At 43.3% G+C, this 255,933-nt stretch overlaps 2 protein-coding genes and 1 long non-coding RNA gene across 18 annotated transcripts; 1 reads left to right on the top strand and 2 right to left on the bottom strand.

Annotated features, from left to right (window-relative positions):
• Positions 1-19,456: 19,456 nt before the first annotated feature.
• Positions 19,457-57,147, bottom strand: CNGA3 (cyclic nucleotide gated channel subunit alpha 3). 5 transcript variants are annotated; one of them, XM_024998268.2, is made up of 10 exons: positions 53,951-54,039; positions 53,759-53,811; positions 41,922-42,058; positions 34,163-34,276; positions 33,146-33,325; positions 29,885-29,938; positions 26,967-27,032; positions 25,575-25,682; positions 24,297-24,403; positions 19,457-22,414 (listed from the first exon to the last, which is right to left on the bottom strand). In XM_024998268.2, the coding sequence occupies exons 3-10, from the start codon at positions 42,020-42,022 to the stop codon at positions 21,024-21,026; spliced, it is 2,121 nt and encodes a 706-aa protein (XP_024854036.1). In that variant the 5' UTR covers positions 42,023-42,058; positions 53,759-53,811; positions 53,951-54,039; the 3' UTR covers positions 19,457-21,023.
• On the top strand, positions 54,135-60,988 carry LOC112448738 (uncharacterized). Its single transcript, XR_003037080.2, has 3 exons — positions 54,135-54,243; positions 58,533-59,122; positions 60,593-60,988. It is a non-coding gene; the product is annotated as an uncharacterized lncRNA (long non-coding RNA).
• Positions 60,989-81,455: 20,467 nt separating this feature from the next.
• VWA3B (von Willebrand factor A domain containing 3B) lies at positions 81,456-247,850 on the bottom strand. 12 transcript variants are annotated; one of them, XM_059891640.1, is made up of 30 exons: positions 247,640-247,839; positions 242,184-242,411; positions 236,225-236,319; positions 233,901-233,957; positions 230,164-230,414; positions 227,965-228,124; positions 223,279-223,448; positions 218,363-218,478; positions 200,772-200,897; positions 187,928-188,106; positions 181,305-181,459; positions 176,055-176,193; positions 174,861-174,992; positions 167,445-167,543; positions 159,353-159,535; positions 154,147-154,274; positions 151,999-152,141; positions 145,214-145,330; positions 143,731-143,818; positions 143,492-143,648; positions 134,577-134,695; positions 128,334-128,384; positions 121,312-121,516; positions 99,248-99,359; positions 93,898-94,022; positions 92,667-92,804; positions 90,501-90,601; positions 82,296-82,576; positions 81,976-82,204; positions 81,456-81,527 (listed from the first exon to the last, which is right to left on the bottom strand). In XM_059891640.1, coding segments are annotated over exons 2-29 (3,825 nt in total). In that variant the 5' UTR covers positions 242,380-242,411; positions 247,640-247,839; the 3' UTR covers positions 81,456-81,527; positions 81,976-82,202. The 12 variants fall into 12 exon arrangements, with proteins under 12 accessions (XP_059747623.1, XP_059747621.1, XP_059747622.1 ...); XM_059891638.1 differs by having other exon boundaries at positions 81,976-82,576; positions 247,640-247,838; XM_059891639.1 differs by lacking the exon at positions 128,334-128,384 and having other exon boundaries at positions 81,976-82,576.
• Between the last annotated feature and the right edge of the window lie 8,083 nt (positions 247,851-255,933).

Raw genomic sequence — 255,933 nt, 5'->3', positions numbered from 1 at the left:
GTGGAGACCGACCCTTGCTACACAAAGTGTGTTTTATGGACCAGCAGCTCTAGCGTCATCAGGGAACTTGTTAGCAATGCAGAATCTCAGGCTCCATCCCAGATCTACCGACTCAGGATCTGCATTTAACAAGATTCTCAGGGTGGTTCGCATGCATATTGAGTTCTGAGAAACAGTGCTCTCACAATGCCAAAATGCTTACTCACTGTGAATTTTATTTCACTTCTTATTTACTCTGCCGGAGAAGGCAATGGCACCCCACTCCAGTACTCTTGCCTGGAAAATCCCATGGACGGAGGAGCCGGGTAGGCTGCAGTCCATGGGGTCGCTAAAAGTCGGACACTACTGAGCGACTTCACTTTCACTTTTCACTTTCATGCGTTGGAGAAGGAAATGACAAACCACTCCAGTGTTCTTGCCTGGAAATCCCAGGGACAGGGGAGCCTGGTAGGAAGCCGTCTATGTGGTCGCACAGAGTCAAACATGACTGAAGTGACTTAGCAGCAGCAGCAGCAGCAGCAGCAGCATTCACTCTGATTTGCTTTCCTGTAAAGGAGTATTGTAGGGCTTCCCAGGTGGCTCAGTGGCAAAGAATCCACCTGCAATGCAGGAGACATAGGTTTGATCCCTGCATCAGGAAGATCCCCTGGAGGAGGAAATGGCAACCCACTCCAGTAGTTTTCCTTGAGAATCCCATGGACAGAGAAGCCTGGCAGGCTACAGTCCATAGGGTCACAGTTGGACACAATTGAAGCGACTTAGCACACATGCATGCACGCAAAGGAGTATCACAGTCTATTCTGTTCTCCAGCTAAAATGGAACATCTCATCCAAACAGGCTGGGACTAGGCAGGGTTCCGGGAGCCACCACAGGAGTTCCCACCCATGACAAGGTCATGCGGGAGAGCCCTGACGGGCAAGGCAAGTCAGGGCTCGAGGACCCCCCTGGATCTGCCTAAGCGTCTACCCCAAAACCAGAATCTGTCTGTTTTACTATTTTACGACTTTCACCAACTCCTCTGACATTAACAGGGGGCTATCTCCGACCACCTTTCTTTGAAGAAAATCAACTCAGAGCTCTAGTTAATTAGCCTCCTGGGCATAATAGGAGTGTTTCAATCCAAACTCCTCAGATGGCTCTCTAACTTGCCTGACAGGTTTCCCGGACTCCTACAGCTACGCATACGATTGTTTACAGTCTCCCAAATGCGAGAGGCATGGGAAGCTTAAGAGATTCAAATAGTATAGAGCCTCTTGGAGAGTTAGAAATTGTTAGAACTAGTAGAAGATTTCATTGTTGAGCCAATGCTTGCTGCCAAGTTTCCACATCCCCTGTATTGTGTCCTTGCTGCTGCTGCTGCTAAGTCGCTTCAGTCGTGTCAGACTGTACGACCCCATGGACTGCAGCCTACCTTAGGAGTATATTAATTAATATAGTTGGTATATAGAAAAAATAAGTAGTGGCCTTGGTGCTAACAACTTTAGACCCTTAAGGTAATAAATTCTCTCCTTGTTGTAAACCCACTGCACCTCTGCCCTATAGAAATGCAGCTTTATCTAACACCTTTGGAGGATGGCGCCAAACTTTAAAATAATTACTCTTAGAGAAAATAAGTCTTATGGTTGACAAACCTTTATCAGAGTCATAAAATGTTAACAGGCCTTCTGACCAGAAGATGATGTAAATCACCTAAACCATTTGTATACGATAAGTTTGCAGAAAAGAAAGCCTGGTCTCAATAAGGATCAAAGACTGCTGACTTTGCATGATTTTACACCCCCTATTATCCTCTATGCACAACTTAAGGTATATAAGGTCCCTTTGAAAATAAAGCTACGGGCCTTGCTCAAAGCTCGGTCTCCCCGTATTGTTCGTTCTTGCTTCCTTTTCTCTCCTTTTCTTTTCTGTTCTTCCTTCAGGGTGACTGACTTAGAGCGTGGGGCTCTCTGAGACCACTTACTTGCCTGGGCTTCTAAGACCCACTTGAGAAGGTGCCTAAGGTGGGGCACCTTCCGCTATTCGAGAGGGTGCCTGCAGCCTCCGTGGTCAGTGCAAACCTAGTGTCACAGGTTTTATTGGCTTTCCGCATAAACCAGTTAGTTCATCTCTGTCTCTTTTTCCTTTTATCTATCCTTTTCGCCAACGCCGTCCTCCGGAGGGAATCCCTGGATCCAACCGGGGCTGGACTCCAGTAGCAGGGGAGAGATGAGCTGGTGGATTCCCTGAGTGTGGAGGGAAGAGGGAAGGTGAGGCTGGCCCTTGGAGAGAGAGATGGAAGCATTCCTTGGCACACTGAAGATCAGTGTATTGGGGGCCTTGGGGATGGGCTGTTGGAAGGGATGACTCCTGTCTGATGTTGCCAGTTCAGTGGGAATGATCTGGGTGTGCTGGAGGCCTGGAGAAGATCTGGTTGCCAGGGAGCATGCTGGCATTGGTGCCTTTCTTGGTAGGATAAATACAGCAGCCTTGCTCATCTTGTGCTTTGGGGATCAAGGTATAGTGGGGCTCACAGACACAGAAAACAAACATATGGTTATCAAAAGGGAAAGCAGGGGAGAGATGAACTGGGAATTTCGGACTAACGGATACACACTACTGTACATAAAATAGATTCACAAGAGGACCTATTGTGTAGCAGAGGGAACTGTATTTAATACCTAGTAATAACCTAGAATGGAAAAGAATCTGAAAGAGAATAGCTCCATGTATGTATGCATAACTGAACCACTCTGCCGTGTACCTGAAACTAACACAATGCTGTAAATCAACCGCACTTCAATCTGTGAGAACAGGTACGCTGGGCTAGACGTGGTGGTCCAGGTGGTTACGATTCCAGCCGCCAATGCCGGGGCCACGCGTTCCGTCCCTGGTTTGGGAAGATTCCACATGCGGTGCGGCAACTAAACCAGTGCACCACAACTGCTGAAACCCTCTCACCCTAAAGCCGGTGCTCCGCGATAAGAGAAGCCACAACTAGAGAGTACCCCTGCTCGCCGCAACTAGAGGAAGCCTGTGTGCAGCAGTGAAGACCCAGCACAGCCCAAAAGGACTGTTATAGTAAAAAACTAGAGTGGGGCATTTTTGAGGGCTGGCAGGTTAGGAGTCACAGGTTATTCACAATATAACATTTTTTCCCCATGACACTCACAGACAATTGAAATCTAATTTTTGTGGTGCTATCAGACTGCTGACTACAATCTGTAGCAAAAGATTGAATTTTATGTCCCAATCAAACACGTGACATGTGAGTATAACAAACACGGTTGCCATGGAGCCATACTCCCATGTATGGTGCCAACACGGTCTATTATTTTTATTATATTCCCCTAAAATTTGTTATTAGGTTGGTTTCATGACCCGATCATGGATTGCAGTCCACAATTTGAAAAAATAAATAAATGCTTTTCACAGAATCATCGTAAATTTGCAGTGAAAGCATTAGACATTCTCTGAACTGGTCAAGCTGACCCAACTCCTAGGGTGTAGTTTAGCATAAGTGGTTAAAATATGGGCTTCCGGAAGCCTGCCCGCTTTCCTAGCTGTGTGCTCTAAACAAGTGATTTCATCTTGCTCAGCCTTTGTTCCCCATCTGACAATGGGAATAGTGACAGCCACTTCCCCCTCCCTCAATCTCTTCTAAAGCTGAGTTCACTCTTAGCCATCCCAAAGATGGGGAGATAACAGATGTGCCTCTGGGCCCACGGCTGCCTCTGTTAGCACCAGCAGAATGGCACTGCGGGAATCTGGGGATGAAGACAGCACCCTCAGGAGCATCGCGGGCCAGGAGGTAGGCTTGGAAATGAGTTTTATAGAAATAGAACCCCGACTTGCTGGCACAGGAAATACAGTGCTTCCTTCCTGATTCAAAGGCAGACGTTATAAAATATTACACATAAACCCAAATGTCACTGGCTTCACACAGTGAAGGCCTATCTCTTGTATCACAGTCTCGTGGGCTTGGAGGCACAGGCTCTGCACCATGAGGCCTGCGGGTCATGGGGCGGAGGAGGAGGAAAGCGTGGGGTAGCAGACACGCTACTTCCGCTCACACTTCTCTGGCCACAACTGGTTCCCTCGTCAGCCTGACTCTGCAAGAGAGGCACAGTGAGGCCTTGGTGTCTGTCAGGGCGCCCTCACCAAGACATCACCATAGAGACGAGGAAGGAGAGACGGTGACCATCATCAAAAGCCACCCACCCAGAGGGTCAAATACCTAGGAGTTTATTTATCATCAGTCATTGCATCTTAAATTCTACAAATGGTTCCAACCACATTCTTGCTTTGGCATCTTGATTACTGCAGTGCGCTAAAAAGGCCAAGCCACACCTTGCTGCCAGCACTGAAGGCTGACGTTTGCACAGAAAAGAGCTGTTCCCTCCCACTCTTGCATTGCAGGCAGATTCTTCTGCAGCTGAGCCACCAGAGAAGCCCTGTCCCCCCACTCTGACCTGTTCTGTCTCTGAGGCCTGGGTGGATCTCCTGGGTATGGGCTTGCACACAGTTCAGCCTAACCTTTCCCTGGAAAACCACTCCAAGTACTGACAGCCGTGCCCTCTGGATCCCTGGCTTCCCTGATTATTCACCTAAACTCTATAATCACACACACATAACTTCTCCTCTAATCCATTTAGGAAAGATACAGGCTGTACTTAAACCACAGAAGAGTCCAACATTGCCAAGTCTGTCAACACTTATGTCTGTTAACAGCATGCACCTCGCATACCCACCTGAATTAAATGGAAGAATGAAATAATTCTGTCAAAGCCAACACTTCATCTGGGTCTAGGGTTAACCACTGCTGCCAGCAGCCATGATCGTCTTCCTTCAGTGGCTTTACCAGTCGCATGGGGGAAATACCACCCAGATGATTTATAATGTGTCATTTGTAACCGTCTACTCTTAGGCAGTTTCATTGGCGATATATCTATTAATGTATTGACCAAAGTTTAATCTTAATATTTGAAAGTATAGCTGAAATTTCAAAAATATCCAAAGACCATCTTGGAATTCCCATTTTAAGATCCTTGCCTTAGTGAAACAGAACTCAGATTGTTTTGAAGGAATTGTCAAAAGAATTTTGAAGTTTTTGTAACCTACTCTTTCAAGACAGATGCTCTTCAGTATCTGAAGCATCATTTCCCAGGTTGGGGAGCCAAACACATGGTTATATTCAAGATCACTGACATTAGAGTCTTCTGGATTACAATTGCCACAGTATAGCAATTGCTAGATACAAAGTCTGGTTTCTGTATAACTGCTTTGTCTTGGGGACAGGCAACTTTTGAAGTATAATGCCATGGATGTGTATTTTTTTTCTTCCAAAAATTTTGCTTTGTTGTGTTTCTCTGAAATCCATGCATCATCAAATTCTTGCATATAGAAAAAATAGTCCATCATTTTAATTTTAATGGTTTCATTCATGTTTACCTACTTAGATAGTCTCTATATTCCTGATGTGGTTTAGCAAATACAACCTTACAGCAGAGTGTTAAAACAGAAGACTTGGAGGATTAAAGAATATTAGATGTGTAGGGTCCTCTCTGGCCAAGACAGGCATTGAAATATGAAAGCTGCTTACCTGGCCTGGGGATCTGCCTCTTTCTTGTCTCTTTTCTTTTTTTTCATAAATAATAACAAAAGTAGTACATGCTTGTGGGTTGGAAAAAGTTGGATGGTACAGATAAGCAAGTAACAAAAGGATCTTTCCAATTCTACCAGCAGATGGTGGCGTTAAGGATTTATGCGTGTATCTCTCCACATTTGGCTGTCATAGTGACTGCCTCTTCTAGAATGAAAGACAGAATGAACTAGCACAAGAGAACTTGCCAAGGTCACCAATGTCCTTCTTGTTACCAAATTCAATGCCCACTTCACAATTCTTCAGGGTGTGGCATCATCAATCACATTGTTGAATTTCCATCGCTGACTTTTACCATATCCTGACTACTTACTTTCTTGTCTCAGTTCCCTGAAGGTTTCACAGGCAAGTCTTCTTTCTCCTTCAAAAATGGTTATGCCTTCCAGGCTTTAAAATACCGCTGACTACTTGACCTCTTAACTGTTTCTTGATTCTGTCTCTACTTCTCTACTGTTCAGCTTGCCATCCCCTTCCCCAGCCTAGACTCCTCCCCCAGCCTGGACAACTCCCCTCTCTGGGCCTCCAAATCCAACTCCGACATAACAGGGGTTTATTTAGGAGGCAGCTCAACCCTCCAGTGTCTCTTTACTGCCTCAGGTAAAGTTCAAAACTCCTTGGCATATGAATCTTCAGGAGATAACATTGGCAGAGGGGGATGACTTCCTATCCCACAGTGAGCATCACCACCTTTAACGTTTGGGAGAAGGGAGATGTCCAAGAAATAAGGTGAGGAAGCCCTTGCCTGGCTATCCTACTTCATCTCGAGCCACTCTAAACTTTTATGTTCTAGCATTATAAGATGTAGAATGAATGAAGAGTGATGCTGGTGGCCTGAAATAAGGGTGAACTAGAGTTTTCACCCTTATTTCAGTGGCTCCAGCATCTCTAGCCACAGAGGAGGGGAGGGTGCAGAGGCCCAGCTCCAGGCAAATGCAGGCAGCAGCCTCTTGTCACTTAGTTGAATAGCTGCTTCGGTTTGCTGCTACAAACTGGCCCAGAAAACGCGCTGGAGGGCAGCGCCCAGAATCCTGGTATGGAATGGTGCTGGCTTCTTATCCAGTGTGGAGAGACAGTAAAGGGGGCAGAGAGGCACAGAGCGATGACTTTCCCCTCCACATTTGTTGGCGGTTTGTTGCTACATGCTTCTGAGCCCAAAGAACAAACTGAAAAAGCTGGTGACTCACCTAGGGAACTGAATGTGTACACGTGAGCTCCCAGGTCCTAAAAGTAGAACCATCCCATTCATTGAAGACTGTGTAAGCTGCTTCTGGGTACATTGAAAAACTCCTTCCTGTACAAATTTCTCTGGCTAAGGGGAAGAAAATGAGAATCATTCACTGCAAGCATCTTCTTTTTCACTGCCCCTCCTACAAATAAAACCTATAAAGAGTTGCCAAGAAGAAAAGTTTGGAAAGTTATTTAGAATTAGGATTAGGTTTCTTTTGCTAGAGAATCAATGTTACAAATGGAGATAAAGTTTCCAGGGAGCCTATAGATTTCTATTTCACTGACATTAAAACAATGTTTCTATTAGAAAATGAAACCAGAATTCCATCAGGATGACAAGACTTTCTCTCCTCTGCTGCAGTCAGGATCTGTCCTCTCTACCCTCCACCCATCACCCACTGTCTGCCTTGGGAAGATATGCAACCCCAGCCTTGCACCACTGGTGGCGGCAGGAGTGCTGTGGGTGAGGGCAGTTAGGAGGATGTGGCACTAAACGTGGCCAAGGAGGGGTCGGGGTGGGGAAGGGAGGCCAGACAAGAAATGTGGGCTCCCTCAGCAGCCTCTCCTCCTTTCTTCTCATGCACCCTAAACCCTTTAAATTTGCCTTTTGCCCAAAACAAGTGGGCCTTGATCTAAAGGTGAGCACATTTTCTAAACAGGGAGCTTTTCGATGAAAATGGTATTACTTGTGTGTTTGACCTGAATTACTGAATAGCTTGTAGAGAACAAAAGTGAATTTGTACCAGGACTGAACTCTGTGTGATACAACATAAATCTAACTTAACCTATAGTTAGCAAACACAACTTTCCACCAAAAAGAATTTTTAAAAATTTCAGTAGTTCTTGCCCAGCCCCGCCCCCCAGGGTGGGGACTGGGAGGTGTCTGGAAAGGGCGTTGGCCTGTCAAGGCGACTGCGGGTGCCGAAAGCTCTTAGTGTGCGGGCGGGGGAAGGGCCAGATGTCCTCGCTGTTCTGCTCTGAACACAGGACGGAGCTGTCCTGCCCCAGATGCCACTGATAACTTAGAGTCAACCATTTACAGTTCCTGTTTCCATCCCTGATAACTGTGTTTTCAATGTTTTCTGGAAACATAAGGTCCATTTTAATTGTCCTGGCAATAGTAATCAAAGGACCCAGGCCACATACGAAACAAGAGGGCCACAGTCTCCCTTTTTCCTACCGGCAGGATCAGAGATGGGCAGAGGTGGAGGGGCCTTGGAGACTGGCTCACCCCACCCGCTGGCTCTGCCCCAGTGTGTGCTAAGCTGTTTCAGTCATGTCTGACTATTTGCCCACCAGGCTCCTCTGTCCATGGGATTCTCCAGGGAGGAATACTGGAGTGGGTTGCCATGCCCTCCTCCAGGAGATCTTCCTGACCCAGAAATCAAACTTGCATCTCCTGTGGCGGATTCTTTACTGCTAAGCCACAGGGGAAGCCCAGTGCAGAGAGACGCAGTAGCTGCGATGTCACCCTGTTGGCAGCAGCATTACCTGACCACTGCGGCCCTGGGGCCTGAACACAGTAGCCTTTCTCAACAAAACATCCAGAAACATGGTGGAGCTGTAGCGTTTGCTCATTAAACTTCTGCAAATCCAACTGAGTTTGGGGCTAAAGAGGAGAGAGGGGAGGGGGGGAGCACTCTGAATGGTGTGGGAAACTCTGCCTGTCCTTCTGCTGCTGATGTGGGCAGGGATCCCAAGAGCATCTCAGAGTGTGAGCAGCTTGGCCGACGTGCCAGGACAAGGCAAACACTTTTTTCAGTTAATAGATTTTTTTTGTTTCTCTCTCAACAATTGTAACAAACATAAGGCCATTATTGAAAACTATACGCCTGACCAAAGAGATGAAAGACTTATATGCTGAGAACGATAAAACATTGATTAAGGAAATTGAAGATGACTAAAAGAAATGGAAAGATATACCATGCTCTTGGATCGGAAGAATTAATATCCTTAAAATGACCATATTACCCAAAGCAATCTACGGATTTAATGCAAGAAGAAAATGGCAAACCACTCCAGTATTCTTGCCTAGAAAATTCCATGGACAAAGGAGCCTGGCAGGCTACAGTCCATGGGGTCACAAAGAATCAGACACAACTGAGCGTGCACACATGCACACACTATTAAATTACCCATGACATTTTTCACAGAACTGAAACAAGCAATCATAAAATTCATATGGAACCACAAAAAATCCAGAATTGCCAAAGCATTCCTGAGAAAAAAGAACAAAGCAGGAGGCACAACCCTCCCAGACCTTAGACAATACTGCAAAGCCACAGTAATCAAAGCAGCATGGTATTAGCACAAAAACAGACATAGGGGTTAATGGGACAGAACAGAAAGCCAGAGATAAAGTCACACAGCTACAGTCAATTAATCTTCAACAAAAGGGGCAAGAGTATACAATGGAGAAGAGAGTCTCTTCAGCAAGGGGTGTTGGGAAAACTAGATAGCTGCTTGTAAATCAGTAAAGTTAGGAAACACTCCCCCATACCACACACAAAAATAAGCTCAGAATGGCTTAAAGACTTTAAATATGACACCATAACACTCATAGGAAAGAACATAGGCAAAATATTCTCTGACATAAATCGTAGCAATGTTTTCTTAGGTCGGTCTCCTAAGGTAAAAGAAATATAAGCAAAAATAAACAAATGGAACCTAATAAAACATAAGTTTTTGCACAGCACAGGAAACCAGTAACAAAACAAAAAGACAACCTATAGACTGGGAGAAAATATTTGCACATGATGTGGCCAGCAAGGACTTAATTTCCAAAATATACAAACAGCTCAAACAATTCAATAATGACAACAAAAACCCACAAGCCCCCCCCCCCCCGAAATGTGCAGAAAGCCTAAATAGACATTTCTCTAAAAAAGACATACAGATGGTCAACAGGCACATGAAAAGATGCTCAATACCACTATCTATTTATTAGAGAAAGGAAAATCAAAACTACAATGAGGTAACACCTCTCACTGGTCAGAATGGCACAAATTCTAAATGCAGGAGAGGGTGTAGAGAAAAGGGAACCTTCCTACACTGTTCACCCTACTCTGGTACTCTTGCCTGGAAAATCCCATGGACGGAGGAGCCTGGGAGGCTGCAGTCCATGGGGTCGCTAAGAGTCAGACACGACTGAATGGCTTCACTTTCACTTTTCACTTTCATGCATTGGAGGAGGAAATGGCAACCCACTCTAGTGTTCTTGCCTGGAGAATCCCAGGGACGGGGGAGCCTGGTGGGCTGCTGTCTATGGGGTCGCACAGAGTCGGACACGACTGAAGCGACTTAGCAGCAGCAGCAACAGCCTACACTGTTGGTGGGAATGCAAAATGGTGTCGCTGCTATGTAGAACATCATGAATGTTCCTTAGAAAACTAAGAATGGAGTTATCATATCATTCAGCAATCCTACTCCTAGGCGTATGTCTAATTCTAAAATCTCTAATTCGAAAAGGTACATGCACCCCAATGTTCTTAGCAGCACTATTTACAACAGCCAAGATGTGGAAGCTGTCCAAGTGTCCACTGATAGGCGAATGGATAAAGAAGATGCGGCATATGTACACGATGGAATACTACTCAGCAAAAACACAAGAATGAAGTAACGCCATTTGCAGCAACAACGGAGGGTTGTTGCGACCATCCTAGAGATTATCATACTGAGGTGAAGTAAGTCAGACAAAGACAAGAATCATATGGCATCACTTACATGAGGAACCTAAAGTGTGACGCAAATGAACTTATTTACAAAACAGAAACAGATTCCCGAGGTAGGAATCAAACACAGGGTTACCAAAGGGGGAGGCTGGGGGAGAAATACATCAGAAGCTTGGGATTAACAGATACACACTATGATGTATAAAATAGAAAAATAAAAAGGTCCTACTGTGTAGCACAGGGAACTACATTCAGTATCCTACAATAACCTAGATGGAAAAGAATGGAAAACGATACATTTATATCTATCTATATATATATTTGAATCACTTTGCTGTACACCAGAACCACAACATTGTAACCAACTATACTTCAGTAAAGAAAATTCAATTTTTATTTTTTACAATTATTTATTTTGGACTGCATTGCATCTTTGGTGCTGCCTAAGGGCTGTTGCAGAGAGCAGTGGGGTGCTCTCGTGCTGTGGTGCGTGGGCCTCTCAGTGTGGTGGTTTCTTTTGTTGGGAGCGTGGGCTCCAGGGGAGTGGGCTCAGTAGTTGTGGCCCACGGACTTAGTCGCTCCGTGGCACGTGGGATCTTCCTGGTCCAGAGATTGAACCCGTGTCCCCTGTATTGGCTGGGGAATTTTCAACCACTGGACCACCACAGAGTCCCAGCGAAATTTTTTTTTAAATAAAAAAGACATGAAGTTATCAAAGAAAATTTGAATTGTTAATGAGTTGGGAACTCAAAATCACTCAGATAAATTAATTTTGAAACAGATACACATATAGCTTTCATGGAAACAAAATGCCTTGTCAGTTTTAATGCTGGTGTGTCCTTTATCTCTTTTCTATAAAAATGATCACTCCTTTTATCAGCTTTCTTGTGGCATTGCAAACGTTAAGGAGAAGCTTTCTCCTGACAAGTGACGTTGGCTAAGATTTTGTATATAAATATATACAAAAGAACTCAGAAACGAATCAGGTAAACTATTGCTGCAAGTATGCTGCAACACTCTTGTCGGAATCAAAAATAGTAAGAGCTCACATCTCTGTTACTCGGAAGGGAAGGACACACAGCTGTCTTGTCCAGAGAAGACTCTTTAGCTCCCCCTGCTGGGGAATTGTCATACTACACTTACTATATTAGAACAAGACCCTCTACTGCCATCTGCAGGAAATCCATCACAATAAATACAAAAGTCTGTGATTCTAACAAGGCAAGATGCCTCTTTAGGAGGGACACTTTTGGGTAGTGGGGCTTCCCTGAGAGCTCAGCTGGTAAAGAATCCGCCTGCAATGCAAGAGACCCCGGTTCGATTCCTGGGTCGGGAAGATTCGCTGGAGAAGGGATAGGCTACCCACTTCAGTATTCTTGGGCCTTCCTGGTGGCTCAGATGGTAAAGAATCCGCCTGCAATGCTGGAGACCTGGGTTTGATCCCTGGGCTGGGAAGATCTCCTGGAGAAGGCTGCTGCTGCTGCTAAGTCGCTTTAGTCGTGTTCGACTCTGTGTGACCCCATAGACTCCCACCAGGCTCCCCCGTCCCTGGGATTCTCCAGGCAAGAATACTGGAGTGGGTTGCCATTTCCTTCTCCAATGCATAGAAGTGAAAAGTGAAAGTAAAGTCGCTGAGTCGTGCCTGACTCTTAGCGACCCCATAGGCTGGAGCCTACCAGGCTCCTCCGTCCATGGGATTTTCCAGGCAAGAGTACTGGAGTGGGATAGGCAACAGCTGCCAATTCCAGTATTCTGGCCTGGAGAATACTGGACTGTATAGTCCATGGGGTCGCAAAGAGTGAACATGACTGAGCAACTTTCACAACTAGAGCGACCATATGTGGCAGAGCCCTGAACACTTAAAGTAAGCCAACTGTTTCCTCTGATTCTCAGCCAGAGTAAGCTGAGATACTGGCATGCCGGACCTAACACAATCCTAGCCTGCATGTAGAGGGCAGTTAGAGAGATAAAAAAACATATGATCCATAGGTATATATGTCAAACAGAAATGAGTGTGTACATCCACCCCCAACAACGTTCATAGCAATGTTACTCATTGTGGCCAAGAAGAGAAACAGCCCCAATCCCCATGAATACAAGAATGGATAAGTAAATCATGCTGTGTTCACTCCATGAAATAGTAGACAGCAAGGAGAATATGGACTACAGCTACACATACACCATGGATGAGTTTTGATAACTTTGTGTTGAACAAGGAAAGTCAGCTACAAAAAGAATACCGTGTGGTTCCATTTATATGAAGTCTGAGAACAGACAAAACTAATCTCTAGTGACAGAAGTCAAATGGTTATCTTTCAGGGAGTTCTACTGACTGGGAAGGGGCCCAAGGGGGCCTCCCAGGATGCTGGAGCTGTTCTATGCATGTGAGTTCATGTCCACATGTAACTATGTATCAAACTCTACATTTAAGATACTTCCCATGTGTGTCTTATCCACAACAAAACATTTGTCTGGAACTTCCAGATCCCAACCTCATTTAACTCCTTGTAAAATGAATTCTTTCTAAATGGAGAAAAGATTCAGATATAAGAAATGAAGCCACAAAAATTCTAGAGGTGTATACATGGGTGGATATTTCTATATTCTGAATGAAAAGACTTAACTGTGACATAAAGGCCAAAACAGATAAGACATTGATAACTTCAACAACATAAAAATACAGAAATCTTTGTGAACAAAAACTAAGTCGAGGGAAACTTGTATCACATGTTGACAAAGGAACACCAATTTGTTTTCCTAATATCTTCTCAGAAATGAATATGAAAGAGATGCAAAGCAGATATATAGGAAGAATTATAAACAGGGGTTTTTAAAGAATCATAAGTAACCAATTATTATATAAACACTCCAGTTATATTTATAGTGAACTAAATCACGTTAAAGTAAGGTAATTTCCCAACTATTAGTCTGATAAAGAACAAAAATGATGATAATACACAGCTACTCTTATACACTGTAAAAAGATAGAAACTTTTGGGAGAGCAACTTAATGTGTATCAAAAGTCTTTTTGAGAATTCCTACACTTTGACTCACTGATTCTGCCTCCAGGAATTTACCCTAAGGAGATTAATCCCTTAACTATTCGGCACATATTTATAGAACACCTATTATTATGCTTGGTCCTTTGCTGGGTATACACTGGTAAGGAAAAAAAAAAAGACCAGATATCTATCAGAATGGAATTTAGTGTAGGAGGTACTGAGATGAAACCTCAATAGAAAAAGGAACAAAGAGAATAAAGTCATTCACCAAATAGGAAATGAACAGTGGAATCATGGGTGATTAAAGACTGACCTCGCTCACCTCTGGAAAGGCTGGGAAAATGTGCTCTTTCGGGCCGGAGGTGGGCACACACCCTGAGAGGGTGGTTCTGAGGCCACTCACACAGAATGTATGAAAATGCTAAATGTGTGAGCCTCTTGAATAAGAATAGCATATTTTCTTGGTTTCCGATAAGTCATGTGACTTAGTGTTTTCTATTTTCTTTGGGTGCTCAGAGTCCTATTTGATGTTCAACCTTTAGCCATTTAAATCTTAGGACACAAAACTGCACAACCTAAATCTAAATACGTGGGACATCTGAGAAACCCAAATGGAGGGAAATTCTGCAAAATAATCGGCTTCTTCAAAAAAGAGCAAAAGACCAAAGAAGAGTAAGGAGCCAAATGTTCCAGATGAAAGGATGCTACGGAGATGTGATGATAAACACAGTTTGTGAGTCTGGATTAGATCCTGGACCAGGAAAAAGTAGAGCTTCTTGGGACTCAGTGAAATATGAAGACAGATCACAGATTAGATAAAATCTTTAAATCAGTGTTAAACTTCCTGCTTTTGATAACTGCATTGTGGTTATGTAAGAAAATGTTCTTTTCCTTGTTCTTAGTGAGGATGAGGGTGAGAACCACCGAGCTACAGACTCATCCAATGACTGGGTCAAGGAAAAATTTTAAATCCAGGTAAATGTCTTTCTTCTATGCTGTGATTATCCTAGTAAATCATTAAGAGATTGTGAGGCTCTCTTTAGTTCCGGTTTTTGTTGGGCTGCATTTAACTTCATTTTTGTTAGCAGGCATGCTATCACTGCTAAGAAAAAAATCCATGAATCCAAAATTGACCACAAAATATATACTAAAAAATGTTTATCCTCTGATGTATTCACTAATTAACATTTGGTGCTTTTTTCTCTATCTCAATTGATTTGACATCAGGTGTGACATTTACATTTTCTGAGTCTTAGTTTCCAAATTTGCAGGAGGGAGATTCTAATACTTGCCTCCAAGTGTTGAATAGAAAAATGCAGAGCATCTGACATTGTACCAGACACCAAGCAGGTGCCTTCCACATGTCAGGGAGTATTAATGCACATGTCTCTAAGTCTCTTCCTGTTAGCTTAGCTGACTAGAGCCTGGGTCTGTGAAATACCAGCTCGATGCCTGCCCAAGGCGAATTGGTACTTTCTGGTCCTAAGCCAGCTCCCATTCCTGGATTCTGGGGCACTCATCAGCAAAGCCGTTGGATCATAGAAAAAGCAAAAGAATTTCAGAAAAATATCTACTTCTGCTTCATTCACTACGCTAAAGCCTTTGACTCTGTGGATCACAACACAATGTGGAAAATTCTTTAAGGAGATGGAAATATCAGACCACCTTACCTGCTTCCTGAGAAATCTGTATGCAGGTCAAGAAGCAACAGTTAGAATCAGACATGGAACAGCAGACTGATACCAAATTGGGAAAGGAGTACGTCAAGGTTGTATATCGTCACCCTGCTTATTTAACTTATATGCAGAGTACATCATGCGAAATGCCAGGCTGGATGAAGCTGGAATCAAGATTCTGGGAGATATACCAATAAACTCAGATATGCAGATGATATCTCCCTAATGCAGAAAGCAAAGAGGCACTGAAGAGCCGCTTGATGAAGGTGAAAGAGGAGAGTGAAAAAGCTGGCTTGACACTCAACATTCAAAAAACTAAGATCACAGCACCTGTTTCCATCACTTAATGGCAAATAGATGGGGAAACAATGGAAGACTTTATTTTCTTGGGCTCCAAAATCGCTGTGAATGGAGACTGAAACCATGAAATTAAAAAGATGCTTGCTCCTTGGAAGAAAAGCTATGACAAACCTAGACAGCATGTTAAAAAGCAGAGACATTACTTAGCCGACAAAGGTCTGTCTAGTCAAAGCTATGGTTTTTCCAGTAGTCGTGTATGGATGTGAGAGTTGGACTATAAAGAAAGCTGAGCACCGAAGAACTGATGCTTTTGAACTGTGGTGTTGGAGAAGAGTCTTGAGAGTCCCTTGGACTGCAAGGAGATCCAACCAGTCCATCCTAAAGGAGATCAGTCCTAAATAATCATTGGAAGGACTGATGCTGAAGCTGAAACTCCAATACACCTGATGCAAAGAGTGGACTCTTTGGAAAAGGCCCTGATGCTGGGAAAGATTGAAGGCAGGAGGAAAAGGGGACGACAGAGGATGAGATGGTTGGATGGCATCACTGACTCAATGGACATGAGTTTGAGCAAACTCCAGGAAACAGTGAAGGACAGGAAAGCCTGGCGTGCTGCAGTCCATGTGTTTGCAAAGAGTCGGACACGACTGAGTGACTGAACAACAACATCAGCAATGCAAGATCCTCTTACTGAGCCATTAGGGCCCGAGCCGTCCTGTGTATCACTTCCCATCACCATTCACAAAAAGCCACTCAGAGCCATGACCACTGATACATGGGTTCCATATATTATAAAAGGTTAGTATAAAACTTTTGTTAGATATTTTTATTATTTTTAAGCTTTTTTTGGACATACACCATTTTTAAAGTCACTATTGAATTTATTACAGTATTGTTTCTGTTTCATATTTTGGTTTATTGACCAAGTGGCATGTGAGAGCTTAGCTCCTCGACCAAAGATTGAACCCACACCCCCTCATTGGAAGGAGAAGTCTCAGCCACTGGGCCGCCAGGGAAGTCTCTGTTATTTTCAAAAACCATCAGTCTATGATGGAAACAACTCAGAATGGTGGTTGCCTCTGAGAGCGGAATGGAGCTTGCCTGAGAAGGAGAGTGTGGAACTTTCCAGAGTGTTGGTAATGTTCTACATCGGTTGCAGGGTATACAATGCTCAGCGCTCAGAGGACATGCACTTACTGTGTACCTCATAGTTCACATGTGCATTTTGTCTCAGTAGAAAAAAAACCTGTAAGCACAAAACTCTAATGATACACATGTTGAAGTATCTGGGAGGAATAATGGCAGCCGCAATTTACTCTGAAATGTATTTTAAAATTAGGCACATTAATGGATGGATAGAAATGGATAGATGGACAGTAATAAAATGAGTACAGTAAATATAAATGGTAGAATCTAGGTGGTGGATATATTGTTGTTTAACCACATAATTATTTCTATTTTGCTACATGTTTGAAAATTTTCAATATAGAATGTTGGGGATGTGGGGAGGAATCAATACCCAGGACCCAGGACCTCAAAATGGACTGACAGTTAAAATACTGATCATTTTTAACATTGAAGCCATAATTCTCATTGGGCTGGATGAAGAAAACATAATTATAACAATGAATAATGTTAGCTTTCTTCTGTCTTGGCCGCTGGCTGGTCTAGTGAACTGTAAGAACTTGGACAAATCCAGGTCAAAGATGGAGGTCCGCTGTCCAAGTGTAGGCTCGAGGTCCAGGTCTAGGCTCAGGACTCAGTCGCTGCGTCCCTCATCTTCACTCTCACCCCAGTCCTCGTCCTCAAGCTCCATGTCACGCTCACTGTCAGGTCCAGCTTCACTCTCCCCCTCAGGCTGGCCCTCACTCCTGCGTTGCGTTCACTCCTACTCCACACCTCAGTCTCACCTCCTCTCGCCCAGACTCATCAGCTTCTATTCATTCACCCTGACACCCTCAGTCTCACTCTCAAGGTTACAATTGCCATCACCCGCACTCCAACCTTCTCCTGACCCTTTCATTTTCACCATCATGTCGAAAAAAGTAGACACGTGTAGATCCAAGATCCATGTCCAACATCTCTGTTAAGATCCAAGGTGCAGACACATCATCCACGGCCAAGGTCAGGTCTTGGTCCATACCTGAGGTCCGGATCCATGAATCAGTCCCAAGGCATAGTTTAGGACTGAGATTGCAGGATGTTTCCAGTTTTAATTAAAAGGAGAGAGGCTCCCCACCCTCCCTCATGTAATAACTGTGGGCTACAAGGGTGTTCTTAGATTCTGGTATTTCAGTTATTTTCGTTTTTTTTTAATTAAAATAATGCTGCAGTAAACATTTGTGTATGTCTCTGGGTATACACACATGGAAGCTTTCCTATAATATGGAGCCAGAAATAGGGTTGCCACATCACAGATATGAGTTGTCAACTTTACTAGGCAAAATCACTCCCTGCAATTCAGAAAAGCATTTTTCTTCTCCATTTTATTCCTCACGGTTTTCATTTTGCATTTACTTCCTTGGGGTATTTTCTGGGCTCCCAGACCCAGAAAAGGAAGCTGCCTTGGCTTCCATTTAACAGAACTCTGGCAGAAGGGTTCTAGAGAGACCAGAGTTTGCTTAACAAAGTTACAATAGGTCTCTGGCCCTGCCTAACTTAGGGCGTTGGTAGCAGCAGATATTTGAGGGCCAGTGCTTCAGGGGGATGGAGCAGGCTTCTCTCATATTGAACCAGTTGAGTTACCAATAATTTCAGACATTCTTTATACTGGTTACTGCCAAGATATCCTGTGCCCAGCTCATTGTGGTTCTTTGAGGTCTAGAAGCTTTGGGACTTCCCAAGTTTGAGGTATCGGAACCTTTACCAGGCTGGGTTCCTCAGACCCAAAGCTCCAGCCTGCTCATCCAAGGTCTGACCAGCTCCTCCCTCCCCAGGGTTCTGCCAGGGAGCCTGCAATCAGTCTGAACGTCGAGGGGTGCTCACCAGTGTTTTCTTCCTTTCTTGTCTCGGAGACTGTTTTTCCTGAGACCAACAGATACACACACAAACACATACACACAAACACCCCTCCATGAGTTTAGAATCCCAGAGAAGGCACAAAGAGAAGCTATCTCCCGGTGTGGACCCCCGTGCTGGACCCGGTGCAGAGGGAGGGCCTGCCTGCAGCGGCAGCACACGGGCTGGGCTGGGAGCCCACAAGCCCTTTCTCAGGTTCCAAGACAGTGAATGGAAGTCCTAAAAACAATCCGAGACTCAACTTCCCAGCAACCTCAGCACCCAAGGGCTAACTAGATGAAACTGTGTTCATTTCTTCCTCCAGGACAATAATGTGCCATTTTCTGCACCCAAGAGGTTGAAGGGCCATCCTCATTATACTGTATAAGTTTAAAGTTTGTTCACAACAACTCTGCAAGGTGAGCAACGTAGTTCCCATTTTTTGGGTGAGGAAAGCCAGGTATAGTGAGGTCAAATAACCTGCCTGCGGGGCAGTCGTGACTTGAACAAGAGCAGTCCCAACCCCCTCACACCGAAGCCCATATTCTAACTTATTACCCAAACTTCTTGGGCATAAGCACTGGACAAATCTGGGGAAATGCTTACCTGGCTTCCTGAACATCCATGCCTTCCTAGACTGCCCCACCACCACCCCCATGGTGGCCTGGGGCAAACAGTGCCAATGGGCTTAGCATCCCGCCTGGGACATATGTTTTATGTAACCGAATGCTTGGAGTTGCTCACTCTGACGAGTGCCGCAGCCTTGTCTGCCTTTCTGTGCCTGATTTTTGTACACATCCCCTCACACGGTGCCTGTGTGAAACCTGCTCACCAGTGCCCGTTCCTTTGGGGAAGCCAGGCTCATTGCCCTGGAAGCATACCCCAGGATATGTGACCACGTGAGTTTTCCCTTATGATAAAACATGAAGCAGGAGCCGTTCGGTGTTTTTTTAAATCAAGGTCTCTATTTTTCCTGTGTAAATATGAATGTAGGCAAAATTAATAGTTAAGGCTTTTAAAATACGTGCATTTTGGTAACACGTTGCTAGTTACATTGTGCTGATGATAAGAGCTTGGATCACATCTTTCTTTAATAGTTCTTTGAAATTTCTTCTAAAAAGTTAAAATGGTCAAATGATCCATAGTAGAAACCAGAACAGACCCATGTAAATCCAAAATGCATACTTGAAAAGGCAGCACCTTTTGTATGAACTACATTAGGGCCCAGTTATGTAGCATATGGATTATAACTTAGACCACAGAGATGTCAAGGTTTCCAAAGGGCATGGGGCATCTTGTCTGAGAAGAAAAGAGCATAGGAAGAAAGAAGAAGAGGAGGAAGAGAAGAGAAGGAAGGAAGGAAGAAAGGGAGATGAGATTGGAGAGGGGAGCCAGAAAGCCTGCATATACGGCTTCTCTGCATCAGGAGAGTTGGGTAATTTACAATGTGTATGAAGCAGAGAATGGACCATTAAGGTAATAATTCAGTCATAGAACCCAAATCTATATAGATACCTTCTAAAATCTTAATGTAATATTATATACTGATTAAACAAAAAGAGCCAGGTCGACACTCTGCACGTTTTTGTCTAACAGCTTTGCCTCAAGATGTAATTCCAAGGGAGAGTGAGGCTTCCTGTTCCAGGGTGCAGGGAAAGACATGGCCTAACGGTCTCGTCTCTTGAAAGTCCTAGTGGTCAGCCTGTTTGCCTTAGGACCCCATTCCGACCTCCAACCTGGGAAACTTCCCCTCAACACGACTCTCCCCTCCAGGCCAGAACAGGCTGCCCCAGGGCTCTGACTCAGGGACTGGGACAGAGCCTGTCTTTGAAGCCTGTTGGGGAGTTAGGAGATGTCCCTTTCCCTAATGGAGATGCTTTTTGCCAGGAAACAGATTCTGGTTTCACAGGAGTTGATGGCAGAGCACCTGGATTTGCTTCTCAGACTTGAAATGGCCTCAGCTGGGGTGACCTGGCTTCATTCTTTGTGCCTGTCACGGCATCAAAGAGCACACGAGGAGATACCCAAGTCAGAAATATGCCCAAGCTGTTTCATGTATCCAATTCGAGTTACCGCCGGTACTCTCAGCTTCTGTTATCATTCCCTCATCAGGAGGTGGTGGAGTGAGGGGCAGGAGGGATGGGTAAGTAAATAACCTCCCATTTACAAAAAAATGAAGTTCAGGAGTCTAAATATTCCCCACGGATTAAAAAAAAAAAAAAAAACAACTTCTGTGCTCACATTTTTATACTCTTGGCCTAGAAACATCTCACACTTAACAAAACCCTGCCTCACGAAGCGTTTCTTGTGGAGCTCACAGCAACCTGTCACTTAACTGGGACAGACATAAAGAGTCCCGTTATCTAGATGAGGGAAACCAAGGCTCTCTCCCAAGGCCACGCAGCGCACAGAGGGTGGGGAAAGCTAGAATTCGGTCCCGGCCGAGCCCCGTGCGGCGCAGCGTCGCACTGACCGCCGCCCCGGGGAGGCAGGAGAGGGCACCTGTGTCTTCAGGGCTGACTGGCCTCAGTTTGCGGAGCATCGCCATCAGGCGGGAGGCCCATCTTCACCTGGCTTTCCAACTGGCTGAGCCGCTGCTTCACCTTCATCTGGGTGGCGTTGTACTCAGCCAGGAGCCGCGCAAACCTGGTCTGCAGGGAGTCCAGGGAGGTCTCGAGGTGCTCCACCTTCTCCTCGATGTCCTTGGGGTCTGCCCCGGCCTTGGCCAGCTCCTCGTCGATCAGGTTGTCCTTCATGAGGATCTGCCGCCCTTTCTCCTCCAGCGCCTTCTTGGCCTCGGGGTACTCGGTGAGCGCCTCCATCAGGTCGTCCTTGGAGAGGCAGAACAGGTCCGAGTAGCCGATGCTCCTGATGTTGGCCGTGCGGCGGTTCCCGGACTTGCTCCCCTTGATGTTCAAGATGCTGATCTCCCCGAAATAACTCCCGTCGCCGAGGACCACGAACTGGGTGATGCCGTCCTCGGCCACCACGGCCAGCTTGCCCTCCTTGATAATGTACATCTCCCTCCCGATGTCCCCCTTCTTGCAGATGTAGTCCCCGGGGCTGAACACTGCCGGCCGCAGCTTCAGCACCAGCTCCACCAGCAGCCCCGCCTCGCAGTCCTGGAAGATTCGGACCTTCCTCAGGGTGTCCAGGTGCACGTTGATGGCGATCTCGGCCTTCAGCTTGTCGGGGAGGCTCTTGAGCACCTCCTTCTCATCCACTGTCTTCTTATTGGCCCACAGGTAGTCGAACCAGCGGATCACCCGTGTCTCCAAGTCCTTGGTCACCTTGCGGAACTGCATGTACTGCTTGATGGAATCGATCTTGGCCTGGAACTCGGCCCGTGAAGCATTCATGTTTGAGATCATGGAGCCCACGTTGCCCACGATGGTGGCAAAAATCAGGACGCCCACCAGGAAGTCGATGACCACAAAGAGATATTCCTCGTCTTTTACGGGGGGCGGGGTCTCCCCAATGGTGGTCAGGGTCAAGGTGGACCAGTAGAGACTGTAAATGTACTTTCTGGAGAGGCGCCCATACTCTGGGTTGGAGACGTTTGGGTAGACCCAGGAGTCGGTCCCGAAACCAATGAACTTGGAAATGGCAAAGTAGATGCAGGCATTCCAGTGGATGATGATGAGGATGTACAAGACCAAGTTCCCGATCCTGAACATGTTGGGGTAGTTGGTCCTTGTCTCCGTGCGGTCAAAGAATTCGAAGAGCCGGGCCAACTTCAGGAGGCGGTTGAACCTCAGTTCTGGGTAGTTCATGCCCAGCTTAAAATAAGCCAGGTCTGTGGGCACCAGGGACAACACGTCCAGCTTGAAGTGCAAGGTCTGTGTGTAGTGCTTCCACAGCCGGCTGGCGTCCATGACCATCAGGCCTTGCTCCAGGAAGCCTAAGGAAGCAGACAGACCACGCAGGCATCAGAGAGGCTGCGTGCTTATGGTCACGGCCCACAGAAAGATATTTTACCTTGTGACTACACAAGATGTGGTGTTATATATACATAACAGAAACCATTTCCAAAAACCATACTCACTATTATTACAGGAAACGTGCTCTGGTATTTCCTATCAGATCATCTAATCTATTTTATTCAGTTAAAAATACAGATCAGTTAGGTAAATTTGAATGTGGATTGGGTATTTGATAGTAGTGAAGAAAGATTATTAAATTTTAAGAGATAAATGGAAGTTATATTTTAAAGAATGGGTCCTGGTTAAAGCTACATGCTAACATGGTTACTGTCTGAGATTCACTTTAAAAAAACCTCCATCCAAGAACAGGGTGTGGGAGGATAAATGAACCAAAATTAGCAAAGTGTTGATAACAGTTGGAGCTGGATGAGGGTACAGGGGGATTCATAATAGTGCTCTCTCAGTTTTGTATATGTTTGAAAATATCAACAATAACAACTTTAAAAACATTGGTCATGGCCTAGCAAATTGGCTTTACCAGTTACTAATGGGGCATGATCTTGCCCGTGGGAACTCCCTGGTGGTCCAGTGGTTAAGACTTCACCTTCCAATGAAGGCGATGTGGGTTCCATCCCTGGTCAGGGAGTTAGGATCCCAGGCCGGTCACTCAGCGCTTCTGGGCCCTGGTTTCTAAAGCAGTAAGATGGAGATAATCCAGCCCGTGCTTCTTGTCTCCTGCAGCAGTTCTCACAAGAAAACAAGACGTGCTTGGAATGCTTTGTGTATTATAAAGCTGCCCAAGGTTGTGTGGTGATCTGGTGGTGTTTGTATCCACAACCACGGCACAGTTTTTAGTTTAAAACCTTGGAAGTGACAGGCAGGGCCTCTGGCAGCTTATGTGATGTCTTTGTGCAAATCAGAAAGAGGATCCTCAAGGATGCACAGCTTGGAGACTGAGGCATGGGTGGGGCTTTAGGCCTGGCTCATAGCTAGAGGTGGTTTTGTTACTGACCGGGGGTCTTTGGACTCTTTAATCAGCAGAAACTGGTGAGAGACCAGACCAGGAATTCAGGCAAGGCTTTACTGGGGCTCGGGCAGCAGCAGCACTAGGCAGTGAGACAAGTCACGGGCGTCCTTGCTCGCTCCCAGAGGCGGGGCTGGTTTCTTAAGTGAGGTGGGGGTGGGGGTGGGGGTGGACCTGTGGGTTGGGCTGGAGGTGTGGCTCAGGTGGTCTGCATATGGGGATAGTTATTTTTCGTTCCCTATGCTGCTGCTGCTGCTGCTAAGTCGCTTCACTCGTGTCCGACTCTGTGCGACCCCATAGACAGCAGCCCACTAGGCTCCTCTGTCCCTGGGATTCTCCAGGCAAGAACACTGGAGTGGATTGCCATTTCCTTCTCCAATGCATGAAAGTGAAAAGTGAAAGTGAAATCGCTCAGTCATGCCCAACTCTTATCGACCCCATGGACTGCAGCCTACCAGGCTTCTCCGTCCATGGGATTTTCCAGGCAAGAGTTCTGGAGTGGGGTGCCATTGCCTTCTCCGTTCGTTCCCTATAGATCCTTTGTATTCTGTTGCTGCACAAGCACTCTGGCAGAGGATCGCAGCTCACAGGCTGTCTTAATCTGAAGGAAATCACACCCTCCTAGGCCCTATTTCAGATTTTAGTTCTCTGTATATTTCACCTACTCTGAAAGCCATGGGTAACATACCCTGGCTCTTCTGACTGTCCACGAAGAGGAACCCCAAGGGCGACTGTTCTGGATCTCCCTGAACCTGCCCACAGGCCCCAGGCCACACCCCCACACCCCCACTGCTGCATGCTGTGGGATCTAGGACATGGGGCCCGGGCCCACTCACCTGTCCGGGCTCGGACCAGCATATCCATGCCATAGAGGATGTCTGCTGAGTAGTCCAGGACCAGCCAAAGCATCAGGTGCTCGGACTGGAGCTCATCGAAACAGGCCCTAAAAAAGCGCAAGGAGGGCCATGTGGGGGAGGGCCCAGGGTGGGCAGCAGCGCTGTGCTACAAACTGGGGCTCAGTTCATCCCCCCAACAGCCCGGCCTGCAGGGCTGTACCCCAGCACCTCACCCCGGCCTCGATGAGGGGCCCGGGCGCTCAGAAGCTTTTCTGCCTCGAGGTCACAGAGCTCCTAAGAAGACCTGAGACTGACCCCAAAGAGTGGGCCCTGTTGCCTCCTGACAGTAAGTGATATGATGGCCCCTTCCCCACGCTGGAGACGGGGCAGTTTTTCCAAGCCTCAGTGGTAGAGTCAGATGAAGGGGCTGAGAACCTGCCCTTTCTGGGGCCAAAGAAACAACAAAGATACAACAACTTCTAGAGATTAACAATGGAACAAGTCACATCTCCCCCCACAAAATAGTAGCTCACCATGCATCCCAAACGGCTCAGAAAGCCCAAAGGCCCCCTCTGGTGTCTGCCCCCTGGTGGGTGAGGTTGGTCCAGACTGGGATTGACATATACACACTGCTATATATAAAATAACTAATAAGACAACTAATGAAGACTTATAGTATAGCTCAGGCAACTCTCTGTATGACTTACACAGGAAAACAAACTAAAAATCAGTAGATATACGTATATATGTAACAGACTCACTTTGCTGAACCCCTGAAACTAACACAACATTGTAAATATAGTATATGCCAATAAGAATTAATAGAAAACAAACAAGAAAGCCCAAAGCCCACAGCCAGCGGAGAACACCACCTGTTACCTACAGCCCCGTCCTGCAGGTCAGCTCAGGAGTGGCCCACCCCTCCCACTTCCCCTCAGGAGAGCAATAACTCACTCTTGCATCTTCCTCCTGTGACTCAATTAGGAAGGCTCCAGGGTGCCAGGCCCTTTGCTGTGATCTCAAACACAGGTCCCTACTGGTGCTCCCTCTTTAAGCCTTTCCTTATGGACAGAGCCCTCGAGTGGGGCATGGCAGCCCACTCCAGTATTCTTGCAGGGAGAATTCCATGGACAGAGGAGCCTGGTGGGCTACAGTCCATGGGGTCACAAAGAGTCGGATACTACTGAGCGACTGTGGACAGAGAGCCTGAGGCACACACAGCCGGAGGGCAGCCACCGGGCGCTCAGAGCTCTGTCCCTAGCTGCCCCTCCCGGCTACCTGCACACGAGCAGACACCAGTTGTAGAAGACAGGCACGGCGATGACAGTCAGCCAGTGGTAGTACATGTTGCTGGAAGGGTCCATCACAACGCTGTCCTTCTTCTTCCTGGGAACGCCCACACAAACAGCACAGTGTGTTGGAAGTCTGCGGCTCTGGAGGGGTTTAGAGACCTGGTCTAGCTTACAGACCCCAGGGCAGCTGTGGGCTGCAGCGGAAGAGATGACTTCCCAGATAGGGTGCTATCTATCTCAGCAGGGGTCATGTGGGTGTCCCTGTAGAGGGCCTTCTCTGCCACCCCCAGGAAGCCACGGTAACTCTAAAACCATGGTGATGACATTCCCACGTGCCCTGTGGTATCATCCACGCACTCCAGAGTGCCAGGGAGGAAAGTGGAGCACCGTGATGTTGGAACCACCTCAGGGAAGCTTTGGGAAAATGCAAGTTCCCAGGCCCACCCAGACCCCTCCCGGGCTGGGGTCTGGAAATGTGCATTTGACCCTTGCCCCAGGTGGTTCTGAGGCAGCTCCTCTCTGGACTGACCTTGGGATCCCGGGGGTCCCCTTTAGGAAGGTGCTCTGTCCACTTCACTAACTGCATTTGTGCAGATGTTCTAAAGCCTCGCTTCTGAGCACTGGGGTCCTGCCTCCCACTGAAAACCACCAACCTGGGAATCACTGCAGTTATGTCAGCCAAGACTGAGTGGAAGAAATAGCTTAGGGTGCTTTCTACTTTCATTTTCAGGATTTTCGGAGGGTTAGAATTTATAGGTGGTACTGGAGATCTTTTCTTTGGGTCCACCTGTCTCCTCCCCCATGCCAACTCCCCACCATGCCCACTAGGCCTGCAGAGCTGCTCCTGTGCCCCAGAGGACACCCTGGGTTGCCTTTCTGGTTGCACCTCAACTTAGCAAATGCAAGATCAGTTTCTCACTGACAGGGCTTTGGACATTCCCAACCACCAACACTCATCATCACTAGGTTTGAATTAGTTTGTGAACATAGTATTTTCTAGTGCCCGGGAGAGGGGCTCCATATACCCCAGCTGTGAAGACGACACGGTGGGCAAACAGAACGCCCCAGAAGAGGGCACCAGAGCAGGCTCCCAGGGAAGCCCCCAGCTGCCCACCCAGGGCTGCAGACCACCCTGCCTACCTACAAGCCCCACTCTGAGGTCCCCGACTTTCCCTGCAGAATGAAACCCTCACATGGTCTCAGCAGGCCTGATCCCTGCCTGAGACCAAGTCCTTTTCCATAGCCCTAAGCAGTCCCCTCTCTAGGGCTGACCCTGAGGCCCCACGGAGTCAGCCTCTCTCTCCTCCCTGGGGAGGGACCGGGCGTGCTGTGACCCCAGAACTTCCCCTCTTTGGGGGCAGTTTCTCTTCGTACTTACTCCTCTTTCTTGGGGTTCTCCTTTTTCTCTTCCTTTTTCTCTTTCTCCTCCTTTTTCGCCTTGTCACTGGATGACACAGGGTGACACTTAGCAATTTTCATATACCATGGGGAGAGGGCAGGCCGCAGTGACCGAAGGAGAGGGCGTGGTGCAGGAAACTCATCTTTCCAGCACGTTGGGGTGAAGCGAGCTTACTGATTTCAATAATAGTAATGTCAGGAAGCTGATGCACAGAGAGGTCAGGTAACTTGCCCAAGGTCACAAAGCTCTTAGGTAGCTGAGTTGGGATACAAATGCTCTTAACTAGTATATATATTAAATGTATTGCATGTATGTGGTGCTAGCGGTAAAGAACCTGCCTGCCAATGCAGGATTTATAAGAGATGTGGGTTTGATCCCTGGTTTGGGAAGATCCCCTGGAGAGGGAAAAGGCAATCCACGCCAGTATTCTTGCCTGGAGAATCGGGGAGCCAGTCCATGGGGTCACAAAGAGTCAGACATGAGTGAAGCGACTTAGCATGTATGTATGTATGTATCTATTTATCTACCCATCTATATTCTCAATACATAGACCTAGAGAAAACTTGGAGGTATATTTGCTGATATGTGAAGAGGGGCTTCTCTGATACTGGGGTTCAATTATTAACATAGAGTATACTTTTGTGGGCGTGTGCCATTCATGGGTGCTTTTCTGTGTCCCAAGTTTTTGACAATGAGCATATTAATAAATTGAGTAGAAACAAAAAGTTATAATTGGTAAATGAGAAGAGCCAGGACAGTCAGTCACCCCATCCTCTGTTCTGAATCTACTGATCTTTCAGCAGCTTAAGTCTTAATGCCAAAACACCAGCAGAGGGCGCTGCCCACAAGCTTATTGGGCACACTCAGCCCTGCTGGGAGTTTAATTACACCAGGCTCTGCCACCCTTGTTCAGGATTTGTGGCCTGGGTTACAAGTTTTGGCCTTTCCTCTGGCTACCAACCTGCTGAGGCCTAGGGAAGACCCCGTGCCATCCAGCTGTGTCCCAGAATGCAACCAGCACTGACCCAGGGGACCTGCACAGAGCTACGAATCGATGGTGGCTTTGACTGAGAACAATTTGATCAGGAGAAAGAAAATTTCAGAACCCATGGACTAAGCGAAATGCCATAAATGTGGTGGAAGAGTGGGGGAAGGTGTCCATAAGAATTACTTCTGTATCTTTGTGCCCAGGTGGCCCCATTTGGGAACAGTTCCCTGTTTTGTCCTTTGGTCCTTGGACCCATGGTACGAGCCCATCTGAAAAGATTTATCAGAGCCTGATGCAGCCAACTGCATCCACCCCCATCCTTGCCCACATCCTAGCCCCAGGTCGGAGAAGCCTGGAGACCCACCCACAGGACCTCCGCCCAGTCCAGTATCCTGAGCCTTTACTCAACTGCAGGACTTTCAAGGGTGTTTGATGTCAGGTTTGCCTTGACATCAAGCATTTCGAAACAGCTATCATTTTGCATATTAAATCATTTTGTTTTTCTGACATTTGGGTCTCTGGATTTGATGTCCCAATTTATGTAAACAAAATGCAACTGAGGGGGAGGAATGCATTAGGAGTTTGAGATCAGGTCAACTCTTTGTGACCCCATAGACTGCAGCCCACCAGACTCCTCTGTCCATGGAATTCTCTAGGCAAGAATGCTGAAATGGGTTGCCATTCCCTTCTCCAGGGGGATCTTCCCGATCCAGGGGCTGAACCTGGATTTCTTGCATTGTAGGCATTATTACTGTCTGAGCCACCTGGGAAGCCCTTCTTGTTTTCACTTCAAGGGAGAAATGGATTAAGAGTTTGGGATTAGCAGATGTAAACTATTATATATAGCATGGATAAAGAACAACTGCATAGAACAGGAACCTATAATCAATCTCCTGTGATAAACCACAATGGAAAGGAGTCTGAAAAAGAATATATAAATATATAAGACTGAATCGCTCTGCTGTATACCAGAAATTAACACAACATTGTAAACTTATTTCAATTAAAAAATAAATTTAAAAGACAACAAAAACAAAACAAAAAACCCAATGCAACTAATGTTCAAGGAGGAAAACAGAAACAAAAATTCTATCAGAACAAAGGGAAATAATCAGAAAAAGCCTTGGCATAGTTCTCTGTCAACTGGAAGTCAAGAAATTGGCATTGCTTGCTGATATTGTCCTCCTAGGCTCCAACTGAGAACCCCCCCTTCCCTACTTATCCCCACGGTGTTCCATAAAGGAAGGCTGGAGAATGGGGCACACATGTGCATGTGTGCACACATGTAAATGGCCCCACCACATACACCCTCCCTGTTTGGGCTTTTGGATGGCATTGCCAGAATCACACATCAAACTTCTCTGCCAGCTCAGCATCAGGTGGTAGGAAACAATTGCAGTGGGCCAGGGTTTCAAGAGGTTGTTCTCTGGAAATATTTAAATTTCCTTTTTCCACTGATTACATCCTGATCACATCCTCCAAAGAGGCCCAAATTAGCCTTAAGACAAGAGCATTCCCCTGGCACACAGGAGCTTGAGGACATAGAATGAAAAGTACATTCTTATCATGAAGGAGAAGATCCACTGCTCAGTAAAGGGACTCCAGCTTTGCACCTTCAGATACATAGCAACAGAGGGTGCTGGCACTGAAAATGTTTACCCATCCAACTCCTTCGCTTTATAAATAAGAACAGTGCAAGACACAGAAAAGAGGACCTGCCCAAGGAAGTCTCACCGAATAGGTCCCTCCCCACGTTTGTCCATGGGGACGGGTTTCCAATGCCAGGAGCAGGGTTCTAGCAGGGTCTGGGGGGTGTGGCAGAAGCAGCAGGACTAAGGAGGGAGACACAGCTGGCGTGTCTACAGGAGGAGGGCGGCGGTGGGGAGTGGGAGGCGGCAGAGGTACTCACTCCTTCTCCGAGTTGTTGCAGGTGTTGGTGTTGTTTCTGGCCAGGGGCCAGGCACTGCGGGAAGGCAAAGAGAATCTGAACTCGGTCCACTTGCTGGGGACCCCTTGCCCTCCGGCAGTTATTCTGGGACTCCCATCCCCTGTCTCCTGGGCCTTTCCACGCAGTTTTAACACAGGGAATTGTTATCGTTGGGGACAAACTTCTTTTGTGTGTGTGACCAGTTTGTGCTGGTGAATGCCTCAGAGTAGAGGAGAGGATGGACACTTGGGTAATGTGAGGATTCTGAATAAATGGGGAGTGCCTCTTTGAATCCCATCCAGCACCCTGGCCTCAATTCCTCTTGCGTTTTAGCACATGCCAGGCAGTGCACCAGACGCTACGGAGGGCACGTAGGCCACCCAGCATGGTGCCCGCCCTCGGGTGCTTCTGGGGGAACAGGCTGAGCGCCTTGGGCCAAGGTGGACAGAGTTAGCAGCAGCAGCAGCACTTTTAGAGGGTGGGCAGGGATGAGGTTCTCACAGGGCCCCTCCCTCAGACACCCCATCACAGGGGTCGCTTCCGATTCTTAGGGCAAAAAATAGACCAAGGGCAGAGCTGCCCCAGGGTTCAGCCCATCCTCCCCACCCCTGTCCCCAACATTCACCTTAAAACTTCAGGGCCCACTACCCAGATCTATGTGAGAATCTTGTAGAAGGCGGGGATTGGTTTTGCACCCAGCGATGTTTATTTAAAGCTGGACTGGGCAGTTCTTGATGGTGTTCTTTAGGAAAAGGCGTGATCCTTGTGAGCTCAACTGCCAGTTCACGTGTGTGACAGCTGGTTTAAGAAAGCCAGCCTGGCCTCACAGGGCTGGAGGGCGGCTTGCCTGTCTGTGGTCACTGCAGACCAGTCACAGGACAGGAGGTCTGCGGGCCAAAGCCAGTGCCTGGGACACTCCAGACTGACTCTAGCACCTCTCCTCTGATGTCGAACATCCAGCCAAATACTTTTTTTGGTACTTCTGCCCATGCCTCCCTCCCTCCATTCAGAATGTGGCTCTAATTGCTTTTTTGGGGATTAATTTATCACCTGAAAACCCCCCGAGAAATCAAAGCTGTGCTATTACAAAGAAAAGTTTAGGTGTCTGGGGTGCAGTGGCATGTGTTTGCCACACCCCTGTGCCCATAATCTCATTGGGCCCAACCCGTAGGAGATCTAAGACCCATTTCTGCATACATTTTGCTTTGCTAATAGGACTTGGCCTTGGAAAATTCAAGGTCTTCTTCCACCAGGAAGCCTCCCTGACTACTCTGCTCCCATCCTGCACCATTGCATTCACCTGCCCACTCTGAACCTTCCAGTGAGTTAACCAGGCATTGGTGGCAAGTTGGGGCCTGGCCCTGATGGGGTCCTAGCTCAACCCTCCACTTATCTGGTCACACAGGGAAATGGACACAGTCTAGTGTTCGTCTCCATGAATCTCAAGTTGCAGAGAAGACAGTTTGATCAGTTAAGCCAAGGAAGTCTTTGCTTGCCCAAAAGGAACTGAACCAGTTTGTTGACTTGCTAACAAACCTCCTTCCCTCCCTACCCCTTCTCTGCTCCCTGCACCCTACCTCCCTGCCACACACCACCTTTGCCCTACCCGGCTTCTCCAAGTTCCCTTCTTCCTTGGCCTGCATCCCTCCTCTCTGGCTCAGCAGTGAACAGCACGTATGCCTTGTGGTCCTAGAGCTCCCTCACAGGGATGCTCAGCTCTGGGAACCTGCACGTGTCCCAGCGCTCAGGCCCTCCACAGCACCCTTCTCACAGCCCAGCAGACCAAGGGTTTGTTGTCCAAACTCGTGTGAAACAGTAGCCCGGAAACGCTGCTCCACTGGACCTCTGCCTCTCAGCCAGCAATTCTCATGCCTTCCTCAGCAGGGAAGACTCGTGCAGACCTCCTAATGTCACTAGCAAGACATTTCTTTGAACTGTCATATTTTATCTTAAGCATGCTTGTGTATCTCGCACATTTCACAATGTACTGCATAACCTGTAATAAAAATATACCCCACCCCACCCCCCAATCTGGAAATAAAGCTGAAGCTCTGAGAAGATCCATCCTGTTTTCCCCAAAGCTTCAGAGCCTTCAGTCCCCAGGGGCTTTCTCTGCCTGTTTGAGGTGCCACATCTGAGCCTTTCTGTTCCTTTAACTCAAAAACAGCATTTTCTCTATCAAATTACATAGGGACTGTCGGTTCTGCAACAACCATGCTTCTTTTCACCCTTATTTTTATGTCTTTTAAATCCTGACATGACCTAGAGAATTCAGCTTAGAGATCTTGTCCAAGCCCCCCTTTCCCTTAAAGTGGGTTCTGAGCAAGTGTCCTCCCGTTTGTGAGGCTGAGAGGAGGTCTGCTCTCCCCACAGGCCTACCTCTCCTACTGCTACAGGGTCCTAAAGAGACCTTCTGCTGTTAATCGACACCTGATTCAATCCGTGGTGGCTCAGTGGTCTCCCACTGACCAGAAGCTGGGTGCTTCTCAAGAGCACTAGAGAGGAGGGAGAGGGGAGGCAGCAGCTCTGTGTGGGGTGGGGGAGCAGGGGATATCAGTCTAGCCCCTGCAAACTTCTCTGCGTGCCTGCACCCCACAGCACAAGCCACAAGCTCCCCGCTGGGTAGGGGGCCAGGCAAGGTGCTCAGAGCCCTTGTTCTGCAGACCCTTCTCCTAATGAAAAGCAAACACTCTCCCTATCCCCCCCAGGCCCACCTATCGTCCCCTCATTGTTCTCAACCTAACCTGGGGTTGGAAGGTTCCCCTTGAAAGTTCTAACCAACCTTCAGATCTTTTCCCCAGAAGAATGCACCTATACCCATCCATAAAATTGTGGGCACTATGTAGGTACTCCCCGAGGCTCGTGGTACAAAAGCCTCAGTTTTCTAGCAAGAGATGTCACAGAGCAGTGTAGGATGAGGGTCCTTTGATGGAGAGATTGGTGAGGCCAATGTCCTGCAGGTGCGATTCTGAAGACACCAGCAGCAGGGGGTGCTAGGGGGGCTCTGCGGAGGACAGGGTCAGAGCTCAGTTGAGGCTGGGGCCTCAGGTTAAAGGGCTTCATCTCCTGCAGGGCTTCTTGAGGTCTGACGGAGCATGCAGTCTAACCCCAGAACAGACCCTTTCTTCAGGGAATACCTGGGCATCGACGTTCCAGGCCACATGCTGGGTTAATCCACACTGGCCCACAGGAGCAGCAAGCGCTTCCAGCCCCATGTGGTACAGGTGGCCCCCTCTCCCTTACCTTCTCCCTCTGTCTGGTGGCTCCTGGCTGCCCACATTGAACTGGACATGGCTTTCTCGGCTAGACACCTCTTGGAGCTCAGCTCCGCGGAAACGCTCCAGGAAAGAGTCGGGCCTCTGGTCCTCCTGGTGTAAGTGCCTGGCGCTCCAGGCACGGAGCGAGATGATGAGGCGTGACAACCTGGAAGGATACAGGTGGGCAGCCAGGGCGCAGTGGAAGGAGGCGGAAGCCCCCTCCCAGAGGGTGGGGCAGGGGCAGTGATGCCGACCCCACCCCTGCCCCCCACTCCCCAGAACCGCTTCTTCCTCCTTCCTCTGCCACCTGGGATGGAGCTTCCTCCATAAGGGATACTATTTTCATTGTGGCTTTGTCACTTTAATGCCTGGACTCCATCAAAGGCATGATCCTCCCACTGGGGCCTTAGCAAGTTTTTCTGCTCATTTTTCCTTTTGCCCCATGTAGAGCTCTTTGTTATGACTGGTAAGCAGAGGAACAGTAAAAAAAAAAATACAATTTCCAAATAGGGATAAAATTCAGAGCCAGTTTAATGGAGCAAGCACCCAGATACAACCTAGGTTATTTCCCCAACCCTTGTCCTATGAATTGCTGTCCATACAAACTTTTGTTTTGTCTCCAGGCCTGTGGAGAAGTCCCTCTGCAATGTGCACTGACCTCTGTCTTGGAGCAGATCCGGTCCAGGCCTCAGGCACCTGAACCCAGGCAGCCCGCATGCCTAGAGCGCATCTAAGCTCCAGCTTTCCCTGTAAAACCTTCCCTCAGCCCCATCTGGTACAGGTGGCCCCGTCTCCCTTACCTTCTCCCTCTGTCTGGTGGCTCCTGGCTGCCCACATTGAACTGGACATGGCTTTCTCGGCTGGACACCTCTGAACTGCCTCTCCTGCCCCTTTATTCTCCAAATCTGCAACCCCACCCTCATCACCATTTCTTCCTAAGACTTATCTTCTTTCTGCCTCTGTCTCCTTATTCCCAAGCTGAGGGCAGAAACCAGTCACTTACCTGGTGGGACCCTGGCTGGTGAAGGAGCTTTGCCTGGATTCAGCCAGTCCCCTAGTCTCCATGGCAATGCCTTCCTGCAGTTCTGACGATGTCTCCTCGCATGGCAAGTGGGTCCTAGGAAATCAAATATGCAGCAAGCAAAATTGATTTCCAGCTCATCCAACTCTTGGACATGTTGAGGACCGAGATGGCCAGATGCTCTGCTTAAAGAGGAACGCCACTGTCAGAGATCCTCACCCCAGAGCTCCACCCTTCAGTTCATGCTCCAGCAGATCCTGGCTTTTAGGATAATGTGGCCCCTACTTTATGGCAAGGAGGCCACTGCCCATAGCCTAGGCGAAAGGGGCCAGCCAGCAGTAAGTGGTCCTTACTAGAGCACCGAGGGCAGGGAGTTGGGGTGGGGGAGGTACTGTGCCTGCCTTAGAGCCAGAGCAGTTGTTTCCACATGAGGATTCCAGAACAAGGATTTTGGTTCACACACATCTCTGCATGCTGAAACCCTTTCTCCTAAAGCCAGATCAAGTGCCGCCTCCTTCAGGAGGTCTTCCCTTGCCCTCTGTCCCAGTGTGTATGTGCTGCAGGAAACCACTGATTAAGAGGAGGGTCCTGAAATATTGTAATGAATTGGCTTCATATTTGTATAGTGCTTTCAAATGAAAGTCCACTTCTGCTGTGCCCTTTTGCCAAGGTAGGGGCGGAGGACCTTCCCTTGAGCAATTCAGGGCAAAAAGTCTGAGCATTAGCAGAGCCTAGTGTTTGTTGAATTTCCTGGAATAAGAGCTCTCTGCTGGGGCCTGTTTTCATTTCTTTCCCTTTAAAACTTCCTGGGGCTGAAGTCTGATCAGCCTGATTAAAAGCCATCCAGGCACTGGCCTCTAAGGATTTGCACTTCATCCTTTGAGTCTTGAAGAGCCCAAGCAAGACAAATTAATTCGATCACATGACCTATTCCAACCTAATCAGCCTTCTTAACAAGGTGGCAACACGGTTGAAGAAGTAAGCAGGAATTACTGTCAGGGTAAACGCTCTGTGTCTCCCTAGTGAGTGATCAGAAGTCAGAATTCCACAACCCAGCCGCCAAGCTGCTGCCTCTTCCTTTCTGCAACAGCCCTACTGTTTCCAGCACAGGGCGGGGGGTGGGGGTGGGGGGCTCACTACCACACCTTGGCTCCTCCAGGCAGTCCCTGCTCAGCCCTGATGGCCAGCAGGTTCTTCTCTCCCTCAGCTTCCCCATATCGAGGATACTTTTTTTTTTTTTTTTTTACTGAAAACACACAGAGTGACACATAAAGTACCTGCCATTTATTGACTGCTTACTGTACGTCAGCCACTTACATTTTATCACTTAAATCATATAACAATGTTATAAGAGACGAAACAGGTTCAGGGAGATTAAGTAACTTTCCCAAGGTCACGTAGCCAACTGGAAAAACTGAGATTTGAATGCCATGCCATCCCATTTCAAAGCCTGCTGTCACCCATTCATGAATCTGCCTTCTGTATTTTCTAATTAAAGCAAAAGTTGAATAGGACATGGCTGAGGCAGATGGTGACTGAAGCTATGAAATTAAAAGACGCTTGCTAAGCTTGCTAAGGAATAGCTATGACCAACCTAGACAGCATATTAAAAAGCAGAGACATTACTTTGCCAACAAAGGTCCATCTAGTCAAAGCCAGGGTTTTTCCAGTAGTCATGTATGGATGTGAGAGTTGGGCTATAAAGAATGCTGAGCACCGAAGAACTGATGCTTTTGAAGTATGGTGTTGGAGAAGACTCTTGAGTGTCCCTTAGACTTCAAGGAGATCAAACCAGTCCATCCTAAAGGAAATTAGTCCTGAATATTCATTGGAAGGACTGACGCTGAAGCTGAAACTTCAATACTTTCTTGATTTGATGTGAAGAACTGACTCATTGGAAAAGACCCTGATGCTGGGAAAGACTGAAGGCGTGAGAAGGGGATGACAGAGGATAAGATGGTTGGATGGCATCACTGACTTGATGGACATCAGTTTGAGCAAGCTCCAGGAGTTGGCGATTGACAGGGAGCTTGGCGTGCTGCAGTCCGTGGGGTCGCAAAGTCGGACACGACTGAGGGACTAAATTGAACTGAGGACTGAGTTCTGTAGCATGCCACTAGAGACATAATTCTAATTCCCCTAGCTGCACTATGTGGGCATGTTTTTTTTTATTGCCAAAGCACCTAATTAAATTCTCTCTCTAATCTCATAAGAGACCACTCACACCTCAACCTTATACATGTAAGAGACCCTATCAGGACTTCCCCTGACAGGGGATAAGAATCCATCTGCCAATACAGGGGACATGGGTTCAGACCATGGTCCAGAAAGATTCCACATGCTGCGGAGCAACTAAGCCCATGCACCACAACTGCTGAGCCTGCGTGCTGCAACTAGTTAAGCCCGTGCACCTAGAGCCCATGCTTTGCAACAAGAGAACCAACTGCAATGAGAAGCCTGGACACCGCAACAGAGAGTAGCCCCCACTTGCTGCAACTAGAGAAAGCCTGCACGCCAAAACGAAGACCCAGTGCAACCAAAAATAACATTAATTAATTTAAAGAGAGAGACCCTATCAGAGGCCCTGCTACAAGTAGGAAGCTACAATTCCCTTGCCCTTCTAATATTGTCCACAAAGCTGGGAATGCATGTTCCAAGGCACCGGGTCAGTTACAGGAGGAGGAGGCAGGGGGACAAGTGAATCCATCTCTCCAATCCCTGGTTTCCGAGCAGCTGGCATGCCTGGGGGTGGGGAGCTGGAGGTGGGGGCAGCAACTGGCAGCTGGGCTGGAGCTCTACATGGCCTGTGTGCCCGGAAGATCTGGAGGTGGTCCCCAGGACGAAGCTATTCTGTCCCCACCAGCTCCTCAGGGAGCTCCAGGCACCAGGCAGTCAGCCCAGCATTTCTGCCTAGTCTGGTTTCTGCTAATTGTGTGGGAGCACCTGCTGAGAGCAGATTTACTTGCATCCGCAGCAGAAGACTCCATGTGCATGACATCAGGGTTTGTGGGTGAGTGAGAGGGGCAGAACTCACCCCAGATTTCAAAGCAGGCCTGCAGCTGGCAGCAGTGAGAGCCACTGCATGTGGCCTGGACCTACGGCATCCACTGGAAGGGGAGGCAGCAAAGTGGGGGACCCAGAGGCCTGGGTTTGAGTCCCTACCCCAATGCCTATTAGCTAGGTGTACTGCAGGCTTGTCACTTACCCTCCCTGACTTTAATTTTCCTGGTCTTCGAAAAGGAAACAAAGGAAAAATTGATTTCATAATGACTTGTTCAAACACCCAAGTCCCAAAAGGCACATTTAGTTGTGAGGAACAGGAAGGGTCTTATACGATGTAAGTCCAAGGGACCCAAGGGGCTTTTTTTTTCTGGATGCATCTCCTTAATTGTTTCTTGATGCACAAAGTTCTACCCTGATGTCTTTCTTCTAGCTCCAGAATCTCTACCCTTTTTAAACGCCTGGGAGATATCTAAATAATAGCAAATCCAATGAGTTACTCCTCAGAGAAACTGATTTCACAAGGTAGACAGAAGGGGAGATGGGGTGGGAGGAGAGGAAACAAATGTCTGAAGTGACATTTTGAGTCCCCAAGGACACACAGGTACTGCTGAAAGGGAGGACCTTCTGCCAATCACTGCAAGATCAGAGATTCAGAACCTCGAAGGGAAATACAGAGGGTGGAGACTGGGGGCCAGGCCCCGTCCTGCTAGCTGGCTGAGGAGCTAGCTGAGGACTTGACAGGCCTCAGGCTCTATAGAACAAGCAGATCAGGCCAGGACAACCTGACATTGCCTCCCACTCACAGACTCCATCTCAGTGGTGATGCTACCTCTACAGGAAGAAGCCCTGGGAAGTTGGTAATTAGCAAGAACAAGGACAACTGGTGAAACACAAGAAACTGTTTTGAAAGACAAGGTCATTTTCAATGCGTAAAGCTCATCTTCTGTGTTCATTTATACAGAGGAATTCATGTCCATGAGGTGAGGCTTTTTTGTCACTGGAGGAAGCAGAGGTTCTCATCAGAATGGAAACCGGTAACTAACTTTGTGCTCTGTGGATCTGGTGTCTTCCTCTAGTGACTCTGGGGACATGCGAGTGAACAGAAGTGACCTTTTAGAACAAGGGTGGAGAGTGTGACACATTATTTTTCTTCTCCTCCCAAGCCCCGAGGAACTAGAGTGACGGGCAGGTGCTGCCCCAGCCGCATGTGACCAAGGAACCGAGGTCACTGCATTTTTGCCTTCGGTCCTGGGGAAGCAGGTTGCAAATGGTTTTCTTTTGTGATAATTGCTTTGGGCTCTGCTCAGGAAGCAGCACGGAGAAGTCTCCTCTTCTTTAGGACATGACCCTCTATGCCCAAAAGCTCATCTAAAATAGCTACACCAGGAGATTGCTCTGGGGGTTGAGGTGTCCTTGGTGCTAGCTGCAATTCTCTGCAGCAGGTTCTGAAGTCTTTATTGCATTATCTGCAAAAATATGCCAGGGAGCTCTTAAATAATTGAGTCAATGAAACAGATCTAAATAGAAAGAGCAAAATGCAGGATATTTTTATTTCTGGTCTTTTCAAGGTGTAAATTTAATTTTTTTGTGTTGTTGTTCAAAGGAAACATTTTGATCCTTCCTTATGACTCTTCACAAGCAAAATGATCTCAGTGATTTAAAAGAGAAATGGAAACCGGTCTCTAATTTGGTGAAAGAGCTGGGAAGAGAGATGTCTCAGGAGACAGGAAGATGACATCTTCCCTCTTTGGGGGGCCCTCAGCAAAGGGCCAACCAACACACAGGTTCCCAGCACAGCTGTGTGGTATCACTGAGGATAAAGAGTGATTCATATTTAAGGACACCCGTTTGTAATTATTCTCCAAAAGCTTTCTAAAAGGATTGGAATTTCAAGGCAAAGATCTGATTTGTTCAGATTCCATTTCCTCCCTCAAAATAGCGATTGGAAACTTCAAAAATTTTATGTGACTGTGTCAAAATCCTTTGCTCAAATAAATCTTACAGGGAAAATTGGTCTGTCCATAGGCAGATATTAGGCTGCTCTGAGAAGCAGGGGAGGGGCCTGGATGCAACTTTCTGGCCCAAGGCTGTACCATCCCCAGCGTGAACTCCTACTCTGAATCCTCAGTGATGCTAAGGAACCATTCTGGAAACTTTTGTTAACCCACTCCTGCCTCTGTGAGCTAATGCTTCTCGTGAAGGAAGCTTTTTTCCTGTCTCTCCTTTTGAGATCTCTCTAGTGTTTCCATGGGATTCTGTACTAATCTGTCAACAACGTGCTGTTGGGCATGGCCCCCAGTGGGGCTCAGTGAGACTTGGCTGCTGGTCAGGCTGAGACAACCTGATGTGGACACAGGCAGGAAACAGCCCATCCAGGTGTCAGGGCAGCTGGGGCTATCGGAGGTCAGAGGGGCCAGAAAAGGCTTCAGCCTGGGACACAGAGAAGACCCATGGAGGTGAGCATCTCCAAGACCAGCAGGGAGCGGTGATAAGGGCTTACTGCATGGCAGGGGCTGTGCCATGAGCTTTGCCTTGTTTTAACCTCACTGCTGCTCTCTGAGGTCAGAACTAGCATATTTTGCAGATGAGGAAACTAAGGCTTGGAGCTGTTGATCAGCTTTTCAGAGCCAGTTTTCAAACCTGGCAGAGTGGCCTCAAGCTTGTGCTGTTGGTCACCATGCTGGCCTGGGGATGCAGAGCAGGGGAGGGGGGGCATGGCATCACCCGGGGGAGATGGCAGAGAGGACTGTCCAAGGGCAGCATTTCAGAGCCCCTGCTGTGTGGCGGACCCATTCTCTGAGTGTGCATGGGCTCAACCTGAGCTCACAGAGAAGCTCTGGGAAACCAGAGGCTCTTGAACAGCCTTCAGACCAGATGGGACTTGCTGGCCACCTGCTGAGGCAGAGCCAGGATGCGTCGGGCAGAGCTGGCCCGTGTGGTGGTGGTGTGAGTCGAGCAGGCATTCTGGGCAGGAGCCCCAGCCCACCTGCTGGGCCTGCCTTCTCTTGACTCTCCCACTGGGAGAAGCCAGACAGACCCCAGGGAGCTTGGATCTCAGAGATGCTCTGGCTATGTCCTGCCTGAAGCAAAAGGGAGCAATGGGGAGAAGTTCCATGTTGCTTCACATGCTCCTGATCCTGACAGCCTCTGTCCTTCTCCCTGGGGCCCAAGATCCTAGGAGCCTCATGTCTCCAGGGAGCCTGACTTTCTTGTTGTGTGCCATGCTTGGACCTATTTTTTTTTTTTTTTTTTAGTTGCAGCACGTGGGATCTGGTTCCCTGATCAGGGATGGAACTCAGGCTCCCTGCATTGAGAACTCGGAGTCTCAGCCACTGGACCACCAGGGAAGTCCCCCTTGGGCCTTTTTTCCATTTTATTGCAACCCTCTTTGAAGCCCCTCTTCAGCCCCTTCTTCAGGGGTTTTGTCAGCTCTGATGTGGGAAAGAAACTATTAATATATACCAAAGTTTGAATAGCAGATAACTGTCCTAACAGTGTTCTTTTCCCTTTTAAATAAGGGCAATGCCTTAAGCTAAAGGAAGGAGCCCTCAGTTATGGAACACAGATATTGATGGTCAGCCAGTTAGCAGGGAGAGATTTGAGTAGGGTGAGAATTTATGATGCCCCTGAGTCATATAAAATTTCCTGGGTCTCAGCACCAACTTGCAAGAGTAGGAGGGAATAAACATCTGTTGGCATGCTTTGAGACTTTCCTTCCTTTGCCTGAACCCCAGAAAGTGGGGATCCAAAGACTGCATAAGTTTGCAGTGATGGGGAAACTACTGTCCATCACTCATAAGCAGAGTTTGCTAAGGACCTGGGACAAAGAACTGGACACACAAAAATGAGATGTGCATCTGAGAGAGGAAGAGACATACACAAGTGGGTGAGGAAAAATGGTGGAGGAGGGCCAGTGCCAGGGATGCAAGGACTGAGGGACTGTCGGTGCGTTTTTGGGCCTTAGATAATGTGCAATTTACATGGGCGGGAGAAGTTTTCAGTGCTATATACGTGGGACAAAAATAACATTAATATTGGAAATACAGTTTCTCCTGGTTTAACTCAATTGACTGACAATTTAAGAAGCATCAAAAAAATGTAAGTCTGTCTGTACCAAATAGATACTCACATTTCCCAATGCTGCTCCATTTTACAATTGAAGAATCTGAGGCATAGAGGGTTTAGTGCATTTTCCCAGATCTCCCAGTAAGTTAGGAACAGGGCTTGAAGTAGAGGCCCCAGATTTCCAGGTGTCGGACATCATCGATGGTGCTGATGGCTTTGCTGGCAGGCATGGCCCCTTCCCCCAAGTCCATGAGCATGACTGAGTCCTGACCCTCCCCTGGAAATGAGGGGCAGGGCACTGGATTGGTACTCCACCCCAGTGCCCAGGACACTGACTGGTGCAGACAGAGCCTGATAAATGTTTGATGTACACAAGGCAAAGTGTGGCACTTTGGGGACGTTTTCACAGTCGTGTTTAATCTGCTGCATTTTAATCTTCATTTTCTTGCCTTCCCAAAGTTATGTAACTTTTGGAGCATTTTCCCACATCTCTAAAATGAGAATAAAAACTACTTCAGTGTGGGTTGGGAGGAGTCATGCAGTTAGAAGGAGTGCTGTGAACAGCCTCCACCCTCCAACCTGTCCTGCCCACAGGCTAAGGCATTCTTTCTCCCTGGTCAAGAGCAGCTATGGGAACAATCTGTTCCAGGCATGAAGTTAAAGCCCATCCTACCTGCTGAGACCGTTTTCAATGCAATCCAGATCTCTGTCCGTGGTCCTGACCGAGGGGTGTGTCCTGGTGCGGTGGGAGTATTGGGTGCTAATCTTGGCCATCTTCTTCCTGTGTCACATTCCACCCCAAGGTGGCTGCTGAAACATGAACATGAACCAGATATGTCGTCAGGACGAGGAAGTAACTGAACACTCAGCTCGTTTGGGAGGGCTGCTCCCCAGACAAGCCCTGACACACATTCTCCTCCATCTCTCTCACAACTCCTGCCACAGTGTTTTAGTTGGCTCTCTCTGGGTTCTTCTTCCCATTCAGAAGCACAAAGAAGGTCTTTTACTCCTTTGTATAAGCTGCATGCCAAGAACTGCTCAAAATTAAATGCTGATCAAACAAATGAATGAACTTGGTATCCAATGTCAGAAAGCTAAACCCTCATGATTCTCTTCAATGATGCAGTGTCCCTCTTAACTCTGACTTTGTGGTGGCTCAGTGGTAAAGAATCCACCTGCCAATGCAGGAGACACTGGTTCAATCTCTGATCCATGAAGATTCCCACATACTGTGGAGCAGCTGAGCCCAGGTGCCACAACTACTGAGCCTATACTCTAGAGCCCAGGAGCTGCAGCTGGGCCCACATGCTGCAGATACTAGAGTCCACACACTAGAGCCTGTGATCTGTAACAGGAGAGAGGCCACTGCAGTGAGAAACTTGCTCTGCAACCAGGGCAGCTTCATTGCCCTCACAGCAGCGAAGACCCAGCAGAGACAAAAATAAACAATTTTTTAAAAGTAAAAAAAAAAGTCTGACTTTGTCATTTTCCTATATTTATCTTATAATTTTGCTCGTTTTATAGCTCCCCCAAATCTTGTTTTAAAACAAAGCATAAAAAGCCTAAATACTTGACATTTATAAAAACTTTTAAACAAGATCTTCAACCTGATACACACTTCATCTCATTTAATCTTCAAAATAACCTCATCAGACACATACAATTTCTGTCTCTATTTAAAGATGACTAAATTGAGATCCCATTGCTGACCATGAATACTCTCCCTTCAGCAAACGGTGGAAGGTGCCCCTCTGATCGATGAGAAAACTGATGTGAGTGCACAGCTAGCATGATGAAAACAGCAGACCAGTTGCATGATTTCTGATCAAAATTCTGCAGGAGGAAAATAAATTCCTGAGGATAGTTTTTCTGAGGCAGATGAGCACAGGCTCTCTTGAGCTGCTGCATGGCTTAAGTGTGTCAGAAGTCAGTTGAGACCACTCCAGAGAAAAATGGTGATTTCCAGAAATAGCCCAGTGGCTCACTCCAGAACTAAATTAATTTCATATCCAAAGGAAGGTCGGTGCAAGGACCCCAGAGCACTGCACCAAAGTACCTAACATAGATGTGGTCCGTGCTCATCACATGTTACTCAGGGAGGCGAAGATATTGGCTTAAATAGTCCTGGTTCATCTCTGAGATTTGATAGCTTAAGTCCATGATTTAATTAAAATTTTTATAGTTTTCTCAATAGACAAAAAATGGTTTTGGTTTTTGAAAACGATGTTCATTTATGTAACTTAGTTTCTGGCTGACCACAGGAGATACAAAGAAGTATAAGACAAAGACAGTTCTCAAGGATCTTACAAGTGGGGCAGATGACAGATACCAAAGAGTCCTGCTGGTTGTGTCAAGAGCTTGGATTCTACTCTAAGCCCAGCAGGGACGTGGTCAGATGTGTACAGGTTATTCTGGCTGCAATGAGGAGGATATATTCAGGGAACACGAGCAGCTAAGTGCTGCAGTATCTCAGGCAAGAGACAATTGTTGCCTGAACTAGTTTGTGGTAGTGAATCAAATATAATAAATTTAAAAACTAAATGGATAGGAGCATGGGGACATGGCAACTGATCAAGGATAAATGAGGGAGTCATGCTGCCATGACTGCGAGGGTGCGGGGTTGGTGGTGCTGCCCACTGAGGCAGGGACTGGGGAAGAGGAGGGCTGAGGAAGAGAGTGATTCTGGTTTGAGATACCTGTGGAAACTGTGATGCCAACATATGAAACAAGAATCTCCCGTTAAAGAAATACATCTATAATTTGAAATCATCCATCCAGCGATTTTTTAACTGAGCCCTGACTGTACTCACTTATGTGCCAGGCAATACGCTAAGAGCTAGGGTTTTATTAGAAAACCAATATGCAGCTTTGTCCTCAAGGAGCTTACAGTGGGATCTAGAGAAACTCTTAAAGAAGTCTGGGACTCTGTCAAAAACCTATCAAAATTACTCTTTGTACATTTCCAGGAAAATTGTTCCAAAGAAAAATGTGATTGCCTCCAGTCTGGACCCTTTCCCTGAACTGCCCTCTCCACCCTGGGCTCAAACCCTGACCTGATGCCACTGAATGGAGGCAGCACTTCTGGACCCTCGTAGACCTGCCCGCTGTGGAGAGCTACTGCATGGCAGGCACAGAGTAGGTGCTTGTGTAACACTGTCTCCTTTAACCCCCCCAGCAGCCTCCCTTTTCCAATGAAGAAACTGAACAGGTGAGCAGTTTCCCTAATGTTATTGCTTGAGACCTGGGCCAAGATGAACAAAAATCTGATTCCAGAGCCTGATAGCGTAAAGTCTGTGGGTAGAAAAGAACTGGCCCTGCTTTTTGGCCTAAGCAGTAGGGCCCCTGCCTGGGGTCCCATTCTTTAAAGGACCCACTCTGACCACTTTCCAACCACAGCCCATGACCAACGGGACATAGGCTGTGCTCTGGATGCCCTGGACCCCCAAATTCTCTGCCCAGCAGGCTGTGGACCGGCTCTCGAGACTGCTGGGGCCTCTTCCCAGGTCTGTCTTCCTGAGAAGTGTGTCAGTGTTCACGCCCTTAGACTTCCAGGTAGCTCAGGAGGAGCTGTTTGTGCGGGAGGGTTAAATGGAGCTTGGACGTGTGGGGAGAATGTCCACGTGCATGTGTGAAAGTCTCCCCTGTGACTTGGGATAAACCCAAAGGGAAAAGAAGGGGGCAAACCATGGATGGGAGACTGGAGATCAAATCTCCCCATGCTACCATGTTCTGAGGCCACTGTGACACGTGTGCAAACCCAGAAGTGCTAGACTGCAAGCCCTCCTTGGGCAACCCTTGACTGATAGAACCCAGAACCAGGGATAGATATTCCCCTCTTTTGTCCCCTCAGGAAGACAATTCAGACCTATATTCTACAGGGCTCTTTGGAGAAGCCCTGCAAGGATCTAACCAGCTGCCCATAGTGGTCATTAGTTTGATAATCTACACTTGGGGTGGTTTCCCCTTTTTCCTTGTTTTGTCTTCGAAGACTCTTCTTTTCCTTGGAACCACTTTCCCCAAAAAGCTGCCTGCCAGTATGCCCTTACCCAAAATTCTGTGGGTTCTTATGGTGAGAGGAGGGAATTACCTCAACTCAGAGAATGTTTTTCAGTTATTTAGACATGGTAAGTGGGCACTTGACCCAGACCTCTCAAAGGTTAGAAGTAATCTTTTTTAATTCTGTGTTCTTTATCCAGGAGAACAAGGTTGGGTAGGGCAGGGCAAAATGTACATAATTAAAGGAAAATGTTAGTTTAAGATAAATCATAAGATCTTTTCCCCCAATTGTTTCATAAATGTCATAATGGTTGTCTTTTTACAATTACTTAAAAGCATAAGGATCCAAACAAGGTCTATATATTCTGATGGCTTGATGTGTCTCTTTGGTATTTTTAAATCTAAAGTTTCTATACACTTCTCTTCTTTCTTTTTATGGAAAAAACCAAAACTGCTTGTACTATTGAGTTTCCCACGGTATGGATTTTTGCCAATTCCAATTTTACAATGTTTCCCGTAAATTGGTAGCTGTACTCAGGATGCAGTTAAATTTGGGTTCCATATTTTTTTTGCAAGAATATTCCTTTGGGTGATTTTAGCAGCCATTGGTGATCATTGATTCATTAGGAGTTGCATATTGGTGATATTCCACCATTCCATCTTCATAAGTTAGCTGAAATATTCTTAAAAAAAGAAAATTTGATACTATTTGGCTGCTCAATAGTATGACTCATACAGGAAAGGCAGGTACATGCATGCTAAGTCACTTCAGTCGTGTCCGACTCTTTGAGACTCTATGGACTGTATAGCCTGCCATGCTCCTCTGTCCATCGGATTCTGCAAGCAAGAACACCATCGTGGGTTGCCGTGCCCTCCTCCAGGGGATCTTCCTGACCCAGGGATCAAACCCGCATCTCTTATGTCTCCTGCATAGTCAGGCAGTTTACCACTAGAGCCACATGGGAAGCCCAGGAAAGGCAGAATAAACATTTAATTCAATCCAAGTAATTCCCCAACCACCCAAGTGCTTTCACATCTCTTGGTCCCACAAACTCTAGGAGAACTCACAGATGAGATCATGAAATTAAAATCAGTAATGCTGAGGCTCTGTTGAGAATGGAAACCACCATCCAGCCAGGGTCCCCTGAGTGTGGGACACCTGAATATCCATTATTTGTACATCCACAGGAACCTTAAGAGGTAATAGTGAAGCTGATTTTGGAGGTGAGGAAATGCAGGTTAGGGCCTCTCTGACCCTGAAGTCCATGTTGTGGTTTGTTTTATTTTATCACACCCACTGCAGGAGAGTAGAAGTGCACAAATATAATTTTAATTTTCAAGCATGGGAAGAAGATACAGCCTACCAACTACTAGGGTGACCTTGAAGTGGATCCCAGGGGTGAGTGGTTTGTGGTCATCTCCCAAGTCCATGTGTGTTTTCCAGGGCTTGACTGGGGAATTTAGGACATACTGTTTCAGACAATTCCTTTTTTTTTTTAACAGCATCACTAAATCCAACGTGTTTTCTTCCCACTGACACACTTACTGATTCTTTCAGTGTCCTAAACATTGCACCTGGCCCCAAAGAGTATGAAGATGAAGAAAACAGGTCCCTGTCTTTGAAGACACAAAACTGCATAGGGAAACAGGCATGTAAACAGCAGTGGGAGGAGAGAGAGGTGCTGAAATAGAGACAGAGGCATGATGGGAAGCAATGCAGATGGCAGGGGACTAATTCTGTCTTAGGGACCACTGAGGTCTGAGGAGACTTTTTATGTGAGGAGCAATCACCATAATTATTTAACATTATTCGACATCTACCACGTGTGAACCACTGTGCTATGCACCTTTAAGAATTTGATTGTCTTTTGTGCATAGCTCTAACTCCCTCCACTCTTCTCGGCTTGGGCATCTAAGTAGGCAGAAATCTAACACAACTTGCCCAGCTGTTCTTGTGTTTTTCTCACTCCTTTATTAACTCCAGAAGACTTAAAGGAGTTAATAAACTTTACTTAAAATATTTTATCCTCCAAAACACCCATTATATACTCATGGTAGGTAATAAAAAATAGGTGGTATAAAGGGAGGAAGATCCAGGTGAGTAACTGCAGTGATAACAATGATAATTACAACAGTATATTTATTAGCCTTTACTCTTTGCCTGGTACTGTTCTTGATAACTTAAGTTGTATTAAACTCATTTGATCCTCCTAACACTTCTGTGAATGAGTCATGCTGAACATTTACGTCCTATTTAAGAACGGAGGGGAATTTATGAGGGAGAGAGCAAGTACGCCACAAAGGAAGTCAAAACGTGTAAAGCTCTATTTTTTAAATTGAAATGTGCTTCTGAAAAAAAATCTTGGTCCCCACTTGTGATGACTAACTTCTCATACTAAAAAAATATTGTCCATGTCCTGTCCTCTTTTTTATTTTGGCTTAAACATGAAAACCAGTCCTGGTTCCATGTATGTCAACTGACACATTGTCATTTTCCAAAACCTGGACTTAGCACGCCAACAGAGAGGTGTGAGGCGTCTGTGAATGATCACTGTCCTGGGTAATGACTCCTGTTCAATCAGGGTCTGGCAGGTCCGATCAGTGAGGCACTAAGCTTGGACACAAACCCACGCCAAGCAGATGGGAATCCCCATCAGAGGAGAGCCCTGCACTCGTGCTGGGCGCACACACTTGGCCCAGGCTTCCATTTTCTCCAGCTAGGATGGACCATTTTTACCACTTGGGGTCTTTGATCTTCTCAGAAGTAACCTGCCTCTGGCCTTCAGCCATTTCAAGCCTCCACAACTCAACTTACCTAGCATCACTCTGGGCAAAAAGCACTCAGCTAATTCTCAGTAAGTGTGAGGTTGGGCAGGCTCATTTTGTCAAATTAAACTCCTAAGATAAGTCAGTAACTCCCACAAAGTCTGCACACCTTGGAACTTTTATCTAAAGCACCCTTCTAATTGCCTTTCCCTTCTTTCCTATTTCATCTGAGAACTTCAGGGTAGAAGGGAAAAGCTCTAACGCTGAGCCACTGAATCACTCAGACGTGTGAGCCAGCCACAGAACAAACACAGGGACCAGAGCAGACATTAGTACATGAACTCAATGATAAGGGTTTTGTGTTTTCAAGCAGCTTCCTGAGTAAAATATCTTTTGTTTGCAACAAATGACATTGGAAAGACAATATAGGTGGTCATGTGTACTGTACTAAGAGAAGGGAGAGCTGGAGTCTCTTCTCAGCTCAGCCTTCAATTTGGGCATGTGACCTAGCACTTTAGTTTCTTCATCTAATAATGGGACATAGACTATGGCACATAGATGAAGTCTTCCACAGAAACCCAATTAAAAAAACATTCACTTGTAGCGTTCTGTTTAAATGTTTGATAATTTTTATAAAGACAATCAGTGGGATATAACTTAATTTTGACCATAATATCCAAATAATAAAGTTAGGTATGGAACACATCATACCAACCAAAGCTATCTCTATTCATTTGGGGTTTTAAAATATTTAAATATACATTTTAAAAAACCCTTAAAATGCAGGTAGAATACCTTTGGGAACTCTGTGGAACAGAGGTACAAACCAAGACCCAGGAGATTATTAAAGGGCCTTCTGTTTCAGAATTTCCATGATGGGACAAAACTCTATAGTGCAAATATTGTACCTGATAGTCCTCTCCTATTTTCTATGAATGTGATCCTATATGAAGGAGATAAAAATATTCCAGAGTTTCAAAAACAGAAAGGGGAAGCAACTATATAATGTCAATATTCTCTGGATATGGCACAAGTATAAACAACTTAAATATCAGAACTTAACGTAAGACGATGAAAATTATATTAATAGGCAAAGATTTTAATAACAAAATACTAGCAAACCAAATGGAGAAGGCAATGGCACCCCACTCCAGTACTCTTGCCTGGAAAATCCCATGGACGGAGGAGCCTGGTGGGCTGCAGTCCATGGGGTCACTAGGAGTCAGACACGACTGAGCGACTTCACTTTCACTTTTCACTTTCATGCATTGGAGAAGGAAATGGCAACTCACTCCAGTGTTCTTGCCTGGAGAGTCCCAGGGATGGGGGAGCCTGGTGGGTGGCCATCTATGGGGTCGCATAGAGTCAGACACGACTGAAGTGACTTAGCAGCAGCAGCAGCAGCAAACCAAATCTAATAATACATAAAAAGTATCCTATTCTATGGTCAAGTGATACTTATTCTAGGAATGCAAAGTTGGCTTATCATCCAAAATTAGTTAGCCTAGTATATTATATTGGGCTTCCTGGGTAGCTCAGCTGGTAAAGAATCCACCTGCAATGCAGGAGACCTGGGTTCAATTCCTGGGTCGGGAAGTTCCCCTGGAGAAGGGATAGGCTACCCACTCCAGTATGCTTGCCTAGAGAATCCCCATGCACAGAGGAGCCTGGTAGGCTATAGTCCATGGGGTCACAAAGGGTTGGCTGCAACTAAGCACAACAACGCACAGTACACCGTATTAATAGGTTAAAGGGTAAAAACATGTTCATCTCAATGGGCACAAGAAAAGCATTTGACAAAATCCAACATATTTTCATGTTAAAACTGTCAATAAACTAGGACTAGAAGGAAATGTCCTCAATCTGATTAAGGGCATATACGATCAACTCATTTTCAACGATGGTCCCAAGATAACTCAGTGAGGGAAAGAATAAATGGTATTTTCATCAAATGTTGCTGGTATGTAAAAGAATACATACCATTCATAAAAATTAACTCAAAATAGGTCATAGACTTAAATATAAGAGCTAAAACTATAAAGTTTCTAGAGGAAGACAGAGGAATTTGGGTTAGACAGTGGTTCCTTAGATATGACATCAGAAGTATAATGGACTAAAAAAAAAGATTGGGCTTCATAAAAAAATAAATAAAACCTTTGTGCATCAAAGGACACCATCAAGAGGTAAAAAGGCAACCCACAGAATGGAAAAAATAATTTAAAATTATATATTGTAAGGGCCTTGTACCCAAAATATGTAAAGAACTATTATTACAACTCAATATTAAAAAGACAAGTAACCCAATTAAATAATGGGCAAAGGACTTGAATACATATTTCACTAAGGAGATACACAAATGTCCAACAAGCACATGAAGAAATGCTTAATATAGTTATTTATAGAGAAATGTAAGTCAAAATCATGATGAGGTATCATTCCACACTGCCTAAAAGGGCTATCATTAAGAAATAAACAGACAATAGCAAGTGTTGGTAAGGATGTGGAGAAGCTGGAGTCTTCACATGCTGCTGGTAGGAATGCTATAAATGGTGTAGCCTCTTTGGAAACTGGGCAATTCCTCAAGATGCTGAAAATAGTCATCATAAGACCCGGAATTCTGCTCACAGGCAGATACCTAACAAAAATATATGTCCGCACAACTTGTATTTCAATGTTCACAGCAGCATTATTCATAACAGTCCCCAAATGGAAACAACCTAAATGTCCATCACCTGATAACTAGATAAACAAAATAAGGTGTATCTACATAATGTTATTCAGGTGGAATTTGCTACAACATGGATGAACCTTGAAAACATTATGCTAAGTAAGCAAGCCAGACACAAAATGCCACATATCGTATAATTCAATTTGTATGAAATGTCCAGAATAGGCAAATCCATACAGATAGAAAATAGATTAGTGGCTGCCAGGGACAAGGATGGGAGGGGAGTTAGAAAAGAAAATGTCTGATAATGGGTGCAGGATTTCCTTTTGGAGTGTTGAAAGTGTTAAACTGTAACCCTCAGAGGGTGCCATTCTCCCACTTCTGAACTCTATGCGTTTCTATAACCCAAGCAAAGGGCAGCTTGCACATACCAGCTGTAGATTTTCAATTCCTGACTAAGAAAAAAAGCTAACATTGTTCCCCAAACAGGAAGAGATTCAGGGTAAATGAGAAGGCTCTGAAATTGTAGCAATGTTGTTAGTTTTGTTAGTCAACCACCAAACAGAGGCTTGCCACATGCCTGCAAAGTGTCTTGGTCTTCCGCAAGAGATGGTTCAAAGTTCATGGGACTCTGGTTTCCTGAGCTTTAAGTGCACTCAGTTTCTAAATGACTACTTTGCAATAAGATTCAGCTGCTCAGGCTGAGATTCCAAGAGGATGAAACTACTTTCTAGATGTTGCTAGAGCCGGTGAACCCAGATCTCTGGAGCCAGCCTTATAGATGCTCTCTGCAGAATTATGTCTTGTCCTCCCAAAACACACACACAGTCATCAAGGCCGGGCAAAGGACCTCCCTTCTTTCCCCAAGGACCCATTTCCAAGATTAGCTGCAGGCACAGGAAGTAAAGTGTGTTATTTCCCCTTAATTAACTTTTTGGATATGATTATAAAAGTAGTACACTGTCATTATAGTAAATTATAAAATGGTCGTATCCAACTTTGAGCATTTGCCATACCAGGCACTGTGCTGAGAAATTCACTCCAATTGCTTCATTTCTTCTCCAACAACCCAATGAGGCACATAGCATTGCTACCAGTTTGCACATGAAGAACCTTGGGCTCAGAATGGCTAACAACAGTTATTGTTAACCATGGTTATTCAAAGTCACCTAGAGGCAGCACTGGGGAACAAAAGTCTGTTTGGGTTTAACCCCTACACTAGATTATTCTAATACAAGATGGGGTGTGTGAAATTCCTCATAGAACAACAGAAGAGGGACTCCTCTGGTGGTCCAATAGTTGAGATGCCATGCTTCCAAATCCCTGGTAGGGGAACTAGGATCTGCATGCCGAAGCCAAAGTAAATAAATAAAACAGGACAAAAGAAGCGCTTTGGGGATGAGGGCCATGTGAGAGAGGATGCAGCATATCCAGGGAAGAGTTGATACAAAACTCTCCTGAATGGCACCCTCCCACTGGAGCCTGCTAATCACCCAGCTAAGACTCGCATAAGCTTCCAGACCTCCCTCTCCCTCACTTCCCTAGATCTACCGTCACCAAGTCCTCTAGGTTATCTGTCCCCTCTGTTGCCTTCCATTCTTCCATTCACTAATTCAGAAATGGATTGAGCCCTAACCATGTGCCAGAACCAAACCAGGCAGTAGGGGAGTGACAGTGAACAATCCAGAAGCAGCTCCTGGCCTCTTGAGTTCTGCTCCCACCTTTGTCCAGGCTCTTGTCCCTCTCTCCAGGACTGTCGAAACAAATCCACCCATGCCCCTTGCTGTGGAAGGGCAGAGTCCTAACCACTGGACCACTAGGGAATTCCCACACAGTAGTTCTAAACATGTCAATCAGAAACTTTTAGAGGTGGCCTATTTTCTCCAGCATGTGGCTTTAGCCTGACATTAAAGATGTTTGTAATCTGGATCATATTACCTTAAAAGTGATGCTCCATTTAAACCAAATCACTCACCCTTTCCTTAAGGGTGGCATGAGTTTTCTCATCCCACTTACTGGCATAGAATGCTCACCAAAGCCTACTCTGCACTGGCTTCTACTTCTCAGTCCCCCTTACAGAGCAGCTGAGGAAGGAGTGGCAGGCTCTGGCCAGCAGAGTCCCCCATTGATGGAACCCCCCACCGCCCCCGGGGCCCCCGCCCCAAGCCTTGGAACCACAGACATCGCATAGGCAATACACTAAGCTGCTGAGACCTTCTGAATCTATTACTGAATGCAGCAAGTTTGTGTGCCAGAAACACAGGAGGCCAAGTAATATCAAAACCAAATGTTGCAGTTTGGAGCAGAGAAAGGTTTATTGCAGGGCCCTAAAAGCTTTCAGTAAGCCTTTTTCTAGGAAAGGTGATGGACGGGTGTGGTGAGTTGTTGCAAACTTCTTGGGGTCACATCCTTTGTTCTAGAGGTCAGGTCATGGTCTGGTCACAAGGTTCCTGTAAACCTCCACCAAATCCACCAAACAAACGTAGTAAAGCACAGAGTAGTAAAGCACAGACTGGCGTACTGCAGTCCATGGAGTCACAAATAGTCTAACACGACTTAGCGACTGAACAACAAATGTTATTCTCTGTTCTGAAAAGGAAGGGCAAGGTCCCAAGACTCAGCTCTCCCTCTGATGCCCCCGCCCTGGCGAAGGCCGGGGTGGGGGTGGTGTGTGTCTCTGCTGGTGCCTTCACCCTGCCCAGGAGTGTTCCTCCAGCACCCAGTCTTGGTCCTCCTGCCAGCACCCTCAGGACCAGGTCCCCAGACCCTGCTCAGCCATCATACTGGGTGACCGGAACCCAGCCAGCCCTCAGGCTTGTCATTTAACCTGGAGAGAACCATTTGTACGGGAACAGGAATACCCATTCTAGCAAATACTCATCAGGACAATTCCCAGTTCCTGACAACTGCCCTTGGTTGAGAAGAGCCCCACCCACAGAGGCGGACCTGAAGTAACCATGTGCAAGGTCCTTGCAACTTAACCCTCACCTCCAGCCACTTATTAGGAATGGACTACTGATCTATGCTGTTCCCAGTTTTGAAACTTGAAGGGAGAGACTGAAGCTGGCTGAAGCTGGTACCTGAATGGCAGTGTCCACATACTCCAGTTGCTGAGGCCTCCACAGACTCGGACCTGTGAAGACCACTTCCGCCATTAGAAAGGGGAGAGGTTCCCAGGGCAGCTGGGCCGGGGGCTCTGGAGCCACCGAGGACGCAGCCCTCAGCCTGTCCTGGGACCCCCAGCTCACCCACTGGCCCCCAGGCTAGAGGACCTGGAGGGTCCTGGGGAGAAGGCTGCCATCCACCTCCCACAGCATCCTCCGCCATGACGACCACTGTGAGGGCGACCGTTGGGAAGCGAGCAGGACCTCTAACGGACACGCTCTGGGCCTCACGCTCAGGATCTCGCGAGAATTGTCGCGAGCTAACGGCTGCGCGCCGCCCCACCCATCTTATTAACAGAAGTCTCTGTGCTACCGCAGGGCTAGCCAGTGCAGAGGAAATTCATGTCTTTGCTCCTGCTAGTCCCTCTGCCTAGAGAGACCTTTCCCCTATGGCTCCTCAGGTGAAATTCCTTTGTTTCAACTCCAATATGTCCTCCCCTGGGTGAGGGTGGCGGGGGTCTGTCATCCCCACCTCTGTACTCGCCAGGGCTCTATCACCTCTGTTTCAGTCCAGAGAGGCGGCCGTCTCTGCACCGGGACGTCCGGAGACCAGGGGCTGTGTTTGGCTAGTTAATTCTGTCTTCCCACAGGGCTTAGTCTTGCGATTTGTACTCAGGAGTAGTCAGTGAGCAGCAGACATGAGTTAAGTCAGAGCGAAAACCATTTTCCCCCAGCCTCATTGTAACAACTGGAGGATGGAAATGGAAACTTGACCCTTCCCAACCTGGAGGCCACAGGGATTAGAGAGGATTTCAGGTGAACAGGCGGCTAGGCGGTGTGTGTTGTGTGTGGGGGGGGGGGCCGGGGTGGGCAGGGTGAGCGCCGGCAGTACCTCAACATTGCCATCCCTCTTTCACAACTGAAGGAACCCCTCAGCCTGTGCAGGATCTGGGGGAGCTACTACTCAAGAACTTCTGCAGCTTGCAACAGTTTACCTCCTGGGTACCATGGCGATGGGAAATTGGTCGTCATGGCAACCTCATTATTGACAAGAAGCTGCAACCGCGGGCAGATAGTGAATGAGGACAGGAAACGCATTAAGCACGGGAGCATCAAAGTCAAGAGGCACAAGCAGTCCTGGCCAAAGTCCCTGCTAAAGTGACTGAGATTTTGCAGAACTAGTCACCCAAAGGGCATCCAGTGACCCTCTCCTGGCATCCAGCGCCCATCGAGGGCCCCATTTATGACGGAACAGAGGCGCCACATCCTCTAATTCTCCCACTGCTGCTGCTGTTAAGTCGCTTCAGTCGTGTCCGACTCTGTGCGATCCCATAGACGGCAGCCCACCAGGCTCCCCGGTCCCTGGGATTCTCCAGGCAAGAACACTGGAGTGGGTTGCCATTTCCTTCTCCAATGCATGAAAGTGAAAGTGAAGTCGCTCAGTCGTATCCAACTCTTAGCGACCCCATGGACTGCAGCCTACCAGGCAAGAGTACTGGAGTGGGGTGCCATCGCCTTCTCCGAATTCTCCCACTCGTTCAGTGAAATCCTAACGCGCTTCCCTGACCCAGCAGACTTTTCAAGAATCCGAAATTTGGGCATACAAGCTTAGAGCTAGTGGCTGTGACGGCGGTCTCCTCCCTTCTCCCGGCCTGACTTTCTAGCGCCCCATCCAGTGATTTCTCACCCAATTATGTCGCCCCATGCCTAGACAACGATATCAATTGCGAATTTTTATGAATGAAAGTGTGTGTGCGCGCGTGGATGTGCAGCTTGATAGGCTGGAGGACACGTCCAGAGAGACTGAACTGTCCCGGAGAGACCCTGAACCCAGGTCTGGAGCTACTGTCCCAGGGTAGGAGGAGGAGCTCCCACTCCCACTATCACGCTGTCGGGTTTCCAGATGAGTTGTGCAGGTGGAACCCCTCGCAGGGAGCCCTGAGCGAGTGAATTGCCTGTCCCGGGCACCGGGTCCACCGCCGCGGAGATCACAGACCCGGGCTCGGGGTTTTCTTTGCTGCTGCTCCTGTCATCCTCGGCCACATCCCGCGTCTAACTAGGGATACCCACTTCAGAATGACAACGTTTAAAGTCTCAGCAACAGCATAAAATAAGGCAGCTGTGAATTGGAGGATTCCACGGAGAGGAGAATAAATCGGCCCTTCCTCCAGTCATCCAGCCCTTGCCCGGGAAGGCTGGAGCGCAAGGGGTTGCTGGCCGCGCCCCTCAAGGATTGGGAGTGGGGGCGGCGGCTGAGCTGGGGAGAAAAGCCTGAGGATGAGGACAGAGAGCCCGTGTGATTATCCGCTTAGGGGATTGCTAAGAATCAGACGGCCCCCCACCCCGCCCCTTCTTGCTCCTAAACGCTAAGCTCCTAAGGCAGGAGCAGCCAAGATCTCGGATTATGATTTTATCATTAAAAAAACAAAAGTGACTGTTCACTCCCCCAGAGAATTTTAATTCTTTGCCTCTTCCTCAGCCCACCTGTCTCCGGATCCTCAAGGCTGAGTAGGATCCAGTGGAGGCAGTCCCCCGACCCCCGTCCGCATTCTCCTTGGCTCCTGCTCCCTCCAAGTCGTGGTCACTACTTCCTCAGGAGCCGCGCACACTCGGGGAGACTGCGCGGGACCCCAGTCTGGACCCCGGGGAAAGAGGCGGCCACCAGCCTCTTCTAGGACGGGCGGCCGTGAAGGCGGGGGCGTCCGGGTACCCGGGATCTTGGGGAGGTGTCTTGGGGGTGGTGCCAGGTGCATCCTTTTGCTGAAGGAGCCCAGCTTCTTCTGCCTCCAGCCTCGACGGCTCAGCCTGACTTGGCCCAGCGCGGCGGCTGCGGGACGTGAGTAGAAGCGGGTGCGATAGATTTAGAAAGCAGGGACGGCCTCTAGTCCTTTGATTGCTACTGAAGGGATGTGTGTGCCGGGGTGGGAGCAGAGCTGGCCCTTGCTTCTGCCCCTCTCTCCCCTATTTCAGCACCGGGGGCTTCGGACAGCGCCGCGCCCACCAGAGGGCCCCGCGACCCTAGTTCCTTGAGCGCATATCTTTAATCCACTTTCATACTGGAGTCTGCGTCCCCCGCGCACCTCCCAGCGCCCCAAGAACCATCAGCTCAAGAGCCCCTAAATTCCTTACCCCACCAAAGTTTGAGCTCTCCGCAGCGCGCCTGTGCCTGGCGGAGCGTCTCCTCTTCGCTCTGGACAGCAGCGCCCGCCTTGCTCGCTCCCACACGCTCCAGCCCCAGGACCCTCCTCTGCTGGCAGCGGAAGGAGCCGGTTGCCTCTCTCTCTCTCTGCGAAAGTCAGGTGAGGCTCTGGAGCCTCAAAGGCGGTCCCGGAAGAGGCCGAAGCCGCTCGAAGCCGTACCCTCTGAGGCAAGAGGGGCGAGCCAGGAACAAGCAAGCAGCAAAGTCCGTCTGTCAAATCTGGACTCGCTCCTAACCGCGAACAGCCTCCTTGGACTCCTTCCTGGGATTTTGTTTTAAAACTGGTAGTGTAATTCACACCGCATGAGGACACAGCAGAGATCTGGGAGTTTGAAGTTTAAAGGTGGGACTATATATCCCCTTAAACTTGTTTACAATCTTAGGCGGGAGAGTTTGAGAAACAAATGTCTCTTGGGGATATGATGTATTCTCCTTGCAGAGTTTTGGTTTCCTTCTATCACACCAGACAACACAGATTCCCTGAACCAAAACTTTAAACCTACCAATCCAGCTGGTATTCATTGCCCACTATGGAGGCCAAAGGTGCTTAAACTCTTTTTGAAGAAAAAAACCTTTTAGCAAAGCCTCCATATTTCTGCAAACTCACTTTTGCCACAGAAGGTATATATCTGACACACACATATCAAGGATGAAGACCTAATCTCACCTCCTGTTCACTCTCCGGTTCTGGATGAACAGGTCCCAGGAGGAGTCCAGCTTTCTTGTCTGGGACAAGAAGCCTCTGGGTTCCAGGTTCCCATAAATTAACACCCTTACAGGAAGAAATTCTGAAAGGAGCAGATCCCCCTCAGGACCCTGAAAACCAGAGGCTTCTCTGAGGACTTGAAGTACATGGCATTTCCTGAACATACCTATCAAACTGTCTATTCATGGAGCAAACTGTCTTCAGAGGGCAAGCTTTCAAGTTCATGCAGATTTGAAGGGAGAGGTGAAGTGTATCCCATTCACTTGAGAAATAACGAATTAGACATATGTACACACATTTATCTACAGAAAGGACACAAAGCCTAGGAAAAAAAACTTCCTTGAAAAGTCAGGCTAAATTGTTCAGATTCAAAGGATTCTGGTTATAGGAAAACAAATGAATGGAAATGGTGAATCAATAAAGTTGAAGCCACAGAAGATGGAGAAGAAGAGAGTTTTTGTTTGGTCATTTGGGCTCTTGGAAGAAACTTGAATTTACCACAAGAGAAAAAAACAATTCATGAGACCATGGTCTCCTTAGCCCACAGAGTCTCCAACATACATCATTTACCCTGGGCAATTTTTTTAAATAGTCCTTATTATTGAGAAATGCTGTATTTCTTCTAATCCATGTGATTTATACAAGTAAGAGCTGTTTCCTGTTGGCTTGTCCTCAGGGAAGACAGGAAGCAGGTGGTTATCCTCTGTGGCCCAGAAATATTTTAGAGCTTTTAAAGAATCTTGAATGCTGATTTTGGAGAAAGTAGTAGTAGTAGCTATCAAATAGGAGACAAATTTTGAGGCATAATATTAAAAATCCATTTGAACTTTGTTTTTGAAATGCAGACCATTTCTAAGATCTGAAGGGGAAAACAAGATCTTACAAAATTGATCATAAGCTGGAGAAGTGCACTGAATCTGATGAAATAAAGTAGACCATCTACTATAGGACTGAGCACATAATTGGGCTATAGGGCATTATGTGGGTGTCGATAACTATTACTGAAGAACCTTTGGCACCTGAAAGATGGAAACAGATGAACTGAGACTGGGAATGAGCAGAAGGAGCCCACAGAAGATGTCTCTGTGAATTTGCCTGGAAAGACATCTAGGAGCAAGATCTTTGACTGCCAATTTAGAGGGTCCAGATTTGGCCAAAGACACACTGAGTGCGGTGGCATCTGGGGAATCTGTCCTATTGCTGAAGCTTCATCTGAGGTACAGGATGGTGTGTATGGATGGCATCTTTGTCAAGAGGCAGGACACAATCAGCACCAGGCAATTCCCGATGAGCCAGCGGGATGTCCTCACAGGTCCATGGGATCCAGAGACTCAGCATAGGAATCGTCAGAAACCCAAAGCCTTGTGCCAGAAGAGGAAGACCACAGTGTGAAGGACATGATGGAGGACACTACTTCCTTATTCTGATGGGGCAGGTGAGATTGGGAGGAGGGAAGACTGGGTGGACCCTGTGTTGTTTCAGTCTCAGTCAGGACTCACTAAAGCAATGAGAAGGGGTCTGTGGGGGAAAGGGTCGCACTCGGACATCCAGAGCTGAGGAAGGCTGGCCCCAGGGAAGCTAGGAGACCAGTTCTGTTCACCTGTGATTTCAGTGCCAGAGAAATGAAAGGATAAATACTAGACATGCCCAGAAGGGTTGAGTTAGAACAGGAGCCTGGATAAGTGTGGCTTAGGGGACTCCCTGGTGATTTGGAAAAACCCAGATGCTGGGAAAGATTGAGGGCAGGAAGAGAAGGGGGTGACAGAGGATGAGATGGTTGGATGGTATCACTGACTCAATGGACATGAGTTTAAGCAAACTCCAGGAGATAGTGAAGGACAGGGAGGCCTGGTGTGCTGCAGTCCAAGGGGTAGCAAAGAGCCTCAGACACAACTAAGCAACTGAAAACAGTGATATTTAGTTTTATTTTAAAATTTAGAAATGGTGTGATTACAGTCTATATAGTCTTCTGGGATTTTTTTTCCCAACCAATAATTAAGATTCAGTGACGCTGTTGCTTGTAGCCATAGGTCTTTTAGTTTTACTCTGTATATATACAATTTGTTATTTATTCTGTGTGCGTATGATGTACTTTCATTTTAAAAAACTAGGAAGCGGAGCTAAATTTTTGCTATCCTAATTACGTAAAATCTGCCCAGTCCAAACACTTCAGACATCCTGCTACTAAGTCACTTCAGTTGTGTCCGACTCTGTGTGACCCCATAGACGGCAGCTCACCAGGCTCCCCCATCCCTGGAATTCTCCAGGCAAGAACACTGGAGTGGGTTGCCATTTCCTTCTCCAATGCATGAAAGTGAAAAGTGAAAGGGAAGTCGCTCAGTCGTGTCCGACTCTTTGCGACCCCATGGACTGCAGCCTACCAGGCTCCTCCGTCCATGGGATTTTCCAGGCAGGAGTACTGGAGTGGGGTGCCATTGCCTTCTCCGCAGACATCCTGGGAACCTGATAATTACAGGCTGGTGTTGAAAGGCACATAATTTGTGCCCAAAGGTGGGCAACAAGGCAGCTGCTTCTGCTGGGGGCCATATGGTGTCCCTTATGTTAAAGAACACACAATCTGATAAGCAGATAAGCCACACTAGCAGATGAGAAGTAGAAATGCACACAGATAAGTCCACTTATCAGTAAGGGGAAGGTGTCGGCCAGCCCTGGCAGATGGCCTAGATCCTTGGTGAATGATAAAGGCAATTTGTAGGAGTGGCTTTTGGGAAATAAAATACTTATGCAGAGGCAGACAGGGTTCACAGGAGAGGCAATCATGCATCAGTTTCCCCAGCAAAAATGCTCCTAGTCAGTGTAAAATCATCTGGGGGAAAAATGCCTGAGGTAGGGAGAGGCAATTGTGTTTAGTTTTTAAGGCCCACTTTGCCTGCTTCCTTCTCAGACCATGAAGAAAACCTCTGTTTCCCTCACCTACCTGGCAGTTGGAAGAATAGAAGGAAAATAAATTAATGAAATATGGAGTTATGAATTCTATCCAAATGTCATTAAGAGCCCAAGGAGGTCCATGGTACTGTGGATCTAAGCTACTTTGTCCTGGGAGCCACCCCCTTCAGGTCAGCCTTGCAGGCAGTGGAAAGGTAGGAGCTGCTGAAAAGGCCTATGTGGGTGGGAGCCTTCTCACTCTGTACAAATCTCCTGTGTCTGACCACCAATGCCTGCAATTCCACTCTCAGAATTTCATCCTTTTATTTTCAAACTTTGGTTCTTTTTAAAATGCCAGTAACTCCAGGTGCTAGAATGTGGTGGATAAAGAATCAAATAAAAAGTTCTGATAAGATTGAGGAGAGCATTTGATAATGCTGGAAACCAGTGAGGGTGGCATGGTGTGGATATCATGGCGTGGGGGAGGGGGTGCTATCAGAGGGGGCCAGGGCCGGATGACAGACACTCAATACTGAGGGCAAACTTGGCCCCCATTACAGCCACGCCTGGTCCTGGCCTCGGAAAATCACTTGAGTGTTCCTCTAAGACTAAAACCTTCCTTTTCCACCCAAATGGAAGGACAATTACCTTTGCGATTGTAAAAGCTGACAAATGTGTACGGAATGCAAGGCTGCTTGAGTGGATTGCAGCATGAATGCCATCACAGGCGCTCATTAATAGATGTGAGTCACCCTGGGGCTCAGTACTGCTCAGGACCACATTCTCATCAGGGCCTGGGGGAAACACATGGAAGTGTCCTGTACATTTCAGTATAGATGGAGTGTATGGCTAACATGCTTTCAGGAAATATGGCAAATAAGGGGTTTAAATCCAGATCCAAAAAATGCTTGAGAGCTTTCAGTGATGGGCTGAAAATACAGACCAAGAAAAAAAAAGTAACAGGAACAAGGATAATGTTCTGCATCAGGGTCTAAAAAATCAGCTGTCCCAGTACAGAAGAGGAGACATGGCTTAGCAGACCTCATTTAATATGATGCGAAGCCTCAAGATGATGTATTTCTACAGAATTAGCAAAAGTTAAGGAGAATGCTGACTTAATAGAGAAGTTCAGTTCAGTTCAGTTGCTCAGTTGTGTCCGATTCTTTGCGACCCCATGAATTGCAGCACGCCAGAACAGCCTCCCTGTCCATCACCAACTCCCAGAGCCCACCCAAACTCATGTGCATTGAGTCGGTGATGCCATCCAGCCATCTCATCCTCTGCTGTCCCCTTCTTCCTCCTGCCACCAATCCCTCCCAGCATCAGAGTCTTTTCCAATGGGTCAACTCTTCTCATGAGGTGGCCAAAGTATTGGAGTTTCAGCTTCAGCATCAGTCCTTCCAATGAACACCCAGGACTGATCTTTTAGGATGGACTTGTTGGATCTCCTTGCAGGCCAAGGGACTCTCAAGAGTCTTCTACAACACCACAGTTCAAAAGCATCAATTCTTCAGCACTCAGCTTTCTTCACAGTCCAACTCTCATATCCATACATGACCACTGGAAAAACCATAGCCTTGACTAGACAGATCTTTGTTGGCAAAGTAATCTCTCTGCTTTCTAATATGCTATCTAGGTTGGTCATGATTTTCCTTCCAATGAGTAAGCATCTTTTAATTTCATGGCTGCAATCACTAGTGATTTTGGAGCCCCCAAAAATAAAGTCTGACACTGTTTTCACTGTTTCCCCATCTATTTGCCATGAAGTGATGGGACCAGATGCCATGATCTTAGTTTTCTGAATGTTGAGCTTTAAGCCAACTTTTTCACTCTCCTCTTTCACTTTCATCAAGAGGCTTTTTAGTTCCTCTTCACTTTCTGCCATAAGGGTGGTGTCATCTGCATATCTGAGTTTATTGGTATTCTTCTGGCCATGTTGATTCCAGCTTGTGCTTCTTCCAGCCCAGCGTTTCTCATGATGTACTCTGCATATAAGTTAAATAAGCAGGGTGACAATATACAGCCTTGATGTACTCCTTTTCCTATTTGGAACCAGTCTGTTGTTCCATGTCCAGTTCTAACTGTTGCTTCCTGACCTGCATACAAGTTTCTCAGGAGGCAAGTCAGGTGGTCTGGTATTCCCATCTCTTTCAGAATTTTCCACAGTTTATTGTGATCCACACAGTCAAAGGCTTTGGCATAGTCAATAAAACAGAAATAGATGTTTTTCTGGAACTCTCTTGCTTTTTCAATGATCCAGTGGATATTGGCAATTGGATCTCTGGTTCCTCTGCCTTTTCTAAAACCAGCTTGAACATCAGGAAGTTCACGGTTCACGTATTGCTGAAGCCTGGCTTGGAGAATTTTGAGCATTACTTTACTAGCCTGTGAAATGAGTGCAATTGTGCAGTAGTTTGAGCATTCTAGAAAAGAGGTGAGGCTTGCTTAGAGCTTCTCATGTAAACCTACCTGGATTATTTTCATTTTGGTTACCACATTTTTAAAAGGTGTTCCACAACAGAACTTCCCTGGTGGCACAGTGATGAAGAATCCACCTGCCAATGCAGGGAACATAGGTTCTATCCCTGGTCTGGGAGGATCCCACGTGCCCTGCAGATCAACTGCGCCCGTGCACCACAACTACTGAGCCTGTGCTCTGGACCACAGGAACTGCAGCTATTGCGTCTACGTGGCAACTACTGAAGCCCGAGCCCGTGCTCTGCAACAAGAGCAGCCAGTGCAGGGAGAAGCCTGTGCATCATGACGAAGAGTGGCCCTGGCTCCCCACAACTAGAGAAAGCCTGGGCAAAAGCAGTGGCATGGCCAAAAAGATAAGTACTGCCCAGTCATATTATAATAAACTTTAAAAATCTATTCAATAAATCAATTCTACATTTTGTTATGTTCTAGTTTTTCTTCACATACACATGTTCTCTTTTACAGTCATAATAACGTGTAAATACAAATTTCGTTACTCTACTTTTAATTGTCTTGAGGAATAGCCTAGCTTGCTATTTGGATTCTAATGCTTTTCTGGTCACAGCCAAAACATTTATCACTGGCCATGATCATGGCCAAATGAATTACATAATCAATAGAATGATTTACACACTTACTGATCTTTTCATGTACATTTAAATTATTTCCCATTTTTCAGTCTTTTAAATGATGGCCATAAGCACATGCATAGAATCTTTGCCTATTTTTGGTAATTATTTCCTTATGTTCCCAGAAGTAGGATTACTCCAAAGATGTAAACATCTGAATCCAAGAGAAGTTTTAGCAATTTCTATTGCTAAAAATCATTTTCCAGTTCCACCATTTTTTCACCTGTATTCTATTTTTCAAATTTCATGCATAAACTCTACCCTATTATAGTTTTAATTTGCATCACAGTAAGATGTAGTAAAGTTGAACATTTTCTCATGTCTGCTTATTACTTGTGTTTCCTCTTGGTGAATTATTGATTCGTGTTCTTGGCCCATTTACATTAAAGTTGATGCTTTTCCTTTCAATTTTTATGAGCTTTTTGTGCAATACTGAGAGAAACTTCTCTCTGATTTATTTGATGAAAATATTTCTCACAGTTGGCTTGCCTTTGAGTTATAATGTTTATTTTATAGACTTACAAAACATTTCCCACTGAGATTCATTCAATTCACTGAAATCCTAGAATGCATACTTCCACTACATATATGTTGCCTACTCCTTTTTTGATGGTTTTACATGTTTTTATACTTAATATTAACTTTTTAATACCACTGGACTTGTTCTGACATATAGTCAAGAATTTTACTTAAAATCTTTGAAACTTTTTAATTAATGTGGAAGTCAAGTTCTTCATCTATTAAAAAAATTTAAAAGCCACCTACTTGTCTTATTCCAAGATCCTCTAATAGACTATTGAGTGGACAAATACATGATTGTCCAGGATACCCCCACCATTGTTCAGGATTCTTCAACCATGCTATGTCAGTTACCAGCTCATTAGCTCTCAGCTCCCCAGTATTACCTGCTTCTCAGTGCAATATTAGGCATCTGTTTTGTGCAGAACGCAAGATGTAAAGCTGACTCCGTACAGGAAGCAGGAAGGGACTCTTCTGCCTCTTCTGGCAGCTGCACCGCTGGTCAGCAGAGAGGGAGTGAGCAGGACCAGCGGTCTCTGCCCCATCCCCACCCCACCGCACTTCTGCCTAAACCACACGGCTCCTTGATGATGTCTCAGCCCCAGTCCTACCTGGTGGTCGCCTGCCGGCAGCTCTCTCAGCGTGGACACCTGGTGCCACAGCCCATCCTGCCTGGATGGCTGCTCCAACTCCATCTGCTTCCCTATGCCCTCACCCCCCAGATTTGTCTCCTGGGACTTTTGGTGCTACAACCCTCTGACACAAGCATCAGAGCTCTAGGTCTCCTCCTCACACCAGTGCCCTCAATTTCTTTGCACACCTGTGTGGCTTACCCCATCTGCATTCTGCAAGTTGCTTCCTGCTGGCCCAACAAGTGCAGATCAGCTCAGGCCTATGCAAACCAGGGACCTTCTCTGCCACCCATTGGCCTGCAGTTACGCCAGATCCAACAAGGTCTAGCCTTTGGGAGGAGGGGTTCCATTCCAAGTTTGTCTCCCCTTGGTTACTCCCCTTCAGCCCTGGGGTGTCATGTAGATTCTCTCACATCTCGTGGTTACCCTTTTATCATAGTTTAATGATCTTTATAGTAATCTCCTCCTGTTTAAATTATTGTGTGGTTTCTGCCTCTTGATTAGATCCAAACTGATATAGGGATATCTTTTATATTTTTATCTAGAGAAGAGGAATCAGAAATTTTTCTTAAATACTAACTGGATAGTAAGTATTCTAGGCTTTCAGGCCAGATGGTCTCTGTCACAAAATCCAACACTCATTCATGTTAAAAAACAAAATAAAACCCAAAACTCTCAGAAAATTAAGAATAAGAGGAAACTTCCTCAAGTTGATAAAAGTCATCTTAGAAAAGCTTACAGTTAGAAGTTAGAAAAGCTTACAGTTAAAATCACACTTAAATTTGAAGAGATCAGGAACAAAGCAAGGGTATTCGCTTTCAGTCCTTCTGTTAGTGTCTGTACTGAGAGTCCTAGCCAGGGCAATACTGAAAAACAGAATGAGCAATTGGCATGAAGATGAGGAGAATGTAACTGCCATTACTCAAAGACAGCATGAATGTATGCAGAAAATCCAATTTACAAAAATATTATAACTAATAAGTAAATTTAATAAGATTGCAGGACACAAAGTTAATATACAAAACTCAATTGTATTTCTATATAATCTAGCAAAAAACAATAGAAAATGAAATTTAGAAAGTATTATTTACAATTGCATCATAGACATAATTCTTTATTCTATGTGTAAAACTTGTAAACCATTGCTAAGAAAAATTACTAAATAAATGTAAATATATACCACGTCATGGCATATGTTTATGAAATCTCAATAATTTAAAGATTTCCCCTCATATTAATCTATAGATTTCATGCAGTCTCAATCAAAGCCCATATGTGTGTGTGTGTGTGTGTGTGTGTATGTGTGTGTGTGTGTGTGTGTGTGTGTACAACTGATTTTTTGATAAGGTGTCAAGGCAATTCAGTGTGGAAAAGAAATTCATTTTTAAGAAATGTAGTGAAAAAATCAGGATGTGTATGAATAAAACAAATCTCAATTCCTATTTCACTCTACACAGGAAACTTAATTTGAGATGGATCATAGACAGACCTACATATGAAAGCTGCAATCAAATGCACAGAAACAAAAAAACAGAATATTTTCATGATTGTGTAGTAGGCAAAATTTTTTTAGACAAGACCAAAAGTTACTAACCATAAAAAACACAATAAATTATACTTCACCAAAAAGTTTCTTCTAATCAAGAGATACCATCAAGAAAATGAAGAGGATAGTCTACAAAATTAATTGTACACGCTCTTCAATAACATATAGACTGACAGACGGGCAGACAGACAAGCAGACTGAGGGACTGTTTCGGATTAAAGAAATCTAACAATAAATGACAACTAAAGGCAACGTGATTTTGGTTTGGATCCTTGACTCCAGCAATTTTTCTGTCAAGGGTGTCATGAAACAACCAATGAATTCTGAACAAGACTGTAGTTTAATAATAATTGTGTTAATAATAGTTGTGTGTCACTGTTAATTTACTGATTTTGATAATTGTACTGTGATTAAGTAAGAGGATGTTCTTGTATTTAGAAAACACTGAAGTATGAAATAAAGAAGTAACATCTCTGTTAGTGTCAAATGGTTCAGAAAAAAGAATTAGTATGTGTGTGTGTGTAAGACAGAAAAAGTTGACATGCTGATTGGTAAAATAACATTTATGGGTCCCAGGTGAAGGGTATATGGAAATTTTTTGGACTATTTTTGCAACTTTTCTGTAAGTCTTATTTCATAATAAATATTTAAAAAGGAAATGTATAGACATAAAATACTCACAATACATATATCTGACAAAGGAATTATTTCCAAAATATATAAAATTTATATAAATCAATAATAAAAAGACAACCCAATTAAAAAATGGGAAAAGTATTTGAACAGACATTTCACCAAAGAATATATAGGGATGACAAATATACAAATGAAATGCACTCTGTCATTAGTAATCAAATTACAAATTGGAAATGTAAATTAAAACCACAGTGAAATACTACTGCACACCCATTAGAATGACTAATGAAAAAGTTAAAGTAAATATGGAGAGAATATAGAGAAGCAAACACACGGTGGGAATGTACAATGATGCATTTGTACTTTGGAGAACAACTTGACACTTTCTTATGACGTTAAAAGTACCCCAACCTCATGATCCCTCATTTCCACTCTTAGATGTCTTTTTCTCAAGAGAGATGAAAACATACATCATCAAAATGGTTTGCACACAAATGTTCATAGCAACTTTGTTTATAATAGCCCCAAATTGGAAATAAATCAAATGTCCATCAATACATGAAGGGATAAACAGATTGTGATTTATTCAAACATGGAACATTACTCAGGTCTAACTTACTTGAGATGATGAGGTGGCCCCCACGGAATGGAGGTGTTTGAAAGCTGCTGATGAAGGGAATGTGGTTTGCTTTGTCCCTCTTAGAGCTATGACACAGCGCAGCAAGAAGTCACAGGCACCTGGAATTTCAACCCCTTGAGTGGAGGCTGAGCTCATGAAGTAAAGGTTTCCAGGGGAAGTGATTCAGAACCTCTGGGATGACTTCACGCAGTTTATTATTCACAAGATCAGAGTGACATTTAAATCATGCAGATGTACCCTGCTTATCTGTGAGTGGACACAGCACACACCGGCAGTGCCACAGAGCAATAAATAACACATTTTAGAGGAAACAAGGGTATTTTACATTTCCGTTTGACTCTGTGAAATGCGGCTTTTGAATTTGCCTTCTCTATTGAATTCCAATTTCTCACCAAGTAGCTGTATAAAGGAATTTATCTTTTTTCTTCTGCCTCTCCCCCACCTCCTTCCTTTCGTTATTTTTCAGTCTTTCTCCTTCCTCTCCCTCTTCTTCACTTCTCTTCTCTGTTCCACCTCCTCCCTACTCTGGCTTGTACCTACTGTTTGGGGTGAGGGTACAACCACCATTTTCTCCTGCCCAGTGTGAGTTCACATCCTCTGTGTGTTGCATGGGTCCCATGGTTACCACGAATGCTTGTTTTGGTTGTGGAAGGAGAATGAGGAGGGAGATTGTAGGAAGCAGATCTGGGAGGTTCTTGAGGGAATTTTGGATGAAGGAGTCTCCTCCCACGCACCTGACCCCATTCCTCAAACCTGCCCATTGTACAGATAAGAAAACTGAGGCACATAGTGGGGAGTAACAAGCTCAAGTTTTTTTTTGTTGTTGTTGTTTTTTTAATCAAGGAGTGTTACTGGCACACTTGGCTTTTCTCTCGCGCTCTCTCTCTTTTTTTTTTTCCTGTGGCTATACTGTGTGGTATGCGGGATCTTGTTGCCCCCAGAGGGATTGAACCCATGCTCCCTGCAGCAGAAGCATAGAACCCTAATCACCAGACCACCAGGGTATGCCCTGCTGCTGCTAAGTCACTTCAGTCGTGTCCGACTCTGTGCGACCCCATGGACAGCAGTCCACCAGGCTCCCCCATCCCTGGGATTCTCCAGACAAGAGCACTGGAGTGGGTTGCTATTTCCTTCTCCAATGCATGAAAGTGAAAAGTGAAAGTGAAGTCGCTCAGTCATGTCTGACTCTTAGCGACCTCATGGACTGCAGCCTACCAGGCTCCTCTGTCCATGGGATTTTCCAGGCAAGAGTACTGGAGTGGGGTGCCATATGCCCTAGCTCTAATTTAAATGTAGTTCTGCTACTCACCGAGGACCGCCTTCTGTGATCAGGTTCTGGCTCTCTTTCTAGCCAGATGATCTGCCCCGAAGTTCCCCTGTTATGCCTTCAGCCTATTAAGAAGCAAGCTCAGGATTTTGCAGATCAAACAAAACTGAGGGTTTTGTGCTTTTGGAGAGATAAAGCTTGACCTTTCCTTAGAAGTTACTTCATAACCATCCCATGCAGTGCTTGTTATGTGGAGAGAGATGCTGAGAAAATATGCGCCCTGTTGGTAATCATGGTTACTACCTTCAGGGCACTTACTCTGAACAAAATACTGCAAAGCACTCAATTCATTTACTTTTCTAATTATGAAAGGGGAAACTGAGGCACAGAAGTGGCCACCACCATAGAGCTAGGCTGGCACCAGTGGTGGGTTCTTAAGCACACACTTAAGCTGGGTCTCTGCACACCAGAAAGCTGGGCCCCCAGATCCTTCTGGGGACTCAAGATCCTCCCACCAGACACCTGGCAGAGGGGTGTGAAACCTCAGGCCACCAGGGTTGTTGTTCTCTTTGTGACATCGTCAGGATTCACCCTTCTCCCCTGCAGAATCACTAGGAAGGTTACGGGGCGGGGTGGCGGGGGGGAAGGGTTGTTCAGTCAACAGAAATTGATGAGGTCAGACGAGGAATTCAGGCGGGGCGTTATTGAGACTCATGCTGCACAGGAAGAGAAAACTAGAAGCAGGTGCCCTTGCTGGCTCCTCCCTTAAGAGGGGTGAGGGCGGGAGGGATCTGTGGGTGGGGCTGGAGGGGCGGCTTAGCTGGTCGGCCTGCCTCCTGGGTAGCGCTGTGTGCAGGCAGCATGAGCAGGACCCTGCTCAGGGAAGCGGCAGTTGGGCTTTGGCCTTTTTGTATCTTATTGTTCGTAATTTGTCCCAACTGCGCATGCCTGCAGTTATTTTCAGTCCCTTATAGTTAGTGGGAGGAGGAGGAGAAGACTGTTGCTGGAGGAGACGTTCGTCCAGGTGCAAGCACTGCAGCAAAGGGTCCCAGGTCCCACCCTGTCTTGGGAGAAGCAATCTGAGGCCACTTATCCTGAATGGCTAGCTCTCAGATGGGTTGGCTACTGAGGAATCAGTAAATGTTGCACCCCGCTCCGTGGTATCTCATTGGTTGCCCCCCAAACAGCAATCAGCTGTGAGTTGAGGAAATCGTCCTTTTTGGTTTAGCTATGCCTAGTGATGAGAACTCCAGCGTCCTTGCCTGGAGAATCCCAGGGACGGGGGAGCCTGGTGGGCTGCCGTCTATGGGGTCGCACAGAGTCAGACACGACTGAAGCAACTTAGCAGCAGCAGCAGTGATGAGAAAGTTGGCAAAAAGTGTTCCTGGACCAGACCCATTTTATTCCTGATTGTAGCATCTGGCTCATCTGTAATTGTTATACTAGCCGGAGGATATTGGACATACAATGCAAAATACCACCATGTAGGGATCAAACAGCTGGTTTAAGGGGTCAGATGTGGCCAGGCCATGCTCCATGTGCGTCTTTATGGGAGGCCAAATCAGAAAGGACAGGGTGGGCCTTCCTGAAGACTCTGGGTAACATAGAGATCCCTTCCAATCCGCATGCCCTGGGGGTTGCTGGGGAAGCAGCAGCCTGTCAGTGCTGGCCACCGCTGAGGCCCAGTGTTAGTTATTTCTCTACAGCATACATGCCCCCGTTGAGGGAATTTTGAAGCCCAGGAGTGAGGCTACCTAAAGGTCCATCCATTTCACAAATATACACTGAGCACCCACTGTGTGCTTGGCTCACCTTGTCACACTGAAAAAGACCTCCTACTCTTGTGAATTAGCTGGGACAAAGCCTCAGGGTCATGTAAGACACAGCTATTCTCTTCCTGGAACAAAGGTTAACTCTCTTCTGAAGAACTGTTTGGGAATAACAGAAAGAGTGCTGTGCAGGCTTCCCTGGTGGCTCAGGTGGTACAGAATCTGCCTGCAGTGCAGGAGACCTGGGTGCTATCCCTGGCTCGGGAAGATCCCTTGGAGAGGGAATGACTACCCACTCCGGTATTCTTGCCTGGGAAATCCTAGGAGGAGACTGACAGAGGAGATTGGCAGGCTACCGGTCCATGGGGTTGAAGAGAGTCAGTCATGACTAAGACACTAACACTTTAACTTTCAGGAAGTGTGCTGAAGCTCAGTACAGTCACTGGGGTCTTGGGGAGATTCATAGCACTTTGACTCAAAGGGGTGCTTGGTGAGGGCCTCCATCAGCCACTCAATGCCTGGAAGGAGGGAGCTTATTGAGAGACCACGGCGCATGTCTGGAATGACAGAAGGGGTATCTGGGGATTACAGTGCACACAGGAAGGAAACTCGCAGAGAAGGATGATGGGATGGTAACTTCTCAGTGGAGGATGGCTCTCTGCTGGGGGGTACGCATAGGCTCCTGGGGGTGAGAACCCTGGGAAAGCCTCCCAGCGCCGGGGAGATTAGGTGAAATGAGGTTGGTGCTGATGCTGAGTGCACGGTTATAATCTGTCCTGCATGGATCTTGGCTGCTTTAAGTGGTGATCTCCTCTTCCTCACAAGGTATGGGGGTAGGGATTCAGGAGGCCCCTGCCGTCTCTCCCTGGGAGTGTTATTGATGCCAGTAGCCATGGTAACGGCTGTAGAACAGCTGAGGTGTAATGATTTCTCACTGTGTGCCTCACCCTGTTCCAAGTCCTCCAGCCATTCATCCCCATGAGAGCCTGTGAGGCAGGCACGATTTTCACTCTAGGTGCCCAGAGGACCTTCTGTAGGGACCACGAGCCTAACAGTCAAGAAGTGAACTGGCTCTGGGTCTCGGAGGCCGAGTTCTCCTTGACCTTGGTTGGAGGGTGTTTGGGGCTCAGACCTGGGAGGGAGAAGTGTAACAGTATTTATGTATAACAAGAGTATTTCCTCTTGGATCACCTGCTCAGGTACTGGTTCCCTATGTGTGATTCACTGAGATCCTGCTCAGGAGCTTGTTGAAAATACAGAATGCCAGTTTCCACCCCAAGCCTTCTGCATTCGACTGCCTGGAAGTGGAGCCCAGGATTCTGCATTCTCAACAGGGCAATTTACTGGCATATTAAAATCTCTAGTAGATGCTGAAGAGATCAAGAAGAGATGGAAAGAACACAGAGAACTATACAAAAAAGATCTTAATGAACTGGGTTACTATGATGGTGTGGTCAGAGTTAGACATTCTGGAGTGTGAAGTCAAGTGGGCCTTAGGAAGCGCTGCTGTTAATAAAGCTAGTGGATGTGATGGGATTCCAGTAGAGCTATTCAAAATCCTAGAGGATGATGCCATCAAGGTGTTGCATTCAATATGTCAGCAAATCTGGAAAACCCAGGAGTGGCCACAGGACTGGAAAAGGTCAATCCTCATTCCTAATTCCCAAGAAGGGTAGTACTTAAGAATCTTCTAACCTCATCTCCCATTCTAGTAAGGTCATGCTTAAAATCTTTCATGTTAGGCTTCAGCATTATGCAAACCAAGAACTTCCAGATGTCCAAGCTGGGTTCAGAAAAGGAAGAGGATCTAGAGGATCTCTAGATCAAATTGTCAACATTCACTGGATCATGAAGAAAGCAAAAGAATTCCAGAAAAACATCTACCTCTGTTTCATCAACTATGCTAAAGCCTTTGACTGTGTCGATCATAACAAACTGTGGAAAGCTCTTAAAGTGATGGAAATACCAGACCATCTTACCTGTCTCCTGAGAAACCTGTATGCAGGTCAAGAAGCAACAGTTAGAAAAGCCAGTATGGAACAACTGATCGGTTCAAGATTGAGAAAGGAGTATGACAGGGCTGTCTGCTGTCACCCTGTTTGTTTAACCTATACGCTGCTGAGCACATCATGAGAAATGCCAGGCTGGGTGAGTTACAAGCTGAATCAAGATTTCTGGGAGAAATATCAACAACCTTAGCTATGCAGATGTTACCACTCTAATGGCAGAAAGCGAAGAGGAACTGAAGAGCCTCTTGATGAGGATGAAGGAGGAGAGTGAAAGAGCCGGCTTAAAACTAAATATTAAAACTAAGATCATGGCATCCGACCCCATTACTTCATGGAAAATAGAAGGGGAAAAGGTGAAAGTAGTGACAGATTTCCTCTTCTTGGGCTCTAAAATCACTGTGGTGACTGCAGCCATGAAATCAGAAGATGATTGCTTCTTGCCAGGAAAGCTATGGCAAACCTAGACAGCGCATTAAAAAGCAGAGACATTACTCCGCCGACAAAGCACAGATACTACTCTGCCATATAGTCAAGGCTATGGTCTTCCCAATGGTCACGTACAGTTGTAAGAGCTGGACTGTAAACAAGGCAGAGCACCAAAGAATTGATGCCTTCAAACTGTGGAGCTGGAGAAGACTCCTGAGAGTCCCTTGGACAGCAAGGAGATCAAACCAGTCGATCTCAAGGGAAATCAACCCTGAATACTCCTTGGTAGGACTGATGCTGAAGCTGAAGCTCCGGTATTATGGTCATCTGATGTGAACAGTTGACTCATCGGAAAAATCCCTGATGCTGGGAAAGACTGAGGGTAGGAGAGGAGGGCATCAGAGGATGTGATGGCTGGATGACATCGCTGATGCAATGGCCATGAACTTGGGCAAATTTGGGGAGATGGTGAGGCCAGGGGAGGCCTGGCATGCTGCAGTTCGTGAGGGTTGCAAAGCCTCCATGGACGGGCGACTGAACAACAGCAAAGCAGCAAGCCTCCCCTGTGGGGTGGAATACCTGCCTTGGACAGTCTCTACGTTGTTCTACAGAAAAGGCTGAAGTATTGGGAAGACTTGCATACAGGAATATAATTTTGTATTCTTGGTGGGAGGTGAATCATTTATATTCAAATTTCCTCTGGAAGCAAAGGAACACAAATGAAGATTCCTGATAACTAGAATTGCTAGGTGGTGCGACTTCACTGTCACTTTTCACTTTCATGCATTGGAGAAGGAAATGGCACCCTGCTCCAGTGTTCTTAACTCGAGAATCCCAGGGACGGGGGAGCCTGGTGGGCTGCCGTCTGTGGGGTCGCACAGAGTCGGACACGACTGAAGCGACTTAGCAGCAGCAGCCTTCAAAAAATATCCCAGAGAGAGGGTTGAAACCTCATGACACTTCAGCAGTCAGTGTAAATCCAAACAATGGCAGAGTTTCTCACAAGTGAAAAAGGCCACCTCGAGGAGCCCGAGGCACCCCAACCTTTGCATTGTAAGCAAAGCTTTTGCTGTAACATTCTCTTGCAGGGTTCAGAGAAGGCCTATCTGACTGCAACCTATGATGTGCTGATGTGTGTGTATTCAGTCATGTCCAACTCTTTTCGACCTCATGGACTGTAGCCTGCCAGGCTCCTCTGTCCATGGAATTCCCCAGGCAAGAATACTGGAGTGGGCTGCCATTTCCTACTCCAGGGGATCTTCATGACCCTGGGATCGAACTCGAGTCTCTTTTGTCTCCTACATTTCAGGCAGATTCTTTACCACTGGGCCACCTAGGAAGCAGACACCAGGTTAAACGCCACCTTGACTGGACACCCAAGGAGATGTTATGGGGAGTGAGCAGAAACCCCGGAGATACCTAGAATAATTATACAAAATGAATCCAGGTAATTTATAGAGAAAGTAAATAGATCATTGTCCAGGGAGCAGAGGTGTGAGATGTGCCTTAGAAACAGCTCTTGGTAGAACTTGATGTGTTTCTCAGGGTCTCAGCCATAGCAAAACAGCAAAAGGAGGTGTTTCTCTGCTGGACACAAGGTGTAGGTTAAATATATTAACAAAGAGAGGAGATGTGAAAATGGAGGAGTGGGGAGAGCATTCTTCAAATAATCTCACAGAGCAATCCCAGAACTGAAAGGCCCTGGACTGCCATCCTGCAAACCTGAGCCCTTGGGAAGTAAAGGAAAAAGGCCTCCCAGTAAGACATTGTCCTCTTCTGGAGGCTGGGGGTTGGAAACAGGGCGTAAGCAAGAGTCTGAGGTTGGCCGTCTAGCCCCAGAATATTCCTGGAGCCCTGAATGGCCCAGTGTGGTCCCTCTTTTGGAAGATGGTGAGCCTACCGTCCCAAGAAACCCACACAGGAGAAGCAGCCCTGGAATGTAGCAGGGTATGTGTTATTCCTACGTTAGTTCTGAAGACCACAGTACAGCATCCCTCATCCGTCAGATGGAATCAGTTGTCTCCTCTAGGGTCGTCTGAAGGGCTGTCAAGCGACACCCTTCCCCGGCCCTCACCTTCATCTTCTCCAGTCTGGCCAAAGTGACATGCAGAGGGCAGGCTGTCAGCAAGGGCAGGCTGGAACTCTTGGGTGCTGGCTGAAGCTCCTGTCCACAAGAAGAATTTCTTCCTCATCAGAGAAGCTTCAGTTCTACTCTTAAGGCCTTTCAACTGATTGACTCGGACCTACCCAGATTATCTAGCATAATCTCTCTTATGGACAACTGGTTATGGAGTTTAATTATACCTACAAAATACCTTCATTTCAAAACCTGGATATCCATTGGAAGGACTGTTGCTGAAGCTGAAGCTCCAATACTTTGTCCACCTGATGTGAAGAGCTGACTCATTGAAAAAGACCCTGATGTGGAGAAAGACTGAGGGCAGGAGGAGAAGGGGACGGCAGAGGATGAGATGGTTAGAATAGATAGACAGAATCCATCACAGATTCAATGGACACGAATTTGAGCAAACTCTTGGAGATAGCAGAAGACAGAGGAGCCTGGTGTGCAATCAATATTCCATGAGGCCCCAAAGAGTCGGACTTGACTTAGTGACTGAACACCACCACTACCACCTAGATTAGTGTTTGAATTCTTGGGGACTATAACCTAGCCAAGGTCACACTTAGAAAAAAAGATCACTGGTTTCCCTGAGAGTTTATTCAAACATACTGGAAGTGGGGTTTCTCTCACCTTCACTGTCAAAGGCTAGTTCCACTGAATATACAATTCCTTGTTACAGGTTTTTGTTATTTTCCTTTTTTTATGCACTTTGTTCTTCCAACATCTGGTTTCCATAGCTTTTGTTAAGAAGTCATTAATACTGCGTCATCGTTTCCTGGAATGTAACACATTGTTTTTTGGCCTTTTTCAAGATTTTCTTGTTATCATCATCTTTTTAACAGTTTGACTTCAACGTGCCTAGAGTGGTTTTCTTTGTATTTATTATGCTTAAGATTATTTAGACTTCTAGAATCTACTAATGTTTTCCACCACATTTTGGAAGTTATCAGTCATTGTCTCTAAATATGTTTTTTCTGTTCTCCTGTCTCCTCTTTTAGGTCTTCAATTTCACATATTTTGAAAATGTTTGAAACCACACCACTGGTTTCTGAGGTTCTGTTTACTTTTCTCCAATACCTTTTTGTTTCTGTTCTTTTTGTTGAATTGGGTAATTTTTCTCAATATATTTTCAAGTTCAATGATTCTTCTGCTTTCTCCTTCTGCTGTTCATATTTTTCAGCTATAGGATTCTCCTTTTGTATTTTTAGGACCTCCTTTTATCTATTGAGATTCCCTATTCATTTTTTCCATTGATTTTCCTTTAATTCCCTGTATATGTTTATGATTATTGCTTTGAAGTTTGTTAAACACAACATCTAGATTCAAAGTTTCTATTGATTCTTTCAGCCATTAGAATGAAACACATTTTCTTGTGTCTCTGCATGTCTACTAAGTTTTTTAATTCAAAATCAGACACTGTAGGCAATATATTCTAGCAGTGTGAAGCCCGTTGTGTTCTTCAAGGGGGTTTTTGTTTATTTATTTTTGGTCTGCTGTTTTTTTTTTTTTTTTCCTATTCTAGTAATAAGTTAACTTGCTGTACTCAAACTGCAAACTTTTCTCTCCTGTAGTATGAAGCCGCTCACATTTTTATTCTGTTCTTACGGCTTCTCATTGCTGCTTTTTAATTCTGGCACCTTGGGTAGTTCCCTTATGTCTACATATCTTGGTGGCAGATTTTGAAGCTCACTCTTTCCTTGTTTAAATTTTCAACTGCACTGCCAGCCTCAGACTCTGTCCCCTGATGTGGTAATCCCACAGGACTAGATCACTGCTGCCCAAGCTGTACATGATTTGCAAATACACTTCAGTTACCAGGCAGCCAACACACAGACTTTGCTCCATGCAGCTCTGTCTCATAAAATGCCTTTCTGCCTTTTTGTTGGTGGTGGTGGTTTTAAACAGAGCGCCCTGAGTTCTCCCTTACACATGCTTATATAGTTCAGTGATCGGTCAGGAATAAAAACAGTTAATATTCACTTTTTATGACTCATTCTGACTGTGGTTTCTTGCTCCCAAGATATCTTTAAATTTTCACTTCTTTTCCAGCCTTGAACTCTTATCTCTGGCACCTGGAGCCAGTCAGCGTATAGTTTTCTGTGGCCTTGGCCGTGAAAATTGGGAACTGCCCTTAAGCCAGAGTGTCGCCACCTCACAAATCTTACCTCTTCTAGATGCAGTTTTTGGAGAATAAACTCTCCATATCCTATATGCTTTTGAACATTTTTATTGTGGTTTTAAATACCTGTTGACTTTTATTTAATATTTATTTTTATTTATTTGGCTGTGCCAGGTCTTAGCTATAACACTGATCTTCGATTTGGCATTCAAGATATTTAGTCGCCACATTTTAATTCTCAGTTGTGGGATCTAGTTCCCTGACCAGGGATCAAACCTGGGTCTCCTGCATTGGGAGCGTGGAGTCTGGGCCACTGGGCCACCAGGGAAGTCCCACCTGTTGACTTTTAAAAATATTTGATGCAGGTCATAAAATTGTTATTGTGAAAGGATTTGCATTAGCACTTCACATTGCCACATTTCTGGAAGTTCTCCAAATAGTTTTAATTTGTAGCTCTCTTAACATGAGTGAAGTTAAACATCTCTTCAAGCTTTTAGGTTTATTCTTATATATATTTTTATGTCCTTTGCCTGTTTTCTGCCATGTTTTTGGTCATTTTTTCCCCTTCAATTTTTAAGAGTTCTCTATATTTTAGGGACATCAGCCCTTTGTAACACACTAAATTTCTATTTATATTTGGGTCTGTTTCTAGACACTATTTTATCCCACTGGTCCCCTTGTCTTGTGTTAGCAACATCCAGTTTTAAGCATGAAGATGTTATCATGTTTCATGTGTTATCACAAGTCCCTCTCCTTTTAGTATTTTCAAGTTAGTGTCACATATTTATTTTTCTATATGAACTATACTACCAACTTCTCAAGTCTTATAAAACATTTGGTATTATTTTTCTTGGGACTATGTTACATTAAAAAATGAACTCAGAGAGAACTAATATATTCATGATGCTAAGCCATTTTGTCTAAAAACAGGGGATGTTTATTAAATCTAATTTTGTGTCTTTCAGGAGTGTTTTAAAGTTTTTCTCATATTGGTTTTGCACATTTATTGTTAAGTTTATTCAAGTTACAGTAGATCCTCATTATTGATGGATTTCCATATTTGTGATTCACCTAGTCACTAAAACGTCTTTGTAACTCCAAAATCAATACTCAAAGTATTTTGTAGAATATGCATATGCTCAGAGTGGTGGTGAAAACTTAGGTCATCTTTCTGCTTCTTGTTTCAGCTCTCATACAGTAAAAAGAGGTCCTTTTCATGGCATATTTAGTGCCATATTTTCTCACATTTTTGTGTCCTGCTGGTGATTTCAGTTTAAAATGAAGTACAGTTTAAGTGCCGTCTAGTGGTCCTAAGTGCAAGAAGGCTGTGATGTACCTTACAAAGAACATGCATGTTCGCTTCCTTCAGACAGGAGTTTTAGTGCTGTTAGCCATGAATTCTATGTTAACAAATCAACAATATATATTAAATAAAGTGTCTTTAAACAGAAAAACACATAAAAGGAGGTTAGATGTTGATCAGTTGGTGGAAACAATGTGACCAGAGGCTCACAGGAACCTTACCCCTAAGAACCATAATTCAGTATATGCTAAATTTAGTTTTAGAGTTAACTTTATAGACCCTAAATGCCATTCAAAATATGAGATTTATGAGAATTGACTATATTTAATTTTCTTAGTTGCTGTTGTAAATGAGGTTTTCTCTATCAATATTATCTTCTAATTGATCATTACTTGTGTGTATGAAAACTATTGGTTTTCATACAGTTTGATTTTCATACAGAAACTGTATGATTTCTGTATATTAAATTTCTATCCTGCCACCTCACTAAATGTTTTTTGTTTCAATTAGTATCAATATTATCACTTATTCTCTCAGGTTTTTCAGGTATATTCTCTTTTCATGTGAAAATATAATTTTCTTTTTCAATTCTATTCTCCTAATTAATTTTCTCATCCAATTGTCTTGGCTACAACCCCTCTCCCTTTTTATAAGGATGGTTTTTCATCTATGTTGAACTGCTCTGAGTTAGTAATGGACTTTAGTTATTGCACAGACTCTCGAGTTGAAAGGCACTTAGAAGTAATGTTGGGGATTCTGTCATTTGATGCATGGATCCTTTTTCACAGCACTCAAGGGGTCATCTCATCTCTTCTTGAACCATCTGTTCCCCTTCTTCTGGTAAGAGCTTATCACCCTGTACTCATTCCACATAGATCTGTGTGGCTATCAGTCACTCCATCCTGATGCCTCTGCTCCTGGCTTTTAATCCAAGCTAATTATAAAGGGTAGCTATAAAATCTGTATGTATAGTTATTATTTTTTAACGGATCTAATCTCTTTTATTACTTCTTCTGTCATATGCTAAAAGTGCAGATTTATCCAGTGAAAATCAAATACACAAGTTACCTGAGGCAATGCATACAGATGAAATGTAAGGATGGCTGGTAATGCATCTCCTGCCTTTACTGGAGCCTGGAAACTGTTTCTAGACAGTCTATTAGGGACTCACAGGGCTCACTTTGTCTGTTTCCCAGAGATCAATGCTTCTGTCCAATGTTTTGGAAACTGTTACATATATTTTTATCAGGTGCTTTAGTTGTTTCAGGTCAACTGAAATCTAATGAGTAGAAATCTAATTTCTGTTATTCCACATTGGCTGGAAGTGGAAATACATCGATTATTGCAGTCTTCCCAGCACAAAGAACTGTGCATTATTACTGAAGGACAACACGTTGAACATATCACTTAATGGCATTGAGCATATCATGCACTATAATGTAATATCAATATACTATTATGAATATTTGTCCTGTAGTTCATCTTTGCATCCCCGTGGAAATGGAGAGAGGCAGAATAGTATAATGGTCTCTCTGCAGCCTGGCACACTGTCAGCACTCAACTGTTTACTGAATAATTGAATGGACACATGCAGGCTTACATGAATGCACACATGCATGAAAGAATCACTATGACCAAGTGAATGGTTTCTTTCCTACCCCTTCAGTCCTCAGCTGTACAGACCAAACCCGGATGACTGCTCCAGTATCTTCCTGCTGGGGTTCTGGGTGACAGGATGCCCAGTGATAGGATGCTCTCCCCAGCCTTGTTCCAGATCATTTCCTCACTCCTCAATTCCTTCCTCCTTGTATTACTGATGCATTTTAACCTGATCCCCTTTTCTTTCATATTTTTGGAACTGGATTCCTCCTTGAAATTCTTCATCATAACTCTTGGTGACCCCTCCTAGCTTTTAGGAATGTAAGCATCACTTTTAATTAGATTATGAATTTTAGAGTATCACAACACTGCCCTATCTTTTCTGGAGAAAAGCATCCAATATTTTTCTTATTAATAATCTGTACCCTATTATTATATAGCCCCAGGGCTATTACTGACTAGGAGAGGAGAATTTGGGAAACTTTTATTTTTAAAATTAATGAGGCTGAGACTTCACTGGTGGTCCAGTGGTTAAGAAACTGCCTTCCAATGCAGGAGATGCAGGTTTGATCCCTGGAGAAGCGGAGAAGGCAATGGCACCCCACTCTAGTACTCTTGCCTGGAAAATCCCATGGACGGAGGAGCCTGGTGGGCTGCAGTCCATGGGGTCACTAAGAGTCGGACATGACTGAGTGACTTCACTTTCACTTTTCACTTTCACGCACTGGAGAAGGAAATGGCAACCCACTCCAGTGTTCTTGCCTGGAGAATCCCAGGGACGGGGGAGCCTGGTGGGCTGCCTTCTATGGGGTCGCAGAGTTGGACACGACTGAAGCGACTTAGCAGCAGCAGCAGCAGCAGGGGAACTAAGATCCCAAATGCTGCAGGGCAACTAAGCTCTCAAGCCACAACTAGAGAGCCTGTGTATTGTAACTAGAGAAGCCCACGCTTCAGTGGAGACCCAGTGTAGCCAAAAAGTAAATAAATAAAAAAATAAATAAACCAACCTTCTCATCACTCATCTCCAGGAAGCTACAAGGAGAACTGCCTTTCATCTACACTAAGAATGAGAGGGGAAAAAATAAAACTAATGAAGCTAATTTTACTAAACAATTATTGAATAGAAGTGAATATTTTTGTATGTCTTTGCCAAAATGTGTTCAAAGAAAATAGTAACAAACAGCCCAATCGTTTTGAAATGTTTCCAAGGTAAGAGTCTTTATTCTGGTTCCACGCTCAATTAGAAGTACCTACAACAGACTTCAGACAAAAATAATTAGGGAGGGCTCAATAAAAATTTTCAGACAACAAAATAGGTAATGTTCAGTTTTACAGCTCTCAGACAAGTTACTAGGTCTTGATTTCAGTCCTAATATTTAATGATAAAATCTGATTATGATGAGATAATCAATGTAAAATGAAATTGCAAGCTTGGATTAGAACTACAGAATTTCAAGATTAGAACTACAGATTTTAAAAAACTTGAAAATCCTATGAAGGTAATCGGTCAGATTAAACTCCTGGGTGTGTGTGTCTACTGGAAGATGGTATTCTACCGGTTTTGTGAGGACAGGGGAAATAATAGGATGAAGAACGCCCCAGAAAAGTCAGAACCAATAGGCTCAACTAGATCCAGGCAGAGGGCGGCAGGGACGACTACCTTTGTCACAACCAGGGAAGGTGAGGATACAGTAGAGGGCGGCCTTACCTCAGCAGAGGGGCTAGGTCCGCAGTGCTGGGAGGCTGAGGGCAGCCCTGAAGGGCCGCTGGTGCTCGTGAACGTGGATGGCGCTAGGCTGCTTTCAGGTTTCTCAGTGGTGCCACTCAGCCCTCGGCTGTGGGTCGCTTGATGAGGGCAGGGCAGGGCTTTTCCCGGTGTGGGTGCGGCAGCGATGGCATGGCTGGTTGACTCCTAGACCCCAGGCTGAGGACATACTCTGGGGAAGTGATGTCAGCATTACTTAAGGGTGTTTGAGTTTTTGCTGTGCTGGGGCCTACACTCACCCGGAAACTGGGGTGTGAGCTCACATGCGCTATCCTTGAGAGAGACTTCAGGGTGTTCCTGGGAGACATGATGTCCCCCTCCCAGCTTGGGCTTAGGGTGTCTCTTAGGGTGGGAGTCTCGGGACCTGTTGCCACAGGAAGAGTCATCTGAGTCTGAGGAGACCACCTCCTGGAGAGATAGCCTCTTGCTGGCTTTCTTTTTCTTCCTTCTAGGGTTCTCCTGTTTTGTAGCTTGTAAATCCCCTGTGTTAACTTCTCTGATTGGCCATACTAGGAGAGAAGAGTTCTTTGTGTCCATATCTTCCCTAGAGAGAGAGAGACATAGAAAGAGAGAGAGATGAGGGTTATCCTGGTTTTGATGGCTGCTGTGTCTACAGAGATGTCCAAGTTAAGAAATAAAAAGTGTGGGTGAGGATGTGGAGAAAAAGTAACCCCTTTGTACTGCTGGTGGGAATGTAAACTGGTAGTGCCTCTACAGAAAACAGCATGGACGTTCCTCAAAAAATTAAAAGTAGAACAATATTTTTGATCCAGCAATTCTACTTCTGGGCATATAGCCAAAGAAAATGAAATCAGTATCTTGAAGAGATATCTGCATTCCCATGTTCACTGCAGCATTATTTACAATTGCCAAGATATGGAAACAACCTAGGTGTCCCCTGGTGGATGAATGGATAGAGAAAACGTGACATATGTGGAATATTATTAGCCATAAGAAAGAAGGAAATTTGCCATTTGTGACAACATGGATGGATCTTGAGGGCATTACGCTAATTGAAATATGTCAGACAGAGATAGACAAATACTGTATGATCTCACTCATGTGTGAATCTAAAAAGAGCCAAACTCATAGAAAGGGAAAATAGTATGGTGGTTGCCAGGGTCTGGAGGCAGGGGGAGGGGAAGAAGGGGGGCTGGTGGGAGAAACAGGGAGATGTTGGCCAAAGGGTATAAAAAAATAAAATATATTGGGCAGTTTATTTATATTGAAGTGTTGTCCTTCAAAAAAGGCACCTTGGGAACACCATGATCCCTTCCCAGCCATGCCATCATGGCACACCATTTCAGGAACTTGCCTTTTTCAGAGGCTTCAGGGCAAAGTAAGGACACCAGCTGCCTGGTATTCAACCTTATTTTGTTCTCATAATCAGTATCTGCCACCTTGATCACCTACCTTTCACACTGAATAACTTTGACCATGGTTGTTTTAGATCCTTTTGGAAATTGTCAAGAAAAAAATCAGTAGAGTGAGAAAAGATTTTTAGCTATTTTTAAGTAGAAAATCCCTCTTCAGTGGTCTGAATCTTAAACCACATGTGATACTTTGCAAAAACTGGTTCAAAGACTCAGGAGGTAATTTCCAAGAGAGATTAAAAAATTGGCCTGCCCACTTTATACCCATTAGGATAGCTATTGCCAAAAAAAGAAAAAGCAAAACCAAAAAGTAACAAGTGTTGATAAGGATGTGGAGAGATTGGAATGCTTGTGATGGGAATGTAAAATGGTACAGCTGCTGTGGGAAACAGTGCGGCAGGTCCTCAAAATACTAAAAATAGAATTACATAATCCAGAAATTCCACTTATTTCTGGGAATAAGTGGAACTTATCCCCAGGGACCCAAACAGATATCTTTACATGGTGAGTACTCTTGAAATGAGGAACTAAGGATGGTTTTTAGTCTTTTTGTTTTTAATTCCTAAATTATATCGACTATGCATTCCTTTTGGAATAGGAATAAAACAATATAACAATCTGGGGAGGGAGGCTGGAGGGGTGTTCAGGGTTGGAACATGTGTACACCCGTGGCAGATTCATGTTGATGTATGGCAAAACCTACACAATACTGTAAAGTAATTAGCCTCTAATTAAAATAAATAAATTTAAATTAAAAAATAAATAAAGTTCACACAAACTAAAAAAAAAATATATATATATATATAAACAATCTGACTGCAATGTGGGAGACCTGGGTTTGATCCCTCAGTCAGAAAATTTCCCTGGAAAAGGGAATGACTACCCACTCCAGTATTCTTGCCTGGAGAATTCCATGGACAGAGGAACCTGGTGGACTACAGTCTATGGGGTTGCAAAGAGTCAGACATGACTGAGTGACTAACACACACACACACAAGTTGTCAGGATTAGAATAAAAATGGATTGGGGTTTTGATCAAGGAAAAGCCTTTAGATAAACCAAGCAGATGCTGGGCCACTTTATCATACTCTCCAAAACGACTGATGTTGACCAAGTTCAAGATATTCCACAAGGAAACGTCCACTCATGGCATGGCCAGCAGAGTAGGTGGGAAATGAATCTGATGTGAAAATTCTTATCCATTCCCCCCACGCACCCTCACTTTGCTCCGCGGGGAGGGGAAGGGCGGCCGTGTCTTCACTTCAGTCAGGGCACATTCTCCACCTGCACATCTAGAAGGACCCTGCTAGGTGGTCCTCTTTCGCCCTGTGTGTATTCAGTCGCTCAGTGGCGTCCGACTCTTTGTGACATTTTTGGACTGTAGTCTGCTATGCTCCTCTGTCCATGGGATTTTTCAGGCAAGAATACTGAAGTGGGGTGCCATTTCTTTCTCCAGAGAATCTTCCTGACTCAGGGATTGAACCCACATCTCCTGCATTGCAGGCAGATTCTTTACTGTCTGAGCCACCAGGGAAGCTTAAGCCAAAACTGAGTTAAATTTAGTGCCCTATTGTCTTCCACTATAGAGTTAACTCGGTAATACAATAAACAGGCCAACACTAGAGGGGGTGTCTGGGGAGCCAGCCACTGTGTCTTCACTGGCTCTTCAAAGAAGCTGGTTCGACTTCAGGGAAGAGTTCTGAGCCTCCTGTCCACGCTCTCCTTAGCTTAAAACCCAATGCATTTCCTTAACCAGGCATCATCAGCTTAACCGTTTTCTTGCCGGTTCCCTGAGGCTTCAGTTCTGTTCTGCTCTAAGTGTGTCTCTGTCGGTAAGACCATGTTGGTAAATGAAGAACACGGGGACCTCTGGGGTGGGCACTGAAGAGATGTTTGATGAGGATCAAGAGGCCCCGGGGTTTTGACAACAGAAGTGGCAGAAAGTGGAGAAACTGATAAGAAAAGGCAGTTGCTGGGTTTTCCTGGTGGTCCGGTGGTGAGAGTCTGCCTGCCAACGTGGAGGACATGGGTTCCATTTCTGGTCCAGGAAGATTTCACATGCCTCGGGGCAACAAAGCCCGCACACCACAACTACTGAGCCTGTGCTCTAGAATCTGTTCTCTGTAATAAGAGGAGCCACTGCAATGAGGAGCCTGAGAGCAGCTGGAGAGTAGCCCCTCCTTACTGAAACCAGAGAAAGCCCTCCTGCAACAACAAAGACCCAGCACAGCTGAAATAAATCAATCATTTGAAAAAAAAAAAGCAAAGGCAGTTGCCATCCAAATGGCTCCCCCTGGCCCTCAGGGCTAATGGATCTCCATGACTCTGTGTTCTGGTCCCAAGAACTACACACCTTCTGAGGACAGGTAATGGCATTTTTCCCTCTGGATATGGCAGGGCACTCAATCATAGGGTTACTGCTGAACTGCTTATCTTTTAGGCCTTGGAAATGAGGCTCCTGATCTGACCAGAATGGACTGAGGCTGCTAATGACATACAGAGGTTTAATGATTTCAGAGGCAAGCTCCTTTTAAGGGAAAAATAGTCAGTTGTGACCAGGCAAGATGGTGGGAAGTGATTCATCTTGGGTAATGTCAGAGTCTGCGCTGAATCTTGAAGCTTTAATCAATGACTTATGTCCCTGCTGTTAGGAAGGCAGTGTGAGGCCAGGCTACATGGATAAAGGGAGGAGTGTTCAACAACATAGGACTTATTATCGCCTGTGGGGGCACAGTCTTAATTCAAACAGCTTGATGGAAAATTACTAAACTGCTCAAAGAATGATAACGAGAGGCTAGTATTTTGTGTAATAGGAATTAAGAGCTGGCCACAGACCCAGACAAACCACATCTGAACCCTTGGAGGAGGGTCCCCCTACCAGAACTCTTATCGCCAACTGCATCCCACGAAGTCCACATGGTTATAATCATGCATCAAGGAAAGAACACTCTTATCTCCAGGATCTCATGACCAACACCCTACTTCAGATCCCCAGTGATTTTCCGTCAGCACAGAGACAATAATTAGTTCACTCTGGCTTTCCTGAGATCACATTTAGAATGTGCTAAATTTTTTTCAAGAAATCAGACTTACTTTACAGTGAAAGAGGAGCCTTGAAGGCAACCTGCCCAAGTTGTACTCTGTCAAGAAGAAAGGGAAGGACTTCCCTGGTGGCACAGTGGATAAGAATCTGCTTGCCAATGAAGCAGACATGGGAAGATCCCACATGACGTGGGACAACTAAGCTGGTGCACCACAACTACAGAGCCTGAGCTCGAGAGCTGCGCTCGGCAACAAGAGAAGCCACCACAGTAAGACTGCACACCGCAACTAGAGAACAGTCCCTGCTCTCCACAGCTAGAGAAACCTGAGCACAGCAATGAAGTTCCAGTGCAGTCATAAGTAAATAATTTTAAAAAATTTCAATAAAGGAAGGGAAGATGGATTCCAGCTCTGTTGGGAGGGTTTTCCAACTAGGTCCATGGCATCAGGAGCATGGATTCAGCTGCCAGAGCTGCCCTGCGCAGAGGAGCATGTGGTCCCCAGCTGTGGTGGTTGAATAACACCAGTAGGGGCACGTCCTTTTGCTGGAGGAAACTGGAAATCCGAGCATTAAGCCCACGAGGCACACTTTCCTGGAAGGAGCGAGAAGCCACAGCCTTCTGATGTGAACAGGATCCTGGGGGAGGTAGTCAAGGAGACCGAGGACGTGAATCTCCTGCTGGTGAGAAGGGAGGATGCCAAAAAGTGGGGAATATTCCTTCCGGTCCACTTGTTTTGGGGAGTTAGAAAAAATTACATGTATGTTCTCTAAATGGGGAAAGCCATAGAGAGGTTAGGGGATATTCTCACAAAGAAGAGAGATCTCTGATGCTGTGAAATATAGAAAAAGCTCAGGGACTTTCCTGAAGGTAAGGCATGGCAAGAGCGGTCATTTCCCTCCACCAGACACACCTCTTTCAGAAGCGCCATCAGAGAACACAGTCATTGGGTTGCAACGGAAAGAGGAAATTGGAACAGCTTCACAAACATGGTGATACTAAAACTATCTCTTTTAAGGACTAGTTATGTGGAATTTAGTGAACTTGGTAACATATTTTGCAAACCAAACTTATTATGAGGCTTTAAGAATCATTTCAGTGTCAAATTTTGAACTGAAAATGAAAAATTTGTATCAGCTGCAGCCATATTCAATCAGTGTTGAACTCTTCACCTTCCAAATACTGTTCTTCCTGCCTTTCACTATGTTACACCCTCATGAGGAACCAGAAGAGGGGTTTTCTGAAAATACTCTGTCAGCCCCAACTGAAGACCCCAAGAAGGAAGAAAAAAAAGGAGGGGCAGAGGGTGCAAGTTGGATATCTGGCACTCTGGTCCATAGCTGTCTGGGACCATGTACCCCTGGTCTCACCAACCTCAAATGGTTGGTTATAGTGGATTTGATATTTTATTTTTTAATTTTATATTTCATTATTTATTTTTAATATAAATTTATTCATTTTAATTGGAGGCTAATTACTTTACAATATTGTAGTGATTTTGCCATACATTGACATGAATCTGCCATGGGTATACACGTGTTCCTCATCCTGAACCCCCCACCCACCTCCCTCCCCATCCCATCCCTCTGGGTAATCCCAGTGCACCAGCCCTGAGCACCCTGTATCATGCATCGAACCTGGACTGGAGATACATTTCACATATGATAATATACATGTTTCAATGCCATTTTCCCAAATCATTCCACCCTCACCCTCTCCCACAGAGTCCAAAAGACTGTTTTATACATCTGTGTCTCTTTTGCTGTCTCACATATAAGGTTATCATTACCATCTTTCTAAATTCCATATATATGCGTTAGTATACTGTATTGGGATTTGATATTTTAAAACAAAATTTTGTCAAGTGATGTCCTGTTGGAGTTGTAACCTACAATTCATTTCTTTAATTAGTCCTTCGAAGAAAGCACCATAATTTTTTTTAATGGTCTCATTTAGTGCAATGGTGTGAAGATCTGCTAAAGAACCACCAAAGGGAGGTGGTACATTTAGAAAGTGAGTGAGAAAGAGAATGAAATCATGGTTGCCAGGGGGCAGGGGAAGGATTCAAAGAAGGGATAGTTAGGGAGTTTGGGATGGACATATACACATTGCTGTACTTAAAATGGATAGCCAAGAAGCACCTACTGTATAGCACAGAGAACTCTGGTCACTGTTATACGGCAGCCTAGATGGGAGGGGAGTTTGGGGATGAAAATGGATACATGTGTATGTCCGGCTGAGTCCCTTCGCTGTTCACCTGAAACTATCACAACATTGTAATTGGCTATAACCAATACAAAATAAAAAGGTTTTTTTTTTTTTTTTTTAAAAGAACCATCTGCTCCAAATGTATGAAAATCATACAAAGTAAAGATATCTTAAGAAAAAAAAAAAAAAAGAGCGGGTAAGAAAGAGCTTCTAATGAGAAGGACCTACCAGAAGGAAATCTCCGTGTAGACACAAAATCAGACCTACGCCTTTATTCTGTGTGCTCACAGCTGCCAGCTCCGATTATGGAAACAGAGACAGATTAGGCTCTGAACTTAGCAGGCTGGATGCGACCTCTGCTTAGGAGAATTAGATGCTGTCTCTTGCTCAGGAGTGTGGTCTCAGTTAAAAGACAGTGGGTTCAAGTTCCAGTCTGGGTTGTGTGGTTTCAGATCTGGGTGGTGAAGGGAGTCCAGGGTAGTTGACTGAGCAAGGACCCCAGACTGAGCAAGACCCCAGCAGGGTACAGATCTATTAGGGGAACTACTGACTGAAACTGCCTGCCCTGGCTAGGCACCATAGTAGTTATCTCAAGCAGGAGGTCCCGGTAAGGAATGTGGAACTAACAAGCTTACCATCAACTGGAAGAATTCAGGGAAGGTCAAAAGGAGAGAGGAGACTCCAGTCCACATATCCTACCAATCTCCCAGAATCCTATTGGCTGGAATCCATCTTGGCTGAGTGATGTGTGCACCACCAGGAAGGACCCTGAATCAGAATGACTGGCCAGATACAACCCGGAAACTAATTCCATCACCATAAAACCAAGACTGGGAGCCACATGGCAGAGTAGTCCTCCTGGGTTCCCTTGCCCTGCTGCTCTCCACAGAGATGCCCCTTCCTGATAAAGTCTCTTGCTTTGTCAGCACATGTGTCTCCTTGGACAATTCATTTCCAAGTGTTAGACAAGACCCCACTCTTGGGTTCTGGAAGAGGTCCCTCTTCCTGCAACAGACATACTGGGCAGATCAGTGTAGGACAAGGAGGGACTCTGACGTCAGTGGGAGGGATCCAGGCTTCCACAAGCCCAGAGGTGGGGAAAGCAGCACAGTGAGAGAACGTCTGGTGGTTTCTGTCTATGAAGCACAGGTGAAGCCACGGGGATATGGAAGGTTGGCACCCAAAGATGGCCCAACCTGTGCTCAAGGTCACCTCCAAGGTCATGGCTCTGACCCCAACTCTGATGTTCCTTGTTGGTCCCAGGGACTTGGGTTCTTGCCTACTCTCCAGGTCTCAGCTTTTTCTCACTGATTTTGCTTTAATCCACCTTTCCAGCTTTTATTGATCCTGTTGCCTCAGATAAAAATGTGTTCACTCCACCGCTGCCCCAGGAAACTACCACCCACCCACACTCACCAGGGCACGGGTAAGCCAGGACCTGCACCTTCCTCTCACCCGCCATGGGGAGAGGCAGCGGCTGATTGGTCCCAGGTGCAACTGAATCTAACCTGAGCTTTCTAGGAAGATTGCATCTTGGAAGGCCTTGAATCCTTACCAATGAAAGGAAAGTAATTCCTTCAGATTTATGACAGGATTGAATGCTTTTCTGAAAGGTCAGTAAAATACATAATGTTGAATTTGAGATTAGAATCAGATAGACAAACAGCCAGCAGATAAAAGGTGTGATGTGGCAGGAACCATCATCCTAGACCTGCATTTTAGCAGGAAATCGTCACTTTTGCTTTTCTCTTCAAGCCTTTAGAGATCATGGATCTCAACTCAGAAGCAGATGAAAAGTGCAAAGACATAAATTAAATTCAGAAAGTAAGAAGTTGGGTCCACTTACGCTTTTGAATCCTCCTGAATTGGGGGTGAGTTAATATGAGAGCAAGAGAGAGTATATTTGTTTTGGCTGATCTTAATGAGTGCACTCCGAGGGCAAAATTCCTGTAATAATACCAAAAGAGTTCATTCAATTTAAATCAGAAATATCCACAATTCAGATGTGATTTTATTTTGCTAGTACAGCCCATTGTAATAGCTACCAGCCATTTTCCTATTCTGGTGACACTTAAGAGAGTGGTTTGAATGCAGAGTCTAACTTGGTAATTTTATGCTGAATAAAAGTCATCATTGAATCCTTTCTGTCATTTTTCCACATTCTGGATCATTTGTCAAGTTCACCCCGCTAAGATGCGTGTGTGCATGCACAAACACACACTATTTCATAGAACTGTCTTCCTTTCCATCTTAACTTCAGCCTTGGCCATCTCCTTTCTGGACTTATAAATTGTCACCACCACCTGATGCTCAAAGTCCCACTGTCAGCCCCTGGGTCTCCCAGAATTCCTATCAGAATTGTCCTTGGCATCTATCTTCCATACCATGTTATCTAGTCTCTATGGCCCTGCTGCCCTGTGGATAATTTCTGAGGTCCTTCCTGGGCTCCGAGGCTCTTCCTCAGGGACCCTGGGTCACCTAGAACCCATTCAGGGGCATCTCTTCCAATGATCCTGTATCTGCTTTCTCCTCTCTTGCCTGGTGGAAGTCCCCAGAGCAGGGCCACCTGGCAGAGATGCTTCCCACCCACTTCCAGCCTTCTTCACTATCATCCAAACAGCCCCAGAAGAGTCCATCATCCCTCAGGGGTTTTCCTGGATTGATGAGAAGGTGCCTTTCTCCCTCTTGATCTATCGGATTGGATACAGCACTCCAGGGGACCCGGGCTCTGATGGCCTTCACTCATCCATCCTAAATTTCATCCCTTCATCCTAAAATTCACTCACCATGACCCCTTCCCTGATGGACATACCTCAGTTACAGTCAGGAATTGACAAGATATTTTAATTCTGTTTACTAGGCAGTTGGGCACAGATATTTAGAGAGCAGGCCATAAAACCAGACTTCCTGGGTTCAAATGCCTGTGACACCACCACCCTGGGTATGACTTCACTTCTCCACTTCTGGCTTCTTATATACAAATGGGGATATGCGTATGTACCTCACAGTGTTCTCAGCATCCAACTGTTCACTGTGTGTGAAGCACTTGGGTTTGTACCCATGCCACATAGAAAGTGCTGAATACAGTCAGCACGACAGTATTTGCTTGCCAATACATTTTCCAGGCATATTACGTGGGCCATCAAAACAACATTATTTCCATTAGAAACATCACTTATGCAAGCGCTTTATAAAACCATGGTGAGAATGTGCTCATTATCCGCAACAGTACCAGGGGTGCAAAGATGGAAGGACCCAGGCCCAGCCTTTAAGGATTTGGGAGATTGGAGAGGGATCTGGTGTGAGAGGAAGGCAGGACGGTGTGCAAGGGTATCTGGGGGCCTCAGCAGAAACAGGGCAGAGTCTTCAGGGGACAGGAGTTTATATGGAAGAAGATGGAGAGGGTGATCCAGGAAGGGTTAAAAACCTAGAGGCTTGAGAAACTCCACTGTGTTCAGGAAGCAGTGAGCCTTCCATGTGGCTGGGAGTCAAACTCACAGGGCAGGCGGGCAGGCTGAGGTTGGGTTGGGCTTTTCCTCGAGGTGGAAGAGAAGTGTGTGTGTGTGTGTGTGTGTGTGTGTGTGCAGGGATGGAGCAGGGGCAGGTGGCACATCAGGTAGGCAAGTGACCTCATCATTGTAACCTGATATTTTTTCTAAAACTTTTAGGAAAAATACATAGGGAGGAGCAGTAGGGAGACAGAGTGGGGCTGTGAGAAACTGGGGAGGCTTTTGACGAAGCCAGAACTGGAGCAAGCCTCCCCAGTCCCCCATTGTGGAACAAGAGCCCCAGAGACCATCTGATGGGGGAGTTAGGAGAGCACTGTGACTTAGCAAGGGCGGACTTCGAGTCGCCCAGTGGACGGAACTCTAACCACAGGAGCTGGATGTGCAGGGGAAATAGATACAGCCAGAGCAGGAGAGAGCCAGGCACTGCACCCGAGAAAGGCAGGGGTCAAGGAAGCCACTTTCTGCCTAAAGAAAAAGTGCTTTTCTAATGAAAGTCTACTTACTCTCCGGTTGTTACACTTTAAAACTGTGTAGAATTTATCGTCAGCCATATCTTGATTTGGAAGTGCAATAACAATGGCGGGGACATAGAAGTCAAATCCTTTGGGGATCACAATTTTGGCAAACACATAATCTCCAACCTGTAGATGAGAACATCTTTGAGAGCAAATATTCAGCTTATGGATCTTAGAGACAATAGTAAATAAGCTTGTTTGAAAACACTCCAAGATGCTAGCTGATGCTAGGATTCAAACACATTTTTTTTCTTAGTTGGAAAGAGTTATAGTTCCAACATTCTTTGGGTTCATAGGGCCCTGGCTGGAATTTTGTGATTAGTTTGGGGAAGCCACATTCAGCAGGGCTTCACCTGCCAAGGGTCTCAGGGACAGCCAGCGAGGTGGCGAGGGGTCTGGAAACCAACTCTTACAATGACCAGGACTCTTTGACACAAGAATGAGTTTGAACGGAGGAAAGGAGTGTGTTTGTTTCACACCTGAAATCCATGGGGAAAAGTCACAGAGAGAGAACTTCCAGGAGAAACAAAGTCTGGTGAAGGGACACACAAAGTTTTGGGCATCAGTCAGATAGAGGGGATTCATGGTCGGGGGAAAGTGCCCTGATGTGCCTTTGGGTCTGCCCAGGAGATGCGGGAACAGACAACCCACGTGAATCCTCTGAGTGCCCCTCAGTGCTTTTTTACCTCCAGGCTCATATTATTTAAGAAACAGCAGCAGTGGAACTCTGCAGAGGCCTTCTCTCTACTCTGGCCTTGGTACTGGAATAAGGATAATACAGGAGAATCGGCAGACAGCACGGCTCTGATGAATTTATAAGTAGATGAGAACACATCAGCCCGGCTCACCCCTGGGATGCACATTTAGGGGTAACTGCATTATGGCATCAAGGTCTGGCATCAACTGACTTATGGTGTCAAGGCAGGTGCTACCTCTGGTCTTTTTATTCAATCTGTTATAGCATGATTTCCTGCAGTGAAAGCTTCCAAGCTCTAGCAGTTACAGCAACTCCCTTCCCCCACCCATCTATTGTCTGTAAAGCAACAAAGGCCTCAAGGGACATGCGAGCACGTCTGAGCTATTTAAATAGGGCATTGGCAGATAAGGGTCAAGAGCAAAGAAATTGGTAAGCAAGAGGTCACAGGAACAGGGGCTGCTGCTGTCCAAAGCTCTAGGAAAGGTGAAAAGGGGCCCAAGAACAGCTAGCTGGAGCAGGTACCTGGAGCAGTGGGCAGGGCATGGCGCCCCCCACCGGCGTGATGAACGAGATGGGCACAACCTTGGTGTCTCCATACCTGAAGCCCACAAGTGCATGGGTGGGGTTCACACACCTCTTCACAACTCCTATAAGGAATCAAATTATTGAAATAAAATATAAAGACAATGCCTGTTCCCTTAGGCTTGCCCCATCTCTTGGGTTTGCTAAATTATAACACTTTGCCTGCTGAAATCAGCGAGCCCCTTGATTTCTCCACTGCATAATGCTGGGTTCTGTGTGATGCCTGCTAGGGTTAACCAGCTCAGACAGCAGTGCCGTGCTGTGGTCTGGAGCTGAGCTGGGAAGCTGAGAGAACACACGTGGGAGCTTGTTCAACCAGTATTCCCAGAAGCCATCCTGATGGGAACACTGATCCTAGAAATACCTTCTCCCTGGAGGCTTCCTACCATCTTATTTATTTATTTCAGCCATATTTCCTTCTATAATATACTTGGAGACAGAAAATCATTATTGTTAAATTGAGAAAGTGAAAGGAAATATGAATTCCCATCCTCAGCTTCTCATCTGATATTACACACCCCACAGCTTCCCTAAAATGTATAATCAAAAAACGAAGGAAAAAAAAAAGTAAGTTTTCTTGTCTTTTAGTTATATGGGGAGATTATTATAAAAGGAAAAGAATGTATCAGTGTTAAGGTTCATGTATTTTGTTATTTATCCTAGGTGAAATTAATTTTCCCATTGCAAAGGGATTATTAATATTAGGGAGAGGTTTTTGACAGGGACACTTCCCCAGCAGTAACAGCTTCACTTGGACCCCCTTATCCTGAGACAGAAATGTGCTCGCCCCCATGCTGGGCTCCAACGGCCTGAGTGCCTTGGCTTTCTTCCCCACTCTAGCTTACTCGTTGGCCTTGGTGAAGTCTTAGGTACTGCTGCTGCTGCTAAGTCGCTTCAGTCGTATCCGACTCTGTGCGACCCCATAGACTGCAGCCCACCAGGCTCCGACGTCCCTGGGACTCTCCAGGCAAGAACACTGGAGTGGGTTGCCATTTCCTTCTCCAATGCATAAAAGTGAAAGTGAAGTTGCTCAGTCGTGTCAGACTTTTAGTGACCTCATGGACTGCAGCCTACCAGGCTCCTCTGTCCATGGGATTTTCCAGGCAAGAGTACTGGAGTGGGTTGCCATTGCCTTTTCCGGTCTTAGGTCCTTCCAAGTGGCAAAGAAACAGCTGCTAGCTTTCATCTTGAGTCCACGTATCTTGTTTCAGTTATTTATTTATAAAGGATCTAATCCTTTTATTTTATATTGGCCACACTGTGAAGCTTACGGAATCTTAGTTCCTCTACCAGGCATCCAACCCATGTCCCCTGCAGTAGAGGCGCTGAGTCTTAACCACTGGATCGCCAGGGAAGTTCCCCATGTTTCTTGTTTTAAATGGCCAAAAAAAGGGAAAGCTTAAAAACAAAACAACTGCCCTCCCCCCGCCACACACACACAAGAAAACCAGCTTTATGTTATCTATTTTCTTATTGGACTAAGATGTTTGGGTGGTTTTTGAAGTACTATTTACACATTTTTTTTACCATAAACTGACTCTACCCTTTTCATCAGGAAAACAAACACTACTTTTTATAAAGAATTCCTACTATGAAAACAAAGAGCCACTGTGAGGTGAGAAGAATCCTTCTATGCCCAGCATATGCGTGCCCCGCCACAAGCGCCAGCCAGTGCCACAGAGCAGGGCTGAGGGTCCAAGCGCCAAGATGACCTCAATGGCCAGGGTGACCCTCCTCGAATTCTTAGCCTTTGGGACTGTGTAGAATCCAGTCTTAAAACTGGGGTGCAGTTTTTCAGGTGTCTGCCTGAGTTGAGCAGCTGTGCAGCTGCATGGCCCATGGAGTCTACACCATGCATTAGCTTTTTTTTACATAAAAAGGCTTCCTGCCCCTGATCTAGATCATTAGACCTAGACATTTGGTATGTTTCTACCATTTCTTTTTTGTTTCAATCTCTTCATTCGTGGGTTTTTGTTCACCTCCAGAAATCAGTGCAGTTTCTTCCCAATTAACTGTAGAGCCAGCCTCATGGTGTTGACACCTGGCTGGCTGTTAATCAGGCCAGAGGACCCAGAGCTGCTGGCCTGTCTGGTTATGGTTCAGCCTCTGCACTAACTCCTTCTCTACCTCATTAAGGAGTTGCTGCCATTTCCAGGTCCTGATTCTAGATCGGCTTCCTATTCTGGGATGCCGTTATGCTGTAGTTTCCTTCTGCCCTCAGCCCCAGAGAGGTGAGAAGGCATCTCCCAGGGCCATTTGGGGCTCTGGCTCTGGAGGTTGGACCAGAACCACCTCCATGGCTTTCTGTCTTCCTCCTACTGGAGGCTCTGGGATCCCCATCTTCCTGGGTATGAGTCAGCTTCCCTACCTCTGCTGGGGGATTCTCCTATACCCAGGTGGGGGGAGAAGGGGGTGCCCCCCAGTTGAGACCCTCAGTGAAAACACTGCTCATGCCCAAAGGTCAGAGGAATGAAGAAACATTTAAGTAGACAGCATGGGTCAGTTCATTTAGCAAAAGAAAGCAGGGGTTGTTTTCAATCTTCATTCCAAACAGGAATTTCTTAGGCTGGAGTGCAGATTTTTTTACCTCTGGCTATAAGAACCTTCTGATATTCACAGCTGGGCTGGGATTCCGTTTCCTGGAAGAGGCATCTGTTCTGCTCAACTGGAAACGTGCCTTCCACTTGCCCCTCCTCCACTGACTTCCAGCCTACACATCTAGTCATCATAGTCTCTTCTTCCTTTAGTCTCAGAGGTTTCCTCTGTAGCTCACTGTGCTGGTTTTGCCTTTTTGAATTGCTCTTAAACTTTTAAAAGTACTGTTAAAGTTTTTAAACTTCCAGCAGTGTTCTATACCCCCAGGTGAGGACCCCGGGTGAGTTGTTTATATCTCCCAAGAAGCGGTAATAGAAAAACTCCATAGGTAATTAACACGTTCCAATTTCAAAATGCTGCACATTATCAAATTTAATCGACATCACTATCTTATGGGGATTTTCATTGTTTAAATCCCATTTGGAGAGAGAAGGAAACAAGCTCAGAATACTTCAGTGATGCCTGTCAGCTGGCTGGTAGAGGCAAGAAACAGATTTCAAAAAAAAAAAAAATTACGATTTTTCTGGTCCTAAATCATTACACCTGAGAAAGTATTCTGTTTCCCACCCCCAGCTTTTTTTTTTTTTTTTCCTGTTGTAACTTGTTCTGATGGCATAGTGCAGAAATCTTGCAACCCAGACTTTTCATCATTGAGGACTTCCTGAGATAAAATGCTGCTTTTTACTGAACAACAGGAAAGATGACACAGTTCCTACAAATAATGATTAAAATAAAGTTCTGAAATGTGTCCGCCTTCCTGATTTTCAGCATCCGGATGAACCAGGCTATCAGCTTGTCACTTCTGTTCTGCACAACACAGTCTGACCTCCACTAGCTAATCCACACTGATCCCTGGAGCAGAGGTGGTGGTTGTTGTTCAGTCACTTGGTCGTGTCCGACTATTTGTGACCCCAGGGACTGCAGCATGCCAGGCTTCCCTGTTCTTCACTACCTCCTGGAGTTTGCTTAAACTCATGTTCATTGAGTCAGTGATACTATCCAACCATCTAGTCCTCTGCCACCCCCTTTTCCTCCTGCCCTCAATCTTTCCCAGCATCAAGGTCTTTTCCAATGAGTCAGCTCTTTGCATCAGCTGGCCAAAGTACTGGAGCTTCAGCATCAATTCTTCCAATGAATATTCTATGAATAAAGGACTGATTTCCTTTAGGATTGACTGGTTTGATCTTCTTGCTGTCCAAGGGACTCTCAAGAGTCTTCACCAACACCACAATTTGAAAGCATCAATTCTTTGGAACAGAGGTAGCCAAATGGAAATCCCTGCCCTGATTCCCAAGGGTGGCAGCAAGAACTGAGCCAGCTTTGCTCCTGCACAGACCTGGCCTTAAGCAAAGGACGCTTTGATCCAATTGCTCTGAAGCTGCCTTCTGCTTAGCTGTTTTTCTCTAGAAACATTTATGAGGCTTTGAACAAATATTATCAGAAAGGAGTCACCAATGAAGATCATGCCTGTGCTCCTCAAAATTCTATCTGGCCTTCCTTTTTGGAAGGGGTAAAAAAATTCAAATACAATATCCTAGTTGTTAGTTCTACACATATGTCTGCTAGAAACCCAAATTCCTATTTAAGTACTTTTCCCACTTAAAAAGCAGATTTAATTAAATGTAATAAATAATTTTTTTAAAAAGGTGACTGGGAGTAGGATTGACTACACTTCAAGGTATAATCTTTTCGACTGACATCTCTTCTTCTGGGTTCTTTAAGCTCTCTTTCCCCATAGGCTTTTACATGATTTCAATGAGTACTTTTGTGCTGACGTGTCAAAAATTTCTGTCTCTGGACAGATTTCCTCTCCAGACTCTAGATCCATATCTCCAACTGCGTCTCTGACAACGTTAGTGTCTCATGGTGCATCTGCGATTCATCATGTCCCAGACACATTTGCCTCTCCCTCTAAGGAAGAGGATGTCATAGGCGTTCCATTCTCAGGGCTTCTAGTGAAGCTTCTAGTGAAGCCCTGGTCTTCCCTTGCTAGAACTCTCTCCCCCAGATAATCTCATGGCCCCTTTTAATTAATTTATTTTTAAATTTTATTTTTTAAATTTTTTGGCTGTGCCACACACTATGTGGGAACTTAGCTTCCTGACCAGGGTTCAAATCTATGCCCCCTACAGTGGAAGCCTGGAGTCTTAACTGATGGACTACCAGGAAATCCCTTCTTGCTCCTTTTGAAAGTCCTGATTAATATATCACCTTACCCATAAGCTCTTCATCGACCACCATACTTAGAATTGCAACCTTCACCTTTGATGTGCTCAATTCTCTTCGTGGCTCCATTTTCCTTCATAGCCCTGGATCTGACACACTACATATTTTACTTATTCAGCTGCTGTCTGACTCCCCCACTAGCATGTAAGCTCCATAAAGACAAGAATTTTCTTCTGTTTGCTTACTGTGTTAGACCAGCACTTTAGGAATATTACATACATGGAACATAGTAAATATGTAATAAAAAACTTGTTTACTAAACAAATGAAAGATTAATGTAAGTTTTTCTGGCGATTACTTCTCCACAAATATGGGTAGAAACCTCATCATCCTTTCATTTTAGAAGTGGAATACCTTAGTACGGCTTATGAGGTGTCAAAGTGATAGGGAAAGCACAGTTTGAGAACTTCTGGTCCCTGATATCGTATTACTTAACAAAGGAATTTTACAAAGTAAAATATCTACCTACCTGGAAAATAAAAGCCATTTTCATCACATCTTGCAATAACCTTCTGGCCTCTGAGTGGATCCAATTTTTTTGATTTGTTTTTCTTTGTTGGAGTTCCTTGAATTTTCTGTTGCTAAAAAAAAATAAATAAAACATTAATAATCACAGGAACAAGATAGTTTGTTATTCTCTGATGAGAATTATGTCACTGAAGAATTACAGAACACGCACATACTATATACTCACTCTGGAGGACTCTCTGTTGTGGAACAGGCTTTTAAACTTGGACAGATATGGGGAACTGCTGCACATAGAAAATGAGGCAGTATTTCCAGCCTAATCTAATCAAGTTAAAATGAAACCAAAAAAGGCAACCTTTCCAGAGCATTTAAACAGGACCTAGAGTCTTAAAACACAATATTTAATATAATTGATATATTAAACTAAAACACAATATTTAATATAATTTAATATAATTGTAACATTGTATAATATTGTGTAGTATAATATTAATATTGTATAATATTGTGGAGTATTATATAATATTAATATTGTATAATATTATACAAGCCAAAATGCAACATACAAAAAAGCACACAAACATGATCAATTCTCAAGGTAAAAGGCAATCGACAGACCACAGAATTGAGATGACTCAGGCATTGGAATAATCAGATAAAGACTTTAAATTAGCAGTCACAACCGTAGCATGAATGCCAAGTCACTTCAGTCATGTCTAGTTCTTTGCAGTGCTATGGACCATGGCCCACCAGGCTCCTCTGTCTATGGGATTCTCCAGGCAAGAATACTGGAGTGGGTTGCCTTACCCTTCTCCAGAGAATCTTCCTGACCCAGGGCTGTGGGATGTGTTCAAGTTTTCGGACTCACATAGCTTTTAGCTTATGTGGCCACAGACTTAAAAACGGAAGATGACCAACACCCTTTTGATGTTCCCACCGAGTTGGATTTTGCTTGGGACCCTCCATTCTCATGGAATTTCTGGTTTTAGAAATGCAGTCAGTATATCAAAGAGGATGGCCCAACATCAATGGTAGATGGTGAATATCCTCTGACTGTTCCTGAGCTTTCAACCAGAGGACACATCTAAGCACTCCTTTCCATGGCCGATCAGAATGACCTACTGCCAGTCTGAAATGGTCTCAAAGAGATGGGACTGGACCAGGGGACAGGAGAAATGGGACCAAGTGCTATCCAGGTGGTTGTGTGAGCTTGGGCAGTATGCTAACATTTCTGGGCTTCAGTTTCTGCGTGTGCAAAATAAGAGGACAAAATAAATGACCTCTAATGTCCTCTAATATCTGTCCAGAAGAGTCTTAGCCTTAGTAGACTTTCTGCAGTACTGGAGAAACTGTCAGGTCACACGCGTACAAGGGCAGGAACACAAGCATGATACCCTGGCTTGTCGTTTCTACAACATAACGGAAGAGTCATGGTCAGAACTGTGACACGAGTAGCAGAGTTTTCCATCATAATTACCCCAAAGAGATTCCCACACCACAGACTACACAAGAACTGTAGTCAGTTCCTTGATGGAAGACTCCATGTACGGTATGTTCTTGTTAGTGATAGAATTCAAAATCTTGAAAATTCAGAATATGCCAAATTAAATCAGATGTCACATAAATACCTCACCTTTACATAAATTTAGTTTCCAAAGCCACACTACTTCACACCACCAGTGTTCATATCAAAGACCGATCAGCCAGGGAGATGCTGTTGGTCCCTGAGGCATGAGGCGGTCTTATCATCTCCAGACCAATAATAACCTACTATTTACAAAAGATTTCCATATTCATTCTAGAAAGCCATTTTTCTCCTTTAGATTTCATCAGTATAACAGACCAGTGGTTTATTAGAACCTATGCATAGATTCATCTAAAACTCCTTTTCAAAATTCAAAATAAGAATAATCACATAATTTATTTGCCTAGCCTCTTTTTATCTCTAGATTCCAAATATTGATTCTCTCAACCAGAGAGCTTCTCTTAGCCAGAAGCTAACAAATATGATTGCTCTCTACAGTTCTACAGGTACAAATCTGTGAAGTCATTTGCCCAAAATCATCAGAGAGCTCTTTTTTACCTTCCTATAGTTGTCACTCACTTCCCAATGCATCTAATACAGAAAAACCACTCACTCTGTGAAGACCTTCCCTGCAAGGGTAATAGCAACGAATGGAAGCGATGCAGAGGGCTGCTCATGTTCATTCTAACACACTGAAAATGCTACCTAAGCAACCGCCTTTCTGGGACTTCCTCGGTGGTCCAGTGATTAAGACTCCACTCTTTCAAAGTAGGGGGCTTGGGTTCAATCCCCGGTCGGGGAACTAAGATCCCACATGCTGTGAGGCACTGCCAAACCCCTCCACCACCACCCCCCAAAAAAACCCTGCCTTTCTAAACAGCCAAAAAGTATCATCCCTCCTTCACATCATTCCCACACCACACCTTGAGTTCACCTGAAAGGACCATTACAGGGCTTTGCACACTCACATTCACTCTGCTCTTCTTTCCAACTGTTACTACTATTGGCAAGAACTCGCTCCTGGCTGTTTCTATAGCATGGAGCTGTATGGAAGGAACCTCTCACTGCACACTCAGTGATTCTTCCATATCCCTGCACAGGCAACTCAGCTATACCACAGATAGAGCAGAGAAGCCTCGGCAACGCAGACCTATGGGGGCCAGCTTTAATATATGGATTCATTCACAGAAATAGAGCACTGGTCTCTCAGGATGGTAGGACACCAGTCAGGGCAGCTAGATACCTCATCCATTCAGCCATAATGCCGATGGAACCTTTCCAGAGAGATGACATCCTGCTATTTTTGAATCTTGCCAAAGACTTCATATTTTTTAAAAAATGTTTATTTATTTGGCTGCACAGAGTCTTAGTTGCAGCACATGGCTCAAACCCAGGTCCCCTGCATTGGGAGCACGCAGTCTTAGCCACTGGACTACCAAAGACTTACTAAAGACTTTAGAGACATAGCCCATACTAGAGGGTGTTCCCTGACCTGCTCCTTTTCTGCCATAAGGCAACTAATCATATGCGCAAGCAGATCAGATCAGTCGCTCAGTCGTGTCTGACTCTTTGCAACCCCATGAATCGCAGCATGCCAGGCCTCCCTGTCCATCACCAACTCCCGGAGTTCACTCAGACTCACGTCCATCGAGTCAGTGATGCCATCCAGCCATCTCATCCTCTGTCGTCCCCTTCTCCTCCTGCCCCCAATCCCTCCCAGCATCAGAGTCTTTTCCAATGAGTCAACTCTTCGTATGAGGTGGCCAAAGTACTGGAGTTTCAGCTTTAGCATCATTCCTTCCAAAGAAATCCCAGGGCTGATCTCCTTCAGAATGGACTGGTTGGATCTCCTTGCAGTCCAAGGGACTCTCAAGAGTCTTCTCCAACACCACAGTTCAAAAGCATCAATTCTTCGGCGCTCAGCCTTCTTCAGCTTGAAAAAGAAATCTTTGGAGGATGAGAGTCACAGGGGATGGAGAATGAGAGAATGAGAAATGCCAGCACTAAATAAATAAGCCAACCTATCTGCAGGCTCAGGGGCATGGGAGTACTGCAGGCCAGTTTTAGTGAGAAAGTCAGATGGGCAGTGATGCTGCAGTTAGGAATGCTGTTCTCTGGGTAATTTGATTCTGCCTTGTTTCCAAAATTCAGAGACTCCAATTCACTCTTTTGCCAGATTCAGTTATCAAGTGATGTATCAATAGATACAGGATCCAAGATACAATACCCTCCTTTTGTTTTATTACTTAGTTTCAAGGTCATGTTCTCAGGTTTGCATTGGTGGGGTGGAGATCACTAAATGTTTGATGCTTTAGAATTTTCCACTTAACAAACAGCATGTTTTCACATCAGGTACAGAACATACTTCTATGTTCTACATACGTAGAACTAGTCTTTGGCTCAAAATCTTGTTGTAAAATCACTGTATTTTTTTCCTGCCTCAAATCATTGAACTCTGCTGCTGCTGCTGCTAAGTCGCTTCAGTCGTGTCCAGCTCTGTGTGACACCATAGATGGCAGCCCACCAGGCTCCCCCGTCCCTGGGATTCTGCAGACAAGAACACTGGAGTGGATTGCCATTTCCTTCTCCAATGAATGAAAGTGAAAAGTGAAAGGGAAGTCGCTCAGTCGTGTCCAACTCTTCACGACCCCATGGACTGCAGCCCACCAGGCTCCTCCATCCATGGGATTTTCCAGACAAGAGTACTGGAGTGGGGTGCCATCGCCTTCTCCAGGGGATCTTCCTGACCCAGGGATTGAACGCAGGTCTCCTGTATTGCAAGCAGATTCTTTACCATCTGAGCCACCAGGGTAGTAGCAAAGGAACCTAATAAATATGCATTAGATGCTGAATCAAATTATTTCTGTAGCTTGAAAAGCACATTTGTAACATCTTCTCAGGGAATATTCCCTCATTGCTCTTTTAGGGAAGAATCAAAGAGAGGAAAACTTGAAAAGGTTTTAAGTATTTAAACCTGAAAATTACTGCAGCTCTGAAGTCTGTGCTTTGGATGTTACTGATAGTCATCCATAGGCATGCACTTCAGAGATGCACATACTACAGCCACTTCTGTGCCACTGCCTGCAGTGTGGACCACCACCAGCTGACTGCTGCGGTTGTACAGAAACATCTCAAGTGAGGTGATGGTATAAATAGAAATGCTGGGCCTGTAAGAAAACTTTTCAAAAGAATCTCTGTGCTGCTTACTCTGGTCCACCCATCTGCCCCTAGGTCCATTCTCTGCCCTGCCCTGCCCCATGTTCCAGAAGGCTGACCCCTCCAAGGACAACATGACCCAATTTCTCTTGTTGACTGACTTTCTGATAGGCAGAGCCAATGGGAGGCGGGAGGTCAGAGGGCAGCAAGGAGAGAAGGGCTGGGGCATTGGTTCCAACCTCCCTCCCTGTCTTTTGTCTCTCTACAGATACCGCCCCCCCAAACCCCAACTAGTGGACTGCACTCTTGCAGGCTCCAGTACCACTATTTCCCTCCACCGCTGAAGTCCAGAGGCGCTGACAACTTCCCGCTTTGCCAGTTCTGGGGTGAAATCCCCTTTTAGCTGCCTTGACCTGCCTCCCCCTCTGCAAACAGTCCTTTCATTAATGTTTCTTCACTTGAAGTGACTGAATGAGATTCTGTTTCCTGCCTGGACCCTCCTTATAAGCCCTCTGCACTCAATTTTCCTCCTCCAGCCAGTGAAGTCAATGATCACACCCAAACCTGTTTAGGGTAGAATTTATGCCAATGAAAAAACGATGAAAACTTCCCTGGTGGTCCAGTGGTGGAGAATCTGCCTGCCAATCAATGCAGGGGACCTGGGTTTGACCCCTGGTCTGGGGAGATTCCACTTGCTGCAGGGGAACTAAGACCACGAGTCCCAACGACTAAGCCCATTTGCTCCAACTACTGAAGCTGAGTGCCCTAAAAGCCCGTGCTCTGCAATGACAGAAACCACTGCAGTGGGAAGCCCACGAACTGCCACGAAGACCAGCTCCCACTCGCTGCAAATAGAGAAAGCCCTCGAGCAGCAATGGAGATCCAGCACAGCCAAAAATAAACAAAATTAAAAAAAAAAAGACGAGCTGTGTGGCAGGGGAGTGCTGGGGTCCACCCAGCTGAAATCTCTAGCCAAGAGGGGTGCCTTCAGCTTTAGAATAAAAAGAATCAAGGTGTTGATTTTTGTTCTTGGAGCTGATAACCCCCCCTCCCCCGCTTTCCACTCCTGAACATCAGGGTACTAGACAGAAACTTTTCTGGATACTATTTAGAGTTGGTGGGAGTGTTTCTTCCCTTCTTTGAACTTCCTCCATTGGCTGGTCTTCCTGAGCAGGATCCTCGCCTAAAATCCCCAGCTAACCATGGCACTACCATGACACGGGCAGCATCTTCTCTTTGGCATCCTTGCCCATCACATCCGGGCGCCTCACTCTCTCTGGGATTTCAGCCCACACTGGCCAGGTGTCCCACCACCATCGTCTCACAGGAGCCCATGGGGGGTCTGGTTTCCAGACGTTCACGTATCGCCTCAGTGTGTGTGTGTGGTTCTTTGTGTGACGGCATCGCGGATGCACAATCCAGACTTGCTAGTTCCCCGCCTGCACGCCAGGGGACCCTCTATGTCACAGTCTCCAGGAAGTCAGTCCTCCTAGACTCAAGTAGCAGCAGAAGAGACTACAGGTTCCACTCGTGGAATGAGAGGGGCTGGCTAGTCATAAAGGGCTAAGGTGTGATGCCTCCCTTTAAAGAAGGAATACTGCTGCTGCTGCTGCTGCTGCTAAATCACTTCAGTCGTTTCCGACTCTGTGCGACCCCATGGACTGCAGCCCACCAGGCTCCCCCGTCCTTGGGATTTTCCAGGCAAGAGTACTGGAGTGGGTTGCTGTTGCCTTCTCCGAGCTGTATAAAGATGGGTTATGAGGCAGGAATGACAGACAACTGGTTCAATTACTGTTTGGGAGAAAACATAACAAATGATTCTACTTATTCTGACTTTATTTTATACAACTCAAAGAAATTTCTAAGTCTCCTGAACTACTGTTCTCTCGTGTAATGTCATAGTCACAATCCAATATAATGTTTTCAAATCCAAGTGGTTTCTTTTCATCACTCATTCTCCCATTCCCTTCTCACCCAGTCTCACCCACATCCTCCCACCTGTGGTGCATTTTCCTAATGCTCTCTTTCTCCTGGACAACTTTCCATGGAATGGAACATTTAATTAGCTATTTCTCAAAGCCAAAGCCTCCAGATTCCTTGCTGGCCACAACTTGGAGTAGTAACCATGTGCAGCCAGCTGGGTCAGCTCATCTCCAAGGTCTCTATTCAGGTTGTTCACAGATGCTTATAGCTTAACAAGACTTTCCACCACAGTGTGTTTCAAGGCAGCCAAGGTTACGACTGGGGCTGCCCCACACCAGGCTCCCAGGGAGAACTCAGGAGGTGAATTATGTCTTGGATGCCCTTGGTGCTTTCCACCATCCTGCAGCCCTGAGGGCTCAGGATGGGCTAATGTCGTTGAACTCCTCAATCATGGCAACAAGAGCCGTGCTGGTGAAGGGAGCTTTCCAGTGGAATTTTAAAAGTTCAGAATTAAGAGACTTTCCTGGTGGTGCAGTGGTTAAGACTCTGTGCTTCCAATGCAAGGGGCATGAGTCTGATCTCTGGTTGGGGAACTAAGATCCCACATGCCATGCAGTGTGGCCAAAAATAAAATAAACACCAGGAAGATATTTCTTCATTAAAAAAATAAAAGTTCAGAATTAAGACCTCTCTTTCCATTATGCAGTCAGTAATCCAAGCACCTGTCTCCAAGGATGCCACAGAATGAGTGGATTACAGAAACAGGGAGAACGGTTAAGCATGGGATGTGCCCAGTATAATGTGCTGGGCAGAGCAGGTAAAATAATGATTCACACCCTACATCTGATCTTGCAAAGAACTGCCAGGGAAAGTCTGAGTGGAAAAGCAGGGCACAATCTAGCCAGACACTGGCATGTATAACCACTTCTCCCCACCTCTAATCCTGACCAACAGAAAAATCATGAAGCTGTCCCAAGCTCAGGAACCAATGTGTGTCTACGCTGGGTGCCAACATATGTCAGGGGAAAGCATCTGAGAGCCACAGACCCTCAGGCTCCATGAGGCACCCTCGACTGGATCAAATACAGTGACCACTCCCTTCTGAACACACATGGGCATTTCTGATTGCCTCTCATGCCAACCAATTTTGACCACCTTTTGCTGTGTTATCAATAAACTGTAGGGGATCTTAACAAAAACCAGGTTTCTTCCTCTCCAAATTACAATCATTGATCAAAATCTTTGGCCTTTGCTATTAGAATTTAAAATGAGACTCTAGTTATATCTGAATCAATAAAGATGACTACATATGTGATGGATTTTTCACTGCAGGATCTCAAAAAGTCTTGCAATCCTGAGCTTTGATTTCAACCATTTTTCACACAGAAAGGTTGACACCTTTAGTGGGTCATGGAATCAATTCAGATAGAAATGAAGTAAAATATCACACAATACATCACTTACAGTAAGGAGAAGCATCACCTTAAATATTACACAGAAAATCTTCCTTTGCAGAGGGCCACACTCACAGTGGAAGAAATTGTGGATCAGCTGCCAAGTATGAACCTCTCCCACCCATTCCTTACCTGTGGACAACTTTCCTGGGCACATGGGTGCTGCCCCGAGCAGACAGTGGGGGCTTTGGTCACCCAATAAAGTGACAGGGCAGTGAAAGGACATCTTTAATCCTTGACCAAAAAAGAGGGTAGCAGTGGACGCACCAATACCATTACATGAATTCAACGTCTTCTCTCGCTGTGGCTCTCACGTCAAGCTCCCACCATCTTTTTCTCCTTTCCTTTCTATGAAGATCTTCAAACTGAAGTCTTCACTTCCTATATTTATTTTCTCAACTTCTATCCACTCCTCCACCTTCTGCAAACTGGCTTCCACTCCCCAAAGGCCACCAAAACTGTTCTGGCTAGGATCATTACTGACATCCCTCTTGAAAGTCAAATGGCTTTCAGACATCATCCTGTATGATTATTTCAAAACTCCTCAGTAATTCATTAATCGTAAAAATAGCAATGATGGACAATGTGTGTTGAGACAGCGTTTCCCGATGAACATTTAATGCTGCACACTGTCCTGAGCATTTTATGTGAGCTGTCTCATAACCATCTTGCAGGTGGCCATTATGATTTTTCTCACGTAAGGATGAGGGACCTAGGCTTAGACAGTCTAAGGAAGGTCCCTCGGCTGGAGTGTGGCAGTGCTGAGACTTGAATTCAGGTCTTTCTGACTCCAGGCCCAGGGCTCTTGCCACCTCTCCTCCTTGGGCTCCGGCATCACAGCTCTCTACCTGGAGCTTCTGCTTCTCCAGCTGTCCTACACTGGCCCCTCTACAGTCTCCCTTTCTCATTACCTCAAAGAACCTTCAAATCTATCTCCTTAACTCAGACTTTTCTCCTAAACTCCAAACATGTGGCTGCCTATGGGCCTTTCTCACCCAGATGCCCTGGGGACATCCAAGAATCGAGAGGACCTAAAGAGAGTTTCCTTTCCTTTCCTCTCATGGTACCTCTTGCTTCTGTTCTTCCGTTTATTTATTCATTCAAATATTTGGGAGTGCTTACAAGGTGTCAGGCAATACTCCAGCAATACTAGAAATACCTAGAACACAATGGACCAAGTCCCACTCTTACTCTAGTGGAGGATGCAGATCATGAACAAATACATACACAATGTCAGGTGGTGAAATGTGCTATGAAGAAAACAAAAATGTGGTAAGGGGTGAGAGAATGACACGGTGTTTCGAAGGGCTGTCTCCTCAAGAAGCAGAGGGATACGGATGTGGTGGTTAACAGTGCCTCTGTCTCTTAGCTGTCCAAGATGGGAAGTTTGTGGGTGTGCTCAACTTTGCCCTCTGGCTCACTGCACACATTCACTTTCCACCAACTCATGCCTCTTTCACCTAAACCCTCCATACTGTACTGGCTTGGCTCGAAGATCAACGTCTCTGAGTCTGCACCTGGTTTTGGTCTTTTCCCCCTACACTGAGCCTTATCTTGCTGCCAAAATAATCTTTCCAAAACAAAAATCTGTTCATGTTTTCTGCTTGCTGTAAATCTCTCACTGGTATTCATTTCCTACAGGATAGAGTCCCTGATTCTAAGAGAGATTTTCAGTTCCCTGTATTCTGGGTCCATCTTCCCTTTCCCTGTCTCGTCTCCTGCCACACCCCTGGTGAATACACCATGTTCTTCCCCTCTACCTGTCTTGGCACACACAAGCTGTTTCTCTCACTCAGAACACTTCTCACACTCCCACCCGCAAATCCCTACACATCCTTCTGGATCAAATTCAATCACCCCCTTCTGTGAAGACTTCCTCAACTCCCCAGCCAGAATTGTTCACTTTTCCCCATCTTCCAGTTGTTCTATGGCTATGCCTCTACTGTCATATTTGTAATACTCTGATATAAGGGTCTGGGTTTCATTCCTTCAATAAATACTTTTGAGCACCCACCATGTGCCAGCCATCATTCTCAGTGGATGTAGCTATGGATACAGCTATAAGTGAGGCCAAACAAGATCTCAGCTCTCATGGAGATTATGCTCTAATACAGTATGTCTCCTACATTGGGCTGAACCCATGTCTCCAGTGGTATTAACAAGCCCCTATTTTGTGTTCAATGTATAGCTTCACCTTGGCAGATCCCAAGGAAAGAGAGAAGAATGTGACAGGCTATTCACTGACTGAGATCACCTATGCCATGAATCTGATCCATGGTAGGCAGTGAACAAATATTTTTGGATGAAGGAAATTGTGGAAATTATTTTACTTCCCACTCTGTGGACAAGAGAATAAAGAAATAGAACAATTAATTCATATCCCACGAACAATGAGCCTTTGAATCCCACAAATCTAGACAAATTCAGAACACACTTTGTTCTGAATCACAAGAGGCTTCTTTTCACTACATTAGCAACACTCCCGTTTTTAAATTTAATGTAAAGTGTAGATGAAAGAATCCTGCTGTTGCTGCTGCTCAGTCACTCAGTTATGTCTGACTCTTTGAGACCCTTGTGGACTGTAGCCCTTCAGGCTCTTCTGTCCATGGAATTTCCCAGGCAAGAATACTGGAGTGGGTTGCTGTTTCCTCCTCCATGTGACCTTCCTAACCCAGAGATCAAAAGCTTGAAAATTCTGCTGTTAGGCAGTAATGTCTTCAGAGCTCAACATGGGAAAGTCCATCATTTAAGACCTGTAATGGTCTGTTTTCTCAACTATAATAAGAGTGGGGCTTGGTCTCTGTGTTTAAGTACTTTTAGTGCTTAGAATAGGGCTTGGCACCTCAGAGGAACTCATAAATATTTCAATGAATAAATGAAGGGACAAACAGAGAGGAAGAGGCATGATGAAAGAAGAGATCTCCAGGGAGAGGGAGTTAATTCATTTTCAGCCTTCTTGATTCTTGGGTGTCCATGGGACATCTAGGTGTGAAAGGCCAATAGACAGAAACACATTTGGGGTCAACAGATGGTGCATTCCAAGGAAAGACTGAACAACTCTTTGAGGGGGTCACTTTGTTTGAATAAAAACAATATTAAGAATCCCAATACATATAAATAAATAAAACAGAATAGGTAAAAGCAAAAATAAAGATATGATAAAACTTTTACACTCTGCAGAAAAGAAATAGCTTTTGACACTAAAGGGGGAAAATTAAATTAAAATAAGCAAATAAAACACAACAATCTAGAATAGCAAGAACAGAATTTAAAACCAGGCAAAGTCAGTATCATTTAGCAAAGACTGAAATAAAAAATAGATGAATCTCAAAGGTCAATTCCTTGGATATATTTTTTATGCCATCAAATGGTGAATATATGAAAATTATATAGAAATCAGTAAGATTCTGGATGAACTATTCCAGGTCTACACACACTCTACTACAGTCAGAAAGAGAATATTTATTAAACAGGCAGCAAGTATTTAAAGCCCCCAGGTGTTTATGTTCTTTGGGCCAAGAGTCCCACTTCTAAGACCTTATCTTAACAAAATAGTTCAACTGTATGCACCATAGAAGCATCAAAACATCTGAAAGGAAAACTGAAAAAAAAAAAAAAACCCAAATGTCCAACATTCAGTGAAGAGTTAAACCAATGAGGGTAGTTATACACCATGGAATATCATGTAACCACAAAAAATATCAATCTGATGGTTCAGCAAAAACAGAAAGAAAGTATATAAGACAATGCTAAATTGAAAAGTAGAATATAAAATGATTATGGACACTCTGTATCTATGTGTAAAATTTATTCAAGGAAGAAAGACAATTAAAAGTAAATGACTGAGGATTTAAAGATGGCGGAGGCGTAGGTGGACATGGAGTACATCTCTCTCCACGGATAAATCAGGAATACACCTTCAGACACAGAAGTGCGTGCAGAACACCAGCTGAGAGCAGACAGGAGTGCCTGACCAGTGGAAAAGAATATATAGAACCAGACAAAACTCAGTAGGATGAAGGAACTAGGGGCAAAAACAGGAGTGTTAGCAAGACTGGACCTGCCCTCAGCGGGTGGGGGAACTGAAGCAAGGATCTGATCCCCATATCAGGGCAACTGTCTGAGTCAGAGGAGAAACATTTAAGTCTGAGAGGGAAACAGCTGATCTGTGGTAGCCTAAATGGAAGGAGAGTCAGACAGTCCTTGCTGCAGCCATACATATTCTGGAAAGGGATGAGGTCCCCTGGAAGGTGCAGTGGCTGGGAGCTGGAGTTTAGGGATTGTGGAGCAATCCCAGGGCAAGGGCTGCTGTTGATTGCGGAGAGACAGATCGAGGGGATGTGAGGGAGGAGACTGTGGTGAGAAATGCCTATGGAGGAAAGCTGGGCAGCCGTGGAAGCAAGGCGATACTGCATAGTGGGTGGAGCCATCACCGTAGCCTCTCTCTCCCTACAATAGCCAGCAGTGGCAGCTGAACAAGAAAAGCTGGCCCAGAGAGTGCCTGACGCACTGAACTACAGAATAGGACCCCACCCAGGGTGCTCCTTTAAGTGCCTGACACCCCGATCTACAGAGTAGGATCCAAACCAGGGGGTCCTCTCTATGTGCCTGATGCACCAAACAACAGAGAAGGACCCCAGGCAAGGAAGCCTTGTAAGTGCCTGAACGGGCAGAGCTATGGAGAAAGACTGGCCAAAGAGGCCTTCTGATCACCAGCTACAAGAGAATCGAAGAAAGACTCTCTGATAGGGACATAACTCCTACAGCAAAGGCAGTCCATGTCCCTGCACATTTGGTGCCTCCAGGGTCCCTGCAAGCCAAGCAGCTGCACCACCTTCATGTTCAACTCTCACTGGGGCAGAGCTGCCACAGACAAAAAAAAGGCTTGCGTCTATGCATGCAGGGTTGCTTCGGTCGTGTCCAACTCTTTGTGGCCCTGTAGACTGCGGTCTGCCAGGCTTCTCTGTCAGGGGGTTCTCCAGGCAATACAGGAAGTATTGGTCAATACTGGTTGCCATACCCTTCTGTTGCTGCTGCTAAGTCACTTCAGTCATGTCCGACTCTGTGCAACCCCATAGATGGCAGCCCACTAGGCTCCTCTGTCCCTGGGATTCTCCAGGCAAGAATACTGAGGTGGGTTGCCATTTCCTTCTCCAATGCATGAAACTGAAAAGTGAAAGTGAAGTCGCTCAGTGATGCCCGACTCTTAGCGACCCCATGGACTGCAGCCTACCAGGCTCCTCCGTCCTTGGGATTTTCCAGGCAAGAGTACTGGAGTGGGGTGCCACTGCCTTCTCTGCCATACCCTTCTAGAGCATTATATTTCCTGCTGTCCTAGCCATCAACTCCCCTGAGTACCTGGTGCTGCCAGAACCCCTTCGACCCAAGCAGCTGCACCACCTCCACACCTGGCCCTCACAGGGGCAAACCCAAGTGCTCCAGGGCATCCTCAAGAGCAAACCCCAGGGGACGACCCACATGCAGAAGTGGAAATAAAACCACAATTGAAACCCAGAGGCAGTGTGGCTAAGGAAGAAGACCTCAAACCTTCCCACCAGCTGTATAAGCTTCAGATTAAATCCACATGATCAACTAGGCAGACTCTGTGTCTATAGAATATATAAAAGAACATTGAGAGCTTTCACAAAATAAAATGCACCAGTTCTGATAGCCGTGGACATTGGAGGCAAGAACACATAGACGTAGGACAAGATTAGAATCTAAGCCGCCCCCACAACAGATCCAGAGATCAGCACAGTGACAGGTCCAGAGATCAGCACAGTGTTGGAGGGCCTCCGTGGGAGGTAAGGTGGACTGTGACTCCCAGTGAAGGAAAGGACTCTGAGAGAAGTGACTCAAGAAAAACATCTATTATTCCTATGTTTTGACTTGTTCTGTAGATTCTTTGGATTTTTTTTCCCCTTTTCCCCTCCTCTGTTGTAGTTGTCAAATTTATTGGCACTATGAAATCTAATTCAGCTTTTGAGCTTTTTTCTTTTCTCAGCCACATTTTTTTATTGTTGTTATAAACCTCTGCCTCTACATTGGGCTTTTGCAGTTCTGTGGAGTTTTCCTTGTTTTTTTCCTTTTTCTCTCTTTTTAGCTTTAATTAATTTTTCTACATTTATTCCTTTGTTTGCTTTTCCTACTGTTACTTTCCCCTTGCAGTTAATCTTTAATGTATATAAATCTTCTTTATCTACCTATATTTCACCTTGCATATCTATTCTTTGTTTCTTTTCTTTCTTTCCTTTCCTCTCAATATATTTGTTAGTTTTATTTTCTTCGCTTTATTCCCCAATTGGCACTTTGCTTTAGTTTTATTTTCCAGTTTGTGCTTTAGTAAGTTTTGCTCTTAACTGGTAGATATAATTTTTGGCTTCCTTTATTCACCAGATCAACCTATTGTACTTTATTTTTGTTGGACTCTTGATTTTGATTATGTGTGTATATGCATATGTATATATTCAGTCACACTTTTTTATATTCAGTCACACACATATAATTTTTGATTTTGTTTGTTTAACAGGTCAATCTACTGTACTTTGTTTTAATTGGACTGTTTTTACTTTGCTTATGGGTGCATATGTGTATGTGTATATTCCATTATTTTAATTATTATTTATCTGATTTTGTAACTTCCATTTGTCTGGGGTTCATCTTTGGTTTCTCACTTTGGGGTATCTGTTTTAAGCTCACTTAATGCCATAACAAATCACTTGTGAAATCTTCATTTCTAACCAGAGATCAAGCCCCGAGCCTTTTGAGTGGGAGCACTGACTCCAAGACCCTAGAATACCTGAGTATTAACACTAGGGAGTATCAAATAGTGAGAACTCACACAAAGGAAACCACTTGAGTACAAGACCCAGCATCACCCAACCCCCAGTAGCATCCTAGTAGCATCCTGTGCAGGACACCTCATCTAAACAACAAACAATAAAAATACAAACCCAATCATCAGCAGACAGGATTACCACCTCACTCAGCCTTGCCCAACAGAGGACAAACACACACACACACACACACAAACTCAGTATAAATCTCACTCTATCTGAAGCTTACACAAACCACTGGACCAACCTTAGGAGGCCAAAAACCAAAAGAAAGAAAGAATTCAACCCTGAAGCCTGGGAAAAGGTGACCTCAAACACAATAAGTTAAAAAAATTATGAAAAGGCAGATAAATACTACACAAATGAAGGAACAAACTAGAAAAACAGAAGTCCAAATAAATGAAGAGGAAATAGGCAAATTCCCTGAAACAGAATTCAGAATAATGATAGTAAAGATGATCAAAAATCTTGAAAACAAAATGGAGAAAATACAAGAATCAATTAACAAAGATCTAGAAGAATTAAAGAAAAAACATACAGAGACATACAACACAATTACTGAAATTAAAAATACTCTGGAAAGAATCAATAGCATATTAATAGAATATCTGAAGCAGAAGAACGAATCAGTGAGCTGGAAGATAAAATGGTGGAAATAATTTCTGAAGAGCAGAATAAACTCTGGGACAATATCAAATGCACCAACATTCAAATTACAGGGGTCCCAGAAGACGAGAAAAAGAAAGGGTATGAGAAAATTTTTGAAGAGATTATAGTTGAAAATTTCCCCAACATGGAAAAGGGAATAGTCTATCAAGTCCAAGAGGCACAAAGAGTCCCATACAGAATAAACCCAAGGAGAAACACACCAAGATACATACTAATCAAACTAACAGAATAAACACAAAGAAAGAATCTTAAAAGCAGCAAGGGAAAAGCAACAAGTAACATACAAGGGAAACCCCATAAGTTTAACAGCTGATCTTTCAGCAGAAACTCAGCAGGCCAGAAGGGAATGGCAGGATATATTTAAAGTACTGAAAGGGAAAAATCTATAGCCAAGATTACTGTACCTGGTAAGGATCTCATTCAAAATTGATGGAGAAATAAAAAGCTTTTCAGACAAGCAAAAGTTACGAAAAGTTAAGAGAATTTAGTACCACCAAACCAGCTTTACGACAAGTGTTAAAGGGACTTATATAGTCAAGAAATACAAGAGAAGTAAAAAGATCTACAAAATCAACTTCAAACAATTAAGAAAATGGCAATAGGAATGTATATATCAATAATTACTTTAAATGTAAATGGATTAAATGCTCCAACCAGAAAACACAGACTGGCTGAATGGATACAAAAACAAGACCCATATATATGCTGTCTACAAGAAACCCACTTCAGACCTAAAGACACATATAGGCTGAAAGTGAGAGGATGGAAAAATATATTCCATGCAAATGGGAAGCAAAGAAAGCTGGAGTAGCAATCCTTATATCAGACAAAACAGAGCTTAATATAAAGAATACTACAAGAGATAAGGAAGGATAGTTCAATTTACTTCAGTCACTCAGTTGTGTCCGACTCTTTGAGACCCCACAGACTGCAGCACGCCAGTCCTCCTTGTCCATCACCAACTCCTGGAGTTTACCCAAACTCATATCCATTGAGTTGGTGATGCCATCCAACCCTCTCATCCTCTGTCATCCCCTTCTCCTCCTGCCTTCAATCTTTCCCAGCATCAGGGTCTTTTCAAATGAGTCAGCGCTTCACATCAGGTGGCCAAAGTATTGGAGTTTCAGCTTCAACATAAGCTTCCAATGAACACTCAGGACTGATTTCCTTTAGGATGGACTCGTTGGATCTCCTTGCAGTCCAAGGGATTCTCAAGAGTATTCTCCAACACCACAGTTGTAGCATCAATTATTCGGCACTCAGCTTTCTTTATAGTCCAACTCTCACATCCATACATGACTACTGGAAAAACCTTGACTAGACAGACCTTTGTTGGCACTACATAATGATCAAGGGATCAATCCAAGAGGAAGACATAATAATTGTAAATATCTATGCATCCAACATAGGAGTACCTCAATACATAAGACAAACACTAACAGACATAAAAGGAGAAATTGACAGTAACACAATAATAGTAGAAGACTTTAATTAGGAGACTTTAACAGAAAATTAATAAGGAAACACAAGTCTTAAATGATACATTAGATGAGATGGATCTCACTGATATCTTTAGGACATTCCATCCAAATGCACAAGAATACACTTTCTTCTCAAGTGTACATGGAACATTCTCCAGGATAGACCACATCTTGGATCACAAATCAAACCTGAGTAAATTTAAGAAAACTGAAATTGTATCAAGCATCTTCTCTGACCACAACACTATGAGACTAGATATCATTTATAAGAAAAAATCTGTAAGAAACACAAACACATGGAGATTAAACAATACATTTCTAAATAACCAACAGGTTACTGAAGAAATCAAAAGGGAAATCAGAAAATTTCTAGAAACAAATGACAATGAAAACACGATAACTCAAAACCTATGGGATGCAGCAAAAGCAGTTCTAAGAGGGAAGTTTATAGCAATACAATCCGACCTCAAGAAAAAGAAAAACATTGAATAGAAGACCTAATTTTACACCTAAAACAACTAGAAAAAGAAGAACAAAAAAATTCCAAAATTAGTAGAAGGAAAGAAATCATAAAGATCTGAGCAGAAATAAATAAAAAAAAATGAAAGAAACAATAGTAAAGATTAATAAAACTAAAAGCTGATTCTTTGAGAAGATAAACAAAATTGACAAACCTTTAGCCAAACTCATCAAGGAAAAAAGAAAGAAGGATCAAATCAACAAAATTAGAAATGAAAATGGAGAGGTTACAACAGACAATGGGGTGACCCCCCCATGTCACACATTGGCAAGGCTGGCAAAATTACAGGGTATCTCTGAAGAGGGCACCCTGGGGCAAGCACATCTCGCTCTGTTGAAGGGGATCCATGACCCTGTCACTCTACTGTCTGGAGGGGACCATAACCAAGAAAGAAAAGTTGTCATGTCAGGCAGCTTTCTGGACTTGGAGTTGTGTTAATGAATAAGTGATGACTTGCTGACCAGAAAAAAAAAGAGAGAGAGAGAGAGACTATTATGAACAACTGTATGGCAATAAAATGGATAACCTGGAAGAAATGGACAGATTCTTTGAAAAGTTCAATCTTTTAAGATTGAACTAGGAAGAAATAGAAATAATGAACAACCCAATTACAAGCACTGAAATTGAAGCTGTGATCAAAAATCTCTCAGAAAACAAAAACCCAGGACTAGATGGCTTCACAGGAGAATTCCATCAAACATTTAGAGAAGAGCTATTGCCTATCCTTCTAAAACTTTTTCAAAACTCTTTCAGAAAATTGCAGAGGAAGGAACACTTTCAAACTCATTCTACGAAGCCACTATCACACTGATACCAAAACCAGACAAAGACAACACACAAAAAAAGAAAACTACAGGCCAATATCACTGATGAACATAGATGCAAAAATCCTCAACAAAATTTTAGCAAACAGAATTCAGCAACACATCAAAAAGCTCATACACCATGATCAAGCTCGGTTTATTCCAGGGATGCAAGGATTCTTCAATATACGGAAATCAATCAATGTGATACACCACATTAACAACTTGAAAGATAAAAACCATATGATAATCTCAATAGATGCAGAAAAAGCCTTTGACTAAATTCATAAATGGGTATTTATGATTAAACTTTTAAATGCACATTAAAAAATGTGCATAGAAGGAACCTACCTCAACATAGTAAAGCCAATATATGATAAGCCTACAGCAAACATTATTCTCAATGGTAAAAAGTTGAAAGCATTCCCCCTGAGGTCAGGAACAAGACAAGGGTGTTCACTTTTACCACTATTATTCAACATAGTTCTAGAAGTCCTAGCTACAGCAGACAAGAAAAAGAAATAAAAGGAATTCAGATTGGAAAAGAAGAAGTAAAGTTCTCACTGTTTGCAGATGACATGATACTGTACATAGGAAACCCTAAAGATAGTATCAGAAAATTACTAGAGCTAATCAGTGAATTTAGCAAAGCTGCAGGATACAAAATCAATACATAGAAATCACTTGCATTTCTATATACTGACAATGAAAATACAGAAAGAAATTAAGGAATCAATCCTATTCACCATTGCAACAAAAAGAAGTATCTAGGAATAAATTTACCTAAAGAGACAAAAGAACGGTACACAGAAAATTGTAAGACACTAATGAAAGAAATCAAAGGTGACATAAACAGATGGAGAGATGTTCTGTGTTCCTGGGTAGGGAGAATCAATATTGTGAAAATGACTATATTAACAAACACAATCTACAGATTCAATGTGATCCCTATCCAATTACCAATGACATTTTTCACAGAACTAGAACAAAAAATTTCACAATTCATATGGAAACACAAAAGACCTGAATAGCCAAAGTGGTCTTGAGAAAGAAGAATGGAGTGGAGGAAACAAACTCCCTGACTTTAGATTATACTACAAAGCTACAGTCATCAAGACAGTATGGTACTGGCACAAAAACAGAAATATAGACCAATGGAACAAGATAGAAAGCTCAGAAATAAACCCATACACCTATGGGTACCTAATTTTTGACAAAGGAGGCAAGAATATAAAATGGGGCACACAGCCTCTTCAATAAATGGTGCTGGGAAAACTGGACAGCTACATGTAAAAGAATGAAATTAGAACACTCCCTAACACCAAACACAAAGATAAACTCAAAATGGATTAAAGACCTAAATGCAAGACCAGAAACTATAAAACTCTTAGAGAAAAACATAGGCAGAACACTTGATTACATAAATCAAAGCAAGATCTTCTATGACCCACCTACTAGAGTAATGGAAATAAAAACAAAAGTAAACAGGTGGGATCTGATTAAACATAAAAGCTTTTGCACAGCAAAAGAAACTATAAGCAAGGTGAAAAGACAACCCTCAGAATGGGAGAAAACAATAGCAAATGAGACAACTGACAAAGGATTAATTTCCAAAATATACAAGTAGCTCATACAACTCAATACCAGCAAAATAAACAACCCAATCAAAAAGTGGGAAAAAGACCCAAGCAGACATTTCTCCAAAGAAGACACACAAATGGCTAACAAACACATGAAAAGATGCTCAACATCGCTCATTATTAGAGAAATGCAAATCAAAACTACAATGAGATATCACCTCACATCAGTCAGAATGGCCATCATCAAAAACTCTACAAACAATAAATGCTGGAGAGGGTATAGAGAAAAGGGTGGCTCAGATGGTAAAGCATCTGCCTGCAATGCAGGAGACCCAGGTTTGATCCCTGGGTCAGGAAGATCCCCTGGAGAAGGAAATGGCAATCCACTCCAGTACTCTTGCCTGGAAAATTCTATGGATGGAGGAGCCTGGTGGGCTACAGTCCATGGGGTCGCAAAGAGTCGGACATGACTGAGCAACTTCACTTTCTTCTTTCTTTCCTGCACTGTCAGTGGGAATGTAAATTGATATAGCCACTATGGAAGAAGGTATGGAGATTTCTTAAAAAACTAGGAATAAAACCACATGACCCAGAAATCCCACTCCTAGGCATATACCCTGAGGAAACCAAAATTGAAAGACACATGTATCCCATTGTTCATTGCAGCACTATTTACACTATTTACAACAGATGAATGGATAAATAAGTTGTGGTACCTATACACAATGGAGTATTACTCAGCCATAAAAAGGAATGCCTTTGAGTCAGTTCTAATGAGGTGGATGAACCTAGAACCTATTATAGTGAAGTCAGAAAGAGAAAGATAAATATTGTATTCTAATGGATATATACAGAATCTAGAAAAATGGAACTGAAGAATTTATTCACAGGGCAGCAATGGAGAAACAGACAGAGAGAATAGACTTGTGGACATGGGGAGAGGGGAGGAGAGGGTGAGATATAACATGGAAACTTACATTACCATATGTAAAATAGATGGCCAAGGGGAATTTGCTGTATGGCTCAGGAAACTCAGACAGGGGCTCTGTGTCAACCTGGAGGGGTAGGATGGGGAGGGAGATGGGAGAGGGCTTCAGGAGGGAGGGGATATACGTATGCTGCTGCTGCTGCTAAGTCGCTTTAGTCGTGTCCGACTCTGTGAGACCCTGTAGACGGCAGCCCACCAGGCTCCCCCATCCCTGGGATTCTCCAGGCAAGAACACTGGAGTGGGTTGCCATTTCCTTCTCCAATGCATGAAAGCGAAAAGTGAAAGTGAAGTCGCTCAGTCGTGTCCGACTCCTAGCGACCCCATGGACCGCAGCCCACCAGGCTCCTCCGTCCATGGGATTTTCCAGGCAAGAGTACTGGAGTGGGGTGCCATTGCCTTCTCCAATTACTGAAGTCCAAGCACCCTAGAGCCCATTCTCTGCAGCAACAGAAGCCACTGCAATGAGAAGTCCATGCACTGCAACAAAGAGTAGCCCCCACTTGCTGCAAACAGAGAAAGCCCACATGTAGCAACAAAGACTGAGTGCAACCAAAAAAAATAAAATAAAATAAAGAAGTAAATGATCCAAAGTTGGTAATAAATATTAAGGCTGCTAGATAATAAATTTTCTTTTTAGAAGGTCTGTTTTACTAGTAACAATAATTGCTAATACTTATGGAAGACTTTCAATACTAACTACTTTAAATGTTCATTTTCTCATAACAAGCCTATTAATACTATTAATACTCTTATCTTACAGATTAAAAAAAAAAAACACCAAACGGTTTAGAGAGAGTCACTGACCAAGATCACATGGGGATTAGGTGGGAGATCTGAGACTAGATGCTGGTCTGGCTCATATCAAAGTCCAGGCTTTTAATCACTCTGTGATACTTCTGCTTAGTTTTATTTTCCAGTTAAAACATGTATTGTTTAAAAAATAAGGTCAGAGTAAAATCAAATGCCATTTCCTTTCTACTGAAAGAGGTGCTGAGACCTTCAGTGGGTTGGCTGTAAGTCTTAGAAATCAGTGTGTTGAGAAGTGGAGGAGAGGGATGGCCAACACAGAGATGTCAAGGGCTCGGACCAGAGGGGAGGGAGCAAACACAGACCCCACCATGGTACGCACCTCTTCGAGTGCTTTGCCTACATAATTCTCCTTCTTGACAGCCTCTTGGAGCTCCATGGCCTGCTGCACGTACATTTTCCCAGCTAGGATTTCATTCTCCAGCATGGAGAGCTCCTTCAACGAAATGGGCCAATTCAACCTTTCTAATGCCTCGTTCAAAGCTGCCTTGTTTTCTAAGTACCGCATTGGTTTGTTTGCATCTAACCTAGAGGAGGGAGAAGAAAGAGAAAAGTAATGTGATCATAACAGAAAACATATGGAAAGATGGTTTTTCAGTCAACCCTCCCCTGAGAAACATCTGTCGGAGCAGATGTCAGGTGTTGACAGAATTGCAGCCACGCCTTCTTGTCCACTGGGGCTTTGGTAGTTTGCACAAGTTAAAAATAATCATCTCTGAGTCATGGAAGGCCCTTTTCCCCATTATTTAATTTGATGGTCTGATTTTATAGAACTTTGTTACACGAGTTTTTTTTTTTCCAACAATTTTTTTTCAGCATGTTTGGAACCCATTCCTTTCTACTTAGGTCTAACGTTTGGCAGAAGCAAAAGCAAGTTTCAAAGAGATTTCACACAGCTATGTCTAGCAGTGACTCTGGAAAACAAGTAAACACTAAACCCAAATATTTGTCTCAGTGCAATAATTCTTCTAATAGCTCATTTTAGCTACCTTTATCTCCTGTCCTCTTGTAAGCCTAAATAGGCCTATATTTTCCGGTTTCACTGATTTGGTTCACAAAGAACAGAAGCCAAACTTTCTATCAGCTGATGAACAGGCTGCATGATTCCAGGGAAAGCCAGTGGGGTGTGGAGGGCCCAAGTTCTAAATTCTATTTCCAGTCCCAGCTACTTCTGAGTCAGATATTCATGGAAGGAGGTACAGAGAGGGCGATGGATAGATTGAGTGAGGGAGATATGGGGAGAAGAACATTTCATAATTATCATTCTCTTATTGCTGAAGGTGTCACGTCTTTTTATTTTTTTAAGTGTGTGTTGTGTGTGTTGGAAGAGCACACTGTAAACCCAGCACAATCACAGGACTCAATTCACAGATAAACTTGTCTCCAGAAGACAGCAAAAATCCTTATTAAAAATCTAAATGGGAGTGATGTCAGGAAAATAGTAAAATGAGAAACCCCAGACCTCATTCCCCCACAGAAATGCCGACAATAATATGTGGACAAACTGCCTTTGTGAGAATTCCAAGAAGCCAGTTAAAAGGTACCAGCTCGGAGAAGGAAATGGCAACCCACTCCAGTATTCTTGCTTGGAAAAGTCCATGGACAGAGGAGCCTGGCAGGCTGCAGTCCATGGGGTTACATGACTGAGCATGTGTGCATGAGGGTGGAGGGTCACGGGTTGGTAGCAATAAACTGGTAGAACTAAAAAAAAAAAAAAAAAAAGGTACCAGCTCTCCAGGTGTTCAAAGCCAAGAAGAATGGGCACTGAAGTGTGTATTGGGAACATTTGTTGCACTTTGCCTGGCCTAGCCCCTCCCCTTTCTTGGCACGTGGGGAGCAACTCAGAGGAAATCAAATCCTGGCTTCTCCGAAAGAGAAGAGTGGAACATGTATGCAACATTTTCGCCTTCTGTGGGGCTGCTTGAGACACTAGCTTTTGTCTCACTTGACTCAGAGTGCCAATAAAAATGGCAGCATACTTTGCATGCCAGGTTACTGGCAGCTGAGAGCAAAGGCAAGTTTCATGGCTGGTTACAGCACCAGAGATACTGCAGTACCCAAAAAAGACACCAGGGGGAGGAAAAGACTACCCGCTCCTGAGAAAAGACAGGGGCAAATCTCTTTGACTGGGAAATTACACACACACACACACCACACCACACCACCACCACCACCACTCCTAGAGAAGAAATACCCTCAGAAAAGTTGTGAGAGGTTCCCAGAATCTCTAGTCAGAATGACTGGTGAAGGTCTTCCCCTATAAGAAGTCATCTATAAAGACTGGGACAAGTGTCTGCCTTTCCAAATGTCCAGATCTTGCCTAAAAGTACTAAGGAATAAAGAGAAATAGAGAAGAGTGGCCAAAGGTACAAAATAAATCTCCAGAAATCTACACTAAAGAAAAGAGCTATGAATTACCGGACAGAGAACTGAAAATAACTGTCTTAACAATGCTCATTGAGCTCAAAGAGAATACAGACAACTAAATGGAATCAGGAAAATGATGGATGAACATACTAAGAATATCAACAAAGACACAGAAACCATAAAAAGAACCAAACTGAAATTCTGTATCTGAGGAATACAATAACTGAAAAATTCACTGAGTGAGTGAGTGAGTGAAGTCGCTCAGTCGTGTCTGACTCTTTGCGACCCCGTGGACTATAGCCCACCAGGCTCTTCCGCCTATGGGATTCTCCAGGCAAGACTACTGGAGTGGGTTGCCATTCCCTTCTCCAGGGGATTTTCCCAACCCAGGGATCGAACCCAGGTCTCCTGCATTGTAGGCAGACGCTTTAACCTCTGAGCCACCAGGGAAACCCAAAAAATTCACTAGAGAGCTTCAAAAGGTGACTTCGTAAATCAGAAAAAAAAATCAGAAAATTATGAATATTTTAAGTCATAAATTGTTACAAGAGACAAAGAAGGACATTCAGCTCAGTTCAGTCGCTCAGTCATGTCTGACTCTGTGACCTATGGACTGCAGCACACCAGGCCTCCCTGTCCATCACCAACTCATGGAGCCTACTCAAACTTATGTCCATCAAGTCGGTGATGCCATCCAACCATCTCATCCTCTGTCGTCCCTTTCTCCTCCCACCCTCAATCTTTCCCAGCATCAGGGTCTTTTCCAATGAGTCAGTTCTTCCCATCAGGTAGCCAAAGTATTGGAGTTTCAGCTTCAGTATCAGTCCTTCCAATGAATATTTAGGACTGATTTCCTTTAGGATGGACTGGTTGGATCTCCTTGCAGTACAAGGGACCCTCAGGAGTCTTCTCCAACACCACAGTTCAAAAGCATCAGTTCTTTGGCACTCAACTTTCTTTATGGTCCAACTCTCACGTCCATACATAAGTACCGGAAAAACCATAGCTTTGACTAGACAGACCTTTGTAGGCAAAGTAATGTCTGCTTTTTAATATGCTCTCTAGGTTGATCATAGCTTTTCTTCCAAGGAGCAAGCATCTTTTAATTTCATGGCTGCAGTCACCATCTACAGTGATTTTGGAGCCCCCAAAATAAAGTCTCTCACTGTTTCTACTGTTTCCTCATCTATTTGCCATGAAGTGATGGGACCAGACGCCATGATCTCAGTTTTCTGAATGTTGAGTTTTAAGCCACCTTTTCCACTCTCTTCTTTCACTTTCATGAAGAGGCTCTTTAGTTTTCTTCACTTTCTGACATAAGCATGGTGTCATCTGTGTATCTGAGGTTATTGGTATTTCTCCTGGCCATCTTGATTTCAACTTGTGCCTCATTTAGCCTGGCATTTCTCATGATGTACTCTGCATATAAGTTAAATAAGCAGGGTGACAATATACAGCTTTGACATACTCCTTTCCTGATTTGGAACCAGTCTGTTGTTCCATGTCCAGTTCTAATTGTTGCTTCTTGACCTGCATACAGATTTTTCAGGAGGCAGGTCAGGAGGTCTGGTATTCCCATCTCTTTAAAAATTTTCCACACTTTGTTGTGATCCACACAGTCAAAGGTTTTGGCGTAGTCAATAAAGCAGAAATAGATGTTTTTCTGGAACTCTCTCTCTTTTTCGATGATCCAATGGATGTTGACAATTTGATCTCTGGTTCCTCTACCTTTTCCAAATACAGCTTGAACATCTGGAAGTTCATGGTTCACTACTGTTGAAGGCTGGATTGGAGAATTTTGAGCATTACTTTACTAGTGTGTGAGATGAGTGCAATTGTGTGGTAGTTTGAACATTCTTTGGCATTGCCTTTTGAGACTGGAGTGAAAACTAACCTTTTCCAGTCCTGTGGCCACTGCTGAGTTTTCCAAATTTGCTGGCATATTGAGTGCATCACTTTCACAGTATCATCTTTTAGGATTTGAAGTAGCTCAACTGGAATTTCATCACCTCCACTGGCTTTGTTCATAGTGATACTTCCTAAGGCCCACTTGAGTTCGCATATAAGAAGGACATTATATAATGGTAAAAAGGGTCCATCCACAAGGAAGATATGACAGTTATAAATATGCACCTAACTTCACAGCTCCCAAATATAGAAGCAAACATTAATAGAATAGAAGGGAGAAATTGAAACACGATAAGAGAAGATTTCAATTTCCATTTTCAATAATGGATACAACCACCAAACAGAAGACCAATGAAGAAACAGAGGACTTGAAAAACATGATAGATTAATTAGACCAGACATACACAGAACACACTACCAACCAATAGCAGAATACATATGCTTCCTAAGCACATGGAACATTCTCTTCAGGATAAACCACATGTTTTAAATAAAAGCATAAATAGTTTTATGTTTTAAATAAAAAGCATAAATATCTTTTAAATAAAAGATAAAAGCACAAGTCTTAAAAGTTTTAAGATTAAATCATATAAAATATATTCTCCAATCACAGTGGAATAAAACTAGAAATCAAATATGCGGAAATTAAACAAGACGCTCTTAAACAACCAATGGGCCAAAGAAGAAATCATAAGGGAGACTGTAAAATATCTTGAGCTATTTTAAAATAATATAACATATTAAAATGTCTAAGATATAGCAAAAGCAGTCCTAAGAGGGAAATCTACAGTGCTAAAGACTTATATTAAAAAAGAGAAAATACTCAAATCAACAACCTAACTTTACACTTCAAGGAAGTGGGAAAATGAAGAATAAACTCAAAGTTAGCAGAAGGAAAGAAATAATAAAGATGAGAGCAGAAATAAGTGAAATATAACAGTAGAAAAAAATCTATGAAACTAAGAGTTAGTTTTTGGAAAGAGCAGCAAAAATGACAGATGCTTATTAGCTAGATGAAGAAGAAAAAAGAGAAAAGTCAAATAACTAGAATCAGAAAGGAAAGAATGAACATTACAACTGTTATCAGAGAAATAAGAAGGATATTTTATAAAAGGCTACCATGATCCATTATACACCAACAAAGTAGATAATGTAGAAGAAATGGAAATTTCTATAAAAATATAACCAAGACTGAATCAGAAAGAAATAAAAAATCTGAACAGACTTGTAACTAGTAAGGAGATTGAATCAGCAAACAAATAATTTCCAACAAATATGAGCCCAGTACTATATGGCTTCCATGGAGAGAACTACCAAACATTTAAAGAAGAATTAACACCAATCCTCCTCAAATAATTCCAAATATTGAAGAGGAGGGAACATTTTGAAACTCATTATATGATGCCAGTATTACCCTGATACCAAAGCCAGACAAAGATACTATGAGATGAGAAAACTATAGCCCAATATTGCTTTTGAACATTGATTCAATACTAGCAAACAAAATACAACAACACATTAAAAGAATGAGACACTGAAGAATGAGACTTATTCCTAGAATGCAATATGTAAAAATCAGTCAATATAATAAATCACAGTAACAAAACGAAGGAAAAAATTATCATCTCAATGGATACAGCAAAATCATGATGAATTCAACACTCATGATTAAAAATGAAAACACTCAACAAACTAGGATTATGAGGAGACTACCTCAATATGGGGCTTCCCCAAGTGGCTCAGAGGTAAACAATCCACCTGCAATGCAGGAGACACAGGTTCAGTCCCTGGGTTGGGAAGACCCCCTGGAGAAGGACATGGCAACCCACTCTAGTATACTTGCCAGGAAAATCCTGTGGACAGAGGAACCTAGCAGGCTAAGGTCCATGGGATTGCGGAGAGTTGGACATGACTGAATCAACTGAGCACAAGCACTGTAATATAGTAATGGTGTCATAACTTACTCAAAATCATGCTTTAGACAGTAAGGAGGGAAGTGATGTCATGAAAGACAGTGGAGTAGAAAAATCAAGGAACTGGTCTTTTCACCAAAACAACTACTTGATAGAATAAACTGTTTTGGAACTCAAGAATGTAGTTGAATACTTACATAGCATTCAGAAGAACGCCTGATGAAGAGAGAGGCTGACATGTAGGGAAATCTCTGTCAGGTCACTGGCTGACCACAGGGATAGCAAAACAATACTTCAATGAACACACATGATAAAGAATACAGTCTTTGCAAAATAGGTGGAAAGACATTAAACAGACAACTGCAGCCTTCATCAAGCAACAGTAGCAATTTCTGGGGAGGGTAGAGAATCTAATTTCCTGAGTTACTGTTACGATGTCTAAAATGTTCAGTTTTCAACAAAAAATTACAAAGAATACCAAGAAACATGGATGCATACAGCCCATTCACAGGGGAAAAAAGCAACAGACACATAAAGTTCAGACACTGGATTTGGCAGACAAAGACTTAAAATAACTTTCTTAAAAGCCAATCCTCAAATTCACACTGAACTTCAAGGGGCCACAAATAACCAGAACACTTTTGAAATAGAAGAACAAAATTGGGAGACTTTCAAAACTCACTATAGCCCGCTAGGCTTTTCTGTCCGTGGAATTCTACAGGCAAAAATACTGCACTGGGTTGCCATTCTCCAGGGGATCTTCCCAACCCGGGGATGGAACCCAGGTCTCTTGCACTGCAGGCAGATTCTTTACCATCTGAGCCATCAGGGAAGCCCAGAAAGCAGACTGGTAGTTACTAAAGTGGGAGAGAGGAATGGGAAGGAGTACTTAGCGGGTACAAGGTATTTTCTGAGATGATAGAGAAGTTTTGAAAGTAAAGGAACGTGTGGCTTGCACAACATTAAAAACTTTTTTTTTATTGGAGTATAGTTGCTTTAGAATGTTATTTTCTGCGGTACAGCAAAGTGAACTAACTCTGAAAACTTAAGTATTACCGAGTAGCACATTTAAAAACAGTCAAACTGTTAACTGTAGGTTATATGAATTTCACCAAAATTAAAAAGCAATTTTAAAGATGAAAAGGAACTGGCTTACTTTTTTTTTTCCTCTGGAGATAATGCTCGCCAAACAATTTTATTCAAGCGCCTGTTTAAAAAAAAAGTCAACAATAATTATTTAATAGCAATACTTTACTCCAGAAGAAAAGGCTGACCCCAAGCAAAGCCCAAGCCACGCACCCCCGCAGGACCGCACCATCGCCACTTGCTTGGAGACTGGATGTGAGGGTCTCCCTCCCTCGGCATGACTGCAGAAGCTTTATGACTCTGTGGCAACCATGCTAAATGTGAAAGGAGGGCATAGTTCTCAGCTCCATTAGGTAAAACCCAGGCTGAGAAAAGGCAGCAAACAAACTGGTCCTCATTACCTCTGCATGAAGATATTTTTAAACATCTGATTTTCATCTTAAGGAAAAATACAAGTGTGCCCTTAGCCTGCCTCCTGTAGACATTTTTCTGTCTGGATTTGCAGAACAAAAAAGGGTTAATAGGGTCATAAATAAGAGAACTGGGATACACTTTAGAGATCAACCAGCCTGACCTCCTCGTTTTCCAAATGTGGCGGCTGAGGGGGCAGAATGATGAAGCGCCTTGCTCATCCAGCATCGAGAGTTGGGGCTGAGACTAAGCTCACTGAACATGTTTGCAGAAAGATTCTGGAAAGGAGGAAGTTGGAGCCAGTGCTTTCAGTTGGGTAGTTATAGCTCCTTTTCTTGTTACTCATCAGTGGTGCTCCAGGAGCACCAAGCACAGAACACTGGCTCAATGGGCTGTGAGCTGTGTCCATGAAAAGAAAAGTCTCAATAAGATGGAGTGGGAGAATACTGCCACTCCCCAGGAGGCACGCTCCTAATCCTTGGGCCCAGTGTCTGTGGCACAGGGCTCTGGGAGCATACTTTGGGTGGTGTTATCTTGCCCTGATCACCCATCATGAGCTTGGGGAGGTCATGGAAAGGGGGTCTAGTGTGGTGGTAAAGAGCACAGACTCTGGAGCCACTGGGCCCAAAGCTCAGTGTTCCCCTCTTATTATCCAGTAGACTTTGGGCCAGTAGCCAACTTTTCTGTAGAATGCGGATAATAACAGTACCTCCCAACCAGTGTTGCAGTGCAGATTTAACAAGCAAGTGTATGCATCGTACATAGAACTGTGTCTGACACAGGTAAACGCTCTGTAAGTGATAGAAAGTGTCAGGAAGCAGGAAACAAGCCAGCTCTGCCCCTGTCTCCTTTGATAGTTTTGGTTCTTTGTGGCCTCTTTAGAAGGGCTTCCCTGGTGGCTCAGACGGTAAAGAACCTTCCTGCAATGCAGGAGACCAGTTTTGATCCCTGGGTCAGGAAGATCCCAGTCGGAAATGACAACCCACTTAGGTATTCTTGCCTGGAAAATTCCAAGGACAGGGGAGCCTGGTGGGCTATAGTCCATGGGGTCACAAGAAACTGGCTTTCTTTAAAAAAAATTTTATTTATTTATTTATTTTGGCTGCCCTGGGTCTTAGTTGCGGCACGCAGGGCTTCCCTGGTGGCTCAGGCAGTAAAGAATTCTTCTGCAATGAGGGAGACCTGGGTTGCAATGAAGATTTGATCCCTGAGTTGGGAAGATCCCCTGGAGAAGGAAATGGCAACCCACTCCAGCCAGTATTCTTGCCTGGAGAATTCCCATGGACAGAGGAGCCTGGCAGGCTACAGTCCATGGGGTTGCAAAGAGTCAGACACAATTAAGCAACTAACACACAATAGGATCTTTAATCTTCATTGTGGCATGCAGGATTTTTTTGGTTGTGGACTGTGGGATCTAGTTCCCTGAGGGATCGAACCTGGGCTGCCTGCATTGGGAGTGTGGAGTCTTAGCCACTGGACCATCAGGGAAGTCCCAATTTTCTTTAATCATGTGGTTGATTAAAGAGGGCTTCTAAAACTTGTGTGCATTTATGGAAAATAAAAAACTATTTAAAAATATTTTAAAATTTAAACCTTGAAAGTGGAGGCAATGGAAGAGAGAGGCTGGGAATGTAGACAAGGGCTTGGCAGACTCTGGTCTGGGTTCAAATCTCAGAGGCTCTGCTTTACTGCTGTGTGCTCCTATTACATAACTTAAAAAATATTCATTTATTTGGCTGTGTCAGGTTTTAGTTGCAGCACTTGGACTCTCTAGCTGTGGCATGCAAGGCTCAGTAGTTGTGGCACTCAGGCTTAGTTAGTTACTCCATGGCATGTGGGATCTTAGTTCCCCAACCAGGGATCGAACCTGCAACCCCTGCAGTGCAAGGCAGATTCATAACCACTGGACCACCAGGGAAACCCCTGTTATGCAACTTTTGAAAACTGCTTTCTTACCAATAAAACAAGGATAACACCACTTACTCCTGGCATTGAGGGGATTAAATGGGCAGTATGTATAAAGTGATCAGAAATAACTAAGGCTCATTCCTTCCAGGTTCTAAAGAAGAGGGAGACTTAGAAATTCAGGAATGGTTGGTGAATGTGGGTCCAATTAGCTATGACATGTCTCTAATTTTATTTTTAAAATGAAAAAAAAAATGCTTACCACAGTGCCTGTCACGTACTAAGTGCTCAAAGGTTAGTGTTTTTATTTATTATTATTATTATTTTGGCCATGCTGCATGCAGGTGGGATTTTAGTCCCCCACCAGGCATTGAGCCCACACTCCCTGCATTGGAAGTGAGAAGTCCTAACCACTGGACTGCCAGGGAAGTCCCCCGTCTCTAATTTTAATTTGTTTCTTCAGAAGATATTTTCGTAAGAGGGTATGTATTTCATATCCCCTATTATTCCTCCATTTGCCATCTTCACTGAACTATTTCAAAGCACACAGCAAAAGCAAGCAGGCATGAATTGAGGGTCGTGGAGAGTATATGAATCCTGGCTCCACTAGTGTGGAAGGCAGCCGCAGGAACGCCTTTAAAAGTGTGGGATGAGAGCCATCCGGGATACTGGGGTTTGATAAACCACAATCTTCCTCTGTTTTTAGGAGAACCAAACTTGACTTCAGGTTCACCATGAACATAGCTACATAAAAATCACCCAAGAATCTAGCCAGCACTGATATCCTCAGAGCTTATGTGCAGATACACAAAGTCAAAACTGCTCCTGCAATTCTTAAAATACTGAAACACAAGGGAATTAGGTGTGACCAAAATAGCTAGAGTGTCACTACTTTGACCAAAGGACTGTGAGCTTCCAACTTACTTGGTCATCCCCAACCATACAGACTTAAGAGTTATATCTGGCTTACCTGTGGTGGGAAACTCCTTAGAAATGTTTTATTGGGGATGAGATGGGGATAAATCAAGTTTCACTAATTATTTTTCATAGTCTGCATAGCTTTAGAAAGATGGAGCAAGATGGAAAAGGGAACTGACATTTATACCAGCAAACAAATACTATTAAACACAAAAGATCAGAAGCTTTGTTCTATACAATATGAATGTTAATATTATTAAAAACAATATTAAATAATTCATTTAAAATAAACATCAAATTAATGATACCAAATAATATACATTCAATCAATATTAATCATATTAAAGTTAATGCTAATAATCATATTTAAATTAATAGTATTTTATTATTTTAATAACAATATGGTATAATATTTCTCTGAGGGTATTAAAGACTTTTCCAGATTCACTTATTGGAAGTAAGAACTGGGACAAAGCACTACTAGGTCTGTATTTTGGTTTTGCTATGAATGAAGGACTCTCTTCTGCCTAGGAACAGAGGGTCTCTGTCCTTCTGGAAATTCTCAGGAAAGGGTCATCTTAGTGGAAAGAACTATTTGACTTTTCCATCCCATGTATTTATGGTTATTTTAGCATCAGCAGATTCAGGGAATGAAAGAGGGAAGTAATTAACATTAGTTGCTCTTTATGTATATAATTTACATAACCTTCAAACCAGATTTTTGCAAATAAGGAATCTGAAGCTCACAAGTGTCACATGATCTGTCAAGCAACTGTCAGAACCAAGAATGAAACCCCTGAGCTGTCTGACCTCAAAGCCCCAGCTTGTGGCCCTGTTGTAGGCTTTCACAGACCAGGTAATCACAGCACTCAAATATTTGAATGAGTCAAGCAAATTAAATTATAATATAAATGATATCATTATATTATATTTTATATAACTGAACTAGATGAATTTTAATAACTAAACCTGAATTAGATCAAATTCAAATTAAATTCCAACAGTCAAAATATATACAGTGACACCTGCTAGGAAGAGGGAGACCAGGGGGAAAGCCAGCAGCCCAGAGTCTGCCCTGGGGGCTGACATCCTCACAGGGGAGAGGCAGGCCTGCGTTGAAGCTGGGAGCACTCCCAAGCACCACAGTCAAAGTGGGTGCTGGAGAGTCGCTGGGGAAGGGCCTCTGGGTTGGGGGCGGGGGGGGTGGCGGTGGCCATTAGTGCTGAGGCAAGAAGGGATGAAAGAGGATAGCTGGGTGGGTGGGCAGGGAGAGTGGCAATAGAGCTTGGAGGCAAGGGAAGGCCTGCCTGGTGCAGAGGAAGAGGCAGAGAAGAGGACCAGACAGAGCAAAGTCTCTGGCCCAGCAGGGAGGGTGACCCTTGGGAGAGTTCAGCCTGCCTTGGAGGGAAATGAAGGGCCCACAAAGACTCAGAAAAGCCTTGAGGCAACAGAAGGAGCCCATGCAACACAGCCTCAGTTCTTAGGTGAGGGTAGCAGAAGAAGCTCAAGTGTAAGCAGATTTGGAGAGGCCTGAGATGGGCCTAGGAGAAGGCAATGGCAACCCAATCCAGTACTCTGGCCTGGAAGATCCCATGGACGGAGGAGCCTGGTAGGCTGCAGTCCATGGGGTCCCGACGAGTTGGACACGACTAAGCGACTTCCCTTTCCCTTTTCACTTTCATGCATTGGAGAAGGAAATGGCGACCCACTCCAGTGTTCTTGCCTGGAGAATCCCAGGGACGGGGGAGCCTGGTGGGCTGCCGTCTATGGGGTCGCAGAGTCAGACACGACTGAAGTGACTTAGCAGCAGCAGAGGTGGGCCTAGTACAGAAAGGCCAGTCTCTGGGCTGGCTCTTGCACTCCAGGTGGCAGAAGTCAGACCTTATATTCAGTTGGTCAAAAAAGTCTATTTGGGTATTTCTATAACATGGAATGGAAAAATCCGAACTTTGGGACCAAACCAATACTTTTTTGAACACACACTAGACACACGAAAAAATGACAGTAGACCAGTAAGGGCTGGCCTGGGCCCTGATCACTTTTGCTTACTTGGATTTTCCCCAACCACATGGTAGTAAATGAAAACCCAGTTACACAACTTCCAGAACCAAGAATAAGAACTTGCCTGGAGGAGCTGGATAGCTCAAAGTTTAATCAAGAGTGTGCATAAGGAGTAATTAAGTGCTACAGGGCAGGGTGGGGAGGTGACTAGAGAGCTGGGAGAGGGTGAGATTCTAACCACAGAGCAGTAATCTCCACTCTGAGATGGGCTCCCAGGTCAGGCCTGAAGGAGCCAGGCCCCAGGAAGGGGCTGGGATTCAAGGACCCTGGGTTTCTTTCCCATCTGGATCTCTTCTCCAGCCTGGCAGTTGCCTGCCAAATCCTGGGTTATCTGCCCTTGTGAAGACAGGCCCCCTAACTCAGCATGAACACAGTGACTATTTAAGAGTACAGTTTTCACTGCAGTCAACTTGGTCATCATCTTGCTTTTGATTTAAAAATTGTTTAAGTAAATTATGTCATTATTGTGGGGTTTTATTAGTCACTTTACAGAAAGTTAAATGCTAAAATGGTCCAGTTCACTCTGCTAAAAAGAAAGCTTTATGAGTTCATGGAGGGACTTCCCTGCCAGTCCAGTGGTTAAGACTGCACCTCCTGAGGCAGGGGGCTGGGGTTCGATCCCTGGTCCGGGAGATGAGGTCCCATATCCCTTGTGGCCAAAAAGCCAAAACATAAAAAATAGAAACAATATTGTAACAAATTCAATAAAGACTTAAAAAAAATGGTCCACATCAAAAGAAAATCTTTAAAAAGAAAAAAGAGTTTATGGAAACATGAGATGTCTACAGAGTTTGGAAAGGAAAGATGGTTTCTTGAAAACCCTACTGGGCACATTCAGGTAATGTACTTAATGCAGCACAGGCATAGAGGAAGCCCCTTCTGTTAGCTGGGGCTGCTGTTAATACTTCTTATGGACTATTGTTAAATAGCTGCTCCAGATGAAAATTTTAAGCTAAAACAAGAGAAAAGCCAAAACAAATTCCACATCCATTAAAGAGTAGCCAGGAGTAATACTCACTTTTCATAGGACTTAATTGCCTGTTCCACTTTTTGCTTGTAGATATTGAGCTTCACTCCTTGGGGGTTAATTAAAGTCATCTTATTTGTGTCATTGCACACATGTGCCAGAGGGAACACCTATACGCCAATGTCAAAGGAAAGTGTCACTTAACATGTGCCTTCAAAACTCCATTTAATGGTTGTACAATATGTTTCTCTGGCTAGAAAATCAATACTTTAGATTTGTAGAGAAATTAGAAAATACAGAAAATAAAAAATAAAGAAATAAAAATCAGAGATATCATTGCTAACCTTTTCCTTCCAATTTTTAAAACCACATATTTTAAAAATAACCATCATCTCAAAAAACTATTTCAGGAAACCCTAATCAGAACCAAGTATTCTCTTCATAAGACTCTGTCAAATTGATGGGCATGAGCAATAAGAAATAGAATCTCATTGCTGCTACTTTGTAAATGACTAGTTAGGTTCTTCCCTGATGGCTTAGATGGTGAAGAATCCACCTGCAATGCAGGAGACATGGGTTCAATTCCTAGGTTGGGAAGATCCTCTGGAGAAGGGAATGGCATCCCACTCCAGTATTCTTGCCGGGAGAATTCCATGGACAGAGGAGTATGGCGGGCTAGAGTCCATGGGGTCACAAAAGTCTCAAACATGACTGAGTGACTAACACTTTCACTTTTCAGTTGGATTCAACATCTTTTTCAAGTACTTATTTTAAATTTGATTTTCTCTTGAGAATATACGATTATAATTAATATCTCTGGGCCATTTTCCTTATCAATTTGGAAGAGATTCTTAGACATGTAAAATAAAGACAGCTTAGTGATCAATGAAACCATGCTCTGTAACAACAGTAGAGAACCAGAATGAGAGGGCATTTAAAAAAAATTCTGTCTGCATCTGATGCTTGCTTCTTTCTGGGTTTGGGGATGTCTCTCATTCCATGCTATGTTAATAGGACCTGTAATAATTTACTTTTTGTTGCTGCTTAGTTGCTAAGTCGTGTCCAACTCTTTTGTGACCCCATGGATTGTAGCCCACCAGACTCCTCTGTCCATGAGATTTCCTGAGCAAAAATACTGGAGTAGGCTGCCATTTCCCTCTCCAGAGGATCTTCCCAACCCAACCATCGAACCTGGGTCTCCTACATTGGCAGGCAGTTTCTTTGTCACTGAGCCACCCGGGAAGCCCAATATTTCACTTTTACCTATTTGCATATTATTTATCCTCCCTTGAGCTTCCCTTGTGGCTCAGCTGGTAAAGAATTAGCCTGCAATGCAGGAGACCTGGGTTCAATGCCTGGGTTGGGAAGATCCCCTGGAGAAGGGAAAGGTTACCCACTCCAGTATTCTGGCCTGGAGAATCCCATGGACTATATAGTCCATGGGGTCGCAAAGAGTTGGACAGGACTGAGTGACTTTCACTTATCCTTCTTTAGAAATGTAAGCTCCTTAAGAGCAGGAACTTTGTTTCATCACCTCTTTATTTCTATCACCTGAACAAGGCTTGGCCCTTTACAAATATCTGTTGATAAAGGAATAAATGTATGTTCCTCAAAAGGTATATTCCATATCTTAATATTCATATGCAAAAGAAAGTCTAACAGGAGAAATACTGAGATACAGTGGTGTTTCAATACTGCATGTGATTCCAACCACAAGGAGCATGTAGGCACTTTAGAAATATGGGCAATCACTTTTAAGAAGTAAATTTTTACTTTCATTCCAGATGATACAGAGTTCATGCTTCCCTTTGCCTCCAAATCATACAAAAATTATATTGTTATTATTTAAGAGAAATGCATAGAAATAAAAGAAGGAAAATAAGAAGGAAAGAAAGTAAAAGAAAGATGCATCGATATATTTCTATAGAGAAAAAGTTGAACACGTCAGCAGGACTGAAGCTGCAGGTTTGTTTGTTGGCTCTTGTGTCCAAAGACGGCAGGGGCAGAGGGAGCTCAGCTCCCAGGAAGCAAGTGGGACTCTGAGTCAGGCTCAGTGCCTGAAGCTGGTGCGTGAGGTTCTCTCACCCCTGCAAGAAGGCCCTGCCTGATGAGAGAGAACGCTCATGTAGCTTCACAACCAAGAACTAAACCAAGCCACCCTCAATCTGCACTAGCCCAGTATCATCATGGGATAAGAGCTCTAAATGCCAATGACCGGGGAGTAAGGGGATGCATTTAGGTAACTGCAAAAAAAAGAAGGCAGAGGAAAAAACAGATTTTTTAAAAGTCTTATTAAAAATGAGCCAACAAACTAAAACTCCTAAACACACACACACAAAAATGCCCCAAATGGTAGCTGAGCAAATCAACAATCTGAATATCAATTCACTTAAGTAGAAATTAATTTTATGACCACCTAACAATAATTTTATATTAATTTTGATTAAAATTAGCGATTAAGTTGCTCCAAGATGTAACAGTTATAAGAAAGTGTAAGAACAGATGTGCCATGAAAACAAATGGATGAGAAAAATAACAATATTTTGAATAATAAAATAACATCATTAAAAAAAAAAAGACATTGAAATTGAAAACTATGTATGTTGATTTTGCAATTAAAACCTCAAGACCAAAACAAACAAAATAGCCAAAGATTCAGGAAACTGAGAAGGAAGCAATTAAGTTAGGCTGAATAGTCAAATCTTGCTACTTGTAAGACAAAAGAATTCATCATGTGACCTCTAAGCAAGCTTTGTCCAAGAGAAGGAGCCTGAACAGTGGGTTAAAAGGTGAGTCGAGGTGGTTGAGCAGTTAAGAATCCTCCTGTTAATTTCGGGGGCATGGATTTGATCCCTGGTCAGGGAAGGGTCCACATGCTGCAGACCAACTAAGCCCACGCGCCCTAGATCCCAGGCTCTGAAACAGGAGAAGCCCACGCGACGCAACTAGAAAAGGCCTGTGCAAAGCAATGAAGACCCAGTGCAGCCAAAAATCAATCAAACAAAAAATAAAGGTGAGTTGACTGGATTTTGAATATTGAAAGAAATTTACAAAAGTGAAAAAGAAAAAAACACAAACAAAACCCACCATCTTTTAAAATACCACATAAACTTTTAGAGGGAAAAAACAGCCTCAAAAAAGTGAAAGATCCTACACTCTTATCCCTCCTGGGAAAAAGTTCCCTTTAGAAGTCTATAAACAGCTCTTCAAATTGCCAACTTACGGCTCAACTGCAAATCAACACCACAAAATATTTAGCAACATTATATGACTTCATCAGGATCTGCTGGACCCCTGCCAGAAGGTGTGTAAAGAAAACCCTTTGTTTAACGTTCTACCTCCCTCTTTCGTGGGTTTGGATCTCATCCCTTGCATGGCCATCTTGGACTTCAGGGTGGTAGCAGTTCAAATGTGGCTCATGTGCACCCACTCTCATTCCTTTCTGTGTGCAGATTGAGGGAAAGACAAAGTCATGCTCCACACCTTCAGTCTGTGGTCTTAGTTTTTACAACATGGTGATCAGCTGAAGGTCCCAGGGGACATTCTCTTTATGATGCCAAGTTTGGTGTGACTGTGAGGTCATAAAGGCATTCTCACAGGGACTTGGGGGATCAGAATCCTGGCTGTTCAGCTTCTGTAGGGAGGCAGGTGGGGAGGGGAGTGCAGTTAATGAGGAAACTGACATTGCTTAAAAGGGAATGAAACCACTTGGTCACATGTCCTTTGAACATGTTTTACTTTTTACCTCTTATAATGGAAATCAAGCATTACTAACTTATGGTGGGGCCCTTCTGGACAGTATTTGATAATAAAAGGGAGCCTCAAGGTATTGCCTATTTTAATCCTCTTGAGATTAACCTAGAAGCCTTACCAAATTAATGATAATCACAGTCTGTGCGAGATTGTAACTCGAGGGAGAAAGAGCAGACTGAGAAAGGCAGAGGGGCAGAGAGAGAGTCACTGACTATAACTGCTGAATCCATGGACAGCCTCAATTTGGGATGGTTCTGCTAGAATTTTTCCCACTGTTAGACCAGAGACACTCCTTAACCAATAATTTTATCAATAGTTGAGAACAGTTTTATCAATAATGATAATAGTGTTTATCTTTTGCTGTCTGCCAACTCCTAAGCCCTCTATATATTTTCTCATTCAATCCTTCCATATACAGACATTGAAATGCAGTTTTGTTACTTGTTTTTCCTCTCCACTGAACTCTGTAGTTTTTTACTCTATTAAAAAATACTAGTTTCTAAAACACAATACATGTGCAAAGTAACCATTTTCGAAATATGTAAAATACTAAAATTATATAAATTCAAGTAATGGCTAAAGCTCCAACATTTTTAGAAATTTATCTATATTGTAAAATACTGTGTCTTAAACTCCACCAGATTTGAGTTCTTGGTGATTGAGGCATGAAATGAGCATAACTTTGCTATTTTAAAAGACGTGTTTGCCAAGAATGTGAATGATGTAACCAAAATTTTAAGAGATATATTTAGCTTACATAAAAAACTGTTCTCAAACAATAAAAGAAAAAAAGTTAAATTTGGAGTACCATTTCCCCTTAGCAATAGGCAGGTTTTTTTGTTTTTAATGTTACTGCTCTAAGTGACAGCTAAGATGTAGGGAAACAGGCACTCACAAAATGCCAAGTAAACTGTCGAATAATGCAGGGAATAGCTAAAGTAATTGTAGTAATTCATATTACTGAATATTATTACAACTATTAAAATTCATCCAAAAACGGTCATTACAGGGAAATATGTGCCTAACATATGCTAAATGAAGAAAGTGGGGCACAGAACTGTCAGTTCAGTCACTCAGTCGTGTCCGACTCTTTGGGATGCCATGGACTGCAGCACACCAGGCTTCCCTGTCTATCACCAACTCCCAGACCTTGCTCAAACTCATGTTCATGGAGCTGGTGATGCCATCCAACCATCTCATCCCGTCTTCCCCTTCTCCTCCTGCCTTCAATCTTTCCCGGCAACAGGGTCTTTTCCAATGAGTTAGTTCTTCACATCGGGTGGCCAAAGTATTGGAGCTTCAGCTTCAACATCAGCCCTTCCAGTGAATATTCAGGACTGATTTCCTTTAGGATTGATTGGTTTGATCACCTTACTGTCCAAGGGATTCTCAAGAGTCTTCCCCAACACCACAGTCCAAAAGTATCAATTCTCTGGCATTCAGCTTTCTTTATGGCAACTCTCACATCCATAATGACTACTGGAAAAACCAGCTTTTCTTCCAAGGAGCAAGCATCTTTTAATTTCATGGCTGCAGTTACCATCTGCTGTGATTTTGGAGTCCAAGAAAATAAAGTCTGTCACTGCTTCCATTGTTTCCTCACCTATTTGCCATGAAGTGATGGGATTGGATCTTAGTTTTTTGAATGCTGAGTTTTAAGCCAGCCTTTTCACTCTCCTCTTTCACTTTCATCAAGAGGCTGTCTTTGCTTTTTGCCATAAGGCTGGTGTTATCAGCATATCTGAGGTTATTGCTATTTCTCCCAGCAATCTCGATTCCAACTTGTGCTTCATCCAATCTGGCATTTCTCATGATCTACTGTGCATATAAGTTAAATAAGCAAGGTAACAATATACAGCCTTGATGTACTGCTTTCCCAATTTGGAACCAGTCCGTTGTTCCATGTCCAGTTTTACCTGTTGCTTCTTGACCTGCATACAAGTTTCTCAGGAGGCAGGTAAGGCGGTCTGGTATTCCCATCTCTTTAGGAATCTTCCACAGTTTGTTGTGATCCACACAGTCAAAGGCTTTAGCATAGTCAATGAAGCAGAAGTAGATGTTTTTCTGGGATTCTCTTGCTTTTTCTATGATCCATTGGCTGTTGGCTATTTGACTTCCTCTGCCTTTTCTAAATCCAGCTTGAAGGTCTGGAAGTCCTCGGTTCACGTACTGCTGAAGCCTAGCTTGGAGAATTTTGAGCATTACTTCGCTAGAGTGTGAGTTGAGTTCTCAGATTCTTTGGCATTGCCTTTCTGAACTGTAGGCACTGTCATTAGTTGTTACAGTAGTCCAGGAAGAATTGGACCAGACCACATTCTTGCTGTGTTTATAAGCGATCCCACAACATTTTGAAAATGAGAAAATGATGCAAACTGGTGTTTATATATTTATCATTAGACACTGACTGAATTCAACACCTTCACTGTTTTTCAACTAAATCATTTCTTCCTATACATATCCCAGAGCTTGCCGCCAGATTGGGCAAGGAGAGGTCTGACTGGCTGTGAGTAATGAAAATGCGAAGGCTGTGCACATCCCACATGGCTGACTCTGAACACAGGTGCAGTGCTAAAGCTTAAACCTCTGCTTGTATTTATTTATTTAAACAAGTTGTGTTTATTTAATTTTTGGCCACACTCCATGGCATGTGGGATCTTAGTTTCCTGACCACGGATCAAACCGGAACCCCCTGAATTAGAAGGCAGAGTCTTTAGCCACTGCATCACTGGGGAAGTCCCAAACCTCTGCTTTTTAAATAGAAACATTTCCAGGTTTCCATAGAGCAAACTGAAGGCAGGGCCACAAAATTAACTGGCAAAGAGGTGTGTCAATAAGATCATTCATAAACCCATGAAAATACATTACTTACAACAGGGTAGGTTACATCTCACAAACTTCAATCTAAACTTTTAGAAAATAAAAAGATTATTTTTAATGTAAATTTTATAAATGAAATTTGAATTTGTAAATTTTATGAATGAAATTTTCTGGTATGGAATGATATTCAAAATAGATTGTTGAGTAAAAATCAAGGCACAGAGTATCTTCAGTTCAACTTCATTTGGTAAAACAAAACAGAGAACAAAAGACAATATATGTAATGAAAAAGCTTTGATCAAACAGTCATCAAATAATTAATCTTTGAGAAATTATATTCTAATGTTTCTTTCTTTTCTACTTATCTGTATTTTCCAATTTTCTACACAATGAATACATACAGTTTTTGTATTAACTGTCCTTTAAAATTTTTAATTAACTTTTCTATCAACACAGTTTTCAATGCTATTATATTTGAAAGCAGCAAAATGTTATGCCCTTAGCAGCATCCCTAACATTGCTTGTCAGCTAAATGATGAGATAAATAGTCACCTCACTAGGTTGCTTTAAGTTTTAGATCAGACACTTTGATGAGATAAAATGCTTCTCTCAGAACCTAGTACGAGGGACTTTCCTGAGGTCCAGTGGCTAAGACTCCACGCTCCCAACACAGGGGGCCTGGGCTTGCCAATCGTTGGTCAGGGAACTAGATCCCACATGCCTCAACTTCAGATCCCATGTGAAACAACTGACCCGGTGCAGCCAAATAAATTAATAAAAAATATTAAAAAAAAGAACCCAGCACGAGGGCTCCTCACATACCTGATTAAAAGACCTTGCCATGGCCTGTCAGGAGTAAGTGACAGGGATGGGTGCAAGCCCAGGCTACCTGGTCATAGAGCTATGTGCTGGACCCAGATTAGAGCAAAGCAGGAAGCTTTGATGAGATGCTGTTGAAGATAGGATGATGTGTGATGTTGTAGTGGCCTTTCCAATGATGCAAAAACTATTGTTCCCACATTCTTTTTTTTTCCAAAGCAATTGGCAATAAAGACCTTTAAATTCCAGATTCATCAAATAGCTAAAGCAGTTTTACTCTGTATATGACTTGGTGATGAATTCATTGTTTTGAAAGAGCTAAGGTTAAAGTTATCTGGTCCACTGAAAACTGAACGTGCCCCAGCTGAGCGACTGAACTGAACTGGAATGAACTGAATGAAGAGTTGCCAGGGCAACCTCTCTGCTCAACACTTCATTTCCAAGGTGACAGATTTGATGCTGGTCCAGGAAACATGAAAACCAAAACAGCATTGTGTTCCAGAAGAAGAAACAGCCCATACATAAGTCATGAATGAAACAAATGGCTGGGGACAAAACCAAACGATGCTTTACAATTCTACCCAGACAGACGTGGCCGCACACAGGACACTGGAGTAAAAGTAAATTAAAATTCTCAGTGAAGGAAGTTAAGATTCATGTTTCCTTTTCAGCTCCATTCTACTTTTTGTCTACTTTTCCAAAAAACTGTTAGGTTCAAATATAAAAGCTATATATCTCACCCAGAGGGTTTGTATTTTTCAATCATTGTTTTCCCATTCTTTTCTTTAGTTGAGGGTCTCTTCCAGTTAGAGAAAATATTAAATAAAAGATGTATGTGTGCTTTGAGGGTGAAACTGGAATTTACTGCACTATTATTTGCTTCATTGTCATGATTCTTGCTCTTATCAATAATGGAATGAGGAGAGCATGTGTGTACTATGTGCCCACAGGCTTGTGGTGAGAATTTACAATGCCACAGAAGGCCCTGAGCATGAGTGCCCGTGGTGGAAGGCACAGGAGAAAAATACATGTCCTGTTTCGTTGGCTTTGCTTTCTAAACAGAACCCTCAATACTCTTCCATTTATTTTCCTTCTTGAAAATCACTCAACATGTTTCTCTCTCTCAGCCCCATGTGGTTCTCCTTCCCTCCTTTTGATTTTTTCCATTGGAGACTTTTATGATGGAAAAGATGCCACTGTATTTAGGAAGAGAAGGTAAGCAAAGGAGGATCATAATTTCCCACAAGTTCTCCCTGACCTTTGATATTGAATGGTATTCTCTCATGACTCGTGACTCTGACATAGAGGCTTTTCAGACATTTCTGCAGCTCCACACTGCCATCCATTAGCAAGGAGCCATGAACTGCCAACCAAACAAAGGCCAATTTCTTCTCAGCTTAGAAGCAAAAATGCTTAGAGCTTCTCCCTCTACTTTTCATTGTCTTTATGAATAATTTTTTCCCAATGGCTGAAATACATTTCTATTACAACTGTACAAGACATTAAGTGGACTACTTTCTATGTAAGCAGGAAATGAAAAGTACATCAAGCAGGGACGTATAGAAAATCAGTTCTACCTCATCAAAGACTTTGGAAACAACGTGCTTGTCCAGAACAGGGACGTAGGTGGAGCTGTGAGGAATGGCAGCCATGGACAAAGCATCCATGATGGTGAGCTTCTTGGCTGCCAAGCCGTGGATCTTGAGCCAGGTTGCTGAAGACATTCCTGCAGAACTAAGAACATGAGACTGTGACGTTTTAAGACATATCAAACAAACACATAACAAGCCTGTCCTAGTAAAACTGAAGTACTCACTCTTGGTCATAAACTTGGCTTCCTTCTCGAGTCAATCTTTCTAATGACTTGTCATCTGGAAACTCATTTGTCAGCAGGATGCCCATTTCTGTAGAAAAGAAAATGGAAGCTGTATAATTTCCTCACATGTGGGGTTCATATCAAAATGCAAACGGATCACACTCATCTCTGGGTTCAGTGTGTCTGAGGACTAATGAATGGACTAGATCTCCAAGAGCTGATCTCTGAGTGGGTTCTAGGCAAAATGAATTTGCAATGGACACTAAAGGCTGATACACGGGTAATAGGGTACTCGCATTGTTTAACTAATCTACCTCACCCCATACCCACTGAGATCTCTCTCTGTGGAAGGATGAGACGGACTCATTCTCTCACACTCCAGAAAATGTATCTTCTAAATGTCAAATAAGAATGCCATGAGCCAATAATTATTCAGTGTTGCCCTCATTAGACTCCCCCCAGACTATATAGGACAGCCTCGTTCAACATTTGTTTTTGACAGTTTCGTCCCTGATTCCTCAGCTCTATGTGGAAAACCAAAATCCCTACTAAGTCCTATTTAGTTGTAAGTTCAAATCTTCAAACTATTATTTGGAATTTTTAATGTCTATTTTTATAGAAGCTTGGATTTACAAATGAAAAGCAATATTAGCTAATTGAATTAGTAGAAGAAGGGGTGTTTGGGAGTGAGCTAGTTAAATGCCTAAGAAATCACATCTCAGTCATCATATGATAATCCTTTTAAAGGACTGTGCACGTAGTAGATTTAGGAAATATGGAAGGTTAATTAAAATTGAGGAAAAGGCACCCCACAGATCAGCACTGAAGAACACAAGGTTTGATTAAGCTATGGCTCAGTAACAGCAGGTATAAATTTGTCCCTCATGCGCTTCCTCCTACTTAAGGGGTTGTGCGGATGTGTGTGTTTAGCCGGGGGCTTATTATTTATTAACTCCATGAAACTTAGGGAAAAGTGCTATAGGAATTAAAATGTTAGGAAATTAAGTCTTTAAATTTACTATTTTAAAAATAATGATATCATCAATAAACACTGAGTGGAAAAGTCGAATTTTCCTCATATTTAGCCCCCATAAGGCTGACAGTATGGATCAGAGAGGGGCTCGTCAGATGGTACCACCTGTGAATGAATGGAAGAAAATAAACCAACTGTGAAGCATGAGGTTCTCAAATTCAGAACACGGAGTGGCAGCCAGCACCACCACTAGTGCCAGTGGTTACACGAGCCAAGGGTGTATTAAACACCCAGGGACTGATAAATGCAAGTCTGGCCCTAAGGAAGGCCCGTTCGCTAAAGCAAGACAACCTGACTTATCAGGGAGTCCTTTGAAGAGGTAGAAACCTAGACTCACTTAAAAATGATCTGCATCCCCTCAATCTCTCTCCTCAGCTCTTTCAGGAGAAGACGCACTGGGGAGGGGAGACCAGCTTGGGCTTCCTGATGTATAGACCCTCAACAGCTTACCCCTGTCACTTGGCATGTTCCAGCTGCTAGAACTGGAAAGCCTGTCCCTCCTCTCACTGCAGGCTGAGCTCCTGAGGGTGGACAGCTGGCTTCTGAGCAGGCTGGTTTTGGTTGGTTCTGTGGGTGTCACAGGGAGAAGGGTTAAAGGAATTTGGGATGGAAGGAGGTGCTTCGGGAGATGCAGCTATGTCCTTGGACCTTTAAAAAGAAAGCAGGTTTAGTCTCCCAACCCTCAGGGGGACGGTGCTGCCACCAAGTAGATGCTGTGTAATGGTGGATTCTACTGATCTGAGTTCAGGCTCTGCCCCTCCTGGATAAAGATCTGCTTCTGAGTTCCTTTAGCTTGTTGGCAGAAATTATTTCCTTGTGGTTGGAGGACTTAGGTTCCATTTCCTTGCTGGCTGTTATGCAGGGGTCTCAGCTTCTTAATCACCCCCATTCCTATTCATGGACCCCTCCCTCTTCAAACCAGCAATGGCACACTGATTTCCCTCTTGCCTCAAATCTCTGACTTCCTCTTCTGCCACCAGCTGGCAAAAGCCCCCGCATTCAAGGGCTCATGTGAGTACATGGGGCTCTCCTAGGAACCCTGGCTGAGGGTCACACATAACATAATCAGGGAAGTGATGCCCATTACCTTCACAGGGTGCAGGGTTTAGAACGGGACCTCTTTGTAGGTCATTTTAGAAGCTCTGCCCACCACAGCTGCTGTCTACACTTTTATTTGTATTCTTTTCTACCCTCTGTTGGGTCCTTTCAACTAGCAAGTAGACACTAAGTAAATAATGACACTGAATCTGTGTGCTTTACAGCAGGGTTCTCCAGTCTTTGGGATCTAATGCATAATGATCTGAGGTGGAGCTGATGTAATAATAATAGATATAAAGTGCACAAGAAATGAAGTGCATTTGAATCATCCCAAAACCATCCCCACTCACCCAACCCCAGTCCGTGGAAAAATGGGTTTCCATGAAACCGGTCACTGGTGCCAAAAACGTTGGGGATTACTGCTTCAGAGGATAATGCATTTGCACCAAGACATTTGATTACTTTTCCCATGGGATCACAGAAACCACACTAATTGTAATTGTTGTCTGTACTTTGTGATCTGGAGGCCTTTATGTAGTACCAAAGCTTTATGCAGTATTTGTAAACAAAATGTGTCCTGTTTTCAACAAGAAGGGACTTAAGATCCTTTCTTACAAGAAATTAGAGTGAAAATTAGCTAATAATCTGCATTGCCTTTCACACAGAAAGATAACCCCAGCAGTTTCCATGTGTGGAGTCAGGAGTGTGCTATGTGATAGTCACTGCTTTTCTAGGCAACAAATAGGGTGATTCCTGTCTCCATTGCTTCTGTAACAAGGAATTTGGAAGGATAAATTTTCTCAGGAGCTGTGTCTGTGAGCAAAAGAGACAAATGATCCATATAGGAGAGGTGAACTCCTGTTTCTCACTATACCAGCAGGCCATCTTGATCAAAATTGCTGGGTACAAACAACAGATGTGTCCAAATGAAAATGAAATTTAGCTCCCAAAGTTTCCAGACATGAAAACTGTACTATTCCCAAACTGCAAATAATGAGTGAAGACATATTTATCTGGCAGTGGATTCAAGCATTTAACTACTCCCCCAGCTCTGTATAGTCTAACACCACATTTCATCACTCTTCTAAATTAAAAATTGAATCAGAATAAAAACTTGGCACAGGGCTGCCTAACAAGAGCAACAAATCCCAAATCTGCAAGTGACAAAAGTGCAAGTGCAAAGTGCACAAAAGGTGCAAGTGACAAAAGGCCATTAAAACATTCAGGATGAGTAGCAAGTAGCATTTCTAGCAAAAGTCAGGTTCACTGGAACGACCAGGCAGGAATGGCAAAAGGGATGCTGCCACACAAGTGGCCAGAATGGGAATCCTCTTTGTCCCTGTGGGCTTAAGACAGAGACACAAGGGCAAATGGACAGAACATGAAAGAGGGACCAAGGTACAGCAAATACTTCTTTGGTCTCTATGGGTTTAAGGCTCTCCTCCTCTGCCTAGAGACATGGGGAGACAAAAGAGACAGTGTGTGTATGGCAGAGGAAGCCATCACAACCTTCCTCACTGAGAGACATGTAGCATCCTAGCCTGGGGAAACTCCTCTGGTCTCTCAGGAAGCACCATAAAGGGACCAGTGGGAGCTGCAATAACATCAGGTAACCAAGCACCAAAATGATACCACAAAGGCTGTCAAAATGAAATGACCATTAGAACCCACAAGAGCAGGCCAAAGTGAGACTTATGTGTCAACTTTAAACAGGACAACTGCTATCTAAAAGATATAAATAGCAGCCAGGGTCCCTAACATAAAAGAACATTCAGGAAACTATAAAAAAAATCATCCATCATATCAGGAATCAAGAAAGTCACACTTTGAAGGAGAAAAAACAATCAAAGGATGTTAATACCATGATGAATCAGAAGCTGGAATTCTGACAAGGATCTCAAAGAAGCTGTCAGAAAAATGGTTCAGCCATTAATTATAAAATTCCCTTGACACAAATTGAAAAATCTCAGCAAAGAAATAGAAGTTATAAAAATTTCTAAGTGGAAATTGTAGAACTGAAAAACAACAAATGAAAAACATTTTGGGTGAACTCAATAGCAGGGTGAAAATAGCAAAGGGTACTATCAGAGAACTTTGGGAACAGAATAATAGAATTCAGCCAATTTTAACAATAGAAAACACAACAAGAAAAGATAAACAGAGCCTCAGGGGTCTGTAGGATAATAGCAAAATATCCAACATTCATATCATCAGAGTCCCAAGACACAGAGGAAAAAAGTGGGTCTGAGAGACTATTTAAAGAAGTAATAGATGAAAGTGCCCCTAATTTGCTGAAAGATACAACATACAAATCAAGAAGTTGTGCAACCCCAAACAGAATAAACCCAAGGAAATCCATGCCAAGATGCATTATAGTTAAACATTTGAAAATTAGAGACAAAGAAAAAATTTAAAAAGCATGCCAGAGAGAAAGGAACCAGTACCTAGAGGGAAGCAGCAGTTTGAACCAGTCTGAACCAGTTTCACGTTTAAAGTGTAGGCAGCCTGAGGGAGAGGCCCTATGTTTTCAGCTACAGACAGGAAAGAACAATCAGCTGCAAATTCTGAACAAGGCAAAAATGTCCTTCAGGAATGAGGAGAAAGTAAAAACATTCCTAGACAAAGAAAAAAATTATTGTGGCCAGCAGACTTGCCCTTGAAGACTGAACACAGGAAGTTCTTCAAACAGAAAGTAAATGAGAAAAGGAATTTTGGAGAATCAGGAAGGAAGAAAGAACAAAAGAGAAAAAATATGGTAAATACAATAGATTATCTGTTCTTCATAAGATTTATATTTGATGATTTAAATAAAAATTACATCATCACCTGATACTCAAGCCAATGACACTGAAAACTAGGGACAGCAAAGAAACCCAAACTGAAGTAAGATCTCCACACTCACAAAAAAGGGGTAAAATGTTGATACCAGAAGAGTGTTGTAAGTCACATTTATAGGCTGTTATACTCAGAGAAACCAAAAGCTACACTCAAAAGCACTGAAATAAACACTGAGGCCAAGTGGGAGACGTTCTAAACATATGAGGCTGCTTCAACATTTGAAAGCAATCAATGTAATCCACCATATCAACAGACTAAAGAAGAAAAATCATATGATACATGATCTCTCATTTGATGGGGCTTCCCTTGTGGTTCAGCTGGTAAAGAATCCTCCTGCAATGCGGGAGATCCCGCTTCAATTCCTGGGTTGGGGAGATCCCCTGGAGAAGGGAAAGGCTACCCACTCCAGTATTCTGGCCTGGAGAATTCCATGGACCATATAGTAGAGCAGACACAACTGAGTGACTTTCACTGATCCCTGTTCTCTGGTGCCTCAGTGGTAAAGAACCTGCCTGCCAATGCAGGAGATCCCTGGGTGGGGAAGATGCCCTGGAGAAGGAAATGGCAATCCACTCCAGTATTCTTGCCTCAGAAATCCCATGGACAGAGGAGCCTGGTGGGTCACAGTCCATAGGATTAAAAAGAGTTGGACACAACTTAGCGACTAAGCAACAACATATCATTTGACATAGATATAGCATTTGACAAAATCCGGTACCAATTCATGATAGAAACTCTGAGAAAACTGGGAATGAGGGGAACTTCCTCAATTTAACAAAGAGTATGCACGAAAAACCTACAGCTAAAATCATATTTACTGGTGAAAGATTGAATATCTTTCCCCTTTAAGACCAGGATAAAGGCAAGGATGCTCACTCTCATCACCCTTATTAAACATACTACTGGAAATTCTAGCTTTTGCAACAAGGCAAGAAAAAGAGATAAAGCCAGAAAGACTGGAAAAGAAGATAAAACTGTCCCAATCTGCAGATAACATATTGTATATGTGAAAATAGTAAGGAATTCACACACACATCAACATTTTAAAAAACCCACAAAATCAAAAAAGCTCCTAAAACCACTAAGTGAGTTCTGTGAGGTTGTCCATTATGGGATCAACACACAAAATGAATCACATATTGCTACACTAACAATAAACATATGGCAAGCTATATTAAAAAATCAATACCATTTGTAATTGTTCCAAATACAGTAAGTCCCCTACATACGAACAAGTTCTGTTCTGAGAGCCTAGAAGTGGGGCAGCCATTTTGTGACCATGAGAGTGAACTCTCAAAATTCACCAATAAAAAACAAACGATCCTTACAGAATATGTGCAAAGCCCATGTGTGCAGACATTTAATTGAGGAGAATGTAAGGATTGCAGATGAGCACATAAAAAGATGTTCCATATTACTAGTCATTAGGGAAATGTAAGTAAAAAATCACCATGAGATGTTACACGCCTATCAGAACAGTTAAAAATTGTGTGTGTGTGTGTTCATTCGTGTTTGACTCTTTGCAACCCCATGGACTGTAGCCTGCCAGGCTCCTCTGTCCATGAAATTTTCCAGACAAGAACACAGGAGTGGATTGCCATTTCCTCCTCCAGGGGATCTTCCCAACCCAAGGATTGAACCCACATCTCCTGCATTGGCAGGCAGATTCTTTAGTGACTGAGCCACCAGGGAAGCCCTTCAAAATAAAAAATATTTATGACAATCTTAAAGCTCAACATTCAAAAAACGAAGATCATGGCATCTGGTCCCATCACTTCATGGCAAATAGATGGGGAAACAGTGGAAACAGTGTCATAGTGTCAGACTTTATTTTTGGGGGCTCCAAAATCACTGCAGATGGTGACTGCAGCCATGAAATTAAAAGACGCTTACTCCTTGGAAGGAAAGTTATGACCAACCTAGACAGCATATTGAAAAGCAGAGACATTACTTTGCCAACAAAGGTCTGTCTAGTCAAGGCTATGGTTTTTCCAGTGGTCATGATGGATGTGAGAGTTGGGCTGTGAAGAAAGCTGAGTGCCGAAGAATTGATGCTTTTGAACTGTGGTGTTGGAGAAGACTCTTGAGAGTCCCTTGGACTGCAAGGAGATCCAACCAGTCCATTCTGAAGAAGATCAGCCCTGGGATTTCTTTGGAAGGAATGATGCTAAAGCTGAAACTCCAGTACTTTGGCCACCTCATGAGAAGAGCTGACTCATTGGAAAAGACTCTGATGCTGGGAGGGATTGGGGGCAGGAGGAGAAGGGGACAACAGAGGATGAGATGGCTGGATGGCATCACTGACTCGATGGACGTGAGTCTGAGTGAACTCTGGGAGTTGGTGATGGACAGGGAGGCCTGGCGTGCTGCGATTCATGGGGTTGCAAAGAGTCGGACACGACTGAGCAACTGAACTGAACTGAATAGCAAGTTCTGACAAGAATGTAGAGAAACCGAATCACTCATTGATTACTGTGATAATATGAAATGGCACAGCCACTCCAGAAAATAGTCTGGCAGCTTGTTATAAAACTAAACATTCAATACTATATGAATCAGCAGTTGCACTCTTGGGCTTTATCTTACAGAAGTGAAAAATTATGTTCACACAAAACAGGTACAAAAATGTTTAGAACTGCTTTATTCTTAATAGCCCCAAACTAGAAGCAACTCAGATGTCCGTCAACAGATGAATGGTTAAACCAACTCTGGAGCATTCATATCACATGCTGCTACTCTGTAATGAAGAGGACTGAAGTGTTGATACCTGTAAAAAATTTGGATGAGTCTGGGGGAAAATATGTTGAGTGAAACAAGCCAAAACCCAAAGATCATGTGTTGTATGATTCCATTTACATAATGCTTTTGAAATGACAACATTTTAGAAATGGAGAACTTAGTAGTTCCCACTAGTTGGGAAAGGGTGTTGGAGGGAAATGGGTGTTGTTAAAAAACAGCAAGGCCAGGGATCTTTGTTGTGATGGAAATGTTCTGTATCTTGACTGTAGGGAGTGGGGAATATGAAACCACACATGATAAAATCTGGGGCAATCTGACTAAGATTGTGGATTGCATCAATGTCAATAACCTGGTTGCAAAACTGAATTTTTTTTCCCAACATGTGACCACTGGGGGTAGCTGGGTGAAGAGCAGGTATACAGGATCTCTCTGTATGATTTCTCACAACTGCATGGGAATGTACAATTACTTCAATAATAACTTCAGTTTAACAAACACAAGTTTAGGCTTCTTTTAAAATGTTACGAGGCTTTAGCTTTATTCCTCCTTTATTCCTGTTAATACCTTCTTGCACCGAAGGAAAACCAGTCACGAGATTCAAACATTTTGTTTACAGATACCTGCATGGAGCACTTTCTTTCTCTGAGTCTTTTGACCTGATGGGTCCTCTGGTATTTTCAGCATTCGTGATGATTTGACATCAGCGTGAGGTTTTGCACATTTTTCTGGGGTTGAAACCATGGAACAAATCTCCTTTTGATGCCTGTTTTAGATTAAAAAGTAGACAAAGATGATGAAAGAAAAAATTTGAGGAACTTCCTGTGTTCGGTCTTTAAGGGTAGGTCTATTAGCTACAATTATTTTTTGTCTAGCAATGTTTTTAATTTATCTTTGTTCCTGATGGGCATTTATTAAACGCTTAATTTGCTAATAGGAAGACAGTGAATTTCGATGAAGAAATCCTGACTAATACATATTTTCAACTTCTTTCCATTTTGCTATCACAAATCTGCTTGCAATGTGGGAGACCTCGGTTCGATCCCTGGGTTGGGAAGATCCCCTGGCGAAGGGAAAGGCTATCCACTCCAGTACTCTGGCCTGGAGAATTCCATGGACTGTATAGTCCGTGGAGTCACAAAGAGTTGGGACACGACTGAGCAACTTTCACTTTAGGTTAATCATCCAGCCCTTAAAAGAGATTCTGTTTTGCGGATATTCATTCAGAAAATCGGAGAAGGAAATGGCAAGTCACTCTAGTATTCTTGCCCAGAGAATCCCAAGAACAGAGGAGTCTGGTAGGCTCTTTTTGTCCATAGGGTCACAAAGAGTCTGACATGACTGAGCAACTTTCACTTTTTCTTTCACTTCTAAGTAAAAAGATATACTCCTGATGGGGCATTTCTTGTTTGTCATTTTTAAATTGAAGTATAGTTAATTTACAGTGTTGTGTTAGTTTCAAGAGCACAAAGTGATTCAGTTTTATATATATATACATTTTATATTTTATATATATATACATTTTATACATTTGTACATATATTACATATATTATGTATATATATGTTATACATACATTATACATATATACACACACACACATATATACATTTTTCAGATTCTTTTCCATTATAGGTTATTAAAAAATATTGAGTATGCTATACAGTAGGTCCTTGTTGTCTACAATAGGGAAGCCCAGAATAAAGTTATTTTGTTTTATATATAATGGTGTAGATCTGTTAATTCAAAACTCCTTCCACTGTTAATCCCAAACTTCCCCCATTCCCTGCAATCTCCTTGGTAACCATAAATTTGTTTTCCATTCCTGATAGGGTATTTATATGCTGTGATACATGAATGCTATGATGCCTGAATATCTGTACAATGTGAAATCATGTAAGATTTGACACATTTACTGAATGCTGGGGTGGTTTTGGTTTTAGACATATTATTAATAGCATATAGCATGGGAAAGACCTGAAAAATCATCTATCTCAAATACTACCACCACATCATCTTAAAGAGGAAGAAACTGAGACCCACAGCAATCAACAGGTGTGGAAAGAAGTTAGGGATTCACCAAGGTCACACAGAGTGAAGTCCAGCCCTTGAGCCTCCTGCTGCTGCTGCTAAGTCACTTCAGTTGTGTCCAACTCTGTGTGACACCATAGATGGCAGCCCACCAGGCTCCTTCATCCCTGGGATTCTCCAGGCAAGAACACTGGAGTGGGCTGCCATTTCCTTCTCCAATGCATGCATGCATGCTAAGTTGCTTCGGTTGTGACCCTGAGTCAAATCTTCACAACAGTGCACCCCTACTCTGCTCTGTCACCTTTGTGGGTTGTGGTGGGGGTGGGGGATGTCCACATTGGGTACAGATGAGACATCCCTAAGGACCACACAGGATTTGGGAACCTGCATATAAGGATGAGTATGTCAGGCTTCCCTGGCAGTCCAGTGGTTAAGACTCTGCACTTCCACTGCACAGGTTTGATCCCCAGTTGGGGAACTCAGATCCCATATGCAATGCCACTCAGTATGACCAAAAAACATCAAAATTAAAAAAAGGATGAGTTTGTGGCTTCTGTAAGCCAATCATTAATTTGCTAGATTATGAGTTCCCTTTGCTTAAACAAAAATCTTAACATAATCATACTATGTGATTTTTTTTAAAGAACTCTCACAAACCACTGTAGAAAGTGGTAAAGAGATCCAGCAGAGCACCCAAGAAGACCTCTGTGATGGGGAAGTGGGCGCTTTGCCATGCTCACTTGTCTCCATCCTTTTCTGCATTGTACCACCAGTCCATGACCAATGACTCTGAGTAAAGGTCTTGCACCTTCTCTAGGTCATTGCGTCCTTGCTCCATTTCCTTAATTAAAAGAGTCAGATCTTCATTCTGCCAAAATAAGTAAACACATTGCAAGATTATACGAAAGTTCAGATTCCAAACATTTCTAACAAAAAACCAAACTGTATCAGGAAAAGAAGAATCTAAAGAATTTCATGTAGTTCTTATTTATTTTTTAGACAGCCTAATTGAGGTGTGGCAGAAAATGAAGAGGAACTAAAGAGCCTTTTGATGAGAGTGAAACAGAAGAGTGAAAAGGCTGGTTTAAAACTCAACATTCAAAAAACTAACATCATGGCATCCGCTGCCATCATTCATGGCAAACAGAAGAGAAAAAAGTGGAAGCAGTGACAGATTTTATTTTTGGGGGTTCCAAAATCATTGTGGACAGTGACTACAGTCATAAAATTAAAAGACACTTGCTCCTTGGAAGGAAAGCTATGACAAACCTAGACAGTGTATTAAAAAGCAGAGACATCACTTTGCCGACAAAAGTCGGTATAGTCAAAGCTATGGTTTTTCCAGTAGTCATGTACAGATAGCTGAAGAATTGATGCTTTCGAACTGTGGTGCTGGAGAAGACTCTTAAGAGTCCCTTGGACTACAAGGAGATCAAACCAATCAATCTTAAAGGAAATCAACCCTGAATATTCATTGGAAGCGGAGAAGGCAATGGCACCCCACTCCAGTACTCTTGCCTGGAAAATCCCATGGACGGAAGAGCCTGGTAGGCTGCAGTCCATGGGGTCGCCAAGAGTCAGACACGACTGAGCGACTTCACTTTCACTTTTCACTTTCATGCATTGGAGAAGGAAATGGCAACCCACTCCAGTGTTCTTGCCTGGAGAATCCCAGGGACAGGCGAGCCTGGTGGGCTGCTGTCTGTGGGGTCGCACAGAGTCAGACACGACTGAGGTGACTTAGCAGCAGCAGCAGCATTCATTGGAAGGACTGATTGCTGAAGCTCCAATACTTCAGCCACCTGATGAGAAGAAGTGACTTTTTGGAAAAGACCCTGATACTGGGAAAGATTGAAGGCAAGAGGAGAAGGGGCAACAGAGGATGAGATGGTTGGATGGCATCACCAACTCAATGGACGTGAGTTTGAGCAAACTCCAGGAGATAGTGAAGGACAGGGGAGCCTGGTGTGCTGCAGTCCATGGGGCTGCATGACTTAGCAACTGAACAACAACAAACTGAATGTATGTAAAGTGCACCATGTGAATCGTTTTGACATTCACACTTGTGAAATCATCTCTGCAATCAAGACAATAATTATATCCATTACCCTCTATAAAGTTTGTTTGTATCCCACTGTAGATCTGCCCTCCCTCTTAGCCCCTCTTCAAAAAACAAGCAACTATTCATCTACTTTCTGTCACTATCAGTTTCAATTTTCTGGAATTTTACTTGTCTGTTTATTTTTTCAGCAGGTCTATATTTGTTTTCAGCAAAATACCCATAAAGTTTCCTATTTTAACCATTTTTAAAGTGTGTACACCTCAGTAGCATTAAGTACATTTACGATATTGCACAACCATCACTATTATCTAGTTCAAGAACTTTTTTAATCACCCAAATGGAAACCCATACTTATTTTTAATTAATTTTTATTAGAGTACAGTTGCTTTATGGAATTTTATTTAAATGGAATCATACAGCATATCATCTTTTTGTGTCTAGTTTACTTTCATTAATTATTTTGAGATTCACCCATGATACAGCATGAATCAATAGTACATTCATTTCTATGGCTGAGTAGTATTCTATTATATACCAAATCCAAAATGTAGTCACCTGTAGATGGACATTCGGAGAAGGCAATGGCACCCCACTCCAGTACTCTTGCCTGGAAAATCGCATGAACGGAGGAGCCTGGAAGGCTGCAGTCCATGGGGCCGCTAAGAGTCAGACACGACTGAGCGACGTCACTTTCACTTCTCACTTTCATGCATTGGAGAAGGAAATGGCCTCCCACTCCAGTGTTCTTGCCTGGAGAATCCCAGGGACAGGGGAGCCTGGTGGGCTGCCGTCTATGGGGTCACACAGAGTCGGACACGACTGAGGTGACTTAGCAGCAGCAGCAGCAGATGGACATTTGAGTTTCTAGGTTTGAGCTATGATAAATACTAACGCTATGAGCATTTGTGCACAAGTCTTCATATGAACATCTGCTTTCATTTCTCTTGGGTCAATGAATAAGATCACACAGGTGGTGATGCTGAACTTTTCAAGAAATGACCAAACTGTTTTCCAAAATGATTGCACTAGTTTACATTCCCATTAGTAATTTATGAGAGTTCTAGTTCCTCCACATCCTTGTAAAAACTTGATAAGGTCAGTTGTCTTAATTTTAGCCATTTTAATAGCTGTGTAATGGTATTTCATTATGGTTAATTTGTGTTTCCCTAATAATTAATGAATTAATTAATTTGTGTTTCCCTAATGATTAATTAAGCATCCTTTCATGATCTTGTTTGAAATGCATATATCTTCTTTGGTAGGGTGTCTGTCCAAATGTTTTGCCCATTTTTTGCTTCCTTGAGTTTTGAGAAATCTTAATATATTCTGGATACAAGACAATGAATACAATCTGAAAACATTTTCTCCCAGTCTACAACTTGTCTTTTAGTTATCTTAACATTGTTTTTAAAGAGAAATTTTTAATTTTGATTAAATCAAATTTATTGAGTTGCTTTATATGGACTATGTTTTTGATATCCTAATAAAGTCTTTTTTGGTCTAACACAATGTCTCAAAGGGCTTTTCATATGTTCTCTTCTAGGAGGGGAAAAAACCTAGGTTTTACATTTAGGTCCATGTATCATTTTGAGTTAATTTTTTATTACAGTGTGATGTATGGAGCAAGATGTGTTTATTTTATCCAATTGTTCCAACATTTGTTGGAGGAAAAAAAAACACATACTTTCTCCACTGAACTGCCTTTGCATCTCTGTTGAAAATCAGTTATACACATATGTGTTAGTCTATTTCTGGTTTTGCTGTTCTGTTGATCTATAAATCTGTCTTTACGCTAATCCCACCCTGTCTTGATGACTATAACTTTATATATCTTGAGATCAAGTAGTATTAGTCTTTCAACTTTGATTTTCTTTTTCAAAGCATTTTGGCTATTTGAAATCTTCTGAATTTCCAGGGAATTAGTTTGTCAACTTTTACTGCTGAAATTTTGATTAGGAATGTGTTAAGTCTATTTTTTTCTCTTTTAGTATTCTTTTTATTTTCATATAAATTAATGTCCTAGAAAAATTAAAATGAAAACACTAAACACAGTACTGCACATAGCAACCTCTGTTAAATGCCCTATTACAGCACTGAAGAAGGTCATTACACGTGGAATACACATGGAGGGACTGAAGGAGACAGGAAGACGGCAGAAGAGCAACTCGAGAGCCACTACTCTGTCTGCGCGTGTCAACTACAGACTGAAGGGTAAAGGAACGACTACACACATACAGAACAGACACAGTTCAGATTTTCTTTTGGAGAATGCACATTCTAACATTGTGATGTCTTCTAACCCATAAACAACATACAACTCTGAATGTTTTATAGTTTTCAGTGACAGGCCTTTCACACACTTTGACGAATTTGTCACTACATGTTTCATATTTTTGATGAGATTGTAAAAGATAATTTTTATTTCAATGTTTATTGTTATTTGCTAATATGACAACATTTTTGTATGTCATATGCTGATCTTGTAGGAAATTACAATCTTGCTAACTTCAATTATTAGTTCCAGTAGCATTTTTGTACATTCCATTGGATGTCGAATGAAAATATAGTTTAATTTTATTCTATTTCAGAAGATTTTTCTGTATATATACTATGTAATATATATACCTAAGTCTTTCATTTTGGAGGAAATACTAAATTTCAATATTTAATTTTGAATTCTGTATGTTTATTTTTACTTTATCAAAATGTAATTGAATTTCGTGTGCTGATTTTATAACCAGTGACCTTACTGAACTCAGTTAATAGTTCCAGGAGTTTTTTTGTAGCTCCCTTGGAGTTTTATTTGTTACTTGCAAACAGGGACAGGTCTATTTCTTCCTTTCTAATCTGTATGCCTTTATTTTCTTGCCTTATCTTGGTAGAGCTTCCAGTAGTATGTTGAATGTGAGTGGGGAGAGTGGACGCAGCTAAATTCCCTGGAAATGGATTGACCCTTTCACGTTTTGCATTTATGATTTTCTAGACAGAAGTAGAGCAGCATTTGGCTGCTCCCACTACTGAGGCAAGATCTTCCTTTAAACTTTACCCAGTACCCACTGGATTATGAGGTTTTCCTAGTCTTGCTGATGGGAGTGGGCATTGCCATCTGATGAGCTCAGAGTACTGGTCTGTCCGATTCTTTTGAATGAGTCATTTCCAGACTCTAGTATTAATAGTTTCTCACATGTTAGCATTGATCAGTGTTCTGGCTTTAAAGTCACTCGTTAGAACAGACAATAAGAAACACGTTCTCTAGAGAGGCACACTTGAAATGCAAATCTTCAGGCCAAAATTGGAGAATTGGGGCATAGAATTTTATTTACTTTCTTGTATTAGCTCATTAAAATGAATTGTTTCATCAGATGGTCACATGGTTATACAGCTTGATGAGTCAGAAGACAACTACCTAGCAAGTTAATTTTTTGAAACCTTCCTACAAATGTGTGCAAACAGGCAGTGGTTAACAAACCTTATGTATGGACCCCCAGGGTGTTTGTTCCTAAACTTTGGCAAAATGTTGGTAATTGTTAACTTTGACTGATAGGTACATGGCCTATATACTCTTCTACTTTTGCATTTGTTTGCAACATTCCATAATGAAAAGCTTAGAAGAAAAATGGAATCTATTAGGATTCCTGGGCCTCTGTGCCTGGAGCCTGATTTGGTAGCTCAGTAGTGGAACTCGAGAATCTGAATTTTCACAGGTGCCCTAGCTCAGGTGGTCCTTAGGGCACCACAGTTTGCAGGACACTAGCTGTAAGGTGATTCATTTTCTCAACTTAGTTGTCCTTATGGTTGCTGTTCTTCCAATCATTGTCCACAGATCTCCAACCATTAGTGCCCAAATAAGTGAACACTCTCTGCTCAGCTCATGAAGCTCTTACCTGAACAGCCTCTGGAGTATAGGGATCCTTGCAGCCAAAATTATAAGAATGAAACTCTCCTCCAGTCAAAGAAGCAAGGTCTTTCAAAAATCCATTTGCAATCTCATCATTGTAACAGAAGGAGATGGTGTAAATAGGAATTTTCTGAAAAACTTTGACCTGGTCCATAACCATTTCAGGTGACTGAAATGATACATTTTCAGGGAAAAGAAGGGAGATAGAGAGGAAGAGACAAAAAAAAAAAAAATACATGAAAGTCCCTAGTATTTGTTCTAGATAGTGAAATTCTCAATTAGTAATTCCTTATACAGTGGAGAGTGACTTCTTGGAAAGGTGTCAATCCAATTCGACTGACAAAGCAAACTGTCAGGTGGTGAGAGCACGAAGACCAGTGACTCAGCGCATGCCCTCTGAAGGCTCACAGTTTCTGTGGGAAAAGTCTGGGAGAAAGACCGGACTAATCCAATTACTCGATTTTAGTGCACCTAAGCCTAGAATCCATGCTTTTAAAGGGTTGGACCTGGTGGCTCAGATGGTAAACAATCCGCCTGCCATGTGGGAGACCCAGATTCGATCCCTGGGTTGGGAAGATACCCTGGAGAAGAGAATGGCTACCCACTCCAGTATTCTTGTGGGGAGAATTCCATGGACAGAGGAGCCTGGCAGGCTACAGTCCATGGGGTTGTAAAGAGTTGGACACAACTGAGCAAATAACACATATATACACATAATTTTGAGCAGGGCTTTCCAGATAGTGTTAATGGTAAAGAACTTGCTTGCCAATGCAGGAGACATAAGAAACTCGAGTTCAATCCCTGGGTCAGGAAGATCCCTGGAGGAGGGCATGGCAACCCACTCACTCCAGTATTCTTGCCTGGAGAATCCCATGGACAGAGGAGCCTGGCAGGCTACAGTCCATGGGGTCACAAAGAGTCGGACACGACTGAAGTTACTTAGCACACACGCACACACATACTTCTGGACACTTAAAGCACTGGATCATGGGTAAGACATCCTGGATACTGGGATTCTACAGAATAAGGCCACAGGATCTTGGGGTGGCTTCCAAAGCTTCTACTCCTAAAAAGCAATGTCCAGCTTTAGATACCTCAGAGTGATAAAAACTGGTATCTCAGAGTGAAAAAAGAGACATTTATTTAGGGTCTTTTCATGTTCTGAGCACTCTGTTGGGGACATAATACCCCAGTTAACCCTCTTGTGACAGAGTTTTGGAAAGATTTCTAGTGGCCCATTCTCCTTTTTACTGTCAGAGACCTGGTTTTCAAGACAGCAACAGACTCAGTTAAAAACAAACATACAAACGTAACAAAACATACATGAAAACTCATCTTCTGACACTTTTTTTTTTTTTTTTTTGCAGCTAGGAGTGACCACATGACCCAGGTCTGTCCATTGAAGTTTCAAGGGAAAGATTTTTTTTGCTAATAAAAAGGCAAAGACGTAACAAAAAAAGCTAATATCCTTCTCTTTTCCACCCCTGCCTCCTGGAAAATGGACACTCTCCTTAGGCACAAAGCAGTTGTCTTGTAAGCATAAGGGTGGATGTCAAACAAACACAAAGATCAGGTGAAGCATGAAGATTAAAAGAAGCCTGTTTTCTTGAAGATATCCTTGAGTAGCTGTATAACCTAGACTACTTACCACCAGGCTTCTTCTTCATAGGAATATAAATCTCTCCATTTCAGTTATCATTTGTCTGCTCTCCTGCTTTTTTCTCTCAGTAATATGAAATCCTAATTGGCACAGTAGGTATGGATTCCACTTAAAGATGGAGAAATTGAGGCTCAGAAGGACTAAGCTTCCTAGGGTCATCAATCTCTTAAGTGGTAAGACTAGATTCAAAGACAGATTTTAGTACTAGAAGCAATGTCAGATTATTTGTTTTCCCCTGCTTGCAATAGACTGTCACTTGGCAAGGATCGACTCTGTAAACATTACCAGACACACGGGGAAGGTGAACTGATGATGTGCCCTGCTGCCACTCCACCAGCACCACCACACCCAGATCAGCACCCTCAGAAGCTGCCTCTGGTTGTCCTGCCCTCATTGCTTCTGTATTTCTAAGTCCCTCTTTGATTGATTCAACCTGCTGGCTCCTTTAGCCAGTTTCCACTCTCCACCCCCAATTCCTATTCTTTGACTATTAGCCTTTCCAAAATGTTTTCTATGAACCCCGGGGAGGTGAGGTGACGAGGGAGGAGGCCTCTGGACTCACCACCTGCTGGCCTTGAGCAGCTCACATGCTGCTCAGGGAGGCGCCAGTTGAGTGGTCCCCTGGTGTCCAGTCTCATTCCAGCCACTACATACACATGACTTCGGCCTCTGTATTTGGTTCCAGTCTTGAGCCTGCCCTTGCCCATAAGCCCGACTGAATGCCTAACACACACTGCCCATAAGCCCATCCCACTTCTCCTCCTCTCTTCTCCTCTCCTCTCTGCCCATCAGCTGGTTCTGAACCAAACAGCAACCTAACCTAGCTGAGGGCTGACCCCATCTGCCCTGTCAACTTCAAGGACAGAGCAAATCTCTCTCTGCTGCCTGCATCTCCTTCGACCTAGCTTCCATTGTGAGCACTCACCATGGGCCAGTCACTAAGAGCTCTGCTGCGCTCTCTCCCTGCATCCCCTCCACAGCCCACTGAGGAAGGTACGATCATTATCCTCATTTCTTACCAACACTCTTCGCCACTGGCCCTACGCCTATATGCCAGACTGGAGATATCAGGCCTAAATTCTGCTAATTTGATAAGATAGGTTTTAGCTAGAGATTGCTCCTATATCGGGGCTTCCCAGGTGGCTCAATGCTAAAGAATCTGCCTGCCAAGCAGGAGATGAGGGTTCAATCCCTGGGTGAGGAAGATGCCCTGGGAAAGGAAATGACAACCAATTCCAGTATTCTTGCTTGGAGAATCCCATGGACAGAGTCTGGCAGGCTCTGGGCTTGCAAAAAAGAGTTGGACATGACTTAGCAATTAAACAACAACAATCTCTATATTGACTTCCAGCTGAGATATTTGGGGAGGGACATTAATGTTGATTTAGTGCTGACATTGTGGGTAGCATCTCCATTTTCATACATTACCTGACATCACTTCATAGATTTATTTGCTCACTGTCTGCATGCTAAGTCGCTTCAGTCATGTCCAACTCTGCAACCCCATGGACTGTAACCCGCCACGCTCCTCTGTGGAGTGGGTTGCCATGCCCTCCTCCAGGGGATTTTCCCAACCCAGGGATTGAGTCTGCATCTTTTATGTCTCCTGCACTGGCAGGTGGGTTCTTTACCACTAGTGCTACCTGGGAAGCCCAAAAAGCTTTGCGTTGCTCACTATCTATCTCCCCATAACACAGAAGCTTTGCTGAAGGCAGGTACCTGGTCTGTCTTGCTCTCTACCATATCTCAGATTGATAACAGTACCTGGCTCATAAAAAATGCTCAGGAAATATCCATGGAATGCATTCACAAGAACATCATAGCAAGCCTGTAAGGAGGGAGCATTAGCTCTAAGTCACAGATGAGGAAACTCACTTTGGGGACACTTGCCCAAAGTCATTCAGATGGGCAGTGCCAGTGATGAGCTCTAACCCAGGTCTCTGGATTTAAAGCTACTTATTCCCATCAGTCCTGACACCCCAAGAGAGCACGAGCATGAGAAAGTCTGCTACATGTATCGCTGTGAGCCCCCGACCCACACGCAGTCCCAGGTAATGTTTGCTAAACTGGCACGAGGTTCCAGAGCCCAGCGAAGTGGTAGAGAGCTGGGCAGAGGGCGGGGCTGCATCTTGACTGCAGAAGGAGCTTGATCTCTGCCAGGGAAGATAGCATTCCTGTCCTCCTGCCCCTCACCCGCAGCCCCCAGGGATTTTCCTCTGCCGGTGGGTGTCCTCACAGCTTTGACAAGAAGACTCAGTAGTTGAAGTAAGCCTTTTCCCCCTGCAGCCTGACTCACCTTGACTCTTCTCAGATGCTAAGCGGAGCTACTGCAGTAGCTGAGATGGAAGGGCTTTGAATGTGGAGGTCACTCCCTGTGTAATGCCCATATAAGTCCTTAATCAGTTCCCTTCAGAGGCCTTGTTGGTCCCTAAGATGAGGTCCCTAAGATGAGGCCAAGCTGCACACCTGAGACATTCGCCCCGGTGCCTTGTCCCTGAGTCTAAACAGGTGTGTGGCCAGATGTCCCTTTCGCCACAAAGGTCACCTTGGCGTGACAAGAAAGGCAGGAATGGTTCTCTCGTAGTCTGAAGGAGGTTTGTTTGTACAGGGGCAGTCCCCCGTGCCTTCCCCTGCCCCCACCTCTCATATACCCCATGTGGGTCCTTATTATACATCTGTTTTTGTTTAAAATGGTGTAGTTAACTTCCTCACGTCCATTTTCTCGATTTTTGCGAGAGTGAGGCCCTAACTTCAAAGAAATCCCCAAACAATCACAGCCAAATGTGCTTGGCTTCTCTAGCAGAGACCCCGCAGTGTCCACTCACATCTACAGATACCCAGCAAAGGACACCTAGTGATCCCAGGTTCATGAAAACTAGTATTACTAGAACCCTTTGAACTTGATTAAAGACTTGGCTTTCATATAATTCTGCCCTGGACATTTAATAAACAAGCAGTACGGTGATGTCCATGGAATTGAATTCTGAATAGCATCTCTGTGTGTTCTTCCAAGTAGAAAATTCTGCTGAGTACTGGGAATAATAACATTGGTCTTACCTATTCAGGTCCTACACAGTCAGTGAAAATTAAAAAACAAATGGAGATTGAGTGCTATATTTTAATGTCCTCTACATGGAACATGAATATCAAATATCCTTTTTTTTGAGAAAACCTGAGGGGCAATACAAACTAAATAGACTGCATGTGGGGAAAAGGCAGAGAGGAATATGAAATGCCTGAATGAGAGTTTATAAATCACTTTTTTAGCAATTAGCATATTCCTAATTCCAGCTCATCCATATCCCTAGTTTCTTATCATTAACTGGACCACGGACCCTCTGAGGATCCAGGGAAAGCTACTGACCTTCTCCCCAGAGGAATGTATTTAAATATAATTTAAATATATTTTTTGGAGATTCCAATTTAAGTATACTTTTGGGAGATCCGAGATCCTCATAAGTCTGTGATGAACTCGAATCTAAGCATCCTTCTTAACACATTGTTGGTATAGTGTTACTTGGTAAATGCTTTTCAAGGGCTGTTTGCTGGGATCTATCAAAATATATATCTTTTTACTGAGAACACATCTCAGAATTTATGCTACAGATACACTTACACAGGTGCAAAATGATATATGCGCCCCATTACTTTTGCAACCTTGAATAGAAAGATTGAAATAACCTAAATGTTCATCTCCAGGGGATATGACTACGTAGCTGTGTGATGGAATAGTAAACAGCTATTAAAAAATGAGGAAGCTTTTTATGAAATGATATTAAGCGATCTCTGAGGTATACTGATTTATTTATTTACAAAAAAATTTTGGCCAAACCCTAAGGCATGTGGTATCTTAGCTCCCCAACCAGGGATCAAACCCAGTCTCCCTGCATTGGAAGGCAGGGTCTTAACCACTGGGCTTCCAGTGAAGTCCTTTGTTTTATTAATAAAGGTTCAGAATTGTGTGTGTAATATGCTGCGTGCATGTGTGCTAAACCATTTCAGTGGTTTCCAACTCTTTGAAACCCTATGGACTGTAGCTCACTGGCCTCCTCTGTCCATGGGATTCTCCAGGCAAGAATACTGGAGTGGGTTACCATGCCCTCCTCCGGGGATCTTCCTGACCCAGGGATCAAACCTGTGTCTCCAGCACCTGCTGCATTGGCAGGCAGGTTCTTTATCACTAACTCCACCTGGGAAGCCTGTGTAATATGCTACCATTTATATATTTTAAAAAGGAAATATATATATATATATATATACATTTATCTGTTTACATAACAAACTATCTTTCAAAGAAAATAAAGAAACTAGTAACCTACACTGCCTCTTAGGTGAGGAACAGGAGGTGGGAGGGAGAATTTTCTCTACATATCCTTTTGTACCTTTGTAGTATGTTCCATGTTAATGTACTACTATGCAAAAATTAAATCAGTTTTTAAGGTAGTTTTATTAAATCTATATAACTTAATATGATGCAGTCATTGAGAATGATGTTTCAGAAGAATGTCTCATGACTTGGAAAACTGGCACATATTAGAGAAAGGGCAGAAAATTGAATTATGAACTACTTATACTTACCTCTTATTTTTCCTTATGATTATATGCCTACCTATATTTCCTAAATTGCAATAAAATCAGTTAGAATTTATTAAAAAGAAAAAGACTCCTTGTCCAGATGACTTACAAGTCAGAATCTCCTTACAGAATCAGCCTACACCTTCTCCAAACACCAGTCCCATACTTACACAGGTTTTGGACAGCCATGAAATCCAGGTGGCTCAAGCTCAGCTTCCTCCACTGGCAACCCCTAAGTCTTCAGCTTCTTTAGTTGTCAGTCAGTTAATAACAGTTACTAGACAACTGAAATCGGTCTTCTTGACCCCTTCCTCTCTTGGTCCTCACCCAGCCCCCCACCTTCTACCCACAAACTGGCCACCAAGTCCTTTGATGCTACTCCTATGATCTCATCTCTGATGGGTTCCTCCTTCCAAATTTCTGCTGCTCCTCCCTGAGGTGGGACCTCACCAGCTCTCATCAAGATCTAGTCTTTCCCTGGCTCTACTGAGGCATATTTATAACATATTAGGTGGATGGGACCTTCTGTTCCCCTGAGAGTACCCAGTGAGGTAAAGACCATCCTTTCCATGTGACACTCAAGGACCATCATGGTCTCCCCCAACTTAACCCAGAGACTCGGCCCCAACACTCTTCTATCACTGCTCTTGCTCTCCGGTTGTCACCCTGAGCAGCCCACATACCTTTACACCTCTGTTCCTTCTGCCCAGGATACCAGCAATCTCCTCTGTTTAAAAAACTCTTTATCCTCCTTTCAGTCACAGCTGAAGCATGCCCTTCTCAGTGGATACTTGCTTGGTCTTCTTTCCATCTTGTACAGCAGAATTCATCACTGTGCTCCCACCCAGTCTGTAGCCTAGACAACCCTACTCCCTGTATAGTGTCAGAATTCACTGTACATGCTCGCGTACCCTCCAACATGTAAGCTTCCCTAGAGCAGGACATTATTCATCTTTGTAGCCTCACACCTTGGCACCAGACAAGGAGCATAAACAAAGCACAATAAACTGCCTTTGAGTAGAAAGTACAGTGAAATTGGTAGGAAAATTATACCAAATAAAATTTTACTTTATATACAACTTCTTGGCCACAAATCTAACGCTGCAGTAAAATCTGGTTGCTTTAGTATTTAAGCCCTGGACTGTTTGACACAGGATATTTTACAATATTTGCCTAGCAGTCTTCACATGCAGACACTTCACAATGAAGGAAACAAGTTGATACTAATTCACTTCAGCGGTTAATTTACATTGTACTGGCCTGCACATCCGTATATTTATTTAATGCCCAGAGCATTAGTCTTTCATTCACAAAGCTCAAAAGAAGATGAACAGACTCCACTAAAACTTTTCAAATATTTTCCAGTCAGGCTAAACAAAACAAAGAACATTTCACCAGAAAGGCATGCTTTGTTTAAATGATTACTAAGTTAAAATTAGGGGTAAAACCAAGCACATTGTGCAGTGACATGTTTAGATTCAGTGTCCCCAAAGGAAAAAAAATCAAAAAGATATCCTTGCTCTTAGTTTATAATAAAATATAAACCAGTCTTCCATGGAAAGCAGACATTTCCTTTCATGGGGTTGGTCTCCAGGCCTATGGGAGTGCATCAAATTAACCAGACAACACTCACTGTCACATAAATTTTCCTCAGTGCTGCAGTAGACAAAGGAATTTCTCAATGTGGATGTGTTTGTTTTACCTCACTTCTGGGTCCCTAAGTCAAGCAAGCATCTGTCAACAGCTTTTTGGTGGCAATGAAAAAGGTCCCCCAATTCCCACTCTCAGCTTTCACTTTCAGGGGATTAGTGAGTCTGTCTTTGTTCCCAACTTTGATAAGTACCTGATCAGGTCTCCCATCTGTCAAAAGGTAGATTACTTGTGTTTCTTCATCAGCAAAAGCAATTTGCAGGGCACTCAGGGTGTTTGTGGAACTTCCAATCTACAGAAAAGAGAGAGAGAGAGACATACCAAGTGTATACTTCAATCTCAGAAAAAGAGCTCACAAACAAGTGTTATTCCCTGCCTCCAAAAAAAAAAGAAGGTATTTGTGAAATAAAAGATAAATTTAAATTATATTGAGATAATGATTTCAGTCCAGGAATTCAAGAAGTTGAATCCTTGGATGTATCATAAAAGCGTCTATGCAGATAGTCCCAGGAGAGCTAGAAGCTGGGACAATGGATTTCCTGTCCTATTGACAGAGCTCTTAATTCAATTTTATCTTTGTGTGTTTCTGTGGGAGGCACTAACTCAGTTACTGTTCATTCAGCTGTCAGCACGGCTTAAACATGGAGCCTGAATACACCCGGGTGGGGACCGTGTTTGTTTTCAGCCAGGATTGATTCATGACACCCAATATTCAGCAAACACAAGTGTGGTGTCATGGGCAATGTGGAGGTACAGGAAGCTGTAAAACTGTAAAATTTCTGCAGCTCTGTCCAGGGATGGAGAGAACTGTCACTCCACAAGAAAAAAGAGCCAGACAAACAGCAAGTATGTGACTTTTGTTACATTCATGAGAGAGCTCAGATCACAGGGCAACCAACTGGCCCAAAATCTGGGGAAAGGTGGGCATCTGGAGAGTCCGGTGAGATGCAAGCCCTGGCTCCTGGGACAGGATGCAGCCAGACACTGAAGGAGAGCTGCGTTGGGGTGGCTGGTGAACCAGCAGAAGCTGCGGGTATATATTGGCAAGAGACCACAATATGGGGGCATCGGTGTTCTTTTTTTCTTTTTAAAGTTGTATTTACTCATTATTTATTCAGTTTTATTTATTTATTCACACCCAGCTGTGCTGAGTCTTTGCTGCTGCATGCCGGCTTTCTCTAGTTGCAGTGCATTCTCATTGTGGTGGCTTCTCTTGGAAGCACAGGCTCTAGGATGAATGGGCTGCGGTAGTCATCGTGCATGTAGTCATCGTGCATGGGCTTACTTGACCCTTGGCATGTGGGATCTTCCTGGACCAGGGATCAAACTGGTATCTCCGGCATTGGAAGGCAGATTCTTAACCAGTGGAATGCCAGGGAAGCCTGGCATCAGTGCTCTCTTGAAGACTGTTTCACCACAAACCCCACAGGGTATTCACAGGATAGACTGAGAGAGCCTAGAGAAAATCTCCTTCATACGGCAGAACTGAGGGAGAGATTCAGTGACACAGGAACATCCACAGAGACCCTGTTCTCTCTCTCCCCTGCAGAACAAAAGCTTTTGTGTGTGTGTGTGTGTGTGTGTATGAGGTAAAGGGCAGTAACGAACATACTCATCCTCAGGGTGCTGGTCAAAACCCAGAAGGCTGGGGAATGGAAGAGGAAACCACAAAGCCCCTACACCTGCAGAAGGAGCAGGGCTACATTCTGGACTCAGAGATACTGACAAAGCCACACCCCTGAGACTCCTGGACACCAGGCCCGACTAACGCTGAGGCTTATTCAGAAAATACCCATCCCTGTTACTCCCCTAGAAACATCAACTAACAAGCAACCTGCAAGAGAAAAGTTCTCTCTGAAGCCCAGTGTAAAGGGAAAAATCAAAAGCTGAGGGTGGAGCAGACAACCTTCTGGTACATCATCTCTCACCCTAACACAAAGCATCACTACAATAATGTGAGGGCTATGGTGCAAACAGACTAACCTCAAACCCAGTCCAGCTCTTAATTAGATTAATTTAACCCATCCCACTGGAGAAGGAAATGGCAACCCCTCCAGTACTCTTGCCTGGAGAATCCCATGGAGGGAGGAGCCTGGTGGGCTACAGTCCATGGGGTCACAAAGAGTAGGACACGACTGAACGACTTCACTTCACTTCACTTCACTTCACTAGCCCATCCCACAAAAGAAAGGCATGCTCTTTTCCAGGCATAAAAAAATATTTATCTCAGTCTCTATATACTGCAGCTCTATGATGTCCAGCTCTTAACAAAAAATGTGTTGTTCATTGCTCAGCTGCTAAGTCATGTCTAATTCTGCGGTCCCATGTACTGAAACACTCTAGGCTTCCCTGTCCTTCACTATCTCCTGGAGTTTTCTCAAACACTGTCCATTGAGTCCATGATGCCATTCAACCATCTATGTCACCCTCTTCTCCTGCCTTCAATCTTTCCCAGCATCAGGGTCTTTACCAATGAGTTGGCTCTTCATATCACATGGCCAATGTATTAGAGCTTCAGCTTTAGCAAAAAATAAGCATATCAAATAGAATATACAACACACTATCAAGAAACTAAAGTACTCATCAGAAACAAACTCAGATGTGACACAGATGCTAAAACCATCTGACAGAAAATTTTAAATAACTGTGATTCATACATTAAAACCTCTAATGGCAAAGGTGAACAACATTCAAGACCAGGTAGGTAATTTCAGCAGAGATGGAAACCTTAAGAAATAGCAGAATGGAAATGCTACTAATGAAAAACACAGTAAGGGGACTTCCCTGGTGGTCTAGTGGTTAAGAATCTACCTTGCAATGCACGGAACACAAGATTGATTCCTGGTTGGGGAACAAGATCCCAAATGGCAGGGAGCAACTGAGCCCCCAAGGCACAACTACTAAGCCAGCGTGCTCCACAGCCCAGGCATCACACCTAGAGTCTGTGTACTGCAACCAAAGACTTGATGCAATGGAGATTGCATTCATGCATGCATTCATGACACAATGAAGATCCTGCGTGCTGCAATAAGACCTGACACAGCCCAATAAATAAAAATAAACAAACAAAACATGCAATAGGAATATGAAGAAATCTTTTAAAGAGTTCAAAGTGCTGTGTCTCTATATATCAACAGGGATTGGTCCAGGACCCTTTCTCCCATAGATACCAAAATCTGCAGATGCTCAAGTCTGTTAAATAAAATGACACGGTGTTTGCACATAACTAATATACATCCTCCCATCTACTTTAAATCTTCTCTAGATTATATGTAATATCTAATACAGTTTAAATGTTATGTAAATGGTTGCCAGTATGCAGCAAATTCAAGCTTTGCTTTTTGAAAACACTCTCCGACATAAATCACAGCAGGATCCTCTATGACCCACCTCCCAGAATATTGGAAATAAAAGCAAAAATAAACAAATGGGACCTAATTAAACTTAAAAGCTTCTGCACAACAAAGGAAACTATAAGCAAGGTGAAAAGACAGCCTTCAGAATGGGAGAAAATAATAGCAAATGAAGCAACTGACAAAGAACTAATCTCAAAAATATACAAGCAACTCCTGCAGCTCAATTCCAGAAAAATAAAAGATCCAATCAAAAAATGGGCCAAAGAACTAAACAGATATTTCTCCAAAGAAGACATACAGATGGCTAATAAACACATGAAAAGATGCTCAACATTACTCATTATCAGAGAAATGCAAATCAAAACCACAATGAGGTACCATTTCATACCAGTCAGAATGGCTGCTATCAAAAAGTCTACAAACAATAAATGTAGAGAGGGTGTGGAGAAAAGGAACCCTCTTACACTATTGGTGGGAAGGCAAACTAGTTCAGCCACTATGGAGAACAGTGTGGAGATTCCTTAAAAAACTGGAAATAGAACTGCCTTATGACCCAGCAATCCCACTGCTGGGCATACACACCGAGGAAACCAGAACTGAAAGAGACACGTGTACCCCAATGTTCATTGCAGCACTGTTTATAATAGCCAGGACATGGAAGCAACCTAGATGTCCATCAGCAGACGAATGGATAAGAAAGCTGTGGTACATATACACAATGGAGTATTACTCAGCCATTAAAAAGAATACATTTGAATCAGTTCTAATGAGGTGCATGAAACTGGAGCCTATTATACAGAGTGAAGTAAGCCAGAAAGAAAAACACCAATACAGAATAATAACACATATATATGAAATTTAGAAAGATGGTAAGGATAACCCTGTATGCGAGACAGCAAAAGAGACACAGATGTATAGAACAGTCTTTTGGACTCTGTGGGAGAGGGCAAGGGTGGGATGGTTTGGGAGAATGGCACTGAAACATGTATATTATCATATGTGAAACGAATCGCCATCCAGGTTCGATGCATGATTCAGGGTGCTCGGGGCTGGTGCACTGGGATGACCCAGAGGGATGGGATGGGGAGGGAGGTGGGAGGGGGTTCAGGATCGGGAACACATGTACACCCATGGTGGATTCATGTCAATATATGGCAAAACCAATACAATATTGTAAAGTAATTAGCCTCCAATTAAAATAAATAAATTTATATTTAAAAAAAAGAAACTTTCTGGAATTAAAAAATCCATCTGGGGTTGGTTGAATCCATGAATGAGGAACCTGTAGATACAGAGGAATGACTGTAAGTTCAAAATAGCCAAGGAAAGAATTAGTGAACATGAATATAGAGCAATAGAAATTATCTAAAATTAAATGCAAAGAGGAAAAAGAACAAAACAGAAAAGAGCATCAGAGAGCTATGGAGCAAATGGTCTGGTATATGCTTAATTGGAAACAAAGCAGAAAAGGGAAAAAGAGGGTAGAAGAAATATTTGAAAAAATAATGGTTCAGAATTTCCCCAAAACAATGACAGATATAACCCCATGGACCCAAGAAGGTCAGATAACATCAGGTAGGATAAATAAATGACCTAACACCCTGCCAGTGTGATAGCTAAGAAAGCCAGGTAGTGAGCTGGGACTTTCATCCCCACCAACTGTAACATGGCCTCCCTGCTCAATGATGTCCATTCCCACTTAGCAGTGAAAAGGTGTTCCTCCCCATCAGGTTTCAACAGAGTTCCAGTGGGGAACCTGAATTTCAACCTGCACCCAGAAGTATGAGGCAGGGCCCACCTACTACACCCCTGACAGAGCAGTGTCAGACAACGCCGACTAAATAGGAGGTTAGAATAATATCCAGAGTCTCATAAACATAAGACAAAAATGTCTAGGATTCAGTTGATAAACACTCCTTCATACCAAGAATCAGGAAGCTCTCAACCTGAAATGAAAAAGATGATAGCAACAGCAAGAAGACGGAGATGTTAGAATTATTTGATAAAGATTTTAGAGCAGCTGTGAAAAAAAATGCTTCAACTAGAAATGACCAATGATCTTAAAACAAATGAAAACTAAAAAACATCAGCAAAGAAATAGAAAGTCTCATGAAAAAAATAAAAGACAAGAAGGAGAACCAAGTGGAACTTTTAGAACTTAAAAATACAATAACTGAAATTTTATAAGTTCTCTGACCTATGCCAGCTGACCACAGCTCGGTGATACCAGCACACAGCACATTTAGAACACCTGGGTCATGTTCTGAACTGACTTGGTTGATTTCTGGACCAAATCAGTCCAAAGACTAATAGAGGAATCTGGTGTTCTTGAAAATGAATTTTACACATTCAGCAAGTAAGCAAAGGTACTTCAGTAAAGGTTTCTGAAGAGAACAGAATCACAGTGTAAAAACTGATCTGACATATTTTTAGCCATTTAGATGAGACTGATTCTATTCTTTAGTGATTTTTATATAAAGAGGAACCTGCTAATGTTTTTATCCAATGAGAGTACATATATAACATCCTGTTATCACAAACTCTAAATTAGCACACTCTGAATTAAGATATTTCCCGTTACCTAGAGTCATAAAAGAAACTTCAATGGATAATCCTGGATGTTTAACAAGCTGAGAATAAATTTAATACTCTTTTCCAGCGTATGGTGGCCAATTAGGACAAAATGTTACAGACATTATTCCTTATAGAACAGATTTCCTCCTCTCGTTATTTATTTATTTAAATTTATTTATTTTTGTTGTGGTGCATGGCCTGTGGCATCTTAGTTCCCCAACCAGGGATCCAATCTAGGCCCTTGGCAGTGAAAGCACAGAGTCCTAACCACTGGACCACCAGGAAATTGCCCCTCCTCTCATTTTAAAAAGAAAAACTTTTAATTTATTCATTTACTTATTTTAGGCTGCCCTGTTGCTGTGCATGGGCTTTCTCTAGCTGTGGAGAGCGGTGGCTCTCTCTTTGCTGTGGTGCACAGGCCTCTCGTAGCAGTGGCTTCTCTTGCTGTGCATCATGGACTCTAGAGCTTGAGTTTAGTAGTTGTGGCACAGGGGCTGAGTTGTCCCACAGCATGTGGGATCTTCCTGGATCAGGGATTGAACCCATGTCCCTTTGGCAGGTGGATTCTTCACCAGTGAACCACCAGGGAAGTCCCTTTCCTCTCATTAAAAAAAGAATCCCAAAGGAACTCCAGAACATTCCAATGATAGTGCAAACCCTGCTCGTTAATACTCAGGGAGCTCCACTAATGGCCATGTGTAGCTTCCTGTCAAATCTGGAACTCTAATTCAGGCAACGAATCATTTTAAAGTTATTTATGATCCATATTTCGGAGAAGGCAATGGCACCCCACTCCAGTACTCTTGCCTGGAAAATCCCATGGATGGAGGAGCCTGGTAGGCTGTAGTCCATGGGGTCGCTAAGAGTCGGACACGACTGAGCAACTTCCCTTTCACTTTTCACTTTCATGCACTGGAGAAGGAAATGGCAACCCACTCCAGTGTTCTTGCCTGGAGAATCCCAGGGACAGGGGAGCCTAGTGGGCTTCCGTCTATGGGGTCGCACAGAGTCGGACATGACTGAGGCAACTTAGCAGCAGCAGCAGCATGATCCATATTTGACTTTTTAAGAATAGTCCTTGGTCTCAATTTTAGTATATCTTAAATATGTGGAATGCTATGTGATTCTAAAAAAAGAACTTTTAAAATGAAGGTAAGTTCAAGACAACAGAAAACTTGAGAAAAGGGAAATTCTTCCCAGTAGTCTGTGTAGATATAAAGTTCTCCAAGTAAAATAGACCCCTGAAGAAGTGATTTTACCTTTTCATCACACCCTGCTGCCCTATCTCTGTCCTGGCTTTCAGCCCTAACCACTCACATTATACTGTGTATTTCCACAAGTTCATTACTTTTTAACAAAATCCACTGTTTAAAATAGCTGTAATATATCATTTGAAACAAGGATGAAGTCTCAGAAGAAACAAATATGAATGTTTAAGTAAAAAAACTATATTTTGAAATTTGTTTTCATAAACAGGCTGAGACTTGAACTGAGGGCAGTGTTGTCAGTAGAAGCCTATCTAAATGTTAGATATCAACTAAAAAGATTGGATTAACATGACCTTTGTAAGTAAAACAAATGTCTATGTGAAGCCATGGCCATCCTTGGAGTTCAAAGCAGTTTCTTAAGCATTTCTATCCTGATCTCTGTTCTTCTCCCAGACCCAGCCTCTTTCTTACCTTAATGTCTCTAATCCAGGCCTGGGCCCCTTTCAGATTATCCTCATTGATTTCAACAAGTTTTTCCTGCCAAGCACTGGCTTGAGCATCAAACTGCACAAAATTGAATTTCTTTTTATGTTTCAACTGTTCCTGTAAGCGATAATTATTATTTAGCAATAAAAATCATTCAAATGTGAGAAGGGATTAGGACAGGTCATTGTTTGATACATTTTAATCACTATGATTTCTTTTTTCAGTTGCAGAAGCTAAAAATTACATTCAATAGAAAAAAATCAAGTACAAGAGGCATTTAAATAAAATTTACATACAGTTTGGACATTAAACTTTACAAATGTATATATGTATGACCATATATCAGATATATGTAATAAGTTTATATATATATAAAATATTACATTATTTTTCTTTAATGCTGACATTAATGATATACTGAATATGTACACTAAATGCAACATGCTTAAAGAAAAAAAGAAATCCAAAATGGTGTCATCACTTTTTGGCAAGGCTATTGTTACAGTTGCAGATTTGTTCACTTGCCTCCATCAGCCCATACTTCTCCAGTAGAAGTTCATCAAATTAAAAATTGTGTTTTGTATTTGTCAAACATTCCCTGTGATTGTTTTCTATGGTGCATACTCACTTGAATACCACCAACTCGTGACGGTACTCTGACACCCATTTATAGGTGTGGAAACTAGGAGGCAGGGAGTGTTAGCAACCTGCTTCAGGTTGCGCAACTCAGAGGTGGCACAGGTGGAATAAGGACCAGACGCTCCTGACCAACAGCCTGCCCTCCCCCAACACGTCAGTTCTGGGGCCAGTACACGCAGCATCCCTAACACTCATTGGAAATTTAGAATAAACATGCCCAGCTGAAGAGTATCTGGAAAATAACGAAGGCATGTGCACGCCACAGATTTCAGGATAGAGCAGACCTGGAACGATGGACACAGAGATTCACCTAACAGCCTGTACATTACAGGAAGGACCCACTGACCCAAGAATCTACTTTCAAAGAACGGATGACTCGCACTGGCAAAAAGGATCCTTTTTCTGAAGTGGCTTTCCTGTGGGTTTCTAAGTACAAAGCTGGGCTGAGCATCTCTCATAACCACCGCAGGTCATGACTGGTGGAGATGTACTCATGATGCACAGGTGCCCAGGTGCCTGAGGCCTACAGCACCATCTCACCTGTATGAGCTGGATGACCTTGTTCTTCACCAGGTCCAGTTTCCCCGTCATTGAGTGAGACGTGTCGATGAGGATGTAGACACAATCACTAGGCACTTTTCCAAAGAGGCCTTGACTCCCATCCTGTAACCATTTAATCCTGGGGAGGAAATAGTTGAAAGTGAATGGTTAGAGCCTGTGGCACTGAGAGCATCTTCCTAAGAACTTTATGATACATCTACAAAGGAAAATCAATAGGACAGAAAAATAAATCCAATACTGGGCTCCAAAGCCAAAAGTAAATTACTTCCTGTCATCTGATATTTTGAGGCCTTTAGCTATGACTTCACACCATTTATTCTTCTAACCCTGCTGACTGTAGTCAAGCTAGTAATGCCAGCACATTCCTGAAGCTTCAATGAAGCTTATGGATAGAATCAAGCAACCCCAGATCCCAATAATAATCAAGTGCCACTTGTGTAAGCAGGACTGCTTATGTGGTCCATGCTCAGGGTCCCATTACAGATGTAAATGGTTCAGGAAGTTCATGGTGCAGGCAAAGTCTGGAAGAGCGGGCAGGGCAGACATAAAAATACTTGAAATTGAGTTCAGAGTTCAGCAAGCCCCAACAACTAGACTTTATAGGGCAAAACACTGAAGAGAGGGCTGCAAAGGAGAGAAAGCAGGTTGGGGAATGATGGAAAGAGAGACAGAAAAGGACAGAATGTGCTCCAGAGGTCTGCAGGAGGATTCTCTAGAGATTTTGGCTAAGTTACAATCAGGGCATGCATGTGAAAAAACTACTGAAATCAGAGAATAAATCACCAAAAAAGGAATAGCTGGGCCAATTCCTCAGAGCTTACATAGGCCTGGGAATAGCTCATCTTCCAAGCAGTCAGAGTGGAAAGGGCTCCATAATGTATGTGGCACCAAGTAGAGTCCTCACAAGGGTATTGCTTTAGTAATAGGACCAAATGAATCCTGGACTAAAATGCCTCCTTGTTAGCACTATGCTAACATAACTTAAAAGCAAGTCCCAGAGTAACTTAACTGCACCCCAAGTAACTTATCTGCATCACATAACATACATTTTAAAAATATAACAAAATCCAGTTCCCAATAATGTTACATTCAAAATGTCTAGCATCTAGTAGAAAATTATCAGGCACATAGAAAAGCAGGAAAGTATGATTCATAATCAGAAGAAAAACAGATCAACAGAAAAAGACCTCAAAATGACATAGATGATAGAATTCTCTAAAAAGGATGCTACACAGCTATTATAAACATAACTCATATGTTCAAGAAGATTAAGTAGGAATGGAATGAGGAGAGGAAGGGAAGACATAAAAAAAAATCCTCTGAGGAAAAATATACTGTATGCTATTAATAGTAAAGTAGACAGTAGCAGAAGAAAAGATAAGGAACTTTAAGAAAGACATAGCAATAGTAAACAGTTAAAAAAAAATACAGGGAGAAAAAGGTTTAAAAAATATAACAGAGGATAAGCCACCCATGGAACACTATCAAGGAGTGTAACATATGTGTAATTAGAAACTAAAGAGGAGGGAAAGGGGACAGAAAAATATTTGGAGAAATATGACCAAATGTTTCCAATTTTGTTGAAAATACACCTACAGATCCAAGAAGCTCAAAGAACCCAAATAGACAGACAAAAAAAAAAATACCAGGACACATCATTATATAATGGCTGAAATCTAGTAATAAAGAAAAAAATCTTTAAAGGAGCCAGAGACAACATAAGAATAATAGATGATTCCTCATCATAAATTATGCAAGTCAAAAGAGAATGGAGAAAAATTTTTAAGGTACTGAGAGATAAAACGGTAAAACTAGAATTCTATACTTAGCAAAAATATCTTCCAAAAATAAAAGTAAATTCAGGAGTTTCTCAGACTAAAACAGCTGAGTAATTCATCAGCAACAGACGTGTGTTGGATCTATACAAAAAGAGTAAAGAGCAACATACATGTCAAACATGTGAATAAGTATAAAATACATTTATTCTCATTTTGAGTCTATTTACAAGACGATAGATTATAATGTATTTCGGGCTTATAGCATAAGTAGAAGTTAAGTGTAGAAGAATAATAGAAAATACCGATAGGGAATGGAAGTTGGAAGACTTTCATGATGTACATGAAGCAATACATTATTATTTTAAGGTAGACTGTGATAAGTTGGGGCTTCCTGGTGGCTCAGGAGTAAAGAATCTGCCTGCAATGCAGGAGCTGCAGGAGACATGGGTTCCATCCTTGGGTTGGGAAGATCCCCTGGAAGAAGGCATGGCAACCCACTCCAGTATTCTAGCTTGGAGAATCCCATGGACAGAGGAGCATGATGGGCTATAGTCCACAGGATCACAAAGAGTTGGACATGACTGAAGCAACTTAGCATGCATGCACATGTGATAAGTTAAAGACTTACATTGTAAATGCTAAAGTAGTCACATCACAACAAAACAAAACAAAGAGGTAGTTAATAAGTCAACAGTGGAGATAAAATGGAATCATAAAAAAATCTTTCTACAAAAGAAAGCAGAAAAAGTTAAAAAGGGAACAAAGAACATGTGGGACAAATAGAAAACAAATAGCAAGATTTTAAGTTTAAATCCAACCGAATCAATAATCACATTAAATGCAAATGATCTTAACACTCTAATGAAAAGTCAGAGATGGTCAGATTAGATTAAAAATAATATCTCTATATATTCTACCAATGAAAGGCCTAGTTCAATATACAATACATATAGGTAAATGAACAAGGGTGGAAAAAAGATAAATCCTACAGAAAATAATCAAAAGAAAGCCAGAGTAGCTATACTGATTTTAGACAAAGCAAATTCCCAACAAAGAATTTACCAAAGATAAAAAGGGACATTTCATAATAATATGGGAGCTGATTCATCAGGAGGACATAATGACCACAAGTGTTCATGTACTGGCTAATTGAGCTTCAAAATACATGAAGAACAAAGTGATGGAACAGAAAGAACTGGACAAACACAAAACTATACTTGGAGATTCCAGCACTCTTCTCTCAATAATTTATAGAACAATTAAGCAGAAAATCAGTAAAAATATGGAAGATTTGAATAATACTATCAACAAACTTGAGCTGAGATAAAGTACACTCTACCCAAAGAAAGTTTTTTCTTCATATTCTGGGCCACAAAACAGATCTCAATATAAGAACTGAAATAAAACAGTATTTCTCTGTCCACAGTGAAATTAAAAGCTATCAGAAAAATCCACAAATACTTGGGACACGAAGAACAACATTCCTAAATGACCCTTTGGTCAAAGAAGAAATCAAAGGGGAATTATAAAATGTTTTGAGGTGAATGAAATGAAATACAACATATCGAAATCTGTGACAGATAGCTAAAGCAGTACTCAGGAAAATTTATAAAATTAAATGCTTATATTAGAAAGAAAGGTCAAAAACAGTGATCTAAGCATCTATCTTTAAAAACTTAAACTCAAAGTAAAGAGAAAGGAGGAAATAATAAAGATAAGAGTAGAAATCAATGGCATTCAAAGGAGGAAACCCTACAGAGAAAAAAAAAATGAGACCAAAAACCAGTTCTTTGAAAAGACTGAGAGGATGGATAATTTCTAGTCAGACTTATTAGAAAACAAAAATGACAGAAATGACCAATGTCAGCGGTAGGTGTATTTAAAGAAATTGAAGGCACCGTTTTAAAAATCCTTCCCGTAGTGACTTCCCTGATGTTCCCGTGGCTAAGACTCTGCACTTCCAGTGCAGGAGACCCAGGTTTGACCCCTGGTCAGAGAACTAGATCCCCTATGCTGCAAATACAGAGTTGCATCCAACAACTAAAGACCCTGCATCCTGCAATTAAAAGGTCCTGCATGCTGAAACAAACATTGAAGATCCTGCATGCCACAATTAAGACTACAACTAAATAGATAATAGTAAAACATTAAAAATAATAAAAAATCAAAAATCTTCTCAGAAATAAAAACTCCAGGCCCAGATGGCTTCAATGGTGAATTCTATGAATATTTAATGGGGAGATGATACAAATTCTCTATGAAGTCTTCCAAAAAATAAAAGGGGAGAGAAAACTTCCCAACAACCATTGATACTTGGTGGGAGGAGGACAAACAGACCCCAGAGCTGCCAGCTGGGGTATCGTCAAAGCAGCGTCCTTTCCCCCAGATCTGAAATCCAAACTACTCTCCTCATGGAGTCAACTCCAAACCTTAAGCACTGCAGACTCCAGACACAAGGATTACTGTGTAATCATCACCAGCTGGGTTTTGAGAAACTGGGCCTATGCAGAGCATACATGGGGTAGACAGCTGTTTGCAGCTTGTGACTTTATAACAGAAAACATGGAAAGAGTGAAGAAGCTCGGACAACAAGTGACTACTGCAGCTTGGGGACTAGACTAAACTTACTATATTTAGTGCCTAGTCTAGTCCAATGAACACATTTGTAAATGGCATTATTATTCCCACTTTATAAATGAGAACGCTGATACACACAGACACTGACTTGCCCAGGGTCGCGGCAGATGGCAGACTGGGATTAGAATCCAGCTCCACCCGACCTTAGGACTATGTACCTAAGTGGACATGGTCTTCTCAGTCTAGAACTGTCTGCTGGCATTGGGGAGGTGAAAGCATAAAGATGGGTCACCCCATGGAGCTGATGTTGAGGTCACAGCACTAGTACACGAGACTATGAGCATTACCAGATTTTAAGAACCAGCAGGGCTGAGGCCGGTGGGGGGCGGGGGGGGGGGCGGGGGACGGGGTCACATGAAATTATTTTTAGCTGATTCCTATAATGTATATATATATTATTTCATTGTATTCAAATGTTTCACAGCATTGTAACAGTTGCTTTGAAATAAAATATTCAAGAGTACAGAGGAGAGGTGTTATACAGTCTTGTATTCACCTGAGGTCCACAAAAAAAAATGCAAGACAAAGCAGAAGCATTCCTTTGCTTCCTACAGTGATGCATAAGCCACATGATAACTACATTTTTGCTGCTTTTCAGCATCTACACTGGCATCAAGGCAGCTCAGAATCTGCATCCTAACATCCCCTTTGGCTATGAACAACCAGGCCAACAGCAAATTGTCAGATGGCAGCCCTGACTTAACAATGCTTACTGGCCATTTCTCTTGACTGAGCTTTAATTTACCAAGCACTCAAGCAAATTTGAATTTCAAGGGAGGCTGGACCACTTGTACCCTCATGCAAGTACACCAACCTCCTCTGGATCTGGGCCAGGACTGCGTGCACTCTTTCACTGAACCACGTGTACTTCTCCTTGGTGATACAGACGTGGACCAAGCTCCCATCCTTCCAGGGAGCGTGGACGAATCTGCTGCAGTATTTCGCATGGACTGTCTTCTTGTTGGTCTCCTGAGGAAAGACAGGACAGAAGCCTCTCAGAAACAACCAACGGAAAGCCCCCAGAAGGCACCTCTGCCTCTGCCTTCTTTAGACAGCTGCTAGCCCTCACTCCCACTGCAAGATCATTCAACAGTTGGTTCAAGCAAACACGTACCACAGCCTGCTCCATACGGAGCCCTGTGCTGGATGTCATGAATGACAGTCAGAAAGACATGTGCAATCTCATCTGTGCCCCCAAAGAATCTAATGTTTCCAGCAAGGAGACACCAAACACACACAGTGATTCATACCCACATAGAAAGTAGCAAGGCAGAGTACCAGGCACCCAGTACCTGGTCCTGGGTTGAGACTGTAATGATTGGACAAGTTCTGGCAAAGAAGAAAGAGTTCACAGTGGACTGGAGGGTCAAGGAGATCCACAGGAGGTGGACTTGAGACACTCCAAGCCTCTTTCCATTGTTACTCCCAGCTCCAAATGAAGAAAAGCACCCAAAAAGCCCATTCCACATCCAGCACCCACTCCTAGACATACAGAACGGGTCCAAGCACAAAAGCTTCCCGCAGAGAGCTTTCAGGAGGCTGTTTCCGTCACTCATCCCACCAGCTTATAAATGCAGTAAGCACCACTCCACCAGGCCCTCTTCTAGGGACCAGGACAATCCATAAATGAAGGCCAAAATTCCTACCTCTGTGGAGCTCACATGACCAGGAAAAGAGCCAGATGATAAAGCAATAATCATGTAGCAGATTAGAGGATGACAAATGCTAGAGAGACAAATAAGGCAAGGAAGGAGCAGAGAACGCCAAGGGACAGGGGAAGGGTGGGGGCAAGTTGAATCCTAGAAGGGGAAGCCTCAAAGAGAAGGTGAAATATGAGTGACACCCGAGGGAACAAAGCGTGTGGCCATTTGAGGGTCTGGGGGCAATCTGAGGACACAGCCAGGACAAAAGCCCTGAGGTAAGCATTTGCCAAGCAAGTCTGTGGACTTTGAGGAAGGGCAGTGTAGCTGAAATACAACGAGTGAGGCAAAGAGCAAGATGAAGCTAGAGGAGCGGGAGGAGGAGGAGGGCCAGGAAGCAGATGCTGTAAAACCTGCTCACTGATGGAAATGACCCTGGCTTGCCCTCTGAGTGAAAAAACGAAGCATCCAAAGGCCTTCAAGTAAATTCATAGTGACAAAAATTTTTAAATTGAGATAAAATTGACATTTAGCATTATAATAATTTTAGTGTACAACATAGTGATTTGATATATGGATCTACTGTGAAATGATCAAGAGGGATTTTAGGAGTCAAGGAGGAATGGAGGGGGCTCAGAGAAGGGAGGCAGAATCCAGGGGTCCAGGGATGACTGATGGGAGCAGGGTGGAAGCGATGATGGGATCAGTGCTGATGCTCCCAAGGCAGGCGAGAAGGGGAATTGTGTCTCCACTGCAGTACAAAGAAGGGAGGAGGAACACGTCGTCTCTCTCAGTCTGACCACGTGCTCCCTACTCTGAACCCCATCACGATGCAGTTCTCAACTTTGCTTCATGCATTTCCAAATGGAAACACACGAGACCAAAAGTTATGTGAAAACAGGTGTCCAGCACCAGAATGTCCAAATGGGGAAAGCCCAGTGTTGAGAGCCCAGCAGATCTGAATTCAAACCTGGTCTCTACCTGCCACGAGATCTCAGGTAAAGTCATCTAACCTCTCGAGGCCCTGGGACTTCATTTTCACATCTTTAATATGAGAGCACAAATATTTGCCTTGTATATAAAGCAGGTAGGTATTTCATAAATGCTCCTTTCTGACCCACGATGTTTGTGATGAAGAAAACATGGAAGGCAACATCTAGTGGGCATCTCCTAAAGTGCCAGGCATGGTGCTCAGATATGTGATTTTCAAATTTAGACTTTATACCAACCCATGTTACAGATGTGGAGAGAATCAATCAGGTTAAATTATCTGTTCAACAGCTCATATTTTGTAACTGGTAGAAACAGTATTTTGGAGAAGGCAATGGCACCCCACTCCAGTACTCTTGCCTGGAGAATGCCAGCGACGGGGGAGCCTGGTGGGCTGCCGTCTCTGGGGTCGCACAGAGTCGGACACGACTGAAGCGATTCAGCAGCAGCAGCAGCAGAAACAGCATTTACACCCAGGTCTTCTCATTCAAACCCAGAATGCAGTTAGAACCTTACATGGAACAACTGACTGGTTCAAAATTGGTAAAGGAGTATGACAAGGCTATGTATTGTTATCTTGTTTATTTAACTTCCATGAAGAGTACATCATGCAAAATACTAAACTAGATGAAGCACAAGTTGGAATCACGATGGCCAGGAGAAATATCAACAATCTCAGATATGCAAATGATGCCACTCTAATGGCAGAAAGTGAGGAGGAACTAAAGAACCTCTTATGAAAGTGAGAGAGGAGAGTGCAAAGAGCTGGATACGACTTAGCAACTGAACAACAGAAGTAGCATTTACACTCGGGTCTTCTTGTTCAAACCGGGTATACTTTCTACCATACCACATTGCCTGGCACATAGTGAAGGCTCAATAAATATTTGTTAGAGGAATAAGTGATGAGACTAGACTGAGTTTCTGAACATCAGGGCTGGCTTTGTGCTCAAGCAGCATAAGGAGCCATGAATGCAATGTGACTTCATAGGCGCCCCAAAATATTAAGTTGTTAGACTTTGCCTGCAATTCCCTATTAGAAAAGTACTTTTGTTTTCTCCCCTCACCTGCTCATCCATCTTAGAAATGCTTCATAGCAAGGCCTTTTTTGTCATTTATTTCTCAGTGTCTTGATTTCCTGGTTCTCTACCTACAAAGCAGTTTTTATAGTTAAAAGTTTATGGGGTTCTGCCCAGTGGGAGTCTAGGGTAACCCTAAATAATCAGTCTCAGTTTTAGGTATAAATCCTGTTTCAGATATGTAGCCCCAAATAATACTAAAAGCAAAATTGTCCCTTTCCCATCAGTATTGGTGACAAAGGATAGCTGCACTGCATTTTACAGCTATACTGTATTTTGTAGCTATACTGTAAAAGCTATTCTCAACTTTGACTATATTAGAACTTGCTAGCATCAGAAATTTGAGGCAAGATTCCCCATTTATAAAGCCAAATTCTTCAAACCATGCTTTTAAATTTCATTTAAATTTGTCAAGAAAGAAAAGGAGAAAATCAGAATTAGAGAAGACCTATGTATACCACACTATAGGGAGCTTGCAGTAAGCTATGTTCAAATTGACAGGAATCCACATTTTTCAATATTCAGGGCCTAATTATTTTAAAGATGAAAATGTGATTAAGTATGATTTCCTGAACTAATAATGTTACTGAATAATATCTACAGAATCAGAAAACTGAGCTGGGGGAGGAAACCCACAAATGAGATTTCCCTGCAATGTACCAATTACTCTGGATCCCAACATGTAAGTCAGGAAACAAGTCTTGCATCAATTCTGTATTTTTTATAATTCAATTTTAGTATTTTCCTCTTGCAGCTCATTCTAAACACACAGCAGTAAGAAGGCAAAAACAACATCACGTGGCTAACGTGGCCCCAAAGAAAAACAGTGGTTCCTTGGGAGGAAATGTGGAATCCAGGGCCTAAGAAGGAGTGTCAAAGAGACTGGAGTTTTGCCTCAGTAGGACTGAGAGACACTGCAGTGATGACCCTGACACTGAACCACAGTCTCAGAGGACACATAGAGGACATGACATTCCCTTTCCTAGCAGTCTCTGCTCGGCTGCCATTACTGGCATGGCTGCTCTGTGACTTGCATTTTAGCTCTCGTTTCAGTGCATTCCTGGGTTGGGAAGATCCTCTGGAGAAGGGATAGGCCACACACTCCAGTATTCTTGGGCTTCCCTTGTGGCTCAGCTGGTAAAGAATCTGCCTGCAGTGTGGGAGACCTGGGTTTGATCCCTGGGTTGGGAAGGTCCCCTGGAGAAGGGAAAGGCTACCCACTCCAGTATTCTGGCCTGGAGAATTCCTTGGACTGTATAGTCCATGGGGTTGCAAAGAGTTGGACACGACTTTCACTCACTCAGTGTGGACCTGGATTTTAACCACCTTCTAAAAGAGATTTCCCGGAGAAGGCAATGGCATCCCACTCCAGTATTCTTGCCTGGAAAATCCCATGGATGGCGGAGCCTGGTAGGCTGCAGTCCATGGGGTCGCTAAGAGTCGGACACGGCTGAGTGACTTCCCTTTCACTTTTCATTTTCATGCATTGGAGAAGGAAATGGCAACCCACTCCAGTGTTCTTGCCTGTAGAATCCCAGGGACGGGGGAGCCTGGTGGGCTGCCGTCTATGTGGTCGCACAGAGTCAGACATGACTGAAGCGACTTAGCAGCAGGAGCGGCAAAAGAGATTTCCATCAGTTTTACAAATTTACAATAATCATTTTATCCTGATGTTTCTGTTTCATATGGAGACCTTTTAGTCTTTCCATAATTCTAAACATTGGATAGCCTTCTTGGTCCTGTTCTACACACTAGCATTTCTCAGTGTGACCCACGGACTGGCAGCTTCAGTATCATCTGGCGATTATTATAAAGGCAGATTCTTGGGCCTGGCCTCAAACCCAGTGACTCATGCATGCTAAGGGTTAGAAGCCACTTACACATATACAATGGAGTATTACTCAGCCATTAAAAAGAATGAAATAATGCCATTCGCAGCAACATGAATAAACCTAGAAACTGTCATACTTAGTGAAATGAGATAGAAAAAGAGAAATATAATATGACGTCACTTAATATGTGGAATCTACAAATAAATAATACAAATGAATGTATTTACAAAACAGAAACAGACTCAGGGACTTCGAGAACAGAACTTATGCTTAAAGGTGGTGGTGAGGGGAAGAATGGAGGGAAGGGATAGTTAGGGAATTTGGGATCATCATGTACACACTGCTGTATTTGAAATGGATAACCAACAAGGACTTCCTGTGTACCACAGGGAGCTCTGCTCAATACTATATGGCAGTCTGGATGGGAGGGGAGTCTGGAGGAGAATGGATACATGTATATGTATGGTTGAGTCACTTTGCTCTTCACCTGAAATGATCACAACATTGTTCATCAGTTATACTCCAATATAATATAAGCTTAAAAAATAAAATAAAGGTTAGGCGCCACTACTGCAGATCATTATCCTTCCAGCCAGAGTTGGGCACCTGGAAAAGCTACATTCCTTTCAGAACCATTGTCATAATGGAACTGCAGCTTTCAGAAATTTACAGTATAGCCCCTTCCCATGCTATAACCCCTTAGCGAAAATAATTTTATATTTATTGAAAATCCACTAAATGCTGGCTGGTAATCACTTGCCAACATTCGTTGGATCATGGAGAAAGCAAGGGAATTCCAGTAAAACATGTACTTCTGCTTCATTGACTAAAGCCTTTGACTGTGTGGATCACAACAAACGGTGGAAAAGAGATGGGAATATAATACCACCTTACATGCTTCCTGAGAAACCTGTATGAGGGTCAAAAAGCAACAGTTGGAACCACACGTAGAAGAACTGACTGGTTCAAGATTGCAAAAGGAGTATGTCAAGGTTGTGTATTGTCACCCTGCTTATTTAACTTACATGCAAAGTACACCATGTGAAATGCTGGGCTGGATGAAATCACAAGCTGGAATCAAGACTGCTGGGAGAAATATTAACAACCTCAGACATGCAGATGATATCATTCTAATGGCAGAAAGCAAAGAGGAACTAAAGAGCCTCTCAATGAGGGTGAAAGAGAGTGAAAAAGATGGTTTGAAACTCAGAATTCAAAAAACTAAGATCATGGCATGCAGTCCCATCACTCCGTGGCAAACAGAAGAGGAAAAATTGGAAGCAGTGACAGATTTTACTTTCTTGCTGTCCAAAATCACTGCAGACAGTGACTGAAGCCAGATGCTGCTCCTTGGAAGGAAAGCTATGACAAACCTAGACAGTGTATTAAAAAGCAGAGATATCACTGACTCAATGGACACGAATTTGAGCAATTCTCCAGGAGATAGTGGAGGACAGAGGAGCCTGGCACGCTACAGTCCAGGGGGTTGAAAACAGTCAGACACAACTTAGTGACTGAGCAACAATAAGTCACTTGAATAATGTATCTTCAAGACGGTGACAATACAAGAGGACCGTAGAAATGCCTGCTTTGGGGAACATTCACCAGCAGTTTCTCTCTTCCATTCAATATGGGGAAAACAAAGGGTTTGTTTTTTGACACAATGCCTAGATTTCTACAACTCCTGGTTTCTATATAATTATTATCTAATTCACTTATATCTAGAAGCCATTCTCAGACTTGATCTCCACTCCCACAAGTATCATTCAGAGAAGTATAAGGCAGAGAACAGGAGTATCCTTCACAGACAGGCAACCTTGGTCCTGCCCTGGGTCCAACCCTGGTCCTCAATGCCCCACTCAGGGCAGCCCCAACCTAGGGGTTTGCTTCACTTACCGCACTGGTCTGCACCGACTCGTTCTCTGGTTTGGATTTTATATCAACAACTCCATCAGCGTGGCGGAAGGAGCAGTCAGCAATGACGTTGTAAAACGACAGCTTCTGGGCTTTCAAACCATATTTCTGAAGCCACTTCTCTGAGTCCCAGGCGTCTTCTGGATTTGACTCATGTGCTCCTAATTGCAGTTGTGGAATCACAGTTCATCAGACATTTATATTACGCAAGACTTTCATAGGACATCCTCAACTTAGTATTTTTCCCAAGCTGAAACATATTCCTTGTTAGCTCACATTTGTTGCAGAAGGCACACTTTCCAAAAGCAGGACTAGCAGAGAACTAGTTCACAAGACTGGAAGGCAGGAACCTGCTACTTTTCATTTCACTTCCTACATTACTTAAGTTGCCTGGACCCATGTGTGGGCGGAGGTGGCTGACAGACAAGGCAAGGTGTCAGCAGAGCATCAGACTTGGGGTCAGAGCTCTGGGTTCAAGTCCTGACTCCATTACTTACTAGCTTGGGAAAGTTGCCCAAACTTGGGTGAGTCACTCCACTTAAACTCTCTGAGCTTCAACAGAATTCTTCACCTGCAGATGGCATCTGCTTGGCCTTTCTAAGCAGGTTGAAGTTATTCAATATGAAAAGTTATGTGAAAGTGTGTTGTAATGAAGAAGGAGGAGAAGGAGGGGCAGGAGCTCCTGTGTTAATATGGTGGATTTCTCCCGGATTCAGAGCCTGGATCTCAACGCTATGGGCTCAGGAACCTCCTGTCAGCTCAGGTGCCTGAAGCTGTGTCTGTGACTCACCTTAGGCTCATAGGATCAAGTCTAGCAAGAAGGTCAATTGCCCGAATATCCTTAGCCTTGGGCACATTCCCTTGCTGTTTTCCAAAGCTTACCTGTACTCTGTAAATGTGAGGAGATGTTATGCTTCCTGAGCAGAACACCTGGGTAGCCAGTTTATCATACTAACAGCAAAGTACTTACAATGTGCTCAGAAACCCTACCACCACCTAAGGAAAGTTGGGTATCTGCGGGTGGGCATAGAGGAGGCATGGGTGTCTTAAGCTGGCCCCTGAGAGCTAACTGTACCCCTTTCTTCCAGACTCCATGCTCAGTGGTGGCACATGATGAAACTGAACAAGCTGGAAGCATTTACAAATGTGAAAATCAGTGGATGCTACAAATGAGGGCTTTCTTATTCCAGAGAGGGGCTGATAACGTTTCTCTACATGCCCTTGGATGGAAGGCAGAGAGGACCCTGAGCTTTTACCCCTAGTGGGACCTAGGGAGGACTGGGAGAAGGTGCTAGGCAGAGAGGTGGTTTTAAAACAGGCACTACCACATATTAGGTCCACTAGCCCTACAGTTTTGGAGAAGGAAATGGCAACCCACTCCAGTGTTCTTGCCTGGAGAATCCCATGGACGGAGAAGCCTGGTAGGCTGCAGTCCATGGGGTCGCATAGAGTCGGACATGATTTAAGTGACTTAGTAGTAGTAGTAGCCCTACAGTTACTCACTTGGATCAGCCGTTCTCAACTCTGCACACTGGAATTCTCTGATGCCTGCCCCCACACACACCATGCATTAGATTCTGTTTTAACTGATCTGGACATTGAGATTTTCAAAGTTCCCTAGGTGATTAGCCAAGCACTAAGGTAAGAGGAAGAGAGCTTTCTAAATTAAGATTTGGTCATCCCATCATTTATGCTTCTACCAGACTTAAATTATACTTTTAATTAAAAAGTAGCATTCAATGTTGGGGAAATAAAAATATTACCCATAGTTATCCACTACTATATCTAAGGAGATATATAATTAGAATACTATATGAAGAAATAAAACACTTGAGAGTCAATTATTTTTCAATAATACATGAAGGCTCTGTCCATTCATGTTATACTTGTCCTCAAATTCTAATAGAACAACTTTTAGAAAATTAACTCTGAAACCTACTGGGGCTGGAACTTCTCAAAGAAGCTTGATTTTGGCTTTTGAACTTTAATCCAATCTGGCATCAAAAGCCCCTTTGGGCACCATCCCCAATGCCAGTAGTTGGTTTCTATATGGTTCATAAAGTGTCTTTTCACCCCGAACAGAGAGCTGAAATCAGAATTTTCCCAGAGCTTTGGGAAGATCCTGAGGTTCTCCTGCATCACACGGAAATAGCCTAAAGAGACTGGAGCCATTTTGGTGACTAGGGTCAAGTTCCTTGGAGAAGTCCTTTTGTTGTTGTTCAGTCACTCAGTCATGTCCAACTCTTTGTGACCCACGGACTACAGCATGCCAGGCTTCCCTGTCCTTCACCATCTCCTGGAGCTTGCTCAAACTCATGTCCATTGAGTCGATGATGCCATCCAACGATCTCATCCTCCGTCATCCCCTTCTCCTCCCTCCAATTTTTCCCAGCATCAGGGTCTTTTCCAATGAGTTGGCTCTTCACATCAGATGACCAAAGTATTCACGTTTCAGCTTCAGTATCAGTCCTTCCAATGAATATTCAGGACTGATTTCCTTTAGGATGAACTGGTTGGATCTCCTTGCAGTCCAAGGGACTCTCAAGAGTCTTCTCCAATACCACAGATCAAAAGCATCAATTCCTTGTCACTCAGCCTTCTTTATGATTCAGCTCTCACATCCATACATCACTACTGGAAAAACCATACTTTGACAAACCTTTGTCGGCAGAGTAATGTCTCTGATTTTTAATATGTTGTCTAGTTTTGTCACAGCTTTTCTTCCAAGAAGCAAGCATCTTTTAATTTCATGGCTGCAGTCACTGTCCTCAGTGATTTTGGAGCCCAGGAAAATAGTCTTTGACTGTTCCCATTGATTCCCCATCTATATGCCATGAAGTGAATGAAAGTGATTTTTTCTAGAAATGCTGGGCTGGAGAAACCCTTTGAATGTCTTTCTTCAGTTATTGTTGATTACAGTCTAAGACTTTGTCTCTTTACTCCTTCTTTATTCTCTTCCCTCCTTTATGATCAGTAGGTACAGTAGGAAATAAACTTCATTCAGTTATTTCCAAAGCAACATACACCCTATCACAGGCTCTGCTCTGTTTTGGGTTGTCTTCTTTTAAAAAGACAGGAGTCCTTTATCAATGATAAATTCAAGCTGATCAGAAAAGAACTTCCTAAAAACACATCAATCCAATTCTAAGAAGGGATTTTATAGAGCCAGAGACTAAGTTTTGACTGGTAGTTCCACCCAGGACCAGGCACTGCAGTCAGCCTGGGGGCATGATTCAGGCTCCCAATTACCCTCTAAATGGAGGTTGGGAGGAAGACCCCCAATAACTTGAACCTTATCAAAGAAAGAAGGGGCAGTCAAGCAGGCAAAAACAAAGAGCCCAGGTACTCCAAAGCTGAAGAAAGGAGAGAAAGGGGGAAGTCTTTTCACTTTCAGTGCTAATTACACCACCAACACCTGAGCCTCATATCCCAGGGAAGGGAGAGGAGAGGGAGTCATCTGTTCATTAGAGTCACTTACTAAGAGGGCCTTCCGATTCCCCTGTGGTTATCTTAATTAAAAATGCTACATAAATTCTCACCTATGGAGCTGAGTATAATACCTTCATTTATGATGGAGATGTGACCTCACAGCACATCCTGATTACTCGGCTTTACCACTCCCCATGACCAATCTCTTAAAGATTCTCCCTCATCCATGGGCAGGAGAATCACATGCTAGATCACATATATGTCACAAGATTAACTTACCTGGCCTCCCTGTCCTACTTAGCCTGCCCACAGAGCCTGACTGAACCTTTCAGCTTTTCCTCGTCCTTTGACACTGAGTTTGGTATTTTGAACCAAGCATTCAGAGTCCAATCTTGGCATGACTACACAACATGATTAATCATCTCTAGTAAGTCTTAAAATGGCTGTGAAGGTTATTCCAAATAAGGACTTCCTGAAATTTTTTGAGCTGAAGTCTTGAACGTTTTGTGAGAAAAGTCATAATCTTGTTCGATTGCCGTAACTGGCATACACACACATAGAATGCTCAGATGTGCCAACAACAAGTCTTGAAACAGTTTAGCACCTCAGGAATGATGCATATTCTTAAAAAAAAATTTTTTTTTAATTTTTTGCCACACCACACAGCATGTGGGATTGAACCCATGCCCGAAGCTCTAAGTTTTAACCACTGGACCTCCAGGGAAGTCCTCCACATCTCCTCTTTTACTTTATTTATGAATAGCTGTGTTAAGGTATATTCATCATTGATAACAATAAACTATACACATTAAGTTCTGACATATGTATGCTTAGGTTTATGTCAATCACTTTGGTATTTGTTGTCTATTGGCACCATCTGTCCTTTGTTCTTTGTTTTTTCCAGATAGCACTTTAAAAAAAATTATTATCTATTTATTTATTTAGTTGCGTTGGGCCTTTGTTGCTGTGTGCAGGCTTTCTCGAGCTGTGGTGAGCAGGGGCTACTCTTCGTTACGGGGCACAGGCTTCTCGTAGTGCTGGCTTCCCTTGTTGCAGAGCACGGACTCTAGGACGTGTGGGCTTCAATACTTGTGTCACATGAGCTCAGCAGTTGTGGTGCAAGGAGACTTGGTTGCCCACAGAATGTGGAATCTTCCCAGACCGAGGATTGAACCCGTGTCCCCTGCATTGGCAGGCAGATTCTCATCCACACCAGGGAAATCCCAAGACAGCTTTTGGATTGAGTATTTTCAATTTCTAGTTATCTTGTTTGTTGGCTTGTTTTGTTATTCAGTGGGTAATTTATTTATAGTGAAAAGTGAAAGTGAAAGTCGCCTCCACCTCTTTGTGACCCTCCAGGCCAAAAGGCCTGTAATTCTCCAGGCCAGAATACTGGAGTGGGTAGCCTTTCCCTTCTCCAGGGGATCTTCCAAACCCAGGGATCAAACTGGGGTCTCCTGAATTGCAGGTGGATTATTTACCAATTGAGCTATCAGGGAAGCCCTTATTTAGAGTACACATCTTCAACATGTGTGTGTGTTAGTCGCTCAGTCATGTCCAACTCTTTGCAACCCTATGGACTGTAGCCAGCCAGGTTCCTCTGTCCTCTCCAGGCAAGAATACTGGAGTGGGTAGCCATTCCCTCCTCCAAGGGATCCTTCCAATCCAGGGATAGAACCCAGGTCTCCCGCATTTCAGCCAGAATTTTTACCGTCTGAGCCACCAGGGAAGCCCAGTGGATATCTGGATGGATAATTTCAATGGATATTATACTACCCCCCATATGCTATAAGAACTGTATAACAGAGACTTCCCTGGTGGTCCAGTGGTTAAGAATCCACCTTGCACTCCAGAGGACACAGATTCGATCCCTAAGATCGAAGATCTAAGATCCCATGTGCCTTGGGGCAAGTAGGCCCATGAGCCACAACTAGAGAGAAAAATCCCTCACATCACAAGTAGGACTTGACACAGTAAAATAAATTTAAAAAAAAAAAATTTTTTTTTTAAAGAACCTTACAATAGCATATTTCCTTTTCTCCCCTTCTGAATTTCTTTTTGGCAACGCAGTGGGATTTTTTTTTTAATAATTGTGGTAAAATATACATAATATGAAATTTATCATTTTAACCATTTTTAGATGAACAATTTAGTGGCATTAAGCACATTCACATTATTGGATCACTATCCAACTCCAAAACTTTTTCAGTATCCCAGAAAGGAACTCTGTACCTATTAAATGACTCTCTCCATTCCCTACTCCCCCAGCCCATGGTAATCTTGTTTTGTGTCTGCTTATTTCACTTAGCATAATGTTTTCAAGGTTTATCTATGCTGTCGCATGTGTCAGAGTTTCCTTCTTCAAGCTGAATAATATTCCATTGCACATACAGACCACATTTTTTTTGTCCCATCATCTGTTGGTGGACATTTGGGTTGTTCATCTTTGAAACTTATGAATAATGCTGTGATTCCCCTCCTGTCTTTTATGCTACTACTGTCAAACATTTAACTTTTATATATATCATATAGACCTCACAGGGACTTCCTAGCGGTACTAGTGGTAAAGAACCCACCTGCCAATGCAGGAGGCATAAGAGACACGGGTTTGATCCCTGGGTCGGGAAGATCCCCTGGAGAAGGGAATGGCAACCCACTCCAGTATTCCTGCCCAGAGAATCCCATGGACTGAGGAGCCTGGCGGGCTACTGTCCGTAGGGTAGTAGAGCTGGACATGACTGAAGTGACACAGCACGCACACACAGACCTCACAGCACACCATTATTACTTTTGCTTAAACAGAAATTGCTTTCTAAAGATATCTAAATAGCAAAACATCATCTATTTATCCACAGTTATTTCCAGCTTTTTATTCCTTTGTGTAGAACCATACTTCCATTCATTTCTTCCCACATAAAAGCATCATTCTCCTCCTGCCTGAAGGATTTCCTCACAATGCAGATGCGCTGATAATTAATTCTTTTCTGCTGTAGGTAAAGATAAAAAATATCTTTATTTTGCCTTTGTTTTTTTTTTTTTTTAGCCTTTGTTTTTGAAAAAGTATCTTCGCAAAACACAGAATTCTAGATTGACAGTTTAGGGTATTGAATGAAAAAAATAAGATGTTACTCCACTGTCTTGTCACTTGCAATGAGAAATCTACTATTGTGCTTATCTCTGTTCCTTTCTACAGAAAATGTCTTTTTTTCCTCTGTTTGCTTTAAAAACTCTCTCTTTTTTTTTTTTTTTTTTGTGGACCATTTTTAAAGTCTTTATTGAATTTTTTTGCAATACATGTTCTGATTTTTGGCCAAGAGGTTTGTAGGATCTTACCAAGGATGGAACCTGTGTTTCCTGCACTGGGAGATGAAATCTTAACCACTGGACCACCAGGGAAGTCCCAAGATTTTCTCCTTATCAGTGGTTTTAAGCAAATTGATTGTGATGTTCTTTGGTACAGTTTCCCTCATTTTCTTGTACTTGACATTCCCTGAATTCTTTGGATCTCTAAGTTATAACTTTCATCAAATTTGGAAATTTTTCAATCTTTATTTCTCCAAATACTTTTCTGTTCCGCCTCCTCCCCTCTCCTCAGGAATTCCATCTACATTCATTGATGCTCTTCTGTTTGTTCTTTGTTTTTGTTATTTTTCTCTGTGTGTCTCATTTTGAATAGTTTCTCTTGCTATGTCTTCAAGATCACCCATCTTCTTTCCTGCAGTGTCTAATCTGCCATTGATTTTGTTCCCCATGTTTTCAACCTAAGATATTTTCTTGCCTAAAAGTTTTCATCTGTAAAAGTTCAGCATGTATTTTTTAAAAAAATACTTCCCTGCCTCTATTTAACTTTTTTTTTTTTTTAAAAAAAGCTTGACCCAGCTGAGGACCCGGCCCAGGCTCCTTGAAGGCAGCTTTGACTGCATCTAGGCAGGGCAGGCTTTGATGTATATCACCCAGGGGGGCAGCACAGCCCAATGGAACAAGAGCCAGATTCTCATCCTGGGCTCTGGTGCCTGTTCTTCTCCTGGCTTCAGTTGTACATCACCAGGTTCATCCACTCCATTTCTGTCAGGTAGAGTCCTTTTCCATCCTTGGAGAGGTTCTGGAAAGCTTCAAGACACCATTTGTGAAATCCTTCAGCTCTATTTAACTTTTTGAATATAGGAATACAGTTATAATTACTGTCTTCTGTCAATTCTAACATCTGTGTCAATGTTGATTGATTAGCAAGGGACATAGCCTTCTTTTCATGCCTAGTAATCTTTGATCAGATGCCAGTCATTGTGAGTTTTACCTAGTTGGATACTGGATGCTTTTATATTCTTATAAATCTTCTTGAGCTTTGTTCTGAGACGCAGTTAAGTTATACATAAAGAATTCTCTCCTTTCATGTCTTGCTTTGATGCTTCCTCAGGAGGGCTCAGAGCTGTTTAAGGCCAGCCATTCCCCATGACTGAGGTAAGACCTCCCAAGCAGTCCACCCAGTGCTCTATGGCATAAATTTTTCCAAATGGGCTGGTGAAAATAGGCATTCTTCTTCACCCTGCATGAGCTCTAAACCTTTTCTTTCTAATTCTTTCCAGTGGATCTTTCCCAGCCTTGGGTAATTTCCTCACAGAATAATTAAGATAATCAGAAATCACTAGAGGGACTCTTGGCAGATTTCCAGAGTTCTCTCTCTATTTCTTTGTCTTATGAAAGCTAGATATCTTGATCTTCCTGGATCCTTAGCTCTACCTCCCAAACTTGGAAGTTTGCTGTGCTCCTTCTTCTTACACCATGGCAAAGCATTAAGCTGAGACAATCAGAGTTTACCTTGGATTTTCCTGTATCTCTCAGGGATGTCTGGCCTTTGATACTAGGTATCCAGTGTCTTTAAAAACCAATGCTTTGTGTGTTTTGGTCAGTTTTTTGTTTCCCTTAGGGAATTCTCATGTACTACTCTTGGTAATTAAAAAGAGGTCAAAATTACCAACAGCCAGAGTGTGTGTGGCCTCACTATCTTCTCACTCCAGGCATCAGGCTGATGAGTCATCTCTGCCAGAAACTGCCTTTCTGATCCTATGGTTATAGGTGCCAGCTGGTCCCTGAACCAGTGCACCTAGCCTGGGCGGCAGGTGAGGGGCTGCCATGTTCAGGAAGGGAGATTTGGTCTAATATACATGAAGGTTCCTCTTGTAATGACAGCCCACCGGATCTCCTCCATTCTGACCCTTCCCCTCTCCAGATGACTACCTGTCTCCTCAGGCCCACAGGCCCTGGCAACTAAACATGGGAAAGGCCACTACCTTCACATGAAGCAGACACAAGGTCTCGGCTGACACAGCATTTGCCTCAATAACACTGGGCTGTGGATGGCAACAGGAGCAAGTCAGTCTCTGCGGCCAAAGCAAGGTTACAAAAGCTTCTATGGGTATCCAACAGTGGAAATTTGGGTATCCAAATTTTCCTTTTTAAATAGAAATGGTACACTAAAAGCATCTTGAAAATTTATGCTTGAAGTCATTTTGGTTTTAATTCTGGGTATGTGTTCATGTGTATTAGATTGAAACAAAGGGATGACAACTTATCCCTCTAAAGATTACAGAGGCCAACAACCCTTCTGTTTCCTTTAGAAATAATATCTAAACACCTTGTTACCCTCGAGAGTACCCCAAGTTTAACTATTCCCTGTATTAGTTTGCTCAAGATGCCATAAAATGCTTCAGACTAGGTGACTTAAATAGAAATTTATTTTCTCACATTTCTGGAGGCTGGAAGTCCAAGATCAAGGTGCCTACAGGTTTGGTTTTTGGTGAAGCAGCTCTTCCTGGCTTGTGGATGGCAATCTTCCGGCTGTGTCTTCATGTAGCTTTTCCTTTATGTGATGTGTGAAGTGAGAGAGGTCTCTTGTGTCTCTTCCTCTTCTTATTTGGACACCAGTTCTCTTAGATTAGAGCCTCACCCTTACGATCTCATTTACCTTTCATTTCCTCCTTGAAGGCCCTATTTCCAAGTACAGACACATTGGGGTTACAGCTTCAACATCTGAATTTGAAGGAGACACAATTCAGTCCATCGTGCTCCCCAAAACAAACACCTTAGTAGCAGGATCACCACTCTCTTTGCCTGACATGGATGTTGGGGTATTCCAGGTCCCCTGCTTCATTTTCATTCTTCTCTCAGGATGACAGAGGACTCTCTGAGTATTTGACTCTAAGATCACCTTTGGGGGAGGGAGAGGTGTCCCTACAAGTGAGCAGTCCCTCTGGACTAGCCTGATTGGGTCCCTTCTTGGAAAGCTCAGAGAGCTGGTCCTTGCAAAGCAACTGCCGCTGCTGCCACCCCAGACCCAAGTCAGGACACCCACTCATGGGGAAAAGTCAGTGTTGCCAGGATTTTATCAAGTGATACTGGGCAAGCTCACTTCTGCCTTTCACCCCTTCCTCCCTCTTCTCATGTCCTCTTCCCCATTTCTCCCCTAGCCAGCCTGGCCTCCTTGCTGTCTGCCCTTACAGATGCCTCTGTAACACAGGCAGGGCACCAGGAGCAATACAGCATGGCTGAGGTTCCCAGTTTTTTTGCACATTAGCATTGCCTGGGGAGCTCTCAAAACTCCCAATGTCTAGACTGAGAGAGAAAAAAAAAAAACTCCCAGTGTCCAGACTTCATCCTTTATGGATTAAATCAGAATGTCTGTGTTTGGAGCCAGACATCAGTATTCTTTTTTTTTTTTAATTTTATTTTATTTTTAAACCTTACAATATTGTATTAGTTTTGCCAAATATTGAAATGAATCCGCCACAGGTATACCTGTGTTCCCCATCCTGAACCCTCCTCACTCCTCCCTCCCCATACCCTCCCTCTGGGTCGTCCCAGTGCACCAGCCCCAAGCATCCAATATCGTGCATCGAACCTGGACTGGCGATTCGTTTCATACATGATATTATACATGTTTCAATGCCATTCTCTCAAATCTCCCCACCCTCTCCCTCTCCCACAGAGTCCATAAGACTGATCTATACATCAGTGTCTCTTTTGCTGTCTCGTACACAGGGTTATTGTTACCATCTTTCTAAATTCCATATATATGCCTTAGTATACTGTATTGGTGTTTTTCTTTCTGGCTTACTTCACTCTATATAATAGGTTCCAGCTTCATCCATCTCATTAGAACTGATTCAAATGTATTCTTTTTAATGGCTGAGTAATACTCTATTGTGTATATGTACCACAGCTTTCTTATCCATTCATCTGCTGATGGGCATCTAGGTTGCTTCCATGTCCTGGCTATTATAAACAGTGCTGCGATGAACATTGGGGTACATGTGTCTCTTTCCCTTCTGGTTTCCTCAGTGTGTATGCCCAGCAGTGGGATTGCTGGATCATAAGGCAGTTCTATTTCCAGTTTTTTAAGGAATCTCCACACTGTTCTCCATAGTGGCTGTACTAGTTTGCATTCCCACCAACAGTGTAAGAGGGTTCCCTTTTCTCCACACCCTCTCCAGCATTTATTGCTTGTAGACTTTTGGATCGCAGCCATTCTGACTGGCGTGAAATGGTACCTCATAGTGGTTTTGATTTGCATCTCTCTGATAATGAGTGATGTTGAGCATCTTCTATGTATTTGTTAGCCATCTGTATGTCTTCTTTGCAGAAATGTCTATTTAGTTCTTTGGCCCATTTTTTGATTGGTTCATTTATTTTTCTGGAGTTGAGCTGTAGGAGTTACTTGTATATTTTTGAGATTAGTTGTTTGTCAGTTGCTTCATTTGCTATTATTTTCTCCCATTCTGAAGGCTGTCTTTTCACCTTGCTAATAGTTTCCTTTGTTGTGCAGAAGCTTTTAAGTTTAATTAGGTACCATTTGTTTATTTTTGCTTTTATTTCCAATATTCTGGGAGGTGGGTCATAGAGGATCCTGCTGTGATGTATGTCGGAGAGTGTTTTGCCTATGTTTTCCTCTCCTCCTAGAGGAGGACATCAGTATTCTTAATGAGGAACTCGGTTTTGAATCTCGGCTTCGTTAGTTCTAGCGTGGCCTTGGGCAAGTTATTTAGCCTTAAATGAAGATAATAGCAGCATCTATCTCATAAGATTGTAGCAACGATGAAATGAGCTAATACCTATGAAGAACTCAGAACAGTGCCTAACATTTAAGGTATGTACTAACTACTATCATTACTAGCTGTGCCCTAAATGAAACTAGTGACTACAGAGGAAAATCCTTTACTAACTCAAGAACTCAGGGATGAGAATCAGTATACTCATTGCCCTAATTGTGAAAGAGAAAAGATTGAGCTAACAGTTACCAAGAACCTCCTTGGTGCAAAGCATGCATTATTTATCTTAATTTTTACAAGAATCTCTCAAGACCAGTATTATAATTATTTAACAGACAAATAACCAAAGGCTCAAAGAGACAGTCAGGTTAATCTAATGATGGAACTGGTATTTACAACCATATTTTTCACTCCAAACTCAGGCTCCTCTGAATCCTCTCTCCAGCTGGCTCTTGGCCCATGGTCTTCTATGTTTGCCTTTGCATCGCCCAATTTTAGCAAAAATCCTGCTAAGATAGTTTATCCAGGATCCCTCACTCTCCACATCTGAGAAAAATTCCTCATACCCAACTGTCCCCAGGTGATGTCTGATCACCTCAACCTACTTTCAGCAAGAATTCTGTCATATAGGTTTAGCCAGAAACCCTCTTTGATCCCTGATGTTTCTTCTCAGTAATCTTCCATCCAGCAGCCCTCCACCCTGCTCCTTGGGTGCACCCACTTGTTCATGTTTATTAATAACTGATTCCACTTCCATACTGAGGTCTCTTTTCCCTTCTTGCAATAGTCCCTGAATAGAACCTTGTTTTTTTTAACCATTTGACTGTCCATCTCTGGTTTTGCTTTGACAACCAATAGACACATACACGGAGAAGGCAATGGCACCCCACTCCAGTGCTCTTGCCTGGAAAATCCCATGGATGGAGGAGCCAGGTAGGCTGCAGTCCATGGGGTCACCAAGAGTCGGGCACGACTGAGCGACTTCACTTTCACTTTTTCACTTTCATGCATTGGAGAAGGAAATGGCAACCCACTCCAGTGTTCTTGCCTGGAGAATCCCAGGGACAGGGGAGCCTGGTGGGCTGACGTCTATGGGGTCGCACAGAGTCGGACACGACTGAAGTGACTTAGCAGCAGCAGACACACACATGTGCATGCATACACAGACACACACATGTGCATGCATACACAGACACACACACAACAGAGCTCTGGAGAGTCCCCTCAGAAGCTCCTACCAGCCAGACTAAGGAGCTCTCCTTGGTAAGGAACATGGAAACAGTTCCAATCCCTGATCAGTGGCAGTACAACTCAGTATTGACTCGTTCACACTCATGCCTGTCAACAGCACCCACCATGGTCTGTTGTGGCCACGCTGGTCTTGGGAGTCTCGGCCACCAGCCTCTGGATCTGGGCCAATATGCTGCCAGCTTCCTCCATCTCCCTCCAGATGAGAAATACATCTTCTCTGACCCCAGCTCCTGAAAGGGAAACACCTGTGAGCAAGTGACTGCAGGAGGCTCCAGAACCGTCTGATGGTCTGAGCAGGCCCGGCACAGCCTGGCCAAGTTTCTAGAATATTTCTGAACATCAAATTCCATTTTTCCCACTAATTCTTTCCGAGATTCAGAAGTGAAATCCCTAAGAAAATGCTATCATCTCAAGAAATCATAAATGCAGACTTTAGGATGCAGTAAGTCCTCATAAAGGAAATATTTGTAGCAGCCAGTATATTTTAAGATGAGTTTATTGATAACACTCAAATAAAATAAAGAGTAAAAATATTCAAAAAGCATCCAATGAAAGCCAGAGTTATCACTGCGGGGCGGGGAAACTCAACGGTCTATGAAAGTAATACCCTCGCCTTTCTTGACCAAGCTGAAACTTTCTGCTCCTCTGAAACCACCTTCACAACTTGGTATTTTTCCCTCATGTGCTAACAATTCTTTGGCCTTATTTTCTGGAACTCTGCTGTCTCAGTTAAGGTTTTGGTCTGGCTGTGTGTCTTTTTTTTAATGATATGGCTAAATTAAATATAGGTATTTATATCGTTGTAGCAATCAATCATTGAGTCAACCAAAGTTCATCCCATGGGTAAGAGGTCCAAGGCTGGGACAGAAGGTCTGCCTCCACTAAGATCCTGGCTCTAACATGTGAGTAGTTTGAGAGGTTAAGGATGGTGTAGGAGGAAGAGGGAGAGGGGTATGACTATAAAAGTGCAACACGAGGGAACCTGGGGTGGCATATTGACAGCATCAATATCAATATGCTGGTGGTAATATCATCCTGTAGTTTTGCAAGATGCCACAAAGAGCAGGTGGGTGGGACTTGCCCGGTGGTCCAGTGGTTTAGACCTCACCTTCCAATACAGTGGGTGTGGGTTCGATTTTGGGGAGTTAAGATCCCACATGCCTTGGCATCAAAACAGCAAAATGTAAAACAGAGGCAATACTATAACAAATTCAATAAAAACTTTAAAAATGGTCCACATTTAAAAAAATATATTTAAAAATAAAGAGCATGTGGGCATTTCTTACAGTTATAGTTCTCTCTACCTACAGTTCTCTCCACCTTGTCTGCTGTGGATACGAGGTCAGTGGCAACTCCAACAGGCAACCACACTTAGCAGATGCCACTCACCCATTTTCAGTGGCATCTGTGGGCCCAGCCACCACCTGGCACCACTTAAGGCATCGTGGGGGCTACGGGGGAGTCTCTGCTTTGGGATGCTTCTAAAAGGTTGTGTAGATAAGAATTTAGCAGATGTATTCTCTAGTTTTAAAGATTCCATTTCAAAACAGTCTACCCTCCCCCCCAAAAAAAACGTACACAACAAATCTATTTCACAGACTGTATGCAGTTGGCTCAGAGAACATTGATGCTTTTACTTAAGTAAGCTGAGTCCCTATTCTCTAATGATAAATACCTTTTCAGAGTATCTGCTATGTGCCTGGCATTGTGCTTAGGGCTTTCTAAACATTTTCTCATCTCTCTTCACCACAACTCTGCAGGCAAATTCTACTCCTGTTTCTGTTTCTCGGCTGTGTAAATGGAGGCAGAGCTAGTTGTCCCAGCTCATACCAAGGTCAAAAGTGGTAGAGCAGAGTATCAAATCCAAGTTGGTGTGACTGTACCAACTCAGCACCCTGACTAGTTGTCCTGGAAAAGGGATGACTGGTTTATAGAGGCCCCTGCAGCCCCTCCCCCAGCAGATTCTGATGGCATCCCATTTAACAGTCCACAGATGCCCGAGATCCACAATCACAGAGAATGAGGGACCACCATTAGGTCTAGGAGATGACATAGGAGATTTATCCACCCCCAAAGGACTGACCCTAAACCACCAGGACAGACCGGGGCAGACCAGAGTCAACGTTCCTGAGTCTTAAAATGTAGTCCAGAAGGGCATGGTGAAGTTGAGGAACACCAGAGCTTTGCCCTCCTGAAAGATTGAGCGAGTGAGACAGTATTAATAGCCATATTCATTAAGAAGCAAGTGACAATCCCTGACAGAGATGGATAGCCACCAGTGCTCTGCAGCCATCAACAGCCCCAGGAGTGAAATGTGATGAGTGCCCAGCTCCACGCTGGGAACTCCAAAAATATCACAGGCTGCTGCCAATTGCAAACCTGGAGCCCACAGGACTTTCTGACCCTGTGACAGCAAAACTGACTTCCAGCTGCTTGCTTCAGCCTAGACGTGTTAAGTAGCAGACTTCTCTCATTAAAAGTCTCAAATGAGTCAAGGCTTTCCATTTTCCCCAGGCTTGTCAATGATATGTCAAGAAGTGGACCACTCCTTCAGCATCAAAGGAAAAGCTTCCAAGGAAATACAGTGGCCACTCACTGATCCAAGGACAGGAAAGTGTGTTTAAGGGGCAGCAGTGAGCTGGGATGTGCTCCCCTGACCAAGGAGCCACTAAACTATCACTCCACTGGTTTAGTCGTTAAAATTAGGCAGCTACACATTCCAACACTGGGGATCGGGAAACAAAACAACTCAAAACGGCCCACCTAGGGCCTCCCTGGTGGTTCAGAGATAAAGAATCCGCCCACCAATGAGGAAGACACGGTTCAATCCCTGATCCAGGAAGATTTCACGTGCTGGGGAGAAACTAAGCCTGTGCACCTTAACTACTCTGTGCTCCAGAGCCTGGGAGCACCAACCACTGAGCCCACGTGCCACAACTACTGAAGCCCATGAGCCCTAGAGCCCTGTGCTCTGCAACAAAGACAAGCCACTGAAATGAGAAGCCTGAGCACGGCAACTAAAGAGTAGTCCCTGCTCACCACAACTAGAAAAAAGCCAGTGCAATAACATAAAATAAACAAATAGAATTATATGGCACCCCACTCCAGTACTCTTGTTTGGAAAATCCCATGGACAGAGGAGACTGGTAGGCTGCAGTCCATGGGGTCGCTAAGAGTCGGACACGACTGAGCGACTTCACTTTCACTTTTCACTTCCATGCATTGGAGAAGGAAATGGCAGCCCACTCCAGTGTTCTTGCCTGGAGAATCCCAGGGACGGGGGAGCCTGGTGGGCTGCCGTCTATGGGGTCACACAGAGTCGGACACGACTGAAGCGACTTAGCAGCAGCAGCACCCTTTTAACTTGGTTTGCTTTAAAAACAAACAGAATGAAACAAAACCACCTAGTAGACAAGAAAAAAACACAGGCAATAAAAAGCTTAACTTAGAAGGTAGAGGGGTTTTTTTATGACTTTTAAAAAATATTTATTTATTTGGCTGTGCTGGGTCTTAGTTGCAGCATGTGGGATCTAGTTCCCTGACGAGGGGTCAATGAACCCAGGACCCCTGCACTGGGACGTCAGAGTCTTAGCCCACTAAGTTCCCAGAAGGTAGAGGTTTTATTTCAAGTTATCCTACAGGCAGTCAGAAAGGGCTATCATTTTTATCTGGGTCACTTCTAAGGAACTTAGCTGGAAAATCAAAACAGCTGCAGCCAAAGAGACAGCCCCGCTGAAAATAGAAGAGTGTGGGGGATGAGACACAAGAAATTTCAGTATTCAGAAAGCTCTGTGAGTTTGAAATTCTCCAGGTCAAACCAGAGAGGAGATGAAACCACAGTGGATTCTGACCATCAAGGTATAAGCCATCCTGAGACCTGCCATGCACAGCAACAGGGTCTGTGTCTTAGAGACACCAAGGTGACCTAAAAGATCCTCCAACCCAAAGGACTCTCTCCCCTCACCAACCCCTGACATCCCCCTAGGCCTTGTGGCAACAACTTGAAGGCTCCCAGAATGTTGACACCAGTTGGAGCTGGGGTCACATCAAGCTGCTGTTTGTCATTTGTAGCCGGTACAGACTTTTCAGACTGGCTAGTTCAACATATGAGTGAGACTCGGGTCAGGTATGTTTTGATGTTATCAGGGGAAGAGCCCACAGAGTACCTGCCACCAAACACCATCTCCCTGTTAAACTTCCTTGTCTCACCTGCAGCATAAAGTCCAGTTGTCAGAGTCCAATTCATTAATCTTTTAAGATTTAATTAGGGGGGAGGGGAGGGTAAAAAATGAAATAAAATAAAATTTAATTAATTAAATAAATTATTTTTGACTGTGCTAGGTCCTCGTTGCTGCATGCAGGCTTTCTCTAGTTGCAGTGTGCGGGCTTCTCATTGCAGTAGCTTCTCCAGTGCAGAGCACAGGCTCAGTAATTGTGGCACATGGGCTTAGTTGTTCCATGGCATATGGAATCTTCCTGGACCAGGGATTGAACCCGTGTCCCCTGCATTGGCAGGTGGACTCTTAACTACTGGACACCAGGGAAGTCCCCGTTATTCTATTCAGTTGGCAAATATTCATTGAGCACTTAGTATACATGGTGAGTGGACACTGTCAAGTGAACAGGGCCCTGCTCCCTGAGCTGGCATTTAAATCCAGGGGTCAAGGCCCCCCAGGACAGATGTCCCTTTTATTGGTTTGCCACCATGAACCTGGCCAGAGCACTGTCCTCCCAGCCCTCCAGGGCCCCTGCATCTGCCTGTGCTCCCAATCGGGGGCTCATAGCCCACCACCACACTTACCCAACCCCACCCTTCAGTCAAGGCACCGGCCTGATTCCATCATCAAACTTCGCCCAGCCTCTCCACGAAACAGCCATCTGCCTTCTGCCCCTTCTTAATTCCCATGAAATGAACCAGCCACAACCACAGCTCTCAGTGCTTTTGCTGCCAGGACACACTCTCAGGCTGCACACCATTAGACAGGCTGGCACCATATGCAATTCCTGGCTGCCTGGCATGTCAACCTTCAATTCCAAAGAACACAGAGAAGCATCGGGCAGAGATGGTGAATTAGTGTATCCAGACCTTGAATCCAGGAGACCTAAAATTCCAAAAGACCTAAAATTATAATATGGATCTGATAAAAGGGGACATATTACATCCATAAAGGGATTGAAAGAGGTGAAATTGGTAGTTTTTGTTATAATGGAAAAATTCGCAGTTCTTTGTGTTAAATTACATATTAAGATATTTTGCTCAGTCTCGCCCTGTGGAAATTAACCACTAATTCAGTTCAGTTCAGTTGCTCAGTCATGTCCGACTCTTTGTGACCCCATGAACCACAGCACACCAGGCCTCCCTGTCCATCACCACCTCCCCGAGTCCATCCAAACTCGTCAATTTAAGTCAATCCTTCACAAACACAAGACTTTATTTTTAGTAAGCAGCTGCTAACAACACAACTCACCACACAGCACTGTGTCCAGGGCCATCCTGGGGCTGAGAGCTGTGACCTACAGCTTTTCTATGGTATCAGCCTGCAGAGTTGGATTACTGGTTCTGTTTGCAAGTGCACAATGTCTCTTCTGTCTTTATATCCTCCAAGGCACTCAGCACAGGATCCAGAGTTTCCAGTAAGAATTCCTATCCTTCCTCCTTTTATTTTTTTATGAAGAAACAATGATCAAGTACCTAACATGTTCTTTCCTCAAGGAATTGCACTGTCTCATAACTGACAGCCCCTAATCATGCAAGAAACTCTTCTGAATGGTATATAACAGACTGATATCATTTGAGCATATGGCTGTGCCCTAGGTGTGGTGGATATTGACATGACATGCCCTAAAGCAGTAAGTTGTTTACTTTTAGATCTTCATGCCACAGTGAGGAAAGGCTCACCTCTCCCTCCAATATCTGAAATATTAGCAATACCAGGGGCAGGAGAAGAAAGGTGATTAATGGACTGTGAACTCATTAGTTTGTGGCCCTTTCCCCATGGCCAGGACTCTTGGGGAAGGAACTGGCCCCCCCTGGGTGGAAATTCGGCTGACTGCCTGAGCCCTAAATCCCTACTCAGTTTTAAGGATATAAAAAAGCTGAAGATGACTCTCAAAGGCTGAACTTTCAGGAAAACACGGCACATCTCTTTTCAGAAAGTAATGAATCATTTAAAAATAATAATAAACAATGAGGTGATTAAAATTCCAAGAGACCTAAAATTATAATATGGGTCTGATAAAAGGGGACATATTACATCCATAAAGGGATTGAAAGTGGTGAAATTGGTAGTTTTTGTTATAATGGAAAAATTCGCAGTTCCTTGTGTTAAATTACATATTAAGATATTTTCCTCAGTCTTGCCCTATGGAAATTAACCACTAACTCAGTTCAGTTCAGTTGCTCAGTCGTGTCCGATTTTTTGTGACCCCATGAACTGCAGCACGCCAGGCCTCCCTGTCCATCACCAACTCCCAGAGTTCACCCTAACTCATGTCCATTGAGTCGGTGATACCATCCAACCATCTCATCCTCTGTCGTCCCCTTCTCTTCCCGCCCTCAATCTTTCCCAGCATCAGGGTCTTTTCCAATGAGTCAGCTCTTCGCATCAGGTGGCCAAAGTACTGGAGTTTCAGCTTCAACATCAGTCCTTCCAATGAACACCCAGGACTGATCTCCTTTATTTTAATTTAAAGCAAATAGACTTATTTCACCATGTTGATAAACATCTAACATTTTTATGGAACAATGAATATATGTGTTTCACAATCAACACAATGTCTTAAAAGCAATTTCAAATCTCAAGTGTGGGTAAATCTTAACAGTTGGCTATGGTTTCATCTCCTGGGGTCTCTTTCTTCTAAGCGGAACACTATAAAATGCAAATGGAATGCAGTCTAATTGTCCAATATTCACATAGAAAATATGAATATAAATCATCATTCTTCTTCCCATGGTAGAAAGCAAGCAATAAAGGGGTTCCCTGTGGACAATTCTTGAAGAGATGGGAATAACAGACCACCTGACCTGCCTCTTGAGAAATCTGTATGCAGGTCAGGAAGCAACAGTTAGAACTGGACATGGAACAACAGACTGGTTCCAAATAGGAAAAGGAGTATGTCAAGGCTGTATATTGTTACCCTACTTATTTAACTTATATGCAGAGTACATCATGAGAAACGCTGAGCTGGAGGAAGCACAAGCTGGAATCAAGATTGCCGGGAGAAATATCAATAACCTCAGGTATGCAGATGACACCACCCTTATGGCAGAAAGTGAAGAAGAACTAAAGAGCCTCTTGATGAAAGTGAAAGAGGAGAGTGAAAAAGTTGGCTTAAAGCTCAACATTCAGAAAATGAAGATCATGGCCTCCGGTCCCATCACTTCATGGCAAATAGATGGGGAAACAATGGAAACAATGACAGACTTTATTTTCTTGGGCTCCAAAATCACAGCAGATGGTGACTGCAGCCATGAAATTAAAAGACGCTTGCTCCTTAGAAGAAAAGCTATAACAAATCTAGACAGTATATTAAAAAATAGAGACATTACTTTACCAACAAAGGTCCATCTAGTCAAAGCTATGGTTTTTCCAGTAGTCATATATGGATGTGAGTTGAACCATAAAGAAAGCTGAGCACTGAAGAATTGATGCTTTTGAACTATGGTGCTGGAGAAGACTCTTGAGAGTCCCTTGGACTGTAAGGAGACCAAATCAGTCAATCCTAAAGGAGATCAGTCCTGAATATTCATTGGAAGGACTGATGTTGAAGCTGAAACGCCAATACTTTGGCCACCTGATGTGAACTGACTCATTGGAAAAGACCCTGATGCTGGGAGAGATTGAAGGCAGGAAGAGGAGGGGATGACAGAGGATGAGATGGTTGGATGGCATCACCAACTCGATGGACATGAATTTGAACAAACTCTGGGAGTTGCTGATGGACAGGGAAGCCTGGCATGCTGTAGTCCATGGGGTGGTAAAGAGCTGGACACGACTGAGTGAACTGAACTGAACTGAGATCTTCCCATATATCAGGTGAAGGTGTGACTTAGGGGAAGAAGAAGATTGAGTGTAGGTGGGCAATTCTTAAACCTTAAACTGAGATCCTATTGGGGTTCCCTGAATAGGAACTTTGTCTTCTATTCCTTTTGAATTTCCTCCTCACCCCTATTGAGACTCCAAAGCACACACAAGGCATTTAATAAGTGCTTAATTAACCAGAGGACTGTCTCAGAGTAGTATTAATAAGAAATCCAAGGCAAGCCATTATTAGGAGGAGCAGGACTTTGGAGATAATTAAAGTCTCAGCCTCGTAATCTGTAATGTGGCAATACTTTTGGAAGTGCAGCTGCTCCGGCTCCATCTATTGAATTAAACTGAGTTCTCGGGAGCAGGAAGGAGACCTCTGAGAGAACCGCTCTCAGTAAACCATAAACAGGCACCAGTCGGTGCTTCCAAATTAAATTACCGCTTAGAAACAAAGAAGTGATGCCAAGTCTGAGTGATGGGCCTGCAAACTTTAAATACCTAATTCAAGATCACAATGTCTTCCAAGGATAAGGACTTGGTTGCTTTTTCTCCTTAAGCCAGACAGGCAGAACATACCTTAAAATAAGTAAATTTTGGTTTTGTAATACCTAGTTTCTTTCATGCATTTTTCCTTCACCAACACACAAAAAAGTTTAGTTTCTGAAGGTAGAATCAGCCAAATTTTTACAGCCACACCATTTCTGGACTTCAGAACAATACTGTGGAGCAGAACAGATTTCCTAACACCATTTTGCCAGGCGTATTGGACACAAAAACTCGCTCAGAAAATCATCATCTTTTCCTATTACCCGAAATTCACTCCTTTTCTACTTTTTTTTTTAACCCCCCACCTTTTTTCCCCCCCACACTATACAGCATCTTAGTTCCACAACCAGGGATTGAACCCACACCCCCTGCAGTGGCAGCTCAGCATCTTAACCACCGGACTGCAATGGAATTTCCTTTTTTCTCATATTTTTAAAATTGAGACATAATTATGCTATACAGTAAGTCTTTGTTGTTTATTTATTTTACATATAGTCATGTGTATCTGCTAATCCCAAACTCCTTATTTATCCCTCCCCCACCCTCTCCCTCTTGGTAATCACAAATTTGTTTTCAATGTCTATGAGTCTATTTGTTTTATAAGCAAGTTCATTTGTATCTCTTTTTAGATTCCATATATAAGTGATATCATATGACACTTGTCTTTCTCTGACTTCACTAAGTATGATAGTCTCTAGATCTGTGCATATAAAGTCAACTAATACCTGACAAAGGAGCCAAGAATCCTTGATAGAAAAATTATAGTCTCTTCAAAAAATGGTGTTGGGAAAACTGAATATTCACACGTAGAAGAATGAAACTGGACCTCTATCTTATGCCACTCTTCAGATCAACTCTAAACGGATTAAAGGCTTAAACTTAAGTAATTTAAACATTTTGAAACTGTAAAACTACTAGGAGAAAACATAGGGGAAAAGCCCCTTGATACAGGTTTTGGCAACAATTTTTTGGGGTAGGACACCAACAGAGCAAGCAACAAAAGCAAAAATAAATAAGTGGGGCTATATCAAACTAAAAATTGTCTCCACAGAGAAAGAAACTATCAGTAAAACAAAAGGCAACCTACAGAATGGAAGTATTTAAATAGTATTAAATAGATATTTACCAACCTTTTATCTTAGGAGGAGTTAACACAGAAAATGTAAAGGAACTCAAACAACTTATTAGCAAAAACACAAACAATCCAATTAAAATGGGCAAACGACTTGGATATTTTTCCAGAGAAGAGATACAAACGATCAACACACACATGAAAAGGTGCTCAACATCACTAATTACCAGGGAAAAACAAATCAATACAAGATATCACCACAAACCTGTTAGAATGTCTATTATAAAAAGATAACAGTGTTGGTGAGAATGTAGAGAAAAGGCAACGTTTGTGCACTGTTGCTGGGAAATGTAAACTTGTGAAGCCACTACAAAAAACAGGATGGAGGTTCCTCAAGAAACTGAAAATAGAACTATCATATGATCCAGCAATCCCACTTCTGGGTATATAACCAAACAAAATGAAATTACTGTCTTAAAATGACATCTGTACTCCCATGTTCATGGCAGCATTATTTACAACAGTCATAACATGGAAATAACCTAATTATCCACTGACAGATGAATGAATTTAGAAAATGTGATTTTATATTTTATTTTTTACAGGTATAGAAATTTAAAACATCTATCTATGCAATATTAATCAGTCATGAGATAGAAGGAATCTTGAGGGCAGCTAAGTGAAATAAATTAGAAAGACAAAATGCTATTATGATCTCACTTATATGTGAAAACAAAAAAAGCCAAAGTTGTAGAAAGAGGAAGTAGAATAGTTGTTGTCAGCGGCTGGGGTGAGAGAAATGGAGAGAGATTGGTCAAAGGGTACAAATTTCTAGTTATTAGAAATTTGTTATTAGATGAATAAATCCTGGAGATCTAATGTACAGTGTGGTGACTATATTTAACAATACTGTATTATACATTTGAAGGTTGCTAAGAGGATATTGAATGCTCTCAAAACACAAAAAATGTAATTATGTGAGGTGATAGATGCTTTAACTAAGCTTATTGTGATAATCATTTCACAATATATGCGTATCACACCATCATACTGTACATCTTAAACTTTTACAATACTATATGTCAGTTGTATCTCAATAAAGCTTGGTGGAATAAAAGAAACTCCTAGGCAACCAGGCAAAAAGACAAGTCATTTATGAAAGAAAAAAAATCAAGCTGGCCTTGGAGTTCTTCTCTGCAGCATGATCTATGAGAAGATACTGTAGCACAACCCGTAACACACAGAAGACAAACAAAATGTGAGCCAGAACTTTCCATCCAGCCAAGATGTCTTAAGTATAAAGAGGTAGAAAAGAACATTTGGAAACACTGGGGATATTTTTTCTCTGATTCCCTTCTTGGAGAAACTATTAGAAGATAAACTTTAGCCAACCAAGGGATGGCTTGGGAAACCAAAGCAGATGGACTGCAAGTCAGAACTAAATGTACTTGATAGAAGAATTAAACCAAACATGAGAATTGGAATGACAGAAGTAAAGGTAAACAAATTCAGTCTTTAAGTTGCTTACCTGGGGGTAATAACAGTAAAGAGTAACCCACAGGATGATGGTTATGACAATAACAAGTTATAAATTATTGACTGGTTAACTATGTACCAGGTACTGCTTAAAACACTGTGTGTGCGTGTATATATACACACAGTGTTTCATACAGTGTGTATACACACACACACATATAAATATATTCCTAACAACCCATAAGGTGAACATCATCATGCATGCTGCATGCTCAGTCACTTCAGTCATGTCTGACTCTGTGCCACCCCATGGACTGTAGCCCGCCAGGCTCCTCTGCCCGTGGGATTCTCCAGGCAAGGATACTGGAGTGGGTTGCCATGCCCTCCTCCAGGGGATCTTCCCAGGGATTGAACCCAAGTCTCTTATGCCTCCTGCAGTGGCAGGTGGCTTCTTTGCCACTAGTGCCATGAGGACAGCCCCAAACATCATCATCTCCATTCATAAATAAGAAAGCCAAAGATCAGATTAGTTAAGTACCTTAACTAAGATCACACAGCTAAGCAATAAATCCAAACCTAGGTCTGGCTCCAAAGTCTGGGCCTTTAATTTTACTGCATTTGAGTTCCCTGAACATAGTACAACACTTTATTTCTCTCCACCTCCTCATCATTTAACACAAATAATATAATATAGAGCAGTATGCTCCTCAGGTGGCACAGGGGTAAAGAATCCACCTGCCAATGCAGGAGATGCAAAAGATGTGGTTTGCTCCCTGGGTCGGGAAGATCCCCTGGAGAAGGAAATGGCAACCCACTCCAGTATTCTTGCCTGGAGAATCCCATGGACAGAGGAGCCTGGTGGGCTACAGTCCATAGGGTCATAAAGAGTTGGACATGACTGAGCAACTGAGCACATGGCACATAAACAGTAATATAATATAGTATAATAATAATTTATTAGTCCGATTTTATAGATGAGAAAAGGAAGCAGAAAGGTTAAATAACTTTCCCAAAGTTACACAGCTACTTAAGTGATGATGCAGCTAGTGTCGCTCTAGAGCAATACAATCCAATACTAATTCAATAGGTGAACCACATATATAATTTCTCATTTTCTAGCAGCCACAATTAAGTTAGAAAGAACTTAATTTTATCAATAATATTTGATGCAATGCATATTTTTATGTTACCAGTTTGACATTTAATCTATATTAAATAGATTTTGTGATAATTCACATTTTTTCATGTGGTAATTTGCATTTTTCCCCACTCAGTCTTTGAGATTCTAGGTGCATTTTTCACTTACAGCGCATCACCTTTTTTTTTTTGCCACTCGGTGCAGTTTGTGGGATTTCAGTTCCTGGAGCAGAGATTGAACTGGGCCCCCCAGCAGTGAAAGCGCAGAATCCTAATCACTGAACCACCAGGGGATTCCTTACAACACATCTCAAATTGGATTCACACTTCAATGCTCACTAGCCACATGTGGTTGGTGGCTCCCATACTGAACAGAGCAGAACCAGACCTGTATGTGTCACCAATTTAATAGCATGCCAACTCTCCATTTTCCATTCTCCAACACTGATTCCTGAAGTGTTATTTTATAGAATAAAAAATAGCAACTGGATATATTATCTTCCTTCAGAGAAAGCCCATCCTGGGGTTAAGGTTTCACCTGTATAAAAGGCCATATTTATGCTTATCATTCAGTTCAGTTCAGTCGCTCAGTTGTGTCCAACTCTTTGCTACCCAAAGACTGCAGCATGCCAGGCTTCCCTGTCCATCACCAACTCCCAGAGTTTGCTCAAACTCATGTCCATCGCGTCAGTGATGCCATCCAACCATCTCATTCTCTGTCATCCCCTTCTCCTCCTGCCTTCAATCTTTCCCAGCATCAGAGTCTCTTCCAAGAGTCACTTCTTCGCATCAGGTAGCCAAAGTATTGGAGCTTCAGCGTCAGCATCAGTCCATCCAGTGAATATTCAGGACTCAATTCCTTTAGGATTGACTGATTTGATCTCCTTGCAGTCCAAGGGACTCTCAAGAGTCTTCTCCAACACATGTTCAAAAGTATCAGTTCTTTGGCACTCAGCTTTCTTTATGGTTCAATTCTCACATCCAAACATGACTACTGGAAAAACCATAGCTTTGACTAGACAGACCTTTGTTGGTAAAGTAATGGCTCTACTTTTTAATATGCTGTCTAGGTTGGTCATAGCTTTTCTTCCAAGAAGCAAGCGTCTTTTAATTTCACAGCTGTAGTCACCACCTACAGTGATTTTGGAGCCCAAGAAAATAAAGTCTGTCACTGTTTCCATTGTTTCCCCATCTATTTGCCATGAAGTGATGGGACTGGATGCCATGATCTTAGTTTTTTGAATGTTGAGTTTTAAGCCAGCTTTTTCACTTTCATCAAGAGGCTCTTCAGTTCCTCTTTGCTTTCTGCCATAAGGGTGGTGTCATCAGCATATCTGAGATTATTGCTATTTCTCCCAGCAATCTTGATTCCAGCTTTGCTTCACCCAGTCTAGCATCTCACACGATGTACTCTACATGTAAGTTAAATAAGCAAGGTGACAACACACAGCCTTGGCATACTCCTTTCCATGTTCCATGTCCAGTCCTAACTGTTGCTTCTTGACCTGCATACAGGTTTCTCAGGAGGCGGGTAAGGTGGTCTGGTATTTCCATCTCTTTAAGAATTTTCCAGTTTGTTGTGACCCACGCAGTCAATGAAACAGAAGTAGATGTTTTTCTGAAACTCTCTTGCCTTTTCTATGATCTAACAGATGTTGGCAATTTGATCTCTGGTTCCTCTGCCTTTTCTAAATCCAACTTGAACATCTGGAAGTTCTTGGTTCATGTCCTGTTGAAGCCTGGCTTGGAGAATTTTGAGCATTACTTTGCTAGCATGTGAGATGAGTGCAATTGTGTGGTAGTTTGAACATTCTTTGGCATTGTCTTTCTTTGGGATTGGAATGAAAACTGACCTTTTCCAGTCCTGTGGCCACTGCTGAGTTTTCCAGATTTGCTGGCATATTGAGTGCAGCACTTTCACAGCATCATCTTTTAGGATTTGAAATAGCTCAACTGAATTCCATCACCTCCACTAGCTTTGTTCATAGTGATGCTTCCTAAGGCCCATTTTACTTCTCAGTCCAGGTTGTCTGGCTCTAGGTGAGTGATCACACTATGGTGGTTATCTGGGTCATGAAGATCTTTTTTGTATAGTTCTTCTGTGTAGTTCTGCCACCCCTTTGTAATATCTTCTGCTTCTGTTAGGTCCATACTGTTTCTGTCCTTTATTGTGCCCATCTTTGCATGAAATGTTCCCTTGGTATCTCTAATTTTCTTGAAGAGATCTCTAGTCTTTCCCATTCTATTGTTTTCCTCTATGTGTATTGTTGGATCATATTTTTTATGTTTATCTGTTCTCCCTGTATTTTTCTCTTCCCCATCTCCTTCCTCCACATTGACGCAGGTATCAGGAACACAGCAAAGTTGCCCCAAAAAAGGCAGAGCAGAAAGATGAAATAGCCTGCAAGACATTCTGGCTTTTTCTATTGAAGCCTAACCCCATCCCCCACCCCCTGAGGAGAGGTGCTGGGGTTTACAAAGCAGGTAGCTTTAAGAAGCAATAGGAAGAAAAGCAGTATCCCAGATTAGAAGGAGATTCCCCTTGGCTTGGGGAAGAAGAGAAGAGCATCCTGGGATAAGGTGAGAACTGGCTCTGAGTCTCTCTCTGCAGCACCCTGGGACGAAGGCCCAGGGTGAACGGTTGGGGGTTAGAGTCTACAAAGGACTCCCACATCCAAAGCCACCATGCACAGGAGCAGCAGAGAACTGCTCAGCATGGAGTGACCATAAGATGGGCACAGGGGATATTTATAGGGCAATTTGCAGGAACAGATGTCCAACTACTAGAGTTACCTCCTGATGGCTTAGCACAGCCGAGGATCTCCAAGCTGTGGGAAAAGCTCAGGAGTCATGCCTGGGAATGACTTTCCCCTAATCTTCTGTGATAGTAGGGCACTGGAATCAAACATTAAACTGAATTCTAGAAACCAAAGAAAGTGGCCAGCCTTGGACTTGCACCCTATACACACACAAAGAGAGAATGGAATATTATTCGGCCTTTAAACGGAAGGAAATTCTGACACATGCTATAACATGGATGAGCCCTGAGGACATGTGCTAAGTAAAATTTGCCAGTCACAAAATGACACATGCTGTGTGATTCCAATTACCTAGAGTAGTCAGATTCAGAGACAGGAAGCAGAATGGCAAATGTTGGGGGCAGAGCTGTGGAGACGGAGAAATGGAGAGTTTTTTTTAATGGGTACAGAGTTTCAGTTTTCCAAGAGGGACAAAGTTCTGGAGATGGTTGCACAACACAGTGAAGATACTTGACACCCCTGAGTTTAGAGAATGTACTTAACACTTTAAAAATGGTTCAGATGATAAATTTTTTTTTGGCTGTGCCACTTGGCATATGAAATCTTAGTTCCCCAACCTGGGATCAAACCCATGCCCCCTGCAGCATGGTGTCTTAACTACTGGACTGTCAGGGAAGTCCTTAAGATGACAAATTTTATGTACATTTTACAACAGTTTTTAAAAACTATTATCTTGACTATAGAGGTTTATAGCCTTGATGTAGCGCATGGGGTGAGGGGAACTCACACTCTGGAAACCTCAAAGTCAGAAACAGCAGGACATTTCTTTCAGTTGCCGGTTCGCTTCTCTGAGCACTGCTCCTCCTACCCCACACTTGACAGTATGTCTTTTCTAGGTAACAGAAGGCGGAATTATCTCCAGAGGAGACTAGAGAGGGCCTTGAAGAAGCTCAATTGATAAATGCTTGAGACAGATGATGGAGAGACAGGGAGGGGAAACTGATCAGGGCAAGATTGGAGAACCGCCTCTGAGCCTGAGTGAGGCTGAAAAGCACACATTTTCCAAACCAAAACCATCTAAAGGATTTCTGGGAAGTTTTTTTTTTTTTTTTGAGTAGGAGAGGTAGGTTCTGAAATGCTGGCATTTCTAGGACACTGTGATGGATTGAAGGGACAAGATCACATATTTAGGATTTGGGATTCTCTCCCTAGTTCAGAACATGTGATCACTGAAATGGCATTAGAATGGCAGGCCACGCCCTGAGGACCTCATTCTAAGAAAAATGTTTTTATCTGTAATTTGATTTGTATGCTTCAAGGTAATTGGAAAGAGGGTAGTTGTTGAAAATGTAAGCTATGCAGACAGAGACGCTTCCCTTTATAACAAGTTGCCAAGGAACACATAGGCCTGAATTAAACCCCATTTATGGTCACTGGTGTGCCTTGGGGAGCTGGTGACATCTCACATTCTTTACCTTGACTGATTCATTGCCCACTAGATTTAATCTTATGAATTACTTTCAAAGGCATACATCCTAAATTAATGTTTTTCTTAGATTAGCAACAATTTTGCTTACCAACTGACATTTTCTCAAATCCCCTGGAGATGTCCACCTCACCATCAGAGCAAAGGTGTAAGTGACCCAAAGCAGTGACCCTGATGACCTCAACTGGAACCTCTCCCCTGCTCTGGGGCGACCCAGAATCTGAACTCACAAAGTGTGTGTCAACCCCTGAGCTGCGAATGCAAGTGGCTCCAACGCAGTCCTTCTCTCTGGAGCCTCTGCAACACTGTTATGTAAACAGAGGGAACTTGCAAACATGTGTACCCTGCACTTCTTCCCCAGCCCCAAACTACCCCCAAAGAATAGTTCCTGGCTGTTTGAAGCTAGAAATCTTTCTGATGATTATCACAAATGAGCAGGAAGATAGGGGTCGGGATAGGCTTTCTCAGACTTCTAATGCCCTCTGTGCTGGGTCATCTCACATTCCCACAGGAGCTGCCTTCCCTGCTCCGCTCCTCTTGGTGGTGTTTACTCAGTGTATTTCCAGCTTAGCAATCTCATCAGCTCCCCAAAGAAACTCCCATCTGCTGCTTTCGGAGGAAGCTTGTAGAACTGGATTCCTCAATCACAGTACTATTTCTCACTTATTTCCTGAGCTTGTTCTCAATGCCTATTAAACTCTCTGATCACATCTTTTGAATGAAAGAGGAAGTTCATTCAGCCTCCAGAGTTTCCTATATGCCCTTGGCCCTCACAAGAGGCAGGATCATCCAGCATGTACATCTAGAAGCACTGCCAGCCCTGACGGGGAGGCAGCAGAAAACCCACAAGAAGTGCGGGCATCCTCATTATAGCTTCCAGATAACCCGGGCCAGAGCAGCTCTGCCTGTCCAAGAATGAAGACCGCACTGACACACCTGGGGCCATGTCTCTAGAAGTTTCCCAAGCTAGGAAACACATCTCACTGAGGCTACTTCCTCAGGTAATACACTTATGCCTGGTTGCCAGGCTGCCAAATGCTCCATTAACATCTATGAACTCTGCCCTGTACCACATGAATAATACAAAAGATACGGTTAGTCTCTCTCCCTTGTGCTTTATTTTTCAAGGCTAGGGATCATCTGGAGTTATTAAGACATAAAGTACACACTTCTTTTTGACCCCAGATACCTGGAGGGAGTTTTCCTTTCAGTTTCCTTGAATTCCAAGTAATCACACTGTCACCATCCTTAATGGGAAAGGCAGGAAATTCTACACACTCTGTTCTCTCTGCAAATGCATGGAATCTGAAATAGGAAGAGATTTGCCACATTAGGCTAGTAAGTGCACATGCCTATTCATTCTCCCAGGGCTGTGAATTTGCTCTTCTGTGGTGCTAAGTATCTTCCAAGTGTTCACTGCTTTCCCCTGTACCTTGTCAATTCCCACAAACAAAAGACAGGAAGGCAGAACAGAACAGAGAATTGAGAAGCTATTGGGATTTTAACTGATGACTCTTCTGTTCATTAGAGGACACTTAGCTCAACCAAATGGTATTTACTGATCCTGGAAAAATGATACCCTGTGCTGAGATTTATTCTTTTGTTCCCAGGGTTCCATCCTGTCAACAGTTTTGATAGCCAAGAAGCTAATGAGGGGCCAGACAGTGCCCATAGTCCTGAGGGCTCAGTGTTGAAATTTGGTGATAACAGGCACCATTGGCTTATCTGATGGGCTGCTGATGGGCTTCAGTCAGCTTTAACTCAGCAAACACACACTGCCCCCAGGACCTGAGCATAAGGACTAATGAAAAGAATTCAGTGTGGGCGAGTTTTTAAGGCCTGACTTCTCTAAGTGAGGTCCTAGGAGCAGCAGCAGCACCTGGGAGCTGGCTAGGGATGCACATTCCTGGGCCCCACCTGGATTCATTGAGTCAGAACTTGCACTTTAACAAGGTCCCTGGGGCAGTTCCATGTAGCTTAAAGCTCAAAAAGCACCTGTGTACCAATGTTCATGGTGCACTATTTACCCTAGCCAAGACATGGAAGCAACCTAGGTGTCCATCAATAGATGCATGAATAAAGAAGATGTGGTACATATATACAATGGAATATTATTCAGCCATAGAAAGAATGAAACAATGCCATTCGCAGCACCATGGATGGACCTAGAGGTTATCATATGAAATGAAATAAATCAGAAAGACAAACATTGTATGATACCACTTATAGGCAAAGCATAAAGGGAAAGATATACCCAACTGAATGCAGAGTTCCAAAGAATAGCAAGGAGAGAAAAAAAGACTTAAGTGAACAATGAAGAGAAACAGAGGAAAACAATAGAACTGGAAACACTGGAGATCTCTTCAAGAAAATATCAAGAGATATCAAGGGAACATTTCATGCAAAGATGGGCACAATAAAGGACAGAAATGGTATGAACCTAACAGAAGCAGAAGATACTAAGAAGAGGTGGCAAGAATACACAAAATTGTACAAAAAAAGGTCTTAATGACCTAGATAACCATGATGGTTTGATCACTCAATGAGAGCCAGACATCCTGGACTGTAAGTCAAGTGGGCCTTAGGAAGCATTGCTGTTGTTTACTCACCAAGTTGTGTCCGATTCTTTGCAACCCCATGGACTGCAGCATGCCAGGCTTCCCTGTCTCCCACCATCTCCCAGACTTTGCCCAAGTTCATGTCCACTGCATTGGTGATGCCATCCAAACATCTAATCCCCTGCCACCCTCTTCTCCTTCTGCCTTCAATCTTTCCCAACATCGAGATCTTTTCCAGTGAGTCAGCTCTTCACATCAGCTGGCCAAAGTATTAGAGCTTCTACTTCAGCATCAATCCTTCCAGTGAATATTCAGAGTTGATTTCCTTTAGGATTCACCGGTCTGACCTCCTTGCTGCCCAAGGGATTCTCAACAGTCTTCTCCAACACCACAGTTCAAAAGTGACAATTCTTCAGCATTCTGACTTCTTTATGGTCCAGTTCTCACAACCATCAGTTCAGTTCAGTTCAGTTGCTCACTCGTGTCTGATTCTTTGTGACCCCATGGACCACAGCACGCCAGGCTTCCCTGTCCATCGCCAATTCCCGGAGCTTACTCAAATTCATGTCCATTGAGTTGGTGATGCCATCCAACCATCTCATCCTCTGTCATCTTCTTCTCTTCCTGCCTTCAATCTTTTCCAGCATCAGGGTCTTTTCCAATGAATCAGTCCTTCGCATCAGGTGGCCAAAGTATTGGAGTTTCAGCTTCAGCATCAGTCCTTCCAATGAATATTCAGGACTGATCTCCTTTAGGATGGACTGGTTGGATCTCTTGCAGTTCAAGAGACTCTCAAGACTCTTCTCCAACACCACAGTTCAAAAGCATCAATTCTTCAGTGCTTAGCTTTCTTTATGGTTCAACTCTCACATCCATATATGACTACTGGGAAAGCCATAGTTTTGACTAGATGGACCTTTGTTGGCAAAATAATGTCTCTGCTTTTTAATATGCTGTCTAGGTTGGTCATAGCTTTTCTTCCAAGGAGCAAGCATCTTTTAATTTCATGGCTGCATTCACCATCTGCTGTGATTTTGGAGCCCAAGAAAATAAAGTCTGTAACTGTTTCCACTGTTTCCTCATCTGTTTGCCATAAAGTAATGGGACCGGATGCCATGATCTTAATTTCCTGAATGTTGAGTTTCAAGCCAACTTTTTCACTCTCCTCTTTCACTTTCATGAAAAGGCTTTTTAGTTCTTCTTCACTTTCTGCCAAAAGGGTGGTATCATCTGAATATCTGAAGTTATTGCTATTTGATTCCAGCTTGTGCTTCATCCAGCTCAGCATTTCACATGATGTACTCTGCATATAAGTTAAATAAGCAGGGTGACAAAACTTGACATACTCCTTTCCCCGATGTGGAACCAGTCTGTTGTTCCATGTACAGTTCTAACTGTTACCTCTTGATCTGTACACAGGTTTCTCAGGAGGCAGGTCAGGTGGTCTGGTATTCCCATCTCTTTAAGAGTTTTCCAGTTTTTTATGATCCCCTTCATGGATCACTGCCTGGTTGTGGCAAAGGGGCTTGTGTAACTTAATGAAGCAATAAGCCATGCTGTGCAGGGCCACCCAAGATGGACGGATCATAGTGGACAGTTCTGACAAAACATGATCCATCTACTGGAGGAGGGAATGGCAAACCACCCCAGTATACCTGCAATGAGAACACCATGAACTGTATAAATAGGAAGGATTAGTACAAACAAAGCTAGTGGAGGTGATGGAATTCCAGGTGAGCTACTTCAAATCCTAAAAGATGAAGCTGTGAAAGTGCTGCACTCAATATGCCAGAAAATTTGGAAAACTCAGCAGAGGCCACAGGACTAGAAAAGGTCAGTTTTCATTCTAATCCCAAAGAAGGGCAATGCCAAAGAACGTTCAAACTACTGCACAATTGCGCTCATCTCACATGCTAGCAAGATAATGCTCAAAATCCTTTAAGCTAGGCTTCAACAGTACACGAATCAAGAACTTCCAGATGTACAAGCTAGATTTAGAAAAAGCAGAGGAATGAGAGATCAAACTGCCAACATCCATTGAATCATAAAAAAGCAAGAGAATTCAAAAAAAAATGTGCTTCATTGACTATGCTAAAGCCTTTGACCATATGAGTCACAACAAACTGTGGAAAATTCTTAAAGAGATGGGAATACCAGACCACCTTACCTGCCTCCTGAAAACCCTGTAAGTAGGGCAAGAAGCAACAGTTAGAACTGGACATGGAACAATGGACTGGTCCAAAATTGGAAAAGCAGTACGTCAAGGTTGTATATTGTTACCTTGCTTATTTAACTTATATGCAAAGTGAACATCATGTGAGATGCCAGACTGGATGAAGCACAAGCTGTAATCAAGATTGCCAGGAGAAATATCAACAACCTCAGATATGCAGATGGCATCACCCTAATGGCAGAAAGTAAAGAGGAACTAAAGAGTCTCTTGATGAAGGTGAAAGAGGAGAGTGTAAAAGTTGGCTTAAAATTCAACAGTTAAAAAACTAAGATCATGGCATCCAGTCCCATCACTTCATGGCAAATAGATGGGAAAACAATGGAAACACTGGCAGGTTTTATTTTCTTGGGCTCCAAAATCACAGCAGATGGTGACTGCAACCATGAAATTAGAAGATACTTGTCCTTGGAAGAAAAAGTATGACAAACCCAAATAGTGTATTAAAAAGCAAAGACAGCATTTTGCAGACAAAGGTCCATATAGTCAAAGCCATGGTTTTTTTACAGTAGTCATGTATGGATGTGAGAGTTGGACCATAACGGAGGCTGAGCACTGAATAATTGATGCTTTCAATTTTTGGTGCTGGAGAAGACATCTGAGAGTCCCTTGGACAGCAAGGAGATCAAACCAGTCAATCCTAAAGGAAATCAACCCTGAATATTCATTGGAAGGACTGATGCTGAAGCTGAAACTCCAATACTTTGGCCACTTGATGCAAAGAGATGATTCATTGGAAAAGAACCTGATTCTGGGAAGGATTAAGGGCAGGAGGAGAAGGGAGTGACAGAGAATGAGATTGTTGGATGGTATCACTGACTCAACGGACATGAGTTTGAGCAAACTCCAGGAGATGGTGGACAGGAGATGGTGAAGCCTAGTATGCTGCAGTCCATGGGTTAGCAAAGAGCAGGACACAACTGAGCAACTGAACAACAACAACACAGGTGCAAAGGTGAATGGAGACTGGAAAAGAGAAGAACAGAGAAAACAATGTTTTGGCCGCACTGGGTCCTCATTGCTGTGTGTGGGCTTCTCATTGTGGTGACATCTCTTGTTTCGGGGCATGAGCTGTACACTTGGAGGCTCAGGAGTTGTGGCTCGTGGGCTTAGTTGCTCTGCAGCATGTGGAATCTTTCCAGATCAGGGGTTTAACCCTTGTCCCCTTCGTTGGCAGGTGGATTCTTTACTACTGGAGCACCTGGGAAATCCCATAGCAACTGATTGGTCATGAAAACCACTCGGAATTGAGACCCACTGCTGACTTCATGCAAGCAGCAGTTCACTCAGTCTCCCTGGAGCCTGTTTTTGGCCTACCTGCTGAAGGTCTTGGCACTCAAATCCTTCAGGAAGGCTATGGTGCCCTGTCCTCTGGCATTGAAGGACACCGTGCAGACAGGACAGGGGATCTCCAAAGCCTGCTGAAGGAGAAGCTCCTTGGATTCCTCAGGAATGTCTCCCACCACAAAGTAGTAAATGGATTCAATCTGCAAAACAGTGGTGCCATTGGTTTATTTCCCTGACACACCCTAGCCTTGAATCAGACTCATGGGCCATATAATCTCTATAAAACTGTCTCTTTAAAAAAATAAATGGGCAGAAAGAAGAGCAGCACTTCTCAACATTTCTTGAGGATGTGTGGGGGCCAAAGTCAAGAAGTGAGCTATTCAAGGCCTGGTGCCAAGAAGTCTCAGGCTTTACATGGGAAGGATATGACTGGCAGATTTGGAGAAAAGCTTCCTCTGAGCCCACAGATATGTTATGAGGTCAGGAGTGGCTATTTTCAAGTCCAGGAATGAAGGAAGTGTTGGCATAGCCACTGGGAGCAGGAAGCTTATTAGCAATTCCCCATGTTGGTGCCAGAATTCTACAGTGCAAACTCAGGCATCCTCAGTCTGAGGCTGTGTATGGGGAGGAGGGCATATTCCCAGCTGGTTCATCCTCTGGTCTCACCTTAGGGGACAGACACACCTGGGGAGGTGAGGCCAGTCAGGGGGCACAGCAGGCCAGAAGTCAGAAGAAAGACACATACACACAAACACACACACACCCCAAGCTTAAACCAGGGATCTGGGAGATGCATACCTCACCCAGAAAGGAGACAATGACAAAGTGGTCCCTGCTTAACTTAAAGACATCGACTCCATCCACAGGGCTGCAAGCAGTGGTCCCGCCCCACCCTTAACCACACTGCTCTAAGGGTCTCCTCTGCCACTACTGAGTTCCATAACTTTGGAAAAGTGGTGGAAGTTCAGTTTCTTCACTGTGAAAAGGAGCTTATGCAATTGGCTTCATGATAGAGCTTAAACATGATGACTTACACTTATGCATGTATATAAATCTCAGGAAGTAAAAACCACAGGGAGAGCCAGAAACGCACATCATCTAAACCTAACCCCACCAAACACCCTAAGTGATTCTCTACCTATAACCCGGCCAGAACCTCCAGCAAATGTGTTCTGTTGTAAGGGATAAACAGATGTCACCAGCCCTTCAGGATTCAGGAGCCTCTAATTACACATCCCCCATCCCGGGTTAGCTGAAGGTATATAGTCAGTTACCTCACCTCAACTTCAAAGCTGGGACTTAAGCCTACTTGGCCCAGAGACAGGTGGGCAGAGGGTCAGCTCCCAGCTACTTAGGATGCCCAGTCAGTGACAGCAAAGTGGGGACAGTCTGTGCCCAAGGAGGCAGGGGGTCCATGCTGGGAGTCAGGGGATGGCCAGAGTGGGAGATGAGCCCCGTCTACTGCAACCACACTCCTCCTCGAACTGGGCACAAAAAGTCCATCTGACCCCTCACTCTCTCAGGCCCTTCATCACAAAGTCCCTGACTTTTAAAAGTACCTCGTGGGAGGTAAAGACGAATGAATGTTGTCTATTTCTCCCAGTCAGTCACCTGAAAAGAACTAAAAACACGGGCAGGAGGAAGAAAGCTTTCTTCAGATTCCTAATTAGACACTAATACTGTTCTTCCAGAAAGTGCATTCTCTGGCATTCTCTTCATGGTGTTACATGTTACTTTACATTGTTGTTGTTCAGTCTCAGTCATGTCCATCTCTTTGCAACTCCATGGACTGTAGCACCCCAGGCTTACATAGGACATCTTAAATAGGTTCCTGAGCCACAGTTACTGGTTTTCTAGCTGTGTTGGTGCCCAAGTTTAGCATGAGGACAACTTCATCCTCTCCTGGGATCTATAATCACACAAAGCTCGAGACAGGGAATCAGACACAGGGAGTATATTCTAGGGTTTGGTACATCAACAGGAAAGTGAGTGAGGACAAATATCTCTCATCGTTCTGTTGACAGCTTCTGACACCCTGTATCTCTGCCTCGATCAGTGCAAACATAGCTTCTTTGCTCTGGCAATAACCCAGGAACCTGAAATTCTCACAGAGAGATTTTTTTCCCTCAAGATTTCATCAAACTAGAAATTGCTATAGCCAGCAGTGAGTCAGGATTTGCTTTCATTCATTAATCAAGGCTATGGGGTTATTTACTATTCACTAAGGTTCTTACTCAGCTTCTTAGTTGCCTGTGTTTTTGGTCAACTCTCAGTTATCCGTGCTCCAGAGTTCTGGGGACATGTTTTCCCAGAGACTACTATCTGCACACTGCCTTTCTTTTTATAAAACAAAATCTTTACTTATTTATCTGGCTGCACTGGGTCTTTGCTGTGGCATGCGGGATCTTTAGATGCAGCATATAGGGTCTAGTTCCCTGACCAGGATCAAACCTGTACCTCCTGCACTGGAAGTGTGCAGTCTTAACAACTGGACCGCCAGGGAAGTTTTTAATAGATTTGTTTTTTTAAGTCTTATCCTATTTATAGGGTGTTGTTGTTGCTGTTTTTTTGACACACCACTTGGCATGCAGTATCTTCCCCAATGAGGGACTGAACCCATGTCCCCTGCAGTGGAAGCTCAGAGTCTTAATCACTGGACTTCCAGGGAAGTCACCACGCATGCTTTTCTTTACTCATCTTAAGACATAAAGCATGGCATTTTTATATGTGAGGCATTTACTAACATTCTCCTCGGGACCACAGCCAGATACAAGTTCTGAGTGGAGAACACCAGTCTGAATACGTTCCGCATCTTTCACACCCCATAGTCTCTGCTCAAGTTTTCATGTGGCATTTGGTGGCCAATGCCTGGAAACTTCTTTCTTGGTACTTTCTCTTCCACAGGACTTCCCTGGAACTCACTATATTGTTATACATTTCCTGGGCTAGGGAAAAACCCCAGAGAAAGGAGGCATACAAACCAGAGGAACATAAAATAGAAAGGCAAGATCACCAGGAAATCTTGCTGTCAGGTCAGGTCGCCAGAGCCAGCTATGACCAGGGTAGCCAGGGGAACAAAGAAAGAGAACACCCATGTGCACATGCACACACACACATCCGAAGCCTGTGAAATATTCCATTTCTTCAATGCTTATTATAGTGTCCAGACATTTGAAATTTTACAGATGTTAAAACAAACTTGAAAGGCCAAAGAACAACGTAGCTTGTATTTCGTTCTTCTTTAATGGAAAACATTTGTTCCTCTGGCTTTATAAAGATAAACAGTATGTTTCCAATTTCAAACCATCAACCCTCAGTATCAATAAACAGTCTGGTGACCACTGAGGGCTCTCCTTTCAAGGTGCCTCACCCAGGAAACGACTTCTTAATACAACGGAGTAAAGCTTGAAATCTACAGAATCCCCAGGCTTCCAGGGTAGAAGCAGAAATTAATTATGAATATTAATTAATACAGATCAATTAGTAAGGATTAAGCATCTGTATCCCAAGACAAAGCAGAAAGTTGAGGCTGCCCTAAGGACCTCACCTGCTCAGAGTACTTCCTCTCTAGCCTGTCACTGTCCTTAATAGTCACTCACAGAAACACACATCCTAATGGCTAAAAGAGACAAAACACCACCATTTAATCACATCTTCCAGGTAAAGCTTTATTTCCCAAAGGTCCCTATCAAAAAATACATGATCTGAAAACAGATGATGCACCAGCAGGGATACACTTCACCTTGGAAAGCACCTGATGGACCCATTTGTGAAGAAGAGGAACTGGGAAAGACTCAAAGCATGGATGTTGGGGAAACCCTATTTTCTCATCCTTGGGGTTCTATGAGGAGTCTTATAACTTCTCCTAAGAAAGAAAAGTGTTAGCCACTTACTCATGTACAACCTTTTGCAACCCTATGGACTGTAGCCTGCTGGCTCCTCTGTCCATGGGATTCTCCAAGCCAGAACACTGGAGTGGGTTGCCATTCCCTTTTCCAGGGTATATTCCTGACCCAGGGATCAAACTTGGATCTCCTGCATTGCAGGTAGATTCTTTACCATCTGAGCCACCAGGGAAGAGCCCATAAGAGACAGGTTTATCTAATTGTCAGGTGAGCAAAAGTGGAAAAGTGGAATTGAAGCATTGCTGCTGCTGCTGCTGCTAAGTCGCTTCAGTCGTGTCCGACTCTGTGCGATCCCATAGACGGCAGCCCACCAGGCTCCCCCATCCCTGGGATTCTCCAGGCAAGAACACTGGAGTGGGTTGCCATTTCCTTCTCCAAACTGAAGCATTAGAGATACACAATCAGGGCCTCACTGCCTTCCTTTCTTGATGCTCAGAGGCTGTGAGCAGCACATGGTTCTCCTAGCAGCAGTTAAAGGAGGGTATGCCTTGTGGCTCCCATCCCCCCCTCGCAGGGGGAGCCCAGCCAGGCTCGGGGAGCAGAGTCTGATTTGATTGATCCACCTCTGCACCACCAGATATGCTCTTTTGATCCCCATGTGGGGCCTGTCATCTATTTCTCAATTGGATCCAGATTCCGAGGCGAACAGGATTAAGACTTCTGGGGCTCCTGGATGCCAGGAGGCAGTGTCTGTGTGATGCAACTGGAAGGGCTCCGGCTCAGCTGAGAGGCAGTGTGAGGACACTGAGTGTGAAGGAATAAGCTCAAAGCCACTTTTGTGACCTGGGACCAGACACAGACGCTCACTCACCACTTCATCCTTCCCCGCCTCCAGCAGAGCCTCCAGGCGGCTGGTGTGGCTCGAAGCCAGCTCAAAAGGCAACTTCTCAACCCAGCTGATGGCGGCGGCTATGGATGGTGCTGTCACAGGAACAGCATTTTCCTGCCATTTCACAGGCTCTTGAGAAACCCTGAAAGGAATCACATGGGGCTGTCACCAGGCAGTGGTCAACGTAGCTGTCAGCCCTCAGTCTCAGAGCTACAAGCAACAAGACACCCAACGTCACTAGAGAGAAAGAAAATGCAGCTCCCAGACCTCTGAAAGTTACTGAGAAAACAGGTGACTTTCCATAAGCTGTACTGATTGGGGAAAACAACATTTATAGAAGGGCTTCCCTGATAGCTCAGTTGGTAAAGAATCCGCCTGCAATGAGAGACCCCAGTTCAATTTCTGGGTCAGGAAGATCTGCTGGAGAATACTACTACTACCCACTCCAGTATTCTTGGACTTCCCTTGTAGTTCAGCTGGTAAATAATTCAACTGCAATGCGGGAGACCTGGGTTCTATCTCTGGGTCAATGCCGGAGACCTGGGGTCGATCTCTGGGTTGGGAAGATCCCCTGGGGAAGGGGAAGGCTACCCACTACAGTATTCTGGCCTGGGTCGCAGAGTTGGACATGACTGAGCAACTTTCACTTTCACTTTTCACTTTTGAGAATTAAAAAATCTCAAAAATTTGAATATTACCAAGTGCATTAAAATTATTAAGGAAAGTGCACAGGGAACTATAATCAATATCTTGTAATAATCTACAATGGAAAAGAACCTAAAAAAGAATAGGTGTAAATTTTTATAACTGAATTACTTTGCTGTACTCCTGAAATTAACATAACACTGTAAATCAACTATATTTCAATAAAAATTTTAATCTCAAAAACTTATTGAGGAAAGTTATTTTCATAAATAGGCAGGTTTAGTTGCAACTGTCTTTTATGAGTAGTAAGTTTATAAGCATTAAGATTTGCAAATCAGCAACAATTTTGTTACTCCACAACTTTATTTCTAATTCTTTTATTATACTGTTTTCATTGTTCTGAAAGATTCCTATCAGTTACCCTTTTTAGGATCAAAAACAGTATTGCTTTGAATTCATCAGAGTGAAAGTTTTTACATTCTTGGAACTTTTGATTAAATCATTTAATTTGGGACTGGAAATGTGATGGAAATCCACCCCCGCCCAAAAAACAGCAGCTACTTGAGTTCATCTCTGTATTTATAATTAAATAATTAAACGAATTATTTGAATCATATATTAATTTGCAATAGGAAGAATTATATGAATCCTGGACTAAATTAATCGGCCTGATTTGTCCCTCCTGGCCTATACCTCCAGAGGCCTAGGTTGCCTCACCTCTGTGTCACCTCTGTGTGGCCTCTGCATAGAGGATCTGGCTTGGTGGCATGTATGCTATAGCACATATTTCCAAGAAAGCTGAAGCACTATAGACTTAATCACTTAATTCCTTCAATAATATATCTATGATATAAATAGGAGCCTAGGATAGAACAAAGACAATCAGGCAGTATCTTCAATGTCATCTGTTTTAGCTGAAAATATTTTACTTAGAAAAGAAAGATTCAGATAGATGGCCTTCTCATCCAGGTATCTTTTGTCAAGGAGACAGAGCAACTGTTCCACAGGAGAGATTAGCACTGAAGTCCAAATTCTCTTGAATCCAAGAATCTGTAAATAATTGATTGTGAAGACTCTGAAATAAGGGAACTTTTATAAAGCCAGCCACCTGTTGTTCTGATTAAAAGAGAGGTCAGCTTACAGAGGAAATCAAGTTGAGCTGCAAACTCAGTCTGAAAAACTGAAACTTTGTGATGTTGAAATTCATTATCAAACCTAAAGTCTAAAATGTGTGAAGGAATTTTATGGCCTTAAATATATATTCAATATAATAAATATTCTTATATTTTGACCTTGACATACACTGAAGAGAAGGCTGTTTTAAAATCTCTTCTAATGCCCTGCACAAAATAGATAAAAGTTTTTAATACTGATTCATTGTGGGTTTTTGCTGGAATGATAAAGTCTAAGAAATTACAAGATTATAGCTCTTCCCTATCCACAGAGCTAACTGTGTTAGTGATGCTACTTAACTCCAGATACATGAAAATTACTCATGAAGTTTCAGGGAAATACTCCTTTCCTATGGGAACTCACCATATGACATTGAACTTGGCTATGTGAGCCACTTGCTCTTGGAGGACCATGGTTAGAGCATCTCGGCACAGACTAAGCTCCTCCTCCAACATGCCACCAAAATCCAGCACTATGGTGATGCACTGCTCCAAGATGACACCAAAGATCTGCCGGCTGTTGCTGGTGAGCCAGTCCATCCGCTGCTTGTAGCTCTCCATAGCTTGTGTTAAATGTTCCATATACTGAGAGATTAGTTCTGATTTGGCTGTCAGCTTAATGAGAATAAAAGTAACAAAATAAAATAAATAGAAGCATACCAAAATAAGTCATTAAAAAAAATCATTTACTGGAGTATAGTTTTCTTTTTTTTACAATATTTTGTTGGTTTCAGGTGTACAGCAAAGTGAATAAGTTTCATATATATAAATATAAATATATATATATATATATATCTCCACTCTTTTTTTGAAAGATTGTTTTCTCATACAGGCCACTGCAGAGTATTGAGTAGAGTTCCCTTTGCTATACAGCAAGTTTTCTGTTTTACATACGGTAGTGTGTATATGTCAGTCCCAATCTCCTGATTTATTCTATCTCCCAGTAACCATAAGTTTGTTTTCTACATCTGTGACTCTACTTTCATTTTGTAAATACATACATTTGTATCTTTTTTTTTAATTCCACATTAGGCAATATCATAGGATATTTTTTGTGTGTCCGACTTAATGTCACTCAGTATGACAATATTTAGGTCCACCCATGTTGCGGTAAATGGCATTGTTTTGTTATTAGCTGAGTCCAAACAAGTCACTTGAACCCCAGTGCAGCCAGGAACAATAGGGCCCACTGAGTTATGACTTTGCCATCAAGAACTGTATATTAATAACAACTTCATAGATGATCCTCCAAACCCCATACATTCCAGGAAGAAATCTTCCAATCTTACAAATAAAAAACCCTTGGATAATTTCCCATAGAAGGAAACATGATGATGAGATCTATACAAAAATATAGCATTCTTTAAAAAAAAAAAAACTGTTTCCAGATTGTGTTTAACCTTTCCAGTTACAGAATTATTTTTAATTCTGAAAATGCTCAGGGGTACTCTGAAGAAACTAGGTAAAAGAAAATAGAGATCAGCAAAGGCAGATTGGAAAAAAAATTCCTAAAGAAACCAGATAAAGATGAACAAACAAAACATAAAGTTAGTAGAAAGAAGGAAATTACAAAGATCAGAGCAGAAATAAATGAAATAGAGACTAAAGAAACAATGGAAAATATCAATGAAACTAAGAAGCTGGTTCTTTGAAAAGATAAACAAAACTGACAAACCTTGAGCCAGACTCATAGAGAAAAAAGAGAGAGTGCCCAAATCAATAAAATCAGTAATAAAAAGACAGAAATACAAAGGATCATGAGAGATTGCTATGAACAACTATATACCAATAAAATGAACAACATAAAAGAAAAGCACAAATCTTCTAGATGGAGCCAGGAAGAAATAGAAAACATGAACAGGCCAATTATCACAGTAAAACTGAATAAGTAAAAAAAAAACTCCCCTGAAACAAAAGTCTAGAACCAGATGGTTTCACAGGTGAAAATTTTACCAAATATTTAGAGAAGAATTAACACCTATCCTTCTCAAACTATTTCCCAAAAAAATTGCAAAGTCAGGAACACTTCCAAATTCATTCCACCAGGTCAGTATCATCCTGATATCAAAACCACAAAAAATAAAATTACAGGCCTGTCACTGATGGACATAGATGAAAAAATCTTCAGCAAAATACTGGCAAACCAAATTAAAAAATACATTAGAAGGATCATACACCATGATCAAGTGGGATTTATCCCAGGGGTGAGGATGGTTCAATAGCTGCAAATCAATAAATGTGATACACATTAACAAACTGTAGAATAAAAAATCATGATCATCTCAAAAGATGAAGAAAAATCTTTTTGTAAAATTTAACATCTGTTGATGATTTTTTAAAAATTCCTCACAAAGTGGATATAGAGGGACCCTGACAATGTAAAGGCCATATATGATAAACCTATAGCTAATACTATACTTGATGGTGAAAAGCTAAAAGTATTTCCTCTAAGATCAGGAACAAGACATGGATGCCTTGCTCTTGTCACTTTAATTCAACATAGTATTGTAAGTTCTAGTCAGAGAATCAAGCAATCAGACCTAAAAAAAAATAAAAGGAATTCAATTTGGAAAGGAAGAAGTAAAATCGTCACTGTTTGCAAACAACATGACACTATACATAGAAAATCTTAAAGACACCACCAAAAAAACTACTAGAGATCATGAATGAATTCAGGATACAAAATCAGTACACAGACATCTGTCATAGTTTTATACACTAACAATGAACTATCAGAAAGAGAAATTGAGAAAACAATCCCATTTACCATCACATCAAAAAGAATAAAATATCTAGGAATAAATCTAAGGAGATAAAAGACCTATACTCAGAAAAATATTATGATATTAATAAAAGAAATTAAAGAAGACACAAAGAACTGGAAAGGTATTCCATGTTCATTGATTGGAAAAATTAATGTGGTTAAAATGACCATGCTACACAAGACAATCTACATATTTAATGCCTCTGTATCAAAATACAAATGTCATTTTTCACAGAACTAGAACAAATAATTCTAAAATTTATATGGAAACACAAAAGACCCAGAATAGCCAAAGCAATCTTTAGAAAGAAGAACAGAGTTGGAGGTATCATGTTCCTTGACTTCAGACTATGCTACAAAGCTACAGCAATCAAAACAGTGTATGGTTCTGGCACAAAAACAGACACATAGATCAATGGAGCAAAACAGAGAGCCCAGAAACAACGGGCAATTAACCTATGACAAAGGAGGCAGGAATATACCATGGGGAAAGACACTCTATTCAATAAATGGTGCTAGGAGAACTAGACATCTACTTATAAAAGAATACAATTAGAATATTTGCTCACACTGCATATAAAAATAACCTTAAAATGGGTTAAAGAACAAAATGTAATACTGGAAACCATAAAACTCCAAGAACAAAACATAGGCAGAACACTCTTTGATATAAATCATAGCAATATGTTTTGGATCTGTCTTCTAAGGCAAAAGAAACAAAAGCGAAAATAAACAAATGGGACCTAAATAAACTTAAAGATTTTTCTCACAGCATACTAAACCATTGACAAAATGAAAATACAGTCTTCTGAATGGGAGAAAATATTTACAAATGATATAACTCAAGAGGGGTTAATATCTAAAATAAACAGCTCACACAATTCAATATTAAAAAAAAAAAAAAACATGATTGAAAAAATGGGCCAAAGATCTAAACAGACATCTTGCCAAGAAGATATATGGATAATTAACAGGCACATAAAAAGATGCTCAACATCACCAATCATCAGAGAAATACGAATCAAAACCACAATGAGATATCACTTCACACCAGTCAGAATGTCCGTCATCAGAAAGACCACAAAGAACGAACGATGGAAAAGGAACAGAGAAAAAGGAGACCTCGACACTGTTGGGGGGAACGTAACTGGTGTATCCACTATGAAAAGCAGGATGGAAGTGCTTTAAAACACTAAAAATACAACTGGCATATAATCCGGCAATTATCTTGGGTATATATCCAAAGAAAATGAAAACACTAATTTTGTGAAGATACATGCAGCCCAATGTTTATTGCAACATACTATATATGAAATAGATAATTAACAAGAACTTACTATATAGCACAGGGAACTGGACTCAATACTCTGTAACAATCTATATGGGAAAAGAATCTGAAAAAGAATGAATATGTGTATATGTATAACTAAATCACTTTGCTGCACACCTAAAACACACACAATATTGTCAATCAACTATTTGCTGTTGTTCAGTCACTAAGTTGTGTCCACACTCTGCAACTGCAGAGGTTTCCTTTTTCTCTGTTCCCATGAACTGCAGCATGCCAGACTTCCCTGTCCTTCACTATCTCCTGGAGTTCGCTCAAACTCATGTCCATTGAGTCAGTGATGCTATCCAATAATATAAAATAAGAATTAAATTTTCAAAAATTTGTATTCAACAAATCTAGATAAAATTCAGATATTCCAAAGAAAACTAGGCGGGGCGAGGAAAAAATTAGGTAGAAGAAAAGCGAGATCAGCAAAGCCAGACTGAAAAAAAAAAATTTCACTGAAACATCTGCCTAACTACAACATGCCAAAAACATTTCTGACAATGCTTCCAAACATGCCAGCATATCTGCCTGGCTTCCCCTAAGGGGTGCCTTCCCAGTGCCCATCCTCATGCTCATGGCCTTTGTCCTGTGACCTCTTGTCTCTCAGGCCGAGCTCCCCTGTACCTAGATCACTTGATCACCCAGAACCACCGGTGACACACAAATAAGCATCATTCACACGGTCAGAACAACCACGCAAGGCCTTCCAGGGTGTTGGCAGGGGGCAGGAGATATACAAAAGGAATGAGAAAAGGTGGTGTCCTATTCTGTGAAGAACCAATTTTTAAAAGATATGGTATTTAAAAAAAAAAAACCTTTCAACAATCCTCGCAACACCTTAAGGAAGGTGTGTCTCCTGAACACACCTTGTAATTCTATGTCTTCATGCCTTGGCTCATGCTCAGCACTCTGCCTTCAGCTCCTTTCATTTTCAGCCCCCAACTGTCTCAAGCTTATTCCTGAAGCACAAGCATCACTTCCTGCCGCTTTCCATGGCTCCCTAAAGCAGCATTCCCAACCCCCTCGCCAGACTTCCCAGCACTTACTACAAGTCACTACCACAGCATGGAAACCAGGGTGGGACCGTGTCACAGGGGCCATAAAGGTGGAATTGAATGGCAAAGACAGATGTATTCGGTATTTCTGCATTTATTTTTAAGGTGATTCAGACCAAAAAAAATACATTTTGTACACCAAATTCAAAATCCCGTGGATATTATTGTTTGTGTGTGTGGAGAAGGCAATGGCACCCCACTCCAGCACTCTTGCCTGGAAAATCCCATAGACGGAGGAGCCTGGTGGGCTGCCAGTCCATGGGGTCGCTAAGAGTTGGACACGACTGAGCGACTTCACGTTCACTTTTCACTTTCACGCACTGGAGAAGGAAATGGCAACCCACTCCACTGTTCTTGCCTGGAGAATCCCAGAGACTGGGGAGCCTGGTGGGCTGCCGTCTATGGGGTCACACAGAGTTGGACACAACTGAAATGACTTAGCAGCAGTAGCAGCAGTAAATCACTTCAGTTGTGTCTAACTCTTTGCAACCCCATGGACTGAAGCCTGCCAGCCTCCTCTGACCATGGGATTCTCCAGGCAAGAATACTGGAGTGGGTTGCCATTGCCTTCTCCAGGGGATCTTCCCAACCCAGGAGTTGAACTCCCTCTCTGATGTCTCCTGCATTGGCAGGCGGGTTCTTTACCACTAGTGGTACCTGGGAAGCCCTACTAAACACTATTATTGTTTAGGAACAGGCTAAGTATGAGAGTAATGTGTATTTTTTAAATACTAAGAAATAACGGTCCAAGTGGACTCTACATGGATGTACAGTGACATGAACAAGTATCCATGAAGCAACACGATGGGACGTGTGTCTCTGGAGCTCCCTGTGGTGGCCGGGGTGTGCACAGCGCCTGACATGGGGCGGGTGCAGGAATCACATGCTGAATTGCTGGGAATGACGGGCTCCAGGACAAGGTGCCACTCTCTCGATGTTCACTACTACCTGCACCAGTGCTCCTTTATTTTACACCACCATCAGGTAACAGCAGCCTGCTCTTGCCTTTCAGATGACCCCCGTCATACTTTTTTTTTCCCCTTTATTTTCCAGGTAAAACAAAGTGTTGATATGCAAACGTCTTCACCTCTGGTCAGGTGCTTTCTGCACTCACCTCTAATGGGTCAAGTTCCTGGGCTGTGACTTTCACCACTCTCTACACTGTCAGAAGAAATCCTCCAGCACTGACAAGGCCCTGGCTTGGCTGCCTCTCTGTGTCAACCTCAGCAGTGTGTCCCTGGACCTGCCCATCGAGGGAACTCCAACTTACATTGTACACTCTGCCGTCTTCCGTCGTGTAGATCCGTGGAAACAGGCCGTCTGCGTACCGGGAAGCCACAAGTCTCCCCAGAGACATCACATAATCTGCATGTGTATAAAGAAAAGCAGTCAAAATGGTACAATATCAACACTTATTTTTATTTCCAAATGCTTATCTCTGACATCAAATTATATCTGTGATGCTTATAATTCTGTTCTAGACAATGAAGTATTTCCAGGCACTATGATAAATGTGACTGCTATAACACCAAATGTATGAATGAATGGGAAGGACGAACAGTGTTTATTTCTTGGCCTGCTGGGTCTTTTGCCCAGAACGATTAAGGCAGAGGTCAAAAAGATGACACAGAAATTATGTTTAATTCCAGAAATCTTTTATTTGGGACTTGGACTTAGTTTTCAAAATTTTAAAAATAAAACCTAGGGGCTTCTCTGGCGGTTCAATGGTTAAGAATCTGCCTGCCAATGCAGGGGACACGGGTTCCATCCCTGCTCCTGGAGGATCCCACATGCCACGCAGCAACTAAGCCCATGCACCACAACTGTTGAGCCCACACGCCCTAGAGCCCATGTCCCGCAACAAAAGCCACTCAATGAGAAGTCTACACACCGCAGCTAGAGAGCAGCCCCCACTCGCCACAACTAGAGAAAGACCACGTGCAGCAACAAAGCTCCAGCACAGCCAGAAAGTAAATTAAATGAATAACAATTTTAAATATTAAACTTAGATATTATCTACTGTTCCCTCAAGTAGGGGGTTGTGAATAAATGAGATGAAGCAAGAGTCAGAATACTCATACAGAATGTCAAAACCACTTTCTTCTCAGAGCATAAGCTCAGCTGTTCAACATCCACCCCGTAAACCCTCACTGAACACCCACTATGTGCTGACACAGTGTTTCCAGAATGGGAATACAATGCTTCCTGAAACACAGTCATTCCCTCACACAACTAAAAGAAAGTTTCATGGACTGGTTATGACTTGGCAAGGCAGAGATGAGGTAAGGCTTCAGGAACTGTTTTTATTGTGATGATTATTTTCTTATTATTATAAATTATTAAGTCCCAAAAGTGGTGAAGAGAGTGGTGATGCTCTTGGATCCAACACTCCCTTTCCTCTGCCTTTCTAGGGAGGCAGGATCACAGCCTGCTTGGGAAAGCAGGAAGGGCAAGGCCACATTTTATAGACCAGGCTTGGTCCCAAATCACCAGCAATGATAAACTTTACAAGTCTTGAAGTTCAATGTCCATAATAGGAAAGAGCAAAGAATGGGTACTTGAATTCTGTCAGCAATATTCTCATTCAATAAATCTCTCAAACTCTAAAACCTTCATTTCCAAGATTTCAACATCGTGACTGACATTTATAGAGCAACTTCACATCACCAGCAGCATTCTCTCTTTACCTCAGGCATTCATCTGGAGTCAGGAGAGAGGGCTGTGTTTTTGAGAACTGAAGGAGATTAATTTATGTAAGCCTCCATCAGCTGTATAGCCAATTAAAATAAAAGGCATTGTGAATTCCTCATTCAATAATGGTGAAGTAGGTTTTATTGCTAACTCTTACACAGGAAAAAAACAAAAAACCTCTCGACAAAATATTTAAAAAGCTACTTGAAGGCACTAGAGAGCAATCAAGAACAGGCAGAAACTGGAGTGGCATTAATTCTTGAAAGAAGGAAATTGGTGAATTCTGCATTTATTTAACAGGGGAGACACTTTGAAGTTTGAGTCCGACCAAGTTAACTGCTTGCTAGGATAAGAATCAGATCTACATCCATCAAATGATAAGTGGATAAACAAACCGTGCAATATCCATACAATTCATCTCCTGACAGTAATTGACCATAAAACAAATAGAGTTCTGGTATATGCTGCTGCTGCTGCTGCTGCTGCTAAGTCGATTCAGTCGTGTCTGACTCTGTGCGACCCCAGAGACGGCAGCCCACCAGGCTCCCCCGTCCCTGGGATTCTCCAGGCAAGAACACTAGAGTGGGTTGCTATTTCCTTCTCCAGTGCATGAAAGTGAAAAGTGAAAGTGAAGTCGTTCAGTCAAGTCTGACTCTTAGCGACCCCATGGACTGCAGCCTACCAGGCTCCTCCATCCATGGGATTTTCCAGGCAAGAGTACTGGAGTGGGGTGCCATTGCCTTCTCCCTCTGGTATATGCTACAACATACTAATAGACGGATCTTAAAAACATCATGTTAAATGAAAGGTATCAGTCACAAAGAGGCTTCTTGGCAGAGGATGAGATGGTGGGATAGCATCACCAACTCAATGGACATGAATATGAGCAGACTCCCAGAGACAGTAAGGACAGGGGAGCCTGGCATGCTGCAGTTTATGGGCTCGCAAAGAGTCAGACACGACTTAGCAACTGAACAACAACAGAAACTGGTGGCTCAGTGGTAAAGGACCCGCCTGGCAACATAGGAGACTCGGGTTTGATCCGTGGGTCAGGACGATCCCCTGGAGAAGGCAATGGCACCCCACTCCAGTATTCTTGCCTGGGAAATCCCATGGACAGAGGAGCCTGGTGGGCTGCAGTTCATGGGGTTGCAAAAGAGTGGGACACAACTTAGCAACTAAACAACAATCAGCCAAAAAACATCTCATATTATATGACTCTATTTGTATGAAATGTGCAGAACAAGCAAATCTAGAGAGATAGAAAGTAGATTACTTTGGCCTGGGGCCTTATGGGCAGGGTGTATAGCTAAGAAGTACAAGGTCTATTTCTGAGGTGATGAAAATTTTCTTTAAGTTGACTGTGATAATAGTTGCACATTTCTGTGAATATACTAAAGAATATTGAATCATATATTTTAAATTGGTTAATGGTATAGAATGTGAATTACATCTCAATAAAGCTGTTATTTCTGAAAAAACAGATAAGAGAGGGACTTCCCTGGCAGTCCAGTGGTTAAGACTATGCTTTTCCACTGCAGGCGGCACAGGTTTGATCCCTGACTGGGGAACTAGGATCCCACATGCCACATAGCATGATCAAAAATAATTTTTTTAAGTAGATATAAGAATACATCTGTGTTTTTTAAAATTAATTTTTATTGGAGTATAATTGCTTCACAATGTTGTATTAGTTTCCACTGTACTGCAAAATGAATCAGCCATACCTGAACTAGCTGTTTCCTATTGGGATAAACATTAAAGAGATTTGCAAAAATGTAAAACTGTGCCACTCTTCCTACTAGCATTTTTATTTTAAAAAATTTACTTATTTTTCTTAAAAGTGTTATGCTAACATATAACAGGTTTGTGACTTTTAAATTAACAAATATTTTTAAAGGTTTTAGTTTTAACTTCCAATACAACAAATGTCAATGGATATAAAATGCATATATTCTAAGTATAAGAGATTAAAAATGAGTACATGATATGAACATGTATAGAGGAAATGTAATGAATAAAGAAGCATCAGGGTAAAAACATTTTCATTCCCTGGTGGTTCGGTGGCAAAGAATCCTCCTGCCAATGCAGAAGACATGGGTTCAATCCCTGGGTCAGGAAGATCCCCTGGAGAAAAGAAATGGCAATCCCCTCTAGTATTCTTGCCTAGAAAATCTCGATCCATGGGATGGCAAAAGACAGACATGACTGGGTGACATTCTAATGACAAAACAAAATAACAACAACTCTAATGACAGTGGTTTTCTCATCAGAAATCACGGAGGGGGCTTCCCTGGTGGCTCAGTGATAAAGAATCCACCTGCCAACACAGGAGGCCAGGGTTTGATCCTTAATCCGAGAAGATCCCACATGCCTTGGAGCAACTAAGCCTATGGGTCACAACTACTGAGCCTGCACTCTAGAGCCTGGGGGCTGCAACCACTGAAGACGGCACGCCCTAAGCCAAAGCAACGAGAAGCCTGTACATCACGACTAGAGTGGCCCCCTGCTCTCCACAACTAGATAAAAGCCTGGGCAACGACAAAGACCCAGCACAGCCAAAGAAATCATGGAGGCCAAAAGGAAGCAGCTTCTTTGTTTCTTTGTTTTGGCTGTGCCTCTCAGTCCGTGGGATCTTAGTTCCCCAACCAGAGATCGAACCTGTGCCCGCTGCGGTGGAAGCGCAGAGTCTTAACCACTGGACTGCCAGGGAAGTACCCATACAGTCTCTCTTAAGTGCTAAAAGAAAAGAACTGTCAACACCAAATCTTATATCTGGTGAAATTACTCTTCAAGAATGAAGGAGAAATAAACATACTGTCAGACGAAGAAACTAAAAAAAATAAAAGTTCCCAGCAGAACTATTCTTATAGAATAAATAAAGTTCTACAAACAGGAAGGAGATGATAAAAGAAAGAACTCTGAAACATCAGGAAGGAAGAACACAGTAAGTATTGACACATATAAATATGCGTAAATAAGCAGACTCTTCTTGAATTTTCTAAATTGCTTGACGGTTGAATAAAAAACTAAAGTACAGCCTAATGTGATTCTCAATGTATGAAAAAATAAAGCATATTAAAAATGAGGAGATTAAAGGGACATAAAGGGAAATAGTGTCCATTCTTTATCCAAACTGGTAAAATGCTGATACCAGGAGACTTTGATATGTTACATATTTATAATGTAATACCTAGCACAACCACTAAAAGAGCTGCACGAAGAGATACACTCAAAAATATTACAGATAATTTTTTTTAATTCTGAACAGTGTTTAAGAAACCCAGAGCTAGGCAAGAAAAATAAACAAATGGAAAACAGATAAAAAAAGAAAACAAAACAAAACAAAAAACAAAATAGCAAACTCTAACATACAAATAATTATACTAAATACAAATGGTATAGAGACAACAGTTAAAAGAGATTAGCAAAGAGGATTTAAAAACTGATTATATAATGTGTCTAAGAAATTTGCTTCAAATATACTGATATATAAGTTAAAGTAAAAGGACAAAAAAGATGTCATGTAAATATTAATAAAAACAGCAGGGTTGATTGTATTAACGTAAAAAAAGTAAACTACAGAGCAAAGAACATGACTAAGGGTAGAGAGGACATTATGTAATTATAAAAGTGGCAATTCTCCAGGAAGACTTTGAAATCCTAAGTGACATGATGAAACAAAATTTGAATAGTTTTATGTCTATTACAGAAATTGAATTTCTTATCAAACTTTTCTTACAAACTCCAGCCTCAGATAAATTTTACCAGTGAGTTCTATCAAACATTTGAAGATGAACTAGTACCAATCATATACAAACACCATCAGAACACAGAGGAGAGGGCAACACTTCCAAATCATTTTATGAGGCCAACATAATCCTGATACCAAAACCTAATAAGGACATTAAAAGAGAATTACAGAGTAACACCCCTCATGATCTTAAATGGAAAAATCCTTGACAAAATATGAAGAATTGTTATTTTGCTAATGTTAATGACTGAATTATAATTATTACCCTAATCCATAGCCTCCAAAAGGGGTTTGCACATGCCAGGGTGGGAGCAAGACATCTGCAGGGTGTGAGGGGTATAACTTATATTTAGGTTTTATTTCATCTTTAAAGAAGAAAGAATGAAATTAAGTATTACTAATATTTAATAGGTGGATTGAAGATTGTACATCTACATAATATACATATATTGGGGGTCCATGTGCAAACCTTTTTTACCCATAAGGATGTGAGATCAAAACAAACTCAGAGGAACATCCCTGGTGGTCCAGGGGCTAAAACTCTGTGATCCCAATGCAGGGGGCCCAGGTTCGATCCCTGGTCAGGGAGTTAGATCCTGCATGCTGCAACTCAAAGATCCTGCATGCTGTGACTATTAATAAGGCCTGGCACAGTCAAATAAAAAAATAAACCAACTCAGAGACCTGTGTTTTGAGGGGACTTCAGAACTGATGCCGCCTCCTCAAAGGCTAAAGGGCAGCATGCTGTTTGGGCTTTCCAGTCAGTGCTGTTTTGTATTAATACCTTCACAATGTGGGAATCCAATCTGCGATAAAATCTGTTTCAAGGTCAATTTGTTGCTCTTAAGCCCATGCAGTTGAAGCCATTCCTCAGATGAGATGAGACTCTGCTTGACTGAGTCTGTTCTAGTGTCGCTTAGTCCCTCTTGCTTCCGAGGCTGCTCCTCAGAGATGGTGGAAGATGAGCCTGCTACTTCCATCTCTGAATTAGGATCTAAGTCACAGGAACCTCCTGTAAGGGCAATTGTCAAAATCAGACTTCCTGAAAACTTAGAAACAAGCTAATATCAACTGAGAACTGGTTTAATATAAATGAGAGTACAATTACACTGAATGCTATTTAGCACAGGTAAAAATAATACAAATTGTATATTTGTTGGCAAAGAAGATACCTAAATATACGACTAAAAGGTATTCATAAAATTCAGTATCTATATTTGCATACCCCCACTCAGAAAAACATCGAGAAAGATATATGCCAATTTTACAGTAGTTTCCTCTGTGTGGTGAATACAAGGATTCACCATCCCATGTTTCATTCTCTGGGACTTTACTAGAAAGTTGTGGCTTTCTGGCTCAAGTAGCCAGAAAGTTTAAGAGATCAGCCCAACTTAAAGCAATATACAACACACTGAACTGATCCAGACCTGCCTAAACAAAGCTGGTGTACACATGGAGTGGGGAGACTGTAATGTGATCTTAGCTCACTCACCACTACTTCAGGCAGGGCCTGAAAATCTAAGGAAAGAGTAGAAAGCTCTGCTTCCCTTTGTATCTAGGAATGTGCAGTGCATGTAAATGGGTTCCCTGGAATGCAACATTTTCCAACAATGGAAAAACTCCCTTCTCCCATTTCTAAAATTCTCATCCTATTTCCAGAAAGTATCCCTGTTATGACAAGCAAGTTTAGTCAAACAGAAATCAATTGGACCCAAGCTAGGGAGGTTTTGTGAAAAGACGTTAGACATACTATTAGCAAACGTTTATTTAACTTTGTATATTTTCTCTGTAGTATACATTTTCCCTTACAGTAACCTAATGAGGTAGGTGGTACTACTATTCCCATATTACAGATGAGGAAACTAACACAGAGGCGGTCTAACTAATTTGGCCAGTTCTCACAGCTGGTGGGGGTGGGGTGGGGGGAGGTATGTGGCTTAGATTCTAACCCGGGCCTTCCATTCCAGGGTCTATGTTCTGCGGACTTTACAATAAAAAATCCAACTGCATGCAGCAACTTTCATTTGTTGGCCAGGAACTGGGCTGAGCCTTACAAAGACTATCTCACAAATTCTTCATAACGGTATCAGTTACCCACTGCTATCACCCTACTTACATTTGAGGAATTGGAAAATGTTCAGGAGACACAGTCAGTAAAGCAGAAGCAGAAATCAAAGCCATTTCTTTACCACTCTGCCATGGTGATAAGTGACCTCTTCCCACCTGGTCCTATGCTACAAGGCTATAGACTCCATACAACAGGACTGCTGTCCAGGAGGGCTCCTGGGTCCTCACTGAAGACCGAGCACTGACCTTTATTCTCAGACCTCAGGCTCAGTAAGGGTTTTCCAGGTGGCACTAGTGTTAAAGAATCAGAGACACAGCTTCGATTCCTGGGTCAGGAAGACCCCCTGGAGGAGGGCATGGCAACCCACTCCAGTATTCTTAGTTGGAGAATCCCCATGGACAGAGAAGCCTGGCAGGCTACAGTCCATGGGGTCACAAAGAGTTGGAAGTGATTAAGCACACATGCACAGGCTCAATAAGCTTTTTGACTTATTTTCAAATTTTCAAAGATGATGGTTTCTGGACTTCCCTGGTTGTCCAGTGGTTAAGAATTCGCCTGCCTATGCAGGGGTCATGGGTTCCATCCCTGGCTCGAGGAACATGCTGCAGGGCAACTAAGCCCGTGCGCTGTAACTGAGCCTGAGCTCTGGAGCTGGTGCTCTGCAACAAGAGAAGTCATTGCAATTAGAAACCCACACTGCAATTAGAGAGTAGCCCCCACTTGTTACAACTCGAGAAAGCCTGCGAGCAGCAATGAAGACCCAGCACAGCTGAAAACTAACTAAATAATAAAGATAATGATTTTCATTTTAAGGTTTATGTGAATTTGTACTGTCCCTATATGTTGAATTCCAAATTTCAAACAAATTCATATTTTTGGTGAAGATCTTCTTTCTACAAAGGCTCAATTTGATAAGAACGTTACAATAGTATTTGGAGAGCATCATGTAGGAGTTGGAAGATCATGGATGAAAACTCCTTATAGGTCCATTCTGCCATTTTAAGCAAGTGATTCCTCCTCTCTGCACTGTTTATACATCCTAACTCCCAGGGCCACCGCAAGGAACAAATGTGCCAATGCGTGGATGAGCACTTGATACATCAGAAAGAACTATGCACAAATAAATTCCTTAAAAGTCATTACTCTTCATACTATTTGTAACCTAATAAATGGACTTTTTAAGCTTTAAAAAAAGTTATTACCCTTTAGTAATTGTGCCTTGTTTCATACATCCACTTTTATCCAAACCTCCTTTTGGAAGTCCCAAAGTTCCCAGAGCTATGAAGTTTGGAATCCTCCTCCTCCTTTAGAATCACAGAATATGAAGACAGCAAGATGGGCAGGCTAATATGCTTCTGCTTTCTTTTTGAGATCTGTCCAACAAAGACTGCCAGCTGAAGGACTTTTAAATTTGGTCAATGGTTCCTATAGAAACTAGAAAAAGGAAGCTCAGAATATTTTTCACTATTTCATCATTTCCAGTTACTCTCTTTCCTGAACACACTCATCTACCTCCTGTAATCTTCTTCCTAAAGGGAGCTACATGCCTGAGGTTAAAAAAGGAGCACAGCTACACAAACTGCTCACTAAGGCTACTAAACTGGATTTTGGAAGCTTAAAGAAGATTTTAGAAGAGCCATAGCTTTTGCTTTTAAGCCAAACGGACATATTCTCAATTCCAAACAAAAGGCAACTGAATCCTTCAGCTAAGGTGTATGGCTCAGTCCCTTCTGCATTTGAAAGATTTTTATTTATCTTAAAAATATTAATTATTTATTTATTTGACTGCACTGGGTCTTAGTTGCCACCCGCCTAGTTGCAGCATATGGGATCTAGCTCCCTGACCAAGGATAGAATCCAGGCCCCTGCAATGGGAGCACAGAGTCCCAGCCACTGGACTACCAGGGAAGTCCCTCAAATGATCTTTTTAAATAATTTTTTTAAGTCTAGTAGGCTCTGTCAGATCAGAAAACCTATAGGAGTCCTCCTAATTCACATCTTGACTTTTCTGGCTTTTTAGCATGAGAATACCCGTATTGAGCTGAACCTATCCAGAGACAACAAGGAAGGAAGGAGAGAAAGGGCACCTCCAACAGAAGAGATCATTCTTCTCAAATGGGGTAAGAGGTACCCTGGAGAAGCCAGAAAGTTTCCAGAGCAAAGTTGCCAAGTGAACTGACAAAGCAATCCTTCCACACAGCCCACCTGTATTCCTACCTCTAAGCCGGTCTCAGGTCATTCTCCTGTGTGGAATCTCAGCCTTGAAGGCCCATTTCCAATCCCATCTCCTCCATTAAGCCTCTCCAGAGGCCTCATCAAACTCCTGCACCCTCCCCCTGCGAAAGCCCCAGTTTTTGCTTGGCTATTCCACCCATGTGGCCTTAGCCACTTCAAGTCTGTCCTCCCTAGATTGAAAATACATTCGATTACTACAGGGATAAACCACATGAATGTCCTCAGCACAGTGCCTTATATACAGCAGGTACTTTGTACAAGTATTGAGTTGAATTAAATTGATCACTCAGAATTACTGAGAATCCTGATTGTTCCAAAAAAGGCAAAGATTCGCAGTGCGGGAAATAGCTGTCTCTTTAAATAGACATTTTCCAGCTCTGACTATGTTATTATGATTAGTATTATAACTGAGTTTCTTTATCTGAGGTTATTACAATATACAGGAATCCAGAAGTTAGAAATAACAAATTGCAGTTGAGCACTTCCCTAAGTTTTAAAAGCTATCCAAGAGCCAAAGTTTTGGGAAATAGAAAAAGGTTTTCCTACATAGAAAGAGGAAGTATAAATGGAAAAAAGAAAAAAAAAAAAAAGAAGAAGAAGAAGTGAAAGTGTGAGCTGAAGGCAGCTGCAGGCAGGCAGAAGTTTGGGGAAAATATAGAAAGTTGTCTAAACTGGCACAATCCAAAGTCCCCAAGCAAGGTAACTAGGGGCTCCAGGTACGGCCACCCTGGAGCTGCTGGGTCTTTGGGTACCAGGCAGCAAGAGATGTCCCTTGGCCGCCCTGAGCTGAGTCCTACAGAAGGCCTCATGCCTTAAGACAGCAGTCCTGTATGGTTAGAGGTTGAGTGGCAATGTTATTCCATTGTGTCTGACTGTGCAACCCCATGGACAGTGTAGCTTGCCAGGCTCCTTTGTCCATGGGATTCTCCAGGCAAGAATACTGGAGTGGGTAGCCATTTCCTTCTCCAGGGGATCTTCCCGACCCAGGTATGGAACCTAGATCTCCTACTTTGGCAGGCAGATTCTTTACTAGCTGAGTCACCTGGGAAGCCCTGGTCCCACCGTGGCGCCCACCAGTGGCTGAGCTGGGGGTATCGTGGGTGCCTGCCTCGCTTCCACTGCTCTTCTAGCAGAAAGGTGCACTCCAGAAAGCAGCCGGTCCAAACCAATATCAGGCCGCTCCTGCACTTTCGCCCTCCAGCCCTTGGCTGAGGGAGGTTTGCAGGCGGCAGAGACCACGGTGGCCACGTGGACACGGTGGACGTGCCCCATCAACCGGGATCACAGTCTAAGTTGGCCAGCGCCATGGGCCCAGCCGGCCGCCGACCCCACTAGCCAGCCCATGACTAACGAAGTGGCCCTGGAGCTACCCACTGCACCAAAACGGGGCTCCCTGTCCGCTTGTGCAGTGCGGGCGGCGGGAATAGGCCGGTCCGGTGGGATATGCGGGGCTGAGCCCAGAGAGCTGTCGGAGAGCCGGGCCTGCCTCAACGGAGCGCTCGGGCCCGCGCCAGGGAGGGAAGGGCCCTTCACATCTCGGGCTGGGGCTGAGGGGGCCACCACCACCACAGTGCATGACTTAATTATAATTTAATTCAGTCTAAATATTTGGCACGCTTCTACCTGCTTCACCTTATCAGTGTCGGCCTAGAGTACAGACAAAATTTTTCTAAGCTGGGTCTCCACCACAGAGGCGAGCTTTCCCCCCGGAATGAGGGGAGGTGCAAAGCGCTCTAAGGTAGGAGGGGTCGGGACGCGTTTCTGGCTGACCCTGGTATGAATTAGTTAAGTGACTCAGGGTAAGTTGCCGAGCTTTCCCCTAAGCGGGGGCCAGTCCAGCTAGTAAACTGTGGGATTCCAAGGCTTCCATCAGCAGCTTGCTGGGAACCTGGGCGCCTCAGGGGTTCTGACGTGAGGGGACAGCAGTCCGCACTTACGAGGCAACCTGTCAGGTGAAAGACCAGGCGGTTCCTGTCAGCAGCCACCTTCCCCTGCTTGGGGGGCCTTTCGGCCCGTGAGGACAGGCGAGGTATGCATCTCGATTGATAAAGAGCGACTCCAGCGGACGAAGTGTCCGAGCTTGGTGCGAAAGGATTCCAGCCGTTCTGTTTCTCTGTGACCCGAGGGCGACCTGTGGGGCACAGCGTCGCGGCGGTCGCTCGGACACCTCCAATCACGGCGCGGCTCCCCGGTCCGGCCCCGCCTACGGAGCACGTGCCCCCGCGGAGGCGGAGCCAGGGGCGGAGGGGCGGGGCTCCGAGGAGGCGCTGGGACTCGGTGCTTGGGCGCGGCTGGGTGTGCGGGCCCAGCTGAGACAGATGACCGGAAGAACTGTGAACTGTAGTCTTGCAAGTTTGTAATTTTGGAGAGGGGCGGGGGTGGGGCTGCAGTTACCAAAATTCCTCCTTTCTATTGGATGTGAGTATTCCTATAGGTATTACTTTGTCCATTTGGCTTTATTTTTAACCCTTATTTTCATTTGTAACAATGAGTAAGCAAAGAGCGCAAGACGTGATTTTTTTTTCAGTCACTCGGAAATAAAATTGTTTATGAAAAGCATCTTTAAATCCTTAATAAGATCGCACAGGCAAGTATTGTTTTACTGTGTTGAGATATTAAAATGTGTCTTAGATTTTAAAATTCAAGAAGTGACCAGATTATTTTTGGCTGTTTTTTTTTGTTGTTGTTGTTAAGTTTTTGGCTCAGAGATATAATAAAACATAGTTAATATTAGAACTGAATATTTCTGTCCCCAACAGAAAAGTCTACCTCATCTACAGGGGTTTATTTTTCCTATATTCTTTGAATGCCTTTATAACTATAGAAGTACTGAAAGGTTTGCTCTCATCATAAATCATTACACAAAATTATTAGATTGTATACTACTGTCCCAAATGACACCTGCCATTTGCACCCCCAAAAAACAAACAAAAACTCAGCAGTACTGAAGATTCTGTTCAGAAGGCAAGTAGCACAGTGGCCATGCCCATGTTTGCCTATGCCACATTAAACCCTGATGCCCACACCCTGCCAGGCTTGTATTCCTAGGTCACTGTGGGTGAGACAGAGAGTACAGCATCCACTCTACCAAACCCACTGCCTCATGCTGTCACACCGGGCACCCCACCTTCATCCCATGTCCTCTCCCTTCCCTGTGACACTCGCCTCTTAACATGCAAGTCACTGCAGGTGACTCTATGCTCTGTCAATTATGTGTGTATGCCTGTAAGCATACATTCTGAGGAAACATTAATTATTAATTATTTAAAGTGTAGACAGAAAAGTGAGCAGAACTTGAAATCATTTTGAAATACTGCATTGCTGATAGGGACTTCAGTTCAGCCAGCTTTACGGGAATTCAACTTATTTTTGGTTGCTGAGTGGTGTGGAGTAAGAATATCTTTCGCAGAACTTCTCTGGTGCTCCGGAGAAGTTATTTGACCTTTGTACTATTTACTTTTCAAGTTGAATGGTTTTTCTTTTCTCTTAAACAAGCCTATCACTGGCACTACTAGGCTTAAGACTCTGCGCTTCCGATGGAGGGGGCACAGGTTCCATCCCTCAGGAAACTAGATCCCACGTATCAAAACTAAAGATCCTGCATGCCTCAACTAAGACCTGGTGCAGCCAAATAAATATTAAAACAAAACAAAACCTTTAACACAGTTGCAATATGCCATTGGACTGAACCTTTACACTTTTGTTTTGAATTTTATACATATTTTGTATCTTACCTTCAACCTTAGTAATTGACATCTATCATTTCACTCCCATCCTTAAAGTAATATCTGTGTGTGTGTCTGTGTGTGCATGTGTCTGTGTGCTCAGTTGTGTCCAATTCTTTGGAGTTCATGGGTTGTAGCTTGTGAAATTTCCAGGTGAAAATACAGGAGTGTGTTGCCATTTTCTACTCCAAGGAATCTTCGCCACCCAGCGATATAACCCTCCTCTTTTACATCTTCTGCGTTGGCAGGCGGATTCTTTACCACTGCGCCATCTGGGAAGTAAAGTTTAACCTGAGTTTACCATTCAGGAACCATATACTTTCAACCTCTTTGCCCACAACTCAAACTCTCCAGCAGAGAGACAAATGTGGTTCCTGCCTGTGACCACAGATGCCTCTACTCCAACACCCGCTTTACCTGAATTACCACCACTTGGGGGCCACAGCCCCCAGAACCTACAGGGCCAGCTTAAGCCCCTATCTCTACTCGGCCCTCAGGACACTCCAGCCCCAATCATTTCTTTCCACCTGTCCAGATTTAGAGCACCAGTTGTCAGTACCACACTTGGCACCATGTCCAAGTGTGACAACCCTTTACGTTGTTATTTGACCTTTGTACTGTTTATTTTTCAAGTTGAATGTTTTTTCTTTTTTCTTAAACAAGACTATCACTGGCACTACTGGGCTTATGATCATGATTAGAATCTTGGTAGGTGAGGGGCAGGGAGGGTGATAAATGAAACAAGAGGAAGAAAAGCAATTTTCCTGAGCCCACCACAAAACCTGGAACCAGAGAAAAAGTAAAATGTTAATCCAAGGGAATTGTATATATACGTGAGGATGAGTCTGAGAGAGAATGATCACAGAAGCACTCCTGAAGAGGAAGGAGGCAATGGGGAGTGAAGCAACTACATCAGGCAGCAGTTGCTCTTAAACCTTGGATGGTGCTGTTGGTCTAGGGAGTTTGGCTGCCATGGGCTGCTTGAGACATCAGGGCAGGCAAAGTCCAAAGAGACATTTGTACATAGTGTGATATTCTTCAGTTCACTGTTCTTTGTGTGGGGAGTGAATGCAGGTCTGCAGCCCTCAGTCTAACATCTTTCATGAGGAACAGAGATTTTAAGCATAACTGTCAAAGCCCTTTGACAATTGCTAGGCTGAGAGCCAAAGAATTGATGCTTTTGAACTGTGGTGTTGGAGAAGACTCTTCAGAGTCCCTGAGACTGCAAGGAGATCAAACCAGTCAGTCCTAAAGGAAATCAACCCTGAATATTCATTGGAAGGACTGATGCTGAAGCTGAAGCTCCAATACTTCGGCCACCTGATATGAAGCACCAACTCATTGGAGAAGACCCTGATGCTGGGAAATATCAAAGGTGGGAGGAGAAGGGGACGACAGAGGATGAGATGGTTGGATGGCATCACTGACTCAGTGGACATGAGTCTGAGCAAACTCTGGGAGATAGTGTAGAACAGGGAAGCCTGGCGTACTGGAGTCCATGGGGTCACAAAAAGTCAGACACAACTTAGCAATTGAACAACAATGTTCAGTGTTAATCAACATTTAAAAATAATAGCTAGAATTTCTTGAAATCCAAGCAATGCTCTAAGCACTATTAATATGTCACTTCATTCAATACTTACAAAGGCTCCAGGAGGAAGATACCATGATTATCCCCATTTGACAGACAAGTAAACTGAGACATAAGCCCAAGCAGCTTCCCAGGCAATCTGCTTCAACGCCCCACCCTCTTAATTATGTGGTGTGATGATCAGTTATTGGCTTTAGTTTTCTCCATAAGAAATGTTCTTTCGTCTTGGTTGTACAGTGTTCATTTAGAACTGGATATTAGTGCCACAGTGAAAACCTCACTGGACTTGAATGGGCTTTTAACAGAACACATTTCAGTTTTAAATGGAATAAAACACATCCATTTTCTAATCACCCCTCCTTCCCACACTTCCTATTAATCAACCCCTTTGCAATGCAGTGTTGCTTTTCAATAAACTAGATGCCTTTAAGTCTACAGTCATATCCCAATTGCTGAATTAAGACTTAGATAAATATTTTATCTATACAAGAAGTCCCAAACACCTGAACATTTTAAATCACTCTTCAAAATAGATACTTATACCAAAAACTGGCAAAACCAACACTCCTGGAATGAGACTTTGATCATATGCAAAAATCTTCAGGAATGGGTCTGAATATTGCCTTGGCTGGGACATGCTCTTCTCGTGGTTCCTAAGGATCAGAGTAGACACAGTGAACAATGGCAACAGGAAATAAGACATTTCCTCATTTTAGGGAGTGGCTTAGTAGTAAAGAATCTGCCTGCCAAGCAGGGGAGGTGGGTTTGATCCTTGGGTCAGGAAGATGCTCTGGAGAAGGAAATGGCAACCTACTCCAGTATTCTTGCCCAGGAAATCCCACAAACAGAGGAACCTGGCAGGCTACAGTCCATGGGGTTACAAAAGAGCTGGACACGATTTAGCAACTAAACACTGCATGAACCCAAGGCAGGGTGAACTACAGGGCACAGGACTCGGGCACAGGTCTAGGGTCTCTCCTTCAAAGCTCAAGTCTCTCCTCCAGATCCTTGCCAAGCCTGGAGGGGCAAACGTGTGACACCGCTAATGTGGGAGGAAGAGAGAAGAGTGTTTGCCCACCAGAAGATGTAAGTTCTGGTTTGGCTGCCCTCTTGTCCCTTTTGTGAAACAGCTAAGTGCCAGAGGGAGAAACACACCTGATGGACATAAACTTAACCCCATCAGCATCCTGAAGTCTGATCCGATTAGGCCAGTACTCACACTTCCCGAGGAGTGAAGGGAAGAGACGAAAGAGAGGAAGAGGATAACATTAGACCACTTGGAGCATTCTCACTGATGAATCTAATTGTAAAATTCCCAGGTAAAATAGCAGCAAATGAATTTAATAGAATGTTTTTAAATCATTTTTTAATTGTAAATATATATACCTTTCTACCTAGCCATTCCACTTTTTGATGTCCTTGAGAATATATAAAAGTGTTTTTATCATAGCAAAATAATAGAAATCTAAGTGTCCATGAGTGAAGGAGTAGTAGAAATTATGATGGGCTTCCCAGGTGATGCTAGTGGTAAAGAACCTGTCTGCCAATGCAGAAGATGCAGGAGACACAGATTCGATCCCTGGGTTGGGACGATCCCCTGAGCAGGAAATGGCAACCCACTTCAGTATTCTTCCCTGGAGAATTCCATGGAGAGAGGAGCCTGGCAGGCTATAGTCCATGGGGTTGCAAAGAATTAGACACGATTGAAGCGACTTAGCACGTACACTCACTCCAGTACTCTTGCCTGGAAAATCCCATGGACGAAGGAGCCTGGTAGGCTGCAGTCCATGGGGTCGCAAAGAGTCGGACAAGACTCAGCAACTTCACTTTCACTTTTCACTTTCATGCGTTGGAGAAGGAAATGGCAACCCACTCCAGTGTTCTTGCCTGGAGAATCCCAGGGACGGGGGAGCCTGGTGGGCTGCCGTCTCTGGGGTCGCACAGAGTCGGACACGACTGAAGCGACTTAGCAGCAGCAGCAGCAGCAGCACGCACACAATGCAGAAATTATGGTATATTCTCATGGTAATATGATAGCATTACAAAGTTTATTTGTAATAATGCAGAACAATTTCCAAGGTATGTTACTGATTTATCTTTTAAACAAGTTGCAAAACAAATGCAAACATTTTATGTACATGCACACACACAATTATACTGATGTAGTCGTGTTTGCATCCACTCACAGCCCACTGGCCAGAGCAAGTCACATGGCCCCACCTCATCGGTAGGAGATGAGGAACTATGGGGACCTCAGGCTAACCAGTGGGCAGTAGGAATTTCTCTCTGCCATATAAACCAAGGCTTGGGCTTTTGGAGAATAAAGAGTTGCAGGCTGTGGTTTGGGCTTCCCAAGTGGTGCTAGTGGTAAACAACCCACCTACCAATGCAAGTACAAAAAGGAAGTTTTGAAGGTACAGGAATCAGAGGTAATGGGTCAAGGGGCCCATGCACTGATTAAACACACCCACTAGCTGTGTGACCTTAGTCAGGTTAATTATACTCTTTGATCATTTTTCTCAGGGGTCATAAAACATTCATGCCTTCATACCCCCTGGAATGTTTTAATGTGCAAATGTGAAAGAAAACAAACTACCCTTCTCAAATACCATACATCAAATAACATTGGGTATCTGAACTTGAATTCCTAGGGCAGGAGTCAGATGAACATGTGTGCGCGTGAATGGGCCTTTAATGGCAGCTCTTTCAAGAGAACTCATTCAAGAAACTCATTTCAAGAAAGGGAGTTTCACAGGGAGGAGAAGGAGGCAGGAGCCTTCTTTCTGGGCCCAGACCAATGAGTGTGGCTGCAGAGGAGGAGAGAGAAAACTGTGAATAATGCATAAGCTTGTATTCGATACAGAGAGCCCTGAACGACTGACCCAGAGCGCAAAGCACGGGGAAATACACATGGAAGGAAATTAGCACCTGGAGGAAAGGGGATGAAGAGAGGTGATAAAGAAATTCGGGGAACTCTCCTGGTGCTCCAGTGGTTAAGACTCAAAGCTCCCAAAGCAAGGGGTCCAGGTTCAATCCCTGGTCAAGGAACTAGATCCCATATGCCACAGCCAAAGATCCTACATGCCACAATGAAGATGGAAAATCCCAAGTCCCGCAACCAAGAACTGCCATAGCCAAGTAAATAAATATTTAAATAAGAAAGAAATTTGGGGAAGGGTCTGGTCAGTCTGGGTTTCCTGTGGGTGTCTGTCAAGCTGATCCAACATAGACACAGAAGGATCCTGTCTTTGAACCAGAGGATGGAATGCAAATAGACTAAAGGAAGCCCCCAGCCTGACAAATAGGGTGAAGATAGCCAAATGGATGAATGCCGGCAGTGGGGGCCCAATGGAGCCAACTCTGCAGGAGCTGCACCGGACACCAGACTCCCCGAGAAGCTCAGAATCCCTCTCACTGAGGCCAGGTCTCCCTTGGATGTAGCCAAGATGTTGGTTCAGTGGGCAAAAGGGGAAGCGAGCAGCCATGCTTGAGGCCCATTCGTTGAAGAAATCTGGGATTCTCCAGGCAAGAATACTGGAGTGGGTTGGCACGCTCTCCTCCAGCGGATCTTCCCGACCCGGGGGTCTAACTCATGTCTGTTATATCTACCTGCATTGGCAGGCAGGTTCTTTACCACTAGCACCACCTGGGAAGCTTTGAACTCTTAAATCAACAGAAATTATGAGAGGCCGGTAGTCAGACAAGGCTCTCTTGGGATTCGTGCAACAGGAAGGAGAGAAAACAAATAACATGTGTCCTTACTAGCTCCTCCAGGGGTGGGGTGGGGGGGTAGTGAGCTGGCTCCTTAAATGCTCTGAGCGTGGAAGGGTGGGAGCGAATCTGTGGATCCTACTGGAGGGGTGGCTTATGTGGTCTGTGCGCCCCCTTGGTGGTTCTGTGTGCAGGGATCCTGGGCAGGGGGATTCTGCTTTTGCTCCCAGCTCCTCAGAAGCTGCAGTTAGTTTGTTGACTTTTTGTATCTTGTACATAATTTGCACCAACTGCTCGTGCCTGCAGTTGTTTTAAGTCCCTTATAGTTTGAATCTACTGCTGGAAGAGATATTTGTCCAGGTGCAAGCACTGCAGCAAAGGGTTCCAGGTCCCAGCCCATCTCAAAAAAAAAGTTCTAATTTCTGTGAAATTTTGGATGAATGCTTTGGAAGTCCTAGATAAAGGTGAGTCACTAAATAACATTGCTATGGAATTAGAAATGGGTTAAACCCACCCTGGGGGCACATAACGAGGGGAAGGGACAACAGTTATGCAAATCTAGAAGTATTCAGCTTGTTGATCTTTAAGCTCTATTTCCACATTACAGAGAGTGAAACTAAATTGTTGTTGTCCGTGACATTTTATGAGTGTGATTTTTGAAAAAAATAAAAAGGAGAGAAGCAGCTCTCAGCAGTGGAGAAATAGTCAAAGGAAATAGCCTTGACCTAAAAGAAGATAAAATCATGACTCTCATTCAGGTATAAAAATGAACACATATTAAGATTCTATTAATGCGTCAAAGGGAAGAACCAGGCAGATTAGTGCTTCATAGTAAAGTTTTTAAAAATTATATGGAGTAATTTTGAATTGACTATGTAAATAGACACAGACTGGCGTTTCCACAGGGAACAGGAAGCTGACTTTACCAAATAGAACAGAATTTGCATGTCTGTCAGTTACACTACCTATCTGATCATTTTCCATTGAGGTACAAAATTTTTTTTCTACAACACTATACCAAAAGATTGATGTTCTATCTTTACATGAGCCAAATTAAAAATGAGGTATCTCAGGGGACTTCCCCAATGCAGGCAGCATGGGTTTGATCCCTGGTCGGAGAACTAAGATGCCACATGCTGCACAATTCGGCCAAACAAACAAATGAGATACCTAAGATTTGTGTACCATTGTTTTATAGTTCCAA

The sequence above is a fragment of the Bos taurus genome, chromosome 11 (genome assembly GCF_002263795.3).
Source record: "Bos taurus isolate L1 Dominette 01449 registration number 42190680 breed Hereford chromosome 11, ARS-UCD2.0, whole genome shotgun sequence".
NCBI lineage: Eukaryota > Metazoa > Chordata > Mammalia > Artiodactyla > Bovidae > Bos > Bos taurus.
The sequence above is the reverse complement of the archived record's forward strand: the minus strand, read 5'-3'. Positions and strand labels throughout refer to the sequence as shown.

Bases quoted from the DNA above. Each gene is read 5' to 3' on its own strand.
- CNGA3 (XM_024998268.2), bottom strand. From the start codon at position 42,022: ATGGCCAAGATTAGCACCCAATACTCCCACCGCACCAGGACACACCCC. The intron at 27,033-29,884 runs GTGAGTACCTCT...TGTGTCATCCAG, and splicing joins TGCAACAACTCGGAGAAGGA to TGACAAGGCGAAAAAGGAGG. The intron at 25,683-26,966 runs GTAAGTACGAAG...GGGCGTTCCCAG, and splicing joins GAGAACCCCAAGAAAGAGGA to GAAGAAGAAGGACAGCGTTG.
- VWA3B (XM_059891638.1), bottom strand. From the start codon at position 242,379: ATGGAAGTAGCAGGCTCATCTTCCACCATCTCTGAGGAGCAGCCTCGG. The intron at 176,194-181,304 runs GTTGGTGTACTT...TTTCCTCCCCAG, and splicing joins CTGGCCCAGATCCAGAGGAG to GATTAAATGGTTACAGGATG. The intron at 154,275-159,352 runs GTAAGAGCTTCA...TTATTTTGGCAG, and splicing joins ATACTCCAGAGGCTGTTCAG to AATGAAGATCTGACTCTTTT.